Source organism: Trachypithecus francoisi, unplaced genomic scaffold (assembly GCF_009764315.1).
Source record: "Trachypithecus francoisi isolate TF-2019V2 unplaced genomic scaffold, Tfra_2.0 Lachesis_group15, whole genome shotgun sequence".
NCBI lineage: Eukaryota > Metazoa > Chordata > Mammalia > Primates > Cercopithecidae > Trachypithecus > Trachypithecus francoisi.
In genome coordinates this window covers 110,300,648-110,531,191 of record NW_022681460.1, presented here as the reverse complement: position 1 = coordinate 110,531,191, position 230,544 = coordinate 110,300,648, and the positions used below count along the sequence as shown (strand labels likewise).

At 53.5% G+C, this 230,544-nt stretch overlaps 7 protein-coding genes and 1 long non-coding RNA gene across 39 annotated transcripts; 4 read left to right on the top strand and 4 right to left on the bottom strand.

Moving 5' to 3' along the window:
- The first annotated feature begins 10,254 nt into the window (after window positions 1-10,254).
- Window positions 10,255-54,378, top strand: CUNH16orf96 (chromosome unknown C16orf96 homolog). Of its 2 annotated transcripts, XM_033235875.1 has the most exons (16): window positions 10,669-11,088; window positions 24,731-24,835; window positions 28,098-28,178; window positions 28,321-28,407; window positions 28,519-29,986; window positions 31,047-31,132; window positions 32,418-32,528; window positions 39,354-39,428; window positions 40,779-40,943; window positions 45,158-45,276; window positions 45,798-45,860; window positions 46,721-46,813; window positions 47,816-47,975; window positions 48,168-48,267; window positions 52,942-53,022; window positions 53,756-54,377. In XM_033235875.1, the coding sequence occupies exons 1-16, from the start codon at window positions 10,669-10,671 to the stop codon at window positions 53,971-53,973; spliced, it is 3,432 nt and encodes a 1,143-aa protein (XP_033091766.1). In that variant the 3' UTR covers window positions 53,974-54,377. The 2 variants fall into 2 exon arrangements, with proteins under 2 accessions (XP_033091767.1, XP_033091766.1); XM_033235876.1 differs by lacking the exon at window positions 52,942-53,022 and having other exon boundaries at window positions 10,255-11,088; window positions 53,756-54,378.
- A 9,013-nt stretch (window positions 54,379-63,391) lies between these two features.
- On the bottom strand, window positions 63,392-69,514 carry UBALD1 (UBA like domain containing 1). Of its 3 annotated transcripts, none has more exons than XM_033235879.1 (3): window positions 69,169-69,512; window positions 64,999-65,061; window positions 63,392-64,415 (listed from the first exon to the last, which is right to left on the bottom strand). In XM_033235879.1, exons 1-3 carry the CDS (start codon window positions 69,286-69,288, stop codon window positions 64,140-64,142), a joined length of 459 nt encoding a protein of 152 aa, XP_033091770.1. In that variant the 5' UTR covers window positions 69,289-69,512; the 3' UTR covers window positions 63,392-64,139. The 3 variants fall into 3 exon arrangements, with proteins under 3 accessions (XP_033091770.1, XP_033091768.1, XP_033091769.1); XM_033235877.1 differs by having other exon boundaries at window positions 63,392-64,490; window positions 69,169-69,502; XM_033235878.1 differs by lacking the exon at window positions 64,999-65,061 and having other exon boundaries at window positions 63,392-64,490; window positions 69,169-69,514.
- Window positions 69,515-79,710: 10,196 nt separating this feature from the next.
- Window positions 79,711-147,708, top strand: MGRN1 (mahogunin ring finger 1). 8 transcript variants are annotated; one of them, XM_033235871.1, is made up of 18 exons: window positions 79,718-80,006; window positions 106,151-106,269; window positions 107,761-107,849; window positions 108,471-108,617; window positions 113,700-113,817; window positions 121,613-121,679; window positions 122,006-122,058; window positions 126,250-126,297; window positions 129,572-129,640; window positions 131,962-132,121; window positions 135,529-135,638; window positions 137,995-138,060; window positions 139,512-139,738; window positions 140,764-140,887; window positions 141,166-141,211; window positions 141,791-141,880; window positions 144,194-144,238; window positions 146,726-146,862. In XM_033235871.1, the coding sequence occupies exons 1-17, from the start codon at window positions 79,919-79,921 to the stop codon at window positions 144,232-144,234; spliced, it is 1,662 nt and encodes a 553-aa protein (XP_033091762.1). In that variant the 5' UTR covers window positions 79,718-79,918; the 3' UTR covers window positions 144,235-144,238; window positions 146,726-146,862. The 8 variants fall into 8 exon arrangements, with proteins under 8 accessions (XP_033091764.1, XP_033091762.1, XP_033091760.1 ...); XM_033235872.1 differs by having other exon boundaries at window positions 79,723-80,006; window positions 122,009-122,058; XM_033235873.1 differs by lacking the exon at window positions 137,995-138,060 and having other exon boundaries at window positions 79,711-80,006.
- Window positions 90,094-92,658, bottom strand: LOC117097709. Its single transcript, XR_004443043.1, has 2 exons — window positions 92,572-92,658; window positions 90,094-90,182 (listed from the first exon to the last, which is right to left on the bottom strand). It is a non-coding gene; the product is annotated as an uncharacterized LOC117097709 (long non-coding RNA).
- Window positions 147,709-150,462: 2,754 nt separating the features above from the next.
- NUDT16L1 (nudix hydrolase 16 like 1) lies at window positions 150,463-153,972 on the top strand. Of its 2 annotated transcripts, none has more exons than XM_033235866.1 (3): window positions 150,463-152,073; window positions 152,156-152,486; window positions 153,136-153,972. In XM_033235866.1, exons 1-3 carry the CDS (start codon window positions 151,879-151,881, stop codon window positions 153,228-153,230), a joined length of 621 nt encoding a protein of 206 aa, XP_033091757.1. In that variant the 5' UTR covers window positions 150,463-151,878; the 3' UTR covers window positions 153,231-153,972. The 2 variants fall into 2 exon arrangements, with proteins under 2 accessions (XP_033091757.1, XP_033091756.1); XM_033235865.1 differs by having other exon boundaries at window positions 151,868-152,073; window positions 152,156-152,416.
- Window positions 153,973-154,610: 638 nt separating this feature from the next.
- Window positions 154,611-197,432, bottom strand: ANKS3 (ankyrin repeat and sterile alpha motif domain containing 3). 14 transcript variants are annotated; one of them, XM_033235852.1, is made up of 18 exons: window positions 192,900-193,013; window positions 191,800-191,904; window positions 191,573-191,695; window positions 189,875-190,073; window positions 189,555-189,676; window positions 187,329-187,410; window positions 173,490-173,625; window positions 164,070-164,228; window positions 160,107-160,247; window positions 159,440-159,549; window positions 159,018-159,182; window positions 157,121-157,245; window positions 156,869-157,010; window positions 156,506-156,678; window positions 156,056-156,141; window positions 155,437-155,520; window positions 155,114-155,201; window positions 154,611-154,994 (listed from the first exon to the last, which is right to left on the bottom strand). In XM_033235852.1, the coding sequence occupies exons 4-17, from the start codon at window positions 190,022-190,024 to the stop codon at window positions 155,125-155,127; spliced, it is 1,752 nt and encodes a 583-aa protein (XP_033091743.1). In that variant the 5' UTR covers window positions 190,025-190,073; window positions 191,573-191,695; window positions 191,800-191,904; window positions 192,900-193,013; the 3' UTR covers window positions 154,611-154,994; window positions 155,114-155,124. The 14 variants fall into 14 exon arrangements, 12 of the variants coding, with proteins under 12 accessions (XP_033091743.1, XP_033091741.1, XP_033091747.1 ...); XM_033235850.1 differs by lacking the exons at window positions 191,573-191,695; window positions 191,800-191,904 and adding an exon at window positions 197,310-197,425 and having other exon boundaries at window positions 192,900-193,071; XM_033235856.1 differs by lacking the exons at window positions 191,573-191,695; window positions 191,800-191,904 and adding an exon at window positions 197,310-197,423 and having other exon boundaries at window positions 189,555-189,750; window positions 192,900-193,071.
- A 269-nt stretch (window positions 197,433-197,701) lies between these two features.
- CUNH16orf71 (chromosome unknown C16orf71 homolog) lies at window positions 197,702-214,034 on the top strand. 5 transcript variants are annotated; one of them, XM_033235844.1, is made up of 10 exons: window positions 197,702-197,838; window positions 200,219-200,396; window positions 201,539-201,727; window positions 204,519-205,016; window positions 207,104-207,221; window positions 209,226-209,367; window positions 211,029-211,166; window positions 211,583-211,687; window positions 212,001-212,279; window positions 213,380-214,034. In XM_033235844.1, the coding sequence occupies exons 2-10, from the start codon at window positions 200,268-200,270 to the stop codon at window positions 214,014-214,016; spliced, it is 2,235 nt and encodes a 744-aa protein (XP_033091735.1). In that variant the 5' UTR covers window positions 197,702-197,838; window positions 200,219-200,267; the 3' UTR covers window positions 214,017-214,034. The 5 variants fall into 5 exon arrangements, with proteins under 5 accessions (XP_033091735.1, XP_033091738.1, XP_033091739.1 ...); XM_033235847.1 differs by having other exon boundaries at window positions 212,001-212,280; window positions 213,377-214,034; XM_033235848.1 differs by having other exon boundaries at window positions 212,001-212,292.
- ZNF500 (zinc finger protein 500) lies at window positions 213,048-229,800 on the bottom strand. Of its 4 annotated transcripts, none has more exons than XM_033235864.1 (6): window positions 229,607-229,800; window positions 228,138-228,649; window positions 225,456-225,639; window positions 225,155-225,219; window positions 222,372-222,468; window positions 213,048-217,655 (listed from the first exon to the last, which is right to left on the bottom strand). In XM_033235864.1, exons 2-6 carry the CDS (start codon window positions 228,549-228,551, stop codon window positions 216,973-216,975), a joined length of 1,443 nt encoding a protein of 480 aa, XP_033091755.1. In that variant the 5' UTR covers window positions 228,552-228,649; window positions 229,607-229,800; the 3' UTR covers window positions 213,048-216,972. The 4 variants fall into 4 exon arrangements, with proteins under 4 accessions (XP_033091755.1, XP_033091754.1, XP_033091753.1 ...); XM_033235863.1 differs by having other exon boundaries at window positions 229,492-229,623; XM_033235862.1 differs by having other exon boundaries at window positions 216,266-217,655; window positions 228,111-228,649; window positions 229,607-229,778.
- Between the last annotated feature and the right edge of the window lie 744 nt (window positions 229,801-230,544).

The following is a 230,544-nucleotide window of genomic DNA, read 5'->3' as shown; positions in this document are numbered from 1 at the left end:
ATTATTTGTTAGCCTTTAGGTGCTCTGGGTCTCAGCTCCCTCACCTACAAAAATGAAATTGTCGTCTCCCACCTGCTGTTGACGGGAACTGGGGACTAGATGAGACAACTGAAGTGTACGTGCACACGGAAAGGCGGCATTCCTCGAAAGGCTGAATATAGAGCCGCTGTGTGACCCAGCAGTCCCACTCCTAGGATTGCACTCAAGATAAATGAAAACACACAGCCACATGAAAACCTATAGTAGGCAAATATGCCTAGCAGGTATTCATATCATAGTGTGGATGTTTATATTCATAATAGCCAAAAAGTCAAAACAACTGACAGAGGCTCTCCATGACCAGACATTAGTTGGGTGCTCCTTGGAATCCTCTCCCCAACCAGACCTCAACTTTTGGACGTCTGTGTCTGTCTTTGTGTCACCCAATTGTTTATTTAGGGACAGGGTCTGTTCTGTCACCCACGCTGCAGTGGCACAATCATAGCTCAGTACAGCCTCAAAGCTCCTGAGCTCAAGTGATCCTCCTGTCTCAGCCTCACAGGTAACTGGAACTACAGGCACATGCAACCACAACCAGCTGTTTCTTTTTTTTTTAATTTGCTTATTGCCCAAGCTGGTCTCAACCACCTGAGCTCAAGCGATCCTCATGCCCCGGCCTCCCAAAGTGCTGGAATTACAGGCATGAGCCTCTGCACCCAGCCAAGGTGCTCAGTTTCAGCAAGAATTCTGTTGAATTGATTTAGCGAGAATCAACCCTGTATATCTGACCAAATTTCACAACCCCCATCATCCTCCAGTTGATGTTTGACCTGCCCTCAGCAAGACTCTTGTTAGACTCAATTTAGCAAAGAATTACCCTACTCTACTAGGAATTTTCCATCCACCAACAGCACCCACCTCCCACTGCTTGGCTATCAGTCTCTGTTTTCCCTTGTTGTATTCGGAGTTGAGCCTATTTCTGTGCTGAGGTCTCTTTTCGCCTATTGCAGTAGTCCTGAATAAAATCTGTTTTTACACCTTTAACTACTGTCTAGCTCTGGTTTTCTTTTTCTCTTTTTCTTTCATTTTTTTTGAGACAGAATCTCACTCTGTTGTCCAGGCTGGAGTGCAATGGCGCAATCTCGGCTCACCACAGCTTGTGCTTCCCAGGTTCAAGTGATTCTCCTGCCTCAGCTTCCTGAGTAGCTGGGATTACAGGTGCGCAGCACCATGCCCAGCTCATGTTTCTATTTTTAGTAGAGACACGGTTTCACTATGTTGGCCAGGCTGATCTCAAACTCCTGACCTCATGATCCGCCCGCCTCGGCCTCCCAAAGTGCTGGAATTACAGGCATGAGCCACCATGCCCAGCCTCTTTCTTTCTTTTTTTTTTTTAATCTTTTTTTAAGACACAGGGTCTCACTGTGTTGCCAGGCTGGGCAGTGGCGCGATCATGGCTCACTGCAGCCTCAACCTTCCAGGCTCAAGCAATCCTCCTGCCTCCTCAGCCTCCTGAGGAGCTATGACTACAGGCATGTGCCATTTTGCCCAGCTATTTATTTGTTATTTTTGTAGAGACAAGGTCTCACCACATTGCCCAGGCAGGCCTCAAACTCCTGGGCTCAAGCAGCCCTCCCACCTTAGCCTCCCAGAGTGCTGAGATTACAGGCATAAGCCACCACACCCAACAGCTCTGGTTTTCTTTGACACAACCAAAATGTTCATCAACTGATGAGTGGAGAAACAACCTGTGATTTCTCCATATGATGGAATAGTATTATTCCATAAAAAGGAATGAAGCACTGATCCATGCTACAACATGGCTAAACCTTAAGAACATTCTGAGTGAAAGAAGTCATCCATTTCTCTTTTTTTTTTTTTTTTGTCTTTTTTCCTTTTTGTGGAGAATAGGGTCTCGATATATCGCCCTGGCAAGTCTCTAACTCATGGGCTCAAGCTATCCTCCTGCCGCAGCCTTCCTGAGAGCTGGGATTACAGGCATGAGCCACCGGCCCTGGCAAAAGAAGCCCCTCCTAAGTGAAAGAAGCCAGTCACAGAAGACCATTTATTGCTTTTTTCTTTTGAGACAGAGTCTCGCTCTGTCGCCCAGGCTGGAGTACAGTGGTGTGATCTTGGCTCACTGGAACCTCCACATCCCAGGTTCAAGCAATTTTCCTGCCTTAGCCTCCCAAGTAGCTGGAATTACAGCTGTGCCCGCCACCACATCCAGCTGATTTTTGTTTTTATGGTAGAGATGGGGTTTCACCTTGTTGGCCAGGCTGGTCTCAAACTCCTGACCTCAAGTGATCCCCCGACCTTGGCCTCCCAAAGTGCTGGGATTACAGGTGTGAGCCACTGCGCACGGCCCACTTATTGTGTGATTCAGTTTACATAAAATGTCCAGAATAGGCAAACCCATAGAGAGAGAACGTCAGAAAATAGATTAGTGGTTACCTAGGGCGGGGGAAGTTCAGGCGAAATGGGAGGTAAGTGCTAATGGGTACGGGTTTTCTTTCTCTTTCTTTCTTTCTCTCTCTCTGTCTCTCTCTTTCTCTCTCTTTCTTTCCTTCTCTCTCTTTCTCCTTCCTTCCTTACTTCCTTCTTCCCTCCCTCTCTCTCTCACTCTCTCTCACTTTTTCTTTCCCTCCCTTCCTCCCTCCTTCCCTCCCTCCTTTCCTTCCTTGAGAAAGGGTCTCCCAGTATTGCCCAGGTTGGTCCAAACTCCTGAGCTCAAGCCATCTTCAGTCCTCCTTCCTCAGCTTCCTGGGTAGCTGAGATTACAGGGGTGAGCCACTGCGCCCGGCTAAGTTTTCTTTTTAGGGTAATGAAATGTTCTAAAATTGATTGTCATGATGTTTGCAACCATCCGCAAATATACTAAAAGCCATTGAATTGTGCATTTTAAATGGATGGATTGTATGTTAGATGAATTATATCTTAAAGCTGTTATCAAAAAAGGAGGGGGCAGGGCCACACAAAAAGTAACTCCAGAAGAATTCAGACACGTGATGAAATAACAAAGTAAACGCAGGCCCAGAGACAGGACGATGTTCCTCATATTCCTGCCTCACTCGCTGTCAGATCAGGAGCCCATGGCTGTCCGGAATGGTATTATTTTCAGGCTTGCAGTGGAGCTGCTTGTGTCACCTTTTCCTGAGCAACATTCACTTTCTGCAGAACGCAGCTCCTCCTCCCTGGCAACTGAGGCGCACCTCTGAGCCTCACATCGGTACTGCAAAGCCACCACCTTTTATTTTTAGTCCAGATTTCACCATAAGTGGGGCAGCAGGAGTGCTGTAGGCCCGGGACATCTTCAGTGACAGGTGTCTTTCCACCTCGTGGCACCTGCTACCCGAAGACCATTCTCCCACCAGTGGGGGAATACCAGCTGGCCTTCAGCAGGGCCAGCCCATGGGGTTCCCAAGAACTTTTGCTCCTAAAAGTATGAAAAGCAGGAACTGAGCTGGGCGTGGTGACTCACGCCTGTAATCCCAGCCCTCTGGGAGGGCGGGGCAGGCAGATCACCTGAGGTCAGGAGTTTGAGACCAGCCTGGCCAACATGGTGAAACTCCGTCTCTGCTAAAGATACAACAATTAGCCAGGCGTGGTGAGGCATGCCTATAATCCCCGCTACTTGGGAGGCTGAGGCAGGAGAATCACCTGAACCCGGGAGGCAGAGGTTGCAGTGCGCCAAGGTTGCAGTGTCACACCATTACACTCCAGCCTGGATGACAAAGGGAGACAAGAAAGAAAGAAAGAGAGAGAGAGAAAGAAAGAAAAGCGGGAGCTCTTCCACTGTCTCTACAACCAGTGCCATCTGCTGGCAACACAGTGGCCCTGGGGATGTGGTGGAATCCCTTCCTTGCCTTGCCTTTCCTGTCTTGCAGTTTGCATTACAGAGACCCAGGGGTAATGTTTATCTCTCTTATTTTAGTTATTTTAGGCCAGAGTTAAAATAAGAGCCGAGTCTCATATGGAGACCCCATTTTAAAAAGTGCGTATGAGTGTTAAGCTTGAAGAATTTTCACAAACCTCACTCACTAGCGCAAGCAGCACCACATCAAGACAGAACACCAGCCGGGTGCAAGTGGCTCACACCTGTGATCTCAGCCGAGGCGGGTGCATCATCTGAGGTGAGGAATTTGAGACCAGCCTGGCCAACATGGGGAAACTCCGTCTCTACTACAAATACAAAAATCAGTCGGGCAGGGTTGCGGGCACCTGCGATCCCAGCTACTTGGGAGGCTGAGGCAGGAGAATCGCTTGAATCTGGGAGGCAGAGGTTGCAGTGAGCCAATATCACATCACTACACTCCAGCCTGGGCAACATAGGGAGACCCTGTCTCAAAAAAAGTAAAGCAAAATGAAATAAAAAAGAGCCTGGCGTCTCCCCACTCTCTTGCTCCTCTCTCACCATGCGACATGCCAGCTCCCCTTCACCTTCCACAATTTGAAGCTTCCTGAGGCCTCACCAGGAGCAGATGTTGGTGTTGTGCTTTGTGTGCAGCCTGCAGAACTGTGAGCCAAATAAACCTCTTTTCTTTATCAATTACCCAGTCTCGGGTATTCTTTTATAGCAATGCAGATGAACTCATGTACTCACTTTACCTGTTTCTGTATCTTCTGTTATTGAGCTAGTTAGAGCATACAGTGGGTAATTTTTTTTTTTTTTTTTTGAGACAGAGTTTCACTCTTGTTACTCCCGCTGGAGTGCAATGATGTGATCTCAGCTCACTGCAACCTCCGCCTCCCGGGCTCAAGCGATTCTCCTGCCTCAGCCTCCCAAGTAGCTGGGATTACATGTGCCCGCCACCACGCTCAGCTGATTTTTGTAATTTTAGTAGTGACAGGGTTTCACCATGTTGGACAGGTTGGTCTCGAAGTACGGACCTCACGTGATCCGCCCATCTTAGCCTCCCACAGTGCTGAGATTATAGTAATTTTCGTAATACAAAACCCCAGGGCATTTTGAATGCAGTTCTGTGCATCAGAGCAAAGAGTGACTGGTCCGAGGAGGTACCTCTCTCCTCCCATGTTCTCTGCTTCCTCCTTGGCCCCCTCTCCAGCATCAAGCTAATGCATTGTTGCCTTGAAAGCCTCAAATAATGTTCTCTTTTTGGGAGATGCAGCTTACGTCAGTGAGCACTTCGTGCTGGGGACCATGCCATTCTCCTTACCTCCCTTCATCTCGACAAGGAACCTGCAGATGTTTACCTCCAGCTCTGAAACCTACATGGAGGGTTTAAGGCACAGACTCAGGGTCACACAGCCCATGCCCAGTAGACCCCAGGTCTTGTGGTTCTAGCCTGATGGTGCTGCTCACTGCCCAAGCTGCTCTCCTGGCGTGGGTGTGAGTCAGCACACGCTGAGGTGAGAAAAGAAGCTGTTATATTCAGGCCAGAATTTTTTTGCAAAAATCTTTCTTTACACACAGCAAGAACTGGGAAGGAGCCCATTGGAGCCGAGCCAGCAAAGTGGAATCCATGTTGTTGGCCTCTTAATTTGTTTGAATCATTGCAGATTCCCAGAGCTTTGATACAGAAAAGTGCTCAGGGTCAGACGCAGTGACTCACTCCTGTAATCCCAGGACTTTGGGAGGCTGAGGCTGGAGGACTGCTTGAGGTCAGGAGTTTGAGACCAGCCTGGCCAACATGGTGAGACCCCCATCTCCACAATAATAAAAATAATTAGCCAGCAGAGATGGTGTGCACCTATAGTTTTAGCTACTCGGAGGTTGAGGCAGAAGGATTGTCGGAACCCAGGCGTTTGAGGCTGCATGAGCTGTGAACTGCCCTCCAGCCTGGGTGACAGTGAGACCCTATCTCAAAAAAAAAGTTCCCATATTAGAAGCGAACAGCTTGATAAATTTTCCCAAACTAACCACACCAGCGTGCCCACTCCCCTGCAGCTTGGCTTCATGCTTCCTTCCAAGCATGTGGTCACCCAAGGGTAACCACTCACCTCACCTCCAACACCTAAAATTTGTTTTCTCCATTTCAGGACTTTGTTTGTTTGTTTGTTTGTTTTTGAGATGGAGTCTTGCTCTGTCGCCCAGGCTGCAGTGCAGTGGCTTGATCTTGGCTCACTGCAAGCTCCGCCTCCTGGGTTCATGCCATTCTCATGCCTCAGTCTACCCAGTAGCTGGGACTACAGGTGCCCGCCACCATGCCTGGCTAATTTTTTGTACTTTTTTAGTAGAGATGGGGTTTCACCATGTTAGCCAGGATGGTCTCGATCTCCTGACCTCATGATCCGCCCACCTCGGCCTCCCAAAGTACGGGGATTACAGGTGTGAGCCACTGCGCCCTGCTGTTTGTTTTTAAGTTCTGAGATACATGTGCTGAACATGCAGGTCTGTTACATAGGTGTCCATGTGCCATGGTGGTTTGCGGCACCTATCAACCCGTCATCTAGGTTTTAAACCCCACATGCATTAGGTATTTGTCCTAATGCTCTCCCTCCCCTTGCTTCCCCCACCCCTGATAGGCCCTGGTGGGTGATGTTCCCGTCCCTGTGTCCATGTGTTCTCATTGTTCAACTCCCACTTATGAGTCAGAATATGCGGTGTTTGGTTTTCTGTTCCTGGGTTAGTTTGCTGAGGATGATAGTTTCCAGCTTCATCCACGTCCTTGCAAAGGACATGAACTCATCCTTTTTTATGGCTGCAGTTTGGGGACTTTTTATAGCAATGGTTTCATACAGCATGAACCCTTTTATATATGTCATTCTGCTCAATTTTCTATCTATGAAAGTTGGCCAGGCGCAGTGGCTCACACCTGTAATCCCAGCACTTTGGGAGGCCAAGGCAGGCGGATCACCTGAGGTCAGGAATTCTAGACCAGCCTTGGCAACGTGGTGAAACCCTGTCTCTACTAAAAATACAAAAACTAGCCAGGCATGGTAGCATGCACCTGTAATCGCAGCTACTGGGGAAGCGGAGGCAGGAGAATCGCTTGAACCCAGGAGGTGGAGGTTGCAGTGAGCCAAGATCGCACCACTGCACTCCAGCCTGGGCGACAGTGCGAGACTCTGTCTCAAAAAAAAAAAAAAAAGAAAAAAGAAAAGAAACTAATCCCACTATTACATGTAGTTGTCTTTGTTCATTCTCACTGCTGTGTCATAGTCTGTTGTTTGAATATGCCATAGTTGGATGGGAATTTTTTGCTAGTATGAGTAGTGCTGTCACAAACATCCTTGTGCATGGTCTATGTCATTTCCTGGTGGGTTCCGATCAAGGGCTGGACTGGCTGGTCATAGTGTGTGCAATTTTTCAGCATTGCAGACCCTGCCAAACAGTTTTCCAAAGTCTGCTAATTTCTGCTCTGTCAGAGCAGATGAGAGTTCTGTTGTTCATATGCTTGCCAATGCTTAGTGTTGCCAGATCTTCACATTTAAATGCTAAATTATTCTAAAAGAAACAGAAATGGTTACAATGTTACCATTTATTTTATAATATTTCTATCATTAATATGGCCCCATAGCTCCATTGGAGCTATCATCCATTTAGCAAACACTTACTGAGCACTTACTGTGTGCAGGGATCTGTGTTCTGATACTAGAAAGAGAAGAAAGAGAAGGTCTCTATTCTGAAAGAGCTTCAGGAATGCCCTCTCTTCAGGTCTCAGCTCAGATGTCACCTCCCCAGAGGGGCCTCCTTGGGCACCTTTGCCCAGCCACTATCTCATTGTCTGCCTCCACGCCTGGCTGAAGAGCTTGATTTTGTGGATGGACTAGTAATCACCTCAGCAGAAGCATCTGCTGTGAAGTCAGGAACACAGGATGGATTCACCAGGAACATCCCTGAAAATATCCCACTGTTCAATTCAGAAGGAGTTTTCCTGGACTCTTGCTCCCACGGTTCTAGCCATTGGCAAGAGGGGCTACCAGATCGGTTCTGGTCAAGGAGCGATTTGTGTTTTGTTTGGTTTTATTTGAGATGGAGTCTCACTCTTTTGCCCAGGCTGGAGTGCAGGGGTGTGATTCTGGCTCACTGCAGCCTTAAGTAGCTGGGATTACGGGCACACACCACCACGCCCAGCTAATTTTTGTATATTTTTTAGAGATGGGGTTTCACCGTGTTGTGCAGGCTGGTCTCCCACTCCACTCCTGGGATCAAGCAATCTACCTGCCTCAGCCCCTTGAGTAGTTGGGATTACAGGTGAGAGCCACTACGCCCAGCTAATTTTTTATTTTGTAGAGATGGTGTCTTTCTATGTTGCCCAGGCTGCTCTCCAACTCCTGGATTCAAGCAATCCACCCACCTTGGCCTCCCAAAGTGCTGAGATTACAGGCGTTAGCCACAGCACCTGACTGCAAGAAACGTTTTCCATCAGCACTGGCCTGGCATGTTCCATATGTTGTTTCTAGCCCCGATGTTTTATTTCCCCATTTAGCGGAAAGGGAAGCTGAGGCTCAGAGAGGTTAAGTCACTTGCTCAAGATTCCACAGCTGGTGCAAGGATTTGTCTCCCCAACTACATGAATTCAGTGTGGAATCCCTCAGCAGGGCTCCTGCTGTGTGGCGTGGACCAGGAACGTGGGATCACAGTGCTGGCTGGGCTAGGAGTCAGGGCTCCTGGTGTTAAGCCGAGAGTGTCCCTGCAGACTTTCCCAGGAGACAAGCAGGCTGGGATTTTCTTGTCCTAGAACTGACCAAGCAGAACCTGACCATACCTCATATCTCCATGCAGCCTTCTGGTCCTGTGGCAGCTGGCTCATGGCCATATCCTTATGATGTCAGAGCAGGGCTGAGACCCTGCTTGGGAACACAGGGGTTGTGGAGAGCCCAGCTCAAGCAGGGAGGAGAGCAATGTCTGGTGAGGGCACCATCACTTGGGTGGGCAGGGACATGCAGGGCCTAGAAAGGACAACACTCTTTTTTTTTTTTTGAGACGGAGTCTTGCTGTGTCACCAGGCTGGAGTGCAGTGGCACGATCTTGGCTCACTGCAACCTCTGCCTCAAGCGATTCTCCTGCCTCAGCCTCCTGAGTAACTGGGACTACAGGCACACACCACCATGCCTGGCTAATTTTTGTATTTTTAGTAGAGACAGGGTTTCACCATGTTAGCCAGGATGGTCTCCATCTCTTGACCTCGTGATCCGCCCACCTCAGCCTCCCAAAGTGCTGGGATTACAGGCATGAGCCACCGCACCTGGACGACAATGCACTTCTTACGACCTGAGCTCTCCTTCCCAGAAAATGGAACACTTGTCTAGGTATGGTGGCTCACACCTGTAATCCCAGCACTTTGGGAGGCTGAGGCGGGCAGATCACCTGAGGTCAGGAGTTTGAGACCAGTCTGGTCAACATGGTGAAACCCCATCTCTACTAAAAATACAAAAATTAGCTGGGCATGGTGGCAGATGCCTGTAATCCCAGCTGCTCGGGAGACTGAGGCAGGAGAATCACTTGAACCCAGGAGGCGGAGGTTGCAGTGAGCTGAGATTGCGCCACTCTACTCCAGCCTGGGTGACAGAGAAAGACTTTGTCACACACACTACACACACACACACACACACACACACACACACGAAAATGGAACACTGCAGGGGGGCTTTGGATGTGTCCAGAAATGAACTTAGTTCTTCAGATTCTTTTTTTTTTTTTTTGAGACGGAATCTCACTCTCTCACCCAGGCTGGAGTGCGGTGGCGCAATCTTGGCTCACTGAAACCTCCGCCTCCTGGATTTAAGCAATTCTCTGCCTCAGCCTCAAGAGTAGGTGGGATTACAGGCACGTGTCGCCAGGCCCAGCTAATTTTTGTATTTTTAGTAGAGGCGGGGTTTCACCATCTTGGCCAGGCTGGTCTTGAATTCCTGACCTCATGGTCCACCCGCCTTGGCCTCCCAAAGTGCTAGGATTACAGGCATGAGCCACCATGCCCAGCCTTTTTTATTTTCTTTTATTTATTTATTTTTTGTTTTGAGACAAGGTCTCACACTGTTGCCCAGGCTAACTGCAGTGGCACAGTCATAGCTCACTCACTGCAGCCTCAAACTCCTGGCTTCGAGCAATCCTCCCACCCCATCCTCCTGAGTAGCTGGGAGTACAGATGTGCGCCAGCACACCCAGCTAATTAAAATTTTTTTTGTAGAAACGGTCTCACTATGTTGCCCAGGCTGCTCTCGAACTATTGGCTTCAAGCAGTCCTCCCACCTTTGCCTCCCCAAAGTGCTGGGATTACAGGCGTGAGTACCCACACCCACCCGGCCAGTACTTTGTATTCTTATCCCTTTGTAAAACCTGGGTCTTCCTAACTCCAAGAAACCTGTCTTCTGCCCAGATTCTAGAGAATTCCGAGGAGGGAGCTGCCTCTCCATCCCTTCCATATGTGTTTCTAGGAAAAAGTTATCAGTCTCACATCACCAGAGGGCTCGAATAAAGAGGCTGCTATTCGAACATTCCTGCAATATTAACTGAGCACCTCCTCTGGGTGAGGCTCACCGGGGAGCACCTGCCCCACCCCAGACTTGGAAGTGTGCCCATTTCACCACATTCTTTGGTGTCCTGGCAACCAGAGACTCTGATCTGAGCTCCAGCCAGAACAGAGGCCATTCCTCCTGACCACTGTGACTCACCACCACCCAAGCCTCTGAGGACCAGTCTCTGTAGCTCTCAGGACCACTGAAAGCTATCCTTTGTCCTCGAGGACGCCCGGAACCCCAGCCCCACTGACCCACTCTGGCAGGATGAGCTTCTCACTCACATTCACCGAACTGGCCAACATCGCCATCCCACAGTGTGGGGTGCTGAACTTCAAGGCCCTGCACCTCCTGCTGCACGGCATCTTGGAGCACATCCACATGGCTGAGCTCAAGAAGGTCCTCTCGGGGGACGAGGACTTCCTACAGACCTCGCAGGTGGTCATCGTGCCCAGGGAGGGAGACGCCCAGCCCATCCTCAACCCCATGAAGAGGCTCAGCAATGTCTTTGACCACGTGGTGAGCCGCCTCGACAAGATGGAAAACCAGCTGGCCCTGCTGCAGGACCTGCCCTCCACCGCCCAGCTGCTGGAAGCCAGTCAGGGCACTGCCCGGCCCATCCAGGACCTGTGGCATCTGATCAAGCTCCGGAAGACGGTGGAGGGTCATGATGAAGTCATGGGCAAGGTACACCCCCACCCTCCAGACACTTCCTTTCCCTCTCACCGCTTGCTCTCTCCTGGGACGTCTTTTTTGTTTTTGAGACAGAGTCTTGCTCTGTCGCCCAGGCTGGAGTGCAGAGGTGTGATCTCGGCTCACTGCAACCTCCGCCTCCCAGGTTCAGATTCTCCTGCCTCAGCCTCCCTAGTAGCTAGGATTATGGGCGCCCACCACCACACCCGGCTAATTTTTGCATTTTTAGTAGAGATGGGGTTTCACTATGTTGGCCAGGCTGGTCTCGAACACCTGATCTCAAGTGATCCACCTGCCTCAGCCTCCCAAAGTGCTGCGATGACAAGCGTGAGCCACTGCTCCCAGCCCTCTCCTGGGACATCTTGTTGCTTATTCCGCCATGATGGGCCATCCCCTTATGCAGAGTGGGAAGAAGGGAGCTTTAGAGTCAGGCACAACCAAAATGCCAAGCTTGCAGCCTCCATCAAGTATTGCAAAGAAGTCAGACACAAAAGGCCACCCAGCGTATGATTCCATTTATATAAAATGTCCAGAATAGGCAAATCCATGGAGACAGAAAGCAGTGGTTGCCAGGGGCTGGGAGGAAGAGAGAATGGGGAGTAATTGCTTTGTGGATACAGGGTTTCCTTTTTGGGGTGATGAAAGTGTTTTGGAACTTGATGGAGGTGATAGTTGTACAACCTCGTTGGTGTACTAAATGACACCAAATTGTTCACTTAAAAATGGCTAATTGTACATGCGGTGAATTTCACCCCAATTTTTTTTTTAAGACAGGGTCTCACTCTGTCACCCAGGCTGGAGTGCAGTGACTCAATCATGGCTCACTGTAGCCTCATCCTCCCAGACTCAAGCAATCCTCCCACCTCAGCCTCCCGAGTAGCTGGGACCACAGGTGTGCACCACTGCACCTGGCTAATTTTTGTATTCTTTGTAGAGATAGGGTCTCCTCATGTTGCCCAGGCTGGACTCAAACTCCTAGGCTCCATTGATCCTCCCGCTTTGGCCTCCCAAAGTGCTGGGATTACAAGCGTGAGCCACTGTGCTCGGCCTTACCCCAATTTCTAAAAAATACCTGGAGGAGCTACCATGGGAGAGGTACCAGAGTAGTCATGGTGAACAGGCACGCCCAGTCTAGCAGGGGAGATAGACAGACTCCAGTGAGTGGGAACCTCCAAGAACCAGTACTGTGAGGAGCAGCGAAGAGGCATTCCTTCTGTCTTATAGGTGAGGAAACTGACATTCAGAGGAGATCAGTGATTTGCTGAAGGCCCAGCAGCCAGTGGGCAAGGGACCTGCGAGCTGAGGCGGGGCCTCTGATCCTGGCTTACCTTTGACTACTGACCCCTGCTAAGCCCGACCAGCACACGGACAGTGTTCAATTACTGGCAGCCCAAGAAGGAATAAGAAAGGGGAAAAAAGCCAGGCATAGTGGCTCACACCTATAACCCCAGCACTTTGGGAGGCCAAGACAGGATGATCACTTGAGCCCAGGAGTTCGAGACCAGCCTGGGCAGCATAGTGAGACCTCATCTCTACAAAAAAAAATTAAAAAATTAGCTGGGTGTGGTGGCATCCACCTGTAGTCTTACCTCCTCAGGAGGCTGAGGTGGGAGAATCACTTAACCCCAGGAGTTGGAAGCTGCAGTGAGCTGTAGTCACTCCCCCAAACTCCAGCCTGGGGGACAGAGCAAGACCCTATGTCTAAAAATAATAATAATAATTTGGCTGGGCACAGTGGCTCACACCTGTAATCCCAGCATTTTGGGAGGCCAACGCGGGTGGATCACCTGAGGTGAGGAGTTCGAGACCAGCCTGGCCAACATGGTGAAACCCCGTCTCTACTAAAAATATAAAAAAATAGGCCGTGCGCGGTGGCTCAAGCCTGTAATCCCAGCACTTTGGGAGGCCGAGACGGGCGGATCACGAGGTCAGGAGATCGAGACCATCCTGGCTAACACGGTGAAACCCCGTCTCTACTAAAAAATACAAAAAACTAGCCGGGCGAGGTGGCGGGCGCCTGTAGTCCCAGCTACTCCGGAGGCTGAGGCAGGAGAATGGCGTGAACCCGGGAGGCGGAGCTTGCAGTGAGCTGAGATCCGGCCACTGCACTCCAGCCTGGGCGACAGAGCGAGACTCCATCTCAAAAAAAAAAAAAAAAAAAAAATAGCCGGGTGTGGTGGCAGGCACCTGTAATCCCAGCTTCTCTGGAGACTGAGGCAGAACTGTTTGAGCCTGAAAGGCGGATGTTGCAGTGAGTTGAGATTGCACCACTGCCCTCCAGCTTGGGTGACAGAGAGCCTCTTGTCTCCAAAAACCATCCAGCAATGATTGCCTTCCTATCCCTGAAGGCAGCATGTCCTAGTCCTCTCTGAGCCAGGCTGTGCCCATTGGTGTGTCCAGCTGGATATCCCTGGGAGTCAGGGCCATTTCCAGAGTGTTCCCAAGTTAACACTCTTCTCTTTCAAATTGAGAGAAAATTGGCCAGGTGCGGTGACTCACACCTGTAATCCCAGCATTTTGGGAGGCCAAGGCAGGTGGATCACTTGAGGTCAGGAGTTTGAGACCAGCCTGGCCAACATGGTGAAACCCCATCTTTACTAAAATACAAAAAAAAAAAAATTAGCCAGGCATGGTGGCGCATGCCTGTAATCCCAGCTATTGAGGAAACTGAGGCACGAGAATCGCTTGAACCTCGGAGGTGGAGGTTCCAGTGAGTGGAGATCGTGCCACTGTACTCCAGCTTAGGCGACAGAGCAAGACTCCATCTCAAGAGATAAAGTAGCGGCCGGGCGCGGTGGCTGAAGCCTGTAATCCCAGCACTTTGGGAGGCCGAGACGGGCGGATCACGAGGTCAGGAGATTGAGACCATCCTGGCTAACACGGTGAAACCCCGTCTCTACTAAAAAATACAAAAAACTAGCCGGGTGAGGTGGCAGGCGCCTATAGTCCCAGCTACTCGGGAGGCTGAGGCAGGAGAATGGCGTAAACTCGGGAGGCGGAGCTTGCAGCGAGCTGAGATCCGGCCACTGCACTCCAGCCTGGGCGACAGAGTGAGACTCTGCCTCAAAAAAAAAAAAAAAAAAAAAAAGAGAGATAAAGTAAAAATAAATAAATAGAGGGGAAATGGACCTAACATAAAATCACCCATTTAAAAGTGGATATTAAACACTGAATTAATGAAAATTTGGTGGCACATGATACATTGACATTGTTGTGCAGCCAGCCACCTCTATCTAGTTCTAAGCTGTTTCCATCACCCTGAAAGGAAACCCTGTTTCCCCATTACTTCTCCTCCCTGCAATCCCTGGCAACCACTAATCCGCTTTCTATCTTATGGATTTGCCTATTCTGAACATTCCATCTAAAGGTGTAATCCGTATATTTCATAGAGACAGAAAGTAGATTAGTGGTTTCCGGGGGCTCGGGAAGAGGGGAACAGGGAGAGACTGTAACAGGGACTGGATTTCCTTTTAGGAGAATGAAGTGTCTTGGAAGTAGATAGTGTACCATGTACCAAATGCCGTCAAATGGTACACCTCATTTTTATTTTATTTTTATTTTTTTGAGACAGAGTCTCACTTTGTCATCCAGGCTGGAGTGGAGTGGTGCAATCTCTGCTCACTGCAACCTCTGCCTCCAAGGGTCAAGTGATTCTCGTGTCTCAGCCTCTTGAGTAGCTGGAAATACAGGTGCGTGCCACCACGCCTGGCTAATTTTTCTTTGCATCTTTATAATATGTATATATAAATATATATAATATATTTATATATAACATTTTTATATATATAAAATATATTTTATATATATATTATATATTTGTTTTTGATATGGAGTCTCGCTCTGTTGCCCAGGCTGGAGTGCAGTTGTGAGATCTTGGCTCACTGCAACCTCCACCTCCCAGGTTCAAGCAGTTCTCCTGCCTCAGCCTCCTGAGTAGCTGGGACTATAGGTGCCCGCCACCACACCCACCTAATTTTTGTATTTTTAGTTGAGACGTGGTTTCACCATGTTGGCCAGGATGGTCTTGATCTCCTGACCTCATGATCCACCCGCCTTGGCTTCCCAAAGTGCTGAGATTACAGGCATGAGCCACTGCACCTGGCCAATACTAAAATATTTTTATATTTTAATACTTTAATATTATGTGTATTTTATCACACACAAAAAAGCAGAGATTGGCAGAATAGATTAAAAAAACAAACAAACAAACAAAAAAAACATGACCCAACAACTATATGCTGCTTGCAAGAGACACACTTAAGATTCAAAGACATCGGTCGGGTGCGGTGGCTCAAGCTTGTAATCCCAGCACTTTGGGAGGCCGAGACGGGTGGATCACGAGGTCAGGAGATCGAGACCATCCTGCCTAACACGGTGAAACCCCGTCTCTACTAAAAAATACAAAAAAACTAGCTGGGCAAGGTGGCGGACGCCTGTAGTCCCAGCTACTCGGGAGGCCGAGGCAGGAGAATGGCGTAAACCCGGGAGGCGGAGCTTGCAGTGAGCTGAGATCCGGCCACTGCACTGCAGCCTGGGTGACAGATCGAGACTCCGTCTCAAAAAAAAAAAAAAAAGATTCAAAGACACAAATAGGGCCAGGCACTGTGGCATGCACCTGTAATCTCAGCTCTTTGGGAGGCTGAGGCAAGAGGATCATTTGAGCCCAGGAGTTGGTGATTGCAGTAAGCTCTGATTGCTCCACTGCACTCCAGCTTGGGTGACAGAGTGAGATCCTGTCTGCGAAAAAAAGACAAGACACACATAGTTGAAAAGTAAAATGATATAAAAAGATATTCCAGCGGGGCACAGTGGCTCACCCCTATAATCCCAACACTTTGGGAGGCTGAGGTGGGTGGATCACCTGAGGTCAGGAATTCAAGGCCAGCCTGACCAACATGGAGAAACCCCGTCTCTACTAAAAATACAAAATTAGCCGGGTGTGGTGGCACATGCCTGTAGTCCCAGCTACTCGGGAGGCTGAGGCAGGAAAATCGCTTGAACCCAGGAGGCGGAATTTGCAGTTAGCTGAGATCGCGCCACCACACTCCAGCCTGGGCAACAAGAGCAAGACTCCCATCTCAAAAAAATAAAAAAAGATATTCCTTGCAAGCAGTGGCCAGAGGAGAGTGGGATCTTCTCAGACAAGATAAACTTTAAGACAAGAATTGTTACTAGAGGCAGGGCTGCCGGGGGTGGCTGCGGGCAAGTGATAAGGGCCTTGCAGGCAGGATGGGTGGACACCAGGATCCGAGGTGGCGACACCCCAGAGGCAGCTTGCCCCCTGGCCTGCCTTGATGAAGGCTTCTAAAAAGCAGCTCAACAGGGCAACCCACCCAGCTCACAAACAGCACTCGTGGACAGGTTCAGACCTAGCTGTACAGCCTTCAGGACTGTGCGCAGCTGAGGAATGTCCCTTGTCCCCGCCTGATTGAAGTTGCCCAAGGTTCCCACAATGACCCATTGAAGGGGGTTGCCATGGCAGCTGGTTCTAGAATGGTGCAAACTGCATAGTTAACTGTCTGCACCCACCAACTAGCTGCCGGGGGGTCGCCTGGCAAACGTGTTTTACAACGTTCCTTTCGCGAGTCCCCGTCTGCCTCCTTCAGGCCTCGGTTTTTCTCCCCTGTAATGATAACTGCTTGCAGCTGGCCTCACAGGAGAACATGACGGATGATGTCAGCTGTTGTTGAAACTGTTTCGTCTAACCCTGTTTTCATAACATTGTGGGTCCAAGGCTTAGGGGATTTTTTAAAATTGTAGAAAACTTTTAATTTATCGGTCTTTTTGAGGGAATTAGATGCATCACCACTGCATTACAACTAAGCTATTAATCCTGCAGCTTCATCAACATTAACTGGTTCACTTTCATGATGCCATTGGGGAATCAATTCTTTCTACAGATGTTCAAGAGAAAGGATTGCCGGGTGCGGTGGCTCATGCCTGTAATCCCAGCACTTTGAGAGGCTGAGGTGGGAGGATCGCTTGAGCCTGGGAGTTAAGACCACCCTGAGGCCGGGTGCGGTGGCTCAAACCTGTAATCCCAGCACTTTGGGAGGCCGAGACGGGCGGATCACGAGGTCAGGAGATCGAGACCTGGCTAACACAGTGAAACCCCGTCTCTACTAAAAAATACAAAATACTAGCCGGGTGAGGTGGCGGGCGCCTGTAGTCCCAGCTACTCGGGAGGCCGAGGCAGGAGAATGGCGTAAATCCGGGAGGCGGAGCTTGCAGTGAGCTGAGATCCGGCCACTGCACTCCAGCCTGGGTGACAGAGCAAGACTCCGTCTCAAAAAAGAAAAAAAAAAAAAAAAAAGACCAGCCTGAGCAGCATGGTGAGACTTCCTTTCTACCAAAAAATTTCAAAACTGTCTGGGCATAGTGATGCGTCTGTAGTCCCAGGTACTCAGGAGGCTGAGGCGGGATTGCTTGAGCCTGGGAGGTTGAGGCTGCAGTGAGCTATTATTAATATTACAGCCTGGACAATGGAACAAGACTGTCTCAAACAAAAAAAAAAAAAAAGAGAGAAAAGCCTTTTGAGAAGTGTGCAAGTTCTTTTATATATTTACAAAACCTTTATTCACTCTGTTAATTTTTTTGTTTTTATTTTTAAGGCAGGGTGTCACTCTTTTGCCCCGGCTGGGGTACAGTGGCACGATCTCAGCTCACTGCAGCCTCAACCTGCCGGGCTCAACCCTGGAGGTAATCCTACCACCTCAACCTCCTGAGTAGGTAGGACTGCAGGCCTGTGCCACCACACTAGCTAATCTTTGTATTTTTTTGTAGAGACAGGGTGTTGCCGTGTTCCCTAGGCTGGTCTCGAACTCTTGGGCTCAAGTAATCCTCCCACTTCGGCCCAAAGTGCTGGGATTATAGGTTTGAGCCACTGCGCCCACCCTCTGTTAACTTTTTTTTTTTTAGATGGAGTCTCACTCTGTTAGCCAGGCTGGAGGACAGTGGCATGTTCTTGGGTTACTGCAGCCTCTGCCTCCCAGGTTCAAGCGATTCTCCTGCTTCAGCTTCCTGAGTAGCTGGGATTACAGGCACACACCACCACACCTGACTAATTTTTGTATTTTTAGTGGAGACACAGTTTCACTGTGTTTTATTTTATTTTAATTTTTAGTAGAGACAGGGTTTCACCATATTGGCCAAGCTGGTCTCTTGGCCAGGCTGGTCTCGAACTCCTGACCTCGTGATCCGCCTGCCTTGGCCTCCCAAAGTGCTGGGATTATAGGGATTATAGACGTGAGCCACCGCGCCTGGTTGAGACTTCAACTCTTAAAAATAAATAAATAAATAGGCCGGGCACGGTGGCTGACGCCTGTAATCCCAGCACTTTGGGAGGCTGAGGCGGGCGGATCACGAGGTCAGGAAATCAAGACCATCCTGGCTAACACAGTGAAACCGCAGCTCTACTAAAAATACAAAAGATTAGTCAGGCATGGTTTTCACCTTTTGACTGTTATGAATATGCTGCTATAAACATTCATGTACAAACTTTTGTTTTGTTTTTAGGGACAAGGTCTTGCTCTGTTGCCCTGGCTGGACTTCAGTGGTGCCATCATAGCTCACTGCAGCCTCAAACTCCTGATCTCAAGTGATCCTCCCACCTCTGCCTCCCAAGTTTCTGGGAATATAGGCACTTGCCACCATGCCTGGCTAATTTTTACATTTTATGTAGAGATGTGGTCTTGCTGTGTTGCCTACACTGGTCTTGAACTCCTGGCCTGAAGCAGTCTTCCACCTTGGCCTCCAAAAGCAGTAGGATTACAGACGTGAACTACCACGCCTGGCCCATGCGTGCAAGTTTTTGTATGGACCTATGTTTCCATTTCTTTTGGGAATATACCTAGGATTAGAATCGGTGATCTTCTGGTGTCTGTATAATCTTGTGAGGAACTGCCACACTGACTTCTAAAATGGCTGCACAATTTACATTCCCACCAGCGGTGTATGAGAATTACAGTTTCTCCTTGTGGTTAACAGCACTTATTATCTACCTTTCAATTCTGACCATCCTACAGAGTTTGAAGTGTTATCCCATTGTAGTTTTGATTTTCATTTCCCTGATGACGATGGACGTTGAGCATCTTTTATTTTTATGTGCTTATTGGCCATTTGCACATCGTCTTTGGAAAAATGTCTATTCAGATCTTTGCCTTTTTTAAATTGGGTTATTTGTATCATCCAGTTGTAAGAGTTCTTTATATATTCTGGATATATTGGGTCAGATATATGATTAGCAAAATGAGGTTTTCTCCCATTTTGTGGGTTTTATTTTCATTTTCTTGCTGGTGCGTTTTGAAGCACAAAAGTTACTTTTTATTATGACTTGAATCTCTTCACTTGTTATAGGTTTATTCAGATTGTCTATTTCTTCTTGAGTCAGTTTTAATAGTTTGTGTCTTTCTAGGAGTTTGTCCATTTCACCTAAATTATCTAATTTGTCCGCATGCAATTATTCATTAGTATTTCTTTATAATCCTTTTTATTTCTGTAAAGTCAATAGAATGTTCCCTCTTTCATTTCTGATTCTAATAATTTGAGTCTGATTCTTGGCCAGTCTAGCTAAAAGTATGTCAATTTTGTTGACCTTTTCAATTAACCAGTGTTTAGTTTCATTGATTTTTCTCTACTATTTTTTTCATCCTCTGTTTCATTAATTTCACCATACTCTTTGTTATTTTCTTATGTCTATTTGTTTTAGGTTCAGTTTGCTTTTCTTTGTTCCAGTGTCTTAAGGTGGAAGGTTAAGTTATTGATTCAAGATCTTTCTTTGTTAATATACTCACTTACAGCAATGAATTTCTCTCTAATCACCACTTTAGCTGTATCCATAAGTCTGGTGTTTTGTGCTTTCTTTTTTTTTTTTTTTTTTTTTTTTTTTGAGACGGAGTCTTGCTCTGTCGCCCAGGCTGGAGTGCAGTGGCCGGATCTCAGCTCACTGCAAGCTCCGCCTCCCGGGTTCACGCCATTCTCCTGCCTCAGCCTCCCGAGTAGCTGGGACTACAGACGCCCGCCACCTCGCCCGGCTAGTTTTTGTATTTTTAGTAGAGACGGGGTTCACAGTGTTCGCCAGGATGGTCTCGATCTCCTGACCTCGTGATCCGCCCGCCTCGGCCTCCCAAAGTGCTGGGATTATAGGCTTGAGCCACCGCGCCCGGCCTTGTGCTTTCATTTTAACTCATTTCAAACTAGTTTCTAATTTCTATTGTGATTTCTTCTTTGACATATTTCTATTGTGATTTCTTCTTTGACATATTTGTTATTTAGTAGAATGTTTTTTAAATTTTTACATATTTGTGAATTTTCAATAGTTTCTTCTGTTGCTTTTCTTTTGAGACGAAGTCTTCCTCTGTCACCAGGATGGAATGCAATGGCATGACCTTGACTTACTACAACCTCTGCTCCCGGGTTCAAGCAGTTCTCCTGCCTCAGCCTCCCGAGTAGCTGGTACTACAAGCACGCACCACCAGGCCCAGCTAATTTTTGTATTTTTAGTAGAGATGGGGTTTCACCATGTTGGCCAGGATGGTCTCGATCTCCTGACTTCATGATCTACCCACTGTGGCCTCCCAAAGTGCTGGGATTACAGGTGTGAGCCACCACGCCCAGCCCGTTTTTGTTTTTTGTTCGTTTGTTTGTTTTAAGCCCTATCTGTGGGAGCCACTGGCAATCCAATAACTTTTTTATTTTATTTTTGGATTATAGAGATCTCACTATGTTGCCCAGGCTGGTCTGGAACTCCTGAGCTCAGATGATGCTCCTGCCTCAAGCTCCCAAAGTGCTGGGATTACAGGCATGAGCCACCATACCTGGCCTCTTCTGTTGCTTTCTAATTTAATTCAGTTGTGGTCAGTGTATGTATTTTGCATAATTTCAGTCCTTCTGAAATTTGTTAAGGCTTGTTTGATGGCCTTACCATGTGGTCTACCCTGGAGAGTGGTCTGTGTGCACTTGAGAATAATATGTATTCTACCACTGTTGAGTGGGGTATTCTGTAAATATCTGTTACGTCTAGTTGGTTTATAGTATTGTTCAAATCTTCTCTTTTCTTGCTGGCCTTTTGTTCTGTTAATTTTATTTATTTTATAGTGACAGGGTCTCCCTTTGTTGCCCAGGCTGGTCTGGAACCCCTGGGCTCAAGCCATTCTTCCACCGCAGCCTCCCAAAGTGCTGAGTTTACAGGTGTGAGCCACTGAACCCAGCCTCTTGCTGTTCTTTCTTTTTTTTTTTTTTTTTTTGAGGCGGAGTCTCAGTCTGTCGCCCGGACTGGAGTGCAGAGGCCAGATCTCAGCTCACTGCAAGCTCGGCCTCCCGGGTTTACGCCATTCTCCTGCCTCAGCCTCCCGAGTAGCTGGGACTACAGGCACCCGCCACCTCACCCGGCTAGTTTTTGTATTTTTAGTAGAGACGGGGTTTCGCCGTGTTAGCCAGGATGGTCTCGATCTCCTGACCTCGTGATCCGCCCGTCTCGGCCTCCCAAAGTACTGGGATTACAGGCTTGAGCCACCGCGCCCGGCCTGTTGCTGTTCTTTTTTACTTTTACTTTTTTTGTATGTGTGTGACAGGGTCTCACTCTGTCACCCAAGCTGGAGGGCAGTAGTGCAATCACAGCTTACTTCAGCCTCAACCTCCTGGGCTAGAGTGATCCTCCCATCTCATCCTCCCAAGGACCTGGGACTATAGGCACGCGCCACCATGCCTGTCTAATGTTGGTATTTTTTGTAGAGATGGGAGACCACTATGTTCCCCAGGCTGGTTTCAAACTCCTGGGCTCAAGTGATCCACCTGCCTCAGCGTCCCAAAGTGCTAGAATTAGAGGTGTGAGCCACTGCACCCAGGATACTGTTCTTTTTATCTTGGGTTTTGTTTTTTTGACATGGGCTCTTATTCTGTCACACAGGCTGGAGAGCAGTGGCATGATCTTGGCTTGCTGCAACCTCTGCCTCTCGGATTCAAGTGATCCTCCTACCTCTGCCTCCCAAGTAGCTGGGATTACAAGCCAACACCACCACACCTGACTAATTTTTATATTTTTGGTAGAGACGAGGTTTCACCATGTTGGCCAGGCTGGTCTCAAACTCCTGACCTTGAGATTCACTGTCCTCAGCCTCCCAAAGTGCTGGGATGACAGGCGTGAGCCACCGTGCTGGACCTTATCTTAGTTATTCTATTCAGTATTCAAAATAGGATATTGAAGTCTTGAACTATTCTTGTGAATTAACTATTTCTCCTTTTGTAACTGAGTACCCCCATTTTTCTAAGAGAGTTTATTTTAAAAATTATTTTCTCTTCCTTTCTCTTTCCCCACTGCTCCCCACTTCCTACTTGGCCCTTTAGAAATGCAAAGAGAGGCCTGGTGAGTTGGCTCATGCCTATAATCCCAGCACTCTGGAAGACCGAGGTGGGCGGATCACTTGAGGTCAGGAGTTTGAGATCAGCCTGGCCAACATGGTGAAACCTCATTAGGGCGGCATGGTGGCATGGCCCTGTAGTCCCAGCTACTTGGAGAGGCTGAGGTGGGAGAATCACTTGAACCTGGGAGGTGAAGGTTGCCTGGGTGACAGAGTGAGACTCTGTCTCAAAAAAAAAAAAAAAGCAAAGATAAACTTTGACCCACCCCTTCACCAGTCACTCCCTACAGGGCAAGTTCATGTAACTCCTGGAGAGTTAAGAGACAGATTTAGAGGCCAAAGCATGGCCCTCACAGGACTTTCACCTGGGAACTTTCACCCTCCAGGGGTTGCCCGGGAGCTCACACTCACCAGGAGGGCATGTGGAAAGCGTGCCCACTTGGCCACTTTTACAACTTACTTCTTCCCAGGAAGGTGCCATCTCAGCTGCCCAGTAGATAAGACATCAAGCTCACAGGGAGACCCCCTACCCTGGCTGTATCCTCTACCTCTTAAAAGTGCTCACATGTTGCTCCAGAAATGAAGCAGCATGTTTGAAGCCAGGGCGCTTTGCACCCCTTCCCCAAGCTAGCTTCAGAATGCATTCACTTTCTTTTTAGTACCAGACCTTGCTCATGGTAACTGAACCCTGCAATGCAGCAAGCAACCAACGTGCTTTTCAGTTACACTTTCAGTTCTGTCAGTGTTTCCTTCATGTATTTTATAAAGGGCCCTGTTGTTAAGTGCGTGTATATTTATAATTATTATATCTTCCAGATACATTGGCCCTCTGAGTGGAAAAAAACTCAGTTTCTTTCACACTACTCTCACAACATGCTTTTTTTTTTTTTTTTTTTTTTTTTTTTGAGATACAGACTCACTTCGTTGTTCAGTCTGGAGTGCAGTGGTGCGTTCTCGGCTCACTGCAGCCTCTGCCTCCCAGGTTCAAGTGATTCTCCTGCCCCAGCTTCCCAAGTAGCTGGGACTACCGGCACGCAACACCAGGCCCTGCTAAGTTTTTGTGTATTTTTAGAAAAAATGGGGTTTCACCACATTGGCCAGACTGATCTCGAACTCCTGGCCTTGTGTTCTGCCTGCCTCGGTCTCCAAAGTGCTGGGATTACAGGCATGAGCCACTGTGCCCAGCTCGCAACAGACTTCTTATACCTGATGTGTGAGGATTTCTCCCCACAGCAAGCAATCAGTTCTGCAGGCAGGCTGCTTCCCGTTTTGCCCTCCCAGAGCCAGGCTCCACATGAGCCTGAGAGATCCTTTAAAATTGTAAGTACAGGCCAGATGTGGTGGCTCACACCTGTAATCCCAGCACTTTGGGAGGCTGATGCAGGTGGATCACCTGAGGTCAGGAATTCGAGACCAGCCTAAGCAACATGATGAAACCCATCTCTACCAAAAAATAAAATACAAAAAATTAGCTGGGCGTGGTGATGCACACCTGTGGTTCCAGCTACTCAGAGGCTGAGGCAGGAGAATCACTTGAGCCCAGGAGGTGGAAGTTGCAGTGAGCTGAGATGGCGCCACTGCACTCCAGCCTGGGCCACAAAGTGAGACTCCATCTTAGAAACAAAAAGTAAATGCAACCCTGTCTCTCCTGCTCCTGATCCTCCAGTGGCTCCTGCCCAGCGATGGGCTGTGCTTCCTCCCTGGCTGACATCTATCATACAAGAAAGGGTGAAATGCTTCATGATGAGTAACTCCTGGTCACTGGATATATTCAAATACAGAGTTGCCTCCTTCTCATCCAGGCCACTTGGAGATGAGAGCACTGTTTGATTTTTTTTTTTTTTTTTTTTTTTTTGTTGTTGAGACGGAGTTTCGCTCTGTCGCAGGCTGGAGTTGCAGTGGCCGGATCTCAGCTCACTGCAAGCTCGCTCCCGGGTGTACGCCACATTCTCCTGCTCAGCTCCGAGTAGCTGGGACTACAGCGCCCGCCACCCGACCGGGTAGTTTTCTGTATTGCTAGTAGAGACGGGTTCACCGTGTTAGCAGGGTGGTCTTGATATCCTGACAGTGATCCCGTCTCGGCCTCCCCAAGTGATTGATTAAGGCTGAGCACCGCGCCCGGCGGAGAGCACTGTTGACTTTAGTGCACTCCTGGCCCCTTGTACATCAGTCTAGCCTTGGGGAGCAGGAGGATCTTGAACAACGGTATCATCAGAAGCTTCTTCACTTCATACCTCTCCCCAGCGTCCGGCTTCCCATTTTCTCCTCCTCTTTTGCAGTCAATGCAGACCCTGCAGGACTTGCTCACTGATCTTCATGCACTCCAGGTCACCGTCACAGCCCTTGGGAAGGAAGTGGACATGCTAAAGAACATGCTTGACAAGGTAGGCCCTCCCCATCATCCTCTGTGCCAGCTGCGTCTCTCAGGCCTCTGGGGGTTGGAGCAATGAGGAAAATCTAGGAAGCTTACTCTTAGGCCAACAGTGCAGCTGTGAGGGCGTGCTCACGTGGCCTTTCCAGTTGGCCAGTGCCACTGACTTCTCTGTGACCCCTCCATGCTTGCTTTTCTTTTTTTTTTTTTTTTTTTGAGACAGAGTCTCGCTCTGTCACCCAGGCTGGAGTGCAGTGGTCAGATCTCAGCTCACTGCAAGCTCCGTTTATGCCATTCTCCTGCCTCAGACTCCCGAGCAGCTGGGACTACAGGCGCCCGCCACCTCGCCTGGCTAGTTTTTTGTATTTTTTAGTAGAGACGGGGTTTCACCGGGTTAGCCAGGGTGGTCTCGATCTCCTGACCTCGTGATCCGCCCACCTCGGCCTCCCAAAGTGCTGGGATTACAGGCTTGAGCCACTGCGCCCGGCCCTTTTTTTTTTTTTTTTAAGATGGAGTCTCACTCTATTACCCAGGTTGGAGTGCAATAGTGTGATCTCGGCTCACTGCAACCTCTGCCTCCTGGGTTCAAGTGATTCTCCTGCCTCATCTTCCTGAGTAGCTGGGATTACAGGCACACACCACCACACCTGGCTAATTTTTGTATTTTTAGTAGAGACAGGGGTTCACCATGTTGGCCAGGCTGGTCTCGAACTTCTGACCTCGTGATCCACCCACCTCAGCCTCCCAAAGTGCTGGGATTACTGGTGTGAGCCACCACACCTGGCCGACCCCTCCATGCTTTCTACCCCACTGTGTTAAAGCGTTAGTTATAAGTGACAGAAATCAAGTTCATCCTGGATTAGGCAAAATAAGGGATTTATTGTCTCATTTACTAAAAGGTCCAGGGACGGCCAGATCTAGGTACTCATGCAATACTGATATCTCTCAGTGAAGCTTTCCTCACAGTTGGCTTCATTCTCAGGCAGGCGCTCCCCAAGTCTTGGCAACGCCAGACTTATATTCCACCAACTTAGCAAAAAGAAAACCTCTTCCCCTTCTGGAAAGCTCTGTCCACATGGAAAGTGGAATAATCGTAATAGTGCAGGCATACATACAAGCTCCTTCTGTAGCCAAAAACCATCAGCCAAGTATGTTCTAACACCCTACCATGCATGGAAGTCCCTGAGACATGAGGCAGCTGTCCCTGTCACAACTGACGAGTCACAGCTGGGGTTGGAAGCCAGGACTCCAGACCCCCAGGTTTAACAACTTCCCCCAAATAGTGTAATTTTCTGTACTGTCCCAGTTTCACAGATCAGGGCCTGTATTTGCTCATTGTGGCAACTGTGGGAGCTTCAGTCATGGGCTGAATGGCTCCCATCTGAGCAGACAGAGCACTGTCTAAAGTTGCATCATGAGCTACTCCAAAAGGCCCCTTAAACAAAGCTGTTAGAAAAACAGTGCCTTCTCGGCCGGGCCTGGTGTCTCACGCCTGTCATCCCAGCACTTTGGGAGGCCGAGGCAGGCGGATCACCTGAGGTCAGGAGTTCGAGACCAGCCTGGCCAATGTGGTGAAACCCGTCTCTACTAAAAATACAAAAATTAGCTGAGTATGGTTGGGGGCACCTGAACCCCAGCTACTTGGGAGGCTGAGGTATGAGAATCACTTGAACCCAGAAGGCGGAGATTGTAGTGAGCCAAGATTGTGCCACTACACTCCATCCTGGGTGATAGAGCAAGACTCTGTCTCAAAAAAAAAGGGGAGGGGGGCGGAGCTGGGCGTGGTGGCTCACACCTGTAATCCCAGCATTTTGGGAGGCTGAGGTGGGCGGATCACAAGGTCAAGAGATCAAGACGATCCTCGCTAACACGGTGAAACCCCATCTCTACTAAAAATATAAAAAATTAGCCAGGCACGGTGACAGGCGCCTGTAGTCCCAGCTACTCGGAGGCTGAGGCAGGAGAATGGCTTCAACCTGTGGGACGGAGGTTGCAGTGAGCCGAGATCATGTCACTGCAGTCCAGCCTGGGCACAGAGTGAGACTCTGTATCAAAAAAAAGAGAAAGGGCCGGGCGTGGAGGCTCAAGCCTGTAATCCCAGCACTTTGAGAGGCCGAGATGGGCGGATCACGAGGTCAGGAGATCAAGACCATCCTGGCTAACACGGTGAAACCCCATCTCTACTAAAAATACAAAAAAAATTAGCCGGGCGCGGTAGCGGGCGCCTGTAGTCCCAGCTACCTGGGAGGCTGAGGCAGGAGAATGACGTGAACCCATGAGGCGGAGCTTGCAGTGAGTGGAGATCGCACCACGGCACTCCAGCCCTGGTGACAAAGCGAGACTCCATCTCAAAAAAAAAAAGAAAAAGAAAAGAAAAACAATGCCTTATTGGCCTGTCTCTTGGAGGTGTTTTTTTTTGGTTTTTTTTTTTTGGAGACGGAGTCTTGTTCTGTCACCCAGGCCGGAGTGCAGTGGCACGATCTCAGCTCACTGCAACATCCGCCTCCCAGGTTCAAGCGATTCTCCTGCCTCAGTCTCCTGAGTAGCTGGGATTACAGGTGTGAGCCACCATGCCTGGCTAATTTTTGTATTTGTAGTGGAGACAGGGGCTTCATCACATTGGTCTGGCTGGTCTTGAACTCCTGAACTCGTGATCCACCCCCGTCAGCCTACCAAAGTTCTGGGATTACAGGCGTGAGCCACTGTGCCCGGCCCTCTTGGAGATTTTTAATGTGCTTTTGCTCATTCAACACTCTGGGAAGTCCTGCAGTGCAGAAACCTGTTGAAATGCTATTTATTTATTTATAAGACACAGTCTCATTCTGTTGCCCAGGCTGGAGTGCAATGGCACGATCTCAGCTCACTGCAACCTCTGCCTCCTGGGTTCAAGTGATTCTCCTGCCTCAGCCTCCCGAGTAGCTGGGACCACAGGCTCACACCATCAGGCCCAGCTGATTTTTGTATTTTTCCTAGAGACCATGTTTCACCATGTTGGCCAGGCTGCTCTCGAACTCCTGACCTTAAGTGATCCACCCACCTTGACCTCTCAAAGTGCTGGGATTACAGGCATGAGACACTGTGCCTGGCCTGACATGATTTTAAGCCCAGCATTTCCCAAACTTGTTTGCCCATGGAGCCCTTTCCCACTCCCTGGGAAGCTCTGGGTTTGGAACCTGTTCTTCCTTCTCAAGCTCTTAGTCACCTAGAGCTGCAGGAAAAGGCAGGGGTGGGAGAGAACCTGGACCCCCAGTGCATAGACTCAGTTCCTTTGACAGGTACACCCAGAAAGAATGGATATCTTTGCTGAAGACTTCAAAATACAGAACCGGAAGATGATCGCACTGCAGCGGGAAGTGGTGAGGCCCACTCCTCCCGTGTCCTGGGTGCTGAGGGTAGGGAGGGTCAAGGAGAACACAGCCTGGAAAGGTTTCTTTGCAGGTGTGGGGGGCACTGCCCCCTCCAGGCTCACACCCTTCGTTTTCTACCCCTACCCTGCAGGCTTCTCTCCAGAATAAGTTTCAAACCATACCCAAAACCGAGGACATGGTGCTCTGGAGTGGCCTCCATGAGGCCATGTTCACCTCGGTGAGTGAGGATGGAAGGGGAGGTTAGCAGGAAGCTGAGGAGTGGGCGGGCGGCTGAGAGTGGGAGGTGGGGATGGAAGCCAGCCGAGCCCCTCTGCCCCCTCTTCTGCAGGACATTGGTTCATCACAGCTGGACCTGTGGCAGTCCATGGATCAGCTCCCAGAGGCTGCCCTGGCCCAGACCACCGAGTACCTTGAAGCTACTCGTGCCATCCAGATCTCCGAGCCTGTCCAAAACCCCCAGCTGCTGCAGACTGTCTGGCATTACGAGGTCCCAGAGCTCCTCCCGGAGGACTCATCATCTGCCCAAGCAGTTTCTCTCAGCAGTGCCCAGGAGCCAGCGCAGCCTGCGGCCCTCATGCCTGAGTCCGCACCTGGGCGCGCAACTGCATTTGCACCTGGGCCTGCACCTGGGACTGAACCTGTGCCAGGGCTGGAGCTGGGGCTGGAGCTGGAGCCTGTGCCTGCCCTGGGGCCTGTCCCAGGGCCCAGTGTGACACCTGGGTCCTTGCCAGCACCTTGGCCTGTGCTTGGACCTGCGCCTGCCCCAGGTGCCCAGCCTCCACCACCGGGAGGCTGGCCTGCACTCCCAAGACGCTGGCCTCTTCCCCAAGGCTGGCCCAGGATGGGCTCTTGGCCTTTGTGGGACTTAAGTGTCCTGCGGCCAACTCAGCCTCAACCCTCCAGGGCCCCACCACCAGCCACCGAGTTTGCCTCAGTGTGGCCTCAACCACTCCAGCCATATCAGTCTCACCAGGGAGAAGACCTCCAGCTCACAGCTGTCCAAGAAAAGGGGGAGGAAAATGATGTTCCCAGCCTGAGGGGCCTCCAGGAGAGGGCCCGCAAGGATGGGGTCCCCAAGGATAGAAGTCGCAAGGATGGGGTCCCCAAAGATAGAGGTGGCAAGGATGTTCACCCCAAAGATAGAGGTGGCAAGGATGGGGCCCCCAAGGATAGAGCTCACAAGGATGAGGTCCCCAAAGATAGAGGGGGCAAGGACGGGGCCCCCAAGGATAGAGCTGGCAAGGATGGGGACCCCAAGGATAGAGCTGGCAAGGATGGGGACCCCAAGGAAGCACAGCTTAAGGCTCCCCGGTCTGCGCTTCACCGGCTGAAAACCACTGCTGCCATTGCCGCTGCCGCCGCTGCAGCCTACGCAGCCGCCGCATCCTCCGCTGCGCAGACAGCCAAGGTTGCTGCCACGTTGGTCAAGGACGTCCCAGCCACCAGAATGGCCACCATTGCAACAGACACGGCTGCAGCTGGGCCCCTAGGGGTCTTTGCAGATGTCCTGGGTGCAGGGCCTTCCCGGGGAGCCACAGAATCCCAGGCCTTGGGCGATGATTCCGAAATCTACTACGAAATCCTCTCTCCCTCCTACTCTGCTGCCAGCATCGGTCCCGATACAGCCCTGTCCCAGGCCATGGTGGCTGCCAAGCAGGCCACAAGCCCTGAAGACAAGAAGAGGGCTGTCAGGTATTCCATGAGCCACATGGCCCAGATACCTGTCAAACACGACTCCCTGAAAGAAGAGTTTGCCCAGCTGTCCTTCAACCTGAACCAGCGCTTGAATTATCTAGGTAGGCCTGGTCTGGCCCTGGGAAGGGCACAAGGGGGTGGGGCTCTCCCTGCAGCCTTTGAGAAGTACTTCCTGTCCTTCATCGGGCTCCACCAACAACATCTACATTCCACCATTAGCCATTCATTCCTTTGCCTTAAGCATTTGGCTCCTAGGAGTCTATTCTTTTCTCTTGAATGTACAGTGAGGTCTTTTTTTTTTTTTTTTTTTTTTTTTGAGGCGGAGTTTTGCTCTGTCGCCCAGGCTAGAGTGCAGTGGCTGGATCTCAGCTCACTGCAAGCTCCGCCTCCCGGGTTTACGCCATTCTCCTGCCTCAGCCTCCCGAGTAGCTGAGACTGCAGGCGCCCGCCACCTGGCCCAGCTAGTTTTTTGTATTTTTTAGTAGCGACAGGGTTTCACCGTGTTAGCCAGGATGGTCTCGATCTTCTGACCTCGTGATCTGCCCGTCTTGGCCTCCCAAAGTGCTGGGATTACAGGCTTGAGGCACCGCGCCCGGCCCAGTGAGGTCTTATCGTAGGGCAAGGAGGCTGTTAGGGTCTAAAGTTGGCAATTAAAGAAAATGGCATGCCAAAATTACTCTCCAAAACTCTTGTGGCCAGGCGTGGTGGCTCATGCCTGTAATCCCAGCACTTTGGGAGGCTGAGGTGGGCGGATCACCTGAGACCACGAGTTCAAGATGAGCTTGACCAACATGGAGAAATCCCGTCTCTACTAAAAATACAAAATTTGCTGGGCATGGTGGCACATGCCTGTAACCCCAGCTACTCGGGAGGCTGAGGCAGGAGAATCACTTGAACCTGGGAGGCAGAGGTTGCAGTGAGCCGAGATTGCGCCACTGCACTCCGGCCTGGGTGACAGCATGAGACTCCATCTCAAAAAATAAATTAAAAAATAATAAGTAAATAAATAAATAAATAAAAAGGTAACACCAGCTGAAAGGCCCAGTACATTCCCACTGGGCAGTGCTGCCTGAGATGCTCCATAAGAGAAGCAGCTGGAGCCCAGCAGAAACATCTTCCTCCATCCAAGTCCTCAGCAGCCACCCTATCCTCTGCTTTCAGCCAATATGGGAGGCTCTGCCAGCCTTGGGACTACAGTGGACATATTGCAAGAAAAGATTAGCAGCCTCCAGAAATCCAAGCTCAAGGTCAGTGTCTCCGGCAAAGGGCTTTTGAGGCAATGATGGCTTGAGGTGAGATGACAGAAGACTCCTTGACTCTGCCACCCTCCCAGGCGCAGCTGTGTTCTGTAGCAAAAGAGGCTGGGGGGAATTGAGCTGGCCACGAAGGCAGCTGCTGCCTTGCAAAGCGGATCCACTGGTGGGGGCCCGGCAGGGGATGCACGGTTCTCCTGTGTCTCAGGTGGCTGTTTAGATGGCAGGTGGGGCCAGTACAGTGGCTCACGCCTGTAATCCCAACACTTTAGGAGGCTGAGGCAGGCAGATCACTTGAGCTCAGGAGTTCAAGACCAGCCTGGGCAACATAGTGAGATCCCTTCTCTACAAAAAAATACAAAAATTATCCAGGCGTGGGCCGGGCGCGGTGGCTCAAGCCTGTAGTCCCAGCACTTTGGGAGGCCGAGACGGGCGGATCACGAGATCAGGAGATCGAGACCATCCTGGCTAACACAGTGAAACCCCGTCTCTACTAAAAATACAAAAACTAGCCGGGCGAGGTGGCGGGCGCCTGTAGTCCCAGCTACTCGGGAGGCGGAGGCAGGAGAATGGCGTAAACCCGGGAGGCGGAGCTTGCAGTGAGCTGAGATCTGGCCACTGCACTCCAGTCCGGGCGACAGAGCGAGACTCCGCCTCAAAAAAAAAAAAAAAATTATCCAGGCGTGGTGGTGTGTGGCTATAGTCCCAACTACTCAGGAGGCTGAGGTGTGAGGATCACTTGAGCCTGGGAGGTGGAGGCTGCAATGAGCCAAGATCATGCCACTGTACTCCAGCCTGGGTGACAGAGCAAGGCTGTGTCTCAAAAAAAAAAAAAAAAACAAAAAAGGCAGGTAGAAGGCACCCTGGTCTGATACCTTCTTTTTTTTTTTTTTTGAGATGGAATCTCGCTCTGTCGTCCAGGCCAAAGTGCAGTGGCAGAATCTCAGCTCACTGCAGCCTCTGCCTCCTGGGTTCAAGCAATTCTCCTGCCTCAGCCTCCTGAGTAGCTGGGATTACAGGGACCCACCACCACACCCGGCTAATTTTTGTATTTTTTGTAGGTACTGGTTTTGCCATGTTGGGCAGGCTGGTCTCGAACTCCTGACCTCAGTTGATCCACCCACCTTGGCCTCCCAAAGTGCTGGGATTACAGGCGTGAGCCACTGCGCCCAGCCTGGCCTGGTACATTCTTCTTGGCCTCAACCCTCCCTCAGGCCCCTGCCCGGCCATGGTGACCTCAGAAGCAGAGGCCTGGGGTGTCTGTGTCTCCCCCTTTTAGGAGGAAGAACTTGAGATAATTTGGGGCAACCAAATAGAGGCAATGAAGGATCGCTACGTCACTTTGGACAAGGCAGTGGAGAAGCTGCAGATTCACGTGGATGAGTTCAAGGTTAGGAGGCCTGGGGGGATGGAGAAGGGCTGGCAAGGGGAGAATTCCTCATCCAGACCTTCCGACCCTTCCCGAAGGTTCTGCACGAGGTGGGGATGCACTTGAGGCTGGGAAGCGGTGAGACTTTACTGGCATTTTACTGTGTGTAAATTATACTTCAATGAAAAGCAAACGAATCCCACCACCACCCCCCATCCATATAAACAGAAGGGCCTAGACAGTGTTTGTCTTTTTGACCACTGTGTCACCTGCCCCTGGAAGGGCAGGGGTAGCAAAGGCTCCATCACATTTGCTGAGTGACTCAATGAATGATTAAGAGAACTTCTTGTGCCAACTATTATGTTCTTAACATTTCCCTGAGCCAAGTGGTAGAAATATTTACTGACATTTTGGGCTGGGTGATAAAAATAAAAAAATGATAATAAAAAGAAATATTATAGGCTGGGTGTGGTGGCTCACATCTGTAATCCCAGCACTTTGGGAAGCTGAAGTGGGAGGATCACTTGAGACCAGGAATTTGAGAAAGTCAGGGTAACACAGGGAAACCCCGTCTCTACAAAAATAAACAAATTAGCTGGGACTGGGCACGGTGGCTCACGCCTGTAATCACAGCACTTTGGGAGGCCGAGGCGGGTGGATCACTAGAGGTCAGGAGTTTGAGACTAGCCTGGCCAACATGGTGAAACCCCGTCTCTTCTAAAAAAAATACAAAATTAGGCCAGGCACAGTGGCTCACGCCTGTAATCCCAGCACTTTGGGAGGCTGAGGCGGGCGGATCATCTGAGGTTGTGAGTTCAAGACCAGCCTGACCAACATGGAGAAACCTTGTCTTTACTAAAAATACAAAATTAGCCAGGCATGTTGGCACATGCCTGTAATTCCAGTTACTCGGAAGGCCGAGGCAGGAGAATCGCTTGAACTGGGGAGGCAGAGGTTGCGGTGAGCCCAGATCGTGCCATTGCACTGTAGCCTGGGTAACAAGAACAAAACTCTGTCTAAAATAAATATAATAATAATACAACATTAGCCGGGTGTAGTGGCACACACCTGTAATCCCAGCTACTTGGGAGGATGAGGCAGGAGAATCGCTTGAACCCGGGAGGCAGAGGTTGCAGTAAGCCGAGATTGCGCCATTGCACTCCAGCCTGGGCAACAGAGTGAGACTCTGTCTCAAAAAGCAAACAAACAAAAACTAGCTGGATGTGGTGGCTTATACCTGTGATCCTAGTGCTTTGGGTGCAGTGACTCACACCTGTAATGAGGGAGGATTGCTTGAGGCCAGGAGTTCAAGACTTGGCCAACAGAAGAAAACTCTGTCTCTATAAAAAAAAAATTATAAAATTAGCCAGGCGTGGTGGCACATGCCCGTAGTTGGGAGGCTGAGGGGGGAGGATTGCTTCAGTTGGGAGGTTGAGGCTGCAGTAAGCTATGACTGCATCACTGACTCCAGCCTGGGTGACACAGAAAGACCCTGTCTCAAAAAAAGAAAACAAAGAAACAAGCAAAAAGCAAAAAAACTCACCAAGGGCCGGGAGCAGTGGCCCACACCTGTAATCCCAGCACTTTGGGAGGCCGAGGCAGGCGGATCACCTGAGGTCAGGAGTTCGAGACCAGCCTGGCCAACATGGTGAAATTCCGACTCTACTAAAAATACAAAAATTAGCTAGGCAGGGTGGTGGGCACCTGTAATCCCAGCTACTCAGGTGGCTGAGGCAGGAGAATCACTTGAATCTGGGAGGCGGTGGTTGCAGTGAGCCAAGAATGCGCCATTACACTCCAGCCTGGGCGACAAGAGCGAGACTCGGTCTCAAAAAGTAAATGGATAAACAGCAACCCACCAAGGTTGTTTCCATGAAGTCTTCCAAGTCAGGGGGCTGTTGCTGGGATGCACTGGGGTGTGCTAGGGGAAAAGGGACCAAGGAGACCCATGGCGTATGGCTGCCCCCAAGGTCGGCACACTGTAATCAGGCTGGGACCCACTTGAGGCAGCCTCAAATGGAAAATAACTCATTAAAGGGGAACCAATCCACAGCCTATGAAGTGGGGGTGGATAGGAGGGTTGGCTGTCTCTGGAGATGCTGGGCCGAGTGTGGGTGAACTGCACGCGGGAGTACTTGCTCAGACTGTGCACCACTAGCCAGAAACCAGGTCTCCTGCCAACACTGCTCTTCAGAGAGGCCCAGGCCACCATGTCCTGGGCTCATCTTGGTGCCCTTTCTCCATGGAGCTGGAGCCAATTCCATTCAGCATGTCGAGCGTGCACCCAGCATGGGGGTAAGCGGGGACTGCAGTGTCTGCCTGCGTGTCCATAGTTGTCACTTGTTAGAGACTCTGAAGCTGATGAAGGCCTGCCAAGCATGCCAAAACAGAGCACATCCCTGGTCCCAAGACCCTTGTCCCGGCTTCCTGGCTCTTGTGCTATCAAGATTTCATTGCTGGCCAGGCGCGGTGGCTCACGCCTATAATCCCAACACTTTGGAAGGCTGAGGCGGGCGGATCACTTGAGGTCAGGAGTTCAAGACCAACCTGGCCAACATGATGAAAACCCATCTCTACTAAAAATACAAAAAAATTAGTTGGGCGTGGTTGCAGGCACCTGTAATCCCAGCTACTTGGGAGGCTGAGACAGGAGAAGTGCTTGAACCTGGGAGGCGGAGGTTTCAGTGAGCCAAGGTTGCGCCATTGCACTCCAGCCTGGGCAACAAGAGCGAAACTCCATCTTGGGAAAAATCTCAGCACTTTGGGAGGCCAAGGCAGGAGGATCCCTTGAGGCCAGGACTTCAGGACCAGCCTGGACAACATGGCAAGGCCCCATCGCTAAAAAAAAAAAAAAAAGATTAGCCAGATGTGGCAGCACACGCCTGTAGTCCCAGCTACCAGGGAGGCTGAGGCAGGAGAATCACTTGAACACAGGAGGTGGAGGTTGCAGCGAGCTGAGATCATACCACTGCACTCCAGCCTGGGTGACAGAGTGAGACTGTGTCTCAAAAACTAAACTAAACGAAAATAAAATCTTATGATTTTGAACCACACAGATGGTTTGTATTACCAGTAGTTAAAGAAGAAAAAAAAAAATAATGTAGAACTAGTGTAGGAATAGGCAGATCAATAGGCCAAGAAGGCTAGGCACGGTGGCTCACACTTGTAATTCTAGCACTTTCGGAGGCCGACATGGGCAGATCACTTGAGGTCAGGAGTTTGAGACAAGCCTGGTCAACATGGCGAAACCCTGTCTCTACTAAAAATACAAAAAAAAATTACCCGGGCATGGTGGCACATGCCTGTAATCCTAGTTACTTGGGAGGCTGAGGCAGGAGAATTGCTTGAGCCCAGGAGGCAGAGGGTGCAGTGAGCCAAGATTGCACCACTGCACTCCAGCCTGGGTGAGAGAGTGAGACTCCATCTCAAAAAAAAAAAAAAGAAAAAGAAAAAGAAAAAGAAAAACGGCCAAGAAGACCAGATCTAAGATTACAAGAACTTAGCATATGACCACTACAGGAAGGATGGACTACTCCACACCTCGTGTTAGGAAAACCATTTCGAGGTATAACAGTAACTCTTGGGTCCCATAGCAATCCTCTAGATGACAAACGCAGGATGGGAGCAAGATCTCATGACTGTGTCTCTGTCTTGCTCTCTATCATGTGACTTACATGTAAGACTTAGGTTTCCCAGTGTCACCTGGGGTCTTGCTCTGTCACCCAGACTGGAGTGCAGTGGCCTAATCACAGCTCACTGCAGACTTGAGCTCCTAGGCTCAAGTGATCCTCCCACCTCAGCCTCCTGAGTAGCTGGGACTACAGGCGTGTGCCACCATGCCTGGCCAATTTTTTTGTTGTTGTTGTTGAGATGGAGTCTCGCTCTGTTGCCCAGGCTGGAGTGCAGTGGCGCAATCTCGGCTCACTGTAACCTCCACTTCCTGGGTTCAAGTGATTCTTCTGCCTCAGCTTCCTGAGCAGCTGGGACTACATGCGTGCGCCACCATGCCTAGTTAATTTTTGTGGGTTTTTTGTTTGTTTGTTTTTGTTTTTGTTTTTGTTTGAGATGGAGTTTCACTCTGTTGCCCAGGCTGGAGTGCAATGATGCAATCTCAGCTCACTGCCACCTCCGCCTCCCGGGTTAAAGCGATTCTCCTGCCTCAGCCTCCCAAGTAGCTGGGATGACAGGCGTGTGCCACCACACTTGTCTAATTTTTTATTTTGAGTAGAGATGGGATTTCATCATGTTGGCCAGGCTGGTCTTGAACTCCTGACTTCAGGTGATCTGCCCGCCTTGGCCTCCCAAAGTGCTGGGAATACAGGCGTGAGCCACCACGCCCTACCAAGTTTGCGTATTTTTAGTAGAAATGGGGTTTCACCATGATGGCCAGGTTGGTCTCGAACTCCTCACCTCAAGTGATCCGCCCACCTCAGCCTCCCAAAGTGCTGGGATTACAGGCATTAGCCACCGCGCCCAGCCAAAATAACAAGATTATAAAACATGAATATAGCCTGGCATGGTGGCCTGCACCTGTATTCCCAGCTACCGGGGAGGCTGAGGTGGAAGGATCACTGGAGCTTGGGAGGTGGAAGTTTCAGTGAGCTGAGCTCACACCACTGCATTCCAGCCTAGGTGACAGATGGAGACGCTGTCTCAAAAAGTAAAAATAAAAAGCATAAATAAGGCCAGGTTTGATGTCTCCTGTAATCTCGGCACTTTCGGAGGCTGAGGTGGGAGGATCCTTTGAGCCTAGGAGTTCCAGACCAGCCTGAGGCAACATGGTGAGACAGACCCCTGTCTCTGCAAAAAAAAAAAAAAAAAAAAGCCTGGTGGGTGTTGTCACCTGCAGTCCCAGCTCCTCCGGAAGCTGAGGCAGGAGGCTTGCTTGAGCCTGGGAGGTTGAGACTGCGGTGAGCTGTGATCATGCCACTTTACTCCAGCCTGAGTGACAGAGCAAGAGCCTGCCTCAAAAAATAAAAATAAAAAAATAAATAAAGAGGAGGAAACAAGAGACTCCAGCAGAGAAACTAGCCCAAGCCTGCTGGGCTGGGAGGTGGCCTGGTGTGCGTGTGGTTCAGAGCCCAGGCTTGGGAATAGACGTTTCCTGGGTTTGAATCCTGATTCTGCCATCTGCTGGTTGGATCAGTTCCCTGCGGTTGCTGCGGCCAATCACTCTCAGGGGTTCTGGAGGCGGGAATTCTGAAATCAAGGTGTCATAGACTGTGTTCCACCTGAAGGCTCTAGAGGAGCCTCCTCGCCTCTCCTCGCCACCTCGCCTTGGTGGCTCAAGGTGTCCCTTGGCTTTGGAGCAACTTGGATGGAGGCTGGGGCCATTATTCTAAGTGAAGCAACTCAGGAGTGGAAAGCAAAGACTGCACGTTCTCACTTGTAAGTGAGCTAAGCCATGGGTATGCAAAGACAGACAGAGCGGGATAATGGACACAGGAGACTCAGGATAATAGAGAGAGGGGGAATGATAGAAAACTACATATTGGAGCCAGGCACGGTGGCTCACACCTGTAATCCCAGCAGTTTGGGAGGCTGAGGCAGGCAAATCATTTGAGGTCAGGAGTTCGAGACCAGCCTGGCCAACATGGTGAAACCCCGTCTCTACTGAAAATACAAAAATTAGCCAGGCATGGTGTTGGGTGCCAGTGACTCCAACTACTCAGGAGGCTGAGGTGGGATAATCTCTTTTTCTGTTCTTTTTTTTTTTTTTTTTTTTTGAGACAGAGTCTCACTCTGTCACCCAGGCTGGAGTGCAGTGGTACGATCTCAGCTCACTGCAAGCTCCGCCTCCCAGGTTCATGCCATTCTCCTGCCTCAGCCTCCCAAGTAGCTGGGACTACAGGCGCCTGCCACCATGCCCGGCTAATTTTTTGTATTGTCTTTTTTAGTAGAGACAGGGTTTCACCGTGTTAGCCAGGGTGGTCTTGATCTCCTGACCTCGTGATCCACCCACCTCAGCCTCCCAAAGTGCTGGGATTACAGGCGTGAACAACCGCACCGGGCCAGGTGGGAGGATCTCTTGAACCCTGGAGGCGGAGGTTGCAGTGAGCCGAGATGGTGCCACTGCACTCCAGCCTGGGCGACAGAACAGATTCTGTAAAAAAAAAAAAAAAAAAAAAAAAAGTTAAAGATACCCATTCACTTCTATTGACACCCCAGTGGCCACACTACCCCATAAGGGAGGCTGTGAAATGGAGTCTTGATTCTGAGCAGCTGGGTTCCAGCTGAAAGTCCAGAGTTCCATTCGTAAGCGTGAGAGGAAGACCCGACAGGAAGAGAGAAGTAGAAGCCTGTTTGCAGCTTTGCAGGAACCGTGGCCCGACCCTCTGGGGAGCAGCTGCTGCTCCTATTACAAGGAGGATCTAGTAATTGGAGAGAGGGTGGAATTCATGGGGGCAGTTGGTTCTTTGTGGAATTGTGAGGATGGGACGTGAGGTTTTCCCCTAACACTTGGGCACAGTGTATGTGGCTATGATAAGTTGATGGTAGACTGGAATTCCTGCTGGGACCCCAGGACAGATCAGAAGTGATGAACATGCCTTAAACATCCAGGGAGTGAAATCGTCCACATTGGTTTGGGTCGAACTCCCCGTGGAGGAAAGTTCCTATGACACCAGCTCTGAGGGGACAGCTTGTCCCAAGTTGCATGTTCCTTCCCTTCTCATCTGGGCACCTGGAGCCCTTGAGCCTGCATCTTCTAATGCCCACGCCCAGCTGCCTGCTGTCCGTACGGCCCGCTGTCCCTCCCCAGCACATGGCAATGGTAGAGGTGGGAGGTTGGTATTTTATCCTCAAGGCTCTCCAGGATGGCAGACATGCCTGTGCTTCTGTTCTTAGACTCTCCAGGCTCAAATCAAAAGACTGGAAATGAACAAGGTGAATAAGAGCACGATGGAGGAGGAGTTGAGAGAAGTGAGTGAGCAGAGGTTCCTCTGCCTTGCCTACTCCCCTACCCAGGGAAACGGAGCCATCCAGGCAAAGCCCGCCAGACAGCCTTCCAGAATTTCCCTCCCTCTTTGTTCATATTGAAAACAGGAGTCAGCTGGGAGTGGTGGCTCATGCCTGTAATCCCAGCAATTTGTGAGGCCAAGGCGGGTGGATCACCTGAGGTCAGGAGTTCGAGACCAGCCTGGCCAACGTGATAAAACTCCGTCTCTACTAAAAATACAAAAAATTAGCCAGGCATGGTGGCAGGTAACTGTAATCCCAGCTACTTGGGAGGCTGAGGCAGCAAAATCGCTTGAACCTGGGAGGCAGAGGTTGCAGTGAACCGAGATTGTGCCATTGCACTCCAGCCTGGGTGATAAGAGCAAAAACTCAGTCTTAAAAAAAAAAAAAAAAAGCCGGGCGCGGTGGCTCAAGCCTGTAATCCCAGCACTTTGGGAGGCCGAGACGGGCGGATCACGAGGTCAGGAGATCAAGACCATCCTGGCTAACACGGTGAAACCCCGTCTCTACTAAAAAAATACAAAAAACTAGCCGGGCGAGGTGGCGGGCACCTGTAGTCCCAGCTACGGGAGGCTGAGGCAGGAGAATGGCGTGAACCCGGGAGACGGAGCTTGCAGTGAGCTGAGATCCGGCCACAGCACTCCAGCCTGGGCGACAGAGCGAGACTCCATCTCAAAAAAAAAAAAAAAAAAGAAAGAAAGAAAAGAAAAGAAAATAAGTGTCACATCAACTCCATTTTCAGCAATTGAGGATTATTAACACTTCCATGTGAACTTGAAAATCATACATCAGCTGTGCACAGGGTGGCTCATTCCTATAATACCAGCACTTTGGGAGGCTGAGATGATAGGATCACTTGAGGCCAGGAGTTTGAGAACAGCCTAGGAAACACAGCAAGATCACAACTCTACAAAAAAAATTTAAAAATTAGCCGGGCATGGTGGAACATACCTATAGTCCCAGTCACTCAGGAGGCTGAGGTGGAAGGATCCCTTGAGCCCAGGAGGTGGAGGCTGCAATGAGCTATGATTGTGCCACTGCACTCCAGCCTGGGCAACCTCGAGCAAGATCCTGTCTCAAAAACAATAATAATAATAATAATAAAATCATACATCAACTTCCCTGTTATAGGAAAACCTTGGCTTTGATCCCAAGATCATGTTTGAATCCACATAGACCCCAGGGTTGCATTTAAGCCAAGGCTAAAAGTCCAGAGTCCCAAACTAGAAGCACCAGACCCAAGGCGTGTGATGTCTCCCAGCTTTGCCTTCCTCTCCCAGCAGCCTCACCTCCCTGAGCTCCCTGTCTCCCTAGAAAGCCGACAGGAGCGCCCTGGCAGGCAAGGCAAGCCGAGCTGACCTGGAGACCGTGGCCTTGGGGATGAATGAGATGATTCAGGGCATGCTCTTCAAGGTCACGATCCACGAGGACAACTGGAAGAAGGCTGTGGAGGAGCTCAGCAAGGATGTGAGCACGAAGGTGAGTGCCCCTGTGTTGATTTTCACTTTCTTCCTAACAAATTAACCCAGAATTTAGCAACTGCAAACAACAAACGTTCTCAGTTTGGGAGGAGCAAGAATTAGGGAGTGACCCAGCAGGTTAGCTGGGTGGCTCAGGGTCTCCCATGAAATTGCAGTCAAGGCCGGGCGCGGTGGCTCAAGCCTGTAATCCCAGCACTTTGGGAGGCCGAGGCGGGCGGATCACGAGGTCAGGAGATCGAGACCATCCTGGCTAACACGGTGAAACCCCGTCTCTACTAAAAACTACAAAAAACTAGCCGGGCGAGGTGGCGGCGCCTGTAGTCCCAGCTACTCGGGAGGCTGAGGCAGGAGAATGGCGTGAACCCGGGAGGCGGAGCTTGCAGTGAGCTGAGATCCGGCCACAGCACTCCAGCCTGGGTGACAGAGCGAGACTCCGTCTCAAAAAAAAAAAAAAGAGGCCGGGCGCGGTGGCTCAAGCCTGTAATCCCAGCACTTTGGGAGGCCGAGACGGGCGGATCACAAGGTCAGGAGATCGAGACCATCCTGGCAAACACGGTTAAACCCCGTCTCTACTAAAAATACAAAAAACTAGCCGGGCGAGGCGGCGGGCGCCTGTAGTCCCAGCTACTCGGGAGGCTGAGGCAGGAGAATGGCGTAAACCCGGGAGGCGGAGCTTGCAGTGAGCTGAGATCCGGCCACTGCACTCCAGTCCGGGCGACAGAGCGAGACTCCGCCTCAAAAAAAAAAAAAAAGAAAGAAATTGCAGTCAAGATGTCATCCAGGGCTGGTCTCATCTGAAGGCTTGAATGAGGCTGCATGAGCCAATTCAAAGGAAATTCCCTCACGTGGCTGTTGGTAACACTCTTCAGTTCCTCATCCCATGGACTCTGCCTTAGGGCCACTTGAGTGGCCTCATGACATGGCAGCTGACATCCCCCAGAGCAAATGATCCAAGAGAGGAAGGAAGAAGCTGCAATGTATTTGTGTATGTGTGTATGTGTGTGTGTGTGTGTGTGTGTGTGTATATATTTATACACACACACACATACAGGGCCTTACTCTGAGCACCTTCCCCATACATAATCAATACATGAATTGATCCGCATTTCACAGAGGAGAACACTGAGCCTCAGAGAGGTTATTATACTTCCCTCAGGAAACGCTGCTGCTCATGGTGGAGCTGGGACTCAAACCCAGAGCTGCCTGATTCTAAACATAATTTAACCTCTTTGGATCAGTCCAGCCACCTCAGTTGCAAGAACCATGTAGCACTCTCGTTGGACCAACTCTTCCGCTCTACGACACTATACTAATCGAGGAAGGGGCTATGACTCCTCTAGACATTTCCCTGGGGTCTGGCACATCACTGGCAGTCAGTAAATGATGAATGAATAAATGAATGACTGTCATGGACCCTCAGAGACTCCCCTCCTCCACCCCACATCCCTGTGCTTACCCAGGAGAGAGGCATAGTTAGCCTCCAGGATGGTCGCCAGCCATACCTCTTGGTATTCACACGGTTGTGTAGCCCCCTCCCAGCTTGTGTAACCAACAGGATATTAGAGAGATGATGGAGGGTGACTGCCTTCCATCATAAAAGACACTGCAGCCAGGTGTGGTGGCTCACGCCTATAATCCCAGTACTTTGGGAGGCCAAAGCAGGCAGATCGCTTGAGCCCAGGAGTTCAAGACCAGCCTGGGCAACATAGTGAAACTCTGTCCTCCCCGCCAAAAAAACAAAAAGCCAGGTGTGGTGGCACACACCTGCAGTTCCAACTACTCAGGAGGCTGAGGTGAGAGAATACCTGAGCCTGGGAGGTTGAGACGGCAGTGAACCAAAATCGTGCCACTGCACTCCAGCCTGGACAACAGGAGCATCCTGGCAGGCACTCAGAGTGAGACCCTATCTCAGAAAAAAAGGTAGGGGCTCAAAACAACCAAAAGCAACACATGAAGAGATTGTACTTGTTTCCTGGTTTAATTGAACCAAATCTACAAATGGGCTGGAGATGACATCCAAGTCAGGAATTGTTGCTAATTGTATTAAACATAATAGTATTATGGTTATAGAATAAAATGTTATCACACTCAAGTATTTATTAGGAAAATGTCACCATTTCTGTAACTAAAAAAAAAAAAAAATACTCCAGCCGCTAGGCACAGTGGCTCAACGCCTGTAATCCCAGCACTTTGGGAGGCTGAGACGGGTGGATCACGAGGTAAGAAGATTGAGACCATCCTGGCTAACAAAATACAACAAAAATTAGCCAGGCATGGTGGCAGGTACCTGTCGTCCCAGCTACTCAGGAGGCTGGGGCAGGAGAATGGAGTGAACCCTGGAGGCAGAGCTTGTAGTGAGCCAAGATTGCGCCACTGCACTCCAGCGCAGGCAACAGAGTGAGACTCCGTCTCAAAAAAAAATACTCCATCAGGTGGCACAGTGGCTCACACCTGTAATCCCAACACTTTGGGAGGTTGAGATGGGAGGATCACTTGAGCCCAGGGGTTCCAGACCAGTGCTGGCAACATAGCAAGACTGTATCTCTGCTTTAAAAAATGATTTTTGGCCAGGCACAGTGGCTTATGCCTGTAATCCCAACACTTTGAGAGGCATAGGTGGGTGGATCACTTGAGATTAGGAGTTTGAGACCGGCCTGACCAACACAGTGAAACACCATGTCTACTAAAAATACAAATTAGCTGGATATGGTAGTGGATGCCTGTAATCCCAGCTACTCAGGAGACTGAGGCAGGATAATCGCTTGAACCCAGGAGGTGGAGGTTGCAGTGAGCTGAGATCGCACCATTGCACTCCAGCCTGGGCAACAGGAGTGAAACTCCATCTCAAAAATAAATAAATAAAATAAAAGTAAATAAATAAGGCCGGGTGCAGTGGCTCACACCTGTAATCCCAGCACTTTGGGAGGCTGAGGCGGGCAGATCATGAGGTCAGGAGTTCGAGACCAGCCTCGCCAATATGGTGAAACCCCGTCTCTACTAAAAATACAAAAATTAGGCTGGGCGTGGTGTCTCATGTCTGTAATCCCAGCACTTTGGGAGGCTGAAGTGGGTGGATCACCTGAGGTCAGGAGTTCAAGACCAGCCTGGCTAACATAGTGAAACCCCGTTTCTACTAAAAGTAAAACAAACAAAAAAATTATCTGGGTGTGGGAGCACGTGCCTGTAATCCCAGCTACTTGAGAGGCTGAGACAGGAGAATTGCTTGAACCCGGGAGGCGGAGGTTGCAGTAAGCCGAGATCGCACCATTGCACTCCAGCCTGGGCAACAAGAGCGAAACTCCCTCTCAAAAAAAAAAAGGCCAGGCGCAGTGGCTCACACCTATAATCCCAGCACTTTGGGAGGCTGAGGCAGGCAGATCATGAGGTCAGGAGATTAAGACCATCCTGGCTAACACAGTGAAACCTTGTCTCTCCTAGAAAATACAAAAAAATTAGCTGGGCATGGTGGCGGGTGCCTGTAGTCCCAGCTACTTGGGAGGCTGAGGCTGGAGAATGGCATGAACCTGGGAGGTGGAGCTAGCAGTGAGCCAAGATCATGCCACTGCACTCCAGCCTGGGCAACAGAGTGAGACTCCATCTCAAAAAAAAAAAAAAAAAAAAAGCCAGGCATAGTGGCACGTGCCTGTAGTCTCAGCTACTTGGGAGGCTGAGGCAGAGGTTGCAGTGAGCAGAGATCGCACCACTGCACTCCAGCCTGGGTAATAGAGAGGGATTCCATCTCAAAAATAAATAAATAAAATTAAAAATAAATAAATACGATTATGATAGTCGCACAACTCTGTCAATATACTAAATGCCATAAGCCTGCCCACTTTACCTACAGACCCTCAATAAACGTGTTGAGTGTGTGAATGTCAGGTGCAGTGGAATCACTGCGAGAAAGATTTCTCAGACCTCCCAGCCTGCAGTTGAGCTTGGTTTGATTTGGTCTTTTGGAGACAGTAGCTGACGGTGTTTTTTGCTTTGGCTGCTAGGAAGCTCACCTTGCAGCTCCCCTCTACCAATAGCATCTAGTAGGGGTTGAGCCTCGTCGAAGCGGTGTCATTTTCCCTTTCCTGGACTCTCTCACTATTTTAGTTGAATTTTGTTATACCCTGTAACTTCCCAGGTTGCTGCAACCCCTCTTCTGGAAGGAGGCAGGGTGTGAACTCATTGGCTGTTCTTTCTTTTCTTCCCCTTGGCTGTTGGCAGCTAGTGCACAGTGATCTGGATCCATTGAAGAAAGAAATGGAAGAGGTCTGGAAAATAGTCCGGAAGCTGCTGATTGAGGGCTTAAGATTGGATCCTGACAGTGCTGCCGGCTTTAGAAGGTGAGTGCCCGCCCGAGCCCCTCCTGGTAGGAATCCTGCTGCCCAGGCTGTGGGGGACACACCCTGGAAGCTCTGGGAGGAAAGATTCCAGACCTGTGGATGGGGGGACAGGGGCTTGGCTGTGGCTGACAGCACCGAGGAGGAGGGAAGCTTTGGCCTGAGCTGGCAGAGGTGATCCAGCCCTATTCCCGCCAATGAGGAAACCAAGGCTCAGAGAGGGAAGGGGACCTGGGCAGATCCAGGACCGCTGACGCCCACCCAGACAGTGCCCCAGGCAGAGGGACCCAATATTTATGGGGCTTCTGTCCTCAGACCACCCCTCACACAGCTTTAAAGACCATCCGTTGTGTTTGGGGCGGCAGAGAAACCACAAGGGTGGTCGGAGACTGCAGGACCTGTGGGGCTGAGCTGGGCCGGGCACTCGTGGGAGGGGTTCAGCCCTGGGGCCCGGGCTGGCTGCAGCCTCCTGCACATGGCCTGGGCCCAGCAGGGGCAGTGGCTGAGGACCGTGTGCCTTTCAGGAAGCTGTTCGAGCACGTGAAGTGCATCTCTTGTGACCGGCCCGTGGAGATGTTGACTGGCCCGTGAGTACTGCCGCCCAGGGTGCCCTGGCCCTAAGGGCTTGTGGGGCCCGTGGATGTTTTCTCCGTGCCCCTCCATGTGCACTGTTCCATGCGCGCTGTGTGTCTACACATCCATATACAGCCTTCTCCAGCCATCGAGTCCATACACGTCCACATGCACCATTCTGTATGCACCAGGTGTCTACACATCCACATACACTGTTCTGCACCATCAAGTCCGTACACATCCATTTACACTCTTCTGTATGTGCCATGTGTATCCACATTTATATACAGGGTTCCCCAGCCTTCAAGATACACATGTCCGCATACACTGTTCTACAGCCATCAAAAATATACAAATATGTGGCCTTGTGTGATGGTGCCTGCCTATAGTCCCAGCTACTGGGGAGGCTGAGACGGGAGGATGGCTTGAACCCGGGAGTTTGAGGCTGTAGTGAGCTAGGATTGTGCCACTGCTATCCAGCCTGGGTGACAGTGAGACCTCATATCAAAAAAAAAAAAAAAAGGCCATGTTGCCAAGGCTGCTCTCAAACTCCTGACCTGGAGTGATCTGCCCACCTCAGCCTCCCAAAGTGCTGGCATTATAGGTGTATGCCACCGCACCTAGCCTGGTTTTTACTTTTGGAAATAGAACAATTGTTTTTTGTGTCTTACTGTGATGATCAGAGCTCCTGAGGTGCCTCTCGGGGGTCCTCTTCTACTTCTATGCTGTGGACGCTTCTGGCATTCGAGGGTGGCGACCTGAGCCTGCACCTCCTTCCTCCTACTGGGAAGGCTTCCTGGAAGGGTGGGAGCTGAGCCCTCTGCTGGCCTGGCACGCCTCCCACAGTCCCTGCTGCACCCTTGTCCTCCAACAGACATCTGATCACCATCCGCAAAGCCCACCTGCTGTCCCGGCTGCGGCCAGCCAGCGCCAACAGCTACGAGTACTTGCAGCGGCAACAGATGAGGTGAGCAGGGTGGGCGCCCCGCATGGAGGCCTCTCTGGGGCCTGGGAACCCTGTTCCTGCAGAGACACATCCTCCAGGCCCAGGGACCTAAGATTGTCCTGGACATGGCCAGCCCTTCGCAAGACAGGCACTCTGAGAGGTGGCTGGGGCGGCAGACAGGCCCACGAGATGATGGCGGACAGAGGAACTGACATATTTACTGCGCACCTATTGTGGGCCAAGAACTGTTAGAGGGTTTCTTATTTAAATCTCACAACCTCCTGTGAGCTAGGGTTCCTATGCCCATGTCCCTGTCTCTTGGCGGAGGAAATCGGTGATGATGGGGCACCTTCAGGGGGCCGCTGCTGTGCCCGGCAGGCACTATGCGAAGAGCGCCTTGTTGAGTCCTCACAGCTGCCCTCTAAGATGTATCCTGCTGCCATCCCATGTCACAGTTGAAGAAACCGAGGCTCAGAGAACTGCAATGACCTGCCCAGGGTCACTGCTAGCAAGTGGCAGGGCTGATGTCCAAACCCTCAGGTTTCCACTGCACCCAGCTGGCTCCCTAGGTCCCAGCCCCACCCCTCAACCTCCTGACATCCCACGGCTCTATGGATCTCCCCAGCCTCCAACCCTGCTGTGGGGACATCTGGCCAGGTGGGGGGAGAACTGGTGAATAGTCACCACAGCCATGGGAAGGGGAGGGACATGGGGGCCTGCGCTGACTCTGTCACCCTCCCTCCCTGGCTCCTTGAGATCAAGAGATTAGAAGGACACGCTCTTCGGGCCAGGGGTCCAAAGGGAAATGGCTGGGTCTGGGGAAATGCAGGTCTCAGTTTGATTCCTCTGCCCTACTGTGTGCATCTGTATCCATCCTGGCCCCATGCCTGCCTGGCTGTGCCAGCTAAACACAAACTGAAAGAAATGCTGGTCTTCCCTCGATGCTGGCCAGGCCCTTGGGCCCATCCTGGGCTCTGGGGTGCAGGGTCTCCAGGTCGCTGCTGACCCACTGCCCTGCCACAGGGAACAGCAGCGGCTGCAGCGCCAGGACCTCAGTATCCAGGAGGATTATCAGCAGGACTGGGGTGACGGCCCCCAGAACGCTGCCAGCCTCAAGTGCAAGTCCTGCAACCTGTCGACGCTCTATCCCTATGGGGATCCCCACATGATCGACTATGACAGCGTGAGTCTGGCCGGGGTCTCCTTCCCGGAGGGTGGACGTGAGTGTACCCCAGCCCCAAGTGTGGGACCAGGCCTTGAGCGGTGGGCGACCCCAGCAGAGGCTGCACTCTGTCTTCTGGGCTTCTGTGTGCACCAAAGTTCGGGGGAGGCTGGGTCGGGGGCTCCCTAACCCGGGACCTGGGCCATCCAACAGGCTGAGGTGGACATCCTGGGCGTGGATGGGATCCTGTACAAAGGCCGCATGAACAGCCAGAGAGGGGCTCAGCCCTCGGCCGTCGTAAAGGAGCTGGCAGGTGAGGGGCATCGTGTTCCCTAGGGCACCATTGCCTGGGGCCCTAGTTCTGCTGGGCAGGGTGAGAGGGTACAGGTGGGGCCCAGAGCCAGCACTATCCCTGACCGGGGAGTCCTCACACAATCAGTCACAAAAATTAGGTCACAGCAGGCCCCCAGGAGACTCGGTCTTTGCAATGGGGGAGGGAGACTGCAAGAGCGAGGCTCTGCCGCTGCTGAGATCAACAGCTGACCAGAGGGAGGGCTGTGGCCACAGGACCATGGCCTGTGATGAAGAACCATGGGCTAGGAAGGGTGCTAGGTGGGTGCCAAGGGATGCTAGTCCACGGAGCGGGGACTGGACAGCTGCCCTGAAGCCCTTGAAGAGGGACTAAGACTTAGCTGGATGAAGGGGTTGGGTTAGAGGAGAGTGGTCATGTGGCAGGAACGGTGTGTGCAAAGGCCCTGTGGTGGGTGGAAGCCAGGCACAGGCAGGCACTCAGGACGCCAAGTCTCCCTGGAGGGCGGAGACTGCGGTGGGGTAGTGGGGTGACAAGGAGGAGACTTGGGCCGGACCCCAGAGGCTGTGTGTTAATATCACAGGCAAGGGTCGGGTCAGTGGGAGACCCAGACGTGTGCACATCTGGAATCAGTTGATGTGGTTGCTGCAGTACTGAGGCCTGGCTCTGGCCGGCTCCTGCTGGGACCCCAAGACTCTGGAGTCCATCACTGGGTTCGAAGGACAAAAAGAGGAGCCTTCTCTGCACAACCCTCGAAGGCTCTTCCCCCTTGGGGATGAGGAGTTCTAAATTTTGCCCCTGGGTGGGAGCCACACACCGCCCCATAAGGAGTGGTCCTGGAGCCACAAGATGGCCGGGGCCTGAACTCCACCCGCAGAAATTCTGGGAGTGCAGTGGTGCGATCTCAGTTGACTGCAACCTCCACCTCCTGGATTCAAGCGATTCTCCTGCCTCAGCCTCCTGAGTAACTGGGACTACAGGTGCGCGCCATCACACCCAACTAATTTTTGCATTTTTAGTAGAGACGGGGTTTCACCATGTTTGGCCTCAAGTGATCCACCTGCCTCAACCTCCCTGAGTGCAAGGATTACAGGCATGAGCCTCTGTGCCTGGTCCTCCAGCAGAAATTCTTTCTCACCACCACTGTGCCTTCACTGACTCGAAGACTAAACACCAGACATGGAAGAATGGAAAGGGGGACTCTTTCATCAGCGTGCTGGGCAAAGAAGGAGGCACCCTGCATTCGTCTTCTGGGGCTGCCAAGACAAATTACCACAAGCAGGATGGCTTAAAACGGCTGAAGTTTCCTTCATTCCCGACCTATGCAGCACGCCATCCCATTGACCGGGCGCGGCGGCTCACGCCTGTCATCCCAGCACTTTGGAGGCCGAGGGAGGCAGATCATGAGGTCAGGAGATCGAGACCATCCTGGCTAACACGGTGAAACCCCGTCTCTACTAAAAATACAAAAAAAGTTAGCCAGGCTTGGTGGCAGGCACCTGTAGTCCCAGCTCCTGGGGAGGCTGAGGCAGGAGAATGGCACGAACCCGGGAAGCGGAGGTTGTAGTGAGCCGAGATCGCGCCACTGCACTCCAGCCTGGGCGACAGAGTGAGACTCCGTCTCAAAAAAAAAAAAAAAAGACAACAACAGCTGAAGTTCCAGCCTGGGCAACAACAAATTACTGGGCATGGTGGTGTGTGTCTGTAGTCCCAGCTTCTCAGGAGGCTGAAGTAGGAGGATCGCTTGAGCTCAGGAATTTGAGGCTGCAGTGAGCCATGATCTCACCACTGTACTCCAGCCTGGGCAACACAGCCAGACCCTGTTAAAAAAAAAAAAAAAAGAACAAAGCCAAACAACAACAACAAAATACAGCCAGAGTTGATCCTCCCGCTGTCCTGGAGGCTGGAAATCCTAAATCAAGGGGTCAGCAGGGCTGCACTCCTTCCCTGCCTCTTCAGCTTCTGGGGCCGCTGGCACTCTGTCCCCATGTGGGCTTCTCTTCTGTGTGTCCTCTCCTCTGTCCCCCATAAGGACATTTGTCTTTGGATTTGTGCCCGACCTCACCCAGGATGATCTCATCTCAAGATCCTTAACCTAATTATACCTGCAAAGATCCTTTCTCCAAATAAGGTCAAATTCACAGCTTCTAGGAGATGTCTCTTTTTGGGGAGCACCATTCAACACACCCTGTTTCCAAGCGGGCCGGACACCATCTCAAACCCTGCATTCTCCCTGGTGGGATGTGGCTCGTCTTGGAGAGGACTGGCCGTTCCAGCCCCTGCCCCCTGCCTGGTATCTGCTGGGAGGGCTCAGGCTGGGCATCAGGGATCACCAGGCAGGATCACAACAGTGGCTAATATTTAATATTTAATGAACCGTGACTTCATGCCAGTCCCTGCCCCACCTCCTTCACCCTCCAACAACCTGCCAAGGAGTTTCACAAATGACCAGCTGAGGGCTGCTTGCTGGAGGACCAGGGCAGATGGAGTCCACATCTGATGCACCCAGTCCTGTCCCCACTCATCCACTGACCTCCCCAAGGACTGTCACCCTAGAGGGAGGGGCTTTCCCCCTTGGCTTATTCATTCCCAAGACCCACACCGCAAGCCAGGACTTGAATCATGATGGCGTCAACTGCTTTATCTTTGTTTTTTTTGAGACGGAGTTTCACTCTTGTTGCCAAGGCTGGAGTGCAGTGGGGCGATCTCAGTTCACTGCCATCTCAACCTCCGGGGCTGAAGAAATCCTCCCACTTCAGCCTCCCAAATGGCTGGAACTACAGGCGTGCGCCACCACACTTGGATACTTTTTGTATTTTTAGTAGAGACGGGTTTTTGCCATGTTGGCCAGGCTGGTCTCAAACGTCTGGCCTCAAGTGACCCACCTGTCTCGGCCTCCCAAAGTCCTGGGATTACAGGTGTGAACCACTGCGCCCGGCCTCATGTAACTTATTGACTACTATATATTGTATTGAAATTGTGATGGATTTATACCATCTTAAAGCTGAAAAGTGGTAAGTGAAACCATCGTAAATCAGGGACGTTCTGTATTAGAAATCAGCTGGAAACCTATCTGTGGCCAGATCTTGATCAGTTTGTTGTTGTCACTCATTTATTTCCCCAAAAGAACTTTCTAACTCAAAACACTCCAAGCCAGGTACAGTGGCTCACACCTGTAATCCCAGCACTTTGGGAAGCTGAAGCCGGAGGATCACTTGAGCCCAGAAGTTCGAGACCAACCTGGGCAACATGGTGAAACCCCGCCTTTACAAAAAATACAAAAATTAGCGGGGTGTGGTGAGGCACCCTGTAGTCCCAGGTACTTGGGGGACTGAGGCTGGAGGATCACTTGAGCCCAGGAGGTTCCGGCTGCAGTGAGCCATGATTGTGCCACTGCACTGCAGCCTGGGCAAAAGAATGAGACTTGGTCTCAAACAAAAAAGAAAGGAAAAAGAAAAGAAATGTCCGGAATAGAACAATCTATAGACAGAAGAAAACTGGTGATTTCCAGGGGCTGGGTTTAAAGGGAGAGTGACTGCTTAACGGGGACAGGGCCCCTTTTGGGGTGATGGAAATGTTTCAGAACAAGGTCACGGTGGTGGTGTGCAACGCTGTGTGTGTCCTAAATGCCTGTGAATTGTGCATTTAAACTGGTTAATTTTACTTCATGTGGATTTTACTTCGAATAATGAAAAAAAAAAGATGAAGAACAGGAAGATGCAGGTGGGGGCATTTGCGTGCTCTGGCCCCCAGCGGGACAGTTAAACCGTAAATAGAGGCCGGGCGCGGTGGCTCAAGCCTGTAATCCCAGCACTTTGGGAGGCCGAGGCGGGCGGATCACGAGGTCAGGAGATCGAGACCCTCCTGGCTAACACGGCGAAACCCCGTCTCTACTAAAAATACAAAAAACTAGCCGGGCGCGGTGGCGGGCACCTGTAGTCCCAGCTACTCGGAGGCTGAGGCGGGAGAATGGCTGGAACCCGGGAGGCGGAGCTTGCAGTGAGCCGAGATCGCGCCACTGCACTCCAGCCTGGGCGACACAGTGAGACTCCGTCTCAAAAAAAAAAAAAAAAAAAAAAAAACCGTAAATAGCCCTGCCCACATTTCACCTGTGTCTTACTGTGCTGGAGTCACGCTGCACTCCTCCCTGGTCTTGAGTTTCTTTCAAAGAGGCTTCTTTTCTATCTTAGCCTGAGACACTCTCGACTCAAGAAGGCAAGGAAGGTTGGGCGCAACGGTTCACGCCTGTAATTTCAGCACTTTGGGAGGTCAGGGTGGGAGGATAGCTTGAGCCCAGGAGTTCAGACTAGCCTGGGCAACACAGTGAGACCTCCTCCCTAAGAAACATTTAAAAAATTAACCAGGAGTGGTGGCGCACACCTGTAGTCCCAGCTCCTCGGAAGGCTGAGGTAGGAGGATTGCTTGAGCCCAGGAGTTCAAGGCTGCGTAAGCTCCAGCCTGGGCGACAGGGCAAGACACTGCCTCAAGAAAAAAGAAAAGAAAAGAAAAGAAGGTAAGGAGGGAGGAACATTGTCTCATAAAGGAATGGACCAGGAGGTTTGGGAAATGGGGCTGGTCCCACCAGAGGGAGAAGCCTGGCTGGTGCTGGGATCGGCCTGACACAGGTCCAGGGCTGGATGCCACCCAAACCTGTGTTTTCTTTTCTTTTCTGCTAAGCTGTGAAGGCCCCGTGTCCCCCATCACAAAGCCTGTATGACCGTGTGCACTCCAGTGCCCTGTTGGGCGCCATCTGCCCCCGTGAGTACCTGGCTCCCAGCCCCAGCCCAGCTGTGATTCTGGAAGAGTCTCCAGTCCCTCCTCGTCTCATCCCATCCCCCACACCCCGCCTGGGCTCTCCTGTCCACCTCCTCCACCTCCTGCATGCTTTGCCTGCCCATGGCGCTTCAGAGATGCTTCCTGGACCCGGTGCCATCCCTGGGGCCCAGGCCAGGCATCTGTCCCTAGCATCCACCCAGCTGCAGGGGTGGGGACAAGGGAGCTGAGATTGGAAGGAACTGAGCTCCTCTGGTTCAAATCACCATGTAGCAGGCATCTGAGGGTACTTTACAGTTTACAAGGCAGTTTCTCCCTTACCTCATCTGAACCTCATCCCAACTGCTGTGAGGTAGGCACTGTTTGCCCATTTCCCAGAGGAGGGAGCAGAGGCTCGGTCACCTGAGCTGTGGCCCAAGGTCACAGAGCTAGTAAGCTGGAAGCTGAGCCCAGATCCGTGGACTCCAAGCTCCATGTTCTCTCCCGGGGGCTCTGCTCCACTTAAGCAAATATTTTTGGTCTCATTTATATTGGGTCACCCACCCAGGACATTTAGGGTGCCCAGGGCCCAGGCGAGGTATGGCACCCAGCCAGCCATGCCCCATACAGTGCTTCTAGTCCTGGGCTTCTCTTCTCCCTAGTGTGGATGGCCCTATCAGGCTAGTGTCTCCCAGGAAGGTTCTTGGCACACATCTGGGGTTTCTTCTGCTCCTCCCAGCCCTGTGCCCCAGCAACAGTGCCCACTCAGCTGCCTCAGGCCCTCACCCGACGATGCCAGCTCAGCCACCTTCCCTGCCACCTCTGCCGCTGCTGCCACCGCTGATTCCACCCCTGAGGGACCCCCAGCAGGCCCCAGGGTCCACCAGGCTCTCAAGAGCTCCACACATTGAGTCCCGAGTCAGCAGGAAGCCCCCAGAGGAGCCCGCCAACCCGTGAGCCCCACCCCGCTGTGCCCCCCACCACCAAGTCCCCTCCACATCTGAGGCTGAGACCCACGCGCCCCCCCCACCCCCACCAAGTCCCCTCCACGTCCGAGGCTGAGACCCATGTGCCCTCCCCCCTGCACCAGGTCCCCTCCACATCCCCAGCTGAGACCCAGGGCCCTGAGCCTGACCCAGAAAGGGTGCTGGGGCCCTGGATAGAGGGGAGGGGTCTGTGTAGGGGACCCCCATGTTGACCCAGTGGCTGTTTTATATTGTGCATATAAATACAAACAGCATAGTGCACGTTCTTATTCTACATTGTCATATAAACACAGCTTTCTAGAATGAACTTTCCAACAAGCCAATTTAATTCCTTGATCCATTTTCAATGCAACACCAAGTGGTTTTAAAAACACTTTTCCAGCCGGGCGCGGTGGCTCACACCTGTAATCCCAACACTTTGGGAGACCGAGGTGGGCGGATCACCTGAGGTCAGGAGTTCGAGACCAGCCTGACCAACATGGTGAAACCCCATCTCTACTAAAAATACAAAAATTAGCTGGGCGTGGTGGTGGGCACCTGTAATTTCAGCCACCTGGGGGGCTGAGACAGGAGAATCGCTTGAATCCGGGAGGTGGAGGTTGCGGTGAGCCAAGATAGCGCCACTACACTCCAGCCTGGGCAACAAAGAGTGCAACTCCGTCTCAAAAAACAAAACAAAACAAAACGCTTTTCCTTTTTATTTGCTGAAATGATTTCATTAGAATCACTTCCAATTACAGCTCTTACCACTGTGCATTTCATTTGGGGGCCATTATTTCAAGACCAATTTCCCCATGGGAACCAGACTGGGCTGTGTGCATCCTTTTTATTTCATGTTATTTCTACCAGTAACTGGTTATTAATTTTTTTAAAACAAAATCCGATTGTTTATATTTGCCTCTTGGCTGATCCATGAGGAGGCTGGTGTGGCACCTGTGGGATATTCTGGGATGGCCGTCCCATCCAGGGCTAGGTGCCACTTGCCTGTTTCAAGTCTTTCTGGTTCCCGTGCTGACCACCAATGCGTTTGGTGGAAAAAGAGCCAACTGTGAGGTCACACCGTCTCGCTGCGGCCATTCAGGGATTGGCCTTGGCACGCAGAGCAGAGGCCTCCCCCCAGGCTTGCCTCCCCACGATGCTTCTGGCCTTATTTCTTCCCCTTCTGACAGTTTGCCTGTCTCTCCATTCAACGTCCTCCCTTTCAATCCTGCTCCCTCTTCCCTCTCCCGCCCCGGGCGCTGTCCCGTTTGCTCTCTCCTGTAGTATTGACAGCTCAGTCCTATTTCAGAGGCTAAGATAATGTCCCTGTGCAGGGGGGAAGCCTGGCCCCCCGCCATGGTCTCCAGTGTCCACTCGATCCTGGGGGGGGCACTGGGGAGTTGAGGGGCTGGTGGGGAGCTGCCAGGTGGGAGGTGGAGGGGGCTCCCCATTCACTCCCCTTGGCTGCCTGGGAGGGGACTTGGGGCTCCAGGCTCTCCCCGGCCCCGGTGGCCATCAGCTCCTGGGGACACTGCACACCTACTCTGTTCCTATTGTCCTCATGGTCCCTGGCCCAGTTCACTGCGACCTGCAACCACCCTGGCTGCTCTTTTCTTTCTCCAAAGACTGTGTCCAAATGAGGCCAAGCCCCTCCTGGCCCGGGTGGCACCTATCTCAGCTGCTCTGGGGATGCTTTCTGGTGCAGCCCTGGCCGCCACCGACTCCAATACCACAGATGAGTATTTTAGGCCATTTCTGCCCAGAACAAAATCTTCCACTTTTCTGATCGCGGATGAGGGGACTGGCGGGGTACCTTCTGTTTAGAGAGGTGGGACTTGCTGGTCCCTCCTTTGGCCACCACCTGAGGCTCAGCCCGTGGGCAGGAGAGAAAAGGCACCCAGGGTCACAGAGCAAGAGGCCCAACTTGCTGGCCCCACCAGGAGGCTGAACTGACTGGGTCCTGTGACTTCCACCCCTCCCACTGCAGGGAGGCGTGGCACCCGCTCTGCTGGGCTGGGAGGGGAGGGCTCCTGGGGGACACCAGGCCAGGCCATCTTGACCCATGGAACCCAGGGCATCCCCTGGTCCTGCAAAGCTGGGCCCCACTCTCTGTAGTGCCCCTCACTGCCTGTCCCCACTGGACCCCTCCAGAGCACCGTCCCAGCCCCTTTCTTGGGTGTACAAGCCAGGGCTGGAGTGGGTTTCTGCAGCCCAGCAGGTGAGGATCGAGGCCTAGGGGCATCTCCTCTGCATCCTCACAGGCCGCCTGGGGGCTTGGGGCGGTGGGGACCCCGGCCCCACAGCAGGCCCATGGGGAGCAGTCCCAGAAGAAGGCAGTGCCCGAGGGAGGGTGTGGGGCAGGCTGGCCTTGGCCTGGACCCAGGTGGGAGCCGCAGGCAGAATCTCCCCAACCCACACTAGTGCAGAGGGGTAGGGCCTGCAGCCTTGGAAGCCGGGAGCAGGGGAGTTGCGCTGCTCCCTGGGCCGCAGTTGTGGCTTGGTTGGGCATAGTGGCTCACACCTGTAATCCCAGCACTTCTGGAGGCAGAGACTGGAGGACTGCTTGAATCCAGGAGTTCCAGACCGCCAGGGCAACAGTGAGACCCAGTCTCTACAAAAAAATAAATAGCCCTGCGTGGTAGAGCATGTGTGTGGCCCCAGCTACTGGGGAAGCTGAGGCGGGAGGATCACTTGAGCTCAGCTTCAAGTGACGGGAGGTCAAGGTTCAGTGAGCTATGATTGCACCACTGCACTCCAGCCTGGGTGACAGAGACCCTGTCTCAGAAAAAACAACAACATGGCTGGGCGTGGTGGCTCCTGCCTGTAATCCCAGCACTTTGGGAGGCCGAGGTGGGCAGATCACCTGAGGTCAGGAGTTCGAGACTAGTCTGGGCCAATATGCTGAAACCCCATCTCTACTAAAAATATAAAAAATTAGCTGGACGTGGGGGCACACACCTGTAATCCCAGAGGCAGGAGAATCTCTTGAACCCAGGAAGTGGAGGTTGCAGTGAGCTGAGATCGTGCCATTGCACTCCAGCCTGGGCGACAAGAGCGAGACTCGGTCTCAAAAAAAAAAAAAAAAAGAAGACAGATGAATTGGTCATGTGGGGAGGGGAGACTGGGGAGGGAGGGACAAGGGGCTCTGTGAATGCGGTGGACAGGAAGGGGAAGGAGGGTCCCACCTTGAGGTGCTGCTGGAATAGAGGAGATGCTGTGTGGTGACCACCTCACACTGCCAGGCCCAGCCCAGCCCAGGCCAGCGCTGCCCCACCCCCCCGCCCGCCCAGCGCTGCAAGTGAAAGGTCATTGAACGTGTTCTCCTTTTCAAGGATTGTAAACTCATTGACACTAAGCGATAAACAACGGAGGCCAGCACAAGTGTGTTGGAAAAGGTACCCCCCCCCCCCCCCCCCCCGAGTACCTGAAGGTGGACCGCCCAGGGTGGAAGTTCAGGCACCAGACAGGAGGGCCTGGCGTGCAGCGACTTCTTAGGCATGTGGGAATGAACACATGCTCCCTCTAGCCCCCCACACCCACTGTCCTGGCTGGCTTGACTTCTGACTCTCCATGGATGCGCGAGCTCTAGGCAGAGAACTTTCACACACGCAACCGGCACAGAAGGGTTTGTCTCCTCTGCCTCCTTGCCTTGCTCATGGCTCCACTGGGATGAGGGCAAACGGAATCCATCAGGATCGTGGCTTTGCAATTCCCCAGGAGATGAGAGATGACCCCGGGAAGCAGAGCAGAATTTCGCCAGCAGGGTCCCCGGTGCCTGGTGCTGTGCCACTGACAAGTCCTTGGTCATCCTGGAAGGGGCCCCCAACTCCTGCCCTCCCCAGAAGGACTCAGCAGCCTCTCACCTCCAAACAGCTGTGTTCTTTTAAGGCTCTGTTGAAATACATCTGTTGTCCAAATATGAGCAGTGCTCAAAAACCCCAAGAACTTTCCAAACACAGGAATTAGAAGTAACGCTTGTGTCAAAAGATCTCCATTCTGGACAACCTAAGTCTCCACTATTCGGGGAGGAAGACCTGAGTCAAAGGACTCATCTGTCCTGTGCCAGGAACTGCTGTGAAAGCCCCTCAGAGACCTCCAGGGCCACAGCAGCCCCACCCACCCCCACAGCCAGTCTCAGAGACAGCCTGGTTGTCTGTGGCTGGCCGCAGGGTGTTCTCAGAGAACCCTGGCTGGACCGCTGCAAAGACGCTGGGGACACTCAGCAGCCCCTGGTGAGTCCCCCTCCACCGAGAGCATCTCTCGCAGAACAAGCTGTCTCTTTTCATAGCCCTTTCCAGTGGGAGCCCTGCCCACCACCGTTCATCCCACCCCATTGGACAGGGCATTTACTTCTGAAGCTCCCCATGGTGAAAAGACAGACCCCCTCTTCAGGGATTCCAGCCGATTCTCACACAGGAGTTGGACTCGAGCATGGCTGTGGTGGCATGGAGCAGGCTGGCAAGGGCAGACCAGGCCAGGCTGTGTCCCCAGTGCCATGGTCAGTGTCAGTCAGTTATGGCCTTAAGGGAATTTGCACCAAATCTTCCAGTTCCCAAGATAAGTCGGAAGTGAGGCTTTTCCCATAAACCCTCCTGATTTATTTTATTTATTTATTTATTTATTTTTATTTTTTTGAGACGGAGCCTCGCTCTGTCGCCCAAGCTGGAGTGCAGTGGCCAGATCTCAGCTCACTGCAAGCTCCGCCTCCCGGGTTCACGCCATTCTCCTGCCTCAGCCTCCCGAGTAGCTGGGACTACAGGCGCCCGCCACCTCGCCCGGCTAGTTTTTTTTTTTTTTTTTTTTTTTTTTTGAGACGGAGTCTTGCTCTGCCACCCAGGCTGGAGTGCAGTGGCCGGCTCTCAGCTCACTGCAAGCTCCGCCTCCCGGGTTCACGCCATTCTCCTGTCTCAGCCTCCCGAGTAGCTGGGACTACAGGCGCCCGCCTCGTCGCCCGGCTAGTTTTTTGTATTTTTTAGTAGAGACGGGGTTTCACCGTATTAGCCAGGATGGTCTCGATCTCCTGACCTCGTGATCCGCCCGTCTCGGCCTCCCAAAGTGCTGGGATTACAGGCTTGAGCCACCGCGCCCGGCCCCGGCTAGTTTTTTGTACTTTTTAGTAGAGACGGGGTTTCACCGTGTTAGCCAGGATGGTCTCGATCTCCTGACCTTGTGATCTGCCCGCCTCGGCCTCCCAAAGTGCTGGAATTACAGGCTTGAGCCACCGTGCCCGGCCTTATTTATTTTTTCTTGGGACAGTTTTGCTCGTTGCACAGGCTGGAGTGCAATGGTGTCATCTTGGCTCACTGCAACCTCCACCTCCTGGGTTCAAGCAATTCTCCTGCGTCAACCTCCCGAGTATCTGGGATTACAGGCACGTACCACCACACCCAGCTAAGTTGTTGTATTTAGTAGAGATGGGGTTTCACTATGTTGGTAGGGCTGCTCTTGATCTCCTGACCTCAAGTAGTGCACCCGCCTCGGCCTCCCAAAGGGCTGGGATTACAGGCGTGAGCCACTGTGTCCGGCTTCCCGTTGGTTTTGCTTTCAATTTTCCAGGCTTAGGGAAGTCATGGGAGGCTCCAGGTTCTTTGTGTCACATTCAAGATCTGGGGTATGTGGCGATTTCGTAGGTCCACCCCTGGATCCCCTAGAGTTAGTCCTAGCCCACGTGTGCAGCCCCCTTCCCTTTGTAAGATGCCCCTGCGACCAGGGCCTCCAAGCACACCTGGTAGGGCCTCTGCATCTTCACTGTCTGCCAGCACTGCCTGCACTGCCAGCCCCAGGACCAGCCCCGCCCTCCCCAAGGCTCCCAGACTGCTCCCCGCTGGGAGTGGTTCCCACCTGGCCTGGGGCACTTATTAAAAATCAGATTCTGAGACTGGGCGAAGTGGCTCACACCTGTAATCCCAGCACTTTCGGAGGCCAAGCCAAGAGGATCACTTGAGGCCAGGAGTTCAAGAGTAGCCTGGGCAACACAGCAAGACCCCATCTCTTTTTTTTTTTTTTTTTGAGACGGAGTCTCGCTCTGTCGCCCAGGCTGGAGTGCAGTGGCCGGATCTCAGCTCACTGCAAGCTCCGCCTCCCGGGTTCACGCCATTCTCCTGCCTCAGCCTCCTGAGTAGCTGGGACTACAGGCGCCCACCACCTCGCCCGGCTAGTTTTTTTTTTTGTATTTTTTAGTAGAGACGGGGTTTCACCGTGTTAGCCAGGATGGTCTCGATCTCCTGACCTCATGATTCGCCTGTCTCGGCCTCCCAAAGTGCTGGGATTACAGGCTTGAGCCACTGCGCCCGGTGTGACCCCATCTCTAAAAAAAATTAGCCAGGTGTGGTGGTGCACGCCTGTAGTCCCAGCTACTTGGAAGGCTGAGGTGGGAGGATCACCTGAGCCCAGGATTTCTAGGGTGTAGTGAGCTATGACTGCATCACTGCAATCAGAGGAAGGGGAACAGAGCAAGACCCTATCTCTAAAAAACAAATCAGATTCTGTGACCCTCCTCCAGAACAACTGCCTAAAGGGAGAGGCTGGGAACGTGAGTGTTCAACAAGCACCCAGGGGACCCTTGTGCTCTGGAAGTCCGGGGATCAAGTCTGTAGGCTCCCATTCACTATGTGGGGGGCATGACTAGATGGCCACATCAGAAACCTGGGAGCTGTTTTCTTTTTTTTTTTTTAAGATCGAGTCTTGCTCTGTCTCCAGGCTGGAGTGCAGTGGCGTGATCTCGGCTCACTGCAACCTCCACCTCCCGGGTTCAAGCGATTCTCCTGCCTTAGCCTCCCGGGTAGCTGGGACTACAGGCGCCTGCCACCATGCCTGGCTATTTGTATTTTAGTAGAGACAGTGGTTTCACCGTGTTGGCCAGGATGGTCTCTATCTCCTGACCTCGTGAGCTGCCCGCTGCGGCCTCCCAAAGTGCTGGGATTACAGGCGTGAGCCACCGCGCCCAGCCTGTTTTATTTTCAGTAACAGCCTTGAGGTATAATTGACACACCAGAACATTCACCTTTCTAAAGCAGGCCATTGAGTGGTTTTTGGTACATTCACATATCAATCACCATCATCTACCCAGGGAACTTCCACGATTGTATCTCAGGGCCTCGCCCCAGAGTCTGATGGCATGAGACCCAGGAACCTGTGGTTTGCTGGTTTTATTTTACCTGCTGTGCAGCCAGGTATGAGAACCACAGAACTAGCACAGAAGCACTCCACTGGGGCCCTGGTGGCCTGTAGGAGACATGAGCAGTGGCTGCAAACACTTCCGATTATCCTAATAAAGGGGCTGCCCTTGGATTCAGTGGGGAGGGCTCAGGGATACTGCTTAGCACCACTGCAGGGACAGTGACACAGCCCTCAACATCAACAGTGACCATGCTCAAAAAACCGGCCCTGCAGGAACCTCAAGTGTCTCCCGCCCTTAATGTGACCACTTGAGACCCCCAGGCCCAGCCCACAGTGGCCCCCAGAAACAGAAATGAGGGTGGCGGGACAGTCTCCCCAGTATTAGTGACAATGTTGTGTAGGGATGCTTATTAAACTTGGATGTCTACCTGGAACCAGGGGCTCCTGTTAGATCAGATTCCAATTCAAGGAGTCTGGGCTGCAGCCTCACTCTAACAAGCTCCTGGGTGATGCTGGGGTTGGACCGTGCCTTGAATAGTGGGGGTGTGGTTCACTACAGGCCGCCCCAGGGCGCATGGTGTTTAATAAACAGAACTCCCCGCTGGGCGCGGTGGCTCACGCCTGTAATCTCAGCACTTTGGGAGGCCAAGGCAGGTGGATCACCTGAGGTCAGGAGTTCAAGACCAGCCTGGCCAACATAGTGAAACCTCATGTCTACTAAAGATACAAAAACCAGCCAGCCGTGGCGGAGGGTGCCTGTAGTCCCACCTACCTGGTAGGCTGAGGCAGGAGAATCACTTGAACCTAGGGGGCAGAGGTTTCAGGGAGCTGAGATGGCACCACTGCACTCCAGCCTGGGCAACTGAGCAAGACTCCGTCTCAAAAATGAAAAACAAAAACACAGCATTCCTGAGCCTCACACTGTGCAGAGTCCTGGACTGCGCCGCCTCATGCGTGGCGGACACGTGCAGCTACCTCAGCATGTGAGAGGTGGGCGAGTCCAGGGGCACTCACCCCATACTGCAGATTACCCCAAAACACCTCTCTCTGCAAAGCATTTTTCCCACCACTGCAAGGCGGCTATGGCAGTTTCCTGAGAAGTTTTTTCCACCTCAAAGAATGGAGGAGCTGCAAAGTAAAGACTCAGGAGGCCAGAGATGTCCTCCCCTCTCCTCCTGCCATGTTCTCTTCCTCCCCTGCTACCCAGGCACCCCAGGCAGATGAAGGGGGCTGGCTGGCCAGGGCCACCCATCCTGTGGGTTCCGAGAGGCCATTACCAAGGCAGATTCCCGGGAGGACCTGTTCCTGGGAAGCAAGCGCGGCTCGAGTGGAGGTCACAGCAGCCAGTTGCCAGTGCCAGTGAGCAGCTGTTCCAGGTGGGCTCTGTCAACACAGCCTCTGCAGGTTCCAACCGGGCGGAGATGAAGCCGGGCACTGGTGTGGCAAGAGCACCGAGGCACGCTTCCTGAGCGGCACAGTCACATCCCTGGGAGTCAGGAAGGGTCAATGGGGAGTGTTGGACACCAGGGGAGCACGGGACTTTCAGCAAGACAGTCTTCCACCCAGGCGGCAGGGCCTCCGCAAGGGGCTGGTGCTGTCTTAGATGGAGTGAGTGTTGCCCGTGAGAAGCTGTGAGCTGAGTCCCGTGGGGGTGCTGCAGAGGCCCCAGTCTCCCTTCTGCCCCACATCCAGGCCCACTCTTGGGGGCGCCGTAAGGCTGAGGGTGCACTCTCCCAAAGCTGCTGCAGCTCATCCCAGGCAGCCTCAGGTTGCCAGTCTCCTAAGTGACCCAACATCTGGGCTCCCTTTGTTGGCAGCACTCTGCCCCATCCTTGTCCCCTGCCTTGTCCTCTGCCCCTTGCAATCTTCCCTGGCTCTGTATGCCCTCTGCCCAGAGGCCCTGCCCTACCCAGTGTGTGCTGGAGGCCAGGCTCAGAGGGTGCAGCCTGTGCCTAGCCACTGGAGCCGGGGACCGAGAAAAGTGCTGAGATGAAATCCAGGGTGACAGGAGGTAGGTGTGAGCCCTGCGAGCTCCTAACCAGGTGCCAGGATCTGTCCAGTCAAGCAGGGGCAGGGGTGGGCCGACAGGATGGGGACCCAGGCCAGCAACTGACTTCACGGGAAAAGCCCTGGGTGGGCAGGAAGATTCCAGAGCACGCTGTGGCTGATAAGGGCAACAGGCAGCAGTGTGGAGCCGGGCAGGCTAGGGGTGGCCCTGTCTTCTGGGCGGCGGCCCCCAGAGCTAGCTGGCAGCAAGCCTCCTATACAAGGTAAGACCACAGAGCCTGGCAGTGGTTTGGAATTCGTTCTTCTCTTTTGTTAAAAGGGGGAAAGGAAGTGGATGCGGGTACCCCCAGGCACAGGGGGAGGCATGCAGGCAGCCCCAGCAGGCAGGCGCTGGGAGGAGGTGGGAAGAGTCCTGGAGTTTCCCACAGTCCTTTTCTCTGCAAGGAACAGCGCCGCTGGCTGACGAGGGGGTGGGGTGGGAGGCAGGGCCCTGGGGAGGGCGGCAGGCAGGGGCTGGGGGCTCACTCTAACATGCAAAGTCCAGCTGCCCCAGGAACTAGGTTGCTTCTGAAGAGCGACCTACGTAGCAATACACAGACACGGCCACGCGCACACATGCGGAGAGGCTCTGCATTCCCGAGGGTGGGGGTCGAGGCCTGCCGGCCCCCAAGGAGCTCCAAGCCAGGAATGAGCAATGTCTCCGCCAGGGTGGTCCTCCACGGCAGGCCTGGGCTGGGCGGGGCAGGTACATCTTCGAAGGAAGGCTGCGTGGTCTCTGAAATTCTGTCCGCCAGGCACCCAGGCCGCTCTGGACGACTCCGTGTGCCGGGCCGCTGGGGCCATGACCTTGCGCGTGGGCAGCTGCGTGTTCTGGCACCAGACACGTCCCTGCCTGGCTAGAGTCCGCGCTCTCCCCTCCAGGGCTCCGGGAAACAAGGGGTGCAGACAGAAAAGGGGTGAAGGGGGCCCGCGGAGACGTCCTCTCCCCCGCCCCACGGGGTCCTGGCCTCCGGGAGGGGGGAGGGGCCTCCCTTATCTCTCGGCCTCCATGGCAGGGTGGGCCCTGGGTTCTGAGGTGGCCTGTTGCGGGGCCAGGGGTGGCCAGTCTGAAGCCGGAGAAGGGGGTGCTGGAGTCCACAGGGGCGGCTGTGGCTGGTGGTGCTGTGGGCCCCCCGGGGGCGAGGCTGCCGTGGGCCAGCTGGCCGCCGCAAAGCTGCTGGTGGCGGCATGGGGGAAGTGTGGCGGGGGTGACGTGGCTGTTGCGGCCATCGGGCTGCCGCTGCCACCGCTGTGGAAGCTCTCGGAGGCCTTGAGACGGGAGAACATGGTGAGAGCGTCAGGGAAGTTGGGGGGAGTAGCGGGGGTATTGGCGGGGGTGCACATCTGTGAGGGGAAGAGAGGAGAGATGGGGTGAGCACCCCTTCCTGGAGGGGCCCCCACTGCCTCCCAAGGGGAGATGCGTGGCTGGCCCATTCTCGGAAGGCTCTGTGTCCCTTCCCAGCTCCCCGAGCCTGTCCGCTGCCCAGGGGTTCCCAGAGGAGAAGGCTTGAGATGAACTGACCCGGCCTCACTCTTGGCAGCCCACAGTGCCTGGGGCCACGAGGCTTTCCCAGCCCTCCCCCTTCCATCGGCCACAGCATCCGGGGGGCTGTAGGGTGAGGAGCTTCATTGCCCCAGAGGCCGGCGCCCCCCAGGTCTCAGGGGGAGCTGGCACAGGCAAGATGAAGTGCAGAACCCATGGAGCCCAGTCTCCTGCTGATCCATCTCCAAAGAGACCGAGCTCCACCTGCACCAGCACCCTCGCACACCTGGGCCGGGGGCTGCTCACACACCGAACTAGCTAAGCCTCCTTCTGCCCAATCCACAACTGGGAACTCCAGGGGACACTTACCATCTGGTGGTGGTGGTGGCTGTAGGGGATGTTGGTCTCCTGGAAAAAGGCGCTGAGGGCCGTCTGCAGGAAGAAAGGCCCCTGCTCACCCTCCAGGCCCCGCCGGCCCTATCACTGCCCTTGTTCCGAGGCTCCTCTGAGGTTGGGGATGACCCTGGCTGCACCACTGAGTGGGAGGGGTGGGGCTCAGTGGCTTGCCTGTCACCCCCAACCCTTGCCACTGTCCAAGGAGGAGCCAGGGAACCCTGGGCAGTTGGGGTGGGTGGAGAAGACGCTTCCCCTGCTGCTCGCCGCCTGCCTCAGTGCCTAAGGCCTGCAGAGCCCAACCCCTGCACCAGCTGGCACCAGCACCATGACTGGGGGAGGGCGGGCAGTACCCTCACCCCATCCTGGGGGAATGGCAGCACGGCCCCAAGTAGCCCAACCAGACCTCCCCACCCCTGCCCCATTTTAGGAGATTCTAGCCTGGCTGTTATCACCTTGACGGGTAGCAAGTCTCTACTCTTCTCTAAGCCTCGGTTTCCTCGTCTGCAAAGCAGGGGCATCTTGAAGGAGTCTGAGCCTGGCGGAGGGGAACCCCTGCTGCCCCACCCAGCTCTGCTTCTGGCTGATCAAGGGGCCACTGTTTGGGCCTTGGTTTCTCCAACTGTACCACAAAGAGGCTGGACTAGGTGGCTCCCAGGGTCCCCTCCCTTGCAACAGTGACCTCCTATGATCACCAGATTCCAGCAGGCAGGGCCTGGCACCAAGGAGACAAGCCTGGGCTTTAGGTTCACTCGATCACCCACCCAAGCCTCCCTCAGAACAGTGCCTGGACGGTGGAGCAGAAAGATGGCCCTAGGATCTAAGCCACCACAGGCTTACGACATCTCCCAGCACAGCTCCCCAGCCACCCGCCCTTGGCTGGCACGCTAGGCATGGGACGCTCCACCGTCTCTCTCCACACCTGGGCCACATGCCACACTGAGCATGGTGCAGGCACCCAGCAGGGCTCCATCCCAGCGGGGCTATGGACTGTCATCATTAACCCCACAGGCAAGGACAGCTGTCTTACAGGCAGGGAAATGAAGGCAGGAAGTAATTTGCTCAGGGTCAGCTGGTCGGCAGAAGACAGAAATGGGGGCGCTCAGAAAGGTCAGGGCAGGTGGGGGAGACAGAGCGAGCCCGGAGCCCTTTCCTGTGTGTGTCAGCTCAGCAGGCTCTGAAGGTCCTTGGTGACTGGGGACCGAGGAGCCCCAGAGGGAGGCGCTGGTATTTGCTATGTCCTGGCTGGGGCCCGGCAGGGGTGAGGAGGCCCATCCCAGGGAACGGAGGCTGCTCTTGCACAAGGGCCAGTGAGGGAGCCCCACAAGTGTATGAGGGGTCCTCAGGGCCCTGGCAAGTCCCAGACCCAGACTTGGAGCTTCGAGCAGCTGAGGTGTCCCCACCGCCACCCCTCAGGCCCACTCCCCTAATGCCAGCTTGACTTCCTGGCCCTCCCAGGCCCAGCACACCCAGAAATCCAGCCTGGCTCCTGGGGCCTACCCTTGATCGGGGATTATACGTGGGGGGCTGCTATTTAAAATTTAAAATTTAAAATTGTGTTTTTGTTTTTTTGAGACAGAGTCTCACTCTGTCACCAGACTGGAGTGCAGTGGCGCGATCTGGGCTCACTGCAACCTCCGCCTCCCGGTTCAAGCAATTCTCCTGCCTCAGCTTCCTGAGTAAGACAGGCGCGCGCCACCACGCCCGGCTAATTTTTGTATTTTTAGTAGAGACAGGGTTTCACCACGTTGGCCAGGATGGTCTTGATCTCTTGACCTCATAATCCACCCGCCTCGGCCTCCCAAAGTGCTGGGATTACAGGTGTGAGCCACCATGCCCGGCAAAAAATATTTTTTAAATAAATGAATTATGTGGGGAATTTCTTGCAAGAGACTCCCTATCTGGGTGTCCCCAAACAGGGGTGTGGGAGCTCAGGCCTGGGGGCTGGTCTTTAAGCACCTTCCCAGACCGCAGGACGCTCTGTCAGCAGCAGCTGCGCCCCAAAGCCCAGGCTCACTGTGCAAATCCCAACCCCAGAAGCCCCAGGCCACACCAGAACCCCCTCTGCAGGCCGCTGTGTGCATTCTCCTTAAGAAACATCTGCCCCACCAGACACAGGCCCCTCCCCCTGCAGCCTCCTGCCCCCATTAGCACCTGAATTGCAGCAAATGTGACCCAGAAACACCGCCTGGTGGATGCAGCCAGCGGGTGGAGCGTGGAGGGGGATGGGGTGGCCATGTGAACCCCTCACTCACCCCCATTCGGAGGCCGGAAGTCCTTTCACCTTCCTCCAGCCTCCCTGGTGGCCCCCACTTTACAGATGGCACAACTGAGACTCGGGAGTGGAGGGCACAGGGCTCCTACCACGGGGCCCCTGGGAGCCACCAGAGGCCCCAAGATGCTCCTGCCCCTCCTGGGAACAGTCTTTCCCCAGACACTGCACTCCTCAAAGCTGCATTTTCAATTAACTGTGCCACTGAGGGATGTGGCCTGGGTGCCAGCTGGGTGCCAGGTTCTGAGGGCTGGGGTGAGTCCTGCAGGCAGGGCCCGCTTCCCAGCGGACACCTGCCTGCCCAGCCCCAGGCAGGGAGGGAACCGTGCGTGCAGGTGTGGGACTGCCATGAATGTCGTTTTGCAAGTTTTGCCACATCCAGCCCTTGACACAAATAGGGCTGATGAGGGCTGTGAAAACGAGGAGGGGAGCAGGGAGCTTCCTCCGGGTGGGGCTGCCCTGGGGCACAGGGGACAGTGAGCTGGCCAACAGAGGCTGATTCATGCCCCCCAACCCCACTATACAGATGTGGAAATTGAGGCCAGAGGAACAGAGCAGCCTCCTACGTCCCACACAGGGTCAGTGGCCCCCGCGACCGCTGGTAGGAGGGAAGTAGGCAAGGACACAGGTATGAACTCATCTGAATGGGATAGCCACTGCCTTTCCAGACTGTCCCAAGTTTGGGACATTCTGATCCCCATCTAGTCCCCAGCAAGCAGAGCCCCAGAGTCCTCTGGCTTCTGGTCCCTCCTGCAGGCCCTGGGATGGCTCCTCATGGAGAAACCAGGTTCCCCGTCCCCAGCTGGGCACAGATGGTACCGGGATGGCTGAGGCTGTGACCCTACCCCTGTGAGGCGCACAGGTCAAGGGGCTCAGGCCTCATCCCCAGATACCACCATGGGGTTAATCCCGGGGTCAGTGAATTAGGGAAGGCCAAGTAGCCTCTGGGCAGCACAAGCCAGGAGCACTACTATCCTGTGGGTTAGGAGAGGCCCCGGGGAGTGGGTGCCAGACTGGGGCAGCATCACCTCCTACCCAGCTAGCCCGAAAGCTGTGGAACCGTGTGCTCCCTCCCCAGTGCACTGGCAAAGGTACAGATGCCCCTGCCAGCCCCAGAAGAGCACCTGGACGCGCACACAGTGTCCCCAGGCACACCTCTGGAGGGAATACACGCTTATCTCTATGCTGTAGTGTGGGGCTCCGACACGCCACCCATACACTCCACGCCGTGTACACACATTACACCGTGCCGAGCATGGGCGGCATCTGCAGACCCGCCACATGTTTACGCGCTGATCACACACCAAACGCACCGGGGGGGCTGCGCGTTCACACGCGCGCCAACGTGCCCGCAGGTCTGCCACCTCCTCGGTGCCCGGCCGACGCCGTGGCGCGGTGCGTGCGTAAACACAAATGCACATGGACGTGTGCGCACGCCGCCGGCCGCCCACCAGGCACGCGGACCCTCGGACCACTAGCCCGGAGCGGCTCCGCCCTCCGGCCCAGCTAAGCCGAGGCCTGGGGCGTCCTCCTTCCGGCCGCCCGCCCGACTGTCCGTCCGCACCGCGGCGCCGCCCTGCCCTCGGCCTTTACTCGGACAAAAGGGGTGGGGGGGGTCCCCATCTCGATCCCAGGGGACTCGGGGCCCCGCGGGGTCGGCGTATCCCCGACCGGTGGCCTAATTCCCCCCTCCGCCCGCCGCGAGCCCTCGGGATCCGGACGCCAGGCACCGCCGTCGGGAAAGCGGGTCGGGTCTTCCGCCCGGAGCGGGCGCACAGCCGGCACGCGTCCAAGCCACCCGCTCCCGCCCCGCGGCCACGCGGGACACACTCCGCCCGTGGCCCCGGCCCTCGCCCAGCTCCCGCGCCGCGCACCTCGAACTGCCAGTGGGCCGCCTGCAGCAGCTGCTTCGCCTGGTCGGCCGCGCAGCCCGCCGTCAGCACGAACTGGTTGATCATGACCTGGTGCTTAAGCTCGTCCATGTTCACGGACATGGCGCCGCCGCGCTGCCCGCTCCGGCCTCCCTCCGCCGCCCGCGCCTCCGCCTCACGCGTCCACCATTAGCGAGCCGGCTCCGGCTAATACAAATATTTACTGTGCGGCTCTGACTCACCGCGCCTCGCCTCGCTCCGCCGGCGCCGCGGCATGCTGGGATATGTAGTTCCCGCGCTGCGCCGGGCGACCCGGGGGAGCGGGGCCGGCACCCCAGGGGACGCGAAGCCCGAGAAGGGGCGTGTCTGAGCACTGAGCGCCCGCTGCAACCTCCGCCTCCTGTGCGGATGTCCTGGCCGTGATCCGAGCCGGGCGCGTCCACGTCGCCCTCGTTGCTCTCGGTGGCACCCGTGCCCCTGCTCTGGCACGGATGGGGGTCCGCAGGCGGGGGCCACGTCTGTGCGTGGACGCAAATGCCGGACCACAGGATCTTGGCCAAGGCCTGGGGACCGTGTCTGAACGCTGAGCGCCTACTGTGTGCGGATGCCCGGGCCGTGACCAGGGTTGGGGCAGTCCACGCCACCCTCGTTGCTCTCGGTGGCACCCGGGCCCCTGCTCTGGCACGGATGGAGGTCCGCAGGTAGGGCGGGTCTGTGAATAGGCGTCTTTGCCAAGGTAAAGGAACGGTGTCTGAAAGCTGAGCGCCTACTGTGTGCAGGCGCCTGAGCCGGGACCAGAGCCAGTCACATCCACGTCGCCCTGGTTGCTCTCGGTGGCACCCACGCCCCAGCTGGCGGGAATTAGGAGCCCAGAGGCCGGGACCACAGATCTGTGCATGGGCGCAAACGCTAGGCCACAGACGTCCTTGTCATGCCCCGGGTACTGTGACTGAAAGCTAAGCGCCTACTGTGCGCAGCTGTCCAGACCGTGGCCAGAGCCAGGCACGTCCATGTCGCCCTCATTGCTCTCGGTGGCATCCGTGCCCCAGCGCTGGCCCGAACTGGGTCCCAAGGTGGGGCATACAGATCTGTGCATGGGCACAAACGCCGGGCTACAGGCGTCTTTGCCAAGACTTAGGGACCCTGAACCCCTTTGTGATTGGCATCGCACTGTGTTAAGTAGTAGGCACAACCTTAAGAGAGCGGTCTCTAGGAATTTTGCCCCAAATCGGCTGGTCTAGGCTGAAAGGCCTGGCACACTGTAGGCGCCGACAAATACGGGCTCAGTGAGTGAATGAATGAGCTGCTTCAAAGCTCCGCTGCACGTCACCGCCTGTAGCCAGCCTCCCAGCTGTCCTCACTCAATCTCTCATCGCCCACTCGTGGCGTGGGTCCTTCCTAGCCTGGCTCTGGGTCTGCCCCACTGTAGCCCGATGACCCTCTGGAAGGCGCCTGGGACAGGTTGGTGGGGGCGGCAGCCTCTGGTGCTTCGGGGTCCCGCTCCCAGCCGTTCTCCTGCTTTCCCACGAAAAATCTCGTGCTCTTTGCCGGAAATCTCGGCCCTAAGCGGGCGGGCGCCAGGACCCCGCGGAGCCAGTTCCGGAGCGGCCCCAAACTCCCATTCCCAGAATGCCTCGGTTTATTTGCATCTTTTGGTCCCCGTGATGTCACTGAGTGAGGTTGTGCCTCGACCAATGGGTAGCCTCGGGGTGTTAGGACCTGGCCATATAAGGTAAACAAAGCTGGTCGTCCAATGAGAAGGCGGCGGGGGCGGGCGCTGGGCCGGGGAGGCCGGGGCGGGGCCGGGGGCGGGGCGACCGGGCCGTGTTTACAGACCGGCACATGGCGCTTCCGGTTGACGTTGCGGACAGCTAGTGAGGCTCTAGCCGGCTCGTAGCCCCCGGGGGCAGTGAGGCGCGGTCACGGCCGCTCTCGGTGACCTTGGTTTGGCTCCTTGCGCCCGCTGGCCCCAGCCTCCTTAGTTGAGCCACTATTTGTTGGGTCCTTCCTCTGTTCCTGGCCCCGACCTAGCCTGGGGCGACAGAGGAGCAGTAGCCGGGTTAGGGGGCTGTGAGGATGGCTGGGGTCGGGATCGAATTTCGGAAACCCGAAGGACGAGTATAGCCTTGCAAGATGGAAAATGCCATCCTGGGCAGGCGCGGTGGCCTGTAATCCCACCTACTCGGGGACCGTGGAGGGAGGATTGCCTAGGCCCGGGGGTTTGAGAACACTCCTCTACAGATATTTAAATTTTAAGAAAATTAAATGGGTTCGGGCCGGGCGCAGTGGCTGACGCCTGTAATCCCAGCACTTTGGGAGGCCAAGGCTGGCGGATCACCTGAGGTCAGGAATTCCAAACCCGCCTGACCAACATGGCGAAACCCCGTCTCTACTGAAAATACAAAAACTAGCCGAGCGTGGTGGCAGGCGGCGCTTGTAATCCCAGCTATTCCAGAAGGTGAGGCAGGAGAATCGCTTGAACCTGGGAGGCGGAGGTTACAGTGAGCTGCGATCGCGCCACTGCACTTCAGCCTGGGCCACAGAGCAACACTCTGTCTCAAAAAAAAAAAAAAAAGAAAAAGAAAATTAGTTGGGTTCCATGGCCCACACCTGTAAGTATTCTCAACACTTTGGGAGGCCGAGATGTGTGGATCACTTGAGTCCAGGAGTTTGCGACCAGCCTCAACGTAGTGAGACCCTCGTCTCTATAAAAATTTAAAAAAAAGGCCGGGCGCGGTGGCTCAAGCCTGTAATCCCAGCACTTTGGGAGGCCGAGACGGGCGGATCACGAGGTCAGGAGATCGAGACCATCCTGGCTAACACGGTGAAACCCCGTGTCTACTAAAAATACAAAAAAAAAAAAAATTAGCCGGGCAAGGTGGCGGGCGCCTGTAGTCCCACTCGGGAGGCTGAGGCAGGAGAATGGCGTGAACCCGGGAGGCGGAGCTTGCAGTGAGCTGAGATCCGGCCTCTGCACTCCAGCTCGGGCGACAGAGCAAGACTCCGTCTCAAAAAAAAAATTTAAAAAAAAGTGGCCGGGTGCGGTGGCTCACTCCTATAATCCTAGCGCTTTGGGAGGCCCAGGCGGTCGGATCCCTTGAGGTTAGGAGTTCGAGACCAGCCTGGTCAACATGGTCAAACCGTCTCTACTAAAAATAGAAAAATTAGCCGGACATGGTGGCGCACGCTTGTAGTCCCAGCTACTTGGGAGGCTGAGGCAAGAGAATTGCTTGAACTTAGGAGGCAGAGGTTGCAGTTAGCAGAGATCGCACCACTGCATTCCAGCCTGGGCAACAGAGCAAGACTGCGTCTCAAAAAAAAAAGAAAAAAAAAATTCTGGAGTCCCAGGTACAGATTGAGGTAGGAGGATTGCTTGAGTCTGGAAGGTCAGAGGCTGCAGTGAGCGGTGATTGTGCCTAGGGGACAGCAAGACCCTGTCTCCAAAAAATAAAAAATGCCCTAGGGAGGCCAGCACTGGTCCTGGGGGTGAGTTAGGGGCTACTGAAGTGTTTAAATAGATCTGACCCGTTGTACACGTTGGGATCACTGTGGCTGTGCTGGATCAGATGGTGGTGGAGAGCTCCAGTCTGAACTAGACGATGTTCTTGTTGTGTTTGGTTCCAGGGTAGTCTGCTCTGCCTTCGGAATTGGGTGGAATGAAGGGAACTGCGTCAAGCTGCGGCTGCTACCCAGGCCCCTCAGGCCTGACCAAGGACTTTCCCATTGGGTGGTGGGAGGAGGACACCGGGAGAACTAGTGGACTGGACCTGAAATGTCCTGGGGTGGGAGGGTATGTAGGGTGGTGGGGAAGGCTGGGGCACTGAGATTGCTGAGAGGGCTGGGGAGGGAAGGGAGTCAGGGTGCAGTGGAGTTGGTCTCTGAGGGCTGCGGCTGGGAGCCTGGCCTAGGGACAAGGGGCGGACACTGAGTCTTTGCTTTTCCCAGGCAGGCGCTTAGCCTGGGGAGAAGCCAGCTCACTGTGGGAAATACAGTTTAAGCTTCTTTCCTGCTGCTTGGGGATCACTTAGGGTCCGTAGTATTTTGTAAGCCCTGATGGTTCCAAGAGATGTTTGCTCTTGCTAAGAGTTGCCCCTTAACCTTTGCAAAGTTGATATGCATGAATTAATGTGGGCCAAGTGCTCCATAGGGTAGGCCCACAGTAAAAACCAGCTCTGAATATTCCTGCTATAATAATTACCAATGGGACGGCAACACAGTGTGGTAGAAGGTGGGCAGGTTCAGGAGCCAGACAGACCTGGGTGTCAGGCTTGACTCTACTGCTTTTTTTTTTTTTTTTTTTTTTCTTTTCTTTTTTTTTTTTGAGACGGAGTCTCGCTGTGTCGCCCAGGCTGGAGTGCAGTGGCGCGATCTCGGCTCACTGCAAGCTCCGCCTCCCGGGTTCCCGCCATTCTCCCGCCTCAGCCTCCGAGTAGCTGGGACTACAGGCGCCCGCCACCGCGCCCGGCTAGTTTTTTTTGTATTTTTAGTAGAGACGGGGTTTCACCGTGTTAGCCAGGAGGGTCTCGATCTCCTGACCTCGTGATCCGCCCGCCTCGGCCTCCCAAAGTGCTGGGATTACAGGCTTGAGCCACCGCGCCCGGCCGACTCTACTGCTTAATGATGCTGTTTAATGACTTCATGCTTTTTTTTTTGGCTTTTTTTTTTTTTCCTTTTTGTGGAGAACGGGGTCTCGCTATATTACCCAGGCAGGTCTCGAACTCCTGGGCTCAAGCTATCCTCCCGCCTCTGCGTCCCTGAGAGCTGGGATTACAGGCGTGAGCCACCGCACCCAGCAATGACTTAATGCTTAATTTTTTTTTTTTTTTTTTTTTTTTTCTGAGACGGAGTCTTGCTCTATCGCCCAGGCTGGAGTGCAGTGGCCGGATCTCAGCTCACTGCAAGCTCCGCCTCCCGGGTTCACGCCATTCTCCTGCCTCAGCCTCCCGAGTAGCTGGGACTACAGGCGCCCGCCACCTTGCCCGGCTAGTTTTTTGTATTTTTTAGTAGAGACGGGGTTTCACCGTGTTAGCCAGGATGGTCTTGATCTCCTGACCTTGTGATCCACCTGTCTCGGCCTCCCAAAGTGCTGGGATTACAGGCTTGAGCCACCGCGCCCGGCCAATGCTTAATGTTGAGCGACTTAATGTTGAAGCTCTGGGCTTCACTTTCTCACTGGTGGGGAGTTCTGGCCTCACTGCTGTGGAAGATTAATGCTTCTAAGGTGCATAGTGCAGGGCCTGGTGCTAGTTGCACGGTTCTAGTTCTCTCACCTCTTTGCCTGCATCTGGACCACTCTGGGAAGTCCTAGCCCTATTTTACAGATAAAACTTAGGCTGTGATGTTCAGAACCTGTGGAGAAGAGCGGGCGCCCATGGTTCATTTCTGGCAAGGGAAGAGGGACACTGTCCCGGCAGGGCCCACTGGCGGCTTGCCTTGCATAGGGAGGCAGGAAGTGCCTTCGCCCCTCCTTCCACCATCGTCCAGATACCACTCAGCTGCCTGCCCAGGCTTGCCCAGCCCAGGAGCTCTCTCAGGCCAGCAGGCAGGCAAGAGTCGGGCAGGTGGGACTGGCAGAGTCAAAGGTCACCCTACTGGTCTCCATTTAACCCCCTCACCCCCATCCGCTAAGCCAGCTTGTTTTCCCAGGGGCGACAGGGAATTAAAAAACAACCTTGTTTTCAGCCAGGATTAGCCTGGTTGGAGAGTGAACTTTGGATTCCGTAGCAGGCTGGGCTGGAGCCTGACAGCTGGGGCCAGCACCTAGTAGGAAGGAGAGAAGGCATTTCCAGCAGTGCCCTTATCTCACCTGAGGGCCCAAGAGGTTCAAGGCTTTGCCAGACTTAACATGACCAGACCATGGGGGACGCAGCGCCCTGGCCACCTCCTCCTCACCCGATTCTTTGATTTATTCCACAGATGTGCTTATCAGACACCTACCAGGTGCCTGGCTCTGGGAGCACTAGAATATGCCAGGATCCTGCCCACTCAGGGGCTTGAGAAGTGTAGACTTGAAACTCAGGCACTCAGACCAGGAAGCCACCAGTTGTCTCCAGGGTCCGTCTTTATGTTTCTCTTTTTAAATTATTTTTATTTTTTGAGACAGGGTCTGACTCTGTCACCCAGGCTGGAGTGCAGTGGCACAATCATGGCTCACTACAGCCTCGACCTCCCAGACTCAAACGATCCTCTCACCTCAGTCTCCCAAGCAGCTGGGACTACAGATGTGCACCACCATGCCTGGTTATTGTTTATATTTTTTGTGGAGACAGGGTTTCGCCATGGTGCCCAGGCTGGCCTCGAACTCCTAAGCTGAAGTTCGCCTGCCTTGGCCTCCCAAAATGCTGAGATTACAGGCGTGAGACACTGCGCCTGGCTCTGTTTTTATGTTTCAGAGAGCCCAATGCTGGCTGAATGAGGGGCAATGATCTGGCCCTTGCCTTGCTCCTGACCTTGGATTCTGTCATCTCCCTCTCACTTGATTTCAGCCCTGTGCCGTACTCAGTTCCTTCCCACTGGAGAGGTTTTGTATATGCCATTACCCCTACCTAGAACGTGGAGCAGCCTACCGCTTACACTTTGCCTGCCTGGCTATTAATTTCAAGTTCTGGCTTAGCAATCGGGCGTGGTAGCTCACACCTATAATCCTAGCACTTTGGGAGGCCGAGGCAGGTGGATCACCTGAGGTCAGGAGTTCAAGACCAGCCTGGCCAACATGGTGAAACCCTGTCTCTACAAAATACAAAAATTAGCTGGGTGTGCTGGCATGTACCTGTAGTCCCAGCTACTCCAGAGGCTGAGGCAGGAGAATCGCTTGAACCTGGGGGCAGAGGTTGCAGTGAGCTGAGATCACACCACTGCACTCCAGCTTGGGCAAGAGTGAGACTGCATCTCAAACAACAACAACAACAAACAGCAAATCAAATCCTGGCTTAGCTGTCACCTCCTCAAAAAAACCCCTGACTCCCCTGCCAATAGTATCAATTGCATCTCAATGTTTTCTCTCAGAGCACCCACCGTATTTTGGATTTATATACTTGTTAACCTTTATAGTGTCTATTTCCTCACCTGCCTGCAGCCTCCATGTGTAGCTTGTCCTACCATTTGATGCCTGTTGTCTGGTTCATCACCTGTCACATAGTAGCTGCAGGATAAATATTTGTTGAATAAATCAGTGAATTGGCCGGGCACAATGGCCCACGCCTGTAATCCCGGCACTTTGGGAGGCCAAGGTGCGGGGACTGCCTGAGGTCAGGAGTTAAAGACCAGCCTGGCCAACATGGTAAAACCGCGTCTCTACTAAAAATACAAAAATTATCTGGGCCTAGTCGTGGGCGCCTGTAATCCCGGCTACTCGGGAGGCTGAGGAAGGAGAACCCCTTGAACCTGGGAGGCAGAGGTTAAAGCGAGCTGAGATCCTACATAATCATGCCACTGCACTCCAGTCTGCGTGATAGAGTGAGATTCTGTCTCCAAACATAAATAAATGAATCCACTCAGATGTTGATAATGGAACTTGGACCAAATCAGGAAGGGCCTGTCTTCCAGCTGGGTGTGGGTAAGCACAGAAAAGCACTGCTGAAACGGCTTTGAGGACACCTTGAGTCCAAAGCTCTGTTGAGAAGAAGAGTTAATGAAACATCCAGCTGGTGGAAACGACTGCTGTGACCCAGGCTCCATAGGGAGGATGTGCTGTTAATGTTGTTTTTCATGGGAACAGCCGATCCTCAGGACTCTCCCTTCCTCCCCACAAACGGGGAGGGCAGTCGAATGCAGCATTGGTACACAAATGCATATACATGTACATGAGTTCTGTAATTCAATGGAAAGAAATATAAAATGAAGAGAGATCACAATGGGTGGGGGGGTCTTCAGGCCCATCCTTCTGGGGGCAAGAGCCTGGCAATCTGGCACTCTGGAGCATGCCTCTGTGGAAACAGGAACATGCCCAGGTAAGAGCAGTGGCCTGGCTCAATTCCAGCTGTGCCACCCACCTACTGTGCAACCTCATTAGGGTACTTCATTTCTCTGAGCCTCACTTTCCTGTTTTGTAAATTGAGAATGGAAATAGAATCTACATCAGATAATTTTTTTTTTTTTTTTTTTGAGACAATCTCGCTCTGTCGCCCAGGCTGGAGTGCAGTGGCATGATTTCAGCTCACTGCAACCTCCACCTCCCAGGTTCAAGCAATTCTCCCATGTCAGCCTCCTGAGTAGCTGGGATTACAGGCATGTGCCACCACAGCTGGCTAATTTTTATGTTTTTAGTAGTGGCAGGATTTTGCCATGTTGACCCGGCTGGTCTTGAACTCTTGACCTTGGGTGATTGGCCCACCTCAGCCTCCCAAAGTGCTGGGATTCCAGGCATGAACCATTGTGCCCGGCCAGATAATTATTTTTAATTATTATTATTTTTGGAGACAGAATGTCACCCTGTCTCCCACACTGGAGTGCAGTGGCACAATCTTGGCTCTCCGTAACCCCCAACTCCCAGGTTCAAGTGATTCTCCTGCCTCAGCCTCCTGAGTAGCTGGGATGACAGGCACCCACCACCACGCTCAGCTAAATTTTTGTATTTTTGGTAGAGAAATATGTATTTCATCATATTTGCCAGGCTGGTCTTGAACCCTGACCTCAAGTGGTACACCTGCCCTGGCCTCCCAAAGTGCTGGGATTACAAGCGTGAGCCACAGTGCCTGGCTTGTTTTTTTAATTTTTAATTTTTTTTTCATTTTTATCCTTTTTAGAGACAGGGTCTCACGCTGTCACCCAGGCTGGAGTGCAGTGGCATGATCGTGGCTCACTGCAGCCTCGACCTCCCAGGCTCAAACTATGCTCCTGCCTCCACCTCCAAAGTAGCTGTGACTACAGGGGCGTGCCAGCACACCTGGTTAATTTTTACATTTTTGGTAGAGACAGGGTCATGACATGTTGCCCAGTCTGTTCTGGAACTCCTGGGTGCAGGCTATCTGCCTGCATCGGCCTCCCAAAGTGTTAGGACTGCAGGTGTGAGCCACTGCGCCTGGCCAACATCAGAGAATTCGATGAGAGAATATGTGCAGGGTCCTCAGCATGATGCCTGGCACATAATAAATGCTCAGTAAGTGTGGCTCTTGGTTGTGGGCCAGGCGGATTTTATCAGGCTCCTCCAAGACCTGGACCCGCCTCATAATCACACAAGTCTCTTGGCTGCCATTCTCATTTGGCTTCCCAAGTTCCCCTGACAAGAGGAAGGCTGAGGACGGATGCAGTGGCTCACCTGTAATCCCAACACTTTGGGAGGCTAAGGCAGGCGGATCACTTGAGTTCAAGACCAGCCTGGCTAAGATGGTGAACCCCCACCTCTACTACAAATACAAAATTGGCTGGGTGTGATGGTGCATGCCTGTAATCCCAGCTAGTGGGAAGGCTGAGGCACGAGAATCGCTTGAACACAGGAAGCAGAGGCTGTAGTGAGCTGAGATCGTGCCACTTCTCTCCAGACTGCGCGACAGAATTAAAAAAAAAAAAAAAAAAAAAAGGAAGACTGGATCCTGGACTCTGGCCCCTGGAAGGGTATAAGAAGCATTTCCGTGTGGACTGTGGTGAATTGACCATCTGAAACTCAGTCTGCCCTGCCCTCCCTAGCTGCTTTCTTGGTACAACAGGCTTGACTTGGGAATCACTCTTCTCAGAATCCCAGTTCCTCAACTGAGAAATGGTAAAAAGCGATCTGTTTCCAGAGCTGTGTGTGAGTCAAAAGCCAAGGAACACCGTGCACACTGGGAGGTTTTCATTTTAGCGCGATTCTTGCAATCTTGCCCACAGCGCATTTCATGCGGCTCTCTCTCCTCTGTGCCTCACTTTCCCAGTGTGTAAAATGTGGGAGAGTCTACTGCCTTCCATGGAAACTGTAAAATTATGTCTTTAAACTAATTGTTCTGGATGTGGGGCCAAAGTGTTGGGATTACAGGTGAGCCACTGCACCTGGCCTCAGCCTTTCTCTTGTCAGGGGGCCGGAAGTTGCTTAACCCCCTGGATTCCAGTTTCCTCAGCTGTAAAACAGGCTGATGCCTATACAGCCCTCAGAACCACAGCTGGCTCAGAAGTCCCCAAATGGTAGTCCTCAAATTCTGGCAAAGGCCAAAGAGGGTGCTTCTCTTCTTCCGTGCACCCTGCAGGTGGGCTCCAGGTGGCAGGTGCAGCTGCGCCCTCTGCCGGTCGGGGCGGGAGACAAACCCGGGGGAGTGGGGAGAACCACAGCGACTCAGGGAGCAATTTCAGAGGAGGCAAGTGGAAGGCGCTGGGGCCCCAGGGGAGTCTGTAAACGAACAGATGATGAAATGACCAAAGAGTTAATATGTTAGTGCAGCGCTTGGAACGCAGAGGGAAGGACCATTTACGGTGTGCTTGGTGGTTCCTTCCCTTTGATTTTAGGTCCATTTGGTTTGTCCCGGAGTGCTTGTCAACACGTCAGAGGGCCTGGGAACGGAGCATCCTGGGAAAGGTAGTTCCCAGACGGGCTTCCCGCGCCTCTTCCCGGCGCCTTCGGGGCGAGAGGACTCCATTTCCCGACGTGCCCCGAGCCCGGGAGGCGGAGGGCCGCCGTGGCGTCGGGCCCCGGGCCAAGCTGGGGGTGGGGGCTCGAGGCGCCTCCGCGGCCGTGGACTAGCGTCGGTGCGGCCTGGTCCGGGCCATGTCCGTGTGAGGACCCTGCTGCCGCCGCCGCCGCCGCTCCCGTTCCTGCCCTGGCCTCTGCCCGGCAGCGCCGCGCACCATGGGCTCCATTCTCAGCCGCCGCATCGCGGGGGTGGAGGACATCGACATCCAGGCGAACTCGGCCTATCGCTACCCTCCGAAGTCCGGTGAGCGCCCGGCCCCCGGCGCGTACGGCAAGGCGCGGGCTGGAACGCTGGCCCGGCGGGCGCGGGGGCGGGGACTGGGGGCAGGGCGCCCTGCTCGGTCCCCTCTGGGCCTTGTTCCTACCCGGAGCCTTTGCGCGGCCCCGACCCCTAGGCGTGGCTGGGGGCCCCGGAGGAACCTGCCGGAGCCTTACCCCGCGCTGCCACTGCCCGGCTTGGGTGACCTTGGGGCAGTCGCTTCGCCCCGGGCGCCTCAGCTCCGTCCTCGTAACACGGGGGAGTTCCTGGGGGAAAGCCCGAGGGCGGGGCGGGGTGCTGAGCGCGGGTCCCGGCGCATCGCTCCTGGCTAGAAAGCGCTCATTGTCATCAGATTGACCGCGGCGGCCGGCTTTCTCTTTCTTTGGTGGCTTGGTGTGAAGGCCAAGCCTGTGGTCGGGCACTTTCCCTCCCATCAAGACGGGGGCTCTTGGTGTGTGGGTTGGAGGAGTGGGGCTGGGCCCAAGGAGATGATTATAATTGATCGGGAGCAGCCGGGGTCCTTGCTGAGAGGACAGGAGAGTGGTTGGAGAGGACCCACCGATACTCAGGTCTCTGTGTTATGGCTGAGGGACCAAAGCTGTCAAGGAGGAAGTGGCTGCCAAGGACTCAGCTGCAACCAGTTGGGACCAGGACCAGGTGTGGGGCTCCCTGGGAGCTTGTCCCGGCTCTCTTCCTGCCTCTATTGATGAGCATGGGTTCACTGGGAGCATCTAGCTCCAATTCTCACCTTCCATCTCCTCGTGGGGTCATTTGTGGTGGATAGGAGAGAAGGAAGAGGAGAGAGAACTTGGGGATCATAGGGACATCCAGATTGGGTCCTCACATCCTGGCGTCTCATGTGATCTGATGTCTCAGTCTCCTGGGTGTCGCTGGACACCCACAGGCCAGATTTCTCTCAGTGTGGGCCAGGTCCACAAGTGGGGAGGACTGTTAGACATGCCAGGCCCTGCCTCGGACCACCGGGGGCCTGGGAACTTACATTTTCAACCCGTTCCTCACATGAGTTTGACGTCCACTCAGATTTGAAAAACTGCTCTGCCCAGGTTTTGTAAGGTGTGACTGACTAGGTGAGGGCCTGGGGCCACCGCGATGAAGTGAGGGGAACCAGCACAGTTTGGGGGCACTCTGAAGGGGATGGACTCAGAGCTAGGCAGAACGCACTGTTGCCTGCCTGCTGGGGAGTACACAGATGTATCCCAGGCCTAGCAGCAGGGCAGCCTGGCCTTTGGGTGCTTCAGCCCTGGGGTTTCCCTGGAGGTTCTGAGGGCTGATGGCCCCACATCAGGTGGAGCAGTTTGCTGTTGTCCTCTTTCATCTCTGACGTTCTTCCAGCCTGTCTCTGGCTGAGTGAGCTTGGTCGAGGTTGCTTAACTCCCTGGATCCCAGTTTCCTCATCTGTAAAACGGGCTGATGCTTTTACAGCCCTCAGAACCACACCTGGCTCAGAAGTCCCCAAATGGTAGCTGCTACAATTGCTCATAAAGGAAGCTAAGTGACTGGCTAATGACCCTAATAGTAAGCAGTGGCATGACACAGATATCAAAAAGTTGAGTGGCACTTCCTGTCACCTGGGACCTGAGCTCACTTGATGTCCCTTCACTTGGATTGGACAAAATAACATCCATGGTGTTTACAGCCCACTTCAGGATCCCACTGTGGCTGAAATGTCATTGCTAATCACTCATGGCCCTCCCTCCCCCGAGCATCCATTACGGAACACCTGAGTCAGCCACTATTAATTGGTTGGCACTGGCACCCAGGTGAAACCCAACAGCTGCCTGGGTCATGTTGCCAGTGCCAGCAGTGTTCTGGGCCCATCCAGTCCACAGGTCCTCTCCAGCTACGGTTTTCCCTTTCTCGCCTCCATCCTTCCCTGGGACCTTGCAGACGCTTGTGCTTCTCTTTGTTCATCTCTTCCGGTGCTTGCCTTCGTGCCCCACTGGTTTCCTAGACTCCCCTCGTCTCCTCTCTCCTTAAGGAGAACTCCCTAAGGTCATGGATGGGAGGCAGACCGGGCCTCAGCAGAATTTTGGTGTGTTTCCCCAAGGGCAGACTGGGGATGGTGGAGACGTTTGAGATGATTTCAGGGGTTGCCCCCATGGACCATTCAATTACACTATGAGAAAGTTTTCTTTTCACATCTGTCAATTTTGTTGATTATGTCAAGGAAAAAGAGTCACTGGGTGGTAATATATGTGTTTTTAACACCTAAACACTGTCCAGTTTTCTTAATGGAACTTTCAGTATGTTCTGCAGCACTGCTCAGCTTGAATTTAATATTTACTTTGTTTTCACTGTGTCTATTTTACTCTTCATAGCTTTATTGAGGTGTAGTTGATATACCACACAACTCATCCATTGTAAACATGATTTGATGACTTTTAGTTGAATTACAGAATTGTGCAGTCGTCTGGCCAGGCGCGGTGGCTCAAGCCTGTAATCCCAACACTTTGAGAGGCCAAGGCAGGAGGATCACAAGGTCAGGAGATCGAGACCATCCTGGTTAACATGGTGAAACCCTCTCTCTACTAAAAATACAAAAAGTTAGCCGGGCATGATGGCAGGCGCCTGTAGTCCCAGCTCCTCGGGAGGCTGAGGCAGGACAAATTGCTTGAAGCTGGGAGGCAGTGGTTGCAGTGAGCCAAGATTGCTCCACTGCACTCCAGCCTGGGCAACAGAGTGAGACTCTGTCTCAAACAAACAAACAAACAAACAAACAAAAGAATTGTGCAGTCATCACCACAGTTACAGACATTTTCCTTGTAAAAGTTTCCTTCCATCTGTTTGCAAAGTCCCTACCCCAACCCCCACCCTCAGCTCATCAGTGATCTGCTTTCTGTTTTCTTTTTTTTTTTTTTTTTTGAGAGGGAGTCTCGCTCTGCCGCCCAGGCTGAAGTGCAGTGGCCGGATCTCAGCTCACTGCAAGCTCCGCCCCCTGGGTTTACGCCATTCTCCTGCCTCAGCCTCCCGAGTAGCTGGGACTACAGGCGCCCGCCACCTCGCCCGGCTAGTTTTTTGTATTTTTTAGTAGAGACGGGGTTTCACCGTGTTAGCCAGGATGGTCTCGATCTCCTAACCTCGTGATCCACCCGTCTCGGCCTCCCAAAGTGCTGGGATTACAGGCTTGAGCCACCGCGCCCGGCCTGCTTTCTGTTTTCTTTGAGATGGAGTCTTGCTCTGTCATCCAGGATGGAATGCAATGGCATGATCTTGGCTCAGTGCAACCTCTGCCTCCTTGGTTCAAGTGATTCTCCTGTTTCAGCCTCCCGAGTAGCTGGGATTACAGGTGCGTGCCACCACGCCTGGCTAATTTTTAAATTTTTAGTACAGATGGGGTTTTACCATATTGGCCAGTCTGGTCTCGAACTCCTGACCTCAGGTGATCTGCCTGCCTCAGCTTCCCAAAGTGCTGGGATTACAGGCGTGAGCCACCTTGCCCAGCATTTTCTGTTTATTTTGAGACAGAGTCTTGCTGTGTTGCCCTGGAGTTCTATACTGTGATCTCAGCTCACTGCAACCTCTGCCTCCTGCTTTCAAGTGATTCTCCTGCCTCAGCCTCCCGAGTAGCTGGGATTACAGGCACTTGCCACTACACCAGGCTAATTTTTGTATTTTTAGTAGACACGGGGTTTCACCATGTTGGCAAGGCTGGTCTTGAACTCCCGACCTCAGGTGATCCGCCCAGCTTGGCCTCCAAAGTGCTGGGATTACAGGGGTGAGCCACTGCACCCGGCTTGCTTTCTGTTCTTATATTTGTGTGTGTGTGAAAAGTGTGTATTTGAGTTTTTTGTTCAATTTTTAAAAACTGGATTGTTTATCGTATGGAGTTGTGACAAAGAGGTCTTTATGTGTTCTGGATAAGATTCCTGTATCAACCATGTGATTTGCAAATATTTTCTCCCAGTCTGGCTTGTCTTTTAATTTTCTTAATGGTGTTTCTTTTGAAGAGCAAAAGTTTTGAATTTTGACAAAGTCTCATTTATTGCTTTTTAAGTGGATATTGCTTTTGGAGTTATGTTTAAGAAATCTTGAGGCCAGGCGCGGTGGCTCATGCCTGTAATCCCAGCACTTTGGGAGGCCAAGGTGGGTGGATCACGAGGTGAAGAGATCGAGACCAGCCTGGCCAATAAGGTGAAACCTCGTCTCTACTAAAAATACAAAAATGAGCTGGACGTGATGGTGCGCATATGTAATCCCAGCTACTCAAGAGGCTGAGGCTTGAACCTGGGAGGTGGAGTTGAGTTGCAGTGAGCCAAGATCGTGCCACTGCACTCCAGCCTGGGCAAACAGAGTGAGACACCATCTCAAAAAAAAAAAAAAAAAAAGTCCGGGTGCAGTGGCTCACACCTGTAATCCTAGCACTTTGGGAGACTGAGGTGGGTGGATTGCCAGAGCTCAGGAGTTTGAGACCATCCTGGGCAACATGGTGAAACCCCGTGTCCTCCTAAAGTACAAAAAATTAGTCAGGTGTGGCAGCGTGTGCCTGTAGTCCTAGCTACTTGGGAGGCCGAGGCAGGAGAATCGCTGGAACCTGGGAGGCAGAGGTTACAGTGAGCTGAGATTGCACCACTGCACTGCAGCGTGGGTGAGAGAGTGAGACTCCATCTCAAAAAAAAAGAAAAAATAAAAATCTTTGCCTGGGTCAAAGTCACAAAGATTTTCTCCTATTTTTTTCTAGCATATTGTTTTTGTTGTTGTTGTTGTTGTTTTGAGACAGAGTCTCACTGTGTCACCCAGGCTGGAGTGTAGGGGTGCGATCTCAGCTCACTGCAGCCTCTGCCCGGGTTCCAGCGATTCTTCTACCTCAGCCTCCTGAGTAGCTGGGATTACAGGTGCGAGCTACCATGCCCGGCTAATTTTTGGATTTTTTGGTAGAGATGGGGTTTCACCATATTGGCCAAGCTGGTCTCAAACTCCTGACCTCGTGATCTGCCTGCCTTGGCCTCCCAAATTGCTGGGATTACAGGCATGAGCCACCATGCCTGGCCTTTTCTAGAAGTTTTATAGTTTTAGCTCTTACATTTAGGTCTGTGATCCATTTTGAGTTAATTCTTTTTTTTTTTTTTTTTTTTTTTTTTAATTTTGAGATAGGGTCTCACTTTGCCATTCAGGCTAGAGTGTAGGGGCATGATGTCAGCTCACTCTAGCCTTGACTTCCTGGCTCAGGTGATTCTCCCACCTCAGCCTCCCAAGTAGCTGGGTTTTCCCAGCTACATGTGTGTGCCTCCATGCCCAGCAAAGTTTTTGTATATTTTTTGTAGAGACAGGGTTTCACCATGTTGCGCAGGCTGGCCTCAAACTCCTGGACTCAAGCAATCTGCCACCTTGGCCTTCCAAAGTGCTGGGATTACAGTTATGAGCCGCTGTACCTGACCAAATTAATTTGTTTCACTTATGGTTTGAGATAAAGATCTAAGCCCCCTTTTTTTGTGGATGGAATTCAGTTATTTTAGCATCATTTGTTGTAGAAACTATCATCTTCCCATCAAAGTGCCTTTGCACTTTCATCAAAAATTAGTTAACCTAAGCCAGGTGTTGTGGCTGGATAACCCATTAAGACCGTGTCTCTTAAAAATCAAAACAACAGCAACAGAAACCCCACCAGTTAACCATAAATGTGAGGGTTTATTTTGGGACTCCCATTCTGTTCTACTGATTTATATGTCTGTCCCAGAAGTTCTCAACTGGGGCAATTTTGCCCCCTCGAGGGACATTTGGCCATTTCTAGAGACATTTGTGATTGTCACAGCTGGGGGCATCTATAGGGTAGAGGCCACAGGACAGCGCTCCACAATAAAGAATAAATGGGCCCAGAATATCTATAGTGCTTAGACCAGCAACACACTGGCTTGTTTACTGTAGTTTGATAGTAAGTTGTGAAATCAGCGTAAGTTCTCCAACTTTGTTCTCTTGCAAAATTGTTTTGGTTATGCTAAGTTCTTTGCATTTCCATGTATATTTTATAAATAGCCTGTCAATTTCTACAAAAACAGCCTGCAATTTTGATAAGTATTACATTGAATATATAGATCTATGTGATGAGAATTGCCGTCTTTACAATGCTGACTCTTGGAATTCATGAACGTGGTATATCTCTACATTAATTTTGATCTTTAGCGTCTCAGTTGTTTTTTTTTCCGGATAACTTTACCTTTTAAGGCAACTGATACTTGCAAATCTATTAGTGATATATGCCTTCCCAATCTAGTAGTGATAAAAAATTTCCTTCTTTTTTTTTTTTTTTTTTTTGAGATGGAGTCTTGCTCGTCACCCAGGCTGGAGGGCAATGGTGCAATCTTGGCTCACTGCAACCTCTGCCTCCCGGGTTCAAGCGGTTCTCTCCTGCCTCAGCCTCCTGAGTAGCTGGGACTATATATGCATACCACCATGCCCGGCTACTTTTTGTATTTTTAGTAGAGATGGCGTTTTACCATGTTGGCTGGGATGGTCTTGATCTCTTGACCTTGTGATCTGCCTACCAAAGTGCTGGGCTTACAGGCATGAGCCAGTGTGCCCGGCTATTCTTAATAAGAGTTTTATTGAGCTCTAATTCACAGCATACAAGTCACGCTGAAAACATCCAGTCCAGTGGTTTTTAGTATGTTTGTGTTGTGTAGCCATCACCACTGTCTAATTCCAGAACATCTTCATCACACCAAAAAGAAACCCAGTGCCCACGAAACAGTCGCTCACGGCCAGGCAAGGTGGCTCACATCTGTAATCCCAGCACTTTGGGAGGCCAGGATGGGCAGATTACTTGAGCTCAGAAGTTTGAGACCATCATGGGCAACACAGCAAAACCTTGTCTCTACAAAAAATAGAAAAATTATCTGGGTGTGGTGGTGTGCACCTTTAGTCCCAGCTACTTGGTGGGCTGAGGTGGGAGGATTGCTTGAGCTCGGGAGGTCCAGGCTGCAATGAGCTATGATTTGTCCCACTGCACTCCAGCCTGGGCGACAGAGTGAGACTCTGTCTCTAAAGAATAAATTAATACAATTTGGCCAGGTGTGGTGGCTCACGTCTGTAATCCTAGTACTTTGGGAGGCTGAGGCAGGTGGACCATTTGAGGTCAGGAGTTTGAGAGCAGCCTTGCCAGCATGGTAAAACCCCACCTCTCCTAAAAATACAAAAAATTAGCTGGACGTGGTGGTGGGTGCCCGTAATCCCAGCTACTCCAGAGGCTGAGGCAGGAGAATTGCTGTAAACCAGGAAGCAAAGGTTGCAGTGAGCCGAGATCGCGCCACTGCTTTCCAGCCTGGGCCACAGTGCCTAGGCTCTATTTATTAAAAAATTAATAAAAATTGGCCCGGCGTGGTGGCTCACACTTGTAATCCCAGCACTTTGGGAGGCCGAGGCAGGTAGATCACCTGAGGTCAGAAGTTCAAGACTAGCCTGACCAACATGGAGAAACCCCATTTCTACTAAAAATACAAAATTAGCCGGGCGTGGTGGTGCGTGCCTGTAATCCCTGCTACTCGGGAGGCTGAGGCAGGAGAATCACTTGAACCTGGGAGGCAGAGGTTGCAGTGAGCCAAGATCTCCAGCCTGGGGAACTAGAGCAAAACTCTGTCTCAAAAAATATATATATCAATAAACATTTTTTTAAAAAGGGCTTGAGTTGCATAGTAGGGTACATTCGAAGGTGAAAGCAATCCTAACAGGCTGTGAAAATTGCAGTTGCCATTGGGGGCAACCCTGTAGGCGTGTGGTGTGAGGAGCACCAACTTCAGAGTCCTGGGGTGATGGTGGCCCCAGCTCTGCCAGTAACTTCCTCAGTGGCCTTGGCCAGTCTTTTGCTCACTGGGGCCCAGATTTCCCTGGCTGAGCCCTGGGGGTCACCTCTGATTCCCTGGGCCCGTTTCAGGTCCAGCTGCCAGTCCATGTGAGCCAGCAAGGAGAGACAGGCCCTGGCCCTCATCCAGCTCCGCTTTTGTTTTTCGTGATGCCCGGAAGTTTTCTGGAAAATGTTCTGTATTTCCTGGATGACCCTGGAGCGGTGACCACTCCTGCCTGCCCACCTCCCAGACCCAGTGCTGCCTGGGCCCGACATTGCCTGGCTTTCCCTGTGCCCTTCCACTGTGTCCCGTGAGGCTCTCTAGCTTTGCGCTTTGGGGTCATCTCATCCCGTGGAGGACGGCGTGGTGTCGTGTGGACCATCCCTGCAGTGCCTGACTTGTGCTCGCTGAACAGCTGTAGAATTGCCCAAAGCTCAGCCCCTTCCTGCGTCCTAGGAAGAGGAGGGGCCTGTGTCCCTCTGCTTGTTTGCGGAAAAGCTGACCAGGAGCAGTGTTGGGGGGTCACTGGATCCTGAGCGAGCATTTGGTCATTTGCCTTTCCATAGAACTGGGAGAAGAAGCGAGGAGTTAGAGGAGTGACTGAAACCAAGACCTGAGGCCGTTAGAAGAAACACCATTTTCTGAGTCCTTTCATCCAGCTCGCTGGGGACTTGGGTCCTCTCTCATGGTCTTGGGTGTGTGGCCTCAGCGGGGCCTGGCATCCCTCAGGTGGGCAGAAGGTTGCACTGGCTCCCCAGGGCTCAGCACTGGCGCCACTGCTCACATGACTGAAGCTTTCTTCAAACAGGGCTCCTGCCCTGCGGAACAGATGCTCTCTGTGATGTCTCTGAGAGCCCAGACTCCCAGGGAGCCTTCTGAGGAATCAAAAGAAAGAAAAGATTGCTTCAGTGTTTTGGGGAAAAAAGGTGTGTGTGTACACATACTGGACATAGACATTAAAAATTAAGCACTGGGGGCTGGCTGCAGTGGCTCACGCCTGTAATCCCAGCACTATGGGAGGCCGAGGCAGGCGGATCACTTGAGGTCAGGAGTTTGAGACCAGCCTGGTGAACATGGCGAAACCCTGTCTCTACTAAAAATACAAAAAAAAAAATTAAATTAGCCAGGTGCGGTGGTGCACACCTGTATTCCCAGCTGCTCAGGTGGCTGACGTGGGAGAATCTCTTGAAACCAGGAGATGGAGTTCACAGTGAGCCAAGATTGCTCCACTGCACTCCACTTTGGGTGACAGAGACAGAGTGAGACCCTGTCTCTAAATAAATTAATAAATCAAGTAAATAAAAAATAATAAATTGAGGCTAACATATTCTTTTTTCTTTTTTTTTTTTTTCCCTGAGACACAGTCTCGGTCTGTCGCCGAGGCTGGAGTGCAGTGGCACGATCTTAGCTCACTGCAACGTCCACCTCCTGGGTTTGAGCAATTCTCCTTCAGCCTCCGGAGTAGCTGGGATTACAGGTGTGGGCCACCATATCCAGTTAACTTTTTTTTTTTTGAGACGGAGTCTCGCTCTGTCCCCCAGGCTGGAGTGCAGTGGCGCAATCTTGGCTCACTGCAAGCTCCGCCTCCTGGGTTCACACCATTCTTCTGCCTCAGTCTCCCGAGTAGCTGGGACTACAGGCGCCCGCCACCAAGCCCGGCTAATTTTTTTTTTGTATTTTTGGTAGAGACAGGGTTTCACTGTGTTAGCCAGGATGGTCTCGATCTCCTGACCTCGTGATCTGCCCGTCTCGGCCTTCCTGGGCCCTGTTCTTGAACTCTTGACGTCAGGTGATCCACCTGCCTCTGCCTCCGAAAGTTCTGGGATTACAGGCAGGAGCCACTCGGCCTGGCTGAGGCTACCATACATTTAGGAAACGTACAGCTCATTAACATGCAGTTTGATAAATGATCACAAAGTGAACATGTTGAGGAAAATAGAGCAGTACCGGCCCCGAGAGACCCCCTGTTGTCTCCTTCTGAACAATCAGCCTCCCCCTTCTTCCCTGGGAACCACCCCCCTGACTTCCTCCTTGGGCGAGTTCTGCTTGGGTTTGAGCTTGAAAGCACTGGAAGGAGTCACTCTTCTTGCTCCACCTCAGGATGAGATGGGATACAGTGGCCTGGCGGGGTCTGTGAGCTGTGAGTGATCTGGCGTCTGCCGTGGGACCCTCCAGCGTCCAGGTGCTGCCCGTGGACGGGCTCCGAGGGAGCTGGGGACATCCTCGTGTCTGGCCGTGGTCAGCCCTTGAGTCTCATCTCTTTGGGTGCATTTTTATGCCTGGAGGTGGACTTGTTGGGGCCCTTGGGTGCATTCAGCCTTCGTAGATTTTAAACTTTTCTGAGTGAGTTAACGAATTTGCATTCCTGTAGGCAAGAACAAGGGTGTTGGTCGCTCTGCATTCATACTGGCACTAGATAGGGTGAGGGGTGTGTGCTATTTAAAATTTTCTTTTCAATTTCACCTTGGATTTCTCATTGTACTTTTCCCTGAAGACTAGTGAGGTTGAACGCCTTTCTGTATGAGAATTGGCCATCTGTTTCTCGTCCTGCTGTTGAAGTGCCTGAAGTCTTCTACACATGAAAACAATTGAGTGGGCCAGGCTCAGTGGCTCACACCTGTAATTCCAGCACTTTGGGAGGCTGAGGCAGGCGGATCACGTAGAGACCAGCCCGGCCAACACGGTGAAACCCCGTCTCTACTAAAAATACAAACATTAGCTGGGTGTGGTGGTGGGCACGTGTAATCCTAGCTCCTGGGGTGGCTGAGACAGGAGAATCCCTTGAACCCAAGAGATGGAGGTTGCAGTGAGCCGAGACTGCGCCATTGCACTGCAACCTGAGCGACAGAGGGAAACTCTGTCTCAAAAAATAAAAAAATTTAAAAAATGGAGTTATCGGCTGGGCGCGGTGGCTCAAGCCTGTAATCCCAGCACTTTGGGAGGCCGAGATGGGCGGATCACGAGGTCAGGAGATCGAGACCATCCTGGCTAACACAGTGAAACCCCGTCTCTACTAAAAAATACAAAAAACTAGCCAGGCGAGGTGGCGGGCGCCTGTAGTCCCAGCTACTCGGGAGGCTGAGGCAGGAGAATGGTGTGAACCTGGGAGGCGGAGCTTGCAGTGAGCTGAGATCCGGCCACTGCACTCCAGCCTGGGGGACAGAGCGAGACTCCGTCTCAAAAAAAAAAAAAAAAAGGCCGGGCGCAGTGGTTCAAGCCTGTAATCCCAGCACTTTGGGAGGCCGAGACGGGTGGATCATGAGGTCAGGAGATTGAGACCATCCTGGCTAACATGGTGAAAACCCCGTCTCTACTAAAAAATACAAAAAAAAAAAAAACTAGCCAGGCGAGGTGGCGGGCATCTGTAGTCCCAGCTACTCGGGAGGCTGAGGCAGGAGAATGGCATGAACCCGGGAGCCGGAGCTTGTGGTGAGCTGAGATCCGGCCACTGCACTGCAGCCTGGGGGACAGAGCGAGACTCCGTCTCAAAAAAAAAAAAAATTGAGTTATCTTTTTTGTCTTACTGGTTTATACGAGCTCTTTCCTAAGTGCTTTTTATTATGGTTTTAATTCTTTAGAAATTGGCCATCTCAGTGCCGTTATGGACGCTAGCCTAGGCAAGATATGGAGTGTATTGAAGGCTCCGAGGGAAGTCCCAGTAACCTCAGAGGAAGCGGAGAAGTGGAAGCTGTGGGAACCCAGAGCCCCTGTTCGGCTCCGGCCTCAGCGCCACCCTGCTGTCCTGCAGAGTACCCCAGCTGCTCCAGCCCTCGCCGCCCACCAGGCTGGTCAGGGGCCAAGTGCTGCCGTCGTCCCTCGTCCCGTTCCACAGCAGGGAGAATTTGGATGGCCCAGCGTCTCGGTGTCCACCTTAGGGCCAACCAGCGCTGTCTCAGGGGTGGGGGCCACCCTGAGGGTAGTGGAAGCTGTTTCCAGAAAAGGGATGTGTTGGCTGGGGAGGACACACCCCCAACCAAAAAGGTGGCTACAGCTTGTGCCTCGTCAGTGTCCCAGCGTCTTTGCGTAGTCATAGTTGTTCTCAGCTTTGTGTTCTGCACTAGGAGCCAAGCCCTCACGTTTACCTATGGGAGGTCCAAAAGGGACACCTAGTCAGCGTGTTCACACCTGCCAGAGGCTCCTTTGCATAAATTGACTTTTTTTAATCCTCAGGACATCCTGAGTTTAGGGTGGCCCTCTCATCTCAAGTTTGCAGATAAATCAAGGTCAGGTGCGATGGCTCATGCCTGTAATCCCAGCACTTTGGGAGGCCGAGGCGGGTGTAACATGAGGTCAGGAGTTTGAGACCAGCCTGGCCAACATGGTGAAACCCTGGCTGTACTAAAAATACAGAAAATTGCTGGGCGTGGTGGTGGGTGCCTGTAATCCCAGCTACTTGGAAGGCTGAGGCAGGAGAATCACTTGAACCCGGGAGGCAGAGGTTGCAGTGAGCCGTGATCAGTCCACTACACTCCAGCCTGGGTGACAGAGTGAGACTCTATCTCAAAAAAAATAAATCAAGGAGACTCCATCTCAAAAAAAATAAATCAAGATCCCAGCCCGTGTTAACTTCCCCAGCTGGGGTGGGGGACTGGTAGTAGGCAGGGAAGCATGGGAGGCCCAGGGGATCAATATGCATGGGTGATACAGCTGGGTGTGACCCCCAGAGCACTCAAAGGCTGTGGGGCTGCCACCCCTTCTTGCCTCCCACGTGGTGGGGGCATCCTGGGACCTGATCTGATGCAGGTCTGACCCACCTGGGGTTTATTGGCAATGCAGCAGCTGATTTTGTGAGACTGGTAACCAGGAACACCTGTCCTGTTAGACCATGAGAAGAATTCTCAGCAGGTGGAAGCAGTGAGCTGTTCGGGGCGCCTGCAGACATGTTGTTGCCTTCCCACTGCCCGTTCCTCGGGTGGGAAGGATGCTGAGGCAGCCCAGTCAAGTCCACCCCTGGTGTCCCGGGTCGCTGGACTGCTGTGTTTCTTTTTTTTTTTTTTTTTTTTTTTTTTTTTTGAGACGGAGTCTTGCTCTGCCACCCAGGCTGGAGTGCAGTGGCCTGATCTCAGCTCACTGCAAGCTCCGCCTCCCGGGTTTACGCCATTCTCCTGCCTCAGCCTCCCGAGTAGCTGGGACTACAGGCGCCCGCCTCTTCGCCCGGCTAGTTTTTTGTATTTTTAAGTAGAGACAGGGTTTCACCGTATTAGCCAGGATGGTCTCGATCTCCTGACCTTGTGATCCGCCCGTCTCAGCCTCCCAAAGTGCTGGGATTACAGGCTTGAGCCACCGCGCCCGGCGGACTGCTGTGTTTCTTAGGAGGCAGGCATGCTGGCTGTCTTCATTCACATCCTAGCTTACTTCCTATGACGGAGAATGCAGGCTCTGGAGTCGGCCCGGGGGTCCCAGTGAGGACATCTCTCACTGGTTGTGTGGCCTGAGCAGGTTACTCAGCCTCGCTGGGCCTCAGTTTCCCTGTCAAACACCAGTAAGAACAGTATCTGCTTTCATTCATTAGGTGAGTGTTCATCCAGCTCTTACGGCGTGGAGGGTGGAGGTCGTGAGTATGCGGGGCTGTGGACAGTTGTAGATGATGCCTGCTTTTGGGCAGGGGAGGACAGAGGGAACCAAGAGGTACACGAGATAATGGGGCAGTGGTGACATTATGAGGAGAATGGTGGCAGGAGCGTTGACCGCGAGCTGGCAGTTGGCCTGCAGGGTGGTCCAGGCTGGCCTCACCGCGGCTTCCCAAGGAGGGAATAGCCCAGGCAGGGAAGGTGGAATCGCTGGTCTGCAGAGCGGGGAGCTTGGCCTGGCCTTTAGGTCGGGGTGCGGCAATCTTCATTGGCTGTCATTGGGCTGGGGGCATCTGGAAGGTGAGGAGGAAGCCTGGGCTACCTAGGATGGAACAGGCAGGAGAGTTGTCTCCCAGGCCTCCTTAGGACTTGGGCATGCTGTTCCCAGATGCACAGCCTCTGCCCCCTAGGTCGGGGAGGACGAGGAACGCCTGCCTGTGGATCCACACGTGGTTCCCATGTTGGGGGAGATGAGGAAAGGCCTTTCTGTGGAGATCTGAGCCCGGCCTATTTCTCTCAGGGGTCCCAGGGAGGCAAATGCTTTTCAAGGGTCCAGGCCAGGAACCTCTGACCTGGTGGGCCCTGAACTCTGGTCTGATAAACATGGGTCAGACTTCTCTCTGAAAACTGTGAGCGCCGAGTTCAGCCACAGGCAGGCGGGGCAGGTGCTTTCAGGCATAACAGCAAGGCTGCACTTCACTCATCCGCCCTCCACACTCCGCGGCTCCGGCGGTGGTTTGCTGCGGCTCCGGCGGTGGTTTGCTGCGGCTCCGGCGGTGGTTTGCTGCGGCTCCGGCGGTGGTTTGCTGCGGGCTTCGGCGGTGGTTTGCTGCGGCTCCGGCGGTGGTTTGCTGCGGCTCGGGGGGTGGTTTGCTGCGGCTCCGGCGGTGGTTTGCTGCGGCTCCGGCGGTGGTTTGCTGTGGCTCCTCTGCTGAATCCGTTGAATCCGTTTGTACTCTCAGATGGCCTGTGCTTGGCCTTTCACCCGTGTTCTTGGGAGGCCTTGCCGCGTCCCGAGCCTCCCGCCCTTCCAAGGTTGGCTCGTTTCAGTGATTTGTAACGTCCCTGTTTTCCTCTCGCGATGTCTGGTGGCGTTCATTGCACACTGTGTACCACCAGATGCAAGAGACAAGGTGCAAGAGACAAAAGGGGGCCCCACAAGTCTTCTTGGCTGACTCTGTGGCCTGTACGGAAGGGACAGGGCTGTCCCCCTCCCCCAGCCATCCCCGAGACAGCCTCTGACCTATGGCCTTGTGGTTTTGGTTTTTCTCAGCCGTAAAGGATGACAAACATAAGTATTCTCCTGCCTTGAGACATGTGGAGGGGATCGAAGCTGTGCGGGGAACGCTTAGAGGTCTCCCAAGGAAGGGATTGTGCAGTTTTCATTTCTGTGGCTGTTCCCTCCCTGTCCAGTTTGCCTGGACACCTGCAAGCCACCCAGAGTCCGAATCCCTTGGGCAGGGAGGCAGTGAACTGCGGGGTTCCAGTTCCCCTGGGGGAGACAGTAAACCAGGGGAGAAGGATGCCTTTGCTTTAGCCGTGTTTGGGGACTGCTCTGAGGCCCTGGGTCCTTGAGTGGATTGGTTCCACGTAGCCGGGATTTCCAGGATAACCTTAGGACCCTGTGGCGTCTGTCGGGCCCTGTAAACCCACGGGAGGATTTTCAGCCATTCTACTGGGGAGGCCCCTTGCGTGTGGCTCTTTGTGTGTGAATAGGGCCCATTGTCACTGGCGGTGACACCACTGACTCCTGTCCCCGTGTTCCCCCGGCTGCAGGAGGGGAGGTGCCCAGCACGGAGACTGAGACACAAGTGGCCTCTGGAGTCGGGGTGTGTGCCCCACCTCCGCCGCTGATGAGCTTGGGGGCCTTGGCTGAGCTTCGTTTCCCACATGGAAAGTGGGGGCCTTGCCTGCCCCTCTCTCCTTGAGGCCAGCAGGAAAGGGAGTGAAGGTGCTGACCTCAGCCAGTGTGGAGGGAGAGCCCGGTGGGTGCTGTTCCACCTGCGTTCTTTCACCTCCACAGCTGCCTTCCCACTTCTCATCAGTCTCCTTTTCTTTCTCCTGCACCCCCTTGGCAGCTCTGCCTGCTCCTCTTGGTCCTGAGCTTGTGCACAAATGTACACAGCACATGCATGCACACACCATGTGTACACAGGTGCGCCACTCTTCTTGAGGCAAAAGAGAAGGCTGGCCCTGCCCCTAACACTTCCCCAGGCCTGGTCCCTTCTTCCTGCCCTGTCAGGGACCTAGAGTCTCCTTTCCGTGTTTCTTCTCCACGTGTGGATACCCATGTGTGAGCAACAGGATTCTTTTTCTTTTTTTGAGACAGTCACTCTGTTGCTTGGGCTGGAGTGCAGTGGCGCAATCATAGCTCCCTGCGACCTCAAATTCCTGGGCTCACATGGTCCTCCTGCCTCAGCCTCTTGAGTGGCTGGAACTACAGGCACACACCACTGTGCCTGGCTACTTTTTTTCTTTTTTGAGACAGTTTTTTCCTCTTGTTGGAAATGCAATGGTACAACCTCCGCCTCCCGGGTTCCAGCGATTCTTCTCACTCAGCCTGCCAAGTAGCTGGGATTACAAGCATGCACCACCACGCCTGGCTAATTTTTTTTTTTTTTTTTTTGAGACGGAGTCTCGCTCTGTCGCCCGGGCTGGAGTGCAGTGGCTGGATCTCAGCTCACTGCAAGCTCCACCTCCCAGGTTTATGCCATTCTCCTGCCTCAGCCTCCCAAGTAGCTGGGACTACAGGTGCCGGCCACCTCACCCGGCTAGTTTTTTGTATTTTTTAGTAGAGACGGGGTTTCACTGTGTTGGCCAGGATGGTCTCGATCTCCTGACCTTGTGATCCGCCTGTCTCGGCCTCCCAAAGTGCTGGGATTATAGGCGTGAGCCACCGCGGGCGGCACTGGATTCTGTGAGGTGTTTCCCGTTCTTCCCAGTTGATCTTGTCTCCTGCAGGTGTGGGTTGTTGTCTGCCCTGTGTTGATCAGGTGGATCCTGCTTCTAACTGCTGGGGGGGGGTGGGTCCATCCTGTAACCCTGCAGTGTCCAGCGTTTCCGTATCTGTGAGCATGTGACTGGGTTCCAATTTTTTTTTTTTTTTTTTTTTGAGACAGAGTCTCGCTCTGTCACCCAAGCTGGAGTGCACTGGCCAGATCTCAGCTCACTGCACGCTCTGCCTCCCGGGTTCACGCCATTCTCCTGCCTCAGCCTCCCGAGTAGCTGGGACTACAGGCGCCCGCCACCTCGCCCGGCTAGTTTTTTGTATTTTTTAGTAGAGACGGGGTTTCACCGTGTTAGCCAGGATGCTCTCGATCTCCTGACCTTGTGATCCGCCCGCCTCGGCCTCCCAAAGTGCTGGGATTACAGGCTTGAGCCACCGCGCCCGGCCCAATTTTTTTTTTTTTTTTAAAGACTGTCTTGCTCTGTCACCCAGGCTGGAGTGCAGTGGCGCGATCTCAGCTCACTGCAACCTCTGCCTCCCGGGTTCGAGTGATTCTTCTGTCTCAGCCTCCTGAGTAGTGGGGATTACAGGCATGAGCTGATTTTTGTATTTTTTTTATTTATTTATTTTTGAGACGGAGTCGTCTTCTGTCGCCTAGGCTGGAGTGCAGTGGTGGGATCTCTGCTCACCACAACCTTTGTCTCCTGAGTTGAAGCGATTCTCCTGCCTCAGCCTTCTGAGTAGCTGGGATCACAGGTGTGCACCAGCTAATTTTGTGTGTGTGTGTGTGTGTGTGTGTGTGTGTGTGTGTTTTTAGTACAAATAGGGGTTTCACTTTGTTGCCAGACTGGTCTTAAACTCCTGACCTTGTGATCCACCCACCCCGGCCTTCGAAAGTGTTGGGATTATAGGCGTGAGCCACCATGCCCAGCCCTAATTTTTGTATTTTTAGTAGAGACAGAGTTTTCCTTGTTGGCTAGGCTGGTCTTGAACTCCTGACCTCTGACCTCAAGTAATTTGCGCACCCTGGCCTCTCAAAGTGCTGGGATTACAGGTGTGAGTACTGTGCCTGGTGGATTCTAATTTTTAATGCTTGATTTTTTTTTTTTTTTTTTTTTAAATATAGAGTCTGGCTTTGTTGGCTAGGCTGTAGTGCAGGGGCTTGATCAGGGTTCACTGAAGCCTTGACCTCCCAGGCTCAAGTGATCCTTCTTCCTCAGCCTCCCGAGTAGCTCTGACTGCGAATACGCATCACCATGCCAACTAATTTGTTTTGTTTTGTTTTGAGACAGAGTCCCACTCTGTCACCCAGGCTAGAGTTTAGTGGCACAATCTCGGCTCACTGCAGCCTCTGCTTCCCAAGTTCAAGCGATTCTTGTGCCTCAGCCTCCTGAGTAGCTAGGACTACAGGCGCACACCACCATTCATGACTAATTTTTGTATTTTTAGTAGAGATGGGATTTCACCATGTTGGCCAGGCTGATCTTGAACTCCTGACCACAAGATCTGCCCGCCTTGGCGTCCCAGAGTGCCAGAGTGCTGGGATTACCGGCATGAGCCACTGCAGCTGGCCTAATTTTGTATTTTTGGTAGAGATAGGGTTTTGCCATGTTGCCCAGGCTGGTCTCGAACTCCTGGGCTCAACTGAACCTCCCACCTTGGCCTCCCAAAGTGGTAGGATTATAGGCGTGAGCTCCTGTGCCCGGCCTTGCTTGAATTTTTTTTTTTTTTTTTTTGTATGTGACAGAGTCTCCCTCATTGCAACCTCCACTTCCCAGGTTGAAGCAATTCTGCCTCAGCCCCTCACAAGTACCTGGGACCACAGGTGCGTGCCATCACGCCTGGCTAATTTTTTGTATTTTTAGTAGAGACAGGGTTTCACCGTGTTAACCAGGATGGTCTTGATCTCTTCACCTTGTGATCCACCCGCCTTGGCCTCCCAAAGTGCTGTGATTGCAGGCGTGAGCCACAGTGCCCAGACTGCTTGAATTTTTATTGCTTGAAAATCTTTTGGCCGGGCGCGGTGGGTCAAGCCTGTAATCCCAGCACTTTGGGAGGCCGAGACGGGCGGATCACGAGGTCAGGAGATCGAGACCATCCTGGCTAACACGGTGAAACCCCGTCTCTACTAAAAATACAAAATCTAGCCGGGCGAGGTGGCAGGCGCCTGTAGTCCCAGCTACTCGGGAGGCTGAGGCAGGAGAATGGTGTGAACCCGGGAGGCGGAGCTTGCAGTGAGCTGAGATCCGGCCACTGCACTCCAGTCCCGGCGACAGAGCGAGACTCCGCCTCAAAAAAAAAAAAAAAAAAGAAAATCTTTTTTTTTTTTTTGAGACAGAGTCTCACTCTTTTGCCTAGGGTGGAGTGTAGTGGCATGATCTCGGCTCACTGCCAGCTCCGCCTCCCGGTTCATGCCATTCTCATGCCTCAGCCTCCCGAGTGGCTGGGATTACAGCCGCCCACCACCATGCTCAGCTAATTTTTTGTATTTTTAGTAGAGACGGGGGTTTCATCGTGTTAGCCAGGATGGTCTCGATCTGCTGACCTGAGGTTATCCATCCGCCTTGGCCTCCCAAAGTGCTGGGATTACAGGTGTGAGCCACCGCGCCTGGGAAAGATCTTGTATTGATCATATTGTGTGTCTGCAACCAAAATATGCACATCAATTGAAATTAGAATTTTGAAAAATTGTGCATCATCATAAGCTGTGAGGAATTTTTTATGGTTTGAATGGCCATTACTAATACCCAACTGATCAAACAAATATTACAGTTTTTATCAGTAACAAGTAGAAATACTAAAAAAATTGGAAGTATATTTCTTGAGTAGGTGGGTTCCTTTTTCTCTGGTTAATTCATACATTCACCACTGGATATAAGCTATTGCTAAAATGATACAGATTTCAGCCTCAATTCTAGTTCTTTATTTGTTTTTTCTTTCTTTTTTTTTTGAGATGGAGTCTTGCTCTGTTGCCTAGGCTGGAGTGGAGTGAGGTGGTGCAATCTCAGCTTGCTGCACCCTCCGCCTCCCAGGTTCAAGCAACTCTCCTGTCTCAGCCTCCTGAGTAGTTGGGATTAGAGGCATGCACCACCATTCCCAGCCTTTTTTTTTTTTTTTTTTTTTTTTGTATTTTTAGTAGAGATGGGGCTTTACCATGTTGGCCAGGCTGGTCTAGAACTCGTGACCTCAAGTGGTCCACCTGCCTCAGCCTCCCAAAGTGCTGGGATTACAGGTGTGAGCCACCATGTTCAGACCCTCAATTCTAGTTCTTTCTTTCTTTTTTTTTTTTGGTACAGAATCTTGCTCTGTCGCCAGGCTGGAGTGCAGTGGTGTGATCTTGGCTCACTGCAACCTCTGCCTCCTGGGTTCAAGCGATTCCTCTGCCTCAGCCTTCTGACTACAGCATGCATCACCATGCCTGGCTAATTTTTTGTATTTTAGTAGAGACAGGGTTTCATCATGTTGGCCAGATGGTCTCGATTTCCTGACCTGGTGATCCACCGACCTTGACCTCCCAAAGTGCTGGGATTACAGGCTGAGCCACCATGCCCGGCCTTTTTTTCTTTTTTCTTTTTTTTTGCTTTTTGAGATGGAGTATCACTCTTGTTGCCCAGGCTGGAGTGCAATGGCGCAATCTCAGCTCACCACAACATTTGCCTCCCGGGTTCAAGCGCTTCTCCTGACTAAGCCTCCCAAGTAGCTGGGATTACAGGCATACACCACCACGCCCGGGTAATTTTGTATTTTTAGTAGAGATAGGATTTCTCCATGATGGTCAGGCTGGTCTCAAACTCCTGACCTCAGGTGATCCACCTCCCTTGGCCTCCCAAAGTGCTGGGATTACAGGTGTGAACCACCGCACCTGGGCTAGTTCTGTTTTTTAAGTTGAGAAACCTTGATAACACGAATTAGATAGGAATTAGCAAGATTTTTATGTAACAATAGTATCTAATTCCAAGTTGTTTGCCAAAAATTGACATAAAAACCTAGTATAAAAAATTAATTATTCATCACCCCACAACTGAAGTCCTTCTAGTTGTTAATAAGTTTTATTGAAGTGAAATTCACTTACCGTCAGGGTCACCTTTTCAAAGTGTACAAGTCAGTGATTTTTGGTATATTCAGTCAAGCCACCATTACCTTGATCTCATTCTAGAACATGGTTCCAGTTCTGTGATATTACAACTATTGATTTAACAGCACCCTTCTTCCTTGTCTCTAATCTTTTAAAAATAATTTTTCTTATTTTAGAAATGATACATGTTAATTGTAGAAAACTTAATTTTATTTATTTATTTTATTTTTTTGAAATGGAGTCTCACTGTCGCTCAGGCTGGAGTGCACTGGCGCGATCTCGGCTCACTGCAAGCTCCGCCTCCCGGGTTCACGCCATTCTCCTGCCTCAGCCTCCCGAGTAGCTGGGACTACAGGTGCCTGCCACCTCGCCCAGCTAATTTTTTATATTTTTAGTAGAGACGAGGTTTCACCATAGTCTCGATCTCCTGACCTCATCATCCGCCCTCCTCGGCCTCCCAAAGTGCTGGGATTGCAGGCGTGAGCCACTGAGCCTGGCCAAAAACTTAATTTTAAAAAGATAAAGGAAAAAATTAATAATCACGTATTACCTATGCAGGTGTTTTAGTTTGTAGTGTTTGTTTCTCTGAAGTTATTTATACATATATGTGTGTGTGTACATACATAGAGAGAGAGTTGGGGGTGAGGGGGAGAGAGACAGGGTCTTGCTTTGTTGCCCAGGCTGGAGTGCAGTGTGGTGTGATCATGGCTCACTGCAGCCCCGAACTCTTGGGCTCAAGCGATCTTCCTGTCTCAGTGAGTATCCTGAGTAGCTAGGACTACAGGCATGCGCCGCCATGCCCAGCTAATTTTTTTTTTTTTTTTTTTTTTTTTTTGAGACGCAGTCTTGCTCTGTCACCCAGGCTGGAGTGCAGTGGCGCGATCTCGGCTCACTGCAAGCTTCGCCTCCTGAGTTCATGGCATTCTCCTGCCTCAGCCTCTGGAGTAGCTAGGACTACAGGCGCCCGCCACCACGCCTGGCTAATTTTTTGTATTTTTAGTAGAGACAGGGTTTCACCGTGTTAGCCACGATGGTCTTGATCTCTTGACCGCGTGATCCTCCTGCCTCAGCCTCCCAAAGTGCTGGGATTCAGCATGAGCCACCACGCCCAGCCCCATGCCCAGCTAATTTTTTTTTTTTTTTTTTTTTTTTTTTTTTTTGAGGCAGAGTCTCGCTCTGTCGCCCAGACTGGAGTGCAGTGGCGCAATCGGCTCACTGCAAGCTCCGCCTCCCGGGTTCACGCCATTCTCCTGCCTCAGCCTCCCGAGTAGCTGGACTACAGGCGCCCGCCACCACGCCTGGCTAATTTTTTGTATTTTTAGTAGAGACGGGGTTTCACCATGTTAGCCAGGATGGTCTCGATCTCCTGACCTCGTGATCCCCCGTCTCCGGCCGAGCTAATTTTTAAGAATTTTTTTGTAGAGACAGGGTCTCCATATGTTGCCCAGGCTGGTCTTGACCTCCGGGTCTCCAGTGATCCTCCTGCCTTGATCTTCCAAAGCTCCCAGGATGAACCACCGGCCCAACTTAATTACTTTCTCTGAAGTTATTGAAGCTTAAAACTGCATACTGTCAGATCTTAGAGCCTCCCATCTAGAACACCAGGCTGAAAAGTGCTGTGGAGAAGAATAAGTCCGGAAAGGGGAGTGGGAAGGTTGGTCAGCAAGCGGGGGTATTGGGGACTTGGCAAGTTGTAAAAGGGATGTCAGAAGAGGCCTTGTGGAGAGGGCAGCTTGAGGTGGAGCCGGAGCTCCAGGGGAGAGCTGGATGAGCTGAGGACTGCAGGGCCCCGAGGTGTGAACGGGCCGTGGCTGGCAGAGTGGCCTTGTCTGGGGCCTCGGAGGCTGCAGGGAGACTGGGACCTGCCCCAGTGTGGCTGGGATGCCAGCAGGGTTTTGAGGGCAGTGGGTCCAGAAACAGACCTGGGGACCCAGGAGATGTGGGGAGACTGGCGAATGGGCACAGTCACAGGGCAGATGGTGCCAGAGGCTCTAACCAGGACTGTGACTGTAGAAATGAAGTCGAACTGGGAGCCAGGAGAATAGAATGACAGTCACTGAGACCACATCTCAGAAAGATTCGACGTCTCTTTCTGGGTGACTCCTTAAGAATTTAGTGGCTTAGCACAGCACTTACTACCTCATGGTGTGGGTTGCAACTGGGAGTGGCTCAGCTGGAGGGCTCTGGCTCACCATCACTCATGAGTCCTGACTCAGGCTGTGGCATGGTGGCTCACGACTGTAATCCCAGCCCTTTGGGAGGCAAAGGTGGGAGGATTGCTTGTGCCGAGAAGTTTGAGACCAGCCTGGGTAACATAGTGAGACCCCGTGTCTACAAAAAATAAACAAAAATGAGCCAGGCATTGTGCACACCATGGTCCCAGCTACTTGGGAGGCTAAGGCAGGAGTATTGTTTGAGCTCAGGAGGTCCAAGGCTGCAGTGATCGTGCCACTGCACTCCAACCTCAGTGACAGAGCAAGACCCTGTCTGAAAAAAAAAAAAAAACTGTGGATGGGCTGTGGTCGTCTGAGGGCTTGCCTGGGCATGGAGGGGCTGCCTCCCTGGCTCACAGGCCCGGCATGCTGGTGCTGGGTTTAGCAGGAGGCCTCGGGTCCTCCCCACGTGGACCTGTCCATGGGGCTGCTTGGGTGTCCTCACAGCATGGTGGCAGCTTCCCCCAGAGCCTTAGAAGCCACACACCATTTTCACGAAGTCTCACTGGTCACATGGTCAGCCCTGTTCGCTGTGGGTGCAGTCTACCCAGAGACATGTCCGCTGGGAGGTGAGATGCGTTGGGGGCCCTCGTGGAGGCTTGCCACCTCGCTCATCTTCTGCCTACAGAGAGGAACCTCAGAGGGCTTCTTGGACACAAAGTGTTTGTGCCTTGAAGGTGCCCTAGGAGGAGGTTGGAGCAGAAGGCTTCTGAACCAGGGACCTGTTTCCTGCCTGGGGTCGTGGAATTCCCAGTGCCTCAGCCTGGAAGGCCTTGCAGGGACAAGCCCACTCCTGAGTCTCCCTGCAGACCAAGGCTGCCTGGCCTTCTGGACCCCACCTTACTATGTCAGCTCTGGGGAGAGCCTGGAAGGGTGGGGACTGGTCACTGCTAAGGGTGCCCCCAATGATGGGTCCTGGGCTGGTCAGCAGGGTCAGCGGGTTTCCCACACCCTCTTGCCATGCTGCTGTGGCCCTTGTCTGCCAGCGGCTAGTGCAGGGGGTTCCCAGCAGCCAAGTCCTTCATGTGGTTTTCATGAACATGGTGTATGTCTTGGAGGTCAGGCAGGTGGCTCTGGGCCGGGCCCTCCCTCAGCCCTGCTCCATGACTTGGGCTTGAGACTGGATGAGCTAAAGGCCAACCAAGCCTGAGACCAGCGTCTGGAGACCACCATGTCCTGAGGCATGGTGTGCCTTGTGGCCCCTGGACCTCCCATAGGCCGTGTGGAAAATTCACCTTTAAAGACTTAGCGTATGAAGATGCACTGAAGCTTTCAATGTGGTGGGGCTACGTGCAAGGCCTAGGTAATTGGGGAAGGCATCCTGGGCTCACCTGTACTGCAGGTATTCTTTCTTTTGATTTAAAACCACCACATAGGCTTTGCTCCACCCCTCATCTGCTCTGCACCAATTTCCCTGGCAGCCTCGTGGGTGTGTCCTTCCAGAACATTCTCTGTGTATTCACAATTTGTGCTGTGCACATCTCAGTGCATGCAGTGACCCCTTAGAAAATGATCTTGCAATGTGTTAACTTGTTTTCTTTAACCTGCAAATACTCTGTGACTCAATCCACGTCGGTGTGTCTAGATCAGCTTGGTTCCAACAGCTGCGTGATGGTCCATAAAATCAGGCCGTCCCACTTGTTGAAGTAGTCGCCGCTTTATTCTTCTTTTCTGGTCGTCATCACCTCTCAGTGGTCCCTGTTCTGCATGGGGGGTTAGGTGGGGCTGTGGCTTCTGCCCACTGTTCCTGGCAGTCAGGAGCAGCTGTGCTGGGCACCTGGCTCTGGGCCACCTCCCTCGGGTGGAGCATCCTGGACTCATGGTTGGGGACTGGCTACTCTTGCTGGCCGTGGCTGGGCGAACTGTAACTGGAGCCGTGGTTCTTAGGAAGGACACAGGCCATGCAGGGCCTGAAGGTCTCAGAATTCCCGTTGAGGGCCCCGGGAAGGGCCCACCTGGCCTCAGGTGGGAATTCTGAGAAGGAATAGGGATTCTGGGGCCCCCAGTGGGGATTCTGAGAATTCCCGGAAGTCCCTGCAATACGTGAGGTTGAGGACCATGTAGTCTGAGCATCCCTGAAATCTACAGGTCCCTGTGGTCACCTGGGCCCTCCTCTCAGGGACTGTGTGCCGGGAGAAACGGGGCTGGATCTGGGTGTCAGGTCAAGAATCCAGGCCATACTCTCAGTGTTCCTCGGCAGGGCTCTGAGTGCAAGTCTCTGAGGCTGCCCAGCTGTTCATCCCCTCCTCATAGGAGAAGCGCAGATCTCGTGCCTAAGTGTGCCAGGGTGCCGATGGGTGCCGCCTGCAGCCTACCGCCCTCACGCGGGAGTCAGACTGAATGAACTAGTCCAGATCCACAGAGACTTTAAACCGGGCTTGATGCTGACATGGAAAGTACACAGGGCTCAGATTTGGGGTTGGGGTGACTTAGTCTGGGGTCAGGGAATGTGTAAGGATTTCTCGGGGTGGCTGTGACAAATGACCTCTAACCGTGGCTTAAGATGCAGGAATGTATTCTCTCACGGTCATGGAGGCCCATGTCAGAAACCAAGCTGTCAGCAGAGCCACACTCCCTGAAGGCACTGGGGGAGGACTCTTCCTTACCTCTCCCCACTCCTGGGGCTCCAGGCACTCCTTGTCATCCCTGAGCTTGTGGCCGCATCACTCCAGTCTCTGCCTCTCTCTTCCCTTGGTCTTCCCTTCGTATGAGTCTGCGTCCACACCTCCCTCTTCTTCCTTCTGTTAAGAACCAGTCACTGGATTTAGAGCCCTTCAATCCGGTATGACTTCATCTTAGCTTCATTACATCTGCAAAGACCCTAATTCCAAATAAGGTCACATGCACAAGTAGGGGGTGGATGTGGGGTAGGACCCGAACTTGTCTTCATCGGGAACACAGCTCTGGCCACCACAGAAGAAAGTGGTGTTGGAGCTGGGGGCTGGCTGACGGGCTGTGAGCAGTGAGGAGCCGTCTAGGTAAGGTTGTTGAGGTTGGCGGTGTGGGGAGGTCAGGAGGCCACTTTGGAAGGCCTGAGGCCAGGTGGCCGAGGCAGAAGGTGTGGGGGACGCCCACTGGCCTGTCTGCACCAGCTCCCCGGTGGTGGAGCCTTTCTCAGGACTGGGCTTCTTGGCCATCAGATGTTCCCACATCTGTGTTCCCACATCTGTGTTCAGCTTCAGAGCCTATAACTGTGTTTCCAGGCTGGGCACTGTGGCTCATACCTGTAATTCCAGCACTTTGGGAGGCTGAGGCGGGTGGATCACTTGAGGTCAGGTGTTGGAGACCATCCTGGCCAACATGGTGAAACCCCGTCTCTACTAAGAATACAAAAATTAGCTGGGCATGGTGGCACATGCCTGTAATCCCAGCTACTCGGGAGGCTGAGGCAGAGAATCGCTTGAACCCAAGGGGTGGAGGTTGCAGTGAGCCAAGATTGCGCCATTGCACTCCAGTCTGGGTGACAGAGCGAGACTCCGTCTCAGAAGCAAAAAACCAATCTATAATCGTGTTTCCTTTTTTAAACAGGAAACTACTTTGCTTCGCACTTTTTCATGGGAGGAGAGAAATTTGACACCCCTCACCCTGAAGGTTACCTGTTTGGAGAGAACATGGACCTGAACTTCCTGGGCAGCCGCCCAGTCCAGGTGGGTCTGGACAGGGCTCTCATTGGGCTGCGGGGGTGGGAGGCCCCTGTCCCCAGAGGTCTGCATCCCAGCCATGAGGGCAGACGGGCACCAAATCACCCCTAAACGGGGCAGAGCTCCTGACAGGGTTCCAGTTGAGCTTGGGTGTGGACACGTGCCCTGGAATGGGTTGTGTCCTGGTGCTGCCCCTTAGAGGCCAGATGGCCGGGGCAGGTCACTGAGAAACAGAGCAGCCATACTGAACGGGTGCGTCTGGGTTGCAACGGCTGCAGAACGTTGTGGATTTGATTCCAGCTTTCTGGGATGACTTTCTTTAAAAGGAAAAATAGTATTTACAGACCCCGGGCATTGTGTCTCATGCCTGTAATCCCAGCACTTAGGGAGGGCTGAGGCGGGCAGATCACCTGAGGCCAGGAGTTTGAGACAAGCCTGGTCAAAATGGTGAAAACCTGTCTCCGCTTAAAAAAAAAAAAAAAAATTAGCTGGGTGTGGTGGCACGTGCCTGTAATCCCAGCTACTCAGCTCAGGAGGCTGAGGCAGGAGAATCACTTGAATCTGAGAGGTGGAGGTTTTAGTGAGCCAAGATTGTGCCACTGCACTCCAGCCTGGGCAACACAGTGAGGCTGTCTCAAAAAAAAAAAAAAAAAAAAAATTTACTTTCCCTAGAACAGTGGGCAAGAGACATGGTCCAAAGGAGAGATATCGTCAGCTGGCTAATATCTTCCCCTCGTTGCCAGAGGCGGGTACATTCGAATACTGTCATAGTACGCGAGTACTGTGAGCTATCCGTTTGTTCAGCACACATTTGGCACCTGCTGTGTGCCTAGCACTCTTCCAGGGCATAGGGTGAAGGCAGACCCTGCCTCTGCTACCCAGTGGGAGTATAGACAATTAACACAGGACAAATGGGTAGAAGAGAGCAAGGGCAGAAAGGGAGACGCCACTGGAGAGGCCGTGGCTGAACTACGCCGTGATAGGTGGGAAGGGGGGTCCCTCCAGGAGGAGCAGAAAGGCAGGGGGCCTGGGATCAGAGGAGGAGGTGAGAGGATGCAGGCCTGGGGGCAGGAGGCTGGAGGAGCCGGTAAACGTTGGGGGATCTAGGGGCTCAGCTGGGGCGGGGGTGCTCGTAGGAAGCTTTGAGGATGGAAAAAGTGGGGCCCAAGGAAGGGGCTGAGGTTGCTCCGGGCAGTGATGGATGTGGGAAGCCTGGGAGAGCAGATTGGGGATGGGCAGCCCCAGCGTATGGGACTCGGGCATTGAGGCTGCCTGGCCGGATTTGCACAGGGTGGTTTGGTCTTGGCTGTTGCATGTGCGGGCTGTGTGGCCTGCAGCTTCTACCTGTAAATGAGGACAGTGTACCCACACAGCCTCTAACACGGGGACGAGAGCCCAGGGATACTCGCTGGGGCTGTGGCCGCTGCACCCTGACCCGTTTTCTGTCCTTGGCCGCTCCTGAGGGAGTCGCCTGCGTTCCTGTGGTTTTCCTCCTAGTTTCCCTATGTCACTCCTGCCCCTCACGAGCCCGTGAAGACGCTGCGGAGCCTGGTGAACATCCGCAAAGACTCCCTCCGGCTGGTGAGGTAACCTTCGCCCTGCCCCTGGGGACCCTGTGGCTCTGTGGGGCGCAGCCCGGGGCAGAGGTTCTGGCTTACTTGAGGAAAAGGGCAGGTGGGAGGGGCCCCAGTTTCTGCACCCTCCGGTGTGGAGTCAGAGGCTGCCCTGGGCTGAGTGAGGGAAAGGGCATGTGGAACGAGTGCCATTTAGCCAGGGCTTCTCAGCTGTGCCTCACAGGGACCCTGGGCAGTGTCTGGAGGCAGTCAGGTGGGGTGTCCTGGCATCTCAGGTGGGTGCTGGGGTGCTGACTTCCCGCCATGCACAGGACGGCCCCCCCACTGCCAGGAATGACCCAGCACCAGATTTCAGTAGGTTCAGAAATTGCTTAAACCGACTAGACTTGAGGCATATGGGGGTGTCTCTGAACCAAAAGCATGTACCCCGTCTTCTGTGGGCGGGAAGAAGGAGAGGCAAGCCCTGGACCATTGGGCTTTCATGTCCAAATAGGAAACGGCCCGCATGTCTACTGGAGAAGTGGGCTGTGTCCACAAAGCCGCCCCCACGGCCCCTCAGCCTGGCAGGACAGGAGGCAGCCTTCGCGGATGTGGCCTCTGATCCGCTGCCTCTCTCTCCACCGCCTGGGGTAGGTACAAAGACGACGCTGACAGCCCCACCGAGGACGGCGACAAGCCCCGGGTGCTTTACAGCTTGGAGTTCACTTTCGATGCTGATGCCCGCGTGGCCATCACCATCTACTGCCAGGCATCGGAGGAGTTTCTGAACGGCAGGGCAGTGTGAGTCCCACAGGCAACTGGCACCAGCTGGGCTGGGGTCCCCGGACTCCGTGGGGAGGCTTCTCTCTGCCTTAGTAACCAGAGGGAGAGAACCAAATCATGCTCTCTTACCATACTCCCAGGACTTTACCACCATGTGAGGGGCTTCTCCCACCCCAGGGACTCCCCTCTTCTCTGCGGGAACCAGCTGTAGTCCTGTGACTCGTTTCAGTTCCGATGCTGCCTGGAGTTTGTGCAGCACATTGAGGGCCCAGTCCCACAAGACTGCCCCACTTCAGACGCCAGTCATAAGCCCCCACTGCCACCTGAACTTCTCACCAACCAGCCGTAAATCAGGCTCCCACAACCCACTCCTCAGGCTTGATCAGTTGCTGATGTGGCTCACAGAATTCAGGGAAACACTTGGCTGATGTTTGTTGGTTCATTAGAAAGGATCCAGATGAAGAGGTTCACAGGGCGAGGTGTGGGGAAAGGGGTGGTGCTTGCCACCTTCGTATTCGCTAACCCGGAAGCTTTCCCGAAAACCGCATATTTCAGGGCCTTTTCCGGAGGCTTCATCATGTAGGCAGGATTGATGATTAACTCTGTCTTCAGCCCCTGTCCCCTCCCTGGAGGATGGGGGTTGGCTGAAAATCAGTTCCAGGTTTTTTTTTTTTTTTTTTTGAGACGGAGCCTCACTCTGTTGGTCAGGCTGGAGTGCAGTGGCGCGGTCTGGGCTCACTGCAACCTCCGCCTCCCAGGTTTAAGCGAATCTCCTGTCTCAGCCTCCTGAGTAGCTGGGACTACAGGCATGCAACAGCACGCTTGGCTAATTTTTGTGTTTTTAGTAGAGAATGCCATGTTGGCCAGGATGGTCTCGATGTCTTGACCTCATGATCCGTCCATCTCGGCCTCCCAAAGTGGTTTTGTTTGTTTTTGAGACGGAGTTTCACTCTTGTTGCCCAGGCTGGAGTGAAATGGCGCAATCTCGCTCACTACAGTCTCCGCCTCCCAGGTTGAAGTGCTTCTCCTGCCTCAGCCTCCCGAGTAGCTGGGATTACAGGCATGTGCCACCATGCCCTGCTAGTTCTGTATTTTTAGTAGAGACTGGGTTTCTCCATGTTGGCCAGGCTGGTCTCGAACTCCCGACCTTAGGTGATCCACTTGCCTTGGCCTCCCAAAGTGCTGGGATTACAGCTGTGAGCCACCAGCCCAGCCCGCCTGGACCAGGTTTTTGTTTGTTTTTTCTCAGGAGCTCTTAGACGACATTTCCAAGTTTCTGTTTTTTTGTTTTTTGTTTTTTTTTTTGAGACGGAGTCTCGCTCTGTCGCCCGGGCCGGAGTGCAGTGGCCGGATCTCAGCTCACTGCAAGCTCCGCCTCCCGGGTTTACGCCATTCTCCTGCCTCAGCCTCCCGAGTAGCTGGGACTACAGGCGCCCGCCACCTCGCCTGGCTAGTTTTTTTGTGTGTGTGTGTTTTTTAGTAGAGACGGGGTTTCACCATGTTAGCCAGTATGGTCTTGATCTCCTGACCTCGTGATCCGCCCGCCTCGGCCTCCCAAAGTGCTGGGATTACAGGTTTGAGCCACCGCGCCTGGCGACATTTCCAAGTTTCTAATGATGGCTTGGTCTTTCTGGCGGCCAGCCCCATACAGGAGCCAAGAGTCACCTCACTGACATGTAAGACACTCCTGCCACCCAGGAAATTCCAAGGGTTTGGAGTTCTGTGTTGGGAGCAAAGATCAAGGACCAAATAACAGAACAAAAGAGGCTCGTAGCACCCCTGTCGCTCAGGAAGTGATGGGGGTTTTAGAGGACTCTGTGTCAGGAACTGGGGCCGGGACCAAATATTTATTTTTTATTGTGTCACAGTTACATATTTGCACTTTCAGAGGTTTTATATGAAATAAGGGTCCTTCTGGCCCTGCAAGTTTGAAATGTACAACTTCAGCAGGAGCTGGCAGGACTGCCTCTAGGCTACAAAGGCACATCTGCCCCAAGTGGCTTTAGGGACAGGCAGGAGTGTACTCCCCACCTTCCTGCATTGGAGCACACTGCTCAGTGGTCAGCTTTGCATCTGGCGATAGGGTGTGGTTGAGAGCCTAGCCTTTGAATGCTGTCCCCACTGAGTGGCTTGGAGCACATGACTGCTTGTGCTTCTGTGTCCTCAGCTGGAAATATGGGTGGGTGGTGTGAAGAGGGGACCATGTGTCCTGTGTCCTCATGTGACAAGTGCTCCTGAAAGGAGCCTGAGTGCTCGAGCTGAGGGGCTGGTGGAGACGACTCGTGGGGCTTCTGAGGGAACCTGCCACCAAGTGAGGCCGCCCTTGGGCTCTGGCCCTGGGCTCTCCGGCAGCCAGGGCTCTTCCTGTGGACCAGCACTTGGGGGAGGAACAGGTCCCTTTTGTAGACTTTGTTTTTTGAGGCTCTACCTTGCCCTGGCACTTGATTATATATATATTTATTTTTTGAGATGGAGTCTCGCTCTGTCACCCAGGCTGGAGTGCAGTGGTGCGATCTCAACTCACTGCAACCTCCGCCTCCCGGGTTCACACCATTCTCCTGCCTCAGCCTCCCAAGTAGCTGGGACTACAGGCACCCACCACCACGCCCAGCTGGTTTTTTGTATTTTTAGTAGAGACAGGGTTTCACCGTGTTAGCCAGGATGGTCTCGATCTCCTGACCTCATGATCCTCCCACCTTGGCCTCCCAAAGTGCTGGGATTACAGGCGTGAGCCACCGCGCCCGGCACAGATTATATTTCTTTAATGACACCAGAAATGCATGTATGTGTCCTATGACAGGCATGGAATTACTGGGTATAGGAGCATTTGGAGTGACCAGGGCAGGCCCCTCTGTCCCCTTCTTGTGTCCCACTGCTTGGGGTTGAGTGTGTGACACCCATGGGGCCTGGTGCCCTCCTCGGGCCTGGCCGACATGGTGGAGGAACTGGGTTCTGGGGAGGTGTCCGGGGGCTGCCACAAAGAGGGTGTGCGCTGAGGTCACAGGCCAGTGTGAGTGAGTGGTCTGCCCCCTGCCCTCAGCGCTCAGGGTCTGGGTAAGTATCTTGGGTGCGCTTGAAGAGAGGGTTCCGCTGCCACCAGAAAGGCTAGAGAGAGCAGAGAAATGCCCTGCCAGCCCTGGCTGGTGTCACCCTGTCCTAGACCCCCCGGGGGCTAGTGACGAGAGAAATGCCACAGTCCCCCGTCTCAGGACCTGGCACAAGGCCAGCTTCCCCTCCCAGCGGGGATCACAGAGAAAACAGTCCCCTCCTCTCAGGACCTGGTACGAGGCCTGCTTCCTCTCCCAGCAGGGATCACAGAGCAGGAGCAGCTCCAGGACCTGGAGGCCGTGCGCAGGCACCCAGACCTCATCCAGCCTGCCAGTGCTCCATCCGTTTGAGCTGCAGGGCAAGCCACCCTCCCTGCCTTATGACAGGGAAACTGAGGCTCAGACAGAGGGATGTGTGCAGGGCTCCACAGCCCACAGGAGAAAACTGGGGTCCGCCTGAGGGTGGTGTCTTAACTGTGCGTTTTACTGAGGCTGAGCCTGGGCCTCCCTTGTAGTGCCTCCTCCCACGCTGGGCTCTGATGGCCAGGGCAGGCCTCTTCTGCCTTTGTGTGTACAGTGGTGGCCCCCCCACGTCCCACCCCACCTCTGGGCTCGGTGTGCCTTTGTCCAGGACAGCCAGCCCTGGCCGCAGGCAAGCAGGGCGGTGTGGTGGAGGGAGGGGCTGTGGGTTGTGAATTGGGTTCCTGCATGCAGTTTTATCAAACATGAAACTGCTTGAGGCACCTGTCTTAGGGATGCACTGGCGCCTGGCCTGTGGCTAAGACATGCAGAAGAGTGTTGGGAAGAGTGAGATACCGGTGAGCATCTCCGGGGCCCTGACCGAGTGATAAAACCACAGCGGGAGCAGTGTGGTGGTTCACAGGACACAGCCCCGATGTGTGCGGACACATGAACGAGCAGTGTTGGCGCCTGCCGTGTCTGAATGCTGAGGAAGAGAGACCCTCGGTGCCTGTGGCCACCGTTGTGCCTCGCCCCCCAAGAGTGATATGTGGGTCTCTGCTGGGGCGGAGAACAGGCTGCTGGGCGCAGGCGTGAGGGTTGGGGAAGGAGCATTTTGCACTGTGTGTACTTAAGTGCTGTGTTCATTCTAAAAGTAAACACAAGCTAGGCGCAGTGATTCACGCCTGTTATCCCGGCACTTTGGGAGGCTGAGGCAGGTGGATCACTTGAGGTCAGGAGTTCGGACCAACCTGGCCAACACGTCGAAACCCTGTCTGTACTAAAAATAAAAAATTAGCCTGGCATGATGGTGCACACCTGTAATCCCAGCTACTCTGGAGGCTGAGGCAGGAGGAGCACTTGAACTCGGTGGGCAGAGGTTGCAGTGAGCTGAGATCATGACGCTGCACTCCAGTCTGGGCAACAGAGCAAGACTCTTATCTCCAAAAAAAAAAAGTAAACCAGCCTAGCACCCAATCGAAAGGAAAAGCACAGGCCGGGCGCGGTGGCCCAAGCCTGTGATCCCAGCAGTTTGGGAGGCCGAGACGGGCGGATCACGAGGTCAGGAGATCGAGACCATCCTGGCTAACATGGTGAAACCCCGTCTCTACTAAAAAATACAAAAAACTAGCCGGGCGAGGTGGCGGGCGCCTGTAGTGCCAGCTAGTCGGGAGGCTGAGGCAGGAGAATGGCGTGAACCCGGGAGGCGGAGCTTGCAGTGCGCCAGGATCCGGCCACTACACTCCAGCCTAGGTGACAGAGTGAGACTCCGTCTCAAAAACAAACAAAGAAACAAAAAAACACAGCCACACTGGGGGATGTAGCAATGTAGCAAAGGGATTGGGCAGGTGTGGGCTCTGGAAGAATTGTAGCCGGGCCTGACGTAGGCAGAGCTGCGTGGTGAGCAGAGAGGCTGTGGAAGGCCCTGGAAGGGTGAGGGCACATAGTCATGTGGGCTGTTTGCTGTCCCCCACAAGAGAGGGTCCCCAAAAGACAGATGTCTATAGCCCTGCCAGCTTTCAGAGTGGGAGGGATGGGCATGGAGGGCCCTCGTCCTGCTGCAGTCTCACTGCCTGCTCTCGGCTCCCCGCAGATACAGCCCCAAAAGCCCCTCACTACAGTCCGAGACCGTCCACTACAAGAGAGGGGTGAGCCAGCAGTTCTCCCTGCCCTCCTTCAAGATCGACTTCTTGGAATGGAAGGATGACGAGGTAATCCTGGCTGGGCTCCTCGTCCTTTGCTCCTTCTCTCGAATTCTCTCCTCTTGGGGTGGGGCCAGCACAGTGGGACCTGTGTGTTTGGGTTCCTCCGGGTTTCATAAGGCCTGGGAATGGCTACCCCAGTCTATGTGCTCAGGCAGACGTGCAAATGGACTGGAGCAAGGCCTGGGCCACATGCTGGCGGAGCGAGGGGACCAGAGGCCAACCAGGCAGCCACACTCGGAGGTTCAGACACTGGAGTTTGGGGAGGCGTGAAAAATGGGGCTCCCTTTGCCAGCTGCAGCAATGCAGGGTCTGTTCACACCAGGTGGTGTTCCTTCAAACTTTTTAATCTTACTTTTGTTTAAAATCTTGGTGCAGATGTCTCTTTTTTTTTTTTTTTTTGAGACGGAGTCTCACTCTGTTGCCCAGGCTGGAGTGCAGTGGCACAGTCTTGGCTCACTGCAACCTCTGCCTCCTGGGTTCAAGGGATTCTCCTGCCTCATCTTCCTGAGTAGCTGGGATTACAGGCACATGCCGCCATGGCCAGCTAATTTTTTGTATTTTTAGTAGAGATGTGGTTTCACTGTGTTAGCCTGGATGGTCTTAATCTCCTGACCTCGTGATCTGCCTGCCTTAGCCTTCAAAGTGCTAGGATTACAGGCGTCAGCCACTGTGACCATCCAAAGCTGCAGACTTCTTTTAACGAGGCCTTTTGTAGGTTGTGGCTTAAGTGGCTGCTTTGCTAGTTTTCCCTCCTAGGCCCGTCTCTAGCTTTTGGTCAAAGCTGTATCTTCCTTCCTTCTCCCTTTGCCTTGTTTTCCAGCGTTCATGTGGTCTGCAGCTTGCAAAGACCCTGGTCCAGGGGTTCCTGTGTAACAGTATAGACCTCATGTAGCCAGGCACGGTGGCTCACGCCTGTCATTCCAGCACTTTGGGAGGCTGAGGCAGGCGGATCATGAGGTCAGGAGATTGAGACCATCCTGGCTAACATGGTGAAACCCCGTCTCTACTAAAAATACAAAAGATTAGCTGGGCGTGGTGGCGGGCGCCTGTAGTCCCAGCTACTCAGGAGGCTGAGGCAGGAGAATGGCGTGAACCTGGGCGGCGGAGCTTGCAGTAAGCCGAGATGGAGCCAATGCACTTCAGCCTGGGCGACAGAGCGAGACTCCATCTCAAAACAAAACAAAACGAAAACAAAAAACAGTATAGACCTTGTGGGTCCTAGGTCCGAGGCCAGGAGGAGACATTGACCACATGCCGTCCTAGGAGACCCCATGAGCTGACTTATGCTGGGGCCAGTCTTGTGGCTTCTCTCTTCCTGACCTGTAGCCACTCTCTGTAAAAAGCCTCCCTTGTCCTTGCATTAAAAATAAAACAAGCCAGGTGTGGTGGCTCTTGCCTGTAGTTCCAGGACTTTGGGAGGCTGAGGTGGAAGGATCATTTAAGGCCAGGAGTCTGAGACCAGCCGGAGTAAAACCTTGTCTCTATGAAAAATACAAAAATCAGCTTAGTGTGATGGTATTTGCCTGTAGTCTCAGCTACTGAGGAGGCTGAGGTGGGAAGATCGCTTGAGCCTGGGAGATCGAGGTTGCAGTGAGCCATGATCATGCCACTGCACTTCAGCCTGGGTGACAGAGCGAGACCCTGTCTCAAAAGTAAAAGTACCTGCGGCCCGGCGCGGTGGCTCAAGCCTGTAATCCCAGCACTTTGGGAGGCCGAGACGGGTGGATCACGAGGTCAGGGGATTGAGACCATCCTGGCTAACACGGTGAAACCTCGTCTCTAATAAAAATACAAAAAAAAAACCTAGCCGGGCGAGGTGGCGGGCGCCTGTAGTCCCAGCTACTCCGGAGGCTGAGGCAGGAGAATGGTGTAAAACCCGGGAGGCGGAGCTTGCAGTGAGCTGAGATCCGGCCACTGCACTCCAGCCCGGGCGACAGAGCGAGACTCCGTCTCAAAAAAAAAAAAAAAAAGTACCTGTGAGTAGGAGACCACCAGGTTGTCTAAGGAGGGGTGAATCGGCCCAGGTTGGGAACCGAACAGATAAAACTCCCATGCTGAGGAGTAGTGGGATTGTACCTTTGAATAGCCATTGTACTCCAGCCTGAGCAACATAGTGAGACTCCATTTCTTGGGAAGGTTAAAAAAAAAAAAAAAAAAAAAAAAAAAAAAAAAGGTAAAGTAAATGTCTCCCCAGACTCCCTTGGGTGGGCGGAGTCTCTGTCCTCTCCCAGCGTCACCGTGTGGATCCTGCACGCTGCTCTCACATGTGGCTGTGGGTGCTGTGTGGCATGTGTGCTGAACTCTGGGGAGTGGGAGTTTGGGGGTGTCTGTGCTCCCTGTTTATTTCATGTTCCCTGGGGTCCCTCCCCCAGCCCCTGTGGGGAGCCCCAGTCTCCATGCCCTGTGAGCCATGGGTTTGCAGGTGAGGTGGTCGGGGGAGGGGAGTGGTCACTGTGGCCAGCTTCCTGACGGTTCGGGGCCCAGAGAGGGTTGGAACCACGATGCCCCCAATTGTCCTTACCTCTGTCGCGGACTTGGCACTGGACCCGCCGGGGGCGCTTTGGTGAGGGTTTGCTGAGGAAGCTGAATGAACGCCCGTGTGCAGGGTAGCCCTGGCACGTCCGTGGATGGCCATGCTGAGACTCGGCGCACATCAGGGACAGCTGCTGCTGTGGGGCCTTCGAGGTGCTGTCTTTGTCAGGACTTTTGTGGATGGAAGTGACAGAAAAACTCTCGGGTTTGTTTAAGAAAAGAAAACTAGAGACTTACTGGTGTAGATTCAGAGAAGACTGGGTGGCCTGAGGTTTCTTCCAGGGACTGTGTCATCAGGGCAGGGATCTCTGTGGCTTAGCCTCCCACCTCCCTCAGCTGGCCCTGTTCTCATCGAGTGCCCTGCAGGCCAGCGCATGGCCATCCGGCTGGGTCTACAGGTGCTTGGAGGCCGTGCGCCTTCTCTTTGTGGCCCCACTTGGGGCGGGGCCTCCTGTTCTGCCGCCAGGCCACAGAGACCTGGAGTAGGAGGGAGACACTTTCCCAGAGAGAACCTGAGGGGCTCAGATGCTGGGCCAGACGTGCCTTAGCGTCGTTAAGAGCACAGTTGCAAGGACAGGGCACAGGGGTGCCGAGGGTGGCTGCACTGGCCTTGCCCAGGAGCAGAGAGGACATGTGTGGAAGGTCTGGGGCCCTGCTTTGGTTCTGCTGCTTTCTCTCTCTAGAGCGTTAGGCCAGTTCTGCAGCTCTGTGAGCCTGGGTTTGCCCTTCTGCAGACTGGGGCTAGAAGCAGTCCCTCACAGGGTGGCCATGAGGAGTCCGTGATCAGCATGCAAAGGGATTTCCCCGGGGTGCCCATTGTAAACCCCAGTCTGCCAGCCAGCTAGTGGGAGAGAAGGCTACAGCTACCATCATGCTACGCCTTCACAGACCGTTGGTTTTTATTCCACACCAGTAAAGCACTGTCAGCACTGAGTTTCTGCAGTGTGATGAGAAAAAATCACAGCTCACTCAGAGGCTCCTCCGCCAGTGCTGAGGTGCTGGCTGTGCGGATGCATTCCAGGCCTGGGTGGAAGCGCGGGGTGGGCAGGGGCGTGGGGGTGGGCGCGCTCCACAAAGCTCTGCCTCCCCCGTCCGGCTCCATCACCTAAAGGAGCGGCTGCCGGTGAGTGAACTCCTCCTTTCCGGGCTTAATGACAGCCCTCATGGCAGCAGCGTGGGAGCGTTGCCAGGCAACCCTGGGACGATGGCTCCTATGCAGACTCAGTGGAGTGGGCAGGAAGCAGGCTCACAAGGGGCCTACAGTCCCAGCATCATCAGCCCCTGACAGGCTCCCCAGGCCAGGGAAGGGAGTGTCCCTCCCTCTGGCAAGCCCAGCTGTCTGTGGTATCCCTTGGTGTCCCTCAGTTGGCTGGGAGCTGGAGGCCTGGCTGGGTCGTGGTGGGTGTGAACATGTGCCGCACCTCCCTGCAGCCTCCCCTCTACTTTTTTGAGACAGAGGCTCACTCTGTCTCCCAGGCTGGAGTGCAGTGGCACAATCACAGCTCGCTGCAGCCTCGAACTCCTGAGTTAAGAGATCCTCTCACCTCAGCTTTCCCAGTAGCTGGGACTACAGGTGCCACCACTGCTGGCTCTTTTGTTTGTTTGTTTGTTTGGTAGAGACAGAGTTTGACTATGTTGCCTAGGCTGATCTCAAACTCCGGGGCTCCAGCAATCCTCCTACCTCGGCCTCCCAGAGTGTTGGGATTATAGGCATGAGCCACCATGTCAGGCCCAAGAGCCTGCAGCTTTCTGATGTGTGTGGACATTTTCACAAAGCTCTGGCCCAGGATTGGCCTCCTTGGCCACCTTTCGCACCCTTTTCTCCTTTTGCACCCTCCAGCCCCTTCCCAGAGGAGACTGGGTCGGCTCCCGTTGCCTGGACACACAGGACTTCTGGGTGCTAGTGTCGACTGTGTGCTCTGCTAGCCACAGCACTTGGAGCCTTGTGTTAGGCGTGACTTCCGTTCCATGTTGCCAAATGGGGAAACTGAGGCTCAGGTGGGGGCCTGTTTGTAGTGAATGGGTAAGGAGCTAGAATCATTGCCAGCAGCCCTGACTCTGGCCCCGGGCCGGTGCCCTGCCATCTCCTGGCTTCACCTTTCCTTGCTAACTGAGACCACGGCACTTCTCACCCTTCACAGCACAGCCCCCAGCGTCAGTGTCTCTGTCCACCTCTGTCCACGTGCGCGTTGGTGTCCATCCCACGGGACTTGTGGCTGGAGCCTGTGACCCTCCCTCGTGAGATGCAGGGCCTAGGCCCGTGTGGACTTGGTCTCCAGGCTTGTGGTTTGTTCAGCTGATGGCTGCCTGCCCAGGGCTTCTTGTGTAGATGGGTTACATGTGCCATTCATTCTGATTGGAATGGAACTCTTAGCTCCAGATGGCAGGAAGCTGCGGTAGCTGTGTGCCAGGTGCCTGTGGGTATGGAGTCCCTGCTGGGTGGGGACATCCCTGGGAGCGTCTGGGTGTTGCCGGCGTTTGCCCCGTGTCCACGTCCACGTAGCCTTCCTGGTTGGCAGTCGGGCACTTTCTCGACACTGCTGTTTCTGCCCGTGCCTTCTCCTGACTGCGCTCTGGTCCGTATGACTCTTCTCCGCGTCTGTATTTTCGGTAGGAAATTCATTGTGTTGACAAATCTTAGGAAGAAACATTTCCCTCTGTTCCTTAAATAATAGTAATATTTGGCCGGGGGCAGTGGCTCATGCCTGTAATCCCAGCATTTTGGGAGGCTGAGTCAGGCGGATCTCTTGCGGTCAGGAGTTTGAGACCAGCTTGGCCAACATGGTGAAACCCCATCTCGACAAAAAATACAAAAATTTAGCTGGGCGTGGTGGCAGGTGTCTATAATCCCAGCTACTCGGGAGGCTGAGGCAGGAAAATTGCTTGAACCCAGGAGTTGGAGGTTGCAGTGAGCCAGCATCACGCCACTGGACTCCAGCCTGGGTAACAGAGCAAGACTCTGTCTCAAAAAAAAAAAAAAAAAATTCATAATAGTAATATTCACAACAACCGTAGCAACCACCACAGGCAGTGTCTCTATACTGGGTCTGTTGAGAGGACTACATTTGTGCTTTATCCTTGAAAGCCATGCGGTAGCACAGTAATGACCCCATTTTACGAGGAAGGAAGTGGAGGCTCAGTGAGATAGGAGGACCTGAGATGAAAGCCACAGTGGGCCGCTGGGGTGGGGATGTGTGCCCCTGCCCTGCTTCTGCTGCCCACTTCACGGAGGGACAGTGGGAGAGGAGACATCCTGTGTGTCTGCTGGTTCTGAGCATTGTTGTTCGGGGTGAGTGCTTGGCTGCAGGCTCAGGGTTCCCGTGTGCTGGGCCAGGAGTGGTCCCACTTGGACGTCTGTGGGGGGTGGTTGCTGCAGACATGGAGGGGCTCGTCTCTTCCTCATGAGTCTTGGTCACTGAGGCCTGTGGTCGGCCTCGGGAGGCAGGAGGCTCTGCCCTGACCCAGGTGCCCTTGCCTGGGCTGGGCCTGCCAGGCCCTTCCTCTCTGATGTCTCATCCATTTTTTGTTTTTGTTTTTGAGGTAGAGTCTTACTCTGTCCCCCAGGCTGGAGTGCAATGGCGCGATCTCGGCTCACCGGAACCTCTGCCTCCCGGGTTCGAGTGATTCTCCTACCTCAGCTTCCCGAGTAGCTAGAATTACAGGTGTGCATCGCCACGCCTGGCTAATTTAGTAGAGATGAGATTTCACCATATTGGCCAGGTTGGTCTCAAACCCCTGACCTGAGGTGATCCGCCGCCTGGGCCTCCCAAAGTGCTGGGATTACAGGCGTGAGCCATGGCACCCGGCCTTGTTATGTTATGTTTTGTTTTTTTTTTAACACCTTTATTGTGTTATAATTACCATCTCCTGCAGTTCACTCGTGTTAAGCAAATGATTCGCTGGCTTTTAGAATGCTCACAGTGGCGCAGCCAGTATCTGTTCTTTCAGTAAATCTTGATTGAGAAATAAATGATTCTTTTTCCTCCCAGAATAAACAGATGCATGTGTCCATTGGTGTTCTGTGCCAGACACCGAGGATGTCATGGTGACTGGAGAGGCAGGGTCCCTGCCCTCCACGGAGGGAGTCAGGGAGCCTGGTGGTGGCCGGTGGCTTTCCTGGTTGCCAGGGTATGAATGATAGAAGCCCAGGTGCCAAGTGCTTCCTGAGGCCCAGAGAAGGACTTGGCCTGCAGAGGGCAGGGCGAGACCCGCAGAGCAGTGCCGGGGAGTAGGGCTCCAAGAGGATGGTACTGTGCTGGGCCGACGGCTGGGGCCCTGGGGGCCGTGGGGAAGAGGATGATACTGTGCTGGGCCGACGGCTGGGGCCCTGGGGGCCGTGGGGAAGAGGGTGGTACTGTGCTGGGCCGACGGCTGGGGTCCTGGGGGCCGTGGGGAAGAGGGTGGTAATGTGTTGGGCCGACGGCTGGGGCCCTGGGGGCCGTGGGGAAGAGAGTGGCCTTCAGCCTGTGCACAGCAGGGTTGGAATGAAAGCAGGAGGAAGCTTCCCTGTGGACTCAAGCCAGCCTCGTGGTCTCCCTCGCTTGCCTTTTGTGTTTGCTGGGGCCAAGCCAGGTGCCTTCAGAAAGTCACAGGGAGTTGCCCAGTGACCAGCACTTCCCCTCCAAGGCACACACCCAGGAGAACCGAAAACGCGGTTCAGGCAGACACTTGGGCAGCGCTGCTCACCGTAGCCAGGACGCAAGCCCAGTCCGGTGTCCGTCACGGAGGAATGCGTGCGCAGCGTGTGGATGTCCACACAGTGCCTGTTATTTGGCCAGAAAAAGGAAAGCAGCACCGATGCATGCTGCACCATGGGTGAACTTTGGAAACATACCTAGACAGAAGGTCACCTGTTGCGCAATTCAATGTGAATGACAGGTCCGAAAATGGCAAATCCCTGGAGACAGGAAGCAAGTGGTGGCTTCTGAGGGCTGGGGGAGGGGACGGGAGTGTGTGGGTGCTGATGGCTACGCGTGGGATTTCTGTTTGGGATGATGAAAAGTTCTGGAAATGGATAGTGGCAGTTGCATGACATTTTAAATGCACTTAACACTGTTGAAACGTGGTTAAATGGCAGATTTTATGTTTTATCTGTTTTAACACACACATAAAAAAGGTGCCAAGCCTGGCATCCGCCTTTCCTGCCATCTCGAGGCGTGTCCTCTGAGCTCTGCTGCTGCCTGCTCTCTCCAGCTCATCTGTTGACCGACTCCAGGCTTCCAGGCCTGGCTGTGTGGGTCCTGACTATTCTTGCCAACTCTCTCCTCAGCTGAACTTTGACCTGGACCGAGGCGTGTTTCCAGTGGTCATCCAGGCTGTGGTGGATGAAGGAGATGGTGAGTGCATCCTCTTCCATCCTCCTGGGCGTGCAGGCCATGCAAGGAGGCAGCGTGTCCTGAGGGAGGAGTGCTTGCAGCAGTGATGAAGCAGGCCAGGCATAGGGCCTTGGGCTCGCCACAACGCGGGGTGTGTGGGCAGCTTGGAGTCTGGGGCAGGTGAGGAAGTGGAAAGTGCAAGAAGGCGGGTCCCAGAACAGACTCTGGACTCTGTGGACTCTGTGCAGGCTGAGCCCTTGGTGCCACAGGCCTGCCAGGCTCGGGGAGGTGAGATGCCTGGGTGGGGCAGGCCCGGACTCTTGACTGCTCTGCCCCTCTCTCCCCAGCAGTGGTGGAAGTGACTGGCCACGCCCACGTGCTCTTGGCTGCCTTTGAAAAGGTAAGTGCCATCTGGCCATCACCTTCCCGAGCACCTGGGAGCTGGGCAGCGGGTGGTCTTTTGAGATAAGGCCGAGCGGGGGTTGGGGCTTCATCGGGTGGCTGAGTGTCAAGGGCCCGGGGCAGGTGGGGGTGTGCCTGTGGCTTCCTGCTTTCCAGAATTCTGGTCCCGAGGCTGAGCGCCACTGTCAGGAGGCTTTGCATTTGCTTTTTTCTTTCTTTTTTTTTTTTTTTTTCTGAGACAGGGTCTCACTCTGTCACCCAGGCTGGAGTTCAATGACCTCGGCTCACTGCAACCTCTGCCTCCCCGGTTCAAGTAATTCTTCCACCTCAGCCTCCCGAGTACCTGGGAGTACAGGTGTGCACCCCCACGCCTGGCTAATTTTTGTGTGTTTAGTAGAAACAGGGTTTCACCATGTTGGCCAGATTGGTCTCAAACTCCCAACCTGAAGTGATCCACCTGCCACGGCCTCCCAAAGTGTCGGGATTACAGGCGTGAGCCACTGGGCCTGGCCCTTTTTTTTTTTTTTTTTTTTTGGAGACGGAGTCTCGTTGTGTCATCCAGGCTAGAGTTGTGCAGTGGTGCAATATGTGCTCACTGCAACCTCTGCTTCTCAGGTTCAAGCAATTCTCCTGCCTCAGTCTCCAAGTACCTGCGATTACAGGCCCATGCTACCATGCCTGGCAATTTTTTTTTTTTTTTTTTTGAAACAGAGTCTCGCTCTGATGCCCAGGCTGGAGTGCAGTGGTGCGACCTCGGCTCACTGCAACCTCTGCCTCCGGAGTTCACGCCATTCTCCTGCCTCAGCCTCCCAAGCAGCTGGGACTACAGGCACCCGCCACCACACCCAGCTAATTTTTTGTATTTTTAGTAGAGACAGGGTTTCATTGTGCTAACTGTGATAGTCAGGATGGTCTCGATCTCCTGACCTCGTGATCCACCCGCCTCGGCCTCCCAAAGTGCTGGGATTACATACATGAGCTACTGCACCTGACCACACCTGGCTAATTTTTATATCTTTAGTAGAGACGGGGCTTTGCCATGTTGACTAGGCTGGTCTTGAACTCCTGACGTCAGGTCATCCACCTGCCTCGGCTTCCCAAAGTGCTGGGATTACAGGTGTGAGCCACTGCGCCTGGCCTTTTTTTTTTTTTTTGAGGCGGAGTCTCGCTCTGTCTCCGGGACTGGAGTGCAGTGGCCGGATCTCAGCTCACTGCAAGCTCCGCCTCCCGGGTTTACGCCATTCTCCTGCCTCAGCCTCCTGAGCAGCTGGGACTACAGGCGCCCGCCACCTCGCCCAGCCAGTTTTTGTATTTTTAGTAGAGACGGGGTTTCACCGTGTTAGCCAGGATCGTCTCGATCTCCTGAGCTCGTGATCCGCCCGTCTCGGCCTCCAAAGTGCTGGGATTACAGGCTTGAGCCATCGCGCCCGGCTTTTTTTTTTTTTTTTTTTTTTTTTTTTTTTGAGATGGATGACAGAGTTTCACTCTTGTTACCCAGGCTTGGAGTGCAATGGCATGATCTCGGCTCACTGCAACCTCTACCTCTTGGGTTCAAGAGATTCTCCTGCCTCAGCCTCCCGAGTAGCTGAAATTACAGGTGTCCACCAGCGCATGCCTGGCTAATTTTGTGTGTGTGTGTGTGTGTGGTTTTTTTTTTTTTTTTTTTTGAGACGGAGTCTCGCTCTGCTGCCCGGGCTGGAGTGCAGTGGCCGGATCTCAGCTCACTGCAAGCTCTGCCTCCCGGGTTTACGCCATTCTCCTGCCTCAGCCTCCCAAGGAGCTGGGACTACAGGCGCCCGCCACCTCGCCCGGCTAGTTTTTTTATTTTTTTTAGTAGAGAGGGGGGTTTCACCGTGTTAGCCAGGATGGTCTCGATCTCCTGACCTCGTGATCTGCCCGTCTCGGCCTCCCAAAGTGCTGGGATTACAGGCTTGAGCCACCGCGCCCAGCGAATTTTTTGTGTTTTTAGTAGAGATGGGGTTTCACCATGTTGACCAGGCCGTTCTCGAACTCCTGACTTCAGGTGATCCACCCACCTCACCCCCCCACAGAGTGCTTGGATTACAGGCATGAGCCACTGCATCTGGCCATCTTTTTTTTAAACAGAGTCTCGCTCTGTTGCCTAGGCTAGACGGCTGTGGTATGATCTCAGCTCACTGCAGCCTTGACCTCCTGGGCTTAAGAGATCGTGCCACTTCAGCCTCCTGAGTAGCTGGGACTACAGGAGTACACCAACATGTCTGGGTAATTAAAAAAATTTTTTTTAATAGAGAGGAGGTCTCGCTGTGTTGCCCAGGCTGGTCTCAAACTCCTGGCCTCAAGTGATCCTCACACCTTGGCCTCCCAAAGTGCTGGGATTATAAGTGTGAGCCACCATACCTGGCCAAGATGCTTTTCAAAGGGTACTTGGAATGTATCAAGGGAGAATGTTCTAGACTGAGGCCAGCCCTGTAGAATTCTGTAGAGCCTGCTGACACAGGCTGGGGCTCCCACAAGGTGGGCTCCCTGCAGTAGACTTACTTCACCCTGGGGTGTGCAGAGATCAGCAATGTTGTTACCTCCTTGGGCTGTAGCCTTTTCCCACCAGGCTCAGTGTCCTTGGGTGTCACCTGGCACATGTCACAGAGCCCCAGTCCTGCTACTCCTTCCCCCACCTGGCTGCCACATCCTGACCATGCAGACTGGTCAGGTCCCACTCCTTGCAGGAGGCTTTTCCTGACACCACTGAGGACAAACATCTGTTGTCCCCACTTGATGTTCACAAGGGCAGCACTCTCCTCTTGGATGTCGTGGCATCCTCAGAGCCGAGTTTGACGCCTGGCACAGAGCAGACACTCAGGGAACACTGCCAGGATGGACGAGGGGCTGCTGCCCACCTGGCATTGGTTTCTCCTGAGAACTTGGCGGAGGTGATGCGATGCACCCTTGTTTGTTAGTGCCTCGATGGCCCCACCCCCAGTGTACACTGATGTTCATCAGCACCCTGCCATTGCAGTTCTGCGTGGCACCATCCTGCGGCCCAGGAGTCAGGAGGAGAAAAGGATCCCGTGAGACAGGGCCCAACCTGACTGCTTCAGGCTTCACGCTGCCTCTGGGTCCTGCCTAGCCCAGGCTCTCCACCCACCTCCAGCCCCATGTGCGGCCACAGACCCTGAGAGCTCTAAGTGCAGAGTCCAGCTCCTCCCTGTGATCTGGGTCTTTCTGGAGCACCCCAAGGTCGGGGGTTCTGTAAGCTGGGTAGAGGATCCTCATCTGAGTGTCCTGTGGCGAGGCTGGGTCTGTTCTCTCCCGAGTCCAGGACCACAGACTGTGGTGACGCAAGTGCCCCGGGCAGAGGGCAGCCTTCTGCCTTTTTAGCACTGGGCTCCCCAGCTTCTCTCCCCAGCCCGGCCTTGTCAGAAGCCACGGTGACTGTTGACACATCTGCGCCCTCTGGCAGAGGCAGATGGGCCATATCTGGCAAAACGGTCCATTTTGTGCTTCGAGTACAGAACCCAGTGGGAAACTGCTTTATTTTTGGAGTCCAACATTCTGGAAATTTCTGTCAGAACCCGCCAGCCTCACCAGAAAATTCTGAGTGCTGGTCATGGTTGACTGAGAAGGGATAATGAGTGCTGTTGCGAGGTCACCACAATTAACCTTGTCAAACTCTGAGCGGTGGTGTGTTTCCCTGGATACCACCAGGCACGCCTGTTCTATTTCGTTCCCGCGTTTTTAGAGCTCTGCGGTTCCGTGTGTGTGCACCCCTGTGCATGCTCCCACTCTGTCTTTCTAACTCAGCCGGGCCCTGGGAGGGCAGGAACCTGTTTTGTTTGTCTTGATTTTCGTTGCCAGGTGCTGCTTCTCGGTGTGCGGGAGGCCCTTGTCCATCAACCTGGCTGACTGGCCTTCAGCTTGAGTGTGATTGAGACCAACCGAGGAGAGTTGGGTTCTGTGGGTCAGCGCAGGGTCCCAGGGCTGTGTGTTCAGGAGGCTTCAGATAGTTTCACAGCCGGGCCCTGAGGACCGTGTTTTGAGAAATCTTGGCTTTTTAGTTTTCAAGTGACCCCATCCTTTTTTTTTTTTTTTTTCTTTTTCCAGCTGCAGGCATGAATTGGCTGGGGCAGGGTGGCCGACCCTGGAGGCCACACAGGGGTGCTCAGAGGCGCCAGCTTGACCACCTTAACCTCTGTGTCTTTCTCCCCTGCAGCACATGGACGGCAGCTTCTCTGTGAAGCCTTTAAAGCAGAAGCAAATCGTAAGTCATCAGAGGAAATACTGCCCGTTTGAATTAAGACTCACACAATCCCATACATACTCATACATAGACACCATACTCATACATAGACACACATACTCATGCATAGACACACACAAACACACGCACATATACTCATACATAGACACACACAAACACACGCACATATACTCACTCATACATAGACACAAACACACGCACATATACTCACTCATACATAGACACACACGTACACATGCACATATACTCATACATAGACACACATACATACACAATCATATATATACTCATAGACATATATACCCATACATAGACACACTCATACATAGACATACACGCGTACACACGCACATATATTCACACACTCAGCACACATACTCATAGACACGTACACATGCACATATACTCACACACTCAGACACACATTTGCTTGCACACATACAGACACACTCATGCACATACACTCACGTAGACACATACACATAGACACGCATACATATACATTCACACACTCGCACACATACACACAGACACATACACTCACACATAGAATCACACATACTCATACACCCACTCAGAGTCACACACACGTACATAGACACACTCATACACACACGACACATTCATACATAGACGCATGTACATATACACAGTCACTCACATACTCAGACCACATACACATTCACACACACACATACACACATATACATAGTCACACATTCACTTCGCACACATAGGCACACACTGATACACATACACTCACACACGCACTCACATGCATACTCATACACATGCTCATACGTAGACATTCCCTCGCACACATATACAGACACACATACACACACATACACTCATGATCGTTTGCACACATGTACATAGGCACACAATCACGGACGTATACAAAGACACACACTCACATAGGCACACTCATACACACATACACTCACACATACACTCACACTCACATAGGCACACTCACACATATAGACACACATAGACACACACACATACACTCACACCTACTCACATAGAGACACATACTCACACACACTCTTCAGTACTCTTCATGCACTGGTCTTCCTAGGCCACCCTTGCTGCCTTTGAAATAACTGTGCAGGGGCTGGGCACAGTGACTCACGCCTGTAATCCCAGCACATAGGGAGGCCGAGGTGGGCAGATCACTTGAGCCCCAGGAGTTTGATACCAGCTTGGCCAGCATGGTGAGACCCTGTCTCTACTAAAAGTAAAATTAACCGGGTGTAGTAACACATGCCTGTACAATCTCAGTAGAGGTTGCAGTGAGCCGAGATCATACCACTGCACTCCAGCCAGGGTGACAGAGTAAGAGTCTGTCAAAAAAGAAAAAAGATGGCTGTGCAAGAGCCTGCTGACTTCCTTGTAGAGCTCTAAGCTGTGGGACATTGGGTCCCTGTCTTGGGTGAGCATATGTGTATTGCATGCCCAGCACGTGCAGGGACTGTTGCAGGCCCTGAGTTCTGTCCAGTTTGGGCCATGGTATCTGGAATATAGTGTTGAGTAAATATTTGCCGAATGAATGGATGGATGGAAAAGGAAGGAAAGAGACCAGAAACAAAGTTTGCAGCTCCTTCTCTTCCTTACAAGGAAGTATTGGACAGATACTTGGCTTGACTTCATCAATACTTGAAGGATAAAATAGCCTAGAATAAATGGAGCTATAGAGCAGTCCATCTGTTCTCTGGGGTCAGTAATCCTGGGATGCTGTATTGGGAAGTGTTGTTCCTGGTGGCCTCACGTGTAGGCGCTGAGAATTTAGAGGATGGGGTTCCCTAAACAGCAGTGTTAGATCTTGCAATGAGATGTCCTAGGCTGTGCCTAGCAGTTACCCTGTGTGTACTGCTGGAGCACGTAAGACCTGTTTCAAGCCACCACTTGGGCATGATTTTTGTTAGCTTTTTATTTTTTTATATTTAATTTAATTTTAATTTTAATTTTATTTTATTGAGACAAGACAGTCTCACTCTGTCGCCCAGGCTGGAATGCAGTGGCGTGATCTCAGCTCACTTCAACCTCTGCCTCCTAGGTTCGAGTGATTCTCGTGCCTCAGCCTCCCAAGTAGCTGGGACTACAGGTGTGCGCCACCACACTCAGTTAATTTGTTTTGTCTTGTTCTGTGTTTTTGAGATGGAGTCTCAGTCTGTCGCCCAGGCTGGAGTGCAGTGGCATGATCCCAGTGTACTGCAACCTCCACCTGCTGGATTCAAGCAATTCTTTTGCCTCAGCATCCCAAGTTGCTGGGACTATAGGCACACGCCACCATTCCTGGCTAATTTGTGTATTTTTTGTAGAGATGAGGTTTTGGCGTGTTGGCCAAGCTGGTCTCGAACTCCTGGCCTCAAGTGATCCACCAGCCTTGGCCTCCTGGAGTGCTAGGATTACAGGTGTGAGCCACCGTGCCCGGCCGTCTGTTGGCTTTTTGGATGATAGGTTGTGCAGGTGCGGTGGCTCATGCCTAGGATCCCAGCACTATGGGAGGTGGAAGCGGGAGGATTGCTTGAGCCTGGGGATTTGAGACCAGCCTGGGCAATGTAGTGAGACCCTGTCTCTATTTAAAATGTAGATCACAAATAGAAGTGGAGCAAAACCTCTAGCAGGTCCAGGTCCCTGCAGGTGCCAGGGGAATAGGAGACCCCGGTGGTGGGCAGGGCCTCGTGTTGAGGGAGCTGGCCAGCAGGCTCTGGGCTCCCTGGAGGGGTGTTCCTGGCCCATGGTTCGCGGGAAACCCAGCAGCGCAGACTGCTTTGCAGTGTGGTCAGTATGAGGCTTTTCGGTTGCCAGTGGGCGGCAGGACAGAATCAGCTTGGAGACATTGCTTTGGTGTCTTTGAAACCAGAGAGGCTTTCATGTCTTGTGGAAGGAGGGTCTGGAAAGCAGTGGGCACCTAGGCTGCTGTCTGGTGCCTTTAGGCGTCGGCTCCTGCTGTCCTTGTGAGGCTGGTGGCTGTGGAACCGAGTGGTGTTGGGGGTGGTGAGGCGGTGGTGGTTGGGCCTGTGGGTTGGCTTCAGGCCCCCAGTGGTGGGGAGAGCCACCAGCTTCAGCCCTGTTCCAGGTGCTGCTGGTTGGGTGGGGGCAGGCAGCAGATTTTCCCTGCCCCTTCCTGGCCCCCAGGGGTTGAGCTGGACGGGCCTCTGGGATGGAGGCCTGGAACCTTGCAGGCAGGGCTAGGCCAGGTGGGTGTGGAGGAGCCTTATATGGCGGTTGGCAAGGGCCCAGCGAGCCCTTCTCTGCTCTCCAGGTGGACCGAGTCAGCTACCTCCTGCAGGAGATCTATGGCATCGAGAACAAGAACAACCAGGAGACCAAGGTGTGTACCTGGGTGAGGTTTCCCTCTGCCATTACAGAAGCCCACACCAGGAGCAGCCGGGGGACAGCAATGCTTGCCAGTTCCCTTCCGTGCCTTCCTCTGGAGTCCTAGACCACTAGGTGCCACTTTTTTTTTTTTTTTTTTTGAGACAGAGTCTCCCTCTGTCGCCCAGGCTGGAGTGCAGTGGCGGGACCTCAGCTCACTGCAAGCTCCGCCTCCCGGGTGTACGCCATTGTCCTGCCTCAGCCTCCCGAGTAGCTGGGACTACAGGCGCCCGCCACCTCGCCCGGCTAGTTTTTTGTATTTTTTAGTAGAGACGGGGTTTCACCGTGTTAGCCAGGATGGTCTCGATCTCCTGACCTCGTGATCCGCCCGTCTCGGCCTCCCAAAGTGCTGGGATTACAGGCTTGAGCCACCGCGCCCGGCCTACTTTTTTTTTTTTAAAGCGAACAGTTTGTGGAACATTTTGTCCTTTCTCCAGCAAATTCGCTGGCTTGTTACGTAATTGCCATCCAGGTTCCCCAAGGCAGCCCGGGAATGGGAGCCAGTGTCTCACCCGCCAGGCTCAGCTGTGTGGCACCCTGCCACACGGCTCCTGCCCGCCTCCCGCCCGCCTCCCCATGGACAACGCGTCCCTGCAGCTCCTGGGGGAGGGATGCCCTTTCTAGATGTCCATAGAACCGGCCGTGGTGCCTGACAAATACGCAGTGGTGTACCCCAGCCAGGGAACGTAGCAGGGGATGAAATTAGTTTTTTTGTTTTTGTTTTTGTTTTTTGAGTCAGAGTCTCTGTCTGCTGCCCAGGCTGGAATGCAGCAGGGAGATCCTGGCTCACTGTGGCCTCCGCCTCCCAGGTTCAAGCGATTCCCCTGCCTCAGCCTCCCGAGTCAAGTAGCTGGGATCACAGGCGTGGGCCACCTCACCCGGCTCATTTTTTGTATTTTAGTAGAGATGGGGTTTCCCCATGTTGGCCAGGATGGTCTCGATCTCCTGACCTTGTGATCCACCCTCCTTGGCCTCCCAAAGTGCTGGGATGACAGGCGTGAGCCACCGTACCTGGCCTAATTTTTAATTTGTGTATTTTTAGTAGAGATGGGGTTTCACTATGTTGGCCAGGCTGGTCTTGAACTTCTGATCTAAAGTGATCTGCCTGCCTCAGCCTCCCAAAGTGCTGGGATCTCAGGTCTGAGCCACCGCACCTGGCTGATGAACTTTTTTAAAGGCACACTGCCATGAGTGAAACTCCTGCCTCTTAACATCTCTTGGAAAGTCTCACAGGCCTGCTTCATTGTGGCATCTGGGCCCAGCGCAACTGGAGCAGCTCCACGTGGCGGGAGCAGAGCACCTGGCCGGACCTCGCCTCAGCCGAGGGCAGTCAATGCATTCATGTTTCACACAAGGGGCGGTCGACTTTGCAGAAAGGGCCAGAGAGGGAATGTTTTCGGCTGCCCGGGCATATGGTCTCTGTTGCGTCGACTCCACACTGCCATTACAACAGGAGCAGCGGGGACAGTATGAAAATGAGTGGGTGTGGCAATGTTCCAATAAGATTTTATTTATAGAAGCAGGCCGCAGGCCTAGTTTGTGGGTAACTGGTTTAGATTTTTGGCTTTCTCTTGGTCCAGTTGCTAATGTGGTTTCTGGTAGCTGCCATTAATGAAAGTATTTCTAACATACTAACTTTTTTTTTTTTTTTTGAGGTGGAATCTCAATCTGTCGCCTAGGCTGGAGTGCAGTGGCGTGATCTCAGCTCACTGCAAGCTCTGCCTCCTGGGTTCACGCCATTCTCCTGCCTCAGTCTGCCGAGTAGCTGGGACTACAGGCGCCCGCCACCACGCCCGGCTAATTTTTTTGTATTTTTAGTAGAGACGGGGTTTCACCATGGTCTGCATCTCCTGACGTTGTGATCCACCCGCCTGGGCCTCCCAAAGTGCTGGGATTACAGGCGTGAGCCACCACGCCTGGCCCTAAGTTGGTTTTCTTAAACCAAATAATATGGGTACCCTGACTCTCAGGAAGATGCGTTTCTTAGGTGCATCTCTTCCACATTTTTTCTTTGGGTCTGAAGAACAGAAAGAGACCATGTTCTCATGATTTGGGTGGGTGAGGGGCATAGACCCTCCCCCTCTGCCAGGTGCTGAGTTTGCACTGGATTTGAGCCTGGTGGTTCCGCTATGGGGCAACCTCCCCCCCACTCTGGATTTCTCTTTGTCGACTGCCCCCGGGGCAGGGTGGAGTGGGGTGGGACAGCTGGGAACAGGAAGCAGGAGCCCTACGCTGGCCCTTGGGAGGCTGCTGACCCACAAGCCCTTGTCTCCGCAGCCCTCGGACGACGAGAACAGTGACAACAGCAATGAGTGTGTGGTGTGCCTGTCCGACCTACGGGACACGCTGATCCTGCCCTGCCGCCACCTGTGCCTCTGTACCTCCTGCGCTGACACGCTGCGCTATCAGGCCAACAACTGTCCCATCTGCCGGCTGCGTGAGTGCCCTGGCGGGCTGTTCTATGGATGGTTCTGGAAGTTAGGGGCTGGCTACTCCCCAGTAGTCGTGGCCTAGGGGGTCACAGGTCCTTTGTTGGCTAAGAAAGAAAAGAGTCGTCATTTATCCAGTCTGTGCTGAACACGGGCGTGTTGGCTGTCAGAGTCAGTCACCATGAAAGCTGGCAGGGACGCCAGCATGGGGCATTCAAATCTTCACGTCTGCCTCCAGCCAGGCAAGGCTTGCAGAACAAAGGGCTACAGAGGCGCTCCAGGGCAGATGAACGAAAAGTAATCAGTGAATGAAATCTTTATTCTTGTTTTATTTTTATCAATTTTTGTTGGAAAAAGTTTCATGCTGTCACCCAGGCTAGAGTTCAGTGGCGAGTTCTTGGCTCACTGTAACCTCTGCCTCCTGAGTTCAAGCAATTCTCCTGTCTCAGCCTCCCTAGTAGATGGGATTGCAGGCACCTGTCCCCACGGCCAGCTAATATTTTACTTTTAGTAGTGATGGGATTTTGCCATGTGGGCCAGGCTAGTCTTGAACTCCTGGCCTCAAGTAATCTGCCTGCCTCAGCCTCCAAAGTGTTGGGGTTACAGGTGTGAGCCCCAATGCCTGGCTTTTTTTTTTTTTTTTTTGAGATAGAGTCTCGCTCTTTCACCCAGGCTGGAGTGCAGTGGCATAATCTCAGCTCACTATAACCACCACCTCCCGGGTTCAAGCGATTCTCCTGCCTCAGCCTCCTGAGTAGTTGGGATTACAGCTCTGCACCACCACGCCCAGCTAATTTTTGTATTTTTAGTAGAAATGGGGTTTTACCATGTTGGTCAGGCTGGTCTTGAACTCCTGACCTTGTGATCTGCCTGCCTTGGCCTCCCAAAGTGCTGGGATTATTAGGCGTGAGCCACTGCGCCAGGCCCTAGTTTTTTGTTTTTAATTAATTACATTTATTTATTTATTTATTTATTTAGAGACAGAGTCTTACTCTGTTGCCCAGGCTGGAGTACAGTGGCAGGATCTTGGCTTACTGTAACCTCTGCCTCCCAGGTTCAAATGATTCTTGTGACTCAGCCTCCTGAGTAGCTGGGATTATAGGCATGTGTCACCATGCCCGGCTATTTTGTGTATTTTTAGTAGAGACAAGGTTTTACCATGTTGCCCAGGCTGATCTCAAGCTCCTGACCTCAAGTGATCTGCCTGCCTTGGCCTCCCACAGTGCTGGGATTACAGGCAGAGCCGCAGGGCCCGGCCTTGTTTCTAAATTTTTTTTGTGGAAGACAGGATCTTGTTATGTCGCCCAGGCTGGTCTCATACTCTAGGGCTTAAGTGGTCCTCCTGCCTCCTAAAGTGTTGGAATTATGGGCATGAGCTACCATGCCAAGCTCACATCTTTATTTTAAAGGTAAAATAGAAAATATTTTGATAAATTTCTAGCGTAAAGTTGGTTGCGGATGATACCTATAATCCCAGCACTTTGGGAGGCCGAGGCAGGAGGATTGCTTGAGCCCAAGAGTTCAAGACCAGCCTGGGCAACATGGTGAAACCACATCTCTACAGAAAGTTTAAAATTAGCCAGATGTGTTGGCTATAGTCCCAGTGACTTGGAAGACTGAGGCGGGAGGATCGATTGAGCCTGGGAGGTTGAGGCTGCAGTGAGCTGTGATTGTGCCACCACTGCACCCCAGCCTGAGAGACAAGGGAAGACCCTGTTTCCAAAATATAAGTATAAATGTATATATATATAGTGAGGTGAAAACAAAGTATACTGCGTAAAAAATTGTCTAAGGAATTAAATTGCGTTTTCTACAGCACTCCAGACATTTCCTCAGTGAAAAGCCGTCGCGTAGGGCCCCGTTCTGAGTGTCTTGCAGTAGAGGGCACCTGAATGTTCTCAGGGTGAAAAAACCACCAGGTTAAAATGCACATCCTGCTGGCAGGCCCTTGCCCTGGATCCTGGGATCCCTGGCCTGGGTCCTGGCAGCTGGACTGGGGCGTGGGGGGGATTTGCCTACGCAGCTGCAGGACACATGTACTTAGTAGAGCAGCAGACGTCCGAGCTGGGCGCGGGGCTGTGCGAGTCAGGTCATGGGGTCACGAGAGGTGTGCAGATCCCAGGAGGAAGTGAGGAGGCTGCTGGGGCCTGGAGGGAGAGGCTGGCCCTCCAGCCTGTGGCAGATCCTGTAGCAGGGAGGGCTGGCCCAGGTTGTCTGTGGTCTGTCGGCCTCTGCTGTCTGAAAGCCACAGAGTTGTGGGGGTGGGGACCAGGAAGTGGGGCCAGGGGTGGGCTGTCTGGGAAGGTTCTCTGTGCCTAGGAGGCAGGCAGTGTTGAGGACTGAGCCTCAGGGATGCTGTGTGGCTGGAGATACAGCAAGGCTGCTTTCCAGGGAGGGTGCCCTGACCCTAGTCCAACTGTGGAATCTTCAGGTGTGTGGGGTCTGTGGTTCAGAGCCCCCATGTGGCTTTGAGCCTCCAGGAGGTGGCGGTAGAGCTGCCCCTCACAGACGGCCAAGCCAAGGACAGGGCCTGCTGTTCTCAGTAGAAATGAACAGAGAGGCGGCCTGAGGTCCTGTCCCTGGGCTGACCGCAGATGCTCTCCCGTTTTGGTTTGCTGGAGTGGTTAGTTTGGTTTGGTGGTTCGGTTTCCTGGCCTGCGTACATCATTAAAGGTGTCTCAGGAACGTTCTGCAGTAGGCTGTGGGGCCCTTGTGTGAGCAGGACTGGCACTATGGGATGACAGGGCATCCTAGGTCCTGGTTTATCTTCCCTGCTCCCAGTGGCTGCTGTCTGTGCCCCTCAGCTTCCCCAGTGTGATGTTCTTGCCTCAGTTTCCCCAGCGTGACTCCCCACCTCAGCTTCCTCAGCATGATGTCCTTGCGTTAGTTTCCCCAGCATGACATCCCCACCTTGGCTTCCCCAGTGTGATGTCCCTGCCTGCCATCCTGTCCAGCAGCCAAGAGCTCCTCTGGGCTCAGCCAGGACTGCTGATTTGCAGTCACATCCTGTCTCAGGTGCAGCCTGGAGCTTCAAGGGTGTGACGCCTTGGGGGTCTCGGCATCAGCCTCTTGGAAACACCGTCTGGAGCCCCGCCGTGGGCAGCACTGCGTGGCCTCGCTGTGTCTCCTGTCCGGGGCCATTTCATGAATACTGTGTTTGCGGGGATTCTGTCTCTCGTCTTTGGAGCCCCGCTCCCTGTACAGGGGAGCTTCTTTCTTTCTTCCCCATTTTTTCTTGCCTATTAAACTCCCTTTTAAAACTGAAAAAAAAGGAAAAACTGTGTGTGTTCTGATGTGAAAGTGGGGTTGCCCTGGGACCCCTGTGGTGGGGAGGTGTCAGTCCCTGGGGCTTCGAGGGTCCCCTCGGGGCTGGGTGTGTCTCCTGGGCCTGATCCGAGCCCTCCTTCTGCCGCAGCTTTCCGGGCCCTCCTGCAGATCCGGGCGGTGCGGAAGAAGCCAGGAGCCCTGTCCCCCGTGTCCTTCAGCCCTGTCCTGGCCCAGAGCCTGGAGCACGATGAGCACTCTGTAAGTGCCGCCTCCTGCCTGCGGGATGGGCGGGCGCGAGAGGGGTGTGAGTGCCTGGGCCAGGCCCGAGGCCCAGACGGTCCAGCCAGCAGCCCCGTGTTCTCATCTGTCCAGTGAGCAGGCTTGGCCCCCATGGGTGACCGTGAGGCATGAAGGGGGTGGCCAGGCTGGGCCCTGGGGTGCCGCTGCTGGGAAGAGTGCTGCTGCCGTCAGTACCCAGAGCCTTCGACGGGGCTGAGCGCAGTCGAGGTCTCCAGGTGCTTTTTTTTTTTTTTCTTTTTAAGGCAGGGTCTCCCTCTGTCACCAAGGCTGGTGTGCACCCAAGGTGGTGCAATCTCAGCTCACTGCAGCCTCGACCTCCCAGCCTCAAGCACTTCTCCCACTACAGCCTCCCAAGATGCTGTGACCACAGGCGTGCACCACCATGCCCAGCTCATGTTTTGTATTTTTAGTAAGATGGGGTTTCCCCATGTTGCCCAGGCTGGTCTCAAACTCTTGGGCTCAAGTGCTGGTCCTGCCTCAGCCTCCCAAAGTGCTGGGATTACAGGCCTGAGCCACCGCCGCTAGCCCGTGGTTTTTAGTGAATGAGCCGTGCTCTTTCCCTCATGAGTTGCTATGCAAGGGACGCTGGTGACCCTCCTCCCATGCTCCAGGCCCTCTAGGCTCCATCACTGGGGACCTTAAGGGCAGACCCTGCTTCAGCCACACAAGCAGGTGGAACCCTGGCTTCAAGGACCCAAGGAAAGAGACAGAGACATGGAGAGAGATGCACAGAGAAACACAGGGACGGGGTGAGAGAGAGGTAGAGACACACAGGGAGAGACAGAGACAAATATGGAGGGACACAGAGTCGGCAAGAGAGCTGTGGAGAGACAGAGAGATAGGAAGAGACAGATGTGGAGAGACACAGGCAGAGACAGAGACGGGGATGGGTGGCAGGGGCTATGGTGGGCGGGGAGCAGAATGGGGTAGTTGGACAGTGACTGGCTGGGCCCGGGTCTCAGGCCCCCTGCTCCCCACTGGCCACGTGCATTGTCAGATGGAGTCCCTTTCTTGGCTCTTAGCTGCAGCTGTTTGGAGCCATTGGTTCTTCCAGGCCCTGCTACCTCTCTAAACAGAAAAGAGGAGCAGAGCCCCGAGGACTGGCGTTCACAGACACCGCCTTTGCTCTTGAAGGCTCCTTGCAAGCTCCCTTGATCAGGGCCTTGACCTGGGCCCTGTGGGCCTCCCTGGCAGTAGGTGCAATGTTTCTGAAATGGGGCCAATGTTTAAAAGTCTGGAATTTCCCTTAAAATCCAGATTTTGGGATTGTCTTTTAACATCTGACATGGTCCTAAAGCTAGAGGAGAAACATGGCTTGGGGGTCCCTGTCAACCCGGGCGCGCTAGGTCCCTGCCATCGTGGGGCTCCTGGCACCACGCCCTCCGCACTTGTGATGTTGACTTTGATTTGGAAACGCTGTGTGCGCTCAGGTTTTTGGTGGCGAGAGAAGCAGCCCCTGAGGGATTTGCCTCTGAGAGGGTTTCCTCTCAGGCAGGGAGACATGTATGCTCATGCATGGCTAGGTTTATCATCACTTGTTTTTGCCCCTCCCCGTTTGTGTCCTGGTGGCTGAGGGCCCAGTAGGTCCCTCTGTGTTTGTCCCTCTTAGCCTGAGCTGAGATTTCCCTACAGTGCAGGGCGGCCGGGGTCCGAGGTGTGACCAGGCAGCTCTGACCTCCACCCACTCAGGGAGCCGTCCTCCCCTCTGCACGGAGCGAAAGCAAATGCTCCTCATCACCTGCCAGCTTCCTGTCAGAGCCCCTTCCACATAGTGCCAGAAAGAGCCACCATGGGCGTTCTGTCCAGCGAGTCCCTAAAGATGATGGTGCGGTGGGTGGGTCTCGGGCTGACTCTTCTCCCCAGTCCTCTTGAGGGATTCGTCATTGTGATGAGTTAGCACCAGTGCCTGGGCACTGGCTGGGGGACTTTGACCGCAGTGGCTTCAGGATCCCTGCCCTGCACCCACCCCGCATTAGGGAGCGTCCAGCTGCCCTCACGTCCACCTTGGCCAAATCTGTTGCCCAGGTGACCCAGACTGCGAGGGGCCAGGCACTCGGGATGAGATTGGGCTCCACAGCCTCCCCACTCCAGCAGCACAGCTCCTGGGAGCTCCCGAGATGCACACACAAAGCCTGCCCAAGGCCCGAGTCAGAACCCGCACTTAGGACGTTCCCAAGATTCATGTCCATTGGAAGCTTTTGAAGTTCTGGGCCACGGTGTGGCGAGAGGACGGCCAGTCAGAGAGACCTGTCCAGCCCACTCCAGGGCCGCGTGGGGGTGGTACTTGTAAAACATTTGATTTTTATCTTGACAGTGTCCCTTTAAAAAATCAAAGCCGCACCCCGCCTCCCTGACCAGCAAGAAACCTAAAAGGGAAACAGTAAGTGTCTGGTCCTCTGGCTACATTTTTTTTGCCCCTGCCCTAATTTTTAAGTCCATGACAAGTAGGGGAGAGGGTTTCCGCCCCAGGCTAGCGTCTGATTCGTGTAACCCCTCAGCTCCGCTCTCCCGGTCACGGCCTCTCTGCTCAGGGAGTTTGTGGAACCAGAAAAGCTCTCGGTCTGTGGGCGAAATGCCAGGCTCGCTGGCCCTGCCGCCCTCCCCTCAGCTTTGCCTCCGCCCTGCGTGGCCCCGTGCCGTTTCCCTTTTTTTTCTTGCTGGCAGTGGAATGGACGTTGCAGGCGGAACTAACGTCGCTGCTGCGTTTGCAATCGCGCCCCACGCATGCTTCTCGGCCCCGCGTCCCACTCCTTCACCCTGCGGGTTCGAGCTCTTTGGGCTGAGGACTTTGGTTTTCTTGGGCTGTTCCTGTGCCCCAGGGAGCAGGCAGGGGGACCAGCACATGACTACCTGGAGCCTCTATGGCCCGGGCACACCCAGCCGAAACCTTGCGGCCCTTGGTGTAGAGAGGTGGAGGCCTCTCCGGAACCACCCAGAGCGCATTTTCCTTTCTAGAGGGGTGAGGGGCTTCTGTGTAGTGATTTACCTTTAACTTGGAGGCAGGTACGGGAGCAAATGTGGGGGACACAGAGGTCCAGAAAAGCATCCCAGGCTCAGGGCCTGGGCCGTGCCCTCTCCCCCATTTCTCCCCCAACTCCCCGTGGTCCCCAGGCACCCCCCACCCATTTCACCTTCCCTTCCTTCCAGCAAGCGCGGTCAGACAGGCCCGGCTGTCCTGAAGGGAGCACTGACTAGCGTTTTACCCCTCAAGCTGGTTTTGTGGGGACAGAGCAGGGGCCCCTGCAGTCTGACTTCCGTTCCCTGGAACCTGGGCGTTTTCCTTCTTCCTCAGCCCTGTCGATTCTGTCTGCTCCCAATGAGGGGAGAACAGTGGCTCTTAGCCACGGCACCCATTAGAATCGCCTGGAGCAGGCCAGCCCCCAGAGGCCTGGGCGGGGCACACCTCCCGACAGCTCAGCTTTCCCTGGTCCAGGACACCCCGACCGTGTCTCTCGCCTCCGGCATGGCTTTGCTCTGCCCCCGCTCCCAGCTCCTGTCTGTCACTAACCCTTCACTCTCCACCTGTGACCAGGCGGGACTGAAAGCCAGGAAGGGGCTGATGGAGGCCAGGGCTGGGGCGGCTCTTGGCAGATGCCCTCGTGCCCATCATCCTGGGCACCAGCATGGGTGTTTGGGCATCTGGCCCCGTGCTGGAGCTGATGGCTGAGGCAGGGAGTGCGTCAGTGCTGCCAGGGAGCTCTTGGCCACCCTCTGAGGATGGGGGAGTCTAAATCCCCCAAAGGACAGAGTGGACAGGAGGTCATCAGGAGGAGGGTCTGGGGAGCAGGTGGTCCCTGGGCATGAGCCCCCTCACGCACCCTGTCCCTACAGAGCTCTGACAGCGTCCCACCTGGCTACGAGCCCATCTCGCTGCTTGAGGCGCTCAACGGCCTCCGGGCTGTCTCCCCGGCCATCCCCTCGGCCCCTCTTTATCAAGAAATCACCTATTCAGGCATCTCGGACGGCCTGTCCCAAGCCAGCTGTCCCCTCGCCGCTATTGACCACATCCTGGACAGCAGCCGCCAGAAGGGCAGGCCGCAGAGCAAGGCCCCCGACAGGTGAGTGGCAGCCAGGCTGGGTGCATGGCAGGGGGTGTGGTGCCACGTGTGTGGAGCAGGCGTGTTTGTGGTTTCAAATCACTTGATTGTGTGTTTCTTGTGGTGATCCCCAAGAAGGACTCAGAGACCCCACATCAGGTTAGACTCGTGGATAAAGTTTATTACAGCAAAGAACGCAGCAGACGAGGCAGGAAAGGCCTCCCGGCAGCCGGAGGCTTTGGCCCCCCCACCGGGGCTACACCAGCGTGCAGGAGCATACACACTGTGGAGCGGGAAACCTCAGGGGTCGGTGCTGTGTCTGCTGAAGGGAGCCCTTTGAGCCTCTGGGTTCCCGGACTTCACTGGGGGACTAGCCACATAGGCCCACTCTACTGGTGACCAGCCAGGGCATCCGAAACTCGGGACCTGACAGTGACCCAGGCACACTCACTGCTCTTGCTGTTGGCCCTGACAAGCCACGGGGCGTGGCTCTCCAGGCGATGCCTGCATCATCCATCACTCATACGACAGCCTCCCGAGGGCCTGGCTCCTGGGCTGGGCCACGGGTCATTGGTGGTTCCCCTGGAGCCTTGAGGTGTATAGAGCGGCGGCTGCCAGGGGAACTCCGTGCCTCAGGCCTGCTGGTTCTCGTAGAAGAGTTTCAGGAAGGCGGGATTCTGCAGGGCCGTCCTGGGCACCCTCCATGCCCACGAGGAGGCAGCGCCAAAGCTCAGAGGAAAGGGGGCCTCTGTCTCCTGCTGCTTCTCCTCCACAGGAACCACCAGCGGTTTCTCCTCCTTCAGAAAGAAAAGGAAACCCCGGCCTGTGCCAGTGTGTGGGAGCCTGCCAGGCGGGTCTGTGGGGCTGCTGCTGCCCGCTGGCTGTTTGGGGTGGTCCCCGTGGCTGGTGATGCTCTTCTCCAGGCAGTGTCCTTGTGTGGGTTCTGGCAGGCGTGTGCAGGCCCCCAGGTGCCCTGTGTGGCTTTGGCAGGGTTAGCCTTCCTTGTTGCTCTCCTCTCACCCCTGCCCACCCTCCTCTGTCCCCAGCACCTTGCGGTCCCCGTCTTCCCCCATCCACGAAGAGGATGAGGAGAAGTTCTCTGAGGACGTGGACGCCCCTCCCCCACTGGGTGGCGCAGAGCTGGCCCTGCGGGAAAGCAGCTCCCCTGAGGTGAGGCCCCCCAGGGAAGCTTTGTGCGCCCGCCCTGGCCAGCCCTCCTCCAGCTTCTGTCGCTGGAATCAGACCCCATCCCACTGCCCGCCTGGGCACTCCCGCACTTCTAGGCCCTTGCTGAGCTGCATGGCTCCTTAGCCTCGGTGTGTGGATGCAGCACCCCCGGTGGAGCGGCTGTGTGGGTCCCGGGAGGGCCATACCTGATGGCAGCTTGTCCTGGAGGGGTGGCCGAGGTACTCTCCGAGCTCCAGGCCACTTTCCGCTTTGTTTTCTAGAGTTTCATAACAGAAGAGGTTGATGAGTCGTCATCACCAAAGCAAGGTGAGCCCCTCCTTCCGTGGGTACAAACCGCATCCAGGGACCAGGCAGCCCTGGCTCACTGGGGTCTTAGGGCTCCAGGTGGCGTTGGGCCAGCACCTCTTCTGCCCCAGGAACCCTTGGCCAAGAGGCCCCTCTCGGTGGCACTGGGATCCCGGCTGGGAGGGACTGAACGGGTGACAGGGTCAGGCCGCGCTGTTCACCCTGCAGGGCCGTCTGCCTGGGATAGGGAACACCTGCCAGCATTCAGTCCTTGTTTTGAAACATGAATGTGTAATGTTTCTATGATGAAAACAAAAAAGCCTCATGCTCTGAACATGCAGGACACAGTGTGGAAAAGGGGAAAAAAAAGCCCTATGCAGGGGGATGGACAGGAGGGAAATAGACGGGAAACCCTGGCTTTGGGGTCCCTGGAGAGCAGGTGGGGTCACGGTGGAGTCCTGCTGGGAGCCCAAGCCTGGGGCCCCCACGGTGGCTACAAAGCCCTTGGATAGGAGAGATGGCCCTGGGCCTCCTGCCCAGAGGGACCTGCCAGGACCTGGCCCCTGCCTATAGATCCCTGACCTCGCCCTCCACCTTCAGGGACCCGAGCGCCTTCCATTGAGAACGTCCTGCAGGATAGCAGCCCTGAGCACTGTGGCCGAGGTGCACTTGCTGACATCTACCTGCCAGGTAAAGGGACTGGGGTCTGGGGGTGAGGGGCTGGGTGCCTGTCTCAGTGTCCGGGGAGGGGGCCCTGCTCTGATGGTCGGTGCATAGCAGCAAGGGCTGGTCCATCGGAGCCCAGTTCTCTCCCTGGCTCTAAGCCATGCCCCTGCCATTGACCCTGAAGCAGGATGCGGACCAGGGCCACGGCCACAAGGCAGCCTTGTGCAGGGCCTGGCTCTTGGGAGCGGAAACTGTACCCAAGCCCTTCCCTCCCCGGGGCCACCTTGGCCACAGGAGGCAAGAGAGGCTGCCTGTGAGAGTATAGGGTCCTTTTCCTTCTGCCTCCTGCTCACTGCCAGGAGGGCACATCCAGCCCCTCTGGGATCACCACATCTTCCCCCACCCCTGGTCATATCAGGCGTCCACAGGCCCCGTGCTGGGTGCCAGGTGAGCTCCTGGCAGTGCCTGAGAGCTGCAGACAGAGCAGGAGCAGGTGCCACATGCTGTGCTGGGTCGTGGGGGCCCTGGGCCACAGAGAGCAGGGGCCGTGTCTTCTGGGTCACCCTGCCCCAGGCCTGACATAGGCCACCTGATGCAGCAGCACATCCCAGGCCAGGGCACAGAGGACAGGCGGGCGCACCAGGCGCCAGCGGGGAGCAGCAAGACGGGGAGAAAGGGTTCCTCTTTTCACCTTGTCCAGAGGCTTGGGCCCAGGCCCGGTCAGCTAAGCACCTTCGTGTTCTGCTCTGCTAGGATAAGATCCTCAGTTTCGCATCCCAAGCTCCAAAGACCGGGAGGGAAGTGGGGGCTCTCAGACTTGTGTCTCAGCGCCTGCCGCGAAGCTGTGTGTGGCTGTGGAACTGGGACGAACAGCTACAGTGGTGCGTTCAGACATGACCCCAGAGCCACTGGTGCAGCGGGCGGGGCTCCTCCCTTGCGGCTGCCAGGCCTCTTCACCCCCTTTCTGGCCCCAGGGCCCACCATTGCTCAGTCCTCCCGAGTCACCCGGTGACCTGGGCCTGGCACTGGGTGGCTGTGACATGCTTTAGTTGGAAAGGGGCTCTTGTGTCCCTGGACACTGGCTGAGGAGTGGCCTGTGCTCCCGGGCTGGGAATGACAGGCCACAGGGAGCAGGCACTGCCTCTGGTGCCCTGACGGCCACAGCAGCCTGCCCCCAACACCTCACAGCAGAAGGCGTGTTTAGGCCCAGCTTACCTTAAAGTGACACAGAATTCAAGTAAGGTCTTTCCAAGGACCTCAGATATTTCATTCTGATTAAAAACTTGGGGGGTGATTGGGGAGGGGCCAGGAGAAGGACCTCAGCTTCTGGGAGCCATGAACGTGACATCTGATCCTGCAGGGTGGCCCTGTGGGGCAGCATCTCAGAGGCTGCGCCTCCCCTATGTGGCCATGCCTGGGAAGGATCAGGACAGCCACTGCCGACACTGGCCCACACAGATGAGGCCAGGACTCCGAGTCTCATGCCCCACCCCCAGGGGAGGGTCTCAGGCCTTCTTCAGGTCCACAGATGGGGGCAGGCAGCAGTCATCTGTGGAGGTGGCAGAGGAGAGGCCGAGTCTACATCGGGGCAGGCTGAGGTGAACTCCTGGTCCCCGGGCCCCCTCTTGGAGTCGGCTGCTGCTGAATGCCAGCAGGTCAGCCTGCATGGCCTCAGCTGTGAGCCACGGAGAGCGCATCTGCCTTTGGGGGCCGTGTGGCGCCATCTCCATGGCTGTCAGCCTCGTCAGCACAGGTTTCTGTGTGTTTTTAAATCCGTGTGGTGGCCCCTCTGTTCCAATGGCTTTTTCACTTGTCAGAGCCCTTGACTGTCTCTCCGTGTCTGTGTTTAAGGCATGAACACACGCAAGAGCCTGTGGTTTCTCATTGGGGTGCAGCCGCTGCCTGGCGGGGTGGGCGGCATCAATGAACCCTGGTGTCTCTGTAGATGGGAGGGCCCATGAGATAGTGAACCCCGGAGCCCTGGTGTCTTGGAGTTTCCCTGGGCTCAGTCCTGTCCAGCCCCAGCCCCCCACCCAGGGCCTTCACTCCTGAAACCAGAGGTGGACTGCGCCCGCCAGGTCTTCATGCGCCCTTCCCTGGGCTGCGGCGGTGGGAGCTGCGGGAGGGAGGGCAGGGCCAGTGCGCTCCTCCGCATTGAATTCTGGCTGCGCTCTGCCTCCCAGCGGTGGTTCTCCTTGTGGTTCTCTGGTTGCAGCAGAGCATTTGCTTCTAGACGGCCTCGACCCCGTCCCCAAGCTGGTGCCCTTGCGGTGGCTGTGCCGGCTGCTGCGCGCTTGCTAACCGAGCTTCCGTCTGTCTCTCCCCCTCTCCGCGCAGCCCTGGGGCCCGATTCCTGCTCTGTTGGTATAGACGAGTAAGCCGGTACGTGACCTTCCAGACGCGCTTCGGGGGCTCTGACGCGCGTCCTTGGAGAGAGGAGCCCTCCCTGCTCTCTGGCGGGGTTCCTTCTGGTTTTCGGGTCTTCGTCCGCATCTGTCTTCCCAGGGGCCCTGGATTCCGAATCCAGAGCTCTCTAGTGGCTGCTGCACCTTTGCCCAAGAAAGTGGCCTCCTGGGGCGGGGGGTCCCGACTTTTGGGGCCAGAGGTCTCTCCATCTGGACTAGGCAGCCAGTCAGGCTCTTCTTCCAGCCTTGAGGGGCCCTGGAACAGTCCCAGCCCAGGAGTGCCAGAGCCACTGTCCCCTGCAGGAGGCAGGAGCTTGAACGATCAGGGCAGCACCGTGGAGGGAACCCCAGGGAGATGTGGGGCGACGTGTCCCGAGGGGAGAGCCCCAGGCCTGGGTCTGGCCTTGTTCTGGGTGGTCCCACCATGAGTTCCCATCCGTCCTGCAGCAGATGCGTTAGGGCGCTCGGCAGGTCCACTTCCGTGTTCTGGTCATGGCTTTAAGTAACAATTCATGGGGAAAAGAATGCGCCCCAGCTTGGGAGAGCCCCTGGATCACCTGTTTCCAAGCTCAGTCCCCGTCTCTTGGACAGTCTGTCCTCGAGGGGCCCTCTGGTGCTCAGGGGATAGTATCTTGTATCCTGTCCTGAGGGCATCCGCTCACACAGCCACCTGCTCCCCTGCTCCCTCCTTCCCTTGTCAGCATGGCCACCGTGGGCCTGGTGTCACCGTGGGCCTGGCAGAGAGTCCCTTGTGGGCTGCCTTTGTGCCATGAGCCCACCATTGCTGCCGACTCACTTGTCCCTCCCGGTACTGGAACCTTCTAGAACACCAGCACTGAGTGACAGAAGGCCCTGTGAGGCTGGCACTCCCCATTCCCCCCCAAGAGGTCCTCCCCATCCCCCCCAAGAGGTGCCCTCTACCACGGTGGCCCAGGTGAAAGTTTTACAGAAGGCCGCTCTGTCCAGGCAGTGGTTCACACCTGGAATTCCAGTACTTTGGGAGACCAAGGGGATAGATCACTTGAGCCCAGGAATTCAAGATCAGTGTGGGAACACAGACCCCCTCTCTATAAAAAATAAAAAATTGGCTTGGGCGTGGTAGCTCGTGCCTGTGGTCCCAGCTACTTGGGGGGCTGAGGTGGGAGGATTGCCTGAGCTGGGGAGGTCAAGGCTCACTCCAGCCTGAGACCTGTCTCAAGAAAAAAAAAATACACACACATACCCCCATTCCAGCTTGAGACCATGTCTCAAGAAAAAATACACACACAAAATACACACACGGGGGAGAGAGAGAAGGCAGCTCCAAGAGTGCCAGCAAAATGTAGGCAGACGGATTGGTGACCCTCTGCCTTCCCGAAGGGTCTTGGCACACATGCTTGCGTGCAGCTCTGGTCTGCCGAGGCCCGTGCAGCCTGCTGGGAAGTGCCTGGCCGGGGGGTCCAGGCTCTAAGAGGCCCTTTCCCCTTGGTGGACTTGAGCCGGGCCAGGGAGAACTTCGCTTCTTTTGACTGCGCTCTGCATTCCCACGAACCTCTGTCTTCTTGAGCCCAGCGAGTCCCCCTGTTGACCCCTCTCCTGAGCCATCATACCCCTAGATTGAAACGACAGCACCTTTCAGAGGGGCCCGGCCTGTGCGTCGGTGGAAGGTGCTATGCGGATGTTAGGATTTAGGTCAAGCTTCCAGAGGCAGGAGTGCCGGTGTGTTCTAGAACAGGGCTCACAGCCTCAGAACCCTGCTCTCGTCGCAGTCCCCCAGAAAAAGCCGCCCTTCACCTGAGAGTGGGGCCTGGGCCATGTCTACTGGGAGCCATGCGTCAGGGCTGGTGGTTGGGTATTGGGCAGCCCTGAGGCCATGCTGGCCCCGTCCCAGGCTACGCACCAGCACTGTTGCCCAAGCTCCAGGGACGCCAGACCCATCCAGGGACAGTGCCTGGTGGCATTGTGCAGGCCAGTCTGGGTATTGGGGCTCTGTGGGAGGCTCCTCTCTCTGCCTTGCAGTAGCCACCCGGGGGCCACTCTGAGCACAGGCTTGTTCTCATCCAGGGCTGCTCCCCACCCCTGCACCCTGGGCTGACCGAGTTCCACTAACCCAGCCAAAGGACCTTGGCATGACAGGGCTGTTACATCCCAGGAAACTAACCAGGGCAAGGGCAGGAGACCCAGAGGGCAGTAGCCGCGGTGCTGTGGCGCATTCTGACACGGGGCTACAGCTCTGCTGCCGGTGTCGGGGGATGTGGGGTCGTCTGTCCTGAGAGGGACACAGCGTATTTGGCACAGCCGGGGGAGTCCTCCGGCCCTTGGTGTGCTCGCATCTGAGTGAATCTGCTGTTCTGGCCACGGGTGGCGGGAGTGGGGGTGCCGGATGGCCCAGATCCTTGGGGGGCTCCAGATGGGTGGGAGCGGGTGGTGCGGGACCAGGCATCCGAGTGTGACCCTCCTCCCCTCCCTCTGCTCCCACCTGCAGGATGGCCCACCTCCATGGAGATGGCCCATGGCCTCGGCACCACCAGCCCCACCTGGCCTCCACTTGGTGGCCCCAGCCCCGATCCCAGCACCGCCGAGCTGACCCCACTCTGAGAGCCTGGCCGAGCTGGCAGCATGGAGCCCTCAGCTCCCCAGACTTTGCCGAGGGGCTGCCCCAGACCCCGGTGTTAGCTGGCCTCTCCTGTCTGCATGCCCCCTGTGGCCACCAGGCTCCGAGGGGCCATGGTGACCTTTGATCAAAGAGCACAGTGGACTGTTCCCTCCAAGTCTCCGTTTTCTACAGTTGATATATTTGTAACTGGTACAAGATGAAGGACAGCAGCTTTCCATGCCTCGTTCAGAGCCCTGGTTCCCCAGGGTCCCGCGGGCTGAGCGGCTGGGGCTGCCCACGTGTGGCCTGTGCTGGCTCTGCCTGCTCCTGCAACACTGCGGTCACTGCCCCAAGAACTCAGCAGACCTGCAGAAGAGATTTTACCGGTGGTTGAAGCAGTGTCTTCACAGATGTTCAGGGGCAATGGGGGGTTCCAGGCACGGTCAGTGAAGGAAACAGTGCCTGTCCGCCCACCCTGTGTCTCACTGTGGCGACCTGGCTGTCGCTGCTTTTTGTCCTCTGCCGTGTTTGCGTGGCCTCAGTGCCCTCGCTGGTGCATCTCTGCTGGGGTCCTCAGTGCTCGGGGCCTGGGGTGCATGGGTGCCGCCCTGGGCAGCTAGTATCTCAGCCTGGTGCTGGGCCTGACCGAGGGGCGGAGACACAGTGGCTTCCAGCATCCAGTGACCTTGTCACCAAGCTCCACACCTTCTCATGGTGCTGGCTTTAGTGGCATCACCAGGTCCCTCCAGGTGCAGGGGCTTCTGTTCGACAGGCTACTGCCAGGGAGGACCTGGCGGCCTCCTCGTTCCCCTTTGCCACTGGAATGTCCCCTTGCAGTTTTTTTTTTTTTTCTTTTTTTTTTTTTGAGAGAGTTTTACTCTTGCCGGGCGCGGTGGCTCAAGCCTGTAATCCCAGCACTTTGGGAGGCCGAGACGGGCGGATCACGAGGTCAGGAGATCAAGACCATCCTGGCTAACACTGTGAAACCCCGTCTCTACTAAAAAATACAAAAAACTAGCCGGGTGAGGTGGCGGGCGCCTGTAGTCCCAGCTACTTGGGAGGCTGAGGCAGGAGAATGGCGTGAACCCGGGAGGCGGAGCTTGCAGTGAGCTGAGATCCGGCCACTGCACTCCAGCCCGGGCGACAGAGTGAGACTCCGTCTCAAAAAAAAAAAAAAAAAAGAGTTTTACTCTTGCTGTCCAGGCTGGAGTGCAGTGGCGCTATCTTAGGTCACCGCAACCTCTGCCTCCTGGGTTCTAGTGATTGTCCTGCCTCAGGCTCCTGAGTAGCTGGGATTACAGGCATGTACCACCACGCCCGGCTACTTTTTTTGTATTTTTAGTAGAGAAGGGATTTCTCCATGTTGGTCAGGCTGGTCTCAAACTCCTGACCTCAGGTCATCCACCCGCCTTGGCCTCCTAAAGTGCTGGGATTCCAGGCGTGAGCCACCGTACCCGGCCCCTTGCAGATCTCTTTGATTGGTTCTATAGCAGGTTTCTATGGCAGGGCTGGCTTGGGGAGGAGGGAGCCAGCAGCACACTGGGGGGTGGGGTCCCAGTCGGGAGGCTTGGCCTCTGGGCGACCTCATCCGTTTGTGTGTGTGTGTTTTTTTTTTTTTTTTTTTTTTTTTAAGGTAAACCTCCTGGGCAGCAAATGTGCAAAGGGAGAGTGCCTAGGCCTGGTGACCCAGGGCTGGAGCTGTCCCAGTAGAGCCCTGGGCCAGGAAGGTGTGTGCTGCTCCCTGGCCCCGGAGGGCTGCCCTGAAGCCGGGCCTTCGGATAGGACAGCCGTGGGGCAGCTCAGTGCCCTCCCCTGAGGCTCACGGTGGCTCTGAGCACAAGCTCTGCCTAGTGGGCACTTGGGGGAGACCCAGCAGTGGATAGCACGGTCCCCACACCCAGCTCCCTGGACACCCAGGCCAGCCACCCCTCCTGCTCGTGCACACGCACGCACATGCTCTCACCCATACATGCTCACACATGCACGCCCACTTGCACATGCTCACGTGCACACGTTCACACATGCACACATGCTCTCACCATACACGCACATACTCAATGCACATGTTCCCATGCATGTGTGTGTACTGGGACTGAGCATCTCCCACGCACCTCTCCCGACCCACGCACCTCTCCCAACCCACACACCTCTCCCCGCCCCACGCACCTCTCCCCGCCCAACGCGCGCACACACCCTGCACCAACCCCCCGACCAAAGCCCCAGCCTCTGACCATCGGTCCTGGTACCAGAGCTCTGTGCGAAGTTTGGGCCGCAGAGTGGCCCGCTGGGACTTCCATGTGCTGCCGTCTGATGTGCTCAGATGGGCTCACCTTCGGTTCGTTTTTACTGTATATTTATAGTAATAAAATCCTGCAGCAATATCCTGTCTGCTCCTTCCTCTGGGTGCAGCCCTCGGGAGTGTGGCTGTTATCCTGGCCCGGAGTTTTGCCGCTAGGTGGTTGGTGGTGGCTCCCACACCCTGCAGGTCCATGGCCTCTGCCCGGCTTCCCTCCGGCGTCAGGGCAGTGAGCAAGGTGAGGGCTAATGAGAACGGGCAGCTCCCAGCCATCCCTGTCAGGGCTGGTTGTCTGGTTGGAGGGACGCCACACCCTCGAGGTTGGGCTGTCTCCAGAACAGGTGGTGCGGGAGTCCAGGGCCTCCAGGTGTGTTAGTTGTCGCTCCCGTCCCTATCTCTAGCCCCAACTATTTCAAGGCGTTTGCTAAGTACCTGCTGTGTGTCAGTGGAGGCGGAACAGTCGAAGAGCCGAGGGCCTGGCCCCGGCCCCAGGCCCCTGCCTTGCAGGCAGTGAGATGCCCAGCAGCTAATCAGAATCCTGCCAGGTTTGGTTACTATGAGGAAGAAAGTGAGCGTGGTGGTGAGATGAAACCGTACAAGGCAGGGTGGGCCTCTCTGAGGAGACTTATGCAGCCCTGAGAGCTGAGGAGGAGCTGGCCCTGGAAGAATGTTCCAGGTGGCAGGAGTGAGCCTGCTGTGTTCCCTGGGGACAGAGCCCTTGGCTGGAGTGAAGGGTGCTGGATAGATACTGAAGAGCTTGTAGGGGATGCTGGAGTGTTTTTATAAGGGGTAGTCAGAGTTTTAAGAACAGGTTTCCAAGCAGAGGAGCAGAGCTAGAGCCCTGTGGCTGGCGTGTGGAGCCTGGATGGCGGGAGCAGGTCTAGCCACCCATGGTTGTGGGCTTGCAGGCTGGAGCCCAGCCCCGGGCCTCTGCACGGCCCCTGCTCCCCGGCCCAGGGAGTGGCCAGTGCCCCAGGGCACCCACCACACCACTGCCTACCACTCAGGGCCCCAACTCCTTTGGCGCAGGTCAAGCTGCCACCATGGTCCTTGTTCGACTGAAGACTGTGAGACTGGAGGGGAAGCCCGTGTTCTGGCCCATCCGTCCCTGCCCCGAGAAGGCTGCCAGCCATGGACCCTGCAGCTGCTCTGACATGCCTGGGTCTGGCCCCATCCCAGTGTGGGTAGAGGGGTGCCCAGGGTGTCAGACGGGTGCTTGCATGGGCCAGATCGGCTCCCCATCTACCTCCCAACAGACAGCACTTTTTCTCATGTCTGGTCTTGGGGAGGGGCTGGAGCAAGGGGAGCCTCCCCTGCTGTGCCCCTGTGTCCCACAGGCCCTGGGCACTGGCGGGGCTTGGCTGCCTAGGGGTGGGGGCCCTCTTTGGGTGGGAGGACCCTTCCCCTTGCTGCCCTCTCGCCTTCTGACATGGTCGCTCACCCTGGAATCTGGCCTTCCCCTGCTGCCTGCAGCTGTCCCATGTAGCCCCTGACCCACTGGTGGCCATAGGAGGAGACAAGAGGTGCCCTCTCTGGGTTCTTATCTCCACATCTGACACCACCATGGACCTAACAGGTGAGTTTCCAGTGCCCACCCTCTGCCTACCTCTCTCCTCCTGCTTGGCTCCACTCAAGGCAGCCTTCTCTGTGCCAGTGAGCTTGGCCTCACTGCACAGCTCTCCTGAGACTGTGCCCCAGCCCTGGGCACCCATGCTGTGAGTGCAGGCAGGTGGTTCATGTACTTAGCAAATCCATTCCCCCGGTGGGGAGGAAAGTGGCCTTGGGCCCTGCTGCTGGTGAGGTGAGCCTTGCCATCATGGAGTTCAGCGGACCTCGCTCTCTCTCGGGCTGTTTCTGATGTTTCTGAGCCTGACACATCTCCAGTACAAACACAAGGTAAGTACCTCAGGCTCTTGTGGAATTGGGATCCTGTCTCTGTCACCAGCTGCTGGGTGTACGTAGGCAAGTTCTGTCCCTCTCTGAGCTCCAAGTTCCTCATCGTAAATTGGGGAAACCCCTCTTCCCCCAACAGTATCTGGCACAGGGTGCCTGGCATGGAGGATGCTGGAAAGCTCCAGCCCCGGAATTTAAGTCACTTTGTGCTCAGCAAGCTGGGTCTACAGAGCCCCAGCGCTCCTAGTCCGCCCTGACCCAGCGTGGACTCGGGGACTGGGGCACTCAAGCCCGGATCGAGCTGGCCAGCAGGGTGGCTAGGTCAGGACTGCTGTCGTGCGTGGCAGGCGAAGGCTGTCGCCCTCCGGGCTCGGGTCCTGTGGCTCTGGCGGAGCAAAGCTCCGGGGCATTTCTGGCTCGTGTGGTCGTGCCAAGGGCGCCATTGCTGATGCACGGGGCCATGCGGGCCGGGTCCGCCTCCTGGGGAGAAACGGATGAGCGCAAGGGGGATCGGCGCCATCGAGGGTGGAGAAACCGCAGGGATTTTCGGCTGTCTGCTTTGGGGCGCCAAGGAAGATGTTCGTCGCCCACAGTGGGAACCTTGAGGCACCACGGCACCGACCAGTCGACTAGGCGCTCCCGTCGGAGGCGGGGCCACCGCCCGGGGTGTGCGATTATTGGGTGACGGCTGACGCTCACCGCCCTTTGCGCACCGCTCGCTGCACCTCTCGACGACGCGCGGCGGCGCTGCGAGGGGCTCGGTCCCGGGGCGCGCCGGCGATTGGTGGGGTAACGGGACCCGGGGGTGCGGCCGCCCGCGGATTGGCGAGGCGCGGCGGGGGCGGGCTCGCGCATGCTCTTAAGTGGCAGCGACGGGGACGGGGTCAGTGCCAAGATGTCGACGGCGGCCGTTCCAGAGCTGAAGCAGATCAGCCGGGTGGAGGCGATGCGCCTGGGGCCGGGCTGGAGCCACTCATGCCACGCCATGCTGTACGCCGCCAACCCTGGGCAGCTCTTCGGCCGCATCCCCATGCGCTTCTCGGTGCTGGTGAGGACGGGAGCGGGCGTGGGCGGGCCGGGGCGGGGGCGTTTGACGATCCCCCCCGGCTTTGACCCGCGCTCCCTTGCAGATGCAGATGCGTTTCGATGGGCTGCTGGGCTTCCCCGGGGGCTTCGTGGACCGGCGCTTCTGGTCGCTGGAGGACGGCCTGAACCGGGTGCTGGGCCTGGGCCTGGGCTGCCTGCGCCTCACTGAGGCCGACTACCTGAGCTCGCACCTGACCGAGGGCCCACACCGCGTCGTGGCGCACCTGTACGCACGGCAGCTGACGCTGGAGCAGCTGCACGCCGTGGAGATCAGCGCGGTGCACTCGCGCGACCACGGCCTGGAGGTGGGGCCGCCGCCCGGGCCCCGCCCCCCGCCCCGGGGTTTGGCTCTGGCCCCGTGGAAGGCACCGATGGGTAACACGTCTCCTGAGGGTCCCCTGGCCGGGCTGGGACGGGTGTCGCTGTCTCCAGCAATGGGGTGGGGAGAGGGGTCTGGGGCTGGGGGGCCGGGAAAGGAGGGGCGGGGGTGGGGGCCGGGGCTGGGGCTCCCTCAGGGCTGTGTTACATCCGCCTTGCTGCCTGCCATTGCCAATCCTGGGAGTGGGGAGTGGGATCGGTGGGGAGGAAGGGATGGGGGAGGAGTGGGGCTTGCTTGGGGAGTTGGAAAACTTGAAACTTGAGCACAGCGGGGGGTCGTAAAACTTGGGAACCTCATGGGGGGTGTGAAGGCTCTTGGGATTTGTGTTTTGTGGTCTGGAAGGGCTGGACTTCAGGTGTTCAGGCTTCGTTGGGTGGACGGGAAGCATGGGGTGTGGACCCCGGGTGGTGGCCTAGGTACCAGGGGGAAGTGCATGGGGTCAGCCTCCACACTTGCTTGGGGAGGAGGGGGCTGCGTTGCTCCAAGGGAGCTGGTTGGCTTCTGCCAGGTCCTGCCTGGGTCTCCCATTAAGTCGTTGGCAAGGCTGGCTGCTCGTACCCTGGCCTCATAGCTTCCAGGCCCCTCCTGCAGGGGGTGCCATTGTGTGGCAGGCCTGGCCCCAACCCCTACCTCCTGTCTGCGCAGGTGCTGGGCCTCGTGCGGGTCCCGCTGTACACCCAGAAGGACAGAGTCGGAGGCTTCCCCAACTTCCTGAGCAACGCGTTTGTGAGCACGGCTAAGTGCCAGCTCCTCTTTGCCCTCAAGGTGCTCAACATGATGCCTGAGGAGAAGCTGGCTGAGGCCCTGGCTGCGGCCACTGAGAAGCAGAAGAAGGCCCTGGAGAAGTTGCTCCCAGCCTCGTCCTGAGGGCTGCTGGCACCCTCCCCTGGGCCGGAAGACTGAGAATTCCTGCCAAGTGTGGCTTCTGGAGTGTGTGTGTGTACCCCACTTCTGACTGCCTAGGGCAAAGGGGCATCCTGTCATCTCCACTGTCCCAAGCAGTCACTAGGTGGTGGCCGGGCCAGCTGGGACCCAGCCCATCCTCTCAGGCAGAGCAGGGTGGTCTGGGCACACTGGGCCTGCTTCTTCAGCCTCAGGATGCTCTTGTTCATCCCAGGCCCAGACCCTCCTGTGTGTGTCTCATCCCGCCTGGTGGAGGCCCACAGGGACTGCGCACAGCTCCAGGGCCACTCGGAAGACGGGATATGTGGGTGGAGGATGCATTCCTGCCTCCTTCCTGAGCCGGCTCAGAGCCTGGGGGAGAGCCAACTTGGGGTAGGAAGTTAATACTGTTAATTTGGGTTGCTGTTGGATTTACTTTGCTAGATTTTCTCTTTCACCACGTGTGAACTGTGGGTGAGGTTTCAAAGTAGCTTCACCCCACGTGGCTTGGTTCCCAGGGACAGTGAGGGCCTCGGGGGCCCAGCTGTGTACGACGAAGCTGTCGAAGGAGAAGACAATAAAGTCACTCCTCAGCTGCTCTGTGTGTCTCTCAGCTGCTCTGTGTGTTTCGGTTCTGGATGGAGCCAGCTCAGGCCTCCTGCCCTAGGGGAGGGAGGAGCTGCCCCAGCCAGAGGCATGTTTGTCCCCAGTGTTGACAGGGGCACTCCCAGCATAAGCACTGTGCCCATCAGCCAGGTTGGGGTATCTGGGCCGAGACCTTCAGGGCAGGCTCCCCTTCCTGATCCTGATGGCCCTGGCTGCACCTGAGCTGACCTGCTTTGCAAACCCGCCCTACACCACCATCTGCAAGCAGCTGCAGGGGATGGTGTAGAAGTGCAGGCTTACTGTGCAGAAGGACAGCAGCAGAGCCATCCCTCGCGGTCTCCTACAGCCTCACATTTGGAAGGACTCCAGTGGCATCGTCAGAAAATGTTCACGGCCCATACCTGGCCTGGTGAGGGAGGTGGTGTTCCCAGCGCCATCTCAGAGCTCGGTGTGAGGACAACATGTCGGGGGAGGCCCTGTCCTACGGCGGGCTGGGGATGTTCTTGGCTCTCGAAGCCTTGAGTCACGTGGGCTCCAGGAGCAAAGGCGCTCCTGCGCAGCAGGGGACAGGGCAGTCATGGTTGCTGCACTGGCCAGTGCCACATGTCATGTGACCAGAACTGAGCCCTGCACTAGCTGTTCTTCAATTTTATTTTCCAACAAATGGCATTTTCCAGGCGCCCCAGTCCTCACCCCTAAGGTCACACCTCAGTTGGCACCTGTGTGTGTGTATGGATATCCTTTCCCCCAGGGCCCTGCCTGGTCTGGGCCAGGGCAGCCCATGAACTCTGGGCCTCACCACCAGGTTCTGGGTGAGACCCTCGTCCTGCCTCAGTGCTGGCCCGAGCTGCTCGGCCAGGGCCGCAGCCCGTCTTGCCTCTGTCTCCCGGCTGCTCCCGGGGCCTGATCCTCTGGCCCCCACTGGGCCTGGGCTGCACGTGGCAGCTGCCTGCTTACTGTCCTCTTCACTCCCTGGCACACAGCTTCAGGGTGGACTAATCACCCAACGTCAGATTCTGAAAGAAAAAGGCCCGGTCAGAAGGGAGGGGACAGGTGGGTGCGTACGCACCCCTGCAGCTGCCCAGACAGGCCCTGCTGCTCCCGCCACGGGGGGTCCAGGCTGGCAGACACTCACCGGCCCACAGGCTAGGGCTCCCGCCACTTCTTCCCGTTCAGCACCTGCAGCTTCTCCAGGCTCTGGGTCACTGAGCACAGTGCTTGCCCTGAGGAACGATGACCGTGAGCCTCTCCCTCCCAGGCTCGGTAGAACTGGGTAGTGCTGCCCAGGGGTCTGAGCTGCAGGATGTGACCTGCCCCTCAGCCGTCATGGCCCCAGCCCCGACGTCAGCCTTGGGGTAGAGGAACTCAAACTCGCTTTCCCTGGAAAGGGGTCCCTCTGCCTCCCTTGGAAACAAGGAGCTCTTAGTCTTCAGCGAAGTCTGGTCCCCGGAGACTCACCCATCTCATGGACACGGTCCTCCAGGGCTCCCGAGAGCTCGGGGAGGCTCATGGCCTGCAGGGACACTTGCCATCCCTTGGAGTCTGTGGTGCAGGGATGGAGTTAGCTGTGGGTCTGTGTCCCCACAGGCCCTGCTTTATTCTGAGACCATGCAACCAGGAGAAGCTGCTTGGATCAGAGCCTCCCTCCCTGCCTGGCGGTGTCGAAGCAACCCCCTAGAGCCGAGGCTGGGAGCCCTGTTGTGCCCTTCCCCCCACGGGCTAAGCGACCACCACCAGGCCCGGGTCAGCCCAAGAGAAGACAAGGCAGGGCCGGTGGGGACCCGGGTCTGGGCCCTGGCTGGAGGCTGCAGAAGTCACTGGCGGTCTCAGCACAGCACAGGCAGCCATAGCACAGTGCCTCCCACCCCTGGGGGACAGGTGGTTTTCCCGGCACAGGTGAGGAAGTGGGCTTGGGAGCCCAGGGCCCCTCTCCTTCGGCTCTGGGATCACGTGCACACAGGAACCTGGGAGAGTGGCTGCCGGCCGGAGAACCAGGCCAAACCCACTGGGTCAAACCCAGCTTCAGGGCTCCCCGCTTTCTCCTCTGCCCAGTGCGGAGTCAGGCCACTGCTCTTACCAGCTGTGGGGAGGCCTGGGCCCAGGGTGGCTGCACCAGGGGGATGGTCCCGCCTCACTCGAGCTGACAGCTCAGCTTGACAGGCTCTACCAGACACAGGAACAAGTGCTGGTGAGGGCAGAGGCCTGGCTGCCGCAGAGCCCCCACCTCAGAGCTTCAAGGGGAAGGAGGGCTCTGCCCTGTCCCTGCAGCTGGCCTTCGTGAGCTGGCCCAGTGCCCCATGAAGCTGTGCTAAAGAGCAGGAGGGAGAGCGGTGCAGATTCCCGACCCCGACTGCTGCCTGGGTCTGCCTGCAGGAAGGAAGGGCCTGGATGAAATGGGGGTGGGGTGGCTCTAGGCACTGAAATCCACCTCTCAGTTACAAAATCAGGAAGCAAGGATGTCTGGGGGTCCAGGGGCCAGGCAGCTGACCCCTGGAGGCCCAGCCCAGGCCAGCTCTGAGCCACTCACCGCAACTGGTCCAGGACAAGGGCAGCGTCCTGGGCCAGGGCCCACGTCTCCTGCAGCTGGGCCTGGAGGTCCTCGCGGGCACGGTCCTGCTCCAGTAGGCAGCTCTCCACCACGGCACGCAGCTCCTGCTCCTGGCACACCTGGCCCCGCACGGCCTCTACCTCCTCGCAGCGCTGCAGGGGGCGGGAGGCTGGGAGGTAGCCGGGCAAGCCAAACCCCTGGCCACGGCCCTGTCCTCTGTGTGCGGCCCTCTCCCCCTTGCATCCACCTGACCCCTCCACACAGCGCCCACCTTTTCTGTCAGAGATGGGGCCAACTCAGGGGTGTCGCCCTGCCCCCCATCCCCCACCCACAGCCACTCACCTTGTGCAGCTGGATGGCGAGCTCCTGCATCTCAGCCTCCAGCCGGTCGGCGTAGGCCAGCTCCAGGGCGTCCCCGGGCGGCCGGGCACTGCTGTGCCAGCGGGCAATGGCGGACGTCATTTTCCTCTTGGGCCCAAACAGCCTGCAGGGGGAACATGACCAGGACGTGCCTCAGCCTCCCAGGAGCGCTTACATGAGCAGGAGTTTGCCCCAACCCCGGGCTCAGGGCCAGAGCGGCCCTTCTGGACGCACGTGATGCCGATTTCCTTCAGGTCGCTCTCAGTGAGGGTCAGAAAGATGCGGAGGTCCACGTCCTGCTCCTCAAACACCTGCAGGTACTTCAGACACCCGATCTGCTCCAGCAGTGTGGCCAGGTCCTGGCAGGCACAGGGGATGGGTTGGGGGAGGTAGTAGCCGACGACAAAGCAGAGCCATTTTCCTCCGCTTGGAGCCCCACTGCTTCCCCACGCTTAGCAGCAAGACCGGGCCTGTGTGTGGCCCCCAGGCTGTCCCCGCCTACCCTGGTGCCTCAGGCAGGGCAGGACGTAGCAGGCAGGTGAGTCCTCACGCTATGGTCGGCCACCTGGGGACACTGTATGTTCATCACGAGAAACTGGCCTCCTCCTGCCTCACATGCTTAGCTCTGTGAAGGGGCGATGGAGCTGCTGATCTGGACAATGCTTTGTACACAGAGTGCGCTGCTCTCTAATTCTAGAGTCTCAGTATCCGATGTTCTGATTTCCACTTGTCTAAACGCAACTCTTCTCCGAGTTCACCTGTCTGGAGTTCACCGAGCTCCCTGGATGTAAGATCCGTGTTTCTGATCCACCTGAGATGGTCAGGCTGTTTCTTACCCGTCGTTTCTGCTTTTCTCTTCTTCTGGAATGCCACTGTGTGGACGCTGTCAGCGTGCTTGAGGGGGTCACAGGTTTGTTCATTTTTTTCACTCTTTCTTTCTGTTCCTCAAGCGAGATGACCTCAGGTGACCTGCGTTCACAAGTTTTCTGATTCTTCTGCCTGCTCAATTCTGCTGTGAGCCCGTCTAGTGATATTTTCATTTTAGTTTACTTTTCAACTCCAGAAATCCTACTTTTGAGAGTTTATTGCTTTTAATGGAGAAACGACTGTTACTCTCCCATTTTCCTCAAGCTGTTTTCTGAAAGAACCATACTTAGGAGACTACCCTGACCAGACTCCACTCAGTGTATGTTGAAGGGACCGAGGTGTGCGCCTGCTCACTGAGCCGGGGGCTGCAGGGAGAAGCCGGCATCTCAAGGCTCTACTGAACAGCACAGCCGGTGCTTTAACAAATAACCAGCCAGGCCGGGCGTGGCGGCTCACGCATGTAATCCCAGCACTTTGAGAGGCCAAGGCAGGCAGATCACAAGGTCAGGAGCCTGAGACCAGCCTGGCCAACACAGTGAAATCCCATCTCTACTAAAAATACAAAAAATTAGCCGGACATGGTGACACGTGCCTGTAATCCCAGCTACTTGGGAGGCTGAGGCAGGAGAATCACTCGAACCCGGGAGGCAGAGGTTGCAGTGAGCCGAGATTGCGTCACTGCACTCCAGCCCAATGACAGTGCAAGACTCCATCTCAAAGAAAAGAAAACAAATAACCCACCAGAGCTTCCTTCCCTCTGCCTCTTGTCTCCGTATCTCTTCTGCCTGCACAGGGTAGGAGAACTCAGCAGACACAGGTGAGACAGCTGAGCTGTGAGTCACACCTGTCATCCCTAAGGTAATGCGTGGTCAGAGGGACCACAGCAAGGATGAGGATGGTGGCAGCTGTAACCATCACCAAACACACACCGTGTATGGTCCCTGTCTCTGCTTCAACCGCATCCTGTCAGACTCCTGCAGGCAGCTCTGAGCTCAGGTGCGTTTTTCTTCTCCCCAGGCTCAGGGAAGCCAACGCCAGTATGGAAAGCAGGGAGACAGGCCCTTCGAACAAAGCAGAAGCCCTGCAGCTGGGCCACCAGCCACGGAGCCAGCTGTGAGCCTGCAGAGCCTAACAGGCCATGGGGACGCCACTGCCATTCTGCTCTCCAAGCAGCGCCTGGCACGTTATATACACAACACATGCCTCACAAGTCACAAAAAGTGCCGTCTCTGAGTGTAACCTCCAGTTTCACAAGCGGTCTTACCTGGGGTCCTGAGTAGGGGGCCCTCTGAGTCTGGGGGCTGGACTCAAGGGGAAAATCTTCCCTGTCAGTCCCAGTGCGGGGAGGCCACTGGCTGTCAGGATTCTTGGTCTTCATGTAACTTTTAGCTTGTTTGCGAGCTGAGCTTTTACAGGCGTGGTCCGAGTCCTGCGGTGAGAGCCATGTATCTGAAGGAGCACACGGACTGACTGGAGAGCCTTGGTGAAACCCCCCACCCGCCACACGGGCTTCCAGTGCGTGCGCTGTCGTCTGAGAAGCCAGTCCCTGGTCACGGCACGTCCCAGTGCAGCACACACGTGTAGCACGTGCTTGTTACAGACGTGCTCATCTTCAAGTAACTGGGGGATGTTAGGCATCCCCACCAGGGCCCGGCTATGGGAGAACGAGAAAGAAAGAATCCGCACCTCATTGCTCTCCACAGAAGCTTCGCTGCTCAGCCCCTGGGCTCTGGCCAGGCCCTCGCTGCTGCTGCTGCTCTGGACAGGCTCCAGGTTGCCACAGAAAGCATGTTCCTCTGAGGGCGGGAAGACAGGGCGTCCGCCTGCAGGCCTCACCGAGGTGCTGTGCCCGTGTCCCGGGCTGAGCCACCCCCGCCAGGGCACTCCTTGGGGCTTGCAGCGGTGGCTTCCTTATGTTTCAAGCTTCCTGCCTGTCCTAAACCCTCCCCTCTATACAGACGGGCAGGGCTTTTTTGTTCACTGATACATCTCAAGCACCCAGGGCAGTGCTTGGCATACGGTGGGCACTATGTAAGCAGCTGCTGCACGGAGGTGCAGTTATAACATGACATTCCTATTGGAGCCTGTCCGGAAAGCCTCGGGGGGCTCCCAAGCAAGGAGCTAAGCCTGTTGGTGTGGAGTGGCTCCCCCAAGCTGCACGGGGACACTGGAACAGAAGCTTCTCCCATTCCTCACAAGAACCAGGGCTGCCCACGCCTCCCCCGTGCCTGTCCTCTGCTGGATGGCTGGGCTGTGCCCCAGCACCAAGCCCGGGGGATAAATGGGGATAGGCACACAGGAGCTCCAGGACCTGCCTGAGCCGCGGGCTGGACAGGGATGGGGGTGCACATACCCCGGCTGCTGCTGCTGCTGCTGCTCTCCACGTCCCGCTCGTTGATGGGGGAGGTGACGTCCCGGCAGCAGAGGCCCTCTTCTTCCAGGGGGTTCTCACCACTGCTGTTGAAGGTGACATATCCCCGGGGAGGAGCCTGCTCTGTATACAGAATAGAGCCCATCAGCCCAGGGAACTCCAAAGCAAAGCCGATCCTGATTCCAGATGCCCCCACCTCCTCAGAGGCCAAGGCCCCAGATGGAGGCAGGCGACTTCCCGCTCATGACCTCATCTACTTGCTCCCGTGACCTGGCATGGCTCTATCTGTGGTGTGTGGGTGGAAAAGTCGCTCTGAGGGTCAGTCAGTGGCCCAGACCAGTGTGTGGTGGGGCCAGGGCTGGGCCCTCTCCATTGTACCGAGCAACCTCTTTTTCAAGGGGAAAACGTAGGAAATGGTAAGCTGTATTTACAGATGCCTGACCAGAGAAAATGATACCACTACTGTTCCTTTTAGCAGGAGGTATCTAATGACCTCACACAGATACCCGTCAACCAGGTGTCTTTATGTCCCTGTGACCTTTAACCATAGGCTCTTAGCAGGCTCCTCAGGTCAGTCAACCCTGGCGAAAAAGAGATCTGGCTGACCAGGAAGGAAAAAGGCCTTGGGCTAAAAATTAACAGCAATAGTATGAAATTACCTAATTCTACCTGCCTCTAAAACCAAGCAGAAAACAGGGCATGAGGCCGGGCACGGTGGCTCCAACCTGTAATCCCAGCACTTTGGGAGGCCGAGACGGGCAGATCACGAGGTCAGGAGATCGAGACCCTCCTGGCTAACACGGTGAAACACCATCTCTACTAAAAACTACAAAAAACTAGCCGGGCGAGGTGGCGGGTGCCTGCAGTCCCAGCTACTCGGGAGGCTGAGGCAGGAGAATGGCGTAAACCCAGGAGGCAGAGCTTGTAGTGAGCCGAGATCCGGCCACTGCTCTCCAGTCTGGGCGGCAGAGCAAGACTCCGTCTCAAAAAAAAACAACAACAACAACAACAACAACAAAAAAAGGGCATGCATACCAGGCAATTTCACTCCAGTTTTGCTCCTTGATTTACATAAAAAGACTGACTTGACCAGGCACGGTGGCACACGTCTATAATCTCAGCTACTCAGGAGACTGAGACAGGAGGCTTGCTTGAGCTCAGGAATTGGAGCCTGCAGTGAGCTATAATCGTGACACTGCACCCCAGCCTGGGCTACAGTGAAACCCTGTCTTAAAAAAGAACCCGGCCGGGCGCGGTGGCTCAAGCCTGTAATCCCAGCACTTTGGGAGGCCGAGACGGGCGGATCACGAGGTCAGGAGATCGAGACCATCCTGGCTAACACGGTGAAACCCCGTCTCTACTAAAAAATACAAAAAAAAACTAGCCGGGCGAGGTGGCGGGCGCCTGTAGTCCCAGCTACTCGGGAGGCTGAGGCAGGAGAATGGCGTAAACCTGGGAGGTGGAGCTTGCAGTGAGCTGAGATCTGGCCACTGCACTCCAGTCTGGGCCACAGAGCGAAACTCCGTCTCAAAAAAAAAAAAAGAACCCAAAGGATTGGTTGGTGGGACCATGGTGAACTTACTATCTTCATTACGTATTTTCCTAGTTAGGGAGAAGTTTTTACAATCAGCACGTGCTATTTATCATTGCCCCCTAAAATTTTTCTGAGTCAGGGTCTTGCTCCGTTATGTAGACTGGAATGCAATGGCACCATCATGGCTCCCTATAGGCTTGACCTCCTGGGTTCAAGCAATCCTTCCACCTCAGCCTCTCATGTAGCTGGGGCTAGGGCTACAGGCATAGGCCACGATATCTAGCTAATTTTTGAAAATTTTTGTAGAGATAGGGTCTTGCTACATTGCCCAGGCTGGTCTCACAACTCCTGGGCCCAAGCAATCTTCCTGCCTTGGCCTCCTAGAGTGCTGGGATTACAGGTATGAGCCACTGCACCTGGCCCCCCATTTTTTTTTTTTTTTTTTTGAGACAGAGTCTTGCTTGCACTGTTGCCAGGTTGGAGTGCAGTGGTGTGATCTTGACTCACTGCAACCTCTGCCTCCCGGGTTCAGGCGATTCTCCTGCCTCAGCCTCCTGAGTAGCTGGGATTACTGGCACGTATCACCATGCCTGGCTAATTTTTGTATTTTTAGTAAAGACAGGGTTTCACCATGTTGGCCAGGATGGTCGCGATCTCTAGATCTCTTGAGCCACCTGCCTCGGCCTCCCAAAGTGCTGGGATTACAGGCGTGAGCCACCACGCCCAGCCTCAAATTTACTGGCAAAGAAAATATATGCACGTATAGAAAATTTAAATTTCGGCCGGGCGCGGTGGCTCAAGCCTGTAATCCCAGCACTTTGGGAGGCCGAGACGGGCGGATCACGAGGTCAGGAGATCGAGACCATCCTGGCTAACACGGTGAAACCCCCGTCTCTACTAAAAAATACAAAAAAAAACTAGCCGGGCGAGGTGGTGGACACCTGTAGTCCCAGCTACTTGGGAGGCTGAGGCAGGAGAATGGCGGGAACCTGGGAGGTGGAGCTTGCAGTGAGCTGAGATCCGGCCACTGCACTCCAGCCTGGGCGAAAGAGCAAGACTCCGTCTCAAAAAAAAAAAAAAGAAAAGAAAATTTAAATTTCACAAGGTATGAGAGGAAAAAGCAAAAATCCCTTGAAATACCACACCTGAGACTACCACCGTGATTACTTCTTTGTGGATTCATAGAAAAAACCGCACACAAGCGGCTTCAGACATGTATGATTTTGAGAAAGCATCTGTTGTACAGCTATATAAATTAATTACCAACCCAGCCCCAGGATGACAGCCTCCTTCCCGTGCCCACCACACCTCAGGCTGCAGCAGGTGGCAGGGACCCTTTAGAAGGAAGAGACTGTCACTCAAAATGACCAGCCCGGTGTCCCAGAGCCAGTGCTCACAGCTCAGCGGACAGGACACAGGCGGGCCCTCATGCTGTGGTGGGGCTGGCCAGCAGCTCGAGAGAGGCCTTGCCAGTGGCCCAGTCAGCTCGCCCCTCCCAGGACAATGGAAGAAGGTGGGTCTCCAGCTCCCAACCCAGCACCCAGGCTTGAGAAGACACAAGTCTGCGCATCTGCTTGTGTCTGGGGTTTTAGAAGGGAATTCAATTACTCGTGTACCCTTGGCTGAAACACTGTCTACTCTCACTTTTCCAAGTCCTGGCCCCAAAGAGGCCTTGTTCCCAAGAGGGACCAGCCCCGAGGTCTGTGAGAGCAGCAGCCTTGGCCTGGCCATGACTGGGTCACAGCCATCAAAGGAGGACAAAACTCACATCTCCAGCTGAGCTCTGGGACAAACCACAGCAGTAGAGAGTAGGCACCAAACCCAGCTCCCTGAAAAACAGCCCCAGCACTCCCCAGAGCAAAATGCTCAACAGCCTGGGGCTGGCAGTCTGAGAATCAACTGGAGATCTGAAAAGCCACAGGCTAGGAATCTTCACTAACAAGTGGGCCCCTCTCAGGAGGGTCTGAGCACAACTTCACCGCCCTGAGAAAACAGCAGGGCCTGCCCTTGGCCTCCCACCCCCAGCAGCGTACCTGACCCAGCTGCTGTGGGCAGGGAAGTGAACTTCACGCTTTGTGTCCTCCCTGCAGGAGCCGACCCACCTATGTGATGAATGAAATCTGAGCGGGATACATTTCTGCTGCAGGAGAGAAAGTTCTATTCCTAAATTTAGCCAATGAAAAGGAAACTCAAGGAGATTAAGCAAAAAACAAGAGCAAGTCCGTGACCAATGCATTTCTATCAGTGGACTCAATCCTGAGTCTCTCTAAGCATGAAAGCTGGGCCACCTGTCCCGCTGCCACCTGAGGTCCAGCGACCCATGTTGCAGGAGCCTAAGAGCTATTCCATTCTTGCCAACACAGAATCTTGGTATGCAGTGAGAGAGCCCTGGGGAAACGCAGGCCACTCACCATAGTGAGGCCGTGGGGCTCTGCCGCCCAGGCCAATGCCTGTGATCCTGGCCAGGGCTCGCGGTCCCTCGTGAATGCTGACACCCTTCTTCCGGCACGGCCTCTGTCTCTGAGGAGCAGGGCAGGACTCGTCAGAGGAGCTCAGATCTTCGTACTTTTCTGTGGTCAAACACCAAGATTAAGATAGTCTGCTCAGTGATGGACTCATGTACTAATCCTTATGGCAAACTGAAAGAAAGTAACTGTCGCCGGTTTCGTTAAATTAAGGAGAAGGGTATCTGCCAGGGCATCACTTTTGAGAAATGCCGCCGGGCGCGGTGGCTCAAGCCTGTAATCCCAGCACTTTGGGAGGCCGAGACGGGCGGATCACGAGGTCAGGAGATCGAGACCATCCTGGCTAACACGATGAAACCCCGTCTCTACTAAAAAATACAAAAAATTAGCCGGGCGAGGTGGCGGGCGCCTGTAGTCCCAGCTACTCGGGAGGCTGAGGCAGGAGAATGGCGTGAACCTGGGAGGCGGAGCTTGCAGTGAGCTGAGATCCGGCCACTGCACTCCAGCCTGGGCGGCAGAGCGAGACTCCATCTCAAAAAAAAAAAAAAAAAAAAAGAGAAATGCCCTAACAGGCCGGGGCGCTGCTCCAATGGGCCACAGGGAGCTGCAAAGTTAGTGAGGATGGAAAGTTTCATTTTTCTTGAGACCAGAGTCTCTGTCCCCCGAGCTGAAGTGTAATGGCACGATCCTAGCTCACTCACTGCAACCTCTGCCTCCTGGGTTCAAGCGATTCTCATGCCTCACCCTCCCAAGTAGCTGGGATTACAGGTGCGTGCCACCATGCCCAGCTTTTTTTTTTTTTTTTTAAAGTAGAGACAGGCTTTTGCCCTGTTGGCCAGGCTGGTCTCCAACTCCTGACCTCAGGTGATCTGCCTGCCTTGGCCTCCCACAGTGCTGGCAATACAGGCGTGAGCCACCGCGCCTGGCCAGGAGTTTCATTCTTATCTCTGTCAAGGTTTGCAAAATTGTTCATAAGCCTGTATTGTTCATAATCAGAAATTTTGTTCTACTTTGAATAAATAAAATCCATCTCTTCATTAAAATACACGGTAATATCAGTCACAACTGCTTTTTCCTAATCCTTTCCTTTGGAAGCAACTTTTTTTTTTTTTTTTGAGGTGGAGTTTTGCTCTTCTTGCCCAGGCTGGAACTTCTGCCTCCTGGGTTCAAGCGATTCTCCTGCCTCAGCCTCCCGAGTAACTGGGATTACAGGCACGCGCTACCGTACCCAGCTAATTTTTGTACTTTAGTGGAGATGAGGTTTTATCATATTAGGCTGGTCTTGAACTCCTGACCTCAGGTGATCCACCCACCTCAGCCTCCCAAAGTGCTGGGATTATAGGTATGAACCACTGTGCCCAGCTGGAAACAACTTATTAAAGAATTCTGTTTTTTCTTTTTTTCTTTATTTTTTTGAGACGAAGTCTCGCTCCATCGCCCAGGCTCGAATGCAATGGCACCATCACGGCGCACTGCAAACTCCACCTCCCGGGTTCACGCCATTCTCCTGCCTCAGGCTCCCGACTAGCTGCGACTACAGGCGCCCGACACCATGCCTGGCTAATTTTGTTTTGTATTTTTAGTAAAGATGGAGTTTCACCATGTTAGCCAGGCTGGTCTTGATCTCCTGACCTTGAGATCCACCCGCCTTGGCCTCCCAAAGTGCTGGGATCACAGGCATGAGCTACCGTGCCCGGCCGCAATTCTGTATTTTCTAAAACATGGCATGTGTTTGCTATGATTATAAAGTGTTTCAAATCACTGCCCAGTCTGAGCTTTCAGAGCTCAACCCAGAGCTTTTACTATTTTGTAGCTTTTCAGTTTTTCATATTTGACTTGTCTAAGGCTCTGATCCGATTCCACTTTTACGAGATACGTGAGCTGGATGCAGGAGGGAATGGTGGGATCTCCTTGTGGAGCTGGTAAGCCGGCACGGAAATGAAGGGAGAGGTCCCTTGCGTTACCATTTTACCACCTGAGCTGTGTTTCCTATGAAACAATCCCAAAGCCAGGGAAGGAGCTGGGCTGAGCCTGACCCTGAGAAAGGAGCTGCTCGCTCAAGTGCGAACTGACAGGATAATTCAGGGCAGGCCAGCAAAGAAGGAGCGCTCAGGCCCTGAACGTGGGCCACTCTGTTCTTCCCCATGAAGAGGCTCAGGCCCTGGCGACTGAGCTAGCCATGTGGACACACACCCCCTCACAATCAAAGATCTACAGCACCCCAAGGAGACTGTGCTTCCATCCAAGCTAAAGGGGAGAGAGCTGTAAAACAAATGCACAAAGGTGGCAATAAGCAAGGGAACGGCAGATGAGTGAATCTCAGCACCCAACACACCCTCAGAGCGGCTTAAAAATAACAGGCAGATGGAAACCACAAAAAAGCCAGAGCTGCAATCCTGCTATCAAAGTGGAAATCAGGGCAAAACGCATTAAATATGACAGAGAAGGACTTTTTTTTTTTTTTTTTTTGAGACAGAGTTTCTCTCTATAACCAGGCTGGAGTGCAATGGCACAATATCGGCTCATTGTAACCGCCTCCCGGGTTCAAGTGATTCTCCTGCCTCAGTCTCCCAAGTAGCTGGGATTACAGGTATGTGCCACCATGCCTGGCTAATTTTTGCATTTCGAGTAGAGACAGGGTTTCACCATGTTGGCTGGGCTGGTCTTGAACTCCTGACCTCAGGTGATCTGCCCACCTTGGCCTCCCAAAGTGCTGGGATTACAGGCATGAGCCATGCCCAGCTAGAAGGACATTTCTAATACTGAAAGCCGTAATTCACAGTGAATCTATAACAAGTTATGAAAATCTGTCACCAAAAATGCGCCAACTTCCTTCATAAATCAGAAACACACTAATAGGTAATTTTGTAGAAAATGAACTAAAAGTACATAATCCTAAATAAGATACTCACAGATACGCTAAATTGTATACACAGAAAATAGAGAATTCAACTTCTCAAGCAAAACACGGAACGTTAAAAAATATTGATCAGGGCTGGGCGTGGTGGCTCACGCCTGTAATCCCAGCACTATGGGAGGCTGAGGTGGGCGGGTCACTTGAGGTCAGGACTTCGAGACCAACCTGGCAAACATGGTGAAATGCTGTCCGTACTAAAAATATAAAAAACAAATCAGCCAGGCGTGGTGGCAGACGCCTGCAATCCCAACTACTCGGGAGACTGAGGCAGGAGAGTCGCTTGAACGTGGGAGGCGGAGGTTGTGGTGAGCCAAGATTGCGCCTGGGCACTCAAGCCTGGGTGACAGAGTGAGACTACATCTGAAAAAATATATATCTATTGATCATCAGGTGATAAATAAGATGACAAAGAAGTTCTGTCAAGGTAAGAATTATAAACACCCCGATCAGACACATTAGGATACAGTTGATCAGAATAACATGAGAAATTAATCACAAGATCAAAAAGGCCCTTCCACCGAGAAATTAACAAACAAAAACAACCACAAGACTTCTATTAGACAACTTGTAGGTGAAGGAGAAAATATAAGTAAAAATTATAGAATTTCTGAAAAATAATAGGGAAAGTATTAAATACAGAACCCCCAGAATACACTTAAAGCAGCAATCAGCAAAAATTCACAGCCTCTAACATTTAGCAACAAAAGGGAAACAATGAACATGAAAGAAACTTCCAACTCAAAAAACTAGAACAACAACAAATTAAGCCAAAGAAAAATAAAAGCAGAAATTAAACCCTCAGTAGGTCTCCTTAATAAATCAAAATCCGATGGGTTTTTCTTGTTTTTCCACTAAACAAAGTACTTGTATTTAACTTAAAAAGAAAAAAAGGAACAAACACAAATATTCAAAATAAGAAGTGAGGCCGGGCGCAGTGGCTAACACCTATAATCTCAGCACCGTGGGAGGCTGAGGTGGGAGGATCACTTGGGCCCAGGAGTTTGAGACAAGCCTGGGCAACATAGTGAGACACTGTCTCTATTTTTTTTAATATAAGAAATTTTTTAAAATATAAGAAATAAGATCCAGCAATTCCACTACTGGTTATTTATCCTAAAGAAAGAAAATCAGTATACCAAAGAGATGTCTACACCCTCATGTTATTGCAGCACTATTCACAGTAGCCTAGACAGAGAATCAACCGAGTCCATGAGTGGATGAATGAAGAAAGAAGACTTTATAAACACAATGGAATATTATTCAGACATAAAGAATGAAATCTGATCATTTGTGGCAACATGAGTAAGCGTGGGAGAGACTATGTTCGGTAAAATAAACCAGACAGAAAAGAAAGACAAATTCCAGCCAGTGTGGTGACTCACACTTGTAATCCCAACACTCTGGGAGGCCAAGGTGACAGGATCACTTGAGCCCAGGACTTCCAAACCAACCTGGTCAGTATAGCAAGACCCCGTCTCTACTAAAAAATAAAACATTCGCCAGGTGTGGTGGTAGGTACCTGCAGTCCCGGCTATTCGGGAGGCTGAGATGGGAGGATCACTTGAGCCCAGGAATTGGAGGCTGCAGGAGCCAAGATTATGCCACCACACTCCAGCCTGGGTGACAGAACGAGACCCTGTCGCAAAAACCAAACAACAAAAAAGACTACATGATCTCACCCATTTACAGGATTTTTAAAAGCTCATGTCAAGCATGTAGAGTAAAAGAGTGGGTATCAGAGGTTGGGGGTGGGGAGGCAGTGGGAGAGACTCGTCAATAGGTATAAAATTACAGATCGAAGAAAGAATTTCTGGTGTTCACAGCACAGTGACTATACGGAGCAACAGTGTATACCTCAAAACAGCTACTAGAAGACAGGACTTTAAATGTTCTCACCTCAAAGAAACGATAAATATTTGAGGTGATGGATAAACTAATTACCCTAATTTGATCATTACACAGTGTATACACGTATCAAAACATCACACACTGTACCCCATAAATATGGAGTTATTTTGTGTCAATTAAAAATGAGATAAATGCCGGGCGCGGTGGCTCACACCTGTATTCCCAGCACTTTGGGAGGCCGAGGCGGGCGGATCACAAGGTCAGGAGATCGAGACCACGGTGAAACCCGGTCTGTACTAAATATACAAAAAATTAGCCGGGTGTGGTGGCGGGCGCCTGTAGTCCCAGCTACTCAGGAGGCTGAGGCAGGAGAATGGCGTGAACTCGGGAGGTGTAACTTGCAGTGAGCCGAGATCGCGCCACTGCACTCCAGCGTGGGCGACAGAGCAAGACTCCGTCTCAAAAAAAAAAAAAAAAAAGAGATAAATATTTTCCAGGTCAAGTGCAGTAGCTCATGCCTGTAGTCCCAGCACTTTGGGAGGCTGAGGCGGGTGGATTGCCTGAGTTCAGGACTCTTGAGACCAGCCTGGTCAACATGGCAAAACTACCTCTCTACAAAAAATACAAACGTAAGCTGGGCATGGTAGGGTGCACCTACAGTCCTAGCTACTCGTGGAGCTGAGGTGGAAGGATCGCTTTGCACCTGGGAGGCAGAGGTTGCAGTGGGTCGAGACTGGGTCACTGAACTCCAGCCTCGGTGACAAAGAAGACCCTGTCACAAAAAATAAATCAATATTTTCCATGCTGAAAAAAATAGTAATAATAATGAGAAAATAACCACTGAAACAGAATATTTTATCTTGTTTTATTTTATCTATTTACTTTCTTTGAGATGGAGTCTCGCTCTGTCGCCAAGCTGTAGTGCAGTGGCATGATTTTGGCTCCCTGCAATCTCCCTCTCCTGGGTTCAAGTGATTCTCCTACCTCAACCTCCAGAGTAGCTGGCGCACACCACCACACCAGCTTATTTTTGTATTTTTAGTGGAGATGGGGTTTCACCATGTTGGCCAGGCTGGTCTCGAATTCCTGACCTCAAGTGATCTGCCTGCCTTGGCCTCCCAAAGTGCGCAGATTACAGGCATGAGCCACTGTACCCAGCCTGAAACAGAATTTTTTTTTTTTTTTGAGGCACAGTTTTACTCTTGTTGCCCAGGCTGGAGTGCAATGGCGCAATCTCAGCTCACTGCAACCTCCGCCTCCCGGGTTCAAGCGATTCTCCTGCGTCAGCCTCCCAAGTAGCTGGCATTACAGGCACGCACCACCACACCCGGCTAATTTTGTATTTTTAGTAGAGAAGGGGTTTCTCCATGTTGAGCAGGCTGGTCTCGAACTCCTGACCTCAGGTGATCCACCTGCCTCGGCCTCCCAAAGTGCTGGGATTACAGGCGTGAGCCCCTGCACCTGGCCCTGAAACAGAATAAAAGGAGAAAAAAATTGGCCGGGGGCAGTAGCTCACGCCTATAATCCCAGCACTTTGGGAGGCCCAGGTGGGCAGACCACCTGAGGTCGGGAGTTTGAGACCAGCCTGGCCAACATGGAGACACCCCGTCTCTACTGAAAATACAAAAGTATCCGGGCGTGGTAGCACATGCCTGTAATCCCATGTACTCGGGGAGGCTGAGGCAGGAGAATCACTTGAACCCGGGAGGCGGAGGTTGTGGTGAGCCAAGATCAAGCCATTGCACTCCAGCCTGGGCAACAAAAGCGAAACTCCGCCTTAAAAAAAAAAAAAAAGGTGGGCGCGGAGGCTCACACCTGTAATCCCAGCACTATGGGACGCCAAGGCAGGTGGATTACAAGATCAGGAGATCGAGACCGTCCTGGCTAACAAGGCGAAACCCCGTCTCTACTAAAAATACAAAAAAATTAGCTGGGCAAGGTGGCAGGTGCCTGTAGTCCCAGCTACTCGGGAGGCTGAGGCAGGAGAATGGCGTGAACCCGGGAGGCGGAGCTTGCGCCACTGCACTCCAGCCTGGGTGACAGAGCGAGACTCCATCTCAAAAAAAAAAAAAAAAAAAAAAAAAAAAAAGGCCGGGCGCGGTGGCTCAAGCCTGTAATCCCAGCACTTTGGGAGGCCGAGACGGGCGGATCACGAGATCAGGAGATCGAGGCCATCCTGGCTAACACTGTGAAACCCCGTCTCTACTAAAAAATACAAAAAACTAGCCGGGCGAGGTGGCGGACGCCTGTAGTCCCAGCTACTCGGGAGGCTGAGGCAGGAGAATGGCGTGAACCCAGGAGGCAGAGCTTGCAGTGAGCTGAGATCTGGCCACTGCACTCCAGCCTGGGCGACAGAGTGAGACTCCGTCTCAAAAAAAAAAAGGAGAAAAAAATGATCTTGTAGACCTCTGCAAATAAAAAAATGATCTTGTAGACCTCCACAAATAAAAACCTGTTATCAAGGAACCACCTCATAGCAAGAGACCAGATGGTTTCATGGGAGAATTCTATCAAAACTTCTAAGACCACATAGCACTAATGCTACATGTATTGTCCTAGAACACGAAAAAGGAAGGAAAACTTCCAAATTATTTTTATGAAGTATAACATTGATACCCGTACCTGATAAAGACAGAACAAAAATAGAAAATTATAGACCACGCCGGGGCCAGTGGCTCACGCCTGTAATCCCAGCACTTTGGGAGGCTGAGGCAGGTGGATCACTAGAGGTCAGGAGAGTTTGAGACCAGTCTGGCCAACACGGTGAAACCCCGTCTCTACTAAAAATACAAAAATTAGCTGGGTGTGGTGGTGCATGCCTGTGATCCCAGCTACTTGGGAGGCTGAGGTAGGAGAATCGCTTGAACCCAGGAGGCAGAGGTTGCAGTGAGCTGAGATCTTGCCACTGCACTCCAGCATGGGCAACAGCGCAAGACTCCATTTCAAAACCAAAAAAAAGAAGAAAGAAAACTATAGACCAGTATCATTTATGACTGAGTATCCACAGAAAAATACTAAATATTAATAAACAGAATTCAAAAACACATTAAAATAATACATGTGTGATTTATGCCAAGAATGTAAAGTTGATTCGTTATTAGGAGGTTCAGGAAGACAGTCTACCATATGAAAATGCACAGTCTCCAAAGATATGGAAACAAAATTCAATAGTTACTCCAGTAAAACACCACTCAAGAATAAAAGAACTGATGAATACTTTGTTAATATGCTAAAATATCATATGCCTTCCCTCTCACATAATGGGCATTTCCACTAAGATCAGGACCAAGGTGAGGAGGCGCACTGTCTCCACCGCGCTGAACAGCGGGCTAGAGGTGTCAGCAACTAAACAAAGAACAGTGCAATTCAACAAAGTCAGAGTCACAAGAATCAGCAGGAAGCAGTGTATTCATCGATACTTAAAGATTATATGTTAGTACACCTGTAAAGCCCTAAAGAATCAGTAACAAAACTAACCTGAACAATACAAGAATCCTGTAAGGTAGCAGAATATAAAATTAGTTTGCATGGCCGGGCGCAGTGGCTCATACCTGTAATCCCAGCACCGTGGGAGGCCAAGGCTGGTGGATCACCTGAGGTCACGAGTTCGAGACCAGCCTGACCAACATGGAGAAATCCCATCTCTACTAAAAATACAAAAAATTAGCCAAGCATGGCGATGCATGCCTGTAATCCCAGCTACTTTGCAAGCTGAGGCAGGAGAATTGCTTGAACCTGGGAAGCGGAGGTTGCGGTGAGGCGACATTGCGCCACTGCACTCCAGCCTGAGCAACAAGAGCGAAACTCCCATCTCAAAAAAAAAAAAAAAAAAGTTTGCAGAAATCCATTGCCTTCAAATGCACTGACAATATGCAGTTAAACGATATAATGAGACCACTAAAGAACTTATTCACATATCCAACCACCACCTGTTCCCCAGGAACCTACTGAAATAAAAAATAAATAGCACTGAGTAATTAATACCCTGAGATTTGGGGGGGAAAAGGGATATAATGGTAGGGAAAACCGCATTACAATAGCAAAAAAGATGATCAAACACTTAGGAACAAACTAGTCATATGCAAAATATAGATGAAGAAAAATTTAAAACCCTCCTGCAAGACCCAAAAGTACACTGGAACAAGAAGACATCCCTTGTTCTCAGACAGGACAACTCAAAAACACAAAGATACAGTTCATTTATACACTATCACAATCTCAATAAAAATTTCAATGCTGTTTTTAAGGAGCTAGACAAGTTGATATTCAAGTTCATACAGAAAAATGAATAAGCCATAGCCCAGGAAACAGTGAAAACAGAAAACTAAGGGGGCCTGCCCCGACTCGGTAGTCAAGCATACTACAGAAAGCCTCTACAGTCACGACAGCGTGGTTTTGTACTACTCTCCATCATCACCATCCTTCTCTCCTGTTACAGCAAGGGCCTCAACCTTGACATGGAAGCAGCTGGGGGAGGCAAAGCCAAATCTCAAAGGAGAAGGTGGGAGCCGGGGAAGAGGGGAACATCTTTCTCTGCCAGGTCACCTGAAGCTGAAGACAACCAGAGACCCCAGCAGGGCACGGCTGGCAGGTGTGGGTACCTGGGCTCCGATAGAGGCTCTTGGGCAGAGAGGGCGAGTGAGTGTCCATCAAGGCCACGATCTTCATGTGTCCGTACTGCTTGGCCAGCATCCGGGCTGTGGCTCCACTGTGGTCTCTCGCATCCACCTTGACTCCCTGCGAATGTCCATGAAAGGGGGTTAGGAGCCTCTCCTTCAAAGAGCCTGCCCTTCCTGGGCTGATGGCTGGGAAGACAGAAGGGCATATGCTGGTTTCTGACTGCCTCCCTGCATGGGAAACATCACACCTGCATGGGAAAAAGGCAGGCTTCTCTGCATCATAGCCACAAGTTTTGCTCTCACTCTCTTTTTAGTGACAAGCATGAGGGGGGCTGGGGTGGGGGAGTCATCTCCCAGCTGTGGCAGCTCTCGGCTTCCCACTGCTGCCCGCCACACTCATGACCTCTCTTGCAGGGGGCTGGCAGCCACCATGGGGAGAGCCCAGCCTTCACCTTCTGCACCTGGGCTGTGTCCCACTCACTTTGCTTGTCTTCACTCAAAGCTGGAGACAGCAGTTCACAATGAAAGCAGCCTTTTTTTTTTTTTTGAGGCGGAGTCTTGCTCTGTCGCCCAGGCTGGAGTGCAGTGGCCGGATCTCAGCTCACTGCAAGCTCCGCCTCCCGGGTTCTCGCCATTCTCCTGTCTCAGCCTCCCAAGTAGCTGGGACTACAGGCGCCCGCCACCTCACCCGGCTAGTTTTTTGTATTTTTAGTAGAGACGGGGTTTCACTGTGTTCGCCAGGATGGTCTCGATCTCCTGACCTTGTGATCCACCCGTCTCGGCCTCCCAAAGTGCTGGGATTACAGGCTTGAGCCACCGCGCCCGGCGAAAGCAGCCTTTTTAACCAGTCAGAATGAAAGCACCATCCTCTGAAGCAGAATTCATCACTTTGATCAAAAGCTCTATAATGTATTTACAGGTCTTGTAGCGCAACAATTCCACTTCCATGACTGTAAGGAAATAACCCTAAATACAGAGAAAGCTTTAGTGTGCAAAGGCGTTTGGCACAGGCCAGGTACGGTGGTTCACGCCTGTAATCCCAGCACTTTGGGAGGCCGAGGTGGGCGGATCACAAGGTCAGGAGATCGAAACCATCCTGGCCAACATGGTGAAACCCCTTCTACTAAAAATACAAAAAAATTAGCTGGCGTGGTGGCGAATGCCTAAAGTCCCAGCTACTCGGGAGGCTGAGGCAGGATAATCGCTTGAACCCAGGAAGCAGACGGAGGTTGCAGTGAGCCGAGATCACGCCACTGCACTACTCCAGCCTGACGACAGAATGAGACTCTGTCTCAAAAAAAAAAAAAAAAACCGTTTGGCATAACATATTCACAATAATGAGAACCTACCTAGAGACAACTTGAATGCTCAGGGCGACAAGGAGCCAGTTACGTTATTGCCATGGATGATGAGATTTACAAACAGCTGTATGATCAAGTTGAAAAAGGATCACGGCCAAGTGAGGTGGCTCATGCCTGTCATCCTAGTATTTGGGAGGCCAACGCAGGTGGATCGCTTGAGCTCAGGAGTTGGAGAACAACCTGGGCAACACAGTACGACCCCACCTCTACAAGAAAAAAAAACAAACTATAATCACTACAGCATGTTTTTGGTGTCGCTCTACACTGTAACTGTCATTCTCTCCTGTTAGACCAGGCAGCTGGGGTAGGCAGGGAAGCCAGAGCCAAATCCCAGAGGAAGAGGTGGGACCCCAGAAAGGGGGAGCATCTTTAATAAAAATGAGCAGGGTATGGCGGCATACGCCTGTGGTGCCAGCTACTCAAGAGGCTGAGGCGGGAGGATCCCTTAAGTCCCAGAGGTGGATGCTGCAGCGAGCTAAGATCGCGCCGCTGCACTCCAGCCTGAGCAATAGGGAAAGACCTTGTCTCAAAAAAAATAAAAAAGGATCATGATACAAAACTACATATATACATTACAACTCCTGCAAAATGAGACAAAAAAAAAAAAAACTACACAGAAAACAGTATTGGAAGGTAACATACCCAAAAGGTTGCTATTTTTAAGTTATTTATTATTTTTGATGGAGATTTTTCCAATTTCCAATCTTCTATGTTTTTAAAATGTACTACCACAAGCATGTTTGCTTTTTTTTTTTTTTTGAGATAGGATCTTGCTCTGTCACCCAGGCTGAAGTGCAGCGTTGCCTAAGGAAATAATGCAGGACATACACTACAATTTAGAATTTTCACTGTGGCATTCAGCATAGTAAGAATCAGAAAGAATCTAAAATAAGAGATTAGTAAGCTACGTGAGAGCACATCCAGAAAACAGAGCACCTCCCACCCATTTACGTGGTGGGTGGGAGTACCTGCAGTGACACAGACTAAGGTGCACAAAACATCCTTAAGAGAAAAATGCAGGGCCGGGCGAGGTGGCTCACGCCTGTAATCCCAGCACTTTGGGAGGCCAAAGTGGGCGAAGCACAAGGTCAAGAGTTCGAGACCAGCCTGGTCAACATGGTGAAACCTCGTCTCTGCTAAAAATACAAAAAAAAATTAGCTGGGCATGGTGGCAAGTGCCTGTAGTCCCAGCTACTCCAAGAGGCTGAGGCAGGAGAATCACTTGAATTCAGGAGGTGGAGGTTGCAGTGAGCCAAGATCACGTCACTGCAGTCCAGCCTGGGCAACAGAGGGAGACTCCATCTCAAATAAAAAAATAAATAAATAAAAAAAAAAAAAAAAAAGAATCACAACCCTGAAGTAGTTTTGCTTCCACCCACCCATACTGCAACTGTCTCTCCCATTAGACCAGGGGGCCTCAACCTTGACCCCCACATGCAGTCAGTAGGGGAGGCAGAGGTGGTCTCTGAGCAGGGATACAGGAAAAAACTGTGTTTTCACAAAGCATAAGGAGTTTTGCTTTCTAGACTGCCTTCCATCCTACTTTTGACTCTGGTTAAAAATTACCTATGAAACTTTCAGCCTTAAAAAATAATTTATAGGCTGGGCACAGTAGCTCACGCCTGTAATCCCAACACTTTGGGGGACCGAGGAGGGCAGATCACAGCTCATGAGTTCGAGACCAGCCTGTCCAATGTGGTGAAACCCTGTCTCTACTAAAAAATACAAAAATTAGCCGAGCGTGGTGGTACGTGCCTATAGTCCCAGCTACTCAGGAGGCTGAGGGAGGAGAATTGCTTGAATCCAGGAGGCAGAGGTTGCAATGAGCTGAGATCATGCCACTGCACTACAGCCTGGGCGAGAGAGTGAGATTCCATCCAAAATAATAATAAATAAATAAATAATAATTTATAAGCTGGGCACAGTGGCTCAAGCCTGTAATCCCAGCACTTTGGGAGGCTGAGATGGGTGGATCACTTGAGGTCAGGAGTTCAAGACTAGCCGGGCCAACATGGTAAAACCCCGTCTCTACTAAAAATACAAAAAGTAGCCAGGCGTGTTGGTGCAAGTCTGTAGTCCTAGCTACTCAGGAAGCTGAGGAAAGAGAATCACTTGAGCCCAGGAGGTGGAGGTTGCACTGAGCCAAGATCACGCCACTGCACTCCAGCCTGGGCAACAGACGAAGCAAGACTCTGTCTCAAAAATAAAAAATAAAAATAAAAAATAATTTCTTGGCTGGGCAGAGGCTCACACCTGTAATCCCAGCACTTTGGGAGGCTGAGGTGGCCGGATCACTGGAGGTCAGGGGTTTGAGACCAGCCTGGACAACAACCAACCTGGTCAGGAGTTTGAGGCCAGCCTGTATCTACTAAAAACACAAAAATTAGCTGGGAGTGGTGGCACGCACCTGTAATCCCAGCTACTCGGGAGGCTGAGGTAGGAGAATCACTTGAACAGGGGAGGCAGAGATTGCAATGAGCTGCTGCACTCCAGCCTGGGCGACAGAGGGAGACTCCATCTCAAAAAAAAAAAAAAAAATTCTAGTTTAAGTTTCATAGAACGAACCCTAAGGTTTTAACAAGAATAAAACAGTAGCCTCTTTCCTGTAGGATTTTAACTCGTTATGTATTTTTGGTTTTGTTTTTGAGGCAGAATCTCCCTCACTCTGTGGCCCGGGCTGGATTACATTGGTTCACTGCAACCCTGACCTCCACAGCTCAAGTGATCCTCCCATCTCAGCCTCCCTGGGATTACAAACACACACCATGACTGGCTAATTTTTTTTTTTTTTGAGACGGAGTTTTGCTCTGTCACCCAGGCTGGGGTGCAATGGCACGATCTCGGCTCACTATAACCTCTGTCTCCCAGGTTCAAATGATTCTCCTCCCTCAGCCTCCCAAGTGGCTGGGATTATAGGCACCTGCCATCATGCCCAGCTAATTTTTGTACTTTTAGAAGAGATGGGGTTTCACCATGCTGACCAGGCTGGTCTTGAAATCCTGACCCCAGGTCACCTGCCTTGGTGTCCCAAAGTGCTGGGATTACAGGCATGAACCAACGCGCCCAGCCAATTTTTTTTTTTTTTTTTTAATGTGGAGACAAGCTCTCACTGTATTGCCCAGACTGGTCTCCAACTCCCAGCCTCAAGCAATCCTCCCATTTTGGCCTCCAAAAGTGCTGGGATTACTGGCATGAGCCACTGTGCCTGACGTGAAAATAAATTTTTATCTACTTATGCTTTAAAAGATTTTTTTCCCTATTTTATAACGTCCATATTACTAAAGAGACACATGACCAAAATTCACTTTAACATGAAGGTGGGATCAGAGAGTTTAGAAACCCTGGAACAAGACTATCCAGAAGGCACAAATCAACTTTCTCTTAAAGAGACAGGCCCACACAGATCCATATCCTCTTCTCCTGACTGAGCTGCTGGGGCTTGGCCCCACCGGCAGAAGGGAAATGGAGGACAAGGAAAGCAGCCACAGCCCTTTCTTCCCCCAGCAAAGAGCACAGGATGCCCAGCCTTGCCCCGTTCTCTACCTCCAGAAATGGAGCCTAGCTCTGGAGGCGCAGGCTGGGAAACCGGGTGGGCCCCCTCCTCTGGCTCCAGGTGTTCTAACAACTGGGTGGCAGGAAGAATGTGGGAGACAGAAGCTTCCAGGCAGGGCTTGCCCACCAGCCTCCCTGGCAGGCAAACCACCCAGGCCATCGGGCCACCTGCTGCCAGTCCTGCCCCATCCCACCAAGCAATCACTAACCAACACTTCGGTTCTTGATTAAAGTGCTGGAGGAAGAACTCAGTGTTGAGTTCCTGAGTTTGATAATTTTGTGTGACTGGGAAAGAGAACATTTTTGCTTTTAGGAAATACATATTTAGGGGGAAAGGGGCATTATGTCACAATTTACATTTAAATGACTCAAAAAACATATGCATGTTATATATAAAGAGAGTGATAAGAAAATGAGGTGAAATGTTAACGTTTGGGGAATCTGGTAAAAGCATGCAAATTGTTAGCCAAGCACCGCGGCTCCTGCCTGTAATCCCAGCACTTTGGGAGGCCAAGGTGGGAGGACCACTTGCAGCCAGGAGTTTGAGACCAGCCTAAGCAACTTAGTGAGACCTCAACTCTACAAAAAAATTAAATCAGCTAGGTGTGGCAGCATGGGCTTTAAGTCTCAGCTACTCAGGAGGCTGAGTTGCAAGGATCCCTTGAACCTGGGAGGCTGAGGCTGCAGCAAGCTATGATCATGCCACTGCACTCCAGCATGGGCAAACAGAGTGAGACCCTGTCTCAAAAAGAAACAAACATACAAACAGAAATTATAAGAGTACGTATGTCTTATGATCTCCAGTTCTACCTTACTTAAAATGACTCTAAACTTACAAGTAGAGGCTCTTTATGGTTCTAAGCTATCGATTCTATGAGGTGTCTTAAGGAAGCCTAGTTCAGGTCAGCAGGATTATCTGTCAAAAGATTATCTGGCCGGGCATGGTGGCTCACATCTGTAACTCCAGCACTTTGGGAGGCCAAAGTGGGAAGATTTCTTGAGGCCAGGAGTTCAAGACCAGCCTGGGCAACATAGTCAGATTTTGTCTCTACAGAAAAAAGTATCCAGGCGTGGTGGTGTGTGCCTGTAGTCCAGCTCCTGAGGAGGCTGAGGCAGAAGGATTACCTCAGCCCCGGAGGTCAAGGCTGCAATGACCCATGATAAGGCTACTGCACTCTAGTCTGGTGATTGAGCAAGACCCTATATAAAAAAATAAAAATAAAAAAATAATTATTTGCAGAAAAAGAAACCCAAATGGCCACTAAAAAGTATAAAGTATTACAGAAACATAAAAAATAAAACATAAATTAAAATTAAGAAATGAAAAGATGCTCAATCTCATCACAAATCAGAGAAAGGCAAAAATCAAAAGGAGACATTCGTTTGACTATGGGAGCCAAAGAAGTCTAACATCCTGGCCAGGCACGGTGGCTCAAGCCTGTAATCGCAGCACTTTGGGAGGCCGAGGCGGGCGGGTCACAAGGTCAAGAGATTGAGACCATCCTGGCTAACATGGTGAAACCCCATCTCTACTAAAAATAAAAAAATTAGCTAGGCATGGTGGCGAGGGCCTGCAGTCCCAGGTACTCGGGAGGCTGAGGCAGGAAAATCACTTGAACCTGGGAGGCAGAGGTTGCAGTGAGCCGAGATCGCGCCACTGCACTCCAGCCTGGGTGACAGAGAGAGACTCCATCTCAAAAAAAAAAGAAGTCTAACACCCTAAGGGGAGGGGTGTGAACCAGGACCACTACGGAAGAAAGCAAGTTCACACTATCCACAACTGACTGAGATTCACCCACCTTACACAACAAAGACCCTGCTTTGAAGAACACATCCTAAGCTCCCAAAGAAATTCCCACGTGTGCTTAAAAAGACATGTAAGAAATGTCAACGGCAGGCCGGGCACAGTGGCTCATGCCTGTAATCCCAGCACTTTGAGGGGCCGAAGTGGGCAGATCACTTGAGGTCAGGAGTTCAAGACCATCCTCACGAACATGGTGTAACTCCGTCTCTACTAAAACTACAAAATTAGCCAGGCATGGTGGCACACCCCTGTAATCGCAGCTACTCAGGAGGTTGAGGCGGGAGAATCGCTTGAACCCCGGAGCAGAGGTTGCAGTGAGCCAAGACTGTACTACCGCACTCCAGCCTGGGTGACAGAGTGAGACTGCGTCTCAAAAAAAACAGAAATGTCAACAGCAGCACTGTCAGAAGAGCAAAGTGGAACCCAACTTAACAGCCCACTAATAAGGGAGAGGATGAAGGTCGCTGAGGCATCCCTCCACACACAGAGCTGTTAAGAGTGCATTTTGCGGCCGGGCGCGGTGGCTCAAGCCTGTAATCCCAGCACTTTGGGAGGCCGAGACGGGCGGATCACAAGGTCAGGAGATCGAGACCATCCTGGCTAACACAGTGAAACCCCATCTCTACTAAAAAATACAAAAAAAAAAAAAAAACTAGCCGGGCGAGGTGGCCGGCGCCTGTAGTCCCAGCTACTCGGGAGGCTGAGGCAGGAGAATGGCGTAAACCCGGGAGGCGGAGCTTGCAGTGAGCTGAGATCCAGCCACTGCACCACTCCAGCCTGGGCAACAGAGCAAGACTTCATCTCAAAAAAAAAAAAAAAAGAGTGCATTTTGCCTGCATGAACCAACATGCTGCTGAATGACACATACCATCTGACATGCTGTTTACACCCATCTTTCGAGATTCAAAACAAGTCTACACATGGTGTAAGGATGCACAGTATGTGACAAAAATATAAAATCAGGGATAGGAGAAGTACACACTAGCAGCTGGAGAGTGGCTGCCTCTGGAAAAGGAGGAAGGTGGACGAAATACAAAGGCATATAAAGGGGATTCTGGTCGTGTCCTTTACAAACACAATGGGAGAAGAGCTGAGGCAGATGAGGCAAGAGGTTAACATGTGTCACACACAGGTACTGGGTTCGTGTGCTTGGCTATCTTACCTCTATATTCTATTGAGTGCTTCATAGTTTAAGATGCATGATTCTTACTGTGGGGGTAGTGGAAGATGGCAGTTTGGCAACATCCACATTAAGACTGTACTTACACTTCACCCAAAACTTGTACCTTTAGTACTGGACCATACAGATGTGGTTACACGTTTATAGATACATGTGCAAAGATACTCTGCACAGCGTTGTGCATAATAGCAAATGGTTGGCAATGACCTAATTCTATCTGTAGATTATCGTTAAAGAAACTCTGATTCGGCCAGGTGCAGTGGCTCACACCTGTAATCCCAGCACTTTGGGAGGCCAAGGCAGGCCAATCACAAGGTCAGGAGATCAACACTATTCTGGCTAACATAGTGAAACCTCGTCTCTACTAAAAAGAAAATACAAAAAATTAGCCGGGCACGGTGGCACATACCTGCAGTCCCAGCTACTCGGGAGACTGAGGCAGGAAAACAGCTTGAACCCAGGAGGCAGAGGTTGCAGTGAGCCAAGATCGCACCACTGCACTCCAGCCTGAGTGACAGAGCGAGACTCCATCTCAAAAAAAAAAAAAACCACACACACAAAGAAAAACAAACAAAACTAACGAACAAAAACTCTGATTCATCCCTACAGGGAATACCATGCCACCATAAAAAAAAAAAAGAGAGAGAAGGGGCTGGGCACGCTGGCTCATGCCTGTAATCCCAGTGCTTTGGGAGACTGAGGCAGGTGAACTGCCTGAGCTCAGGAGTTCAAGACCAGCCTGGGCAACATGGCAAAACCCGTCTCTACAAAAAAAAATACAAAAATTGGCTGGGCGTGGTGGCACGCACCTGTAGTCCCAGCTACTTGGGAGGCTGAGACAGGAGGATCACTTGAGCCTCAAGGCTGCAGTGAGCTAAGACTGCACCACTCCACTCCAGCCTGAGTGACACAGCAAGACCCCGTCTGTCTGTCTGTCTGTCTATCTACCTATCTATTTACTTACTTAGAAATAGTTTCACTCTGTCTCCCATCTATCTATCTATCTATCTATCTATCTATCTACTTACTTAGAAATAGTTTCACTCTGTCTCCCAGGCTGGAGTGCAGTGGCAACATCTTGGCTCATCGCAATCTCCGCCTCCCAGGTTCAAGTGATTCTCCTGTCTCAGCCTCCCAAGCAGCTAGGATTACAGCGCCTGCCACCTGTATTTTGTATTTTTGTATTTTTAGTAGACGCGGGTTTCACCATGTTGGCCAGGCTGGTCTCAAACTCCTGACCTAAAGTGATCTGTCTGCCTTGGCCTCCCAAAGTACTGGGATTACAGGAGTGAGCCACTGTACCTGGCCCCATCTCTTTATACACCAATATAGAACAATCTTCATGAGTAAGTTTAAAAAAAAAAATGCAAGATGGCAGCAGCTGCACACGGGGCAGGCCCATGCGTGTGTGGGTGTATTCCAGTGTATTCCCAGAGTCGCCCTTGGGGAGGGTGCCAAGGAGACGCAGGCAAGGTGGGGAAGAGGCCTGCGGTGCACCTGCCTTCTTGTCTGCATGTGTACCACATGCATGTTCTGTCCCCAAATTCTTTGTTAAAAAGAGATACCATGTGAAATTTTCATTATTTAAGAAATTCCCACCAATAAGTGAGAAAAAAACAAACTATCCAGTAGAAAATTGGGCTATAAACCTAGACAACTCATAAGAGAAATACGAATGGCCAGCCGGGCGCAGTGGCTCACGCCTGTAATCCCAGCACTTAGGGAGGCCAGAGTGGGCAGATCACGAGGTCAGGAGATTGAGACCATCCTAACAAACATGGTGAAACCTTTTCTCTACTAAAAACACAAAAAATTAGATGGGCGTGGTGGCGGGCGCCTGTAGTCCCAGCTACTCGGGAGGCTGAGGCAGGAGAATTGCTTGAACCTGGAAGGCGGAGGTTGCAGTGAGCCGAGATCAGGCCACTGCACTCCAGTCTGGGTGACAGAGTGAGACGCCATCTCGAAAGAAAAAAAAAAAAAAGAAAGAAGCCGGGCGCGGTGGCTCAAGCCTGTAATCCCAGCACTTTGGGAGGCCGAGACGGGCGGATCACGAGGTCAGGAGATCGAGACCATACTGGCTAAAACGGTGAAACCCCGTCTCTACTAAAAAAAATACAAAAAACTAGCCGGGCGAGGTGGCGGGTGCCTGTAGTCCCAGCTACTCGGGAGGATGAGGTAGGAGAATGGCGTAAACCCAGGAGGCGGAGCTTGCAGTGAGCTGAGATCCGGCCACTGCACTCCAGCCTGGGCGACAGAGCGAGACTCCGTCTCAAAAAAAAAAAAAAGAAAGAAGCCGGGCGCGGTGGCTCAAGCCTGTAATCCTAGCACTTTGGGAGGCCGAGGTGGGCGGATCACGAGGTCAGGAGATGGAGACCATGGTGAAACCCTGTCTCTACTTAAAAATACATGGCCGGGCGCGGTGGCTCAAGCCTGTAATCCCAGCACTTTGGGAGGCCGAGACGGGCGGATCACGAGGTCAGGAGATCGAGACCATCTTGGCTAACACGGTGAAACCCCGTCTCTACTAAAAATACAAAAAACTAGCCGGGCGAGGTGGCGGGCGCCTGTAGTCCCAGCAACTCGGGAGGCTGAGGCAGGAGAATGGCGGGAACCCGGGAGGCGGAGCTTGCAGTGAGCTGAGATCCGGCCACTGCACTCTAGCCCGGGCAACAGAGCAAGGCTCCGTCTCAAAAAAAAAAAAAAAAAAACAAAAGATTAGCCAGGCGTGGCGGCAGGTGCCTGTAGTCCCAGCTACTCGGGAGGCTGAGGCAGGAGAATGGCGTAAACCCAGGAGGTGGAGCTTGCAGTGAGCTGAGATCCGGCCACTGCACTCCCGCCTGGGCGACAGAGCGAGACTCCGTCTCAAAAAAAAAAAAAAGGCCGGGCGCGGTGGTTCAAGCCTGTAATCCCAGCACTTTGGGAGGCCGAGACGGGCGGATCACGAGGTCAGGAGATCGAGACCATCCTGGCTAACACGGTGAAACCCCGGCTCTACTAAAAACTACAAAAAACTAGCCGGGCGATGTGGCAGCGCCTGTAGTCCCAGCTACCCGGGAGGCTGAGGCAGGAGAATGGCGTGAACCCGGGAGGCGGAGCTTGCAGTGAGCTGAGATCCGGCCACAGCACTCCAGCCTGGGCGACAGAGCAAGACTCCGTCTCAAAAAAAAAAAAAAGAAAGAAAGAAAGAAATACAAATGGCCAAAAAAATTTTTTTTCTTTTTTTTTTTTTTTTGAGACGCAGTCTTGCTCTGTCACCCAGGCTGGAGCGCAGGTGCGATCTCGGCTCACTGTAAACTCCCCCTCCCGGGTTTAGGCCATTCTCCTGTCCCAGCCTCCCGAGTAGCTGGGACTACAGGCACCTGCCGCCACGCCTGGCTAACCTTTTGTATTTTTTAAGTAGAGACAGGGTTTCACCATGGTCTCCATCTCCTGACCTCGTGATCCGCCCACCTCGGCCTCCCAAAGTGCTGGGATTACAGGTGTGAGCCACCACGCCCGGCCAAGAAATGTATTTAAAAATGTTCAACTGGCCGGGCGCGGCAGCTCATGCCTGTAATCTTAGCACTTTGGGAGGCCGAGGGGGGCAGATCACCTGAGCTCAGGAGTTCAAGACCAGTCTGGGCAACACAGTGAAACCCCATCTCTACTAAAATACAAAAAATTAGCCGGGTGTGGCGGTGTGTGCCTGTAGTCCCAGTTACTCGGGAGACTGAGGCAGGAGAATGGCGTGAACCTGGGAGGCAGAGGTTGCAGTGAGCCGAGATCACACCACTGCATTCCAGCCTTCCAGTCTGGGCGACAGAGCACAAGACTTCCGTCTCCAAAAAAAAATTTCAACCACACTAACAAGGACAAACCAAAATGAAATGCCACAATTCACCTGCCAGATTGACAAAAGGCTGACTGGCATCAGAGCTGGTGAGGACATGAGAAAATGGGCACCTTTATATGCGACTGGTGGGCAGGACGACAGACAACCTTGGTAGTGGGAATTCACTAGGACCGCCTCAACTTCCCCCTACTGGGTTTCACAGCCTTATAAAGATACAATCCACATACCAACAAGTCACCCACTTACACTGTACAATTCAATGGCTTCTAGTACATTCACAGTTGTTCAACCATCACCACAAACAATTTTAGCACATTTTTATCACCCCAATCTTCCCAGCCCCCAAGACCCAGGAAACCACTCATCTATTTTCTGTCTATGTATGTGCTTATTCTGAACATTTCATATGAATGAAATCACATAGTGTGTGGTCTCTTGTGTCCAGCTTCTTTCACTGAGCCTAATGTTTTCCTTTCCTTTTTGAGACAGGATCCACTCTGTGACCCAGGCTGGAGTGCAGTGGCGCAATCATAGCTCAGTGCAACCTCCAACTCCAGGGCTGAAGCGATCCTCCGGCCTCAGCCTCCCAAAGTGTTGGGATTACTGGCGTGAGCCACCGCACGCAGCCCAGCCTAATGCTTGAGGGTTCACCCATGAGGCAGCATGCATCAGAACTTCACTACTTTGTAGGGCCGAATAATATCCTGCTACACAGATATATATTTTGTTCATCAATTCCTCTGTAGATAGACTTGTGGGGTTTCTACTTTTTGGCAATTATGAATAATACTGCTATGAATATTTATGTATAAGGTTCTGTGTGGACAGGCTTGCACCTGTAATCCCAGCACTTTGGGAGGCTGAGGGGATCACTTGAGCTCAGGAATTCAAGACTAGCCTGCACAACACACTGAGACCCCCAACTCTACCAAAAAAAAAAATTAAATATTTAGCCAGGGCGTGGTGGCATGCACCTGTGGTCCCAGCTACTTGGCGGCTGAGGCAGGAGGATCGCTTGAGCCCAGGAGGTTGAAGCCGCGGTAAGCCATCGTCTCGCCACTGAAGTCCAGCCTGGGACACAGGGCAAGATCCTGTCTCAAAAAAAGAATAAAATAAAATAGAAATACAATATACAGAAACAACTGTAAGCGTATTAAAGCTTTGTGTGAAAGGATATTCCCAGAGCACTGTTTATAATTGCAAAATGTTGAATACTAAGTTTCTACTAATAAGAAACTCATTAAATTAACTGGGGCAGATTGTACACGGAATACTGTACAAAGATAAGATGTCTATAAGATGTCTCTAAGTTAGAATAAAAGCAGCATCCCAGTTTGTTCAAAACACAAAGCAATGTGCACACACTTGCCTACGGACACACCTTTCCACAGCAGAGGAAAAGTCCTAGGGCAGCTCTTTCCCAAACAAAGTGGGTATCTTAGGGAGGCTGAAAAAGAGAGGAAGATCTCTGCCTTTTTTTTTTTTTTTTGAAACAGTCTCTCTCGCTCTGTCGCCCAGGCTGGAGTGCAGTGGCGCGGTATCAGCTCACGGCAACCTCCGCCTCCTGGGTTCACGCCATTCTCCTGCCTCAGCCTCTCGAGTAGCTGGGAATACAGGCGCCCGCCACCACGCCCAGCTGATTTTTTGTATTTTTAGTAGAGATGTGGTTTCACCGTGTTAGCCAGGATGATCTTGATCTCCTGACGTCGTGATCCACCTGCCTCAGTCTCCCAAAGTGCTGGGATTACAGGCGTGAGCCACCACACCTGGCCTCTGCCTTCTTATTCTATACAATTTTTCTAAGTGAGAGGATTATGAGTGCTATTTACTTTTAAAATATGTTTCCATATTTTTCAAACAGTATTTTCAAAATTATGACAGGAATAGGTGTCTATTTCTACTCACCATTGTACCCTTAACGCCAAAGCACCACTCAACACCAGGCGTCAACAGATAAAGAAAATGTGTTGAATAAATGAATGAAAAGCAGTTATTTCTGTGCAAAGGAAAATTCTGTAATAGCTTATACTTCAGTAATATGGTTCCTCATTTGCTGTGACTACATTACATGCTAATAAACAGGGTCACTTACGTGATTCAGAAAATACTGCACGATGATCTCATGGCCAGCCGCGGCTGCTTCCATCAAAGGAGTAAATCCATATATCGGCTCCCTGCAAGATGTGGGCCACAGTCACATGATTGGCAGAGACAAGTTCTGCCAGGCAAAAACTCCCTGCTGAAGATAAACCCAGGGCAGTGCACACATCACCGAACCCTCAGTGTACAACACTCTCTCTCCCTTTCAAGAATTAACAGGTGAGATGAGAATAACACATCAGCTCCATTTACTCTTCTGGTGTCTGTCCCCAGGGCTGGTCTTTGTCCTAAAGACAGGCGTCTGCCTATCGTCCCTCCTGTTGGCTATTCCCTGCTACCTCTGAAATCTCCACTTCAATCATATTCAAAAAGCAGTTCTGACTCCTTACTCCTCACAGAAAGCCAATGTCTCCCATCCATTCATCCAAATCCTAGCTTCAAGTTCAACATCCTCCACGAACCCACTCTGAAAAGCTCAAGTACTAATGATCTAAGCTGTCCTTGCTACGCCTAGCTCCTGAAGCTTGCTTTTCCTACTTGGTTATGCTAACTCGGCACTGTCTTCAGAGGGCTTCCGAATCCCTCCTTGTCTGATGCTGCTCTAGAAGTCGGGAACCATGCATGGGAAATGCTGGTTTCCAGCCATTCTAAGACACACAGTGCTCATATTTTAACATCTCTGAAGTCAGAAAACATCTTTAAACCAACAGGTGAGGCTGGGCGCGGTGGCTCAAGCCTGTAATCCCAGCACTTTGGGAGGCCGAGACGGGCGGATCACGAGGTCAGGAGATCGAGACCATCCTGGCTATCCCAGTGAAACCCCGTCTCTACTAAAAAATACAGAAAAACTAGCCGGGCGAGGTGGCGGGCGCCTGTAGTCCCAGCTACTCGGGAGGCTGAGGCAGGAGAATGGTGTAAATCCAGGAGGTGGAGCTTGCAGTGAGCCAAGATCCAGTCACTGCACTCCAGCCTGGGTGACAGAGTGAGACTCCATCTCAAAAAAAAAACAAAAACAAAAACAAAAACAAAAAACCAACAGGTGAGTTGAATGTTAATTAATAGCATATTTTTTCTCAGTGGCATACAAAATTATGGGGTGTCTTAGGATGGATGACAGCCAGGCTGGGTCTGCATTGGTACCCACTGCGTTTGTTCAAAGGTGATTATTATCACAACAAGTTTTAGACCACAATCCCACTTCCAACTTATAAAACTCATGACTGGTTTTTTGTTTGTTTGTTTGTTTTTGAGGAGTTTTGCTCTTGCTGCCCAGGCTGGAGTGCAATGGCATGATCTCAGCTCACTGCAACCTCTGCCTTCCGGTTTCAAGTGATTCTCCTGCCTCAGCCTTCTGAGTAGCTGGGACTGCAGGCGCCCGCCACCAAGCCCAGCTAATTTTTGTTTTTTCAGTAGAGACGGGGTTTCACCATGTTGGCCAGGCTGGTCTCGACCTCCTAACCTCATGATCTGCCCTCCTTGGCCTCCCAAAGTGCTAGGATTACAGGTGTGAGCCACCACTCCCGGCCAAAACTCATGACTGTTTTTATTTTATTTTATTTTATTTTTTTTTTTTGAGACGGAGTCTTGCTTAGTCGCCCAGGCTGGAGTGCGGTGGCGAGATCTCGGCTCACTGTAAGCTCCGCCTCCCGGGTTCACACCATTCTCCTGCCTCAGCCTCCCGAGTAGCTGGGATTACAGGCGCCTGCCACTACGCTCGGCTAATTTTTTTGTATTTTTAGTAGAGACGGGATTTCACCGTGTTAGCCAGGATGGTCTTGATCTCCTGACCTCGTGATCCGCCCATCTCGGCCTCCCAAAGTGCTGGGATTACAGGCGTGAGCCACCACGCCTGGCCTTCATGACTGTTTTTAAAGCATCACCTCATCTCATCTATACAAAAGGCAAGAAAATGGAAGGAATTTGCATATAACGTATGACATTTAAATGCCATTCAGTATGTTAGGCCCCTGGCATACAATAAAACATGTAATTCTTACAACTCTATGACCCAGGTGGGTTTCAGATAAAGAAAAGGAAGCTGAGAGGGCTTGAAGAGATGCACTCACAGATGTGGGAAAAGGCCCACGCCTGGAAGGACTCTCGTCCTACCCCTCATCTTGAGCCTTTCCTGCCAAGGCACGGTGGCCCTGACCTCTGCTTAGCTGCCTCCAGAGCCAACCTCCTTAGAGTCAGATGACACTAAAGACGTGGCAATCACCTCACGTTGGCATTGGCTCCACTGTCCAAGAGGAACCTGACCATGTGCTGGTGCCCGGCGCTGGTGCCGTGGAAAAGGGCCGTCCAGCCGTGGATGTCTTTCATTTCTAGCTCTGCACCTTGCTTCAAGAGAACACAGAACGTGCGTTACGGCCTCATCTCCTCTGCGTGGGGCGGGCGCCCTCCAGGCGGCCATGCTGCAAGAATCAGAAATGATTACACGAGCACACACGAACACCACGGCCTGCAGTGGTCTGCATCTCTGTGAGGGCGGTCAGGGAGCCCCTCAGGTTTCTGGGCCTGAGTTCCCTCGTAGCTCACCTGGAGGAGAAAGTAGGCGATGCTCTCGTTGCCACAGCTGGAGGCCAGCATCAGTGGAGTCTGCCCTTCTGGGGTCGGCACATTCACACTCACCCCCGCCTCAAGCAGTAGGTGCACGATGGTATCGTGGCCAATGTAGGAGGCATACATCAGCGGGGTCCAGCCACCACCGTTCTTCTTATTCAAATCTAACTCTCTCCTAAACAAACACAAGATATGCTAGACATGGCCAGCCGCCTCACACGTGCAGTTCGCCAAAGCCGCTGGCGAGCCTAGGCCAGGCGGGATGAGTTGACAGGAAGCAGAAGTGATCTGCCACCCTGGACGTTGTGGGGATTGGGGGCAGGCAGGCAGAGAAATGCTGACAGTTGCTCGTACACTGCCTCCTGAGGCCCTGAGCCTTCGTCTCCTTGTGCTGATTTCGCATCCTCCTAGCCCGAGGCCGGCTATGTTCTTTCACACCACCAGACAGACAGATGGCGCTCAACCAGGGAGTATCTGGCAACGTCTGGAGGCATTTTTGGTTCTCACAGCTGGGCAGGGAAGGGCTGCTGACATTTAGCAGGTGGAGGCCAAGGCTACTGCTAAATAATCCCACAGTGCCCAGGACAGCCCCACAGCAAAGAATGACCCAGCATGGACTGTCAACACAGCCACACTTGAAAAACCCTGACCACCGCAGGACTGGCATCTACTAGCCCAGTGCTAGGTGGACAAAGGAGCAGTGAGGAAAGAAAGGACTCCACCGTGGACAAGTCTCACCGCCACTGATTCATCCTTTGTCACCTCACCCTAAATAAACATTCTCGAAAAATCTGTGACCAAAGAATCCTATCTTTCTCACTGATTTCCGTTAAAATTCTGGAAATGCATTTTCCCATGGGAAAAAACTGTGGGCTTCCTAGTCGTGACTTTGGGGTTGGGACAAGGGAGTCATATTTAAAATAATACCCACTTGCATGGTTACCTGGGATCCTACAGGGTTAACCCCCACAGGCCTTTTTTCCCTTCCCCAATTCTTGCCTGCACTGAGTGTAACAACTGTTGACTGAAACCCAGGATCTGTCCCTTTTGTGGGATTCACACTTTTTTTTTTTTTTTTTTTTGAGACAGAGTCTCGCTCTGTTGCCCAGGCTGGAGTGCAGCAGTGCGATCTCGGCTCACTACAACCTCCACCTCCCAGGTTCACGCCATTCTCCTGCCTCAGCCTCCTAAGTAGCTGGGACTACAGGTGCCCGCCACCATGCCTGGCTAATTTTTTTGTATTTTTTTAGTAGAGACGGGGTTTCACTGTGTTAGCCAGGATGTTTCGATTTTCTGACCTCGTGATCCGCCCGCCTCGGCCTCCCAAAGTGCTGGGATTACAGGCGTGAGCCACCGTGCCCGGCCGGGATTCACCTATTAGACCATACCAGGCAACTACCTTCCATTGCCTGGCAGCCCTCAGTGACTCTGGGATGCACACCCAGGCAGCCATTCCAGAAGGTCCTGATACCAGAGTTCAGTGGCAGCCCCTGCCCAGGGGGCTGCATGGAGATGCTTCTGCAACAGGGCTCGAATGCACCCAGCTCGTCCTAACACTATCTTCCTTTACACAACAGCAGAGCGCCTTTCTGGGGCTGTCTCAACACTCCTCGTTCCGCCCCACCCCTCCCTTCTGATGCCCCCATCTCCCCTCAGGCCCCATCCTGTGCTTACTGTCAGCAAGCCTCCACCTCAGCTAGTGTCGAAATCCCACCACAACACAAACACCTTCCGCTGCTCCTCTGCGGAGCCATCCTGGACTCTGCATCTTAACAGGACACCGAAAGACTCAGGAGCCTGAGAATTCCAAACGTGATCCTGTGAGGGGTCGCACTGACTGCATACCCAACTGCCTATGCCTAGAGCCTCCTGCAGGGGGAGCACAACAGACTATCCCGTACCAAGCTGCACCAGCGCTCCATGGGCTGGTATGTCTAAGTGAGGGCCACAAGTCGGGAACCGGAGTCCTGGGGCTTCAGCAAGGCTTTGCTTTGGCTCACTGGGAACTGGAAGAGGCACGCGGAGATAGGGAGAAAGGTCACTGCACCACAATATCAAATGACAACCAGGAGACAGAGTTAGGAGGTGTGGAACATAACGGGGTAGAAGTGAGGAGACTACCCTTTTCCAAAAACAAGATGATCACATCCTGCTATGGGCAAGACGCAGCCATGGGCCCGGACAGGGTCTTTTTATTGTCTCTAACTATTGTATACACATTAGCAAAGGGCAGGTGGGCAGTGAGGTCCGGAGGCCATTCCCCAGAGGCACTAAAAGCCCAGCCTGTCTCAGTAGCAGAAGCTAGAGGGGAACACGGATCACAGGACCCTCCAGGAAAAGAAGGCCAGGGATCACCTTCCTTTTGCTTTCTTTTTTCTTTTCTTTTCTTTTCTTTTTTTTTTTTTGAGAAGGAATCTCATTCTGTCGCCAGGCTGGAGTGCAGTGGTGCAATCTCAGTTCACTGCAACCTCCGCCTCCCAGGTTCAAGCGATTCTCCTGCCTCAGCCTCCTGAGTAGCTGGGATTACACATACATGTCACCACACCCGCTTTTATATTTTTAGTAGAGATGGGGTTCCATCATGTTATCCAGACTGGTCTCAAACTCCTGACCTCAAGTGACCCGTCCACCCCAGCCTCCCAAGCTGCTGGGATTACAAGCATGAGCCACCGTGCCCGGCCTTCACTTTCTGTCTTCATTTTTATTTTGCTTGTTTGTTTGGGCATTTCTGCAATTAGTGAATAAAATTAGTCTGGTTAAAGAATGACTGTTTATAAGCTTCTGATCAAAGTTTACACCCTCTTTTTCTTCCTAGGAATAAAAACGGCCTCTTTGTGAGTGCCCAGCATGAATAATTACTGACAGCTGCCTGAGATAAGCAGGTTAACCTACTCTACACGCATTACACATCCACATCTGTGTGCAAAGCCCCTTCACGTGGGATCTGAAGCCATGACTGCGCTATTCAAAATGTGACAGGGAAGCTCCCGTAATCTCTTACCGCTGCACACATTCCTTCACCACTTCATACTGGCCAATGGAAGCAGCTGTGTGAAGATCCAGGGGGACGTCCAGCTCCTCCCGGCTGACCTGTGCCCCCAGCCCATGCCACATGGACAAGCTGCGGTTCAGGAGTTCCGGCTCGCTGGCTTCATCGCTGAGCTCGGACATCACTGAGGAGGAAGGCCCAAGGGTTAGATCTTTCCTGGCTGGTTGTTCCAGGGCATGAAACAGGCTGGTCCTGCCCCTGCTACACCACTACACTAGCAGACTGATAACCCAACGCAGTCAACCCTGGGAGTAACTTAGACAAATTTCTTTGCTTAAATAATGTATGGTTTGGGCAGTCCCATCAATGCTAAATCTGGTGAGCTTGCTACCACACCAGTAAAAGAAGCACATATGGTAAGGCATTAATTGTGGAGTACGTTCTCCTCCTTCCATCCTCAGGCACGAGGTAAAAGAGAATTTTCCATCAACTCTAGGAACCTGACAGCCTCTTGGATGGGCAGTAAAGAAATGCTAATTGGGTTTTTTAACCAAATCAGCTCCTTGATGTGGTGGGGAAGAACCCTGGATTTGGGGTTAGATCAAAATTCAGCTCGGACCAGGTGCGGTGGCTCACACCTGTAATCCCAGCACTTGGGGAGGCCGAGGTGGGCGGATCACTTGAGGTCAAGAATTCAAGACCAGCCTGGCCAACATGGTGAAATCTCGTCTCTACTAAAAATACAAAAATTAGCTGGGCGTGAAGGCCAGCTCCTCGGGAGGCTGAGGTAGGAGAATCAATTGAACTGGGGAGGCGGAGGGTGCGGTGAGCGGAAATCACGCCATTGCACTCCAGCCCGGGCGACAGAGCAAGACTTTGTCTCAAAAAAAAAAAAAAGGCACCTCTGCTACTTAGCACCTCCAATCCCTAGTGCCTCACTGTCTAACAGTGACATATCTGAAAAGGCTGCTATTATGATACATGAAAGAACGGATAAACAAACGGTGGCACATCCCTATAATGGATGCTACTCAGCATTAAACACAAGGATCCAACAGTTGACATGCAACACATGAATGAATTTCAAATGCTTTACGCTAAATGGAAGAAGCCTGCCTACTGTATAATTTCACTTACACGACATTCTGGAAAAGGCAAAATTAAAGGGTTGGAGGTTAGGGGCAGAGAGGGAATTTGGGGGACAATAGACCTGTTCTGTATGACTGTGACGGTGGATCTGTGACTCTATGCCTTTATGAAACCACAGACCCGAACGCCAAAATGAATTTTACTATATGTAAATTGTATTTTTTTTTTTTTGAGACAGTCTCGCTCTGTTGCCCAGGCTGGAGTGCAGTGGTGTGATTTCAGCTCACTGCAACCTCTGCCTCCTGGGTTTAAGGGCTTCTTGAGCCTCAGCCACCTGAACAGCTGAGATTACAGGTGTACGCCATCATGCTAGGCTAATTTTTGTAGTTTTAGTAGAGACGGGGTTTTCACCATGTTGGCCAGGCTGGTCTCGAACTCCTGACCTCAGGTGATCCACCCACTTCAGCCTCTCAAAGTGCTAGAATTACAGGCATGAGCCACCACACCTGGCCTACAAATTTTAAATATAAATTAATTTTTCTGGAATGGTTATGAAATTGAAAATTTCAAAAAAGTAAAGAAAAATAAATTTTTCTGAAAAAAATAGAAAGCAATTCCCCAGTACAGAAACCAGGATGTGATTAGTGGCACTCAGCAATGGCCAACTGAATAGGAATTCCATTTTGGCATCCTTTGAAGAGAGAGATATGGGGGGAAATAAAATAGGCCAGTGAACTGGTGGGGTGACACTTTCCCCAAGATGGGCCTACATGGGTAACGGCACACCAGGAATGCCCAAATCAAGGCTAAGTCATTAGCTTCCTGATAGAATCCTTAGGTACAAGAGTGCCAGGAAACAAGGGTAGGAAAGGAAGCAAAGGCGAAAACAAAGGCCTTGTCATGTTGCCATCACCTACAGGTGCTATGGTAGTTAATAGATGCAATGAGGACCTCAGTTTCTACTGAAGAATGCTTCCAAGCCCCAGCTGATAGCCAAGATGGCTGAAGAAACAAGCCACCAATGTTGGGGACAAACACTTCACAGGCCCTTGGTGAGAGTGTTTGTAGGTGTGGTGGGGCAGGCAAAGCCCTCCCTCCTGGAACCACCACCTCTTCAGCTAGCAGAGCCCAAGATCATGCAGTCCCTTCCCTCACTCTGCAGGTGAGAATCCCACACTGAACCGTCCTGGCCAACGGAGCCTGGATAAGAAACCAAAGACTCTGAGCTGAGTGTCACTTCAGAGTCCCTTCCATACCTCCCTCAAGCCTTCACTGGGCATGTCTCCTCCACGCCAAAGGCCTCCTGCAGGGTGAGGCCGTGTTCTCTATTTATTGGAGACTTGCATGTCTGACAACCCCCAAGGACGGAAGGACAATCAGAACCAGACGAAGCCTGATAGACCACTGGAGGCCAGGAGTTCGAGACTAGCCTGGCCAAAATGGTGAAATCCCATCTTTACTAAAATTACAAAAATTAGCCAAGCGTGGTGATGGGCGCCTGTAGTCTCAGTATTCGGGAGGCTGAGGCAGGAGAATCACTTGAGTCTGGGAGGCGGCTGCAGTGAGCCAATAAAAAGCCACTGCACTCCAGCCTGGGCAACAGAGCGTCTCAAAAAAAAAAAAAAAAAAAAAAAAACACTAAAGTGAAAACTAAAAGTCCTATCCCATCCTGAGTGGTGTGGTGTGAAGTAGCACTGGTGTCGCTACTTTACAGGTGTCGTGTAAAGTAGCACTCGAGATAGGATGTTTCATTCAACTTTTTGGTTTTGTCCACTCTGAAAATGTGAAGTATCTGTTACCTTTACAATAAATCCTAAAGAAAATGTGGTACTTAGACACAGTGGAGTACTATTCAGCCATAAAAAAAGAAAGAGATCCTGTCATTTGCAAAAACATGGATGGAACTGGAGGTCATTACGTTAAGTGAAATAAGCCAGGCACAGAAAGACAAACATTGCATGTTCTCACTTATTTGTGGTTATTTAAAAATCAAAACAGTTGAACTCATGGAGATAGAGAGCAGAAGAACGGTTACTTCTATTGTAACCACGGCTGGGAAGGGTAGTGGAGGGTGGGGATGGTTAATGGATACAAATAAAAAATAGAGCGAATAAGATGTAGTATTTGACAGCACAACAGGGTGACTATAATCAATATAATCTAATTGCATAATTTATTTATTTTTTATTTTTTTCAGACGGAGTCTCACTGTGTTGCCCAGGCTAGAGTGCAGCGGCGTTATCTCGGCTCACTGCAACCTCCGCCTCCTGGGTTCAAGTGACTCTCCTGCCTCAGCCTCCCGAGTTGCTGGGATTACAGGTATGAGCCACCACGCTAGGCTAGTTTTCATATGTTTAGTAGAGATGGAGTTTCCGCATGTTGGCCAGGCTGGTCTCGAATCCTTGACTTCAGGCGATCCGCCCGCCTCGGCCTCCCAAAATGCTAGGATTACAGGCGTGAGTGAGCCACCACGCCCGGCTGCACATTTAAAAACAACTAAAAGAGGCCGGGCGCGGTGGCTCAAGCCTATAATCCTAGCACTTTGGGAGGCCGAGACGGGCGGATCACGAGGTCAGGAGATCGAGACCATCCTGGCTAATACGGTGAAACCCCGTCTATACTAAAAATACAAAAAACTTAGCCGGGCATGGTGGTGAGCGCCTGTAGTCCCAGCTACTCGCGAGGCTGAGGCAGGAGAATGGCGTAAACCCGGGAGGCTGCACTCCAGCCTGGGCGACAGAGCGAGACACCGTCTCAAAAAAAAAAAAAAAAACTAAAAGAGTATAATCAGATTGTTTGTAACACAAAGGATAAATGCTTGAAAGAATGGAGACCCCATTTTACATGATGTGATTATTACGAACTGCACGCCTGTATCAAAATCTCTCATGTACGCCATAAATATATACACCTACTACATACCCACAAAAATGAAAATATTTTTAAAAATCTTAACAAACGTGATGCTGGTGGAAACTGTCACGCCCACAGAGAAGGTCTGTGAAAGCCCCCGGGCACCCTCTCTCGCCCCGTGGAACCGCGGCGGGAACCGGCGCATCGCAAAGCTAGCTCACTGGCCCCGGGGCGGGTCCCTGGCCGACAACCCCAGAACTCACAGCAGTGACGCTTCCCGACGCTCCCTGGCCACATCCCCACAGGAACCCTACGGCGCACAGAGCATTACCGTCCCCACGCCACAGCCACATAAAGAAAACGTGGGGCTCGGTCCTCCAGCCACGCGGCCAGCAAGTGCAGCGCAGGACGCCCGAGCGCCGGGTCTAGGCCGGCAGCAGTTGCCGGCAAATGGTGGGGCCGGGCAGCTGCGGAACTCACCTGTGCTGGGCCTCAGGCCTTGCGCCGCCCTCGGGCTGCCGCCGCCAACCCCGCGAGCAACTAGCCGCCACGCTCCCTTGCCGGGCCACCGCCCCCGGCACCCGCCCCGGAAGTAGTTGTGGGAGGGCGCGGAGCACGCCGGGAAGCTCGCGGGTCCACACCGGGACAGCTCCCGGGCCCCGTGGAATGCACACGTCCCGCACCCGGACCTTCCGGTCAGCTTCCCGGCTCGTTGTATGATACGCGCGACAGCCAATGAGCAAGTGGTGTTTGTTCTACACAGCCCCCGCCCTAGCCAGGGAAACCAATCCCATTGCAAGAGAGGCAGAACGCGCAAAGGCCCCAAAGAGGAGCGGGGGGAACGCGGCGGCAGTCTGGTAATGTAAAGCTGCGCTAAGAGGGAGAGTGCCGAAGAAGGGCACTCTGTACCTGTCGCGCGGCTCGAGGGACAGACGCGACTGGAGTGACGCGCTGGAAGCTGTTTACAGCCCTGTTAGGACCGCGCATGGAGTGGAGGCGGAAGCCTCAGGTGAGGGGCCTTGGGCCTGCTGCGCCTGCAGGGAGTTGAACAAAACGCGGGGAAACACGGGCTGGGGGTGTGTGAGAGGAGGAGCGATGGGCTTTCCACTTCCACAGCTTTAAAATTTAAAGGCCCGGCCGGGCGCGGTGGCTCAAGCCTGTAATCCCAGCACTTTGGGAGGCCGAGACGGGGGGATCACGAGGTCAGGAGATCGAGACCATCCTGGCTAATACGGTGAAACCCCGTCTCTACTTAAAAATACAAAAAACTAGCCGGGCGACGAGGCGGGCGCCTGTAGTCCCAGCTACTCGGGAGGCTGAGGCAGGAGAATGGCGTAAACCCGGGAGGCGGAGCTTGCAGTGAGCTGAGATCCGGCCACTGCACTCCAGTCTGGGTGGCAGAGCAAGACTCCGTCTCAAAAAAATAAAAAATAAAAAAAATAAATAAATAAAATTTAAAGGCCCGACCCGGGAGTCTGTTGGCGTCTGGTTTCCATGACAACCGGCAGCCTCGTGCCTGGCGGGCTGGGGGCGGGGCTCTAGGGACCTGGGCGGGGCCGTGGCGGGGCCTAATAGGCTGCAGCTGAGAAACTGATACCCGAGATGGAGCCGGAAGGCCGTTATTCAGTGGCGGCTCCGAGCCTCCCCTTCGCCTTCGGGATGCGCCGAGCGCCTCAACGTGGCGTTCAGGGCCCTGCATTGTCTGGTCCGTTTTGACCGCAGATTCCAGCAACTGACCTTTTCTTCCCTTAAATCTGTTGGGCGGTTCATTCCTTTGAGCCGCTGTACATGCGCTTCCTTCTACTGCTAATGCCGTTCCCTCGCCTATTGTCTTGTCCGCCTGAAGAGTTTATCAGTCTCTGGAGGCCCTCTTCACTTCGACGATTCTGTTGCCCTAAAATACTGTGCCCTGAATTGCGGAACAGAGCTCTAGTTACAAAAAACACCCGCTGAGTGTGTGCACCAGATGCGTCCCCAACCTGCTGCTCCCAGTTGAGAGTGCACCAAGCACCTGCCCTGGTCCCAGAAGCACAGGGGAAGCAAGCAGCACCCAGTTCACATCTCCTGCCGCTGCCCTGATTGGGGATGAAGGGGCACTGACTGCAGGGCCAAAGCCACAGCGGCCTCTCGGGCTACAGGGTTCTCCTGACACTGGCTCTAGAGGACCCTCACCCCCCAGCTCTCAAGCTCAAGCTCCCCAGTCCGCTGAAGAACAGGACCATCTCCTTTAAGACTCTAAGATACAAATGCAGGGGCTGGTCAGAGTGGTGACTCCAAAAAAAAAAAAAAAATCACTGGGTGACTGCAAACTGTCAGCCAGGCATGGTGACACATGTCTGTAATCACAGCACTTTGGGAGGCTGAGGCAAGAGGATCACTTGAGGCCAGGAGTTTGAGACCAGACTGGGCAACAGGGAGACTCCATCTCTGCAAAAAATAAAAATATTAGCCAGATGTGGTAGTACACAGCTGTAGTCCGAGTTATTCAGGAGGCTGAGGTGGGAGGATCACTTGAGCTCAGGAGGCCGAGGCCTCAGTGAGCTATCATTGTACCACTGTATTCCAGCCTGGGCGACAAAGCCAGACCCTGTCTACAAAACAAAAAAGCAAGGTGTTGGTCAGGCATGGTGGCTCACGCCTGTAATCCCAGCACTTTGGGAGGCTGAGGCGAGTGGATCACGAGGTCAGGAGATCGAGACCATCCTGGCTAACATGGTGAAACCCCATCTCTACTAAAAATACAAAAAATTAGTCGAGCGTGGTGGCGGGCGCCTGTAGTCCCAGCTACTCGGGAGGCTGAGGCAGGAGAATGGCGTGAACCTGGGAGGCGGAGCTTGCAGTGAGCCGAGATTGTACCACTGTACTCCAGCCTGGGCGACAGACTGAGACTCTGCCTCAAAAAAAAAAAGCAAGGTGTCTCTCTTCTGTTCCTTGGTAAAGGGCAGTAAAGAGTAGTAGGACTTGAAATTCCCCCGATTCAGAGTCCATTGTTGCTATTTACTAAACACCCTGAGGCTATGAAATGAAGCAATAATGATACTATATGGCATATATATAAAATATACCTATATATCATTACATATCATACATGACATTCTATATAACATACACATATCTACATACGCATATTTATACCAATACATATATTTGTGTATTATGTATATATCACTATATATGTGATCTACCTGCAGGCTCCACGTGTCCATGAGCGGACACACACACACAGAGTGCCTGGCACTCAGTAACAGGAGCTTGCATAACCTGAAGGAAACAGGCAGGTGGTGAGGCCTGCCAGCCTGTTTGGTCTCCTACAGCTGGTGGGGCAGCCCCTGCTCTCCTGACCTTCGATGGCCTGGAACTTCTTCCATCACCCCTTGTGCCCCACACAGCTCCTCCGGTGATGGCGCACTGAGAAGGCATCGGGAAGCCTGGGCCCTCATGGCATCCAACGACGAAGGTATGGCACCCTCGCTGGGCTCTCCCTGGGCCTCCCAGACGGGGCCCTGGGACGCCATCCTCAAGGCTGTCAAAGACCAGCTCCCGTCTCTGGACTCAGACTCCTCCTTGGTAAGCAGGAACTCTCTCCCTGGACGCCTTGTCCTTCCTACCAGAGCAGGCATGACGCTGACCAGGACAGCTTTGGAGCACTTCTCTGAAGACGTCTCCCGCTCACCTGTGCAGTGTGTTGTCATTTTCCTTTAAATCACATGGCCAGACTCAAAGTTATGTTTTCTGGGTGCCTATTTCCTTCTTTACTCTTCCTTCTGCCTTGAGTGTCCTCTCTGAGCATGGGTATTGGTGCTCAGCATCTTGGGAGACCCTTTCACTTGGGTTTTTGGTGCTGACTTGGAGCACCAAAGGTCCACTCGATGCAGAAGCTCTGTCCTTTCCATTCTGCTATTCTCCACTCTCTCAGGCCAGGACAGGACCAGAACACCCACTGAGAATGCACAATTCCAGTGCATTGTGATGAGCCTTCGAGGGATTCTGCATTGTGGTATGGGGTCCCTGAAATGGCCTTCAAAGACATTCAGACCAATAGCCATAGGTGCAGGTGTAAGATACTGCTGAAGATGCTCCTGGCAGGGGCTCCTCAGTGCACAGGTTGGCACTGGGTGTTAAGAGACAGTGTGAGGGTTTTAAAAGGAATGGGCTGGGTTTAGGTCCTACCTGGGCACCAGCAACAGAGCTTCAGGGACCTCAGACGTCATCCAGTGCATGGCGAGGCTAAGGAGTACCTACAGGGACCCCGCACCTCAGTGCTCAGTGCGTTTTCACACCGTCAGTCTCGTTTGAGAGTATGAGCCCCAGTCCCTTTAAGAAGACACACTAAGCTGTGTAAGTGATGGCTCAGGGTCACAGGGGATGGGGAGGGCTGGACCCTGCTTTCAGCTACCACCTCGCTGCCCTGTTCATGTCACACGAGGCATTAATGAAGCACCTGCTGTCTGCAAGGTACTTGCAGAACCAGGAGCCTGAATCTTACCTCCACGAGGTGGTACTGCGGAGCTGATTTCTAAACAGTGGCAAGAAGCCGCGCGCAGCAAGGCTAACTGGGAGAGAACCAGATCTCTCCCAGGCTCCTGAGCAGCAGGGCTAGGCGAGCTGGGCATGCTGGGCTGGAAGTGAGGGTGGAGAGCGGGGACGGCTGGGCCCTCAGGGCTCTGCCTGCTGCCTCGTCCTCCAAAAGCCCTCTCATTTGTCCACAGTCAGACTATGGGGAAGAGGAGCTGTTCATCTTCCAGCGAAACCAAACCGCCCTGATTCCAGACCTGTCAGAGGAGCTGGCTGAAGATCCTGCTGATGGCGACAAGTCCAGGACCTGGGTCGCTGCAGCTGAAGAATCCATTCCCGAGGTCTGTGGGACACAGAAGTGTGTGCGCCTGTGTGTGTGCAATGTAAGTCTAAACTGACTGATCTAAACCACTGGTCTAGCATTTCCATGACACCCAGTCCTTTTTTTTGTCCCATGTACATACAACCCAAGGTATTCAGATGCCCAACATCTAACCTCCACACACCTCCCTCTCCCGGGGAGCCCAGCACCTTAGGGCTGGTGTGCGGACTTGATTTTCCATCTGATTTTGACCCTCCTCCTCCTCTTGATCGCTCCTATCCTGCTTTCTACCATGGCATCCTGAATAGCTTCTGGTCATTGTCATGACTGATTGTCCTAAATGTCTCTTCCTTAATCCAGCTGGCTTCATGGCTACCTGGCTCATCCCAGCACCTGCCAAGTACACAGGAACTCTGGTTTACTAACCTTCTAAACTAAACTGCTACAGGCTACCGTGGGGAGTGGGAGAGAGGAAGATGGACCATCAGTGCCTGAGCAAGCACAAAAGTTGGACCTCGTGGGAGGGACACCCCAGGAGACAGTGAGCAAGTGTGGACTAAGTGTGCCAACACAGGCCTGCGGTGCCAGTGCTGCACACTGAGACAGAGGTTCCCATGAGGCCGGAGTTTGAGACCCCTGGACAATACAGCAAGACTCCATTTCTGGCTGAGCACAGTGGCTCATGCCTGTAATCCCAGCATTTTTGGGAGGCCAATGTGGGTGGATCACTTGAAGTCAGGAGCTTGAGACCAGCCTGGTCAACATGGTGAAACACTACCTCTACTAAAAACACAAAAATCAGCTGAGCATGGTGGCAGGTGCCTGTGATCCCAGCTACTCCAGAGGCTGAGACAGGAGAATCGCTTGAACCCGAGGGAGCGGAGGTTGCAGTGAGCCAAGATCATGCCACTGCACACTCCAGCCTGGGCAACAGAGTGAGACTCCATCTTAAAAAAAAGAAAACAGTGTAGAGGCACTAACCCACTTCCAAAATGGGGGCGGGGCCTAGCTCCAGCGTCACTTCTCTCAGGTATTCTGCTGAGAACCATTAACCTACTGAATGAGGGGGCACAGGCACTGAACCAGATGATCTCACAAAACCGGGACGTGCCCCCAATCACCCGTCACCTTGAAGGAAATCCCCCATGAGCCCTGCCATGCCGAGACCGAGGTCTGAATTAACCCCACACAGCAGAGATCCTCAGGGTGGCTAAGAACTCCGGTGGGTTCAGGTGGAACGATTTCCACGTGGATTTTATTTTGCTTCTTCATTTCTACAATCAATTACTTCAGAAACTCTTCTGGATTATTTTCTTTTTTTTGTAATGTGGGATCTCTACTAAAAAATAACTGGGTGTGGTGGTGTGCCTGTGGTCCCAGCTACTCAGGAGGCTGAGGTGGAAGCATGGCTGGATGGCTTGTACTCCAGCCTGGGGTATCAATTTCTTTTTTTTTTTTTTTTTTTTTTTTTTTTTTTTTTTTTTTTTTGAGACGGAGTCTTGCTCTGCCGCCCAGGCTGGAGTGCAGTGGCCGGGTCTCAGCTCACTGCAAGCTCCGCCTCCTGGGTTTACGCCATTCTCCTGCCTCAGCCTCCCAAGCAGCTGGGACTACAGGCGCCCGCCATGTCGCCCGGCTAGTTTTTTTTGTATTTTTAGTAGAGACGGGGTTTCACCATGTTAGCCAGGATGGTCTCGATCTCCTGACCTCGTGATCCGCCCGTCTCGGCCTCCCAAAGTGCTGGGATTACAGGCTTGAGCCACCGCGCCCGGCCGGTGGGGTATCAATTTCTGAGCCCCCACATTATCATTATTGATAATTGAAATACTGTTCCATTGCTGTAACAATACATTCCACTCTAGCCTTGTATTTAAGTAGCGGGATGCCTCGGTGGTGTTGTCTTTAGCCAACCCATATTCAACAGCAGCTTTCCAACTTTTTTTTTTTTTTTTTGAGACAGGATCTTGCTCTGTCACCCAGACTGGAGGACAATGGTGCCCTCACCACTCACTGCAGCCTCCACCCCCTGGGCTGAAGCAGTCCTCCCACTTCAGCCTCCCGAGTAGCTGGGATTACATGCGTGCTACCATGCTGGCTAATTTTTGTATTTTTAGTAGAGTGAAGTGTGCAGTTAAAAATGGTTGAAATAGGTCAGGCACAGTGGCTTATGCCTGTAATCCCACCACTTTGGGAGGCTGAGGCCGGAAGATAGCTTGAGGCCAGGAACTTGAGACCAGCCTGGAAGACCAACTATGTTGCAGAGACTCCGTCACCACAAAATAATATTTAAAAAAATTAACTGGGCCTGGTATTATGTGCCTGTCATTCTAGCTACTTGGGAGGCTGAAGTGGGAGGATTGCGTGGGCCAGGAAGTCAAGACTACAGTGAGCTGTGATCACACCACTGTACTGCAGCCTGGGCAACAGAGCGAGACTTCACCTCAAAAAAAAAAATTGGCCGGGCGTGGTGGCTCAAGCCTGTAATCCCAGCACTTTGGGAGGCTGAGGCGAGTGGATCACGAGGTCAGGAGATCGAGACCCTCCTGGCTAACATGGTGAAACCCCGTCTCTACTAAAAAATACAAAAAAAAACTAGCCGGGCGAGGTGGCGGGCGCCTGTAGCCCCAGCTACTCGGGAGGCTGAGGCAGGAGAATGGCTTAAACCCGGGAGGCGGAGCTTGCAGTGAGCTGAGATCTGGCCACTGCACTCCAGCCTGGGCGACAGAGCGAGACTCCGTCTCAAAAAATAAATAAATAAATAAATAAATAAAATTATGCACATATTTTACTATGAAAAAAATTCCCTGAAGCATGTTTTTGAGGATGCTAACTGAACATACCTGTTTTCTCGACAGCCAGTTCTGGTGCCTGCAGAATTGGCCACAGAACCTGGGAACAGACGGAACACAAGGACAAAGGATGCATCCTTTCAGGCAGGAAGAGACCCTGGCAGGCCTCTTGAAAGCTCTGGTGAGGTCAGCGCTCTTCTTGGGATGGCCGAGGAGACCCCCAGGTGGCTGGACAGCGACCTTGGAAGCCTGTCTTTCAACACCAAAGGATCCCAGGGTCCTCCCTGGGACCCACAGGCCGAAGCCAGTCTCTCCCGCCATGAAGGAGACCCGAAGGCAGAGCCCGCCTCACAAGAATCTGTGAACCGCCGGGCCCTCCGACAGGAGCGAAGGAAAATGATAGAGAAGGACATCCTCCAGAAAGTCACCCGGGATGCCTGCGGCCCGGCCAGTAGTGACCAAGGAGGGGTGAAGGAGGCGCCCTGCCACACTGTGGCATCAGCTGCCAGATCCAAAATGCCCCTTGCGGAGCCTCCGGAGGGACCACCAGTGCTCTCGCTCCAGGTAGGCGCCTCCCTCCGCGTGCCTGGCTCTTTCTCAGGCCTGTTACCTGCGGCATGGCCGCTGTTCCCATGCACTGGGGCTAGAAGCAGCCTGAGGGCTGCCCCACTAGGACCTTAGGCCCATTATCCACCATTCTGTGTACCTGTCTCAGCAGAGCGGTTGGGGGTCCCAGCAGAGCACATCCTTGGGCGGGGGTTAACAAGAACCAGAACAAGCAGGGCCTGCCTTCTTTAAAGAGACAAAAGGAGGCCAGGCACAATGGCTTGCGCCTGTAATCCCAGCACTTTGGGAGGCCGAGGAGGGAGCCCAGGAATTCGAGACCAGCCTGATCAACACAGTGAGACCCTCATCTCTAAAAAAGAAGAAATAATGTATAAATTTAAAAAGAGAAAAAAAGGAATTCCACTCGCAAGGATGTTTATAAATACATATAGCCATATCTAAAATATAGAACCTGGTTCTGTCAAAGCCTGATCTCAAAATATGAAAGCCCTCATTCTCATAAACTAGTGAACACCTGTTACAGAGTTGTATTCAGTGCATTAATGAGGGAACCAGCAGGATGACAGAGCCGGTTTAATGAGATCATAAGAAATTGGGATTTTAGCCAGTGTGGTGGCTCACGCCTGTAATCCCTGCACTTTGGGAAGCTGAGGCAGGAGGATCATCTGAGGTCAGGAGTTCGAGACAAGCCTGGCCAACATGGTGAAACCCTGACTCTATTAAAAATACAAAAATTAGCCAAGTGTGGTGGTGCATGCCTATAACCCAATACTTGGGAGGCTGAGGCAGGAGAATCGCTTAAACCCGGGAGATGGAGATCACACCCCTGCACTCCAGTTTGGGGGACAGAGCGAGACTCCATCTCAAAAAAAAAGAAATTGGGATTTTGTAAAACACTGGGGAAAGAGAGAGGAACGCTTGCTACATTCATGTCCTAGAGGAGTTGTCTACTGGACAGAAAAGTAACCATCACACCTTCTCAGTTTTACAAATTTTGGATAATTTTTCTTAACAGCTTAGAGAAAACTGGCATCAGGTATACACAGAAGTCATCTTTACTACTGTTTAAAGTTCTTTCTGTTCACCTAAAAACTTATTTTTCTCCACTTAGAGGACTGCAAAGAGTTGAAAGGTCATATGATAAACATGAATTCTTGATTAATTTCCTCACGCTCACTCTGCGCCTAAGCGCTCACTGCCAAACCTTGCAGTTTTAGCTCCTGCCTGGAATAGCTTGATTCTTGAAAGAACAAAACTTTTTAACCTCCAAACATTCTGAACCTGTATGAACCTAAATAGTGTTTCTTAAAACAACACAGGGTTTGGCTGGGCTCGGTGGCTCACGCCTGTAATCCCAACACTTTGGGAGACCCAGGCGGATGGATCACTTGAGGTCAGGCATTCAAGACCAGCCTGGCCAACATGGTGAAACCCCGTCTCTACTAAAAATACAAAAATTAGGCTGGGTGTGGTGGCTCATGCCTGTACTCAGCACTTTGGGAGGCGGAGGTGGAGGCAGGTGGATCACCTGAGGTCAGGAGTTTGTTTGAGACCAGCCTGGCCAACATGGTGAAACCCCGTCTTTACTAAAAATACAAAAAAAAAAAAAAAAAATTAACCAGGTGTGGTGGCACATGCCTGTAATTCCAGCCACTTGGGAGGCTGAGGCAGGAGAATCACTTGAACCTGGGAGGCGGAGGTTGCAGTGAGCTGAGCTCGCAGCACTACACTCCAGCCTGGGTGACACAGTGAGACTCGGTCTCAAAAACAAAACAAAATGAAACAACACAAGGTTTCCTTAAGGTCAAACAACGTCTTTGTGCCAAAACCAAAAGTAAAGTACTGATCTCCAAGAAAGCATAGGAAGGAGGTGGCCAAAGTGCAGGCCCACCTTAACAGAAGCGTTCAATCTGTGATGGAAAGGTGGGGTCAGCCCATTTGCAAACTCTGTCATGCATTTAATTCCTGATTTCTACACCCCAACATCCTATGACCATCTCCGTGGGTCACAGCAGCTGTGAAACAGGTACCGTGCCTCTGGGGCCCCTCAGCATCCTCATAATCACTGGTTTTAATGATTTCAGCAACTTGAAGCGTGGGATTTGGATTACATCCTTCAGAGTATGGCGGGGCAAGAAGACAACCAGGGAAATCGTGCACCTGGAACTGTGTGGTGGGCAGCCGACCACCGCCAAGTTCAAGGTCTGACCTTCAACACTGGAGCTCACGTGAATCTCCATAAGCAGCACCTTCCTGCGCCCCTCAGGCTGGTCACAGACCATCCTGCAGCCCACACGTGTCTTCCCTGCTGGCCCTGCCCTGAACATTCATGCTGCCAGTCCCTGAAAGACTTCATTCCTTCAACATATATGTGTCCACCTGCTACGTGCCAGGCGTGGGCCAGGTCCTAGGGACAAAGGCGAGGCCTCCAGACACTACCCCATGACCCATACCTCCTCCTCCTCCCCACCTCCCTGGGCCTTCCTTCCTTCCCTTCCTTCCCTCCCTCCCTCCCTCCCTCCCTCCTTCTTTCTGGGAGGAGGAAGCCCCACCTTCTGTGCACAGTCAGCTCCTAAGCACATTCCTGCTTCCCCTGGCCTCCCCATTTTAAAAGGCAGGCAGAGGATGTCACCACTGTCACCACACTCATAGCTTTGCTCTGGGAAGTCCTGCAAATAAAATGAAAGCTCTCCAACCCCTCCCTACCCACTCAATCTGCAAAGGCGAGGGGAGGCAGGTCTGAGGCAGAGGAGCCAGGGCAGGTGTGGGGCTTCTGCCTCTGGTCCCAAAGCAAAGACTCCCCTGTGACTGACAGCCCGTCCTATGTTAAATATCGTTTTGTTCGTTTGTAATTCACACCCCATAAGGCAGGAGGTGGAGAGCCAACCATTCTGGAGGGCGCGTGTGTGCGTGTATATGTGCGTGTAAACGGCACCCCCTTTGTGGAGGGGAGTGCGGCGAATGTATTCTTTCTTGTTGAGACGGAGTTTTGCTCTTGTTGCCCAGGCTGGAGTGCAATGGTGCGATCTCAGCTCACTGCAACCTCCACCTCTCGGGTTCAAGCTATTCTCCTGCCTCAGCCTCATGAGGAGCTGGGATTACAGGCACACACCACCAGGCCTGGCTAATTTTTTTGTGTTTTTAGTAGAAACAGGATTTCACTGTGTTAGCCAGGCTGGTCTCAAACTCCTGACCTCTGGTGATCTGCCTGCCTCGGCCTTCCAAAGTTACGGGATTACAGGTGTGAGCGACTGCGCCCGGCTGAACATATTCTCTATTTTAAAGGCACATAACCCTTTGATCAAGCTATTTCACTTAGAAAATCTGTCTTACACTGTTACTCTAGTACATAGTGTGTGTTCACATATGTTTGCTGCAGTGTTGTTTAAAAATCTGAAAAGGTGGAAACTGCCCATATTCAGTAGGAGTCCAGCTAGATCGTTTTAGCACAGAATAATGCGGCTTGTGAGGGGATCTCCGTAGGTTAACGTGGAAGCAGGTAATATACAAAGTGAAAAAAGTGAAGTTGAAAAAAACCTATAGAGGATGATCCTATTGTTATTTTTTTAAAAGTCAGCACACAGAACTGTTCATGATGATCATCTGTGACAAGTGGGACCGGGGTGTGAGGAAGTGGGATAAACTTTTTTTTTTTTTTTTTTTTTTTGAGGCAGAGTCTCGCTCTGTCGCCCAGGCTGGAGTGCAGTGGCGCGATCTCGGCTCACTGCAAGCTCCGCCTCCCGGGTTCACGCCATTCTCCTGCCTCAGCCTCCTGAGTAGCTGGGACTACAGGCGCCCGCCACCGCGCCCGGCTAATTTTTTTTGTATTTTTAGTAGAGACGGGGTTTCACCATGGTCTCGATCTCGTGACCTTGTGATCCGCCCGCCTCGGCCTCCCAAAGTGCTGGGATTACAGGCGTGAGCCACCGCGCCCGGCCGGGATAAACTTTTAAAACTACCTCACTCCTACTTCACAGAGCCCTTGTGCCACAGGCCCTGCTCATAAAGATTCTGCCCCGCTCAGCCCTGCCGAGCTGGAGGTGGAGTCCTCAGAGGGCTGAGTAGGGAGAGGGCTGGATGGGGGCAGTGGAGGAACCTGAGGTCTGTTCACATGCAGAGACCCCAAGGGTCCTGAGGCTCAAGCTGCTGTAAGTTACAAGTGGGGCCAAGTCCCTACTAATCAACCTCTCCTTTGGCCATCCTCAGACCGCACGGTGCCAAGCGCCGATGACAGGCTCATGGAACAGCTGGCCATCCTGTGCACCATGCAGTCCAGGGCCTCTGCTTGTGCCTGGAAGGTGCCTGCCGACACCCGCCAGGACACCGAGGAGGCAGGGGCAGGAAGCAGGTGGGACTTGTAGCCAGGCATGGCTCCTGTGGTCCTTTACAATGGCCCCATGGTTTTGTAGCACTGACTGGGCCTACTAAGGGTGGGGCACTCAATGTGCATTTTCTCAGTCAGTCTCAAGCGTCTGATCAGGCAGTCACTCTTACCATCCCCAGTTTAGAGACGGGGAAACCAAGGCTCACAGAGGTTGACTCCCTGGCCACAAAGGGCAGGGCTGGGACTCAAGCCCTAAAGTACCTGCTCTTTCCCCAAACCCAATGGGAACCCTCCCTTCAATGGAAGGCCATGAGGCCTCCCTGGGAGTAGGAAGGTTATCACATGACCCTGCCCCTCTGGCCACCGCTGATTGGTCCAGCCTGGTGCATATGACCCTGGCCATGGGATTTTTCAATCTGTGTCTCTGTAGGGGTGGAAAGGCAGCAGCCACCTGTCCTGCCACAGGGAGGGAGGAAGGCAAGCTGCAGTGACGCTGGGAGAGGCAGAGGTGGACGCAGGGCCTCGGGGTCCCTTAAGGCCCCACTATATGCCTGCCCTCCCAACACTTGGGTTGTTCCAAACTTGAGGAATCTGAGAACCAGTGAATCCCCGTTTTTTTTTGTTTTTTTTTTTCTTTTTTTTTTTGAGACGGAGTCTCGCTCTGTCGCCCAGGCTGGAGTGCAGTGGCCGGATCTCAGCTCACTGCAAGCTCCGCCTCCCGGGTTCCCGCCATTCTCCTGCCTCAGCCTCCGGAGTAGCTGGGACTACAGGCGCCCGCCACCTCACCCGGCTAGTTTTTTGTATTTTTTAATAGAGACGGGGTTTCACAATGTTAGCCAGGATGGTCTCGATCTCCTGACCGCGTGATCCGCCCGTCTCGGCCTCCCAAAGTGCTGGGATGACAGGCTTGAGCCACCGCGCCCGGCCAGTGAATCCCTTTTCACCTGAGGAGCAGTAGGTTTCTGTGCCTAGGAACCAAAGTACCAAACAGAAATGGCTAGACCTGGCCAGGCGCACTGGCTCATGCCTGTAATCCCAGCACTTTGGGAGGCCAAGGCGGGCAGATCACCTGAGGTCAGGAGTTCGAGACAAGCCTGGCCAACATGGCGAAACCTCATCTCTACTAAAAATACAAAAGAATTATCCAGGCATGCTGGTGTATGCCTGTAATCCTAGCTACTTGGGAGGCTGAAATCTCTTGAACACAGGAGGCGGAGGTTGCAGTGACCAAGATCACGCCACTGGCCACTGCAGTCCAGCCTGGGTGACAGAGCGAGACTCTGTCTCAAAAAAAAATAGAGACACTTGCACTGTTCACCATGGCAGCCATTAGCTGTGTGTGGCTCTTAAACACCTAACGTGATGAATGTGACTGAGGAACTGAAGTTTTTATTCATTTGATTTTAAATGGCTTAAATGTAAACTTAGTCACTTGTGGCAAGTGGCTATACTTACCACAGATAGACGGCATGTCCATCATGAGGGAAGTTCTGTTGGCCAGCGATGGCCTGAATCTCGCAGGCTGTTCTGAAGAGTAAAAGAGCAAATGTGTTTAATGTGCCTTTTGGTAGAGAGTGGGCACTCACTGGGTGGCAGCCACGAGCACTGCGACTGGACAAACCCAGCACAGGTCACAGAGTTATCACAGACACGTGACTCCACAACACCTGCTTTTCTCATCTCAGATGTTCCTCGAGGAAGCCGGGCTCCCAGGCCGGGCCAGGCCCACAGCTGGCCCAGGGCATGAGGCTTAACACAGAGCCCCCCACCATCTTCATTGACCTGCGGCAGACGGTGCCACCAGACCACCTGTCCCCAGAAAGGTCCAGAGGGCAGTGACTACCCCATACCAGCCTCTACTTTGCAGAATTGCCTGTTGACCTCACAAAGCCTCTGGTGGATCCCAGAGGGGAGGACCAAGAACTTCAAAAGGCTTGGATCAATTCTCAATTGAAAAATGCTTTTAGCCTGGAACAGAGTCTGGCCTATAGTCCCCCTGGGTCCCTGCACGGAGGGAAGAAGAGGGGCACAGGGCACACCTCCTCGGGCTGGGCTCTATACAATAGAGGGCATCACCCACACCTGCCCTCACCTCCTGGCAGGGCGTACACCGGCCTCCAGTGTGGCTGCAGCCCTCTTGCATTGGGTCACCAGCAAAGCCCAAGTGCTTCAAGCCCCAACAGGAGGTGGAACACCAGGTGGAGTGGGCACATCCAGAAACCCATTTCTCTCCCCGCAGCTCCAGCCACAGCTCCTCTGACAGCGAGGAGGAGGAGGAGGAGGAAGTGGAGATGGCAGCTCTGGGAGACGCAGAAGGGGCATGTCCTTCCTCCCTGGGGCTACGGTAACCACCAAGGGGCGTCCGGCCACCTGCACATGTCCCACCTCTGCTTTCCGCAGCAAGCCCTCCACCTGGCACGTTTACCGCCTGTGGTGAGGTCTTGCTGCACCCACTGCACAGGGTTGGGGGGGCGGCACAGCTTCCATCATCCCGCCCATGTCCACTGGGTCCCAGCAGTGGCAGCGGCGATGGGCCGCCTGAATTGCATTCTTACTCTGAAATGGGAGCTGGGCTCACCTGCTTTTCTCCCGTTTCAGTAAGGAGTGCTGGGAGGCGCGGCCCCCACAGGGTTCAGTTTGGTCTCATTGTGTCACAGGAGCTGTACCGGGAAGAGCCAGCTTCTCCAGCAGCTCAGGGCCTTTCGGAAGGGGATAGCCCAGCCCAAGCTGCCCGCCAACAAGGGGCCTGGTGGCGGGAGGGCTCAGGCCCCTGAAGACACGGCTGGATCAGGAACTGTGAGGAAGCAACACATGAAGCTCTGCGCCAAGGGGCAGAGCGCCCAGGCCCGACTCCCAAGAGGCAGGCCCAGGGCCCTGGGGGATGCTCCTGAGCTACGGGCAGCCAGGGAGGCCCTGATGCCTCCCTTGGACCAACTGTAGCTGCCTCAGGTAGTGGGATCCCGGGAGTGGGCAGGGGCGGGCTGACTTGCCATGGACCATGGGCCCCGGCGTCCCCTTGTTGTCCCTGCATTTCCACTAGCAGGGGCATTCCAGAGGCAGGGACCTTCAGGCTGTGGACTGTTGGCCACCCTGTTAGAGCTCGGTCACAGAGGCACGAACTTAGAGCAAGGATGCATATACAAATCTGTATGTAACGTGTGCCAACGGCTTTGGGAGAAAGGGGCCTGGTCCTCTGAGGGAGATGGGCAGGGACAGCAGGGGGACGGGGTGCTGCTCTCTGCGGGACTCTTGAGACTTCGTCTGTCTCGAGTTCTGCATTTTTTTAAGCAGGCATCTAGTATTTCCATCAATAAGGTCTTTTAAAAACCAAGCAAAACATAGAGGATTTCAGGGTTGAAAAAGACCTAGGCCGTATTTTCTGGCTTCCTGCATACTTGCTATTTTGGGCACCTAAATTAACACACAACACACACGCATGCCTACCCACACAGACCTAATACACGTGGTTTTTTTTTGGTCTCTTTTCGAGACACAGTAGCTGCGACTACAGGTGCATGCCACCATGCCTGGCTAATTTTTTTTTTTTTTTTGTAAAGATGGGGTCCCACGATGTTGCCCAGGTTGGTCTCAAACTCCTGGGCTCAACCCTCCTGCCTAGGCCTCCCACAGTGCTAGGATTACAGGTATGAGCTGCTAGCCTGGCTCTTAATGAACTTTTTGAAAGAGGAGTAACGAGAATTTGCTTTCTCTTTCTCTTCTTTACCTAAGATAGAAAGGCATACATAGATTCTCAAGGCCTTTGACCTTTATGAATCTAGACAGAATACTGGAAACCCCTGGAAATGCTGTCCCGTGGAGAATGGAGCAGCAGCCTCACTTGTTGATCACCAGCAAGAGCTGGGGACAGCTGCTTGCCCCTTGCCAAGACCTGGTCCCTCCACAGCACGCCTGGTCTTCCTGGGTCCTGTTCCTTTGTCAGCACGGTCCTGCAGCCCCGTCTTCACAGAATGCTTTTGTAACTGCTATCATCCGTCCTGACCTGGCCACCTGTGTGTCTCCCCAACCTTGTTTCCAGGATGTGTCCCGCTGCCCGCCCCATGGGAAGAACAGAGAAATCATCATCACTTCAGGCCCCACAGCGCCATGGGCTCAGGCAGCACAGCACGGTGCCAGGCCTTTGGGCCAGTGTCCCAGCTTCTCCTGGGGTTCACCCCTGGCTGCCATGTCGCCAAGCATGGGCAGGGGTCTCTTTGCATCAAGCCTTGTGCCAGGCAAAAGGCAGGCCCTGCCTGGCTCTGGTCACTGGCCGCCAAGATCAGGGCCACAGACGTCTACTCTCCAGACCCCATGATCTGGCCACTGGGGATCCCCACCCAACCCCACTCCCAATGATGAGGGGTGTTTTCGTTACAAGTCAAAGGCAAGACAGGCTTCCATCAAGTTCCAGCAGGTTCCTCCTGCAGGGGACAAGGCCAGGCTGCCTCCCAGCCCCCAGGCCCTCTCCCACCTACAGAGACCCCTCTGCCCCTCCACTCCGGGACATGTACACCCAGAACAGGCCTCCACCCCATACTCTGCCCTCGCCTCTGCTGTGGTTGCCTGGCTGTCAAGAGCAAAGGCTTTTTTTTCCTTCAACCCCATTTTCTTCCATTTCCCCCACCTTTTTAATGCCAGTAACCTCACTGAGAATGTTTTACAGTGATGGAAAATAAACTCTGTTCTAAGTTCAACTCTGTGAGTTACTGTGTCTGTCAAGGCAAGGGGAGTGAGGCAGGAAGTCAGACTTGAGTCCAAAGCTGGCTCTGCCACCTGGGCAAGGTTTTCATGCTCCCAGTGACCCGGTTCCTCCACCCACAGAAGGAGAATCATGGCCGGGTGCAGTGGCTCACGCCTGTATTCCCAGCACTTTGGGAGGCCGAGGTGGGTGGATCATGAGGTCAGGAGTTCAAGACCAGCCTGACCAACAAGGAGGAACCCCCATTTCTACTAAAATACAAAAATTAGCAGGGCGTAGTGGTGCATGCCTGTAATCCCAGCTACTCAGGAGGCTGAGGCAGGAGAATCACTTGAACCTGGGAGGTGGAGGTTGTGGTGAGCCGAGATCACGCCATTGCACTCCAGCCTGGTTAATGAAGCTAGACTCCATCTCAAAACAAAAGGGAGAATCATGGGAGTGCCCCCACTGGACTGCATGAGATAACATCACAGCACACAGGCACCTGGGACTCACAGCTCCTGCAAAACTCCCCCATAACGTGAGCGCTGAGGATGATGCCCATGAGATGGGGGCAAGCAGCAGGCAGGAACCCACTGAGCCAGCGGGAGGCTACAGCCTCAGCACGGGGAGGGAAGTGGGCAGACACCAACCACACTTCCCCCCAGGCCGCCACCTCCAGCACAGGCCTGGATATGAGAGAGAGGGGCCTGGGTGCTCAGGCTGTGCTGGGGAGAGGGGTATCAGCAACGCTGGGTGCTTTGCTAGCTCCTGGAGGGTGGCCTGGCCATATCTGGCTGGGTACCTTATGCCCCATGAGAGATCCCAGAGCTGGTCTATAAGGTAAAAGCCGTCCCTCAACCAGGCAGCCCCATTCTGCAGACATAGGACAGAACACAGAGAGGCCAGAAACACTGACTTAAAAATATATATTTTTTTATCTGAGACAGGGTCTCACTCTGTCGTCCAGGGTGAGTGCAGTGGTGCAATCACAGCTCACTGCAGCCTCAACTTCCTGGGCTCAAGTGATCCTCCAGCCTCAGCCTCCCAAGTAGCTGGGACTACAGGCACACCCCATCATACCTGGTTAATTTTTTTGTGTGTGGAGTCTCATTCTGTCACCAGGCTGGAATGCAGTGGTGCAATCTTGGCTCACTGTAACCTCTGCCTCCCTGGTTCAAGTGATTCTCTTGCCTCAGCCTCCCGAGTAGCTGGGACTATAGGCACGCACCACCATGCCCAGAAAATTTTCCTATTTTTAGTAGAGATGGGGTTTCACCATGTTAGCCAGGATGGTCTCGAGCTCCTGACCTCATGATCCACCTGCCTCGGCCTCCCAAAGTGCTGAGATTACAGGTGCCAGCCACTGAGCCAGGCTTTTTTTTTTTTTTTTTTTTTTTGGTAGAGACAAGGTCTTTCTATGTTGCCCAGGCTGCTCTCAAACTCCTGGGCTCGAGCAATCCACCCACCTTGGCCTCCCAAAGTGCTGGGATTATAGGCGGGAGCCACTGTGCCCGGCCTCTTACACTAAATAATGTCAGTTAAAGGAATGAGGGAAGGGCAGGTCACGCACCTGGAACCTGGGCTGTGCCGAAAGGTCAAATGTGCATGTATACACAGTGACTAGGTGACCAATGGAACGGAGCATCCCGGGCTGGGATGACGGCCAAGGCCACCTACCCATGAGGAACAACCACTGCCTAGCTAGAACGTTCCAGAACCCAGTGGTTTCCACAGCTGCCCTACGACTTCCGAGATGACTAAACCCACCAAGGACTCTATCACACTGCTCGTCTCGGCCACTCACACACCGTGGATGTGTATAGACCAGCAGTTCCCACACACCACAGGCCAGACAAAAGCTGGAAGGTGAAGGCTTCTTACCTTAGAAAGACAAAGTGGGACGACCACGAAAGGCCACATCCCAGACACTAAGGGGCGAGCAGCAAAGGCAGCCCTGGGTCCCCGCCCTGGGGAGGTGTCAGGCCCATCACATCCCTGGCGACAGGTCAGGGAGATGGAACTCAGGGGTGCTTTCCCACACCAGGTGCCTTCCACCCTGCAGAGCAGCCATGAATCTGCGAAAGGGGACAGGAATGCTGGAAAGCCTCAGGCTCCATTTGGGAACTCTGGCAGGATGAAGAAGCTGGAGACCATGTCCCGGGAAGGCTGGGGTGCAGCAGGCCTCCCTGCAGCAGACTAGAGAGGGGCCCCTCAAATTCATGTCCACCCAGACATGTGACCTTGTTTGGAAACACGGGTTTTGACGATTTAATTAGTTAAGATGAGGTCACAGTGGATTGGGGGACCCTAAACCCAGTGAGTGGTGGCCCTACCAAAAAGAGACTGGGCATGGCGGCACACACCTGCAACCCCAGCTACTCAGGAGGCTGAGGCAGGAAGATCGCTTGAGACCAGGGATTCGAGGCTGCAGTTGAGCTATGATCATGGCACTGTACTCCTGCCTGGGGGACACAGCAAGGCCCTGACTCAAAAAAAAAAAGGGGGGGCCGCGGGTGGGTGGGGAGGGACACAGAGAGATGGCGCACAGGGTCACAGACACACAGCGGAGGGGTAGGGATGCGGTGATGAGGCTGTACGCCAGCAGCCACTGGATGCTGGAGGCGGCTGATGGACTCTCCCGGGCCCTTCGGGAACACCTTGGGTGTGGGCTTCTGGCCTCCTGAGCGCGTCTCTGGGGCTGAAGCCCCCACTCTGTGTCGCCTGTTCTGGCTGCCACTGGACACTCACAGAATCTGTCCTTGCTCTTGCTCTGCACCCAGTGCCCAGCTTCCTCCGCGGCCCGGGCATCCCACATGTCCCCTGCTGGCCTCATACTGGGCCATGGGAGCAAACAGGCAGCTGGCAATGCTTGCGGACCAGGCTCTCTGGCAGCTTCCTGAATTCTGTGCCCAGGGATGAGAGTCTGGCAAAGGGAGTTTCAGGCATGGTGATCAGGCCTTGGCCCCAGGGCCTCCAGGAGCCACTGGCTGGAGCGTCAGCAAAGAGCCTGCCCCCGTGTGGGTCCGCTGGTGCTTGTGCAGGTCGGTGCCCCGGCGGAAGCCCCTGCCACAGGCCGGGCAGGTGTAGGGCTTCTCACCTGTGTGCGTCCGGCGGTGTGCGCTGAAGTGGGAGCTGTTGTTGAAGCGCTTCCCGCACTGGGTGCAGGCATAGGGCCGCTCCCCACTGTGCGTCCTGCGGTGGATGACCAGGCTGGAGCTCTGGCTGAAGCGCTTCCCGCACTCGGGGCATGGGTAGGGCTTCTCGCCCGTGTGCACCCTCTGGTGCGTGCTGAAGTTGGAGCGGTCACTAAAGCCCTTCCCACAGACCAGGCACTTGTAAGGCCGCTCGCCCGTGTGTGTGCGCTGGTGCTTGGTCAAGTGAGACGTCTTGCTGAAGCCTTTGCCACATTCGGGGCAGGTGTACGGCTTGTCAGTCCCATGGGAAGCCCCTCTTCCTGGGGGGGGGCCGCCTCTTGGCAGCTCAGGCCTGACCAAGCCCCTGACTGGGGCTGGTCTCTGACCTGGGAGCGGGTGGCCAGGCCCCTGGCATCGCGCTGACAGCACTCGGTACCACTCCATCCTCACTGGGGCATCCTCCCTGCCATCACCGCCGTCCTCTAACTGGATCCCAAGTCCTGAGACAGAGAAAACACGATCTCTAAGAATTAATTGCAAGAGGGCAAGGGAAATGCTTCTAATAGGAAGATGAAGGCCTCACAGGGCTCCTAAAGTTCCCCTACAAAACATTTAGCAGGGGCTAGGCACCATGGCTCACGCCTGTAATCCCAGCACTTTGGGAGGCTGAGGCGGCAGGAGTGCTTGAGCCCAGGAGTTCAAGACCAGCTTGGGCAACACAGTGAGATCTCGTCTTTACAGAAAATAAACAAAACTAGCTGGGCATGGTGGTGTGTGCCTGTAGTCCTAGCTACTCAACAGGCTGAGGTGGGAGGACCACCTGAGTCCAGGAGGTCGAGGCTGCAGTGAGCCGTGATCGCGCCACTGCATTCCAGCCCAAGTGACAGAGTGAGACCCTGTTTCAAAAACTAAACAATCAATAAAACAAACAAACAGGAACTCATTTGATCATCATAATAACCCAGTGGGTCAGTGCTATTACCACCTGCATCTTGCAGATGGGGAAACCGGGGCACAAAAGTGTTAAGGAACTTACCCAAAATCACCGGGCTGGTAAGTTACAGAGTGAGGGCCATCAAACTCTGGACTCTGCTGTACCGTCTAAGCCAGGGGTTCCCACCCGATGGCAAGGTCTGGAGACATTTTTGTTGTGTCTGGGGAGGGGGTTGTAAATGGCCTCTAGTGGGCAGGGGCCAGGGCTGCTGGAAAACCTCCTGCCCAGCAAAGGCAGCCCCACATGGAGAGCCCTCTGGCCCGAACGCCAGCAGCGGCAAGGTGGAGAAGCCTGCTCTGGGCTGTTCCGGCTGAGCAGAGCAGTCATGGGTCCCACCCACTGGACCTCCCTTGTACTTGGTACAGCCCCTGAGGCCCCTCTGCACATCCAGGTTCTACAGCCACCACCGTCAGGACAGGAGAACAGGGGGAGGGGTCTGGAATGATCCAGGCTTTGCCCCTTCCAGGAAAAAGCCCTTGACTTCTCTGCTTCTCCTCTGCAGCATGAGGGTGACTGCAGCTGGGGACCTGGTAGTGCAAAGTGCACCGGGGTGCCGGGGGTGCTGGGGGAGCAGCCGTCTTCATAGCAGTCCCAAAAGGCTCTGCGCATGGTAGGCACACGCTGACCTCACAGGGGAGGGACAGAACCACCCACTGCCCTTGGAAACATCCACGTTAAGAAGCTTCCAGCCCCAGACCTCCTGGGCGAACCCTTCTTGCCCTCCCCTCCCATCTCCAGGCCCAACTTCCAGATAGCCAGATGGGTTTGGCACTTACTGAGCCTAAAATTCCACATCTATAAAACTGAGAGGAGGCCGGGCATGGTGGCTCATGCCTGTAATCCTAGCACTTTGGGAGGTTGAAGCAGGTGGATCACTTGAGGTCAGGAGTTCGAGACCAGCTTGGCCAACATGGTAAAACCCCATCTCTACTAAAAATACGAAAATTAGCTGGGCGTGGTGGTGGGTGACTGCGCCTGTAATCCCAGCTACTTGGGAGGCTGAGGCAGGAGAATCGCTTGAACTCAAGAGGCAGAAGTTGCAATGAGCCAAGATCGTGCCACTGCACTCCAGCCTGGGTGACAGCGCAAGACTCTGTCTCAAAAAAAAAAAAAAAAAAAGAAAAGAAAAGAAAACTGAGAGGAAGATTGGAATCACCTCATTGGCCTGTTATAATAATATTTTATTTATTGATTTTAGAGATAGGATGATATGGTTTCAATCTATGTCCTCACCCAAATCTCATGTCAGACTGTAATCCCCAATGTGGAGGTGGGGCCTGGTGGGAGGTGAGTGGATCATGGAGGCAGATTTCTCATGAATGGTTTGGCACCATCCTCTTAGTACTGTCCTGGCAATACTGAGTGAGTTCTCATGAGATCTGGCACCTCCCCTCCCTCCCTTGCTCCTGCTCCAGCCATGTGAGACATGCCTGCTCCCCCTCTGCCTTCCACCATGACTGGAAGCTTCCTGAGGCCTCCCCAAAAGCTGAGCAGCCACCATCATGCTTCCTGTACAGCCAATTAAGCCTTTTTTCTTTATAAATTACCAGGTCTCTGGTATTTCTTTACAGCAATGCGAGAAAGACCTAATACACAGGGCCTCACGATATAGCCCAGGTTGGTCTCTAACTCCTGACCTCAAGGGATCCTCCCACCTCAGCCTCCCAAAGTGCTGAGATTATACGTGGGAGCCAGTGCCCGGCCTTGTTGTAAAAATATTTTTGTTTATTTATTTTTGTTTTTTTTTTTGAGATGGAGTCTTGCTCTGTCGCCCAGGCTGGAGTGCAGTGGTGCGATCTCGGCTCACTGTAATCCCTGCCTCCCAGGTTCAAGTGATTCTCCCACCTCAGGCTCCCAAGTAGCTGGGATTACAGGCGTGAGCCACCACGCCCAGCTAATTTTTGTATATTTAGTAGAGACGGGGTTTCACCATGTTGGCCAGGCTGGTCTCGAACTCCTGACCTCAGGTGATCCACCCGCCTTGGCCTCCCAAAGTGCTGGGATCACAGGGGTGAGCAACCGTGCCTGGCTGTAAAAAATTTTTTTTTTTTGGGCGGAGTCTTGCTCTGTCGCCCAGGCTGGAGTGCAGTGGCCGGATCTCAGCTCACTGCAAGCTCCGCCTCCCGGGTTCCCGCCATTCTCCTGCCTCAGCCTCCCAAGTAGCTGGGACTACAGGCGCCCGCCGCCTCGCCCGGCTAGTTTTTTGTATTTTTAGTAGAGACGGGGTTTCACTGTGTTCGCCAGGATGGTCTCGATCTCCTGACCTTGTGATCCGCCCGTCTCGGCCTCCCAAACGGCTGGGATTACAGGCTTGAGCCACCGCGCCCGGCCTGTAAAAATATTTTTAAAAGAGACTCGCTGGGGGTGGTGGCTCACGCCTGTAATCCCAGCACTGTGGGAGGCCGAGATGGGCGGATCACAAGGTCAGGAGATCGAGACCATCCTGGCTAACACGGTGAAACCCCGTCTCTAGTAAAATACAAAAAAAAAAAAAACTAGCCGGGCATGGTGGCGGACACCTGTAGTCCTGGCTACTCGGGAGGCTGAGGCAGGAGAACGGCATGAATCTGGGAGGCAGAGCTTGCAGTGAGCCGAGATCGCACCTGCACTCCAGCCTGGGCGACAGAGCGAGACTCCATCTCAAAAAAAAAAAAAGAAAAGAAAAAAAAAAACCCTGAAATAACAACCGTTGGTGTGCATGTGGAAAAACCAGAACCCCTGGGCACTCTTGGTGGGTACATGAGATGGTAGAGATGCTGTGGAAAACAGCATGGCACTTCCTCAAAAAATTCAACACAGAATGACCATATATGCTCCAGCCATCCCACTGCTGGATACATCCACCCCAGGAACTGAAAACAGAGCTGATCAGAGATACACCTGTATACCCACATTCACTGCAGCATTATTCACAATGGAATATTCTTCAGCCTTAAAAAGGAAGAAAATTCTGGAGGTTTCTCAAAGAAGGAAGTCTGCCTCAAGACCGTGCCACAGAAATCCTAAGCCTCCAGCCTGCTGGCCCCACCTGCAAATTTCTTTTTTTTTTTTTTTTTTTTTTTTTTTTTTTTTTTGAGACGGAGTATTGCTCTGCCGCCCAGGCTGGAGTGCAGTGGCCGGCTCTCAGCTCACTGCAAGCTCCGCCTCCCGCGTTCACGCCATTCTCCTGTCTCAGCCTCCCGAGTAGCTGGGACTACAGGCGCCCGCCTCGTCGCCCGGCTAGTTTTTTGTATTTTTAGTAGAGACGGGGTTTCGCCGTATTAGCCAGGATGGTCTCGATCTCCTGACCTCGTGATCCGCCCGTCTCGGCCTCCCAAAGTGCTGGGATTACAGGCTTGAGCCACCGCGCCCGGCCGCAAATTTCAAACTTGTCAACTTCTGTAAGCAACCAAGGGAGCTGTTTGAGTACCCATTCCTTAAAATAAATCTGTGTGTGTGTGTATCTTCTACTGGTTCTGTTTGTCTGGAGAAGAACCCTAATACAAAGCGACATCTCACTGTCACTAGAAAAGGCTTCAGCATGGCTGGACACAGTGGCTCACGCCTGTCATCCCAGCACTTTGGGAGGGCAAGGTGGGCGGATCACCTGAAATCAGGACATAGAGACCAGCCTGGCCAACGTGGTGAAACCTCATCTCTACTAATAACACAAAAAGTTGCCAGGCATGATGGCAGGTACCTGTAATCTCAGCTACTTGGGAGGCTGAGGTGGGGGAATCACTTGAACCCAGACGGTGGAGGTTGCAGTGAGCCAAGGCTGTGCTACTGCACTCCAGCCTGGGCAACAGAGCAAAACTCCACCTCAAAACAAAATAACCAGAAAAGGCTTCAGCAGCATCAGGAAAGGCAGAAAGAGACCAGCGGGCAGAGAAAGAGCCGAGGAGCTGGTGCTGGGTCTGGGGCAGGGTGGTGCCGAGTGCGATGGGGAGAGGCAGCTCTGCCCTGGAGAGGAGGGCAGAGGGAAGCTGAAGTGAAGTAGGACCAGCGTGTAGGTGGCAGGGGCAGAAGAAAAGGATGGCAAGGCAGTGCTGGGCATGTGTCTGGGTCATGGCCAAGTGCCTGTGCAGGCCCTGCAACTGGGACTCTGCAGGGACACAGGCAGCCCTGGTCATGCGGGATCGCCCCAGGCCAACTGGACCAACAGAACCAAGCCCAGGAACTGGTGCCTGAGAGTTCCTATTTTTGGCAAGCCCCCTAGAGGACATGGTCCCTTGCAAGTTACCTTCATTCTCCAGCGGCATGTCCCCCCGAGCTGGGTCCAGGCATCCTGGCTCCTCCCCAGAAAGGTATACAGCCATGTCCTCCAAGTTCACGGGCTCCTGCCAGAATGCACCCCACTCAGTCCTGGCCCCAAGCAAGCTGCCTCCTCCCCAATTGAGGCCACTGGCCCAGGCAGCTGCACCCCCACTGCCCCTCAAGGCTAGAGCCAAGCCTGGTGGTGCAGCTGCTCTTCTCCACTCTTGTTGCAGTGGCGAGTCCTGGTGCCTCCGCCCACTGCTCCCATGCGCCACTGCTACAGAGCTGGGACACCACTGTGGAAGGGACAGACTCGCCACGAGGCGGGGTGGACACACTGCGTACTCAGTCACTGCGGCCCAAGCTCCACAGGGAGACGAGAGCATCCCCTGGCTCCACGGCCAGCCAGCCCTGGGACCCCGATGCGGCAGACAGGGGACTTCAGGATGCCTCTGGGCCAGTGGTTCCCAGACGTAGCACCAGACTGATCCCGAAGCATGATTAAAAACAAGCAAACCCTTTCCAGAACAGGCAAATCCACAGAGACAAGAAGGAGCTTTGTGGTTGCCAGAGGCTGAGGGAAAAACAGGGAGAGACTCTGGTAATGAGTCTAGGGGGCTTTGCAGGGAGGTCTAAAGAAAACGTTCTTAGGCCGGGCGCAGTGGCTCACGCCTGTAATCCCAGCACTTTAGGAGGCCACGGCGGGAGGATCACCTGAGGTCGGGAGTTGGAGACCAGCCTGACCAACATGGAGAAACCCCATCTCTACTAAAAATACAAAATTAGGCCGGGCGCAGTGGTTCACGCATGTAATCCCAGCACTCTGGGAGGCTGAGGCAGGCGGATCATGAGGTCAGGAGATCGAGACCATCCTGGCTAATACAGTGAAACCCTGTCTCTACTAAAAATACAAAAAATTAGCTTGGCATACTGGTGGGTGCCTGTTGTCCCAGCTACTTGGGAGGCTGAGGCAGGAGAATGACATCAATCCGGGAGGCGGAGTTTGCAGTGAGCCAAGATCACGCCACTGTACTCCAGCCTGGGCGACAGAGCGAGACTCCGTTTCAAAAAAAAAAAAAAAAAAAAAAAAAAAAATGGCCGGGCGCGGTGGCTCAAGCCTGTAATCCCAGCACTTTGGGAGGCCGAGACGGGTGGATCACGAGGTCAGGAGATCGAGACCATCCTGGTCTACACGGTGAAACCCCGTCTCTACTAAAAATACAAAAAACTAGCCGGGCGAGGTGGCGGGCGCCTGTAGTCCCAGCTACTCGGGAGGCTGAGGCAGGAGAATGGCGTAAACCCAGGAGGCGGAGCTTGCAGTGAGCCGAGATCGCGCCACTGCACTCCAGCCTGGGCGACAGAGCTAGACTCCGTCTCAAAAAAAAAAAAAAAATTAGCCAGGCGTGGCGGTGCATGCCTATAATCCCAGCTACTCAGAAGGCTGAGACAGCAGAATAGCTTGAACCCAGGAGGCGGAGCTTGCAGTGAGCCGAGATCACGTCACTGCACTCCAGCCTGGGCGACAGAGCGAGACTCTATCTCAAAAAAAAAAAAAAAAAAAAAATTAGCCAAGCGTGGTGGTGCATGCCTATAATCCTAGCTACTCAGAAAGCTGAGACACGAGAATAGCTTGAACCCAGGAGGCGGAGCTTGCAGTGAGCCGAGATCACGTCACTGCACTCCAGCCTGGGCGACAGAGCGAGATGCTGTCTCAAAAAATATATATAAGGCCGGGTGCGGTGGCTCAGGCCTGTAATCCCAGCATGTTGGGAGGCCAAGGCAGGTGGATCATCCGAGGTCAAGAGTTCAAGACCAGCCTGGCCCACAAGGTAAAACCCCATCTCTAGTAAAAACACACAAAAAATTAGCCAGGCATGGTCGTAGGTGCCTGTAATCCCAGCTACTCGGGAGGCTCAGGCAGGAGAATCACTTGAACTCGGGAAACAGAGATTGCAGTGAGCCGAGATTGCACCACTGCATTCCAGCCTGGGCAACAAGAGCAAAACTCCATCTCAAAAAAAACAAAACAAAACAAAAATACATATATATACACACATGTATATATATAAATTATAAACAAATAAATAAAAATAAAAATCAAACAGGCCAGGCACAGTGGCTTACGCCTGTAATCCCAGTGCTTTGGGAGGCTGAGACAAGGGAATGACTTGAGCCCAGGAGTTCAAGACCAGCCTGGGCAGCATAGCGAGACTATGTCCCTATACAAAATAGGGTTTGGTGGTGCATGCCTGTAGTCCCAGCTAACTAAGGAGGTTGAGGCAGGAGGATCCCTTGAGCCCAAGAGGTCAAGGCTGCAGTGAGCCATGATCATACTACTGCACTCCAATGTGAACACAGAGTCAGACTTTGGCTCAAAAAAAGAAAAAAACAAAAACAAAAACGACAAAGCAAACGGAGGAGACTCCCATTCCAGCCCAGGGGTGTCGAGGAACCTGTGTCTCCCCGAGGAGTCCGAAGAGATTCCTGTGCCCAGCGGGGTACACGTCACCACCCTGTCTCACTGTTGGACCACAGGATCTTCCAGTCACAGCCAAGTACTTAAATGGCCTCTGGAGAGAAGAAAAGACTTCCCAGGAGGCCAGGGGAAGCGACTCCAGTGTCGGAGCCCAGGGAGGAAACTCCAGGGAAGAGCTCCTCTGACATCCAAAACCTTGGTCCCAGGAGAGGTGTCCCCTTAACAAGGAAGTGTGACACACAGGAGATCGGGCCAGACCCCGGGGTGCTGCAGACCAGGAGCATCCCACTCACCTGGGACCAGGCCGAAAGGAAGGGCGAGGCCGACGCCATCTCCTGATGCCGGGGGGCCGGAGGGCCTGGGAACGAGCACAGTCATCACCAGTCACACAGCTCACCCAGCACCGCCCCTGCCGCCCCCTGCACACCAAGGCCCCCACAGTCCAGTGACTGCCCACCCAAGATCCACTCCTTGTTGGAGAGTCTGTGCACCCCACATCCAGGCAGGCCTCTGCCCTGGCCACACGCCACAACCCATTCGCCTTCACCTCCTCCCCTGCACCACTTCTCCTTCCTCCAAAGGGGTGCTACTCACCCCTCTCTGGCCACAACAGTGGGCCCCTCTGTGGCCTGTGGCTCAGCTGGGCTGGGGTCTGCTGGCTGGAGCATCGAGCCTCTTCCTCCAGGGACAGATCCTCTGGCTGAGCCTCTGCCTGGCGTTTTAAGGACTGTCCCCCCATTCTGAGGGGCACCTCGTCATCAGAAAGCAGCTCTGAGCCCTGCACACAGACAGAGATCTTGCCCACCAGCTCCCAGAAGGCCAGAAGGAAAATCCCGCAGGGCCCCACACCCCTCACCTCAGGCACCCCAGCCGGCCGCCCACCCCCAGGCTGTCTGCAGCCTCCCTCCCTCTGCCCAGCCATGTGGCAGTGCTCCCTGCAGCCAGCTCCCAGCCTGCTCTACTCCATGGTCTCTCCCTGTCACCACAACCGTGTCCCCATCACATGCTTACCCTCCATTCCTTGGTCCTCCTGATAGACCCTGGGCCAGAAGAGCCCTGAGTCAGCCCTGGCCTCATTTCAGAAGTTCACATAACTGCATTTGCTAGATTTTTTGAAATTATCTGGCCAGCCGCAGTGGCTCACACCTGTCATTCCAGCACTTTGGGAGGCCGAGGCGGGTGGATCGCTTCAGGCCAAGAGTTCGAGACCAGCCTGACCAATATGGTAAAATTCCATCTCTACTAAAAATACAAAAATGAGCCAGGCATGGGGGCAGCACGCCTGTAATCTCAGGTACTTGGGAGGCTGAGGCAGGAGAATCGCTTGAACCCAGGAGGTAGAGGTTGCAGTGAGCCAAGATCATGCCACTGCACTCCAGCCTGGGTAACAGAGCAAGACTCTGTCTCAGGGAAAAAAAAAAAAAAAAGAAGAAGAAATTATCAACAGGTGCTCTGATTATTATTTCCTAATTCCAGGAAAGGTGATTTGAATGAAATTGGGTCTTAGAATTGAGCTCTAAAATAGCACTTGGACAAGAACCATCCCTAGGCAACTGCAAACCCAGCATCAGGGACCCATCTCTGGGTTCCTCTTGTCCACCATTCCACACCTCTAAGGGAGGGTCATCCCCTTGAGAAGCAGGGTCCGCCCCTCTCAGCTCAGTCATGGCCAGGAGGCATGTGTGCAGAGGTGCCGGTGCAGTGACAGAAGGAAGCTATGCTGGGAACCCCAAATCCTGAAGCTGTAGCGGCCAGGAAAGAGGCTGGCCGACTGGGAAGAAATCCCAATTTCCTGGCCACCACGATGGCAGGATTTTCGGACTGCGGTCAGCTCACGCTGTGGCCAAGCCTTAGGGGATGTGTCTCCTCTGTTGGCTGCAAAAGGCCAGCAGTGGGCAGACAGCAGCACTGCCACAGGAAGAAAGGCAGCTGGTCAGCACTGCCCATGTGCGCCATCCACACAAGGCCCTGAAAAATGAACTGAAACAGGAGATGGCAGGACTTCTCCCTTTCAATCTCCAGGAGTTCAATGACAAACTGAAGCGGCAGGAATGAGTAAGAGGCCTCCCCTGCTCCTTCAGATGGGGCCGGAAGGAGGTGGAGAGACACTGTCTATAGAGATTTTGGGGTGTCAGAAGGGTCCTGTCTGTGCTGGCCAGTACAGTAGCCACTGGCCACGTGTGACGACTGAGCCCTTGAGAGGTGGCCAATGCGACTGAGGAACTAATTTAACATTCTACACAGTGGCTGGGCGCAGCGGCTCACGCCTGTAATCCCAGCACTTTGGGAGGCCGAGACAGGCGGATCACTTGAGGCCAGGAGTTCGAGACCAGCCTAGCCAACATAACAAAACCCTGTCTCTACTAAAAATACAAAAATCAGCCCGGTGTGGTGGCACACGCCTGTAACGCCAGCTACTTGGGAGGCTGAGGCATGAGAATCACTTCAGCCTGGGTGACAGAGAGAGACTCTGTCTCACAAAGACAAAAATAAAATAAATGTGCATAGCTATAATTTAAAAAGCTACATGTGGCTGACAGCTACTGTTTTGCATGGCATAGTTCTAGAACCTCTGGGGGCTCTAACCAAACTGCCCCCCATGCCCCTGGTCTTTCTTCTCAGTGTTCTTCCACTTTGGGGGCCTTTTCAACTCCCTGCCTTGGAAGGTGCTGGACCTCTCTCCCACCAAAACCTATGTTTGGGGCTGGCGTAGTGGCTCATGCCTGTAATCCCAGCACTTTGGGAGGCCGAGGTGGGAGAATCACTTGAGGCTAGGAGTTCAAGACCAGTCTGGGCAACATGGCAAAACCCTGTCTCTACAAAAAATACACAAAATTAGCCAGGTGTAGTGGTGCATGCCTGTAGTCCCAACTACTCAATAGACTGAGGTGGGAGGATCCCTTGAAGCCTGGAGGTAGAGGCTGCAATGAGCCGTGATCATGCCACTACAACCTGGGAAACAGAGCCAGACCCTGTCTCAAAAAAAAAAAAAAAAAAAAAAAAAAGAAAAAGAAACACCTGTTTGGCCTATCCTAGGACAGTGTTCACAAACCATCTGTACTAGCTAATAAAGGGCTATCGGGATAGGATGAGGTTAATCAAAGGGTGGATGCCCACTGGGCAAGGCTGAGAAACCTTTTGCAGTTGCCTTCTTCAAAAGGGTTCAGGGGCCAGGCAGCCACACTTAGTCACCCAATGACCAAGGAATCTCCAGCTGCAGACCCCAGCAGCAGGGCCCCATTTCCTCACCTGAGGGTCAAAATGCCCCCACCTCACCCGCTGCCTGGGTTTCCTGGGCTCCCGCTGCAGCCCTTCCACGAGGACCACGGCCTCCTCACCGCTCTCCGGCTGCTGCTCACGCACCCGAGCCTGGATCTCCCCTGGCAGCACAGTCAGGAACTGCTCCAGCACCAGCAGCTCCAGGATCTGCTCCTTAGTGCGCAGCTCCGGCCGCAGCCAGCGGCAGCACAGCTCCCAGAGGCGGCTCAGGGCCTCCCGGGGCCCAGCCACCTCCTGGTAGCAGAAGAGCCGGAAGAGCTGGCGGAAAGTCTCAGGGCTGGGGTCCTCCGACTCCAGGGAGGGCTCCTCTTCCAAGCAGAAGTCCTCCTCCACCTTCACAATCAGGATCTCATCCTGTTCCAGGTCCTGCTCCAAGGTTGGCAGGGGCTGGAGGTCAGGGACCGTGGCCATTGCTTCCGGTGGGCCTTGTTCCTTTTCAGGCCTTAGAGTCGAACCTGTCTCTCCCTATACCTCTGGTCAGACACAGGAAGAGGGTTTTTTTCAGGGCCCTGTGGAGAGATGATAAAACCATCTAAAGGGCAGCCCTGGGGCTCAATAAGCCCTTTGTACTGGGAAGCCAATGCCCTGGTTCCAAGGCCAATTCATCCCACGATGGAGAAAGAAAAGGAAAAAGGAAAAGGAAGTACATGAATGCCATCTTTGCTATTAATTCCCTGGTAATTCACTGAAGGGCTCTGGGCTTTGCTTCCTCACTGGGCAAAGAGATGATAACAGGACCTACACACACAAGTTGCTGATGGAACTAAAACGGATGGCTGGGCGCAGTGGCTCACACCTGTAATCCCAGCACTTTGGGAGGGTGAGGCGGACAGATCATGTGAGTTCAGGAGTTTGAGACCATCCTGGTCAACATGGTGGAAACCCATCTCTACAAAAAATACAAAAATTAGAACGACGTGGTGGTAGCACATCCGTAATCCCAGCAACTCGGTAGGCTGAGACAGAAGAATCGCTTGAACCGGGGGGCGGAAGGCTGCAGTGAGCTGAGATCGCGTCACTACACTCCAGCCTGGGAAACAGAGAGAGACTCAAAACAAAAACAACCTAAAAGGGATGTTTGCGGTCAGAGCTCGAGAATGGTCATTTTCCATGATTACAGTGGATCCTACATGTAAGGGGTTCCTTTGGAAATCTGATGAAAAGTAGGGCCCTCCTGCCGAGAAAGGTGCAGACTCTGCCTCAACTTGATCCCCGGTGTCCAGGTCTGGCGAACCCTGAAGCCCCTACGCGGCCCTGTCAGGCACCCCCGAGTGGGTGGTCACAACAGCCCCCCAATTCCAGGGTCCTGGGAGAGCTGGGACCCCCAGGCCGGACTGCTTTTTCGTCTCACCCCTCAGGTGGAGGGTGAGCAGTGCCCGAGTCCGCGGCACAGACCCCGGCGCTGGCGCGGGCCGCGAAATCGAAGCTTCGGCCGGGACCCGCGTCTTCGCGCCCCCCGCACTCACTGGAAGCCCTGCGGGCCGTGGGCAGTTCGGGGCAGGACCGGAGCGACGGGTCTCGGCGGGAGTGGGACTGCCGGCCTCGGGCTTTGCAGCCCGGGACGCCAGAGCCGGGGCGAAGACCCCCAAACAGGCGTGGAAACCAGGCCGCGTAGGCGGGCCCATGGGCGGCATTGTGGGTAACGAAGCCTTAGCACTATTGCCTGAGCCGGCTCTTGGGGCGTGGCAACAAGGCCGACTGGGCGGGTCCGCCACGTGCACTGTGGTTAATGTGGTCCTCAAAGGAACGCACTGTGGGTAACGTAGTCCAGCACCTCGGTGACCGCGAGAGCGTGCGGCGACTCTGCAGCCTCTGGGCCACTCTCTCAGTCACTTTTCCACACCCGCTCTCCTCTGGCCTGAAAAAGTTCACAGTAAAGGCCGCCTCCTCCATCTTTAAAGTCAGCAAAGTCGTCCGGGCACAGTGGCTCACGCATGTAATCCCAGCACTCTGGGAGGCCAAGGCGGGCGGTTCGCTTGAGGCAATCCGCCTCGTAAAGGCGAGCCTGTGCCTCAGCCCAGGCTAAGCACTGAGGCTCAGATTCAGAAGAAGCGATCTTTCTTTCTTTCTTTGCTTCTCTCCTTTCATTTTCCTTCCTTCCTTCTTTTCTTTTTTTTTGAAACGGAGTCTCGCTCTCGCTCTGTTGCCCAGGCTGGAATGCAATGGGGTGACCTCAGCTCACTGCAACCTCCGTCTCCCGGCTCCAAGCAATTCTCCTGCCTCAGCCTCCTGAGTAGCTAGGGTTACAGGCGCGCACCACCACACTCGGCTAATTTTTATATTTTTAGTAGAGATGGGGTTTCATCATATTGGTTAGGCTGGTCTCGAACTCCTGACCTCATGATCCACCCGCCTCAGCCTCCCAAAGTGCTGGGATTACAGGCGTGAGCCACCGCGCCCGGCC

Excerpts from the sequence above, each read along its gene's own strand:
- CUNH16orf96 (XM_033235875.1), top strand. The coding sequence starts at position 10,669 with ATGAGCTTCTCACTCACATTCACCGAACTGGCCAACATCGCCATCCCA. Across the intron at positions 45,861-46,720 it reads GTGGAGATGTTGACTGGCCC|ACATCTGATCACCATCCGCA; the intron begins GTGAGTACTGCC and ends GTCCTCCAACAG. Across the intron at positions 53,023-53,755 it reads GTTGGGCGCCATCTGCCCCC|CCCTGTGCCCCAGCAACAGT; the intron begins GTGAGTACCTGG and ends TGCTCCTCCCAG.
- UBALD1 (XM_033235877.1), bottom strand. The coding sequence starts at position 69,288 with ATGTCCGTGAACATGGACGAGCTTAAGCACCAGGTCATGATCAACCAG. Across the intron at positions 65,062-69,168 it reads CGGCCCACTGGCAGTTCGAG|ACGGCCCTCAGCGCCTTTTT; the intron begins GTGCGCGGCGCG and ends TTCTTCCTGCAG. Across the intron at positions 64,491-64,998 it reads GCCACCACCACCACCAGATG|ATGTGCACCCCCGCCAATAC; the intron begins GTAAGTGTCCCC and ends TTCCCCTCACAG.
- MGRN1 (XM_033235867.1), top strand. The coding sequence starts at position 79,919 with ATGGGCTCCATTCTCAGCCGCCGCATCGCGGGGGTGGAGGACATCGAC. Across the intron at positions 126,298-129,571 it reads CTTTAAAGCAGAAGCAAATC|GTGGACCGAGTCAGCTACCT; the intron begins GTAAGTCATCAG and ends TCTGCTCTCCAG. Across the intron at positions 138,061-139,511 it reads AGAAACCTAAAAGGGAAACA|AGCTCTGACAGCGTCCCACC; the intron begins GTAAGTGTCTGG and ends CTGTCCCTACAG.
- NUDT16L1 (XM_033235865.1), top strand. The coding sequence starts at position 151,879 with ATGCTCTTAAGTGGCAGCGACGGGGACGGGGTCAGTGCCAAGATGTCG. Across the intron at positions 152,074-152,155 it reads CCATGCGCTTCTCGGTGCTG|ATGCAGATGCGTTTCGATGG; the intron begins GTGAGGACGGGA and ends GCTCCCTTGCAG. Across the intron at positions 152,417-153,135 it reads CGCGCGACCACGGCCTGGAG|GTGCTGGGCCTCGTGCGGGT; the intron begins GTGGGGCCGCCG and ends CTGTCTGCGCAG.
- ANKS3 (XM_033235849.1), bottom strand. The coding sequence starts at position 197,182 with ATGTGGCTGTGGCGTGGGGACG. Across the intron at positions 164,229-173,489 it reads GAGCCTCTATCGGAGCCCAG|AAAAGTACGAAGATCTGAGC; the intron begins GTACCCACACCT and ends GTTTGACCACAG. Across the intron at positions 157,011-157,120 it reads CTGAAGGAAATCGGCATCAC|GCTGTTTGGGCCCAAGAGGA; the intron begins GTGCGTCCAGAA and ends TTCCCCCTGCAG.
- CUNH16orf71 (XM_033235844.1), top strand. The coding sequence starts at position 200,268 with ATGGCATCCAACGACGAAGGTATGGCACCCTCGCTGGGCTCTCCCTGG. Across the intron at positions 211,167-211,582 it reads GACCACCTGTCCCCAGAAAG|CTCCAGCCACAGCTCCTCTG; the intron begins GTCCAGAGGGCA and ends CTCTCCCCGCAG. Across the intron at positions 212,280-213,379 it reads ATGCCTCCCTTGGACCAACT|GATGTGTCCCGCTGCCCGCC; the intron begins GTAGCTGCCTCA and ends CCTTGTTTCCAG.
- ZNF500 (XM_033235862.1), bottom strand. The coding sequence starts at position 228,551 with ATGGCCACGGTCCCTGACCTCCAGCCCCTGCCAACCTTGGAGCAGGAC. Across the intron at positions 225,220-225,455 it reads ACTGTTGTGGCCAGAGAGGG|GCCCTCCGGCCCCCCGGCAT; the intron begins GTGAGTAGCACC and ends GCTCGTTCCCAG. Across the intron at positions 222,469-225,154 it reads TCCTTTCGGCCTGGTCCCAG|GAGCCCGTGAACTTGGAGGA; the intron begins GTGAGTGGGATG and ends GCATTCTGGCAG.